The 288358-nt window shown below is 41.7% G+C and overlaps 1 protein-coding gene and 2 non-coding genes across 52 annotated transcripts, besides 11 other annotated features; all 3 read left to right on the top strand.

The window, feature by feature from the left end:
- Positions 60887–60956: an enhancer, noted in NCBI's record as "active region_29667". NCBI's record gives its function as "activates an Ori minimal core promoter by ATAC-STARR-seq in GM12878 lymphoblastoid cells {active_cell/tissue: GM12878}" and the evidence as "EXISTENCE:reporter gene assay evidence [ECO:0000049][PMID:35858748]".
- Positions 76996–78195: an enhancer, noted in NCBI's record as "MED14-independent group 3 enhancer chrX:53742749-53743948 (GRCh37/hg19 assembly coordinates)". NCBI's record gives its function as "activates an origin of replication core promoter dependent on BRD2, BRD4, P300/CBP and CDK7 cofactors, and independent of MED14, by STARR-seq in HCT116 cells {active_cell/tissue: HCT116}" and the evidence as "EXISTENCE:reporter gene assay evidence [ECO:0000049][PMID:35650434]".
- Positions 78973–79202: an enhancer, noted in NCBI's record as "active region_29666". NCBI's record gives its function as "activates an Ori minimal core promoter by ATAC-STARR-seq in GM12878 lymphoblastoid cells {active_cell/tissue: GM12878}" and the evidence as "EXISTENCE:reporter gene assay evidence [ECO:0000049][PMID:35858748]".
- Positions 79243–79292: an enhancer, noted in NCBI's record as "active region_29665". NCBI's record gives its function as "activates an Ori minimal core promoter by ATAC-STARR-seq in GM12878 lymphoblastoid cells {active_cell/tissue: GM12878}" and the evidence as "EXISTENCE:reporter gene assay evidence [ECO:0000049][PMID:35858748]".
- Positions 81218–81717: an enhancer, noted in NCBI's record as "H3K27ac hESC enhancer chrX:53739227-53739726 (GRCh37/hg19 assembly coordinates)". NCBI's record gives its function as "activates a minimal SCP1, AML or CMV promoter by ChIP-STARR-seq in primed H9 embryonic stem cells {active_cell/tissue: H9 hESC(primed)}" and the evidence as "EXISTENCE:reporter gene assay evidence [ECO:0000049][PMID:30033119]".
- Positions 89253–89302: an enhancer, noted in NCBI's record as "active region_29664". NCBI's record gives its function as "activates an Ori minimal core promoter by ATAC-STARR-seq in GM12878 lymphoblastoid cells {active_cell/tissue: GM12878}" and the evidence as "EXISTENCE:reporter gene assay evidence [ECO:0000049][PMID:35858748]".
- Positions 107101–107275: a silencer, noted in NCBI's record as "fragment chrX:53713671-53713845 (GRCh37/hg19 assembly coordinates)". NCBI's record gives its function as "represses an EF-1alpha promoter that drives an FKBP-Casp9 reporter gene in an ReSE screen in K562 erythroleukemia cells {active_cell/tissue: K562}" and the evidence as "EXISTENCE:reporter gene assay evidence [ECO:0000049][PMID:32094911]".
- Positions 107282–261905, top strand: HUWE1 (HECT, UBA and WWE domain containing E3 ubiquitin protein ligase 1). Of its 50 annotated transcripts, none has more exons than XM_011530747.2 (85): positions 107282–107413; positions 107633–107731; positions 113815–113952; positions 139870–139938; positions 145691–145789; positions 146427–146633; positions 148538–148690; positions 159703–159765; positions 161437–161514; positions 162387–162434; positions 162519–162587; positions 162967–163066; positions 164385–164485; positions 165099–165249; positions 165381–165508; positions 166122–166262; positions 166486–166591; positions 167967–168215; positions 168743–168844; positions 169326–169406; positions 176555–176661; positions 176854–177031; positions 178166–178257; positions 179256–179467; positions 185092–185149; positions 186302–186478; positions 189167–189412; positions 190500–190633; positions 191343–191437; positions 193692–193883; positions 198598–198814; positions 199380–199502; positions 200400–200637; positions 201373–201603; positions 202879–203001; positions 203502–203597; positions 204185–204454; positions 205467–205619; positions 207092–207219; positions 207430–207511; positions 208813–208989; positions 209656–209815; positions 210085–210443; positions 212975–213170; positions 216934–217101; positions 218213–218358; positions 218780–218846; positions 220037–220251; positions 224174–224385; positions 225127–225309; positions 228762–228934; positions 229279–229427; positions 230180–230255; positions 231072–231170; positions 231757–231890; positions 232077–232245; positions 233585–233813; positions 234469–234647; positions 234941–235030; positions 235192–235346; positions 236574–236619; positions 239081–239368; positions 241108–241363; positions 241560–241690; positions 242521–242735; positions 242812–243100; positions 243233–243335; positions 244496–245042; positions 245728–246328; positions 247176–247297; positions 247409–247565; positions 248840–248972; positions 249239–249441; positions 250033–250160; positions 251462–251558; positions 254189–254344; positions 254921–255166; positions 255547–255664; positions 256305–256445; positions 257334–257621; positions 257749–257854; positions 258500–258617; positions 259304–259485; positions 259804–259994; positions 260590–261905. In XM_011530747.2, the coding sequence occupies exons 4-85, from the start codon at positions 139894–139896 to the stop codon at positions 260690–260692; spliced, it is 13374 nt and encodes a 4457-aa protein (XP_011529049.1). In that variant the 5' UTR covers positions 107282–107413; positions 107633–107731; positions 113815–113952; positions 139870–139893; the 3' UTR covers positions 260693–261905. The 50 variants fall into 50 exon arrangements, with proteins under 50 accessions (XP_011529049.1, XP_016884688.1, XP_047297669.1 ...); XM_017029199.2 differs by having other exon boundaries at positions 164364–164485; XM_047441713.1 differs by having other exon boundaries at positions 107633–107835.
- Positions 107349–107648: a silencer, noted in NCBI's record as "silent region_20859". NCBI's record gives its function as "represses an Ori minimal core promoter by ATAC-STARR-seq in GM12878 lymphoblastoid cells {active_cell/tissue: GM12878}" and the evidence as "EXISTENCE:reporter gene assay evidence [ECO:0000049][PMID:35858748]".
- Positions 107859–107938: an enhancer, noted in NCBI's record as "active region_29663". NCBI's record gives its function as "activates an Ori minimal core promoter by ATAC-STARR-seq in GM12878 lymphoblastoid cells {active_cell/tissue: GM12878}" and the evidence as "EXISTENCE:reporter gene assay evidence [ECO:0000049][PMID:35858748]".
- Positions 200524–201723: an enhancer, noted in NCBI's record as "BRD4-independent group 4 enhancer chrX:53619238-53620437 (GRCh37/hg19 assembly coordinates)". NCBI's record gives its function as "activates an origin of replication core promoter dependent on BRD2, P300/CBP, MED14 and CDK7 cofactors, and independent of BRD4, by STARR-seq in HCT116 cells {active_cell/tissue: HCT116}" and the evidence as "EXISTENCE:reporter gene assay evidence [ECO:0000049][PMID:35650434]".
- Positions 231041–232240: an enhancer, noted in NCBI's record as "MED14-independent group 3 enhancer chrX:53588722-53589921 (GRCh37/hg19 assembly coordinates)". NCBI's record gives its function as "activates an origin of replication core promoter dependent on BRD2, BRD4, P300/CBP and CDK7 cofactors, and independent of MED14, by STARR-seq in HCT116 cells {active_cell/tissue: HCT116}" and the evidence as "EXISTENCE:reporter gene assay evidence [ECO:0000049][PMID:35650434]".
- MIRLET7F2 (microRNA let-7f-2) lies at positions 236727–236809 on the top strand. The gene has a single exon (NR_029484.1). It is a non-coding gene; the product is annotated as a microRNA let-7f-2 (primary transcript).
- On the top strand, positions 237660–237778 carry MIR98 (microRNA 98). The gene has a single exon (NR_029513.1). It is a non-coding gene; the product is annotated as a microRNA 98 (primary transcript).

Here is a 288358-nt window from a genome sequence, read left to right as displayed (position 1 = left end):
GAGGATAAAGGAAATAGAGCCTAGAAAAGCAATAGAAAAAAAATCAATACAACTAAGAGTTGGTTTTTTGAAAATACAAATAAAATCAAATACTTAGCTAGACGAAGAAAAACAAAGGAGGCTGGGCGTGGTGGATCACGCCTGTAATCCCAGCAATTTGGAAGGCAGAGGCGGGCAGATCACCTGAGGTCAGGAGTTCGAGACCAGCCTAACCAACATGGTGAAACCCCATCTCTACTAAAGATACAAAATTCGCTGGGCATGGTGGTGCATGTTTGTAATCCCAGCTACTCGGGAGGCTGAGGCAGAAGAATCACTTGAACCAGGGAGGCGGAGGTTGTGGTGAGCCGAGGTTGCGCCATTGCACTCCATTCTGAGAAATAAGAGTGAAACTCTGTTTCAAAAAAAAAAAAAAGAAAGAAAGAAAAAGAAAAAAGAAAGGCTATACATATAAAATCAAAAATGAAAGAGGAGACGTTACAACTGATACCAAAGAAATATAATGGATCATAAGAGACTTCTGTGCACAATTGTATGCCAACAATTTGGATAACCTAGAAGAAACTGATAAATTTCTACAAACATACAACCTATTGAAACTGGATTGTGAAAAAGTAGAAAATCTGAACAGACCAATAACAAGTAAGGCAATTGAATCAGTAATCAAAAATCTCCCAGTGAAGAAAAACCCAGGATCTGATCGCTTCACTGGTGAATTCTACCAAACATTTAAAGAATAATTAATACCAATTCTTCTCAAACTTTTCCAAAAAATGGAGGAGGAGGAAACACTTCCTAACCCTTTAACAAGACCAGCATTATCCTGGTACCAAAACCAGACAAAGACACCTTAAGAAAAGAAAACTGACTGGGCCCGGTGGCTCACACCTGTAATCTCAGCACTTTGGGAGGCTGAGGCGGGTGGATCACCAGAAGTCAGGAGTTCGAGACCAGCCTGGCCAACATGATGAAACCCCGTCTCTACTAAAAATACAAAAATTAGTCAGGGGTGGTGGCTACTAGGGAGACTGAGGCAGAAGAATCACTTGAACCCAGGAGGCGGAGGTTGTGGTGAGCCGAGATCGCGCCATTGCTCTCCAGCCTGGGCAACAAGAACAAGACTCCGTCTCAAAAAAAAAAAAAAAAAGAAAGAAAAGAAAACTGCAGGCCAATATCCCTGATGAACATAGAGACAAAATTCCTCAACAAAATCCTAGCAAACTAAATTTAACAGTATATTAAAAGGATCATTCACCACAATCCAGTGGTATTTATCCATGCAATCTTTATCATGCATCACACACAAAAATCAGTTCAAAATGGATTAAAAACTGAGATGTAAGATCTGAAACCATAAAACTCCTAGAAAAAAACAGGTGAAAAGCCCCATGACATTGTTTTTCTCAATGATTTTTTGATGTGACACCGAGAGCACAGGTAACAAAAGCAAAAATAAATGAGACTACATCAAGCTAAAAAGTTTCTGCACAGCAAAGGGAATAATCAACAGAATGAAAAGGTAACCTATAGAATAGGAGGAAGTATTTGTAAACCATATATCTGATAAAAGATTAATATGGATGAACCTTGAAAACTTCATGCTAAGTGAAATGAACCTGACACAGAAAGACAAATACTGGCCAGGTGCGGTGGCTCACGCCTGTAATCCCAACACTTTGGGAGGCTGAGGTGGGTGGATCACGAGGTCAAGAGATCGAGACCATCCTGGCCAACATGGTGAAATCCCGTCTCTACTAAAAATACAAAAATTAGCTGAGCATGGTGGCGGGCGCCTGTAGTCCCAGCTACTCTGGAGGCTGAGGCAGGAGAATCACTTGAACCCAGGAGGCAGAGGTTGCAGTGAGCCGAGATCGCACCACTGCACTCCAGCCCGGTGACAGAGCAAGACTCCTTCAAAAGAAAAAAAAAAAAAAGACAAATACTGCATGGTCTCATATATATGTGTAATCTAAAAAAGATGAACTTGTAGAAAAAGAGTGTAGAAGTATAGTACCAGGGACCAAGAGCTAAAGGAACCAGGGAGATGTTGGTGAAAGGATGTAAACTTTCAGTTAAAGATGAATAAGTTCTGGGGACCTAATGCACACAGCCTGATGACTACAGTTAATAATGATGCATCATATACTTGAAATTTTCTAGGAGAGTAAATATTAAGTATTTTTACCACAAAAAATAACTATGTGAGGTCATAGATATATTATTAGCTTGATCATGATAATCATTTCACTTTGTATATGTTAATCAAAACATCACATTGTGCATCTTTATATATATAATAAAAATTAATAAATGGATGAATGAATGAATTGACTTAAAATTTTAAGAAAAAGAAAATTTGGGGCCAGGTGCAGTGGCTCACTCCTGTAATCCCAGCAACTTGGGAGGCCAAGGCAGGCAGGTCACTTGAGGTCAGGAGTTCAAGACCAGCCTGACCAACATGGAGAAACCCCGTCTCTACTAAAAATACAAAATTAGCTGGGCATGGTGGTGCATGCCTGTAATCCCAGCTACTTGGGAGGCTGAGGCAGGAGAATTGCTTGAACCCAGGAGGTGGAGGATTCAGTGAGCTGCAATTGCGCCACTGCACTCCAGCCTGGGCAGTAGAATGAGACTCTGTCTCGAAAAAGAAAGAAAGAAAAAGAAAAAGAAAATTTGGGGAAAACCACATACTATCTACCACCCAAACACAACCAGTGTTAGCACCTTGGTGTATTTAGTCTATATTCTAGACCTTAACAAATAAACAGAACATAGTTGGGATCAGGCTGTACTGTCAATTTTATGCTGCAATTTGCATGTAAATATTTTCCCATTAGAATTCTTTATAAACATTATTTAAATGGCTCCAAAAATATGTCACTGAATAGATATACTTACGGAATTCCTTCCTGTGTGGGTTTCAGCATTTCTTTTTTTTTTTTTTTTTTTTTTAATTTGTTTGATCATGTTTTAGGTTTGATTTTCTGTGTCTTATTTTGGGAGGTAATGTAAAGAAGGATTGTTGTTTGAAAGAGGTTAAGAAAAATAAGTAGGCTTTTTGGAAACGGTAGTATTTGAGGGGAACTTTGGAGTGTGTAATACATGCACAGGATAAACCCTTCAAACAACACAGGAAAGTATACAGTGAAAATTAAGTTTCTTTTTCACTGCTCACCCTCAGGTCCCCAGTTCTCCACTGGGGATCACCACCGTTACCACTTTATATGGCCTTTGTGTGGCTACTCTAAGCCCATGCAAGTATGTGTGTGTGTTTTCTTTTATATATGTATTTTGAAAATTTCAGGCTTACTCAAAGTTTCTAAGAAAAGCACAAGGAACTCCTGTGTACTCTTCACTCAGATTCCCCAAATGTTAACATTTTCTCACATTTGCTTTATCCTACTCCATTTATCCCTGTCTCTCATATATGTGTCTGTGTTTGTATGTTTACTTCTTTTTTCCCCTCAACAAGTTGAGAATCAGTTGCAGACATAGTACTACATTACCCTTAAATAATTCTGGGTGTATTTTCTAAATCAAGGGATTATCTTATGTAAACAGAGTAATTATCAAAATCAGAAAACTAAAAAATACGTAATACTATTAAATACATAATCTACAGACCTTATTCAGAACTAGCCAATTTCCTCAACAACATTCTTTATAGCAAAAGAAAAAAACAAATCATGTGCATTTAGTTGTCATATCTCTTTAGTCTCCTACAATCTGGAAGAGATCCTTGGTCTGTTTTTTTTTAGATGGAGTTTTGCTCTTGTTGCCCAGTCTGGAGTGTTAATGGCAAGATCTCGGCTCACTGCAACCTCCGCTTCCCTGGTTCAAGCGATTCTCCTGCTTCAGCCTCCCAAGTAGCTGGGATTTCACAGGCATGCACCACCACGCCCAGCTAATTTTGTATTTTTAGTGAAGACAGGGTTTCACCACGTTGGTCAGGGTGGTCTTGAACTCCTGACCTCACGTAATCCACTCACCTTGGCCTCCCAAAGCACTGGGATTACAGGTGTGAGCCACTGTGCCCAGCCTCGGTCTTTCTTTATGGTTCATAACATTGTCATTTTTGGAGTTCAGGCTAGTTATTTGTAGGCTGTCCCTTAATGTAAGTTTGTCTGATGTTTCCTCATGATTACATTCAGGTTATGGATTTTTTTTTTTTTTGAGACAGAGTCTCGCTCTGTTGCCCAGGCTGGAGTGCAGTGGGGTGATATTGGCTCACTGCAACCTCCGCCTCCCAGGTTCAAGCGGTTCTCCGGCCTCAGCCTCCTGAGTAGCTGGGATAACAGGCACCCACGACCACGCCAGGCTAATTTTTGTATTTTTAGTAGAGGCGGGGTTTCACCATGTTTGTCAGGCTGATCTCCAACACCTGACCCTGTGATCTGCCTACCTCAGCCTCCCAAAGTGCTGGGATTACAGGAGTGAGCCACTGCGCCCAGCCAGAGATTTTCAAATGCATTCTTTTTTTTTTTTTTTTAATTTTACTTTAAGTTTTAGGGTACATGTGCACAATGTGCAGGTTTGTTACATATGTATACATGTGCCATGTTGGTGTGCTACACCCAGTAACTCATCATTTAGCATTAGGTATATCTCCAAATGCTATCCCTCCCCTCTCCCCCCACCCCACAACAGGCCCCAGTGTGTGATGTTCCCCTTCCTGTGTCCACGTGTTCTCATTGTTCAATTCCCACCTATGAGTGGGAACATGCGGTGTTTGGTTTTTTGTCCTTGTGATAGTTTGCTGAGAATGATGGTTTCCAGCTTCATCCATGTCCCTACAAAGGACATGGACTCATCCTTTTTTATGGCTGCATAGTACTCCATGGTGTATATGTGCCACATTTTCTTAATCCAGTCTATCATTGTTGGACATTTGGGTTGGTTCCAAGTCTTTGCTATTGTGAATAGTGCCGCAATAAACATACGTGTGCATGTGTCTTTATAGCAGCATGATTTATAATCCTTTGGATATATACCCAGGAATGGGATGGCTGGGTCAAATGGTATTTCTAGTTCTTGATCCCTGAGGAATCCCCACACTGACTTCCACAATGGTTGAACTAGCTTATAGTCCCACCAACAGTGTAAAAGTGTTCCTATTTCTCCACATCCTCTCCAGCACCTGTTGTTTCCTGACTTTTTAATGATCACCATTCTAACTGGTGTGAGATGGTATCTCATTGTGGTTTTGATTTGCATTTCTCTGATGGCCAGTGATGATGAGCATTTTTTCATGTGTCTTTTGGCTGCATAAATGTCTTCTTTTGAGAAGTGTCTGTTCATATCCTTTGCCCACTTTTTGATGGGGTTGTTTTTTTCTTGTAAATTTGTTGGAGTTCATTGTAGATTCTGGATATTAGCCCTTTGTCAGATGAGTAGATTGCAAAAATTTTCTCCCATTCTATAGGTTGCCTGTTCACTCTGATGGTAGTTTCTTTTGCTGTGCAGAAGCTCTTGAGTTTAATTAGATCCCACTTGTCAATTTTGGCTTTTGTTGCCATTGCTTTTGGTGTCTTAGACATGAAATCCTTGCCCATGCCTATGTCCTGAATGGTAATGCCTAGGTTTTCTTCTAGGGTTTTTATGGTTTTAGGTCTAACATTTAAGTCTTTCATCCACCTTGAATTAATTTTTGTATAAGGTGTAAGGAAGGGATCCAGTTTCAGCTTTCTACATATGGCTAGCCAGTTTTCCCAGCACCATTTATTCAATAGGGAATCCTTTCCCCATTTCTTGTTTTTGTCAGGTTTGTCAAAGATCAGATGGTTGTAGATATGTGGCATTATTTCTGAGGGCTCTGTTCTGTTCCATTGATCTATATCTCTGTTTTGGTACCAGTACCATGCTGTTTTGGTATCAGTACCATGCTGTTTTGGTTACTGTAGCCTTGTAGTATAGTTTGAAGTCAGGTAGCGTGATGCCTCCAGCTTTGTTCTTTTGGCTTAGGATTGACTTGGCCATGCGGGCTCTTTTTTGGTTCCATATGAACTTTAAAGTAGTTTATTCCAATTCTGTGAAGAAAGTCATTGGTAGCTTGATGGGGATGGCATTGAATCTATAAATTACCTTGGGCAGTATGGCCATTTTCACGGTATTGATTGTTCCTACCCATGAGCATGGAATGTTCTTCCATTTGTTTGTATCCTCTTTTATTTCATTGAGCAGTGGTTTGTAGTTCTCCTTGAAGAGGTCCTTCACCTCCCTTGTAAGTTGGATTCCTAGGTATTTTATTCTCTTTGAAGCAATTGTGAATGGGAGTTCACTCACGATTTGGCTCTCTGGTTGTCTGTTATTGGTGTATAAGAATGCTTGTGATTTTTGCACATTGATTTTGTATCCTGAGACTTTGCTGAAATTGCCTATCAGCTTAAGAAGATTTTGAGCTGAGACAATGGGGTTTTCTAGATATACAATCATGTCATCTGCAAACAGGGACAATTTGACTTCCTCTTTTCCTAATTGAATACCCTTTATTTCCTTCTCCTGCCTGATTATCCTGGCCAGAACTTCCAACACTACGTTGAATAGGAGTGGTGAGAGAGGGCATCCCTGTCTTGTGCCAGTTTTCAAAGGGAATGCTTTCAGTTTTTGCCCGTTCAGTATGATATTGGCTGTGGGTTTGTCATAAATAGCTCTTATTATTTTGAGATATGTCCCATCAATACCTAATTTATTGACAGTTTTTACCATAAAGGGCTGTTGAATTTTGTCAAAAGCCTTTTCTGCATCTATTGAGATAATCATGTGGGTTTTGTCATTTGATCTGTTTATATGCTGGATTACGTTTATTGATTTGTGTATGTTGAACCAGCCTTCTTGCATCCCAGGGATGAAGCCCACTTGATCATGGTGGATAAGCTTTTTGATGTGCTGCTGGATTCGGTTTGCCAGTATTTTATTGAGGATTTTTGCATCGATGTTCATCAGGGATATTGGTCTAAAATTCTCTTTTTTTGTTGTGTCTCTGCCAGGCTTTGCTATCAGGATGATGCTGGACTCATAAAATGAGTTAGGGAGGATTCCCTCTTTTCCTATTGATTGGAATAGTTTCAGAAGGAATGGTACCAGCTCCTCCTTGTACCTCTGGTAGAATTCGGCTGTGAATCCACCTGGTCCTGGACTTTTTTTGGTTGGTAAGCTATTAATTATTGCCTCAATTTCAGAGCCTGTTATTGGTCTATTCAGAGATTCAACTTCTTCCTGGTTTAGTCTTGGGAGGGTGTATGTGTCCAGGAATTTATCCATTTCTTCTAGATTTTCTAGTTTATTTGCATAGAGGTGTTTGTAGTATTCTCTGATGGTAGTTTGTATTTCTGTGGGCTCGGTGGTGATATCCCCTTTATCATTTTTTATTGCGTCTGTTTGATTCTTCTTTCTTTTCTTCTTTATTAGTCTTGCTAGCGGTCTATCAATTTTGTTGATCTTTTCAAAAAACCAGCTCCTGGATTCATTGATTTTTTGAAGGGTTTTTTGTATCTCTATTTCCTTCAGTTCTGCTCTGATTTTAGTTATTTCTTGCCTTCTGCTAGCTTTTGAATGTGTTTTCTCTTGCTTCTCTAGTTCTTTTAATTGTGATGTTAGGGTGTCAATTTTAGATCTTTCCTGCTTTCTCTTGTGGGCATTTAGTGCTATAAATTTCCCTCTACACACTGCTTTGAATGTGTCCCAGAGATTCTGGTATGTTGTGTCTTTGTTCTTGTTGGTTTCAAAGAACATCTTTATTTCTGCCTGCATTTCGTTATGTACCCAGTAGTCTTTCAGGAGCAGGTTGTTCAGTTTCCATGTAGTTGAGCAGTTTTGAGTGAGTTTCTTAATCCTGAGTTCTAGTTTGATTGCACTGTGGTCTGAGAGACAGTTTGTTATAATTTCTGTTCTTTTACATTTGCTGAGGAGTGCTTTACTTCCAACTATGTGGTCAATTTTGGAATAGGTGTGGTGTGGTGCTGAAAAGAATGTATATTCTGTTGATTTGGGGTGCAGAGTTCTGTAGATGTCTATTAAGTCCGCTTGGTGCAGAGGTGAGTTCAGTTCCTGGATATCCTTGTTAACTTTCTGTCTCGTTGATCTGTCTAATGTTGACAGTGGGGTGTTAAAGTCTCCCATTATTATTGTGTGGGAGTCCAAGTCTCTTTGTAGGTCTCTAAGGACTTGCTTTATGAATCTGGGTGCTCCTGTATTGGGTGCATATATATTTAGGATAGTTAGCTCTTCTTGTTGAATTGATCCCTTTACCATTATGTAACGGCCTTCTTTGTCTCTTTTGATCTTTGTTGGTTTAAAGTCTGTTTTATCCGAGACTAGGATTGCAACCTCTGCCTTTTTTTGTTTTCCATTTGCTTGGTAGATCTTCCTCCATCTCTTTATTTTGAGCCTATGTGTGTCTCTGCATGTGAGATGGGTTTCCTGAATACAGCACACTGATGGGTCTTGACTCTATTCAATTTGCCAGTCTGTGTCTTTTAATTGGAACATTTAGCCCATTTACATTTAAGGTTAATATTGTTATGTGTGAATTTGATCCTGTCATTATGATGTTAGCTGGCCATTTTGCTCATTAGTTGATGCAGCTTCTTCCTAGCCTCAATGGTCTTTACAATTTGGCATGTTTTTCAGTGGCTGGTACTGGTTGTTCCTTTCCATGTTTAGTGCTTCCTTCAGGAGCTCTTTTAGGGCAGGCCTGGTGGTAACAAAATTTCTCAGCATTTGCTTGTCTGCAGAGGATTTTATTTCTCCTTCACTTAGGAAGCTTAGTTTGGCTGGATATGAAATTCTGGGTTGAACATTCTTTTCTTTAAGAATGTTGAATATTGGCCCCCACTCTCTTCTGGCTTGTAGAGTTTCTGCCAAGAGATCAGCTGTTAGTCTGATGGGCTTCCCTTTGTGGGTAACCCGACCTTTCTCTCTGGCTGCCCTTAATATTTTTTCCTTCATTTCAACTTTGGTGAATCTGACAATTATGTGTCTTGGAGTTGCTCTTCTCGAGGAATATCTTTGTTGTGTTCTCTGTATTTCCTGAATTTGAATGTTGGCCTGCCTTGCTAGATTGGGGAAGTTCTCCTGGATAATATCCTGCAGAGTGTTTTCCAACTTGGTTCCATTCTCCCCGTGACTTTCAGGTACACCAATCAGACGTAGATTTGGTCTTTTCACATAGTCCCATATTTCATGGAGGCTTTGCTCGTTTCTTTCTATTCTTTTTTCTCTAAAATTCTCTTCTCACTTCATTTCATTCATTTGATCTTCCATCACTGATACCCTTTCTTCCAGTTGATCGAATCGGCTACTGAGGCTTGTGCATTCGTCACATAGTTCTCGTACCTTGGTTTTCAGCTCCATCAGGTCCTTTAAGGACTTCTCTGCATTGGTTATTCTAGTTAGCCGTTTGTCTAATTTTTTTTCAAGGTTTTTAACTTCTTTGCCATTGATTCGAAATTCCTCCTTTAGCTCACAGTAGTTTGATCATCTGAAGCCTTCTTCTCTCAACTCGTCAAAGTCATTCTCTGTCCAGCTTTGTTCTGTTGCTGGTGAGGAGCTGCGTTCCTTTGGAGGAGGAGTGGCACTCTGATTTTTAGAGTTTCCAGTTTTTCTGCTCTGTTTTTTCCCCATCTTTGTGGTTTTATCTACCTTTGGTCTTTGATGATGGTAACATACAGATGGGGTTTTGGTGTGGATGTCCTTTCTGTTTGTTAGTTTTCCTTCTAACAATCAGGACCCTCAGCTGCAGGTCTGTTGGAGTTTGCTGGAGGTCCACTCCAGACCCTGTTTGCCTGGGTATCAGCAGCGGAGGCTGCAGAACAGCAGATATTGGTGAACAGCAAATGTTGCTGCCTGATCGTTCCTCTGGAAGTTTTGTCTCAGAGGAGTACCCGGCTGTGTGAGGTGTCAGACTGCCCCTACTGGGGGGTGCCTCCCAGTTAGGCTACTCGGGGGTCAGGGACCCACTTGAGGAGGCAGTCTGTCCGTTCTCAGATCTCCAGCTGCATGCTGGGAGAACCACTACTCTCTTCAAAGCTGTCAGATAGGGACATTTAAGTCTGCAGAGGATTCTGCTGCCTTTTGTTTGGCTATGCCGTGCCCCCAGAGGTGGAGTCTACAGATGCAGGCAGGCCTCCTTGAGCTGCGGTGGGCTCCACCCAGTTCGAGCTTCCTGGCCACTTTGTTTACCTACTCAAGCCTCAGCAATGGTGGGCGCCCCTCCCCCAGCCTTGCTGCCGCCTTGCAGTTTGATCTCAGACTGCTGTGCTAGCAATGAGTGAGGCTCCGTGGGTGTAGGACCCTCCAAGCCAGGGGCAGGATATAATCTCCTGGTGTGCCGTTTGCTAAGACCATTGGAAAAGTGCAGTATTAGGGTGGGAGTGACCCGTTTTCCAGGTGCTGTCACCCCTTTCTTTGACTAGGAAAGGGAATTCCCTGACTCCCTGTGCTTCTCGGGTGAGGCGATGCCTCGCCCTGCTTTGGCTCATGCTTGTTCCACTGCACCCACTGTCCTGCACCCACTGTCCGACACTCCCCAGTGAGATGAACCCAGTACCTCAGTTGGAAATGCAGAAATCATCCGTCTTCTGCATCTCTCACGCTGGGAGCTGTAGACTGGAGCTATTCCTATTCGGCCATCTTGGCTCCCTCAAATGCATTCTTTTGACATGTATTAATTAGTTAACTTTCCAGTCTAAGGGAGCACTTTCCCTTCTACATTTATTTATTTATATCCTCATGAGCTCATGGTTGTTGACTTAGTTCATTTTGTGTTGCTATAACAGAATCCCTGAGGCTGGGTAATTTATAAAGAAAGGAGGTTTACTTAGCTCCTGATTCTGCAGGCTGGAAGTTCCATGGCGTAGCCCTGGCTTCTGATGAGGACTTTTGTGCTGTGTCATAATGTGGCAGAGAAGGTCGAAGAGGAGGTGAACATATGCAAAGAGACAAAATCGGAAGGGGTGCCCTGGCTTTATAACAACCCACTCTTGGGGTAATTAATTGATTCCTGTGAGAACTAACCCAGTCTTGCCAGAGTGAGAACTCACTCGCTACCTTCAAAACAGCATGAAGCGATTCATGAGGAATCTGCTCCCACTGACAAACACCTCCCACTAAGCCTCAACTCCCAACACTGCCACACTGGGGATCAAAATTCAACATGAGTTTTGGTGGGAACAAACAAACCATATCCAAACCACAGCAGTTGTCTATTTTACTCAATTGGTTATAACACATTAATAAATATTGTTCTTTATTCTGATGTTCAAATACTCTATATTTGACCAGTAGGAAGCCCTCCAAACTCCTGTGTCCTTTGGCATGTCTCCATCTTACTTTGAGCACCTCCTTGATTTCTGGTACCACAAGATGCTCTAGGTCCATCTTGTATTTTAACTACCACATCCCTGGAATCAGCCAGTTTTCCAAAGAGTCCTGATTCTTTTTGGTAGAGAATAGAATTTTTAAAAAAGAGCAGGAGTAGCTATACTTATTTTAGACAAAATAGATTTCAAGGCAAAAACTCTAAGAAGAGACAAAAAAGTCACTATATAATGATAAAGGGGTCAATTCAGCAAGAGAATATGACAATTTTAAGTATATATGCACCCAGAACTGGAGCACACAGATATATAAAACAAAGATTATTAGACCTAAGAGAGAGATAGGCCCTGATATAACAGCTGGAGACATCAACACCCCATTTTCAGCATTGGACAGATCTTCCAAACAGAAAATCAACAAAGAAACATCAGACTTAATATCCACTATAGGCTAAATGAATCTAATAGATATTTACAGAATATTTCATCCAATGGCTACAGAATACACATTCTTTTCCTCAGCACATGGATCATTCTCAAAGATAGATCATATGTTAGGTCACAAAACAAGTCTTAAAATGTTCAAAAAAATTGAAATAATATCAAGCATCTTCTCTGACCACAATGGAATAAAACTAGAAATAAATAGCGAGAGGAATTTTGGAACTATAAAAATATATAGAAATTAAACTATATGCTCCTGAATGACCAGTGGGTCAATGAAGAAATTAAGAAGGAAATGAAAAAAAATTATTGAAACAAATGATAATGGAAATACAAAAAACCACCAAAGCCTATGGGATACAGCAAAAGTAGTACTAAGGGCCGGGTGCGGTGGCTCAGGTCTGCAATCCCAGCACTTTGGGAGGCTGAGGCGGGTGGATCATGAGGTCAGGAGATCGAGACCATCCTGGCTAACAAGGTGAAACCCCGTCTCTACTAAAAATACAAAAAAAAAATTAGCCGGGCGCGGTGGCGGGCGCCTGTAGTCCCAGCTACTCGGGAGGCTGAGGCAGGAGAATGGCGTGAACCCGGGAAGCGGAGCTTGCAGTGAGCCGAGATTGCGCCACTGCAGTCCGCAGTCCCGCCTGGGCGACAGAGCGAGACTCCGTCTCAAAAAAAAAAAAAAAAAAAAAAAAAAGTAGTACTAAGAAGAAAGTTTATAGCTATAAATGCCTACATCAACAAAAGAGGAAAAACTTCAAATAATCTAATGATGCATCTTAAAGAACTAGAAAAGCAAGAGCAAATCAAACCCCAAATTAGTAGAAGAAAATAAACAATAAAGATCAGAGGAGAAATAAATGAAATTGAAATGAAAAAAACAATGCAAAAGATCAGTGAAAAAATGTTGATTTCTTGAAAAGTTAAACACAATTGCCAAACCTTTAGCCAGACTAAAAAAAAAGAGAGAAGATACAAATTAATAAAATCAGAAATGAAAAGGAGACATTTCAACTGATACTGCAGAAATTCAAAGGATTATCAGTGACTACTATGAGCAACTCTATGCCAATAAATTGGAAAATCTAGACGAAATGGACAAATTCCTAGATACACACAACGTGTCAAGATTGAACCAGGGAAATCCCAAAATCTGAACAGACCAAAAGCAAATAACAAGATTGAAACCATAACAAAAAGTCTCCCAGTAAAGACAAGCTAAGGACCTGATGGCTTCCCTGCTGAACTCTAGCAAACATTTAAGGAAGAAGTAATACGAGTCCCACTCAAACTATTCCAAAAATTAGAAGAGGAAAGGCTGGGTGCGGTGGCTCACACCTGTAATCCCAGCACTTTGGGAGGCCAAGGCGGGTGGATCACCTGAGGTCGGGAGTTCAAGACCAGCCTGACCAACATGGAGAAACCCCATCTTTACTAAAAATACAAAAATTAGCCGGGCGTGGTGGTGCATGCCTGTAATCCCAGCTACTAGGGAGGATGAGGCAGGAGAATCACTTGAACCTGGGAGGCGGAGGTTGCAGTGAGCCAAGAGCGCACCATTGCACTCCAGCCTGCACAACAAGAGTGAAACTCTGACTCAAAAAAAAAAAAAAAAAAGACGAGGAAAGAATACTTTAAAATTCATTCTACAAGGTCAGTATTACCCAGATACCAAAACCAGACAAAGACACATCAAAAAAAGAAAACTACAGGCCAATATCTCTGATGAATATTGATGCAAAAATCCTCAACAAAATACTAGCAAACTGAATTCAACAATACATTAGAAAGATCATTCATCATGACCAAGTGGGATTTATCCCTGGGATGCAAGGATGGTTCAACATATGCAAATCAATTAATGTGATACATAATGTCAACAGAATGAAGGATCAAAACCATATGATCATTTAAATTGATGCTGAAAAGTATTTGATAAAATTCAACATCCATTCATGATAAAAAAAAAACCCTCAAAGACTGGGTATAGAAGGAATATAACTCAACATAATAAAAGCCATATATGACAGACCCACAGCTAGTATCATACTGAATGGGGAAAAACTGAAAGCTCTTCCTCCAAGATCTGGAAAATGAAAAAGATGCCCACTTTCACCAGTGTTATTTAATAGTACTGGAAGTCCTAGCTAGAGCCATCAGATAAGAGAAAGATATAAAGAAAAAAGACCCAGACCACAAAAGACCCAGAACAGCCAAAGCTATCCTAAGCAAAAATAACAAAACTGGAGGAATCACATTACCTGACTTCAATTTATACTACAGAGTTATAGTAACCAAAACAGCACGACACTGGCATAGCAACAGACACATAAACCAGTGGAACAGAATAGAGAGCCCAGAAACAAATCCACACATCTACAGTGAACTCGCTTTTGACAAAGGTGCTGAGAACATATACTGGGGAAAAGACAGTCTCTTCGATAAATGGTTCTGGGAAAACTGGATATCCATATGCAAAATAATGAAAGTAGACCTCTATCTCTTGCCATATAAAAAATCAAATCAAAATGGATTAAAGATGTAAAACTAAGACCTCAAACTATGAAACTACTACAAGAAAACATTGGGGGAAGATCTCCAGGACACTGAGCTGGGCAAAAAATTCTTGAGCACAACAACCCACAAGCACAGGCAACTAAAGCAAAAATGGGCAAATAGGATCATATCAAGATAAAAAGCTTCTGCACAGCAAAGGATACAATCAGCAAAGTGAAGAGGCAATCCACAGAATGAGAGAAAATATTTGCAAACTACCTGTCTGACAAGGGGTTAATAGCCAGAATACAGCCAGGCATGATGGCTCACACCTGTAATCCCAGCACTTTGGGAGGCTGAGGCAGGTGGATCACATGAGGTCAGGAGTTCAGGACCAGCCTGGCCAACATGGTGAGACCCCCGTCTCTACTAAAAATACAAAATTAGCCGGGCGTTGTGGTGCATGCTTGTAATCCCAGCTACTCAGAAGAATCGCTCGAACCTGGGAGGTGGAGGTTGCAGTGAGCTGAGATTGCACCATTGTACTCCAGCCTAGGTGACAAGAGCGAAACTCTGTCTCAAAAAAAATAAAAACCAGAATATATAAGGAGCTCAAAAAATGGGCAAAAGATTTGCATAGACATTTCTCAAAAGAAGATATACCAATGGCAAACAGGTATATGAAAAGGTGATCATCAGAGAAATGCAAATCAAAACTACAATAAGATATCATTTCACCCCAGTTAAAAAGGCAGGCGAAAAACAGGCAGCAACAAATGCTAGTGAGGATGTGGAGAAAAGGGGACCTTCATACACAGTTATTAGGAATGTAAATTAGTACAATCACTATGAAGAACAATTTAGAGTTTCCTTAAAAAACTAAAAATTGAGCTATCATATGATCCAGCAATCCTACTGTGGGTATATATCCAAAAGAAAAGAAATCGTCATATCAAAGAGATATCTGCACTCCTGTGTTTGTTGCAGTACTGTTTAAAATAGCTAAGATTTGGAAGTGACCTAAATGTCCATCAACAGATGAGGGGATAAAGACAATGTGGTACATGTACACAATGGAATAATATTCAGCCATAAAAAAGAATGAGATTGGCCGGGCGTGGTGGCTCACACCTGTAATCCCAGCACTTTGGGAGGCCGAGGCAGGCAGATCACGAGGTCAGGAGTGCGAGACCATCCTGGCCAACATGGTGAAACCCTGTCTCTACTAAAAATACAAAAATTAGCCAGGTGTGGTGGCATGTGCCTGTAGTTCCAGCTACTTGGGAGGCTGAGGCAGGAGAATCGCTTGAACCTGGGCGGCAGAGGTTGCAGTGAGCCAAGATGGCACCACTGCACACACCAGCCTGGCGACAGAGCAAGATCCCATCTTAAAACAATTGAACTCATGGGCATAGAGAGTAGAAGGATGGTTACCAGAGGCTGGGAAGGGTAGTGACAAGGGAGGAAATGCAGGGAAGATTAATGGGTACAAAAAAAATAGTCAGAAAGAATGAATAAGACCTACTTATTTGATAGCACAACAGGGTGACTATAGTCAATAATAATTGTACATTTTAAAATAACTAAAAGAGTGTAATTGGATTGTTTGTGACTCAAAGGACGAATGCCTGAGGGGATGGATACCCCATTCTCCATAATGTGCTAATTTCTCATTGCATGCCTGTAACAAAACACCATATACATAAATATACACACCTACTATATCCCACAAAAATTAAAAATAGAAAGAGGAAAGAAAAAGAAAAGCACATAGAAGAAAATGAAGATAAAGTACCAAAAATATCACCAGAAGAAATCACCATGTGCATCTTTGTATGATTACATCATCTTTGTATATAGTTATAGATATATTTTACAAATATAAATTATGATTTTTGTAACTTGTGTTGTCACTATTAAAACTTTCACAAATGTTAAAAAATAGAGAATTCTGCAAATAAAGTAGATTGTATCCATATAATGGAGGAATACTATGCAATCATTCAAATGCATGCTAAAGGCAGACAAAAAAATTTGAATTGGGTTATGGTCAAAAAGAACCTTAGCCTAACCTTAAAGCTTTAAAAAATTTTAAGGAGCCCGGCGTGCTGGCTGACGCCTGTAATCCCAGCACTTTGGGAGGCCGAGGTGGGCGGATCACGAGGTCAGGAGATCAAGACCATCCTGGCTAACACAGTGAAACCCCATCTCTACTAAAAATACAAAAAATTAGCCAGGTGTGGTGGCGGGCACCTGTAGTCCCAGCTACTCGGGAGGCTGAGGCAGGAGAATGGTGGGAACCCAGGAGGCAGAGCTTGCAATGAGCCAAGATCGCGCCACTGCACTCCAGCCTGGGCAACAGAGCAAGACTCCGTCTCAAAAAAAAAAAAAAAATTAAGGCCAGGTGTGGTGACTCATGCCTGTAATCCCAGCACTTTGGGAGGCCAAGGCAGTAGGATCACAAGGTCAAGAGATCTAGACCATCCTGGCCAATGTAGCGAAATCTCATCTCTACTAAAAATACAAAAAATTAGCTGGGCGTGGCATGCGCCTGTAGTTCCAGCTACTTGGGAGGCTGAGGCAGGAGAATAGCTTGAACCTGGGAGGCAGAGGTTGCAGTGAGCTGAGATTGTGCCACTGCACTCCAGCCTGGGTGACAGAGCAAGACTCCATCTCAAAAAAAAAAAAAAAAAATTTAAGGAGAAGCTAGTTCTATATTACTTGCATAATTAAAAATTATTTAAAAATAAAAATAAGGATAAAGGAATAAGAAAATTACACATCTACAGGCTGAGCACGGTGGCTCACGCCTGTAATCTCAGCACTTTGGGAGGCTGAGGTGGGCAGATCATGAGATCAGGAGTTTGAGACCAGACTGGCCAACATGGTGAAACCCTGTCTCTACTAAAAATGCAAAAATTAGCTGGGCGTGGTGGCAGGAGCCTGTAATCCCAGCTACTCGGGAGGCTGAGGCAGGAGAACCGTTTGAACCCGGGAGGCAGAAGTTGCAGTGAGCCAATATCGTGCCATTGCACTCCAGCCTGGGCAACAAGGCGAGACTCCGTCTCAATAAAAAAAAAAAAGAAAGAAAGAAAGAAAAGAAAATTACACATCTACATATCTTTGAAAGATATCAAAGTATAGTATTAAGTTAAAAAGGAAATTGCAAAACAATAGCTGTAGTGTGATCCTATTTTTGATAAAAATCTATTTCCTATTAGTAGGATATAAAGAAAAATATATACCAAATATATAGTTATATATATAGTATATGTAATGCATATAACTATGTAAGTATATAGTTATATATAAAAATATATACCAGATATATATCAAATATATAGTTATCTTGGGAGTGTGGGATTATGAGGGATTTTTCACTTTCTACATTGAATATTTATGTAACGTTCAATTTTTTTATTTTTTTATTTTTTTGAGACAAGAGTCTCACACTGTTGCCCAGGCTGGAATGCAGTGGTGTGATCTTGGCTCACTGCAAATTTTGCCTTATGGGTTCAAGCGATTTTCCTGCCTCAGCCTCCCGAGTAGCTGGCATTACAGGTGCTCACCACCAAGCCTGGCTAATTTTTGTATTTTTAGTAGATACGGGGTTTTGCTATGTAGGCCAGGCTGGTCTCGAACTCCTGACCTCGTGTTTCACCCGCCCCGGCCTCCCAAAGTGCTGGGATTACAGGCATGAGCCACTGCACCCAGCCACGTTCAAATTTTTATAACATGTATGTATCACTTTTGTAAGCAGAAAAAAATTGAAGATATATATCTTTAAATATTCTCACCCCCATATCCTTTACTAGTCAGAGTTCTTGAATGAAAGCAATGGCAGTAACTCTGGTTAAATGTAGCAGAAAACACTATTCTTAAAAGATGTGGTAGAGTCAATTACTGTTTGCTGAATTTCCCAATCCTCTTAGAGGAAGAGGAGGCCATGTCACTAGCTCTGACCAATGAGCCAGAGAACTGGTGCTCAACCCTCCTGCACTCTCTTCCTCTGCTATGACATCCATAAAGGCCTCGGGTACTAGATGAGATAGCCACAAGATGATGGAGCTTCCATCAGCCTGGATACTTTAGTTACCTCTTGGAAGGGAGCTGTTCTGACCTGCAGTACATTTTGCTTAAGCAAGAAATAAACTTGTGTGTGTCAAGTCATTGAGATTTGGGCTTTTAAACTGTTATTGGCCAGACACAGTGGCTTATGTTTGTAATCCCAGCACTTTGGGAGGCCAAGATGGGCAGATGGCCCAGGAGCTCAAGACTGGCCGGGACAACATGGCAAAACCCTGTCTCTACAAAAAATACAAAAATTAGCTGGGTGTGTTGTTGTGCACCTGTGGTCCCAGCTACTTACTTGGGAGGCTGAAGTTGAAGCATCACCTGAACCTGGGGAGATCAAGGCTACTGTGAGTCATGATCACACCACTGCACTTCAGCCTGGGAGACAGCATGACACTCTGTCTCAAAAAAGTAAAATAAAATAAAATATTATTATTCAAAGCATAAGCCAACCTACCCTGACTAAGAGAAAGGGGTGTCAGGTAATCCAGGGGATCCATGAGAGGCCTGGAGAACCAGGCAGGGTCAGGAACCAAGGATGACGTGACATAACACAGCTAAGATTTCCATCACAGCCCCAACTGCAGATGAAAATACCTTCCATCTTCTCTAGGTCAATCCTGGGCCCATAAATTGCTCTGTCGGGAGCCACTAAAAACTCACATTCCCCAACTTCTACCCGGCCCTCTATGCTCTCTGGCAATCTTGTTTCCTGATCAGTTCTCCAAATCTTCATGGTCGCTCTGCCAAACTCCCATCCTCCTCAGCGTTTTCACAATTCTACTTTACCTTTACCCTCGGCAGATGACCTCATCTCCTACCGAATTGAAAAGAGAAGACTTCAGACAACGATGTCTTCTACTCCTTGACATGGAGTACATACAAACTCCTGAGCATCCCAATCTGACTACTCTTTGCTCTTTCCCTCCTATTCCAGGGGAAGAGGTGCCCCTTTTCTTGTTGACTAATCCTTCCACCTGAATTCTGTGCCCCATTCCCTTCTACTTTCTCAGGAAACTTGATCTCTGAGTTCCCTCTCTCCCTCCCTTCTGTATTTTCAGCCTTTTCCTTTCTCTGACGTGGCCTTCAAACATGTTCAAGTCTCTTGAATCTTTTTTTTTTTTTTAGATGGAGTCTCACTCTGTCACCCAGGCTGGAGTGCAGTGGAGGGATCTCAGCTCACTGCAACCTCCGCCTCCCAGGTTCAAGCAATTCTCTGCCTCAGCCTCCCTAGTAGCTGAGATTACAGGTGCCTGCCACCACGCCTGGCTAATTTTTTTGTATTTTTAGTAGAGATGGGGTTTCACCATCTTGGCCAGGTTGGTCTTGAATTCCTGACCTCGTGATCCACCCGCCTCAGCCTCCCAAAGTGCTGGGATTATAGGAGTGAGCCACCGCACCCAGCCTAAGTCTCTTGAAACTTAAAAAAAAAATCCTTCGCTATTGTTTCTTAAAAAGTCAAAATTAAATTTACCATGTGACCCGGCAAGAGAAATGGAAATACATGTCCACACAAAGACTTGTACTTGGGTGGTTATAACAACATTATTTATGATATCCAAAAGGTGGAAACAACCCAAATGTCATTCAACCAGTGAGTGCAGTTAAGCAAAATATGGTATATTTATTAAATAAAATACTATTCAGCAATTAAAAACAATAAAGTACTGATATATGATACACCATAAATAAACCTCAAACTCAAAAACATTATGCTTGGTGAAAGAAACAAATCATAAGAGAACACATATTGTATGATGTCATTTATATTAAATTCTCCTATCTAAAAGGCAAATCCATAGACAGAAAGTAGTTTAATGGCTGTCTGGTGTGATAGAGAGGGACTACAAGGGATGTTTTGGGGGTGGTAGAGATGTTCCAAAAGTGGATTGTAGTGATGATCGTACGACTTTGTAAGCCTGCTAAAATTAATTTAATTGTATACTTAAAGTAGGTGAATTTTATGCATTGCAATTATACCTCAATAAATATATTTAAAAATAAAAACACTGACTCAATTCCTCATCATTCTTTAGCTTCTGCCCTATTTATCTCCTCCCTGTCATGGGCAAATACAGATGTTCCTTGACTTTGATGGAGTCACGTCCAATAAACCCATTTGTAAGTTGAAAATATCATAAGTCAAAAATGCATTTAATGCATCAAACCTACCAAACATCATAGTTTAGCCTAGCATACCTTAAATGTGTTCAGAACACTTATATTAGCATACAGTCAGGCAAAATCATCCAACACAAAGCCTATTTTATAGTAAAGTGTTGAACATCTCACATAGGAGTATCGTACCACCTATCACTAGCCCAGGAAAAAATAAAATTCAAAGTGTAGCTTCTATTGAATGCATATCACTTTTGCACATCTTAGTCAAAAAATCATAAGTCAAACCATGGTAAACCAGGAACTGTCTGTAGCTTAAGAATATTGTTTGCAGCTGGGTGTGGTGGCTCACGCCTGTAATCCCAGCACTTTGGGATGCCAAGGTGGGTGGATCACCTGAGGTAAGGAGTTCGAGACCAGCCTGACCAACATGGTGAAACCCCCTCTCTACTAAATGCAAAAAAATTAGCCAGGCATGGTGGTGCATACCTGTAATCCCAGCAACTTGGGAGGCTGAGGCAAGAGAATCACTTGAACCTGGAGGCAGAGGTTGCAGTGAGCCAAGATCGCACCATTGCACTCCAGCCTGGGCAACAAAAGCAAAACTCTGTATAAAAAAAAAAAAGGGCGACTGGCCGGGCAGAGGGGCTCCTCACTTCCCAGGCCGCCCCGTCCGGGAGGTGAGGGGCGCCTCTGCCCGGCCGCCCCTACTGGGAAGTGAGGAGCCCCTCTGCCCGGCCAGCCGCCCCGCCCGGGAGGGAGGTGGGGGGGGGTCAGCCCCCCGACCGGCCAGCCGCCCCGTCCGGGAGGGAGGTGGGGGGATCAGCCCCCCACCTGGCCAGCCGCCCCGTCCGGGAGGTGAGGGGCACCTCTGCCCGGCCGCCCCTACTGGGAAGTGAGGACCCCTCTGCCCGGCCAGCCGCCCCGTCCGGGAGGGAGGTGGGGAGGTCAGCCCCCCGCCCGGCCAGCCGCCCTATCCAGGAGGTGAGGGGCGCCTCTGCCCGGCCGCCCCTACTGGGAAGTGAGGAGCCCCTCTGCCCGGCCACGACCCCATCTGGGAGGTGTGCCCAGCGGCTCATTGGGGATGGGCCATGATGACAATGGCGGTTTTGTGGAATAGAAAGGCGGGAAGGGTGGGGAAAAAATTGAGAAATCGGATGGTTGCCGGGTCTGTGTGGATAGAAGTAGACATGGGAGACTTTTCATTTTGTTCTGTACTAAGAAAAATTCTTCTGCCTTGGGATCCTGTTGATCTGTGACCTTATCCCCAACCCTGTGCTCTCTGAAACATGTGCTGTGTCCACTCAGGGTTAAATGGATTAAGGGCGGTGCAAGATGTGCTTTGTTAAACAGATGCTTGAAGGCAGCATGCTCGTTAAGTGTCATCACCACTCCCTAATCTTAAGTACCCAGGGACACAAACACTGCGGAAGGCCGCAGGGTCCTCTGCCTAGGAAAACCAGAGACCTTTGTTCACTTGTTTATCTGCTCACCTTCCCTCCACTATTGTCCTATGACCCTGCCAAATCCCCCTCTGCGAGAAACACCCAAGAATGATCAATAAAAAAAAAAAAAAAAAAAAAAAAAATTTCAAAAAAAAAAAAAAAAAAAAAGAAGAATGTTGTTTGCACTATTGTCCATAATTCCTCACCTCTGGTTCGCTTTTTAATCCTTTTTTCGTCTGTCACCTCTTAACCCATTGTATTTTGCCTTCCACTTTTTCCTTCTTAAGCCACTGTCATTTGCCATCCACTCCCACTACTCCATGGAAAGTGCTCATCACCAGTGGTCTTGTTGCTAAATCTGGTGGATTTAAATCAGACCTTGTCTGAGTAACATTTGGCACTGTTGAGCTCTCCCCTCCATTTGGAAGGAGATTTGCCCTTGGTTTCTGTGACACTGCACTCTCCTGGCTTTACTCTTTACTCTCTGGCCACTACTTCTCAGTTCCTTTTGTGGGCCCCTGTTTCTCGGCCCTTTTGGTAAATGTTTTTGTTTGATAAGGTTATGTCCAGCCCTTTTCTCTTCTCATTCTGTGCGGTCTTGGTAGACGACCTCACCCATTCCTATAGCTTTGATAACCATCTGCATGTTGATGGTTCCCAACTCTATCGCTCCAGCCTACATTTCTTTCCTGCATTTCATATCCATATGCCCAACTGTAGCAGGACAAGCCACAGACAAAACCCCTCAGACATCGAGTTAAAGAAGGAAGGACTTTATTTGGCTGGGAGCATCGGCAAGACTCACGTCTCAAAAACCGAACTCCCCGAGTGAGCAATTCCTGTCCCTCTTAAGGGCTTACAACTCTAAGAGGGTCCATGTGAGAGGGTAGTGAACGATTGAGCAAGCAGGGGGTACATGACTGGGGACTGCATGCAGCGGTAATTAGAATGGAACATAACAGGACAGGGATTTTCACAGTGCTTTTCCATACAATGTCTGGAATCTATAGATAACATAACTGGTTTAGGTCAAGGGTCAATCTTTAACCATGCCCAGGGTGTGGCACCGGGCTGTCTGCCTGTGGATTTCATTTCTGGCTTTTAGTTTTTACTTCTTCTTTATTTGGAGGCAGAAATTGGGCATAAGACAATATGGAGGGGTGGTCTCCTCCCTTACAACTGCCTCCTGGAAATCTCCCCTTGGACATTCCAGACACTTAAAATTTGGCAGGTCCAAAATTGAATTCAGTATTTTCCCCAGAAACCTGTTCCTCTTTGGGTGTTCTCTGTCTCAGTGGATGGTTCCATCATCCACTCAGCTACCTCAGCCATTAAACCCAGGCTTCCTCTCCGACCCACTCTGTCAACCATCACATACAATCCATCACTAATCATGTTGATTTTTATCTCCTAAATATTCTATATGTCAGAGATTTGACACACAGGCTTATGGACCCTTGAGGATTCCAAAGCATTCATGAATGTGCTGAATTGTAGACAAAATTTGGTCTACAATATCTAGTGGCATTTTTCTGGGGAGAGTGTGCAGGCCATGGCTTCCATTCACAGACAGGTCTATGACTGAACAAAAGGTTTAGAACCACTTCTCCAAATGCATCCATTCCTCCTCATCCATCCTCCCACCCTGACCAGATGTAGTCACTACAGAGGACTATGTCTCCCAATAACAGCCTCTTTGCTCTCTTAACAGCTGCAAATAAGGAGGGGATCTTGCTGTGGCCATGGGCAGAGGCCAGCAGTGCTGGATGCTCTGTGCCCCAGGTGTGCCATTGTGGCCTGCTCCCCTCCCCACATGTCCACAGGTCACTTACTCTTTTTTCCTTTTCCTCCCCTCCCCCATCTCTCTTTCTTCATCTTCTTTTCTCTTTCGCTCATTCTCTTTCCCTTCCCCAGCTTGTCTCATGCTTCCTTAACGCTCTGATTGTAGGGCATTGGGATCTTTGACACACATAGCTTGAAGCCTCTTAAAACCAAGACTAGAGGCAGCATTCACCCTGCTCATTGGCTCCCACTGGCAGAGCCCTCAACACCCCCTCCATGGAAGAGGAAAGGGAAGTGGGAGGGAGGCTGAGCTTGGAGATGTGGGGCCAGTAATTAGGGAGACCTCAGCCCCAAGAATAGCTGTAGTGTTAGGAGGAATATGGGGGGCAGCTCAAAGAATCATAGACCCGAAAATCCTTGATTAAAACTTAAAGTTGGGAAGACATTTTACGTTCTCTAACCTGATCTTTCCCCCATCTCTTACAGACGGTGCTTGATTCCTTTTTTTCCTCAACTCATATTTCCAACAACAAGTCCTATTGGCTTTACCTCAAAATATATTCCACTCTGTTCTATTGATCTCTGTATGCATTCTTTCTTTAACACCACGGTGATTATTATAAAATGTATATTTGGTCTTCCCCATTTCCTGACATACAACTCCTAAAATCCTTTAAAATCTCCAAAGTGATGTCTTTTTATATGTCAATGAGTTGGCTGATGGCCAACAGCCCCTAGGTAGCTTCAGGATTGGGGATTGGTCCCCAAAAAACCAAGGCAGGATTAGAGAGTTGGGACTTTCAGCCCCATTTCCCCACCTCAGGGGAGGGGAGAGGGGCCCGGAAGGTTCAGCTGATCACCAATGACCAATGATTTAATCAATCATGTCTGCATAATAAAGCCTCCATAACAACCCAAAAGGCCAGAGCTTGGGGAGATTCCAGATAGCAAAACACGTGGAGACTCCTGGAGGGTGGCACACTCGGAGAAGGCATGAAGCACTGTGCCCCTTCCCACAGGCCTTGCCCCATGCATCTTTTCATCTATATCCCTTGTAATATTCCTTATAATAATCCAATACCCTTTTGCTGCCTGACCGCTGCCATCATGGGTCACATGCATGCTCCTGGTGGCTGACGCTGACTTCCGATGACGTGAAGGAGCAGATTGACAAACTGGCCAAGGGCCTGACTCCCTCATGAATCAGATAAGGATGCTAAATGCTATCTGATTCTGATAGAGAGCCGGATTCATCATTTGGCCCGATATTATAACACCAAGTGAGTCCTCCCTCTTGATTGGAAATATGAGTCATCCACAGCCTCTGCCCTGGTCGCATAAATTGTCTATGTACTCAAGCAATAAAATCATTGTTTAACTGAAAAAAAAAACAAAAAATCTAATCAATATAAGTAAGTGTTTCCTTGAATTCTGTGAACTACTCTAACAAATTCATGGAACTCAGTGAGGGGGTTGTGGAAACCCAATATATAGCCAGTTTGTCAAAAACACTGATACAATAACCTGGAGCTTCCGAGTCACATCTGAAGGCGGAGGTGGGGATCAGGGAGGGGATGTGACAATCTTGGAGACAGCTCTCAACCTGTGAGATCTGACGCCATCTCCGGGTAGTTAGTATCAAAATTACATAAAATTAGAGGACATTCATCTGGTGTCCACTAGAAAACTGATTGCTCATTTAGTGTGTGTACTCCCACACATCTGGTCACAGAAACCTTTGTTGATTGTTCTGTGAGAGCAGAGCAAAATCAGTTTGTATTTTTCCACATTCAATCACACTGTCTTCTGTACTGTAGCTTTATAGTACTGTGGGGTCTTGACATTAGATAATGCGAATCCTCCAACTTTTTTTTTCAGTATTGTGTTGGTTTTGCTAGGTCTTTTGCTTTTCCATAAAAACTTGAGAATCATTTTGTCTATGTCTACAATATAGCTTGCTGAGATTTTGATTGAAATGATACTGAATGTATACGTTAAGTTGGAAAGAAATGACATCCTAAAAGCATTGAGTCCTCTTCGTCATGAACATGGAATGGCTCTCCCTTTATTTAGATTTCTTTGATTTCATTAATCTGTGTTTTGTAGTTTTCTAGATTTGGGTCCAGTATATATTTTATTATATTTATTCCTAAGTATTTCATTGTTTTGCTGCTGTTGAAAATAGTATTGCTTTCCTAAAATTTGAAATTCTAATTGTTCATTGCTGGTATATAGGAAATCAACTGATTTTTTGTGTATCGACCTTGTACCCTGTGACCTTGCTATATATATTCTTATTAGTTCCAGGAGTGGTGCCCACCCCCAGAGATTATTTGGGATTTTCTATCATCCCACAAATTTTAATAAATTGCAGTTTTATTTTCATTTAATTTGAAATATTTAAAAATTTATCTTGAGACTTCTTCTTTGACCTATATGTTATTTAGAAATTTGTTATTTAATTTCCAGATATTTGGGGATTTCCCAGCTGTCTTTCTGTTACTGGTTTCTGTTTTATTTCTATTGTGGTCTGAGAGCATACTTTGTATGATTTCTATTCTTTTAAATTTGTGGGTTTTTTTTTTTTTTTTTTTTTGGAGACAGGGTCTCAATCTGTCACTCATGATGCTGGAATGCAGTGACATAATCATAGCTCACTACAACCTCGAAATCTTGGCCTCAAGGGATCCTCCTCCCTCAGCCTCCTGAGTAGCTGGGACTACAAGTGTGCACCATCATGCCCACCTAATTTTTTATTTTTAATTTTTTTGTTGAGACAGGGTCTCGCTATATTTCCCAGGCTAGTCTTGAACTCCTGGCCTCAAGCGATCCTCCTACCTCAGCCTCCCCAAAGTGCTGAGATTACCAGTGTGATCACCACACTCGGCCTTTTGAATTTGTTAAGATGTGTTTTATGGCCCAGAATACAGTCTATCTTGGTTCATGTTCCATGTCAGCTTGAGAAGAATGTGTATTCTGCTGTTATTGGATGGAGTCTCTATAAATTTCAATGGGATCAATTTGATTGGTAGTGCTGCCCAGGTAAAAATCTATTCCAAAACTGTCCACATATCTTTCTCCACAATCACTATCCTAGCCCAAGCTCTCATGGTCTCTTGCCTGGACTGTCTAACTGGTCTCATAACTAGCTTCCTAGATGGCCTTCTTGTTTCCAGTTTTGCTCCCACTAAAACTCATTCTCCACACATCAGACAGAGTAAGCTTTAAAATACAAAATTCAGATCACGTCACTCCCAGCTCAAAACCCTCCAATGGCTTTTCATTGTACCTCGAATAAAAGCTAAATCCCTTCCATGGCTGACATGGCCCTACACTAGCTTACTCCAGAACTTCTTTCCTACCTCATCTAGTACCAGTCTTTCCTCTTGCTGCCTCCAGTTGGACTTCTTTCTGGATTCCCTTAAATACACCAAGCTCATCTGTCACCCTGGGATGCCATGCCTCTGGGTCCTCATGAAATGACTGATGTCTTCTTGTCATTCAAGCTCACCTCAACTCTCACCTCCATGGAGAATCCTTCCCTGACTAAACTATTTCATCTTGTTCTCCACCCTCACCCCATTACACTACCCTTTGTCCTTTTTTTAAAATTGTTTTCAAAGTATTTTTGACTTTGTGAAATGACTTTTGTTCATGTATTTATTTGATTGTTTGTGACTGTCATCCTCTCTCTAAAATGTGAGATCTAGGAGAGCAGGGACCTTCTTCACCACTCAGTAGCCAGCACCTAGAACAGTGCCTGACACCTCACTCTCCTGATTTAAGGACTGAACATAGGTGAGACAGGGAGAATGAGAGCGAGTCTAGTTCCAGGCAAGTAGAAAGTGGCCAGATCAGGGAAGAAGGAATAGCAGAGGAAATGGGAACACACTCTCATTCATGTTTTTGCCACCATTATCAACCTGTAGGTCATTACTATAATGAATGAACTCCCACAATTTTCAGTCTTTCCTTCAGTATATTATTAATTAAATTCCAAGCAATTCTAGATTGTATCTACCATTTTGCTAGGGCTGGACAGATCCACTAAAGTAGTTCTCCATCTATTTTTCATTATTGCCCCCTAAAATGTTAATATCACAGGTATATTATATATTTAATAACTATTTGCATATTTGCAATTTATACCTAGAAAGAGTAAGTATAAAAGTTACTCTTTTTATTCGATACAGGGTTAAGAATAACTAAATAAAAGTTTTAATTAATTTAGGAATATAAAAAACTATTAACATTTAATTTTATAACTGTATCTGCCAAGCAACTTTAAATATAATTTATTTACCTATATAGATTTTAATGTGTCAAATTATATATGTATATTAGCAACTTGTATAACTACATAATAACAATAACTTTGTAAGTTAAATTTTAAAAATTATCCCGTTTTATTTTTCCAGAAAATATGTAATAATTTTAAAATTTATTTCTTAAAAATTATTGTTAGTAAAAGTAACTTTTAACTTTTGCTTGTTAGAAAAAATAACTTTTAAATAAGGCCTACTATTTGATAGTATAGCAGGATGACTATAGTCGATAATAACCTAACTGTACATTTAAAAATAACTAAAAGAGTGTAATTGGATTGCTTGTAACTCAAAGGATAAATGCTTGAGGGGATGGTTTCCCCATTCTTCCTGATGTGCCTATTTCACATTGCGTGCCTGTATCAAAATATCTCCTGCATCCCATAAATATATACACCTACTATGTACCCACAAAAATTAAAAATTAAAAAATGTTTTTAAAAACAAAATAACTTTTAATATAGCTAGCTGCAGATAGTCGTTCACGTATTGTTGACATTCTTTCTGTTCAGTACTTAACACAATTAGTGATGAACTGAATGATTTTTGTACAATTAAATTTACTCTATTTATATTTAATTATCAAAACTTGAGTAGCAGATAAAAACACTGAAGATCAAGCATAAATTAGGTAATGGCAGACAATAGGCAGCAGGTCAACTCTTGCAATAGGACTTTAAGAATTAGTACTTGAAAGAAAGTCCTCCAATCAGAATCATTTATTCAACACGGCTCTATATCACTGATCTTCCATACATTTAGCATATCTTCAGTAAAATCAATGTCAGTGCTTTTCATGTGATACCCAAGAAAACCCAGCAAGACAAACTATATACTAAGGAATGAGATTTTGTCAAGTAAGGCTGAGCTTTAGAGGGCCACAGTCCATTCCAATAGCAGAGATTTTTTTCTGATGAAGGACAAACTTTCACTTGTTTTGGATGATATCACCTCCTTTGAAAATGAATGCCCTAGAGTAGTATTTTGCCTTGACTGAATAAAACAAGATAGAATATGAATAATGGGTAGCCAGAAAACAAAAAGGAAAGAAAACAAGAAGTACTTAGTAGAGACCAGCCCTTTATGAGGGCAAAATAGATAGCAAGCTTTTCCCTAAATTAACACTTCCAAAAGTGCCTTGTTCCAACATAATGCTACTAAAGTATATGTAATCACTATTCACTCCTTCTTTAAAAGGATATTATCTCAAATCTTATCCTCTATTATCTCTGGCTCTAAGTCCAAGAATTTAGGTGATATCCTTTCCTCTTCCAGTCACCTTGCGATTTCTTCTAGATATGCTGCAAGCTATAAACTAAATTGTACGTTGAACCACTACTCACACACTATATTCTACAATATATAGTGTGAAGATAAAGAAAGAGAATGGAAGTAAGTGTATGTATATGCATATATACAAACAAACACACACACACACACACACACAGAGAGAGAGGGAGAGAGAGAGAGAGAGAGCAAAGAAGGAAATAAGGAAACTGCTTGTAGTCCTTATTACATCTTGTCCAGAGACCAGAGCTGGTGTTTCTGACTTCCCTTTCTCTCTATTAAATCCATAGGTTCCCCTTGCTTTAACAAGTACCTTAGCTGGTCATGGTTATTTTCTTGGTAAGGCGAGGCTCTTTGTGGTCCTGTATGTGTATGGCTACTGTATTCTTTGGCTAACCTTTATCACTGGATGTGGTGGGAATGAAAGCACCCGGGTGATTTCCCGGGACTCATAAAAGGTACATTGAGTCCTTCTCCACAGGCCCAGTAATCTTGAACATGCCTTGTTCGAGTTGTGTATTATGCTCCTAAGGGACTCTAGAAGTTGTCTCCGCAATGATTATGTGGAATCTGAGCTTTCAGAAGTCCCACCTTTATTGAGTCATTAAAATCTGCATGAACTTTTGCCATTGGACATGGCAGAACTAGGGTCACACAGTGAATCCCCTAGGTCCCAGAAAATGCTCTCCCCAATCCCGTTGTGTAGCAGACTCCCCATTTCCCCTTGATAATTAAGATCACTCATCCCAGCCAACATAGGAACCTCACTCTCCCCATTTTTGCCCATTGATTCCATGGCATGAGGAACTCCAGATGGCCAGATGGAAGTCTTAACTTCCTATGAATCAAAAGTTTTGCAAGTTTTACTAATCGAATTGGTGTCAGGTGTTACTCCCATTTCTACTCTTTGGTTTCTAGACATACAATATTCTGTTTATGGGATAAAAAGCAGCATATATGGGTTGTTAATCCAGAGAACATACTGAATTCTATAGAATGGCATTTAGATCTCACAAACTATTTCCTAATTGTCACCATAACCATATAGTCCATAGGCCATTCCACCTTTCTGTAAGAGCAATTGTTTATAGGTGATTGTCTATGTCATATGAACAGAGAACCTCATAGTCATGAGACCATTATCTTATGTCTTTCACTGTGAAATGTGTTCCTTGATCAGAAAAAAATATTGCATGGGATATTGCAGTGGTATATAAGCTGTATAAAGTAATTAGAAAATTGAAGGATGATGGTGCTGATAGACGCACTGTAGGAATGGAAGGCAAATACATTCCAGAATACGTGATTATTTCAGTGAGGATAAATTAATGCCAGTTCCATGATGGAGGGGATCCGATGCAATACTCCTGTCATTCAAAGACTTGGTCTCTCTAGGCAATGGTGACATATTGGGGTTTCTGCTGTTGAGAGACTGGGCACTCAGCAGTGTTGATAGCCAAGGCAACATAAGTGAAGGTAAATCAATGTTGAACTGGTGCATAACATCCATCCCTTCTACTATGATAATTTTGTTCATTGGCTCATTGAACAAGCACTGCGTGTCTGGAGAAGAGGTTGACAGATTTCCAAGGGCTGGGTAATCATGCTCCTTTTGGTGAGTACTCACGTGGGACACAGATATCCCCACACAACCCATCCTGAGAGATCTGTCCACTTGCTCCACATATATATGCAGGCAAAGCAATTAGAACTGTGCCTTGCACATAATGAGTACTCTAGGTATTTTATTACATGGTCATTATTGCTATCAATTCTCCAATCTCGTTCCTTCCCAGTCTCTATCTGGCAGACGCAATCTGTATTGATCAGTGCCCCTGGCCAGGTCGCTTTCTGGACAGAGACCAACCACATGCACGGCTGTTGAGGTTATATATATAACTTTAAATTCTAAGGTACATGTGCACAACGTGCATGTTTTGTTACATATGTATACATGTGCCATGTTGGTGTGCTGTACCCATTAACTCGTCATTTACATTAGGTACATCTCCTAATGCTATCCCTCCCCCCTGCCCCCACCCCACAACAGGCCCCAGTGTGTGATGTTCCCCTTCCTGTGTCCAAGTGTTCTCATTGTTCAGTTCCCACCTATGAGTGAGAACATGCGGTGTTTGGCTTTTTGTACTTGCAATAGTTTGCTGAGAACAGGCAACCTACAGAACGAGAGAAAATTTTTGCAATCTACTCATCTGACAGAGGGCTAATATCCAGAATCTACAAAGAACTCAAACAAATTTACAAGAAAAAAACAAACAACCCCATCAAAAAGTGGGCAAAGGATATGAACAGACACTTCTCAAAAGAAGACATTTATGCAGCCAACAGACACATGAAAAAATGCTCATCATCACTGGCCATCAGAGAAATGCAAATCAAAACCACAATGAGATACCATCTCACACCAGTTAGAATGGCGATCATTAAAAAGTCAGGAAACAACAGGTGCTGGAGAGGATGTGGAGAAATGGGAACACTTTTACACTGTTAGTGGGACTGTAAACTAGTTCTACCATTGTGGAAGACAGTGTGGCGATTCCTCAGGGATCTAGAATTAGAAATACCATTTGACCCAGCCATCCCATTACTGGGTATATACCCAAAGGAATATAAATCATGCTGCTACAAAGACACATGCACACGTATGTTTATTGCGGCACTACTGACAATAGCAAAGACTTGGAACCAACCCAAATGTCCAACAATGATAGACTGGATTAAGAAAATGTGGCACATATACACCATGGAATACTATGCAGCCATAAAAAATGATGAGTTAATGTCCTTTGTAGGGACATGGATGAGGCTGTTGAGTTTTGACTCTGAAGAGGATTTCCTTTTTTTACTTCCCGTCAGGGTCACACCTGAGTGGGGCTGTTGCACCACAGCTCAGCCTCCAGCTAGTTCCTGCTTATCATGTGTGTCATTTGCAAACCATGCTCCTGGGCTTTTTTCCTTCTTTGGAAGCTGGTTGTTGGGAACTCCATACAAGGCCCTCAGTGTGAGCTGAGGGAGGGCAAGCAATGTGGCAGGAGAAGGTGTTATGGGGAGGGTGAGCCTCCCGTAACTCACTTGTGCCTGCAGGACCTGCTCCGGTCTGATCTCCTCTGACCACTGCCCTTTGGTGACGAAGCATTGTCATTGCCTGCCTGACTTTATGGTTTGGTGGATAAGATGGCACAGGCCTAGGGTGAGCAGCTCAGGTGCATGGTCACTTGGGGTCCCGTGGTTAAGTGCTCATACTCTACCAGGAGCCAGTAGTTCAACCTTGTTGAATTAATCGTCAGGTGCCAGGTGCCACTTCTCAAAAGGTGAGCGGTTATTTGATGAAGAGAGCATGGCTTTTGCTCCAAAATGCTAGAAGCTCGCACTTTGATTCTCCAGATGGGGCTTCTCACAGGCTCCACACAGCATCCCAATCTGTCAGACATTTATTTGTTCCTTCAACTGCCATGTATAGTGACTGCAGGGTTCCATGTAGTGAGCACCCTGTGCTGGGTGCTGGGGTGTTCCTGTTCTCAAGACGGCCAATCCGGTGAGGGAAACACTGGCAGCACCGAGGGGAACCATAAAGGGCTGTGGGAGCCCAGAGGAGCTAGTGATTTCCTCCTCTGTGTATAGGCGTGTTGTTAACCGCTGATGGCATGTGTTAGGAACATCTGCACAGGTGCATAGGTCCAGGCACACATTTCTATATGCGGCTATAGGCGTTTCATACATACATTTCATTATGGACATGAGTCAGCAGTCAGCGTGCTCTGGTGGAAGGAGCCCTTGACTGGGAGGAAGGAGCCGTAGGGTAAACTCCCCCAGCTCCCTTACATGGTCCCTTGTGCCCTCGGACACGTCCCTGCCCCTCTCTGGCCTCATATCCAAAGAGCATTGGCTCACCCGGCCTGCTCTCTGGGGGCCGCACTTTAGATAGTGGGTGGGGAGCACCCAGACCGTGGCCTGGTACACGGTGGGTGCTGCGCAAGTGAGAGTTACCTCGACGGGGAGGTGCTTTGTAAACTGGGCCTGGTGCTCTGTGATGAACATGAAGGTGGTGCCGGTTGTGTGCATGCACACACAGGGTTGTGTGCAGGGAGGCATGCCCTGTGGAGATGGCCACGTGTCTAGCTGGGCTCCAAGCTGTGTTGGCAAGGCCAGGCTGGCTCCAGCCAAGATGGCCCTGGCTGCAGGGGCTGCCATGGGCCAGGGTCACACTTCCTGCGGCCTCTGACTCTGCTCTGAGGAGTGGGCCATGGGGGAGTAACAGGTCAGAGTCTACCTAGCGGGGAGGCTGTCAGTCTGGAGGTAACAGAAAGGGAACCACTAGGACGGGGCCATCAGGGCAGTGCCTTGCCTGGGGCACCCCCACCTCTCCAATGGGGGAGCTGAGGGCAGGCGGGTAGGCCCAGCTTTCCGTCTGGGATTTGTCTTGTCCTGGCCACCTGCCCTGGGGCTGCTCTCTGCTCCTCTCTGGGCCTCAGCTTCCTCATACTTGAACCGGTGGCAGGAATGCCCACCCCACGGAGCTATGGTGAAAATGAAATGAGCCCCACGTGCAGAAGCAGATGGCACCATAACTGTGCATAGGTGTCCAATAAATGACAATCATGACAACAACTGTCCTTCCTGCACTTCATTTCCCACCTGTCCCACCCCCAAGCAGTCCTGCCAGCAGGAACAATACCTGTGCTAACAAGCTGAGGCACAAGGCCAAATGCTGTAGAAATGGATCCCTTTATTCAGCCAGCAATAAGAACGTGCAGGTCAAAAAAAAAAAGAACGTGCAGGTCACTGTGCTAGGCTGGGGAGAAGAGACTCAGGTCAAGAGAGCCACACATGGGCCAGAACTGGGAGAGCTGGAGCCCAGGGCATGGCAACCTGCCTGGGAGGGAGGAGAAGATGGGGAGGGCTTCCTGGACCACACCATGGAGTGGGTGCTGGGCCTTGGAAGGGAGTTGGGGGGTGGGCAGGAAGGACAGAGTCATGGATGGGGACAGGGGCTGCCACTGTGACACCTGTGTTGCGGTGAGGTGGGAAGGGCAGTATCCACCCTGAGTTGGGGAGAAGAGTGATTCAAGGGTGGGTGTCTCAGGGCAGCTGTCTGTGTGACCAGTGATGGTCACCCACCGACAGACGGAAGAGAGGAGGGCAGTCTAGGTGGGGAAACTGCACCAGCAAAGGCACAGAGTTGTGAGAAAGATGAGGGGACCAGTCAGGGAGGGCCAAGAGGGTCACTGTCATGGAGCAGCTGACTTTGGGCAGGCCTTGTGTGCTAGGGCCAAGCTCTTAGACCTACAGAGCAGGTGGCATTGGGAGCCATTCGGCAGCTGAGGCGAGACTGAGTGGCTGATGGGTGGAAAAGCAGGAGTGACGAAATCTGCTTCTGCCCCATCCCTGGGTCACCCACCTCAGGACCCAGAATGTGGCCACCCCTACACCTCCAGCCCACCTGGGACAGCCCAGCCAACCCATCTGGGTGTGTGTGGCCCTCCCTACCTGCTTGCCTCCAATGCGGCCTCTGAGGTTGAGTTTGCTCTCACCATGCCGGCATAGATATATGGAGTGGGGCGTGATGGGATGTTCATGAGGTAGTAGACTGTGTGGCTCTGGATGTGATCCTGCCCTTGGTTACCATGTAGCATGTGCCCACATTGAAGATCTTGAGGTGGGACAGGTGGCTGGGCCAGACCCAAGCAGGAGGAAGGGCTGCTCAGGGGCTAATGGTGGGGGACTGTCTTCATTACTCCCCACTTGCCCCTCTAAATCCACTCCCCATCTATGCCTATCCCGCTCTGTGCTTCAGGAGACTGACCGTTGCTGATTGTATCATCTGGGCTCCTTGTCCTGCAAGTGAGAGACAATGGCACCCGATGCTCAGAGGTCACAGCGAGAGCTTTCGGGTATTTATCCCTATGCCTCCCTATCTGCTGGGTTGTGCTTTAGCTGTCGCGAGGCTCCCCTAACTCGGGCCATCAGTTCCCATGGGCCGCTCTTCTTCCGTGGCTGTGACTCTTGTCACTTTCTTTTAACTGCCCTTGCACCTTGACCCTTCAGGGCTTGAGGTGGTAATGGCTTTTGGCAGATTCAGTTCCTCCGTCTCTGCCCATCCCTTGTGGGTCCTCTAATGCCACCTACCTCTGTAAATTATGTCCTCATGAGTTTACCATCAGTTTGCCCATGGAGTTTGCCATGTGTTTTGGGACAGCATTCTGCCTGACACAGAGAGTGAATGTGAGTGTAAAAAGGAATGAATAAATGTGAGCGAAGGAAAGAGTGGGTGAAAGTAATGCCAGTAAATGCAGAATGAATGAGAAAATAAGTGTGAATGAGGAATTTTTGTGTGAAACTTTCCCTGTTTATTCTGCTGAGGTTGTAGAAGCCACACTGGCCAAATCATGCTTTTCCCTGGATCCCCACTGAGAATGGCAGGTCAGTGAGCGCACAGCAAGTGCAGGCTCTTTGGAGGACACCGTCTCACACCCTGGAGGGAAGAGGAGCGTCCTGCCTCACAGACTTGCTTCAAATTTCACCCAGAGGTTTTGGAAGGCCAGACTGGCTACCTCAGAATCACAACATGGGCTCCTAGAAATGCAGATTCCTGGAGCCCAAACTTCAGGGTCTGGTTCAGTAGCATGGGGGTAGGGCCCAGGAAGCTATGTCATTAACCAGTCTCAGGCGGCCCTGATGTCCAGCCAGGTTGGAGAATCACGAAGCTGGCCTGCTCACCTCATCTAAGAGATGAGAGGATAGATGCAGAGAAATCCCCGGCGCATGTGGCTTCCCCTACAAAGCTGTTTAGCATAGGAGGTCCCAACTCATTCGACCCTGTTGACAGGCACACAGACAGACACACAGACTGGATCCAAATCCCAGCGATGACACTCCCCTGATGTGGGACCATCAAAGCCAGCCTCGACTTCACTTTTCCCATCTGTAAAATGGACGAGATGCCATCTACAGCTCAGGACCACTGTGAGACTTTGAGAGAATTCCTCCCTCCCAATTATATGCTGCAGAGAAGATTGCAGGATCATTGTACTCGTTAGCATTAGGTGGCACTCACTGAGATGCAGGTATGGCTCCAAACGCTTTACATGAATGGCCTCATTTATTTCCCACAAGCACTGCCTATGAAGTAGGAGCTGTGGTCATGCCTGTGCTGTAGATGAGGAGCCAGAGGTTTAGAGAGAATGAGTTGCTTGTCCAGGGACACACAGCAGCAGCTGGAACCTGGGCCCATAGGCCATCTGAGTCCCTGCAGCCTGCACTCTTCAGCCCTAAGCTATAAATGGCAGGTCCCTCCCCCATTCTCCTTAAAGGTTAAAACAGAGGGTAGAACCAATCCTGTGGGGGAGAAAACAGAACAAAGAGCTCTGAGAGGAAGGAAGCCAAGGGAATGTATGTGAGCAGGCGCCTCAGAGAGTATGGGGCTCAGTGTGCCCTGAGCTTCCTGACAGCTGTAGCAGGAAGGAGGGGGAGCAGAATTCCCAAGTTTCCATATTCTGGAAAAAAAAAAGGAGGCACAGAGACACTTCTTTGTTTTGTTGTTTTGTTTTGTTTTGTTTTTTTCTTTCTTTCTTTTTTTTTTTTTTTTGAGAGAGAGTCTCGCTTTGTCGCCAAAGCTGGAGTGCAGTGGCGTGATCTTGGGTCACTGCAACCTCTGCCTCCCAGGTTCAAGAGATTCTCCTGCCTCAGCCTTCCAAGTAGCTGGGACTACAAGCATGCGCCAGCATGCCCGGCTAATTTTTGTAGTTTTAGTAGAGATGGAGTTTCACTATGTTGGCCAGGCTGGTCTCCAACTCCTGACTTTACATGATCTGCCCACCTTGGCCTTCCAAAGTGCTAGGATTACAGGCGTGAGCCACCACACCCGGCCAGGAGACATTTCTAAGTGGACATTTGCCTTGGAATAAAATTCCAAGGCAGTTGATCTTGTGGCCAGCTCAACAAACATCCAGGACCAGAAATTCATTTGTGATTTCATGAGACATTAAAAGAAGTACTCACACACATAATTCTGAGCATCTCCCATTGAAGGCAGAGAAAATATGAAATTCTAGCCCGAGTCTCCACAGCAGTTTTGCCAAATCCCCATTCTCTTCAGCCTTCCCACTCCTCTACCTCACCCTCACACTCACTGTCATCTCACCTTCTCTGCATTGAAAATAGAAGACAACAGACAGGAATGTCCTCAACTCCTTACAACAAACTACTTACAAACTTGACCATTCCTACCTGTCCTGTACTCGCTCCTTCCCCCTGACACAGTGGAAGAGGTGCTCTTTTTCACGTCGACTACTTCTACCAGTGTTATATGTCCTATTCCCCACTATCTCATCTGGAATCTTGATAAATCAGTTCCTCTCTCACTTCTCTATCTTCAGCCTCTCCGTTTCTCCTGACTCAGCCTTTAAACATGTTCAATTATCTTGCATTATTAAAAAAAATATGGCCAAGATGTGAAGTCCACTTCTAGGACAGTATAGTGAGCTCCATGGACCCACACCCTAGCATACAAGCAAAACTGATGAAAATGATGGAAAGAACAGCCATTTTAAATGTCTAGAAATTGAGCAAATGAAGAAGCATTCATTCAAGAAAATTCACTCAAACTTGATAAGAACAGTAAGAGTCTGTGGCTTTTGAGCTACAACCCACTCACTCCCTCCTTCCTCATTTTCCCACTCGAGTTGATGGAAGCTCCACTCCAGGTGGGTGTGGCCAAGAAAGATGAGCTCCCTCTCTTCTCAGCACCCAACCAACAATTACCATACCTCACCTGGAGGGACAAGCCACTGGAATTTCTCATCCCTTCCAACTTGAAGAGGCTAAATTCCTGGCGAGTGCAGTCAAAAGGCATGGGAGCTCCCTTCCTCCACTTAGCTCCTGCTCGTAGGGCAGAGGCTCTACCCCAGGGATGAAAGTCCAGGAATACAGGTGGCCCAATCAACTTCACTCCGGTTCAATCATAGAACAGAGGTTCCACTCTGGAAGAGGCAAGCTGAGAAGACAAGGGTCTACTGCCTTGCTCAGTGCCCAAGTAGGGGCTCAGAGATTTTTTCCTAGGGAGAGAGGAAATATATAAGAAAAGGAGCTCCTGGCTCATGCCTGTAATCCCAGCACTTTGGGAGGCTGAGGCAGGCAGATCACCTGAGGTCAGGAGTTCAAGACCAGCCTGACCAACATGGCAAAACCCTGTCTCTACTAAAAAATACAAAAATTAGCCAAGTGTGGTGGTGTGCGCCTGTAATCCCAGCTACTCGGGAGGCTGAGACAGGAGAATTGCTTGAACCCAGGAGGCAGAGATTGCAGTGAGCTGAGATCGAGCCACTACGCTCCAGCCTGGGCAAAAGAGCGAGACTCCATCTGAAAAAAAAAAAGAAAGAAAGAAAGAAAAGGAGCTCCAAAGCTCTCCCAAAAGAACTGACTTTGTCTGTAATAGAGTGTGAGGAAGTCGAAAACTGAGAACACTTGAAAACAGTAGCTCCTCTTAATTAAGAGCAACAAGCAAAATCATAGGCCAGCTAGTTCACCTGACAGAAACAGGGAACTATACAGCTATGAAGAACCCTGCTGGGATTATAACAAACCTCATAGCCTGGCCTTAAAAACTACCCCTGCCTGAAACTCACTGAATCGGACTGTGGAGCAAATTATGCCCCACAACATTGTCAAATAGAATAGAGCAATCCACCAGGAAGTAGTGGAGACTGACAGCTGTGTGTGATACCAAGTGAAGTAGATACTTTGACAGAGAGATCAGGGAAAGAGACTGTCAAAATGAGCCCTGCTAAAAGCACTGTCATCTCATGGGGACTGTGCACATGCCCAAGTCAGAACCCTGAGGAGCAACACCAGAGGTTTCATACTGTAGGGAGATAGCCTTCAATAAAATAGTTTAGTTAAGCTACCAAAAAATATGCAGAAAACAATGACAACAACAACAACAACAACAACAACAAAAAACAAGCAACTACATAAACAAACATTGGACAGAGGGGAGGGAAATCAGTATCTAGAGTTGCTACAATATATTACCAAAGAAACAGGAAAGTGTGACCAATAATGGAAAAAAAAATCAGGCAACAGAAGCTGCCTAGAGAGGGGCCAGATATTGGATTTAACACAACAAGCAGGCCGATCGCTAGGCTCAGAACAAGCCTAACTAATTGGTAAGGATGGCATCAGCAGAGGGCCAGTCTGCAAAGATTAGGAGAGGTGGTTGATCTCTTTCTCTTTCTCTCTCCTTGGATTTTTTGTTTGTTTGTTTCTCTGTTTCTACCCCTGGAATTCAGAGGAATTTCTATCAAAATATTAGCTGAACACAAGCTAAAGGAACAGAGATTATAATGAGCACGTGTGACAAGAAATAGTCTTTGAAAAATAGTTTGGAAAGATCGAAAAGCAAACAGACTCCTACAGCCTTCAACTGAAAAAAAAAAAACAGAAAACCCTAGGGAAATGGGAGAATTTGATTTCCAGAGTTATTACATTATAATAATAAATGCTCAATTTTGAACAAAAAAAATCACAAGGAATACAAAGAAACAGGAAAACATGGTTCATTCAGATTAAGAAAATGAATTGACAGAAACCATCCCCTTGTCATTTTTTTCAGAAATAAGAAACCTTATCCAAAAAGTCGTATGGCTCTTAAGAGACCCCAAATACCTAAAACAACCTTGAAAAAGATCAGCATTGGAAGACTCACACTTCCGGATTTCAAAACTTACCACAAAGCTACAGTAATCAAAACAGTGTAGTACTGGCATAAAAACAGACATATAGACAAATGGAACAGACTTCAGAGCCCTGATATGAACCCTCATACATATGGTCAAATGATTTTTGAGAAGGACACTGAGACCAGTCAATGGGAAAATCTTTTCAACAGTTCACTCTAGGAAAACTGGATATTCGTATGCAAAAGAATGAAGATGGATCCTTATCCTACACCATGTACAAAAGTAAAATAAAAATGGATCAAAGACTTAAACATACGAGCTACACTTGATCTTGGCCAAAAGACTGAAAGGTTATAAACATAGGAGCTAAAACTGCAAATCTCTTAGAAGAAAATAGGAGGAAATCTTCATGACACTGGATTTGGCAATGATTTCTTGGATACGACACCAAAAGCACAGGCAACAAGAGAAAAAATAGATAAATTGGACTTAACTTTTGTGCATGAAAGGACACTATCAAGAAAATGAAAAATGCCTGTAATCCCAGCTACTCGGGAGGCTGAGGCAGGAGAATCACTTGAAACCGGGAGAAGGAGGTTGCAGTGAGCCGAGATCACACACCACTGCACTTCAGCCTGGGAGACAGAGTGAGACTCTGTATCAAACAAAAAAAAAAAAAAAGAGAGAGAGAGAGAGAGAATGAAAAGTAACCCACAGACTGGGAGAAAACATTGTATCTGCTAAGGAATTGTTATGGGCTGAATTGTGTCCCCTCGATGTAACTGTATTTGGAAATAGGGTCTTAAAAGTGGTAATTAAGGTTAAATGAGGTCATTAGGGTGGGCTGTAACCCAATTTGACTGGTGACCTTATAAGAAGAGGAAATTAAGAGACGGATAAACACGGAGGAAAGACCATGTGAAGACAAGAGAAAATGGCCATCTACAAGCCAAGGAAAGAAGCCTCAGAATGAAACCACCCTTGATCTTGGATTTCTAGACTCCAGAATAATGAGAAAATAAATTTATGTTATTTATGCCACCGAGTCTGTAGTTTGTTACGGCAGCCCTAGCAAACTAATACAGGGAATACTATCCATAATATGTAAGGAACTCCTACAACTCAACAACAACCAAAAATAACCCAATTAAAAACTGGGCAAAGGACTTTACATATTTCTCCAAATAAGATATACTCATGGCCAATAAGCACATGAAAAGATCTTCAACATCCCTAATCACTGGGCAAATGCAAACCAAAACAAACATACCAAAAAAAAGAAACAGAAAATGACAAGTGTTGGTGAAGATTTAGAGAAACTGGAACCCTTGTGCATTATGGTGGGAATGGAAAATGGTGCAGCCACTGTGGAAGATAGTACAGAAGTTTCTCATAAGATTGAACATAGAATTACCATATTATCAAGCAATTACACTTCTAAGTACATACCCAGAATATTTCAAAGCAGGAACTAGAACAGATATTTGTAACTAATATTCATAGCAGCATTGTTCACAATAGCCAAAAGGTGGAACCAATCCAAAAGTCCAGCAAAAAATGAATGGATAAACAAAATGTGGTATATACATACAATGGAATATTATTCAGCCTTAAAAAGGCAGAAATTCTGATAGATTTTGCAACATGGATGAACCTTGAAAATATTATGCTTCAGGGAAATAAGCCAGACAAAAAAGGACATACATTGTATAATTCCACTTATATGAGATACCTAGATTAGTCAAATTCATAGAAACAGAAGGTAGGTTAATGGAAACTAGGAGGGAGGGAAGAATAGGAATTTACTGTTTAATAGCTATAGAATTTCAGTTTGAGATGACAAAATAGTTCTGGAGTCAGATATGGTGATGTTTGCACAACAGTGTGAATGTACTTAATGCCACTGAATTGTACACTTTAAAATGATTGAAATTGTAAATTTTAGTTTATGTATATTTTACCAAAATAAAAATATTAGCAAAGTATCTGAATACATATTTATCCAGGCAAGATATACAAATGGTCAATAACCACATGAAAAGGTGCTACACATCATTAGTCATTAGGGGAATACAATGAAAACCACGATGAAATACCATTTCACACCCATTAAGGTGACTATAATTTTTTTTTTTTTTTGAGATGGAGTCTCACTCTATCGCCCAGGCTGGGGTGCAGTGGTGCAATCTCGGCTCACTGCAACCTCCGCCTCTTGGGTTCAAGTGATTCTCCTGCCTCAGCCTCCTAAGTAGCTGGGATTACAGGCGCCCACCACGCCTGGCTAATTTTTCCATTTATAGTAGAGATGTGGTTTTTACCAGATTGGCCAGGCTGGTCTCGAACTCCTGACCTCGTGATCCTCCCGCCTCGGCCTCTCAAAGTGCTGGGAGTACAGGCTATAATTTTTTTTAATGGAATATAAAATGTCGTTGAAGATGTGGAGAAATTGGAACCTTCGTACCTTGCTGGCAAGAAAGCAAACTGGTGCAGCCATTGTTGAAAAAGTTGGGTGGTTCTTCAAAAAGTTAAACATAGAATTACTGTATAATCCAGCAAATTCCACTCTTAGGTATATGTCCCCCAAAACTGAAAGCAGGGGCTCAACTATTTGTACACTCATGTTTATAGCAGCATTATTCACAATAGCCAAAAGGTGGAAACAATCTAAATATCCGCTAACAGATGAATGGATAAACAAAAGGTGGTATATACATACGATGGAATATCATTGAGCAGCAAAACAGAATGAAATTTTGACATATGCTACAACATGGATGAATGTCAAAGACATTGTGCTAACTGAAACAATCCAATCCCAAAAGGACAGATATTGTGAATGTAATTAACGCTATGGAATTATAAACTTGAAAATGGTTAAAATGGATTATTCTAATTTGCTCATTACATGTTACATGTATCAAAATATCACATGTACCCCATAAATATGTACAATTATTTTGTATCAATAAAAACGGTGAAAATGGCAAATTTTGTATGCATATTTTATCACAATAAAAAAGTAAATAAAACAAAATAAAATAAAAAGAATAAAGTAACAATCAGTGAAATCCAAATTTTGGGAAAATCTATAGTGCAAACAACCTGGTTTCTTCAAAGGATAAATTTCAAAGAAAAAAATAGGTGGAGGGGAAACCTATAGATCTAAAGGAATGTGAGAGATATATCAACTAATTACAATGTTCAGGCTTTATTTATATCCTCATTCAAGAAAGCAAACTATAAAACAAAATATGGCATCTATGAGACAGTTGGAAATTGGAATACTGATTGGGTATTTGATGATATTAAAAGCTTGACTATTTCATAATGTTTTAAACTTCTTCATTTTTTAGGCATGAAATGGATACTGTAGTTACTTTTATAACAAATGAGTCATCTTTAGAGATTAATACTGAAATATTTACAAATTATGGAAAAAATGAGGTTGAAATGAAGACATTTTCAGTCAAACATAAGTGAATTTGCCATGAATAAACCCTGATGAAAGGACATCTTTTAAAGAATGTATTTCAGGAAGAAGGAAAGTGATCCCAGATGGAAAGACTGAAGATGGAAAAGGAATGAAGAATGAGTGTTGGTAAACGTTAATGTCTTCAGGAGTTAAAAACAAACAAGACAAACTAAAATACAGGACAACATGGCACCCTTTAAAAGTATAAAATGTAGGTTTTTTATTTTTATGAAGTCCAATTTATATATATTTTTTCTTTTGTGACCCTTGCCTTGGGTCATATTTAAGAAACCATTGCCTAATTCAAGACCATGAAGATTTATTTCTATATTTTCTTCTAGAGTTTTAAAGGTTTAGTTTTTGCATGAGGTCTAAAATCCATTTTGAGTTAACGTTTGAATATGATGAGAAGATGTGAATATATAGCTGTTCCAGTAACATTTGTTGAAAAGTTTATTGTTTTCCTCTGAATTGCCTTGGCACCCTTCTCAAAAATCACTTGGCCATAAATGTAAGGGTTTATTCTGAATTATCAATTCTCTTCCATTGGTCTATATATCTATCTTTTTGCCAGTAGCACATAGTCTTGATTACTGTAATTTTGTAGTAAGTTTTGAAATAGGGAAGTGCAAACCCAAATTTGTTCTTAATTTGCCAAATTATTTTGGCTATAATTGTGTATATTTAAGGCATATGATACGATTTATATATATATATAAATATATATATTTATATATTAAAAAAACATATTTATATTATATAAATATATATTTATAATATATAAATATATATATATTTTTATATAATAAATATATATAAATATATATTTGTATAAATATATATATTTATACATATATATTTATAAATATATTTTTATATATATTTATACATATATATGTATAAATATATATAAATATATATAAATATATATATAAATATATAAATAAATATATATAAATATATATAAATATATATAAATATATATATAAATATATATATAAATATATATAAATATATATATATAAATATATATATATATATATATAAATATATATAAATATATATATATATAAATATATATGTAAATATATATAAATATATATATATAAATATATCTATAAATATATATAAATATATATATAAATATATATAAATATATATAAATATATATATAAATATATATATAAATATATATAAATATATATAAATATATATAAATATATATAAATATATATATAAATATATATAAATATATATAAATATATATAAAAATATATATATAAATATATATATAAAAATATATATAAATATATATATAAAATATATATAAATATATATATAAAAATATATATAAATATATATATATAAATTTTATACATATATAAATATATATATATAAATTTTATATATATATATATTTTATATATATATATAAATTTTATATATATATATATATATATATATATATATAAATGGGCCAGGCGCGGTGGCTCACGCCTGTAATCCCAGCCCTTTGGGAGGCCGAGACGGGCGGATCACGAGGTCAGGAAATCGAGACCATGCTGGCTAATACGGTGAAACCCCTTCTCTACTAAAAAATACAAAAAAATTAGCCGGGCGTGGTGGCGGGAGCCTGTAGTCCCAGCTACTCAGGAGGCTGAGGCAGGAGAATGGCGTGAACCCGGGAGGCGGAGCGTGCAGTGAGCCGAGATCGTGCCATTGCACTCCAGCCTGGGTGACAGAGCGAGACTCCGTCTCAAAAAAAAAAAAAAGATATATATATATGTGTATATATATGTATATGTGTGTATATATATATATATACATATATATACACATATATATATAGATGGCCACCATAGTGGAACAAATTAACATATCCATTATATCCCATTGTTACTCACATTTCTCCCCTGTGGCAAGAGCAGCTATAATCTACTCATTTAGCAAAAATTCTGAGTACAATGGACTATCAGTAACTGTAGTCTTCATATTGAACATTAGATTTTTTGACTTGTTCATCCTAAATATCTGCTACTTTGTATTTTTTGACCTACATCTCATTTCCTCCCTCTCCACTCCCCTGCTAGTAACCACTATTTTATTCTCTATGGCCTTTTTAAAAAAGATTCTACATATAAATGAGATCATGCACTATTTTTCTTCCCTTATCTGGCTTATTTCACTTAGCATAATGTTCTCCAGGTTCATTCATGTTCTGGTAAATAGCAAGATCTTCTCCTTTTTAAGACTGAATAATATTCTGTGGTATAGACATATATATATGTATACACCCCCCCCAACATGTATATATGTGTGTGTGTATATACACACACACATACACACACCAGTTTCTTTTTTCGTTCATCCAGTGATGGACACCTAGGTTGTTTCCCTATTTTAACTATTGTAAATAATACTGCAATGAACATGGGAGTGCAGATTTCTTTACAAGATGGGGATTTCCTTTCCTTCAGTTATGTACACTGAAAAGGAATTGCTGGTTTATATGGTATTTCTGTTTTTAATTTCTTTCTTTTTTTTGAGATGGAGTTTCGGTCTTGTCGCCCAGGCTGGAGTGCAATGGCATGATCTCGACTCACTGCAAACTTTACCTCCTGGGTTCAAGTGATTCTCCTGCCTCAGCCTCCCGAGTAGCTGGGATTACAGGTGCCCACCACCACACTTGGTTAATTTTGTATTTTTAGTAGAGATGGGGTTTCACCATGTTGGTCAGGCTGGTCTTGAACTCCTGACCTCAGGTGATCCACCCGCCTTAACCTCCCAAACTGCTGGGATTAAAGGTGTGAGCCACCACACCCGGCAAAAGCAATCCACATTCAGTAGAAACCATAGTTTTTTTTCTTGAGGAAAACTACAAAATAGTGGTGAAATAAATTGAAGAGGACACAAAGAAATGGAAAGACATCCCATGCCCATGCATCAGAATTAACATTGTTAAAATAACCATACAACCCAAAGCAATTTACAGATTCCATGCAATTCCTGTCAAAACACCAAGATTATTTTTTAAAGAAATAGAAAAAACAACTCTAAAATTTATATGGGAACATGAAAGAGCCTGAATAGTCAAAGCAATCTTGAGCAAAAGGAACAAAGCTGAATGCATCACACTACCTGACTTCAAAATGTATTACAAAGTTATTGTAACCAAAACAGCACGGTATTGGTGTAAAAACAGATACATAGACCAGTGGAACAGAATAGTAGAGAGCCCAGAAATATACCCACCTATTTACAGCTAACTGATTTTTGATAAATGTGCTAAGAACATACATTGTGGAAAGAACACTGTCCTCTTCAATAAGGGTGCTGGGAAAATTCGATATCCATATGCAGAAAAATGAAACTGCACTCCTATCTTTCACCATATACAAAAATCAACTTCAGATGGATTAAAGACTTCAATGTAAGACTTGAAACTATAAAACTACTAAAGAAAACATAGGTGAACATTTCAGAACATTATCTAGGCAAAGATTTTTATGGCTAAGACCTCAAAAGCACAAGCAACAAAAATAAAAATAGACAAATTAGACTATATTAAACTAAAAAGCTTCTGCATAGCAAAGGAAACAATCAACAGAGTGAAAAGCCAACCTGTTGAATGGGAGAAAATATTTGCAAACTATTCATCCAACAAGGGACTAATATCCAGACAATACAAGGAACTCAAGCAACTCAACAGTAAAACAAGCAAACAATCCCATTAAAACGTGGCCAAAGGATATAAATAGATATTTCTCCATAGGGAACATACAAATGGCCAACAGGTATATGAAATAATGCTCAATGTCACTAATCAGGGAAATGCAAATCAAAACCACAATGAGATATCATCTTATCCTGGTTAGAATGGCTATTATCAAAAAGACAAAAAATAACAGATGCTGGTGAGGATGCAGAAGAAAGGGAACTTTTATACATTGTTGGTGGGAATGTAAATTAGTAGAGCCACCATGCAAAACAGCATGGAGATTTCTCAAAGAACTAAAAATAGAACTACCATATGATCCAGCAATCCCACCACTGGGTATTTAGTCTAAGTAAATATATCAATATATCAAAAAGATACCTGCACCTCCATGTTTATTGCAGCACTATTCACAATAGCAAAGATACAGAATCAACCTAAGTGTCCATTAATGGACAAATGAATAAATAAAAATGTGATATATATACATAATGGAATACTATTCAGGCTTAAAAAAGAGTGAAATCATGCCATTTGCAGCAACATGGATGGAACTACAGGTCATTATGTTAAGTGAAATCAGCCAGGCACAGAAAAACAAATATTGCATGTTCACACTCATATGTGGGAGTTAGAAAAGTTGATCTCATGGAGATAGAGTAGAATGATAGCTCTACAGCATACCACCCTGAATGCACCTGATTTCATCTGATCTCAAGAGTAGAATGACAGATATCACAGCCTGGGAAGGGTGTGTGGGTAGGGTGGGGGAAGATGAAAAGTTGATTAATGAGGCCGGCTGCGGTGGCTCATGCCTGTAATCCCAGCACTTTGGGAGGCCAAGGTGGGCAGATCACGAGGTCAGGAGTTCAAGACCAGCCTGGCCAACATAGTGAAACCCCATCTCTATTAAAAATACAAAAATTAGCCAGGGATGGTGACACGTGCCTGTAGTCCCAGCCACTCGGGAGGCTGAGGAAGGAGAATCGCTTGAACCTGGGAGGCAGAGGTTGTGGTGAGCTGAGATCGTGCCACTGCACTCCAGCCAGGACAACAGAGTGAGACTCTGTCTAAAGAAAAAAAAAAAAAGAAAGAAAAGAAAAGTTGGTTAATGGGTACAAACATACACCTAGATAGAAGAAATAAGTTTTAATGTTCGATAGCAGTGTAGAGTGACTATAGGTACCAATAATGTATTGTATATTTCAAATAGCTGGAAGAGAGCACTTGAAATGTTCCCAACACATAGAAATGATAAACACCGCAGGTGATGGATGCCCTAAATACCCTGACTTGATCATTACATATTCTACGCATGTCACAAAATATCACATGTACTTTATAACATGTACGAATATTATATATCAAGTAAAAATTAAAAAAAAAAACTAGAGTGAAGTAGGAAGGTGATTTTTTTACCATATAGCCAAGATTTATTTTAAAGCTATAGTGATTAAAACAGTGTGAGTCTGATGTGGGAATAGTCAAATGGATTACTGGAAGAGAATAGAAAACCCAGAAACAGGTTCATGGAACTTAGAATATTATAGAAGTGGCATTTCAAACACTAGGGAAAGGAAAGAATATTCAATAAGTGGTGTTGCAAAAACATATTTTTACATGGAAAAAATAAAATTAGATCACTACCTTATATCTTACACAGAAATAAATTCTAAATATACTAAACCTCCAAATGTGAAAAGCAACATTTTAAACCTGTTAAAGGAAAATATATGAGAATTTATGACCTTGGAGCAGGAACAATTTTCTTATCCAAATTATAAAAAGCCCAAACCATAAAGGAAGAGAATCGGTTTGACTTTATTAAAATTAATATTACTGTAAAATAAAAGCACCATAAGCAGATTAATAAGACAAGTGACAGTCTGGGAAAAGATACTCGCAACACATATCTTAGACAAAAAAAAACCCCTCCAGAATGTATTAAGAATTCCCGTAACTCAATAAGAAAAAGACAAATGAAACTCAACAGAGAAAGAAGCCAAGTAAATGAAAAGACTATTACAGAAAAGGAAAACGAAATGAAAAGGTACTAATACTCACTGAATATCAAGAAATGTACATTCAAATAATGAAATATCATTTCACCTTTATTGCACTGGCAAAAATTTAAGTCTTTTGACACAGAATATGTAACAACAGAAACCCTCACACACTGCTAGTGGAAGTGTAAATTGAGACGATCACTTTAGAGGACAATTTGACACTATTTAATAATATAAAAAGTATATTTACCATATTACCCAGTAATTTTACTCCCAGTTATTTTCCCTACAGAAACTCTCCAACATGTGCACCAGGAGAATGTGCTAAGATATTCATTCGAGAATTGTAATAGTATAATATTGGATAATGTGGCTGGGCGCAGTGGCTCATGTCTATAATCCCAGCACCTTGGGAGGCCGAGGTGGGCGGATCACGAGGTCAGGAGATCAAGACTATCCTGGCCAACATGGTGAAACCCCGTCTCTACTAAAACACAAAAAATTAGCCGGGCATGGTGGCACGCACCTGTAGTCCCAGCTACTTGGGAGGCTGAGGCAGGGGAATCACTTGAACCCAGGAGGCCTAGATGGCAGTGAGCCCAGATGGCGCCACTGCAAGACTCCATCTCAAAAAAAAAAAAAAAAAAGGATAATGTGTAAATGTTCTGAATAAGTAAATAGATAAATAAAATGTGGTACACTCCTACAATCAAATACTACATAGCAGTTAAAAGAGATGAACTGGATCTATATATTATCAACATTTGAGTGGAAAAGCAAGTTGCACAACAATATATATTATGTATATGTATAGTCCGAAAGTATTTCTGTAAAATTAAGAAGTACATAATGCAATACTTTATTGCTTACAGAGACATAAATGTGTATAAATAGTATTAAAATATGAAAACCAAATTCACAATAGTATTTGCCTTCAGATGTGAAGAGGGAAGTAGGATTGAAAATGAGGGGGATAAAGGATGCTTCAACTTAATTGCTTAATTGTTTTTATCACTTTTAATAATGCAGATTTGAATGTGTTATGAATGTGTGTAAATGTGATAAAAGGTTAACAATTGAGAACCCTGGGTAGTTTTTATTGGTGTTTCTTATATTATTTTTTGCATTTTTCTGTATTTTTAAATTATAAAATAAAATATGCCATACAAGGCAATATTAGAGGCTCTTCTCAGATGATGCTGACAGAGGGTCACATTTTAGAGCCAATTCCAAGATGTTTGTGCTTAGTAGCAACCAAAAGTGTAAAAGGAACAAAAAGAAAAGAAGATGATATGCATAATCACCACACTGTTCCCATGGACACGCTACTCAAGTATTCTTGTCTATTTGCAAATCATATTAGTCCTCCCAAAGCTTAAAATGATATGATGAGATGACTCATACACCATTAATATTCTTATGTGTTCTATGAGGAGAAGCTTCTAAGGCTTTGGGCAGCAACTCTATAAAATGTCAAATTTTATAGGAACATAAAATATAGATGTACAAAATTGTTGAAAACCTTGCATATTAAAACAGGATTTCTAAAGGGGGGACTTGGTAGAGTAGAAGCCCTCTTATCTGATGCAGCTAATGGAAAAAGTCAGTAAAGCAGGGAATAACACATATGATACATTAATACATTAAAAATGTTAAGTTAAAATATATAAATATATAAATGTGCATTATTCGCCTTTTTTTTTTTTTTTTTTTTTTGAGACAGAGTGTCTCTCTGTCGCCCAGGCTGGAGTGCAGTGGCATGATCTCGGCTCACTGCAACCTCTACCTCCTAGGTTCAAGTGATTCTCCTGACTCAGCCTCCCGAGTAGCTGGGATTACAGGTGCGCACCACCATGCCTGGCTAATTTTTTGTATTTTTAGTAGAGACGGGGTTTCACCATGCTGGCCTGGCAGGTCTTGAATCCCTGACCTCATGATCCGCCTGTCTTGGCCTCCCAAAGTACTGGGATTATAGGCGTGAGCCACCATGCCAGGCCTTATTCACCAGTCTTTAAGATCAAGGCATTTTCTTTGTGTGTTCTTCCACTGATTGGCCTTTGGCCTCATTTTTCCAACATAAACCATACCCACAGTGCATTATCTATGAGATATAGTTTTGGTTTCTTTAAAGTGGAGCAAGAATTTAAAGAGGATTCTGAAGCAATCCAAGAGCAGGATCCTTTCAGAATTTTAAGTTCTCTAAGTGTAATGATACTGAATGTCTTTTCATATGCTTATGTGTCATTCATATATCCCCTTCCATAGAATGTCTCTTCATATCTTTTGCCTGTTTTCCAATTGGATTGTCTATTTTTCACTATTTAATTTTGAAATTTCTTTATAAATTCTGCATTTGTGTCAATCGTATTTAATGACTCCGTTTTAAAAAATGGATTTGCTTTTATCAAGTCTTCCCAAAGCACTCAACTTAGTTTTTAAAGTAACTACAACTCTCATTTTTTCCACATTTTTATTTTAACAGTTTATGTACTATTTAACCAAATTATGTTATTACCATTCCAAGTGCAATGGCATCAATAGGTTTGAGAATAATAGAACTGATTCTTAGTAATCATACAATCCATCTTGTGAAAGCAGAAGTGTGGGCATACTCGAGAGGAGCCTACTAGCTGTTAGAATTCTTTGTATTAGGTGCATCAATTAGTACGCTTTTATGGAAGGGCTGTAGAGATCTAATGGTAATTAAGACAGCTTCTGTTGTAAATGACAAATGAAGTATGACAAGCCAGTTGGGGAGGGAATGGGGTTTTCAACAAATGGTACTGAAAATGTTGCATAAGTATTTGCAGGAAAATAATAAAGTTCACTTGTTTCCTCTCTACCTGGAAAATATGATCAAGAAACAAATAGGTCTGAAAAGAGCCCAAGCAGACTTTCTAGAAATTAAAAATCTAATAACTGAAATTAAAATGTATTGGCTAAAAAAATGTATAACCTGAATCTAGTTATGAAAACACATTAGACAACCCCAGAATGAGAGACGTTCTACAAAATATCTGGCTTGTACTCTTTAAAAATGTCAATGTCATTTTTTTCCTATAAATGACATTACTGGGTGGTAAAATTTGAGTGAGGTCTGTTGATTACATGATAGTACCGTATCAATATTAACTCTTGATTTTGATAATTGCACTATGGTTATGGACACTGTGGATGTTCTTGTTTAAAGGAAATACACTGAAATATTTATGGATAAAAGGGCACTAGGTCACAGTTTACTCTCAAACATCTCAGAAAATATATATATATATACTGCGCCCGGCTGACTGATGGTATTTTTAGCACATACTGAGTCCTTGAAAATCAATAAATTCGGCTGGGCGTGGTGGATCACTCCTGTAATCCCAGCACTTTGGGAGGCGAAGGCGAGTGGATCACCTGAGGTCAGGAGTTCGAGACAAGCCCGGCCAACATGGTGAAACCCCGTCTCTACTAAAAATACAGAAAATTAGCCAGGCGTGGTGGTGGATGCCTGTAACCCCCAGCTACTCTGGAGGCTGAGACTGGAGAATCACTTGAACCTAGGAGGTGGAGGTTGCAGTGAGCTGAGATCGTGCCACTGCACTCCAGCCTGGGTTACAAGAGCAAGACTCCTTCTCAAAAAAGAAAGAAAGAAAGAAAGAAATTTAACAAAATAAGTGCAAGACTTGTACACTGAAAGCTACAGAACATCATTGAAATACATTTTAGGAAGACCTAAGTAAATGGAGAAAATACTGTGAAGGATTCAGCTTAATAAAGATAGAAATTTTCCTAAAATTTATATACAGGTTTAGTGAAATTCTTTTCAAAATCCCAGCAGGATGTTTTGTAGATATAGACAAGATTATTCTAAAATTTACATGGAAAAGCAAAGGAACTATAATAGCTAAAACAATTTTGGAAAAGAATAATAAAGTAGGAGGACTCACTTCACCTAATTTGAAAACATATCATTTGGCTACCATAATCAAGATTGTGAGTTATTGGTAGAAGAATAGACACATTGATGAATGGAACAGATAGAGAACCCAGAAGTGGACCCACACAAGTCTCAGCAATTGATTTTTGACAAAGACGCAAACATAATTCAATGGAGGAAACAGCCTTTTCAACAAATGGTGCTGGAGCAATTGGATATACATAAGCAAATAAATAAACCTCAACCTAAACCTCAAACCTTATACAAAAATTAACTTAAAATTAACTATAGATTGAAACATAAAATGTAAAATTTTAGTCATCTTAGAAGAACACATAGAAGAAAATCTTCAGAACCTAGGGCTTGTTGAAGTGGTCTTAGACTTGACACCAAAAGCATGATCTGTAAAAGGAAAATATCAACAAATTGCACTTCATCAAAATTTTAAAATTTTTCTCTGCAAAACACCTTGGCAAGAGGATGAAAAGGTAAGCTATGGACTGGGAGAAAACATTTGCAAATCACATATCTGCTAAAGACATATCTAAAATTTATAAAGAAACCTCAAAACTCAATTGTGCAAAATAAACGATTCAATTAGAAGGTAGACAAAATATATCAAAGGAGAGTTTCACTAAAGAGGATGTATGGATGGCACATAAGCATATGAAAAGACATTCAACGCCATTAAGGAAATGGAAATGAAGATGACTACACACCTATTACAACAGCTGAAATAAAAAAAATAGTGACAAACCCAATGCTGGCAAGGATATGGAGAAACCGGATCTCTGATGATGGGAATGCTGGTGGGAATGTAAAACGGTACAGCCACTCTCAAAAAGTATGACAGTTTCTTATAAAACTAATCATGCAATTTTGATATGATCCAGGAACTGTACTCTTAAACATTTATCCCAAAGAAATTAAAAATTATGTTCACACAAAAACCTGTACACAAATGTTTACAACAGCTACAACCAGAACATCTTTCAATGACTGAATGGCTGAACAAACTCTAGTACATCCATACAATAGAATCCTACTCAAGAATAAAAAGGAGTGAACTATTGATGCATGCTACAATTTGGATGGCTCTCAAGGGCATTATGCTGAATGAAAAAAACTAATCACAAAAGGCCACACATGTATGATCCATTTACATAATACTCTTGGAAAGACAAAACAATAGTGATGTAGAATAGATTAGTGGCTGAAGGCTTTTAGGATAGTAGGGGATGGGGAAGGGCTAGGTATGACTAAAAAGGCATAGCACCAGGGGATCTTTGTGGTTATGGAATAGTATTGTATGTTGACTGCAGTGGTGGCAACACATATCTACATACTTTATACTAATGTCAATGGGGGAAACAGGGTAAGGATATACTTGATCTCTTTGTACTATCTTTTTAACTTTCTGTGAATCTATAATTCTTTCAAAATAAAAAGTTTCTTTAGAAGACAAAACAGGTTGCTTACAAATCAAGCTGACCTTCCCTGTAATACTAAATTCCAAAAGACAAGAGATCTATGTCTATAGTTTTTGACGGAAATGGTTGTGACCCAAGAATTTTATACTTAGAAAGATTCTTTCATATGTAAAGTAAAAAAAAAAGATGTGTTCAGTTTCATTCATTTATTCTGTAAGATATTTGAGCTCCTACTCCATGCTAGACAATGTGCTAGCTATTGGAGATAAAACAGTTCACAATGCAGATATGTTTCCTGACCTTGTGAAGCCCAAAAAAGTCTTGTGGGGTAGACTTATAATTTAAAAGTAGGCCAGGTGCGGTGGCTCACACCTGTAATCCCAGCACTTTGGGAGGCCGAGGCGGGCGGATCACCTGAGGTCAGGAGTTCGAGATCAGCCTGACCAACATGCAGAAACCCCGTCTCTACTAAAAAAAAATACAAAATTAGCCAGGCGTGGTTGTGCATGCCTGTAATCCCAGCTACTCGGGAGCTGAGGCAGGAGAATCGTTTGAACCCGGGAGGTGGAGGTTGCAGTGAGCCGAGATCGCGCCATTGCACTCCAGCATGGGCAACAAGAGTGAAAGTCCGTCTCAAAAAAAAAAAAAAAGCAAAGACATAAATGAATAAATAACTTAAAACTGAGATAGTGTCCAAGAAGAAAACAAATAGTCATGATTCAGAACAACATGGGACAACCTAATTTAGAAGATATGACAATCACTCACTATTGGTTTCCTGCCCCAGTCATTTCATTTCTTTTCTTTGTTAACAGTCTAGACCACTTTTTTTTCTTTTTTTTTTTTTTGTTCCTAGGATGAAAACACATGCATATTTAATGAACATGCAAGGGGGTAAATCACAGGAGAGCAATGACTCAACAATCCAAGGATGGCCAGATGCCCCCATACCCTTCTTCACAGGAGCCAGGGAGATGGGGGAAGGAAGGTAATATTGAGGGGTAGTCAATATTTTTAGGGTTGGGGGATGGAACTTCCAGGAGGCAGACATTAGCTTATCAATGACTCTCTTTGGAACTTGAATGAACTGGATCTCTTGTGAAAGTCCTCCAGGTGGGATTGTATTCATATCTTCCCCCTGCCATCCAGAATGAGATATCTGGGAGGGAATGAAAGGCCATTGTGTTTTCCTTGGCAGGTTGGTCTTGAGGCAGATAAGTAAATATCAGAAGAAAGCCTCTTGGGGAACCTGCTGATCTTCAAGGGACTTGAATTGGAAACAATTAATAATCCTGGACTGTCCTACGTAGGCTGACACTCTCTGGAATCCTTCAAAGCCAATATATCAGGATACACCAGAAGGTGGTTATTCTGGCTTTTTAAATTCATCCTGAGTATTAAACCACAATAACACCGGATGCTTTCAGACACGTCTTCTTCTTAGGAAGACATAACATAATGTTTAGTAAAGATGAACTGAAAACCAGGTTGAGAACCACTGGAGCCATCTGGTTGAGTGTAAGGATCTTCTTCCCTAGAAAGGGACTCATCTGTTATAGGAAAAACATGAGTACATTCTCTGCATGTGTAATTCTTCTGGAAGATACATTCTCCGCTTATCCATGACCCATGTGGCCACAGCCTCCAGGAACAATTCCCTGGCTGTGTGTTTGATGTGGGAAATCATAGATTCCTTGGAGAACAGCATGAGTGCGCCTTTTTGCCTCCCTCCTCATGGTGATTTCAGTTCTGAAGTATCTTCTTTTTATGGAAGTCACCAAAATTCATCAAATGATTCCTAGTTGGCCACAGAGAGGATGCAGGAGGCAGATGGGTCCCTCCAACAGTTCTGAAGAGCAGGAAGAGGCATTCGAAGAGCACAGCACTGGACCATAATTAAGTGCACAGGAGAGTGGAAAGGATGTTTTTGTCAAAAGCTTTTGTGTCTGAAGATAGGATCATTGCAGCTCTTTGAACACTGGGGAGCTCATGAGTGGTCCCTACGGACAGTCAGCTTTTCTGATTTTACACAAAGAATTCATGAGAAAGACCCAAAAATTCTTAGACCACTTTTCATCATAGAGGCTGAGAAAGCTAAACATTCACTTTGCAACTAGGCGGTGGACCCAATACTGGCCAATGGGACCCAAGGAGTCCGCTGTGAGATTTCTTGGAAAGATTTCTCTCTCTGATACAAAGGAAAATTTTTTTCTTTCCTGTCTTTGAATGTGATTGCATGGGAGATCGATGTCCAGAACTGGGGCCACCACATGCAGATAATAGGTTAAGGACAAAAGCCAAAAAGTTTTCTGCAATTAGGCCACCATTTTCCTGGCCTTTTGACTAGATGGGAGAGGTTTTTCTTGGAGCTTTTTTGTGTGTGCTGTTGGCAATTTGGGGTTGGAAGCATCACCAGCACCCTCACCAATCAAGAAATATGAGGAGCACTAAGGAAACCCAGGGAACTCACTGCTGTGTCATTCCTCAAGTCATAAGATCCCAGGGCAGTGTGCCTTCTTCTTTCTACTTTTCAGAGCCTTCCCATGCTTGTTTGTTGAGTTCTGTCCAAGGTTTGCCAGTTTTAAGAAGGAAGACCAGGAAGGAATGGGATTATTCCACATTGGCAAGAACTGGAAGTCCAGAAATAAGATTAAAATGTTAATTCTGGTTGCTCTGTAGAGCTTGGCCTATATGGAGGCAAGGATGAAGCACAAACACTTGCTGGAAGACTGTTGCATTATTCCAGGACACAGAGGGTAGCTTGGACTACAGTGATGGCAGTGGAGTGGGATAGACACAGACAGATCTGAGGTATACGTTAGAAATAGAATTAGATAAATTTACTATTGGATTATGAGGAGTGAGAAAAAGAAAGAAATCAAGTAAAACCATTAAATATCTCTGGCATTTTCTGAGCTGGAGAAGACTGGGGCAAAGCTGGGCTTCAAGGAGAGGGGAGAGAAAAATCAGCATTTTCACATGTTAGATTTGAAATGTCTATGAGACATCCTAGCAGAGATGTCACTAGGCAGTTGGATGTATTAATCTAGATCTTGGAGGAGTGGTATGGGCTAGAGAGTTTAAATTAGGAATCTATGAGACTGAATGAAATCACTTAGGGGCATACATTTAGAGAGAGAAGAGGGTTCAGGAGCAAGTCTTGAGGAGCTCCAAAGTGTAGAGGAAGGGAAATCATAAAGAAGTACAAGAGGCAAACCTACAAACCTTCTGTGTCTGTAGCGTCACAGTAGCTGAGGGAGAAAACATTTCAAGAAGGAAGGAGTGGTAAACTGTGTCAAATCCTGTTGAAAGTAGGAATTAGAAGGCAGTAAGATGGCCATTGGATTTGGCAATATGGAGTCCATCAGTCATATTGACAAGAGCCATTTCAGTTGAGTTATGGGGGTAGAAACCAAATTTAAAGGGGGTGATAAGGGAAGTCAAGAGGTGGTAGCAATAAAGAAGAGTACAGACAACCATTTTTAGAAGTGTGGCTCATTAAGAACAACAGAGATATTCATTTATTCACTCCACAAATAGTTACTAAATGACTAATAAGGCCTAGGCATTATTCTAGGCTCGGGGATGTATCTGTGAACAAGAAAGGCTGGCACATCCCCTAATGTGGAAGTATCTGCAGAAGGACTCAAAGGATGATTGTTAAGTTTAGAGAAGCTAGGGTATGGCAAAAATCTAGTTGAGAGGGAAATACTGATTGTATGACAGAGGGCATAATTCAAGTAGAGACGTTTTAAGAAGGCAAAAGATAATCATAGGCTCAGAAAATATACATCACCAGTACCTTCTTGTGAAAATTACTTGAAGATGTTCTCCAAACAAATGTGAAGCGAAGTTAAGTTTAAGAATTTATTTCCAGGCCAGGCATGGTGGCTCACGCCTGTAATCCCAGCACTTTGGGAGGCTGAGGCGGGCGGATCACCTGAGGTCAGGAGTTCGAGACCAACCTGGCCAACATGGTGAAACCCCCTCTCTACTAAAAATACAAAAAAATTAGCCAGGCATGGTGGCAGGCGCCTGTAGTCCCAGCTACGTAGGAGGCTGAGGCAGGAGAATCACTTGAACCCAGGATGTGGAGGTTGCGGTGAGCCGAGATCATGCCACTGCACTACAGCCTGGGCAACAGAGTGAGACTCTGTATCAAAAAAAAAAAAGAATTGATTTCCAGTTTAAAGATAATGATGTTTCAACATTGTATTATGATATTGTTCAAATATATAACAAATTATAGATATTATATAGTGAACACTCATACTCATCACCTGGATTCTAGAATTAATATTTAGCTATATTTGTTTTATCACATATATCTATCCATCAACTTATCTTATTTTGATGCATTTCAAAGTCAGTTGGAGACATCAGTATACATCATCCCTAAGCACTTTGGTATGCAGAGAAGATAATGATTTCAACACACATGTTTAAGTCTCTTTCTTTCATAATCTCTGATTGAAATAACCATAGAAGTGTAAAATGGGAAAAAGTCTTTCTCAGTTAACAACGAATATATCAGAAACTTTATAAAACATCTAAAAGACAGTTTGATAAAAGCAGCAACTAACATACAATTCAACACAGGCAAAGTAGGGCTCAGTTTTTTAAAATTTTATGTATTTACTTTTTTGAGACGGAGTTTTGCTCTGTCGCCCAGGCTGGAGTGCAGTGGCGTGATCTCGGCTCACTGCAACCTCTGCCTCCCAGGTTCAAGCAATTCTTCTGCCTCAGCCTCCGGAGTAGCTGGGATTACAGGCATGCACCACCACGCCTAGCTAATTTTTTTATATTTTTAGTAGAGACAGGGTTTCACCATGTTGGCCAGGCTGGTCTCGAACTCCTGACTTCAGGTGATCCGCCTGCCTTGGCCTCCCAAAGTGCTCAGATTACAGGCATGAGCCACCGCGCCCAGCCAGTAGGGCTCATTTAAAAGGTAAGAGGGCTATTCCCCAGAAAAGATTTGGAAATGTTCAAAGTTAGCAGCAGGAACTGGGAGCAGAGAGATGCCACAGAGGGACCCAACGGATTGTAATAACTGTCCCAGCATTTCACATCGGGACCAACTAGCTGAAGCCTGACCCCAGCCTTCATTTGCTGCAGATGGCATGAAAAGTGGGAGGCATCACCACAGCAAGATCCTAAAGAAGGTCGTTGAACCAGTTAGAGGAGGGGTATTATGCCCCAATTTACTGCAGGCTATCATAATAAACATTGGCACATCAGGAAGGTTCTTGTACCATGAGCTCCCTATTTTCCATGGGCAATTACACTTATGATCTGACACAGGAACTCCAAACCTCAGACAGCAGGAGCCTGAGGCAAAAATGGAAGGAAATCTCACTCTAAGGAGAAAATTCAAGTCATGAGAAACATTGGGAACTACACAACATTGCACTGGCCCACAGACTACTTGAGGGGAGAAAGCTCATCATTTCAAAAAACAGTTAAAATCCCTGGCATATAACTACATTTTGGTAGCTCATGTCATATTCCTCATGTCACAGTTGAATCCCCCAACATAGAAAAATAAAACTACAGAAAATATGAACTTTCTCTTTTCTCCTTTGTCTGAAATACCATCTCAGAGAGAACCTGTCTCTAATGCCAGTAATAGACAAACATTAAGTCCCCTCTTCAGAATGAGCAGTCAGAGACAAATCGTGAGCTCATGAAAAGACTCAAAAATTTAAGAGAGGGGACAATTCTGAGAAAACATTTCCTTTTTTTCTTTTTTTGAGACAGAGTTTCACTCTTGTCACCCAGGCTGGAGTGCAACAACGCGATCTCGGCTCACTGCAACCTCCACTTCCTGGGTACATTGCAATTCTGCCTCAGCCTCCCGAGTACCTGGGATTACAGGTGCCAGCCACCAGGTCTGGCTAATTTTTGTATTTTTAGTAGAGACGGGGTTTCACCATGTTGGCCAGGCTGGTCTCGAACTCCCGACCTCAGGTGATCGGGCTGCCTCGGCCTCCCAAAATGCTGGGATTACAGGCATGAGCCACCACATCCAGCCACATTGAAATGGACTTGTTGCAATAAATAGGAGGTAACTTTAGAAAATTGCAAATTACAGTTCACCCTCGGACAATGTAGGGGTTAGAGTACTGACCTCCACACACTCAAAAATCCACATATAACTTTTGACTCCCCAAAAACTTAACTACTGTTGATTAGAAACCTTACTGATAACATAAACAGTTGATTAACACATAGTTTGTATGTTATATGTATTATATACTGTATTCTTACAATAAAATAAGCTACAGGATAGAAAATGTCATTAAGAAAATCTTAAGGAAGAGAAAACATATTTACTATTCATTCAGAGGAAGTGGATCATCATAAAGGTCTTCATCCTTGTTATCTTCACAATGAGTAGACTGAGGAGGAGGAAGAAGAGGGGGGTTGGTCTTGTTGTCTCATGCGTGACAAAGGCTGAAGAGTTGGAGGAGGTGGAAGGGGAGGCAGGAGAGGCAAGTACATTCTGTAACTTTACAGAAATGCATCATAATTTCTGTCTGACTGTTTTGCTTTTTCATTTCTCTAAAAATGTTTCTATTCAATACCAGTCTTTCTTCCACCATTTGCTTTAGTTTCAGTGCCCATGTCATAGAAGGGTCCATGTCATAAAAGAAGTCAAAAGTATTCTTGAATAATCGGAAACCTTCTGCCAGATTGTCTAATGTCAGTTTTCTGGCACTGCTTCTACGTCTTCTTCCTCATCGTCTGGTACTGGTTCAGAAGCACTCATCCCCATCAAGATGTCTTCTGTTATTTCCTTTGGTGTGGTGTCTATTAGCTCTTGAATTTTTCCAAGATCCATATCTTGAAACTATTCACCCCCCACCTTTTTGCTGTATTGACAATCTTTTTCATGATTTCCTTGATTGGCTCTGTCATAAACCCTGTTAACTCTTGCACAACATCTAGACAGTTTTTTTCCAGCAGGAATTTATTATTTCAGGTTTGATGGCTTTCATAGCTTTTTCTATAACAACGATGGCATCTTCAATGGTGTAATCCTTCCAGACTTTCATGATGTTCTATCTGGGTTCTCTTCCATAGAGCAATCCTTTCCATAGGGTACTGCATGTAATAGTCTTAAAGGTCCTTATGATCCCCTGATCTAGAGGCTGAATTAGAGATGCTGTGTTTGAGGGCAAGTAGACCACTCCAGTGCCTTTGTTGATGAACTCATGGAGTGCTGGGACACCAGGGGCATTGTCCAATATCAAAAGAACTTTAAAAGGCAATCCCTGATTGGCATGGTACTTCCTGACCTCAGGGACAAAGTTTCGATGGAACCAATTCAGAAAAAGGGTTCTCATTGCTCAGACCTTCTTGTTGTGCAAACAAAAGATTGGTAGCTGGTGTTTATCTTTTCCTTTCAAGGCTCAGGGATTAGTAGCTTTATATTAATAGATAAGGGCAGGCCCGGCGTAGTGGCTCACGCCTGTAATCCCAACACTTTGGGAGGCCGAGGCGGATGGATCACCTGAGGTCGGGAGCTCAAGACCAGCCTGACCAACACGGAGAAACTCCGTCTCTACTAAAAATACAAAAAATTAGCCAGGCATAGTGGTGCATGCCTGTAATCCCAGCTACTCGGGAGGCTGAGGCAGGAGAATCACTTGAACCCGGGAGGCGGAGGTTGCAGTGAGCCGAGATCACACCATTGCACTCCAGCCTGGGCAACAAGAGCTAAACTCCGTCTCAAAAAAAAAAAAAAAAAAAAAAGATAAGGGCAGTTCTGATCATAAACTCAACTACATTTACACAAAACAGGAGAGTTAGCCTATCCCTTCCTGCCTTAAAAATCCTGGTACTCACTTCTCTTCCTTACTAGTAGATGTGATATGCGATTTGTGGCTTTTTTTTTTTCTTTAGAATAGGGCACTTTCACCTTCATTAAAAGCCTGTTCAGGCAGATATGCTTTCTCCTCAATGATTTTCTTTCTTTCTTCGTTTCTTTTTTTTTTTTTTTTTTTTTTTTTTTTTTGAGATGGAGCCTCACTCTGTCACCCAGGCCAGAGTGCAGTGGTGCAATCTCGGCTCACTGCAACCTCTGCCTCCCAGGTTCAAGCGATTCTCTTGCTTCAGCCTCCCGAGTAGCTGGGTTACAGGTGCATGCCACCACACCCTGCTAACTTTTGTATTTTTAGCAGAGGCGGGGTTTCACCATGTTGGTCAGGCTGGTCTCGAACTCCCGACCTCAGGTGATTTGTCTGCCTTGGCCTCCCAAAGTGCTGGGATTACAGGCGTGAGCCACCACGCCTGGCCTCCTCAATGATTTTCTAAATGGCATCTGGGAACTCGTCTGCTGCCTCTTGGTCAGCAGAATCTGCTTCTCCTGTTATCTTAATATTTTTAAAACCAAAACTCTTGCCAGCTGCGGTGGCTCATGCCTGTAATCCCAACACTTTGGGAGGCCGAGGCGGGCAGATCACGAGGTCAAGAGTTTGAGACGACCCTGGCCAACATGGCGAAACCCCGTCTCTACTAAAAATACAGAAATTAGCCAGGTGTGGTTGCGGGTACCTGTAATCCCATCTACTCGGGAGGCTGAGGCAGGAGAATCGCTTGAACCTGGGAGGCAGAGGTTGCAGTGAGCCGAGATCGCGCCACTGCACTCCACCCTGGGCGACAAGAGCAAGACTCCGTCTCAAACAACAACAACAACAACAAAACTCTTTCCAAAATTATGGTTTCATCCTTTGCTGGCAATGAATTGTTCAGCTTAGATCTTCCACCTTCCTTTTGCTTATGTTGCCATATAATGACTTCACTTTTTCTCACATCATATTAGAATCTATACATATCACTTTCTTACAGGAATCCTGCACCCACATAAAAGCTGCATTTTCGGGGCCGGGCACAGTGGCTCACGCCTGTAATCACAGCACTTGGGCAGGCCGAGGCAGGAGGATCATGAGGTCAGGAGATCGAGATCATCCTGGCTAACACAGTGAAACCCCGTCTCTACTAAAAATACAAAAAATTAGCCAGGCATGGTGGCGGGCGCCTGTAGTCCCAGCTACTGGGGAGGCTGAGGCAGGAGAATGGTGTGAACCCGGGAGGCGGAGCTTGCAGTGAGCCGAGATGGCGCCACTGCACTCTAGCCTGGGCGACAAAGTGAGAGTCCATCTCAAAAAAAAAAAAAAAAGCTGCATTTTCAATAGAAGATAAAAGGGTATTTCACAGAAGGTACAAGGTTTTCACAGCTGTTGGTTTTTACTTTTCTCTCTCTCTCTTTTTTTACAATTATCCTTACACTGGATTTATTTGAAATGACAGGCAATAGCAGCTGAAGTCCTCAATCTACAGAACACATCAAGCAGTTCAACTTCTTCTTGTAATGTCATGACTTTTCTCTGCTTCCTGGGGACAGTTCCAGCATCATTAGTGGCACCCCATATGGGTTCCATACTGTTACTCAAGGTTTACAGTATTGCAGTAAATATTACGAAAAATATGCAAGAACTATGAGGGATCACTTTTTACTGGAGATATGAATTACTCACATGGAGATGATTAGTGTCACATGGCATTTTAAGCAGATACTTGCAATACTTGAGCTCACCTCAATAGTGGTGATTACAAAATTATTACAGCATACACAAATACATTGTATAGCTATACAAAAATATTTTCTCTATATTCTTATTCTATAAGTTTTTTTATATTTTTAATTTTTTTACTTTCTAAACTGTTTTGTTAAAAACAAAGACACAAACACACACATTAGCCTAGACCAACACAGGGTCAGGATCATCAAGACGTCACTAGGTGATAGGAATTTTTTAGCTCCATTATAATTTTAGGGGACCACCATAGTATATGTGGCCTATTCTTCACCAAAACAACATTACGCTGGCACATGACTGTCTGATTTTCTGTCTTTGGCTGTCTACAGAAGTTGCCTCCGCCTCCCAGGTTAAAGAGATTCTGCTGCCTCAGTCTCCTGAGTAGCTGGGATTACAGGCCCAAGCCACAAGGCCCAGCTAATTTTCGTATTTTTAGTAGAGACAGGGTTTCACCATGTTGGTCAGGCTGGTATCAAACTCCTGACCTCAGGTGAGCCACCTGCCTCGGCCTCCCAAAACGCTGGGATTACAGGCGTGGGCCACTGCGTCTGGTCTATGATCCCCATTGTTGAAGGTGGGACCTGGTATGAGTTGTTTAGATCCTCGGGGTGGACCCTTCATGAATGGCTTGGTGCCATTCTTGCAGGAGTGACGGAGTTGTCACTCTTAGTTTCCATAAGAACTGCTTGTTGAAAAGAGCCTGACACTGGCTGGGCACAGTGACTCATGCCTGTAATCCCAGCACTTTGGGAGGTGAGGTTGGGGGGCTCACCCTGAGGTCAAGACCAGCCTGGCCAACATGGAGAAACCCCATCTCTACTAAAAGTTACAAAAATTAGCCAGGCATGGTGGTGCACGCCTGTAATCCTAGCTCCTCGGGAGGCTGAGGCAGGAGAATTGCTTGAATCTAGGAGGCAGAGGTTGCAGTGAGCTGAGATCATGCCACTGCACTCCAGCTTGGGCAATTGAGCAAGACTCCATCTGAAAAGAAAGAAAGAAAGAAAGAAAGAGAGAGAGAGAGAGAGAAAGAAAGGAAGGAAGGAAAGGAAGGAAGGAAGGAAGGAAGGAAGGAAGGAAGGAAGGAAGGAAGGAAGGAAGGGAGGGAAAGAAAGACAAAGAAAGAAAAAGAAAGAAAGAAAGAGAAAAGCCTGACGCCTACTCCTGTCTTTCTTTCTTTCTTTATTTCTATCTTGCCATGTGATCTGCACATGCAGGTTCCCCTTCCTTTCTCTGGACACTGAAACTTGAGTTTCACATAATTTTCACACGTCACAAAATATTATCCTTCATTTAATTCTTTTAACCACCTAAAAATATAAAAACCACTGTTATACCATAGGCTGTACAAAAACAGGCAGCAGGCTGGATTTGGCCCACTAGCAGTAGTTTGGCAACCCCTGATATAAGGGGTTTATGCTAGTCTAGTTTGTAGATGGTTATGTGACCCAGTGCTGGTCAATGAGATGTGAGTAAAGGTCTTCTGGGCTTCCTCTAAGAAAGGTTTCCTCACTCTTAATGAAAGACAGATAGAAAAGATGGTCTAGATTCTTCCTTTCTCTACTGCATGTCTGGATGTGATGCAAGGAACTTCAGCAGCCACCTTGCAACTATGAGGTGACTAGCCTGAAGAGTACCAGGAGCCTGAGGATGGCAGAGCAGAAAGATTGAAAAAAAGAATCTGGGTCCTTGATAATATTGCTGAGAAGCTAAATTAACCAACAGTGGAGTCATCCTACTTCAGAATTTATTACAGGTAGAGTATTCCTAATCCAAAAATTCAAAACCTGAAATGCTCCAAAATCTGAAACTTTTTGAGCACTGATTTGGCACTCAAAGGAAATGCTCACTGGAGCATTTCAAATTTTTGGATGTTTAAATTAGGGATGCTCAGCTGGAAAGTATAATGCAAATATTATAAAATCTGAAATCCAAAACACTTCTGGCCCCAAGGACTTCAGATAAAGGATACTCAACCTGTATTATAATAAGTTGGAGATAATAAAATTTTCTTTTTCTTTCCTTTTTTTTTTTTTTTTGAGGCAGAGTTTCACTCTTGTTGCCCAGGCTGGAGTATAATGGCACAATCCCGCCTCACTGCAACCTCTGCCTCCCAGGCTCAAGCAATTCTCCTGTCTCAGCCCCTTGAGTAGCTGGGATTACAGGCATGTGCCACCACCATGCCTAGCTAATTTTGTATTTTTAGTAGAGACAGGGTTTCTCCATGTTGGTCAGGCTGGTCTCGAACTCCCACTCAGGTGATCCACCCACCTCAGCCTCCCAAAGTGTTGGGATTATAGGCGTGAGCCACCGCGCCTGGCTAATAAAATTTTCTTATAGTTAATTATTGTTTTCTTATTGAGTTATGTTTTCTGTTAGGCATTCTAACTAAAACAATGAGTCAAAAATTCTCACTTCATCAAATAAAGAATTCTACTGTTTGAAAGACACTGTTAAAAGAATGAAAGGACATACAGAGTGGGAATGAATATTTGCAAATTATATATTTGATAAAGAACTTGAATCCGGAATACAGTAGTCCCACCTTATTCACAGGTAATATGTTCTAAGACCCCCAGTGGACACCTTAAACTAGGAATAGTACTGAACCATATGTATACTATGTTTTTTCCATCTGATAACCAAGCTAGCTACTAAATGACTAATGGGGTGGGGAGGTAGCATAGACAGCATGGATATGCTGGACAAGGGGATGATTCACAGCCAAAGGCAGGACAAAACAGAACAGCGTAAGATTTCATCATGCTACTCAGAATGGCACAAAATTTAAAACATATGAGTTGTTTATTTCTGGAATTTTCCATTTAATATTTTTGGACTTCAGTTGATCTCAGATAACTGAAACTGCAGAAAGTGAAACTGCAGATAAGTGGGATGTTCTAGTCTGTGTTGCTATAAAGGAATGCCTGAGGCTGGGTAATTTATAAAGAAAAGAGGATTATTTGACTCATGGTTCTACAGGCTGTACAACAAGCATGGCGCACTCAGCTGGGCGTGGTGGCTCATGCCTGTAATCCCAGCACTTTGGGAGGCAGGAGGATTGCTTGAGCCCAGGAGTTCAAGACCAGCCCTGGCAACATAGCAAAAGGCTGTCACTACAAACAAACAAACAAAAAATTTAACCAGGTGTGGTGGCACGTGCCTTGTAGTCCTAACTACTTGGGAGGCTGAGGTAGGAAGATCCTTTGAGCCCAAGGGTTTGAGGCTGTTGTGATCTATGACCATGCCACTGCACTCCAGCATGGGTGACAGAGCGAGACCCTGTCAAACAAAAAAACAAAAAAACAAAACAAAACAAAAACTATGGCGCCAGCACCTGCTTCCAGTGAGGGCTTCAGGAAGCTTCCAGGAAGCTCCCAATCATGGAGGAAGGCAAAGAGGGGGCAGCATCACATGATAAGAGAGGAGGGAAGAGAGAAAGAAGGAAGTGCCAGGCTCTTTGTTAACAATCAGTACTCATAGGAACTAATACAGCGAGAACTGACTCCTGACCATGAGGATGGCTCATAAAGAGCCATCCCAGGATCCAAACACCTCCCACCAGGCCTCAACCTCAATATTAGGTATCAAATTTTAACATATCCGAATATATCATTCCGCCCCTGGCTACCCAAATCTCATGTCGTTCTCACATTGCAAAATACAATAATTCCTTCCTAATAGTCACCAAAGGTTGTTTTTTGTTGTTGTTGTTTTTTGACACAGGGTCTCACTCTGGTTGCCCAAGCTGGAGTGCAGGGGTGTAATCTTGGCTCACTGCAGCCTCAATCTCCCGGGCCCAGGTGATTCTCTCACCTCAGCCCAAGTAGCTGGGACTACAGGTGTGCACCACCACACCCAGCTAAATGTTTTTTGTATTTTTAGTAGAGATGGGGTTTCTCCATGTTGCCCAGGCTGGTTTTGAACTCCTGGACTTGAGCAATCCATTTTCCTCGGCCTCCCAAACTGCTGGGATTACAGGCCTGAGCACCAACCCAAAAGTCCAAAGTGCAAAGTCTCACCTGAGACTCAAGGCAAGTTCCTACCAGGTAAGATCAAAAACAAGTTATTTACTCCTAAAATACAATGGTGGTACAGGCATTGGGTAAATATTCCCATTCCAAAAGGGAGAAATCAGCCACAGGAAAGGAGCAACAGGCCCCACACAAGTCTGAGACCCAGCAGAACAGACATTACATCTTAAAGCTCCAAAATAATCCTTGATTCCATGTCCCACATTCAGGGCACACAGATGCAAAGGGTGGGCCCTCAAAGCCTTGGGCAGTGCGACCTCTATGGCTTTGCTGAGCACAGCCCATGTGACTGCTCTCAGGGGTTGAAGTTGAATGGCTGTGAGTTTTCCAGGCTGAGATTGCACGCTGCCAGTGGCTCTGCTATTCTGGGGTCTGGAGGGCAGCAGCCCCATTCCCACAGCCCTACTAGGCAGTGCCCTGGTGGGGACACTTTGTGGTGGCTCCAACCCCACATTTCCCCTCAGCACTGGCTTAGTAGAGTCTCTCTGTGGGGGCTCTGCCCCTGTGGCAGGCTTCTGCCTGGACACCCAGGCTTTTCCATACAACCTCTGAAATCCAGGGGGAAGCTGCCAAGCCTCCGTGGCTCTTGCATTCTGCGCACCTGTGGACTTAACGCCACATAGAAGCCACCAAGGTTCATGGCTTGCATTCTCTGGAGTGGTGGGAGTCGCTCCTGGGGCTGTTTGAGCTGCAGCTGGAGTCTCAGCAGCACAGATGCAGGGAGCAACGTTTGAAAGTGGCACAGGGCAGTGGTGCCCCAGCTTAGCCTCCAAAACCATTCTGTCTCCCTAGCCCTCTGGGCCTGTGATGGGAGGGGTGGACTGGAAGTCTTCTGAAATGGCTTGGAGACCTTTATCCCATTGTCTTGACTATTAGCACCTGGCTCCCTTTTATCCTCTATCTAGCAAGTGGTTGTTCTCCAGCACCCTTGGATTTCCCTTATGAAGATGCTTTTTCCTTCTCTACCACATGGCCAGGCTGCAATTTTCCAAACTTTTATGCTCTGTTTCCCTTTTAATTATAAGTTCCAACTTTAGGTCATTCTTTCTTTTTTTTTTTGAGATGGAGTTTAGCTCTTGTCACCCAACCTGGAGTGCAATGGTGCTGTCTCAGCTCACTGCAACCTCTGCCTCCTGGGTTCAAGTGATTCTTCTGCCTGAGCTTCCCAAGTAGCTGAGATTACAGGTGCCCACCACCATGCCCAGCTAATTTTTGTATTTTTAGTAGAGACAAGGTTTCACCATGTTAGCAGGCTGGTCTCAAACTCCTGACCTCAGGTGATCCACCTGCCTCAGCTTCCCAAAGTGCTGGGATTACAAGCACGAGCCAAGGAGCCCGGCCAGTCATTCTTTTACTTCCATATATGATCATCTGCTTTTAGAAACAGCTGCATTGCTTTTTGAATGCTTTGCTGCTTAGAAATTTCTTCTGCCATAAGCCCAAGGTCATTGCTCTTTTTTTTTTTCCAAGACGGAGTCTCACTCTGTCGCCCAGGCTGGAGTGCAGTGGCATGATCTCGGCTCGCTGCAACCTCTGCCTCCCAGGATCTAGTGATTCTCCTGCCTCAGCCTCCCGAGTAGCTGGGACTACAGGCGCATGCCACCACGCCCGGCTAACTTTTTGTATTTTTAGTAGAGACGGGGTTTCACCGTGTTAGCCAGGATGGTCTTGATCTCCTGACCTTGTGATCCGCCCGCCTTGGCCTCCCAAAGTGCTGGGATTACAGGTGCGAGCCACCGTGCCCGGCTGGTCATTGCTCTTAAGTTTGGTCTTCCACAAAGCCCCTGGGCATGGACATAATGCACTCAAGTTCTTTGCTCAGGCATAACAAGTGTGACCTTTGCTCCAGTTCCCAATAACTTCCTCATTTCCATCTGAGACTTCGTCAGCTTGACCTCTCCTGTCCATATTTCTACTAGTATTTTGGTTACAACCACTTGACCAGTCCCTAATAATTCCAAACATTCCGTGGACTTCCTGTCTTCTGAAGCCTTCAAATTTTTCCAACTTCTGCTTATTTCCTGACTCCAAAGCTGCTTCTACATCTTCAGGTATCTTTACAGCAACATTCCACTCTTGGTACCAGTTTTCTGTCTTAGTCCATTTGTGTTGCTATAAAGTAATACCTGAAGTTGGGTAATTTATTTTTAAAAAGGTTTACCTGGTTCATGGTTCTGCTGGCTACACAAGAAGCACGGTATCAGCATCTGCTTCTGGTGAAGGCCTTGGGAAGCTTCCACTTATGGCAGATGGCAAAGAGGAGCAGGCATCACATAGTGAAAGATGAGGGAAGAGAGAGAAGAAGACGTGCCAAGTTCTTTCTAACAATCCGTTTTTGCCAGGCACAGTGGCTCACTCCTGTCATCCCAGCACTTTAGGAGGCCTAGGTGGGAGGATAGCTTAAGCCTGGGAGTACAAGACCAGCCTGGGTAACAGAGCGAGACCCCATCTCTACAGAAAACAAAAAAATCAATAAATAATAAAAAAAAATCAGTTCGCATAGGAACTAATACAGTGAGAACTCGCTCATTACTGCAAGGATAGTTTATAAGGGATCTGCCCGCATGATCCAACCACTTCCCACCAGGACCCACTGCTAACATTTGGGATCAAATTTCTTTCTTTCTTTTTTTTTTTTTTTTTTTTTGAGACAGAGTCTCACTCTGTCTCCCAGGCTGGAGTGCAATGGCTTGATCTTGGCTCACTGCAAGCTCCGGCTCCTGGGTTCACGCCATTCTCCTGCCTCAGCCTCCCGAGTAGCTGGGGCTACAGGCGCCTGCCACTACACCTGGCTAATTTTTTGTATTTTTTAGTAGAGACAGGGTTTCACCATGTTAGCCAGGATGGTCTCGATCACCTGACCTCGTGATCCTCCCGCCTCGGCCTCCCAAAGTGCTGGGATTACAGGCGTGAGCCACCGCGCCCGGCCGGGATCAAATTTCAACATGAAATTTGGAGGGGACAAACATCCAAGCAACATCAGGTATCTACGGTATGTAAAGAACTTGCAAAACTCAGTAATAGAAAGCAAACAACCCAATTACAGTTTTAAAAAACAGGCAAAAGATTTGACCAGACACTTCACCAAGGAAGATATATAGATGGAACTTAAGCACATGAAAAGATACTTCACATCGTTAGAATTAGGGAAATGAAAATTAAAACCACAACGAAATACCAATACCCTCTTATTAGAATGACTAAAATTAAAAAGGCTAACCAAATCAGTGGAACTGGAACTCTCACACACTGCTAATGGAGTATAAAATAATACAGGAACTTTGGAAAACAGTTTGTTTTTTAAAAACTTACATATATACCTGCCACATGGTTTGACCATTCTATTTTTTTTTATTTTTATTTTTTTAGTATTTATTGATCATTCTTGGGTGCTTCTCGGAGAGGGGGATTTGGCAGGGTCATAGGACAATAGTGGAGGGAAGGTCAGCAGATAAACAAGTGAACAAGGGTCTCTGGTTTTCCTAGGCAGAGGACCCTGCGGCCTTCCGCAGTGTTTGTGTCCCTGGGTACTTGAGATTAGGGAGTGGTGATGACTCTTAACGAGCATGCTGCCTTCAAGCATCTGTTTAACAAAGCACATCTTGCACCGCCCTTAATCCATTTAACCCTGAGTGGACACAGCACATGTTTCAGAGAGCACGGGGTTGGGGGTAAGGTTATAGATTAACAGCATCCCAAGGCAGAAGAATTTTTCTTAGTACAGAACAAAATGGAGTCTCCTACGTCTACTTCCCTCTACACAGACACAGCAACAATCTGATTTCTCTATCTTTTCCCCACATTTCCCCCTTTTCTATTCAACAAAACCGCCATCGTCATCATGGCCCGTTCTCAATGAGCTGTTGGGTACACCTCCCAGACGGGGTGGCTGCCGGGCAGAGGGGCTCCTCACTTCCCAGACGGGGCGGCTGGCCAGGCGGGGACTGCCCCCCACCTCCCTCCCGGACAGGGCGGCTGGCCGGGCGGGGGCTGCCCCCCACCTCCCGGACGGGGCGGCTGCCAGGCGGAGACGCTCCTCACTTCCCAGACGGGGCGGCTGCCGGGCGGAGGGGCTCTTCACTTCTCAGACGGGGCAGCCGGGCAGAGACGCTCCTCACCTCCCAGACGGGGTCGCGGCCGGGCAGAGGCGCTCCTCACATCCCAGATGGGGCGGTGGGGCAGAGGCGCTCCCCACATCTCAGATGGGGTGGCGGGGCAGAAGCGCTCCCCACATCTCAGATGATGGGCGGCGGGGCAGAGACACTCCTCACTTCCCAGACGGGGTTGCGGCCGGGCAGAGGCTGCAATCTCGGCACTTTGGGAGGCCAAGGCAGGCGGCTGGGAGGTGGAGGTTGTAGCGAGCGGAGATCACGCCACTGCACTCCAGCCTGGGCAACATTGAGCACTGAGTGAGTGAGACTCCGCCTGCAATCCCGGCACCTTGGGAGGCCGAGGCTGGCAGATCACTCGCGGTCAGGAGCTGGAGACCAGCCCGGCCAACACAGCAAAACCCCGTCTCCACCAAAAAAATACGGAAACCAGTCAGGCGTGGTGGCGCGCGCCTGCAATCCCAGGCACTCGGCAGGCTGAGGCAGGAGAATCAGGCAGGGAGGTTGCAGTGAGCCGAGATGGTGGCAGTACAGTCCAGCTTTGGCTCGGCATCAGAGGGAGACCGTGGAGAGAGAGGGAGAGGGAGAGGGAGAACGTGGGGAGAGGGGGATGGGGAGGGGGAGGGGGAGGGAGAGGGCTAAAGACCTGACCGTTCTATTTTTAAGAATTTACCCAAGAGAAATGAAAGTACTATGTTTCCATATGAAGACTTGTACAAGAATGTTGATGGCCACTTTATTTTTAATAACCCTGAACTGAAAACAATACAAAGGTCCTTCAGCAGGCGAATTAATAAGCAAATTGTGATACATTCATACAGTGGAATTCTACTCAGTAATAAAATGAATTACTGGCCAGGTACAGTGGCTGGTACCTGCAATCCCAGCACTTTGAGAGGCTGAAGCAGGAGGATCACTTGAGGCCAGGAATTAGGGATCAGTCTGGGCAACATAGCGAGATGTCCATCTCTACAAAAAAAAAATTTTTTTTAATTAGCCAGGCGTGGTGGTGTGCGCCTGCAGTCCCACTGCTTGGGAGGCTGAGGTGGGACCCTTGAACCCAGGAGGTCAAGGCTACAGTAAGCCTTGATTGCACCACTGCATTCCCGGCTGGGCAACAGAGCAGCCAGAGCTGGGCAACCTCGTTTCTGAAAAAAAAAAAAAAAAGAAAGAAAGAAAAAAAAAGAAAGAAAGGAATAAATAAACCTAATCTCAGAATAATAAAGTATGCTGAATGAAAAAAGCCAGACAAAAAATACTGCTTATTATACTACATGATTCAATTTATCAAAAAGTCTAGAACATGCAAATTAATCTATAGAGACAGAAAGCAAATCAGTGATTCTCTGTGGATGGGGACAGAGGGACAAAGGTGAGAGGGAGAGATTACAAAAGGACACAAGGGACTGGATGTGGTGGCTCACGCCTGTAATCCCAGCACTTTGGGAGGCTGACGCAGGCAGATCACCTGAAGTCGGAACTTCGAGACCAGCCTGGCCAATATGGTGAAACCCCGTCTCTACTAAATACACAAAAATTAGCCAGGCATCGTGGCACACACCTGTAATCCCAGCTACTTGGGAGGCTGAGGCAAGAGAATCACTTGAACCCAGGAGGCGGAGATTGCAGTGAGCTGAGATCATGTCATTGCACTCCAGCCTGGGCAACAAAGTGAGACTCCATCTCAAAAAAAAAGGTCACAAGGAAATTTTGGATGGTATGATGGTTAATACTGAGTGTCAACTTGATTGGATTGAAAGATGCAAAGTATTGTTCCTGGGTGTGTCTTTGAGGGTGGCCAAAGGAAATTAACATTTGAGTCAGCGGCCTGGGATCGGCAGACCCACCCTCAATCTGGGTAGGCACCATCTAATCAGCCGCCAGGGCGGCTAGACTAAAGCAGGCAGAACATGGAAGGACTTGACTTGCTGAGTCTTCCGGCCTTCATCTTTCTCCCATGCTGGGTGCTTCCTGCCCTCGAACATCAGACTCCAAGTTCTTCAGCTTTGGACTCTTCGACTTACACCAGTGGTTTGCCAGGGGCTCTCAGGCCTTTGACCACAGACTGAAGGCTGCACAAAAGAAGGCTTCCCTACTTTTAAGGTTTTGGGACTCTGACTGGCATCCTTGCTTCTCAGGTTGCAGACAACCTATTTTAAGACTTCACCTTGTGATCCTGTGAGTCAATACTCCTTAATAAACTCCCTTCAGATATACATCTATCCATAAAATTCTGTCCCTGTAGAGAACCCTGACTAATACAGATGGTGATGGATATATAAATTGATTGTGATTATATATATATACCAAATTGGACACCTAAATATGTCCAATTTAATACATATCAATTCAATCTCAAGAAAACTGTTAAATTAAAAAATATTTGTTTGCTTGCCAGTATTGGTGGGTTTTCTATTACTTTTTTTTTTTTTTCTTTTTGAGACGGGTCTCACTCTGTCACCCAGGCTGGAGTGCAGTGGCACGATCTCAGCTCACTGCAACCTCTGTCTCCTGGGTTCAAGTGATTCTCCTGCCTCAGCCTCCCAAGTAGCTGGGATTACAGGCACTCACCATCACGTCCGGCTAATTTTTGTATTTTTAGTAGTGACAGGGTTTCACCATGTTGGCCAGGCTGGTCTCAAACCGCTGACCTCAGGTGATCCTCTAGCCTCAGCCTCCCAAAGTGCTAGGATTACAGGCATGAGCCACCGCACCCAGCCTTCTATCACTTTTAACTGAAAAAAATCTGAAATGATACAGTCCTCATGGTTGGGCAAACCATATTTAAATTATACTTTTAAGCAAACTCCAATATAGACAGTGCACAACAGTAGAAGGAAAACCAGATAACTGAAATTAAAACTACCATTTGGAGTTGGCAGACGGATGAGATGGTATATGGAAACTCTCTGTACTTCCTGCTCAATTTTTCTATGAACCTAAAACTGCTCTAGAAATAAAGTTCATTAATTTGAAAACAAACCAACAACAACAACAACAAGAAGACACCTACCATTTGGAAAAGGGAAGAGGAAACAGCACATAGCAGTCACTACCAGTCCAAAGTCCTGACTACACTGGGGTAGCAAAGATCCTCTTCCCTGATAGTAGAGTGAGTGCCTTGATCAACCAATCTCTCTGCTCCCAACTCTGGCTCTGTCTTGGGAGAATTCCTCTGGCCTGTTGTCCCTCTTGGTCCCATGGAAGATGATTATTGGGGAGAATTCTCCTTCTTGGGACTGTATCCACTTTAGTGGCCCATTTCTTGTTGGCAGGTTCAGTGTTTCTTAAAGTATGATCTGTGATACACCTGAATCAGAATCACCTGTGTAAAATGTACACTTCTGGACCTCATGCCTGAACTACTGAATCAGAATTGCTGGGAGTAGGGCCTAGGAATGTACATCTTACCAAGCATTGTAGGTGATTCTTATGCATACTATATTAAGAAACATTAGATTAAGCCTTTAGTCATCACTCCTCATGTCACACAAAGAAAAGTCCAATTTAGGTTTCAGTATTACTTCTTCTCATATTGAGAATCTCTTCTGAGACTGTCCTAACCTAATGTTTCTCAAACTAGGGTCCATGGTCTTCTGGGGATCCAAAAATGTATTCTCAGCTGTTCATAAATTCTTCAAATACATTTTAATTTTGTATTTTTCTTTTGATAATAATCTAAATACAACAATTATAAGCATGTTCTAGATTTGGATGACTGCCTTATAATTAAGTCCAGCCATATAGTTTTAGTACCCACATTGTCATTGGTTTTTTATTTTTGGAGATGGAGTCTCACTCTGTCTCCCAGGCTGGAATGCAGTGTGGGATCTTGGCTCACTGCAATCTCTGCCTCCCATGTTCAAGCAATTCTCATGCCTCTGCCTCCCGAGTAGCTGGGATTACAGGTGCCTGCCACCACATCGGGCTAATTTTTGTGTTTTTGGTAGAGACAGGGTTTCACCACGTTGGCCAGGCTGGTCTCAAACTCTTGACCTCAGGTGATCTGCCTGCCTCAGCCTCCCAAAGTGCTGGGATTACAGGTGTGAGCCACCGCACTCAGCCTGCCATTGCTTTTTATAATAAGGTTGGTATCACAGCCTAGTATTTCAGTTTGCAAGGGTGTAACAATGTCTATGCCCCCTATCCCTAGCTGGTGATGTACTAAATGTCCCAGTCCATGTCACAAAGTGTAGACATAGGAGCTCCTCTCTGACACCAGTAGATGTCCAGGGTGATCTAAAAGCACTCCTTCAAGTGCTGTGGCTAAAAGTTCTCACACGTTGGCTAGATGACTGTGGTACAAGGTCTCAAAGCACAGACAGCATATTGTTTCCATTTATGTGACAAGAGGGTAGTGATAAGGTGAGGTCCTAGAGTGCAGCAAGGACAACAGTTCTCTCATGTATTCACAGAGGCGTGGGTAGCAAGATCTTGAAGCACAAGTAACATAATGTTTCTATTCATGGGATGGATGCCCTTGAGACTCAGCTCCTGGCCATGGGTGTAAGTTTGGTTCTGTGGTCCAAATCAGTGTTTCTCATGGTACTACTCCTTCTGGTCCATTAGCCTGGCCCTTCTCAAGCCACTGACCAGCTACATTACTACACCCAGTGGCTGGTCTTCATTACCTTGAAGGACCAGTAAATGTTTCATTTTGTTCAGGATCTCGGCCTACTCCCAGGGACTCCTTGCCACAAGGTATTTGCCAAAATTTGAGCTTTCATAACCTGCTGCTACACTATGTTCTCAGTAAAAATCTTTGTGCCTACACACACACACACACACACACACACACACAATTCACTCTCCATCCCACGACCCTTTCCCAGATAAAATGGGATGGGTCATTTTCTAGAATTAGTACAAAAATTCCTACATGGTGGTTTCAGAGCTGACTGAATCATCAATCAAATGGCATCATCAAAGGCACAGGGGCTTTCATTCTTTTTTCTCTGCCTTCCTCTGCTGACAGCAGATGTTGCTTCCTGGTTGCAAGGTGGCTGTAGCAGTGCCAGCATTGCATGCAGACCACATCCTGTCAAGAAGAGGGGAGTTTCCTCCCATAAATCTCTTTTTATTACAAGGAAACCCTTTCCCAAAAGTCCCCAGAGACTTCCCCTCAGGTCCCAGGACTATGTCACATACCCATACCTAACCCAATCACTGTCAAGGAGCATGAGTCCATCAATTACTGGCATTGACCATTCAAGATTCCACCATCACCGCAACACAAGGCAAGGGTAGAGTCCTTTCCCTAAGCACATGACCACAACAGGACCAAGCCAACAAGGAAGAAGGGGGAGAAATGGATTTGGGCAGCCAGACAGCACTGTCTGCTTTACCCGCCTACCTCCATGTATGAATTGTTTGGTTCAAAGGGTGCTGCACAGGATTCCTCAGGGCTACACGTGAGTAGGCAGCTTGATAGGTGGCTGTCGCCCTCTTCTTACTTGAATTCACTACCCAACTCCCTCACTTTCTCATGGTTTAGATGAAGTTTTCCTCAATTTCATACAAAGCTGTATCCCTCAAGGGATTTGTTCTTGCCTTCTGTTCTGAGTGGGTAGAGGTGGGGAGGGGTTGTTCTCTGTCTACCCTGGAGTATGTGGGGATAATTTTTCTAACCAATTATTTTATAAGCAAGAAGTTATTTTGGTAGATCACTTTATCTGGATTAGCCCCACTTTGTGTCTACACCTTGTACACAGCAGAAAGGCCCAAGTTTCCTTACCACATGCTAGGAAATAGGTAGCTAGTGATGGCTCTCCAGGCAGCCCCAAGTTTTACGGCAGCACTCAGTCTCCTTAGCCTGCTGTTACCCTTGCTTTTGTTTTTTCTTATTCATAGTGAGCAGCAGTAATGGCTAAGTGGTAGGACCAAGGGTGGCTGAACACTGAGTGAAGTTTCCTGTAGTCTTGCCACCCTCACCCATTTCAAATCAGAGATCAGTGGGCAGCCAAGTGTAATATCCAAACACCTAGATGCAGCAGCAAAACCTATGGCACTAATTCATCCTTGTGGCATTTCAGGTATGTACCAAGAATGCCTCATATTTGTTCCACTGCTGTTTCTGACCAGATCTGAGCATCCCAAATATGTTTAATAAAAGTCAGTTAAATCCCTCTGGTTGTGGGTCTCTTCAGGGATGGTGAGACTCAATTTTGTGCTTCTGTACTCTCGCTGATCCAAGTACTGTTGTCAGCAAATGTGAATCTAGGTAAGAGTTGATAGACTAAGAATGTTAGAGCAGAAGTTCCCTAGAATTGTTATATCTACACTTCTTATCTTTGGAACTAAATGACTGCAACTAGAAACGATATTGTGGTGCCTGACTTTGTCCCCAGTTATGTTTAGGTGCAGCCCATCGAGTGATCAAAGGCAATGGCTTGCTGAGAAAAGTACAAGTCACTCTAAAAATCTCTCTCCCCACCCACCACTACCACCCACTCACCCCCAGACCACCCAAGTCAGGATGCCAGGCTCTCTAGACAAGGAAGTTGTATTCTCAGGACAACACCGATTGCTTTCTCTGAGTTGTACCAGGCACTGAAGCTCCTGGTACAGCTCCCCTCTCCTTTAGTCAGTTCTAATTTCCTCCAATCTTGCAGCAAAATATTAAGGCTCTGGAGGGAAACAGAGCTCTTGTTTCTTTCTTTGATCAGTTTCCTCAGCTCAGGGTCAGCCTACTCTGCCCCCAAATGAGGTAGCAATGACTAACTTAGTGCCACGTGACACCAAGCAGCCTCCAACTGTCAGCCTGTGCTGGGTCATTTGCTATTCTTTTTGGGTGTACATTTGAACCCACTTCCTCTGGTTGGGGACTTCCCCATCTTATGATTCTTGGAAGGAGGCAGATCCTACCTCCCTCTACATTCACTCTCCCTCACAGCTAGGGGGCTGGCACATACCCCAGCCCAGTCACTCTCAACTTTGCCTTAGGAGTTAAAGACAAAGATTCAAGGACCCTGGAAGAGTCTCTCTGTCAAGGCAGTGCTGGCATCTGCAGCAAGATAGAGCTCCCTGCAGGGTGTCCCTGGTGAAAACTGCAGACAAGTGCTCTGAGGTGCTGCTGCAGTGGGCTCCTCACCAGACCAGTTCTGCAGCGTGGTTTGAGTGTTGTTCCTGGCTGCAAACCTGCTTCTCCAGCCCGCCTACTGATTCTGGAAGCTGCCCAAATATCCTTTTAATGAATTCCTTTTCTGCCTAAATCATCTAGAGTCCAATTCTGTTGCTTGCAATCAAGGTTCTAGACTGATACGCACCTGTAACTCCTTCAGGAATTTGTCCTACTTCTGAGAAGTCCCAAAGGGCTTTGTCCCCAAGGACAGTTTCTATGACAAATCTACAAAGGGGATTCTCTGTAAATGCCCATTCTGTTATGAATACTAAAATTAGAGACCGTAAGGCTAGCCACCATTGTTCCATAGTATCTAGTTTAGTACCAGCGAGCACATATGTTCTAAGCAATGCTGGAAAGCCCCTTTCAAATAACTTTTGCCTTGGCAAAAGACGTTGTAATGCTTCTTGAAATAGTTTCATGATGTCATTTACGTAGTAGACCTGATTTCTGCGAACACATTATTTTGAAATGAGGATTTAAATTGTGCTTTGGCAGGAACTGAATATTCAAATGTAATGAGTTTAATTGATTATGAGAATGTTTCTTTTAAGATGATGCAATAACTGCCTGGTATTGAGCCTGCTGCTCCAGTGTGCACTAGTAGAAAGGCTTTCAAAATTGATCTTGGTACATTTGAAATCTGGTAAGCAATTGATTCTCTCTCTAAGCCTCAGTATAGAATCTAGTTCTAAGTGATAAGGCACTAACAATGCCCTGAAACCAGACCAAAATGGGTCTGCCTCTTGCTAGAGCTTTGAATTCCAGCCATGGGAGTATGACTGGGGAGAGATTCAACCTGTGGGGCCATCTCCTCCTCTCATGACTGCGTGGACCCACTTTCCCCATTTGTCTCTACCTGCTGTGCCCACTTCGGGAGGGCCAAAAGTGTGCTGTATTCGAGGCTGTACCAAAGATGTTACCAGAGCTGCTGAGCATCTGAGACTTAGCGGGTATAGAGGGTGTCTGCAGGCCAAAAATATATGTGCTGGCAAAGGAATCTTGGAGGGGCAAGAAACTGATCTATATCTTGATTGTGGTGGTGGTTATGACTCTAGGCATCTGTTTAAACTCATAGACCTGTACACTAATATGAGCAAATTTTACTGTATGCAAATTAAATATAAACCAGGCATGTCGATTTGCACGTGTAATCTCAGGTACTCGGGAGGCTGAAGTGGAAGGATTGCTTGGGGCCAGGAGTGCAAGAGCAGCCTGGGCCGCATAGCAAGACTGCCTCTAAAAAAAATTAATTAGGCCGGGCGCGGTGGCTCAAGCCTGTAATCCCAGCACTTTGGGAGGTCGAGGCCGGTGGATCATGAGGTCAGGAGACGGAGACCATCCTAGTTAACACGGTGAAACCCCGTCTCTACTAAAAATACAAAAAATTAGCTGGGCATGGTGGCAGGCTCCTGTAATCCCAGCTACTCGGGAGGCTGAGGCAGGAGAATGGCGTGAACCCAGGAGGCGGACCATGCAGTGAGCCGAGATCGCGCCACTGCACCCCAGCCTGGGCGACAGAGCGAGACTCCGCCTCAAAAAAAAATTAATTAATTAAACATAAATTTTAAAACAAGAATATGTGTGCTGGAATATCCACTTTCCACATGTGAATTGCCGTACAGTGGCACAGTGTGCAGGCACATGACCACAGTGTCTCCAATCTAATCTGGAAGCATTATGTGGCTCAGTTCACACTTCAATACCCAGCTCAATTATATAATTCTTTTTTTTTTTTTTAAGACAGCGTCTCACTCTGTCACCCAGTCTGGAGTAGAGTGGTGCCATTAAAGCTCACTGCAGCCTCAAACTCCTGGGCTCAAATGATCCTCCTGACTCAATCTCCTGAGTAGTTGGGACTTTGGGTGCATGCCACTGAGCCCAGCTAATTTTTAAAACCTTTTGTAGAGACAAGGTCTCACTTTTTTGCCCAGGCTGGTCTCAAACTCTTGGGCTCAAGTGATCCTCCCGCCTCAACATCCTAAAGTGCTGGATTTGCAGGCATCAGCCACCATGCCCAGCCTCAATTATGTAATTTTTTTTTAATAGAGACAAGGTCTCCCTATGTTGCCTAGGCTGGTCTTGAACTTCTGGGCTTAAGGGATCCTCCCTCCTCAGCCTCCCAAAGTGTTGGGATTACAGTCATGAGCTACCGTGCCTGGCCCCAATTATGTAATTCAAAAATTTGTGAGTGACTGCCCACTTTAGGGCAGAGAATTAACATGTGTGAGGAAGGTACGGGGCTTGGTTTTCTTGTGGGCTCCTACTGAAGGCCAAGAGAATCTGCTCCTGGCTGGGCTCGGTGGCTCATGCTTGTAATCCCGGCACTTTGGGAGACCAAAGCAGGAAGATCACTTGAGCTCTGGAGTTCAAGACTAGCCTGGGGAACATGGTGAGACCCCCCCATCTCCACAAAAAGTAAAACAATTAGCCAGGTGTGGTGGCATGCACCTGTGGCCCCGGTGACTCGAGAGGCTAAGCTGGGAGGATCACTTGAGCCAGGGAGGTCAAGGCTGCAGTAAGCTGTGATTGTGCCACTGCACTCCAGCCTAGGCAACAGACTGAGACCCTGTCTCAAAAAAAAAAAAAAAAAAAAAAAAAAAAAAAGCATCTGTTCTATAGTACTATTCCTAGAACCTAAAAACTGACATCTTATGTGTATTGATGAAAAACTTGGTGGGATCACCAAATGCTAAGAAAATGTTGTTTGTAATCAACAGTCCACAAAGACCCAAATTCCCGGTCATAGAACCAACTTTCCCCAAAAGTTTTGTGGGGTGGCTGCATTCCTACCATTCTCCTGCTTTGTTGGCAAAGCCCTGGTCTCTGTTCATCTCCAGCTGCTGTGCCATGCAACTCTTGGTTGACCTCTGAGCCCAGTAGTTTTCAACCTTGGCTATAGTTTAGAATTGCCTGGGGAGCTTTTAAAAACCTCATAATCTGGCCACCACCCAGACCAATTAGATAAGAATCTCTGGAATGTGGGGCATAAGCATGAGTATTTTTTAAAACCCCTCAGGTGATTTCTATACTTTTGAAAGAGGGCAAGTTTCTATTTCGCGTGCCGGTAGGAACATAGGAAGAGGTATGTATTCGTCTGCTCAGGCTGCTGTATCAAAATACCACAGACTTGGTGGCTTAAACAGCAGAAACTGGGCTGGGCGCGGTGGCTCACACCTGTAATCCCAGCACTTTGGGAGGCCGAAGCGGGCAGATCACGAGGTCAAGAGATCGAGACCATCTTGGCCAACATGGTGAAACCTCGTCTCTACTAAAAATACAAAAAATTAGATGGGCGTGGTGGCGCCCTGTAGTCCCATCTACTCGGGAGGCTGAGGCAGGAGGATCGCTTGAACCTGGGAGGCAGAGGTTGCCGTGAGCCGAGATCATGCCACTGTACCCCAGCCTGACGACAGAGCGAGACTCCATCTCAAAAAAAAAAAAAAAAAAAAAACAAAACAGAAATTGATATTCTCACAGTTCTGGAGGCTGGATGTCCAAGATCAAGCTGCTGCCAGCCTGGTTGCTTTCCTCTGAAGCCTCTCTCTCTCCTTGGCTTACAGATGGCCTCTCTCTTGCTGCCTCTTCACATGGTTGTCTCTCTGTTGTCTCTCTTTGTAACCTCATCTCCTCTTCTTATAAGGACACCAGTCAGATTGGATGAGAGCCCACTTCAACAGCCTCGTTTTAACTTAATTCCCTCTTTAAAGGCCATGTGTTTCCAAATACAGTCACATTCTGAGGTACTAGGGGTTAAAGCTTCCACATATGAATTTTGAGGGGGCACCATTTAGCTCATAACAAGGGAGATCATGGTTCCTCTAATAATCTTCACACTTTTTTTTTTTTTTTGAGACGGAGTTTCGCTCTTGTTGCCCAGTCTGGAGTGCAGTGGCGCGATCTCAGCTCACTGCATCCTCTGCCTCCTGGATTCAAGCGATTCTCCTGCCTCAGTCTCCCGAGTAGCTGGGGCTACAGGCGCCCACCACCACACCTGGCTACTTTTTGTATTTTTAGTAGAGACGGGATTCTCCATGTTGGTCAGGCTGGTCTCGAACTCCTGACCTCAAGTGATCCACCTGCCTCGGCTTCCCAAAGTGTTGGGATTACAGGCATGAGCCACCACGCCCAGCCAATCTTCACACTTGTGTTATCTTAACCTGTTGTTTTTGATAGCCAAAGCCATGGGCCATTAGAAATGTGGCTGCCTGCATCAGGGATAGAAGACTAGAGTTCAGCAGGCCAGTCCAGGTTCTACTTTCGTGAAACCATTCTCCCAATATCAACTACTGCTTCTCTTAGCACTAACACTGGGACAGTTCTGCTTTGCCTCCAAAAAACTCTGAAGTGGATCAGAGTAGGACATTAATTAAATTAACTCCAAGTTCCCTGCTGCATCCCAGGCTGTAAAAGCTATCCCTGTTGTATTTCCCATCCTGAATTATGCCCAGCCACATTTTCCAATGGAGTTCACCAGAAGTTGCATGTTCAGCCCAAATGATAGCATTAAAATGTTCCAAATAATATATAAATGTCCAAATTTGAACAATACAAAGTCTCTCCACTTATGAAAATCTTGGGAGAAAGATTAATTCCAAAATGCCAGAGAAATTTAAATCCAAAACTATTTCCTCCCCGATTTCTGTTTCTGCTCAGTCTCAGCTAGAAGGATCTTGCTCTGAGGTGTGGAGAGATTGGAGGTTCCTTCGGCTACTGCAACCTGGGCTCTCATCCACTGAAATCGGTGAAGTTCCTGTAGGACCTTCAAGACAAAATTAATCCAGTGTCAAGATTCTCATATGTCCCACTTTCTAAGAGTTCAAAGAGTTAATTGGGCACATAAGATTTTCCCAGCATCAATGACACATGCACAAAATTTAGAAGAAAACAACGCAAAAAAGCAATCAGACAAATCTCGTAAGTGGAACAGTCTGCAGAACTATTGGCTTGGTATCTTCAGCAAAGTGGTATCATTAAAAACTGGTGTCTGTTCTAGATTAAAAGAGACTTAAGGGACATAAACCAGATGCAATGCATGGTCTGGATTGGGTACTGATTTGGATGAAACAACTGTATAGGACATTTTTAGGTCATTTGGGAAAATATGAATAGAAGCAGGGTGTTAGAAGGGTTGGAAATGTACTGAAATAGCAAAAGGGAGGTTAATGATTGAAAAAAACAGACTGAAGAACATTATGTGTAGTATGATCTCAGTTTGGTAATAAAATAAAAGCATGCATAGACACACATGAACAGATCCTGTAGGTTATACACTAAGGTCTTACAGTGGTGATCTCTGGGAGGTGGAAATTTTACTTATTTATTTATTATATTTCTGCTTCTCTATATTTTCTAATTTTCTACAATGCATATATACTGCTTCTGTATTAATAAAAGGTTAATCAAAGAAAAAAATTCTTGGAGGCCGGACATGGCGGCTGACACCTGTAATCCCAGCACTTTGGAAGTCCAAGGCAAGAGGATCCCTTGAGGCCAGGACTAGGCAACATAATGAGACCCCATCTCTACAAAAAATTGAAAAAATTAGCCAGACATGGTGGCTTGCACCTGTAGTCCCAGCTACTCAGGAGGCTGAGGCAAGAGGATCGCTTTAACCCAGGAGTTTGAGGCTGCAGTATGATCGTGCCACTGCATTCCAGCCTGGGTGACAGAGTGAGACTCCACTTCAAAAAAGAAATTTTTAAATTCTTAGAAGTCACAAGCAGGGCCAGGCGCACTGGATCACACCTGTAATCCCAGCACTTTGGGAGGCCGAGGCAGGGGGATCACTTGAACTCTGGAGTTTGAGACCAGCCTGGGCAACATGGCAAAACCCTGTCTCTACAAAAAAATACAAAATTAGTCCGGCGTGGTGGCACACGTCTGTAGTCCCAGCTACTCAGGAGAGGCTGAGGTGGGAGGATTGCTTGAACCCAGGAGGTACAGGCTGCAGTGAGTTGTGATCGCCACTGCACTCCAGCCTGGGCAACAGAGGGAGACCCTGTCTCAAAAAAAAAAAAAAAGTAACAAGCAAACCTCAACCCCAAAGCAGTTATTATAAGTAAAATTATGGTACTAGAAACCAGTACATAAAATACTGTACTGGTATATCAGACCCACATTGCTGACAGAAAGCAAAGCTTATAGCAGAGACAATGATCTCTGGGGGAAAGAAGAATAAACATAGCAAACGTGAGAGCAAAAAACAACCTGCCTTGCTTTCAGCTTCAACAGGAGACAAGTTAAATTGTGCTAGTTGTCTAGGGTCCACAATCTCTTAAGCTTAAACTCTGCTGAGATTTATCTAGAGACTAATTATGGCACTTGGTTTACCAAACGGGAGTAGGGTGGAGTTCCATGCATGTTTACTGTTTCCTCCCTCAGAAGGTGACATTTGCGACATTCCTGTGTTCTTGAAAAGTTAGATTTTCCTGGGGTGACACCCATAGTCCTCAGGCCATCCTCAAGGCTTCCTTCTTCAAAATCCAGGCTATTTGGCCAGGCGCGGTGGCTCACACCTGTAATCCCAGCACTTTGGGAAGCCGAGGCGGGCGGATCATGAGGTCGGGAGTTCGAGACCAGCCTGGCCAATATGGTGAAACCCCATCTCTACTAAAAATACAAAAATTAGCCGGGTGTGGTGGCGTGTGCCTGTAGTCTCAGCTACTAGGGAGGCTAAGGCAGAAGAATCGCTTGAACCCAGCGGCTGGAAGTTGCAGTGAGCCGAGATCGCACCACTGCACTCCAGCCTGGGTGACACAGCAAGACTCCGTATTAAAAAAAAAAAAAAAAAAAAAAAAAAAATCCAGGCTATTTAAAACCTCTTAAATCCCCATTTTGAACCTGTGCTTCTGGCATCTCAGCATAGCCCTGAGGCTGCACTCAGTTTGGTGACACAGCTTTTCCACACTCTCCTGTGAGCAGCCACCTCCTTTTCGAATAGTCATGGCTCCGAGTGTGATTCAGACCCTTGCTGTATTAGTTTACTGTTGCTGCCATAACAGATTACCACAAACTTAGTGGCTTAAAACATGCATCTATTATGTTACAGGTCTGTAGGTCAGAAGTCCCACGCAGGTCTCACTGGGCTATAATTAAGGTGGGCTTCTTCTGTGAACAAAAGTTCTCTGAAAAGGAATTTAGAGGAAAGAGACTTTAGTCCAGTGAACAGTTTGCAAACCTGGGTCACAGCCTCCAGTGTAAAATGAAGGTGCATTCCAGAGAACAAAAGGAAAGCTTATTTTGTTGTTGTTGTTTGCTTGCATGTTCGTTTTTCAGAGACACAGTTGCCCAGGCTGGAGTGCAGTGGTGTGATCATAGCTCACCGTAACCTGGAATCCCTGGGCTCAAGTGATCCTCCCACTTCAGCCTCCCATGTAGCTGGGACTACAAAGGAATGCCACCATGCTCCAGTTTCATAGTAAAAATTCCTGCCCAAGTTCCCAATAAGGCCTGTTTATGCCAACGAAAGATTGAAAGTCAGTTCTCATTGGTTGAGGCAGCTGAGTTCTGATTGGTCAATACAGCCAAGCCCTGATTGGTTGATACAGCTGAGCCCTGATTGGCTAAGGCAAGTGAGCTCTGATTGGCTGGTTCTGATGAGTTCTGAACGTCCCGAAGTTAAAAGATGTGAGCTTCCGGTCGTGGTGGCTCACACCTATAATCCCAGCACTTTGGGAGGCCGAGGTGGGTGGATCACCTGAGGTCAGTTTGAGATCAGCCTGGCCAACATGGTGAAACCCCATCTCTACTGAAAATACAAAAATTAGCTGGGCATGGTAGTGCATGCCTTTAATCCCAGCTACTCAGGAGGCTGAGACAGGAGAATTGCTTGAACCCGGGAGGTGGAGGTTGCAGTGAGCCAAGATCACACCACTGCACTCCAGCCTGGGCAACAGAGTGAGACTCCGTCTCTAAATAAATAAATAAATAAATGTATGACATATTTTACAATGATGCTCTTGGTCTTTCCTTCATAAATCTGTTCAAATTTTATGTACCACTTTATATGATGGTATGTAGTAGTTTCCTATTGTGAAAGCCCACCTCTACTAAAAATACAAAAATTAGCCAGTTAGCCAAGCATGGTGGCAGGCGCCTGTAATCCCAGCTACTTGGGAGGCTGAGGCAGAAGACTTGCTTGAACCCAGGAGGCAGAGGTTGCAGTGAGAGGAGATGGTGACACTGCACTCCAGCCTGGGCAACAGAGCAAGACTTTGTCTTAAAAAGAAAAAAAAAAGATGTGAGCTTTCTGGAAACTCTGAGTATATGTGGGACCTCTAGTCAGCAATGACTGCAATGGCTCTATTTTAAATTTAGGCCCAGTTAGCCACTTGGGTTCCATCTTGAAAAATTGGCTCTTCCAGGTTCACAGTTCATAGCTTCTTTCTGGAGTCACTAGGGGAGAATACCCTTTGTGTTCATTTGGGCTTTTTGGGAGAATTCAGTTCTTTGCGGATGTTGAACCAAGGTCACCATTTTCTTCCTGCCTATAAACTGAGGTCACCTACATTCCTCGGCTTGTGGCCCCTCCTCCATCTTCAAAGTCAGCAACCATAGAGTCAGTCCTTCTCATGTGATTTCTCAAGTGATCCACTCTTCTTCCATCATCTTCTACTTTTAAAGACTTGTATGATTACGCTGGGTTCACCCAGGATAATCTCCCCATCTCAAGGTCCTTAACCTTAATCACATCTGCAGATTCTCTTTGGCTATGTAAAGTAATATATTCACAAATTCCAGGGATTAGTACATAACCATCTTTGGGGGATTGTCATTGCATTCTGGGCACATCATCTTTTCTTGGTCTGGGATTGGCATTTCTTCACATCTAGTTTTGTGCCTCAGTGGTTACTGCCACTGTCTCTTGCTCTGGAATTCCTTGATTACATAAAGCCTGCCTCTTAGTGGTGGTTTCCCCTCTACTTCCAATATATTTTATGTGACAAATTGCCTTCAGTGGACTCCTAAAATGACATTCAGAAGCTTGTGCCCTTTGGTCCTGGGGAGGAAAAATTTATCTGCCTTGGGCTTGCCGCCCTTGCAAAAAGCCTTCGAATTTTCTAGGCCTTAAGTGGAACTTCAACAACAGCAGTAACAGTTCTTTCTGTCCACTCTTGTAGCTCCCTTTCTCCTTTGGAGCAGGCTCAGCTGAAGTTTCCTCTTTCTTTTTAATTGTGAGAAATGTGAAAACTACAGAAAAAGTACAAGAATATTATAATAAAAACCCATATTCCCATCTCCCAGAATTGTAGACATCTTGTCATATTTGCTTTCTGCAATTAAAAAAATCTTAGAAATCTAGCTAAAATTTTGTTTAGCTACCACCTGCATTGCCATGCTCGTCTGAGGCAACTGCTATGGTCTGGAGTGTAGTCTCATCCATTTTTATACTTTACAAACATCCATCCATCCATAAACTATGTATAGTATTTTTGTGCATATCCATTTACATAATTGTATCTTTTTTTTATTCAACGGCATGCTTTTGAGACCTGTCCATATTGCTATATGTAGATCTAGCACCACTTCAGTGCAGTGTTCCATTGTATGACATCATCAGATTTTATTTTTTCACAACATTTTGACAAATTGCTCTCTAAAGTGGTTGAACCAGTTGATATTTCTACCAGCAGTGTAGGAGTATGCTTATTTCCCCACATTCTTCCCAATGCTTTGGGGAGATCTTTTTTTTCTTTTCTTTTTTTTTTTGAGATGGAGTTTTGCTCTTATTGCCCAGGCTGAAGTGCAATGGCGCGATCTCGGCTCACTGCAACCTCTGCCTCCCGGATTCCAGCGATTCTCCCGCCTCAGCCTCCCGAGTAGCTGGGATTGCATGCATGCGCCACCACGTCCGGCTAAGTTTGTATTTTTAGTAGAGACGGGGTTTCTCCATGTTGGTCAGGCTGGTCTCGAACTCCCAGCCTCAGGTGATCTGCCCACCCCAGCCTCCCAAAGTGCTGGGATGACAGGCATGAGCCACTGCCCCCGGCCGCTTGGGGGAGATTTTAAATATTTGTCTGTCTAATGGGTAAGAAATTACACCTCGTTTTTGTTTTAATGTTCATGTGTGAAGTGTTGCTCACTCTAGGTTGATTTCCTGACACATGTAGGGCCTCAGCTCCTCTGTCTAAGCAGGAACTGAAACTCCAGCCCCTATAGCCGGTGTCAGTTCTGGCTTCTTCATCTGCACACATATCTATCTCTCCTTTATAGGTTCTCATTCTGTTTCTGACCCCTGGAGATCTCCTTTTTTTTGTTTTCAAGCACAGCTGTTTATTTTTTAACCTTAAAAATATTTTATAAAAAGATGGGACAAATTCCAACTGTTCCAAAAAACTGTTCCAAATTCAAACAAAAACACATAACGAAATGCACTGCATGAACCTTAACTGGATCCTGGTTTTTTAAAAAAGCTATGAAGACATTGGGGAACAATTAGGGAAAGCAAAATATGATCTAGATGATGTTATTAGACTACATTAAAATATTGTTAGAATATTGTTCATATACTTAGTTGTGATAAAGGTTTTATAGTTATACAGGAGAACAACCTTTGAAGATACACACTGAAGTACTTAGGAGTGATGTAGTCAACTCACTTTCAGATGGTTCAAAAAATTAGATAGATAGACAGATAGGTAGAGCTAATAGAGCACAATGTTAACAGTTGTTGAAATTGAGTGATGGGACCGGGTGCTGTGGCTCACGACTGTAATCCCAGCACTTTGGGAGGATCACCTGAGGTGACCCCAGCACTCAGGCGGATCACCTGAGGTTAGGAGTGGAAGACCAGACTGGCCAACATGGCGAAACCCTGTCTCTACTAAAAATACAGAAACTGGCCGGGCATGGTGGTGTGCACTTGTAATCTCGGCTACTTGGACTGAGGCAGGGGAATCGCTTGAACCCAGGAGGCGGAGATTGCAGTGAGCCAAGATCGCACCACTGCACTCCAGCCTGGGCAACAGAGCGAGACTCCGTCTCAAAGAAAAAAAAAAAAAGAAGCAATTGAGTGATGGGCATGATGATATTCATTGTACTAGTTTGAACTTTTCCATATATTCCAGATTTTTCACAATAAAAAGTTGGGAACATTTACACAAGATTTCTAGGTATTTGAAACAGGGCTGATAGCAGGTTTTAGCAAATGCTCAAATCACTATATATTTTTTTTGAGACAAGGACTGGCTTTGTCAACCAGGCTGGAGTGTAGTGGCACAATCACAGCTCACTGCAGCCTCAACCTCCCGTGCTTAAGTGATCCTCCCACCTCAGCCTCTCCAATAGCTGGGATTACAGGCATGCTTAGAGACAAGATTTCACCATGTTGCCCAAGCTGGTCTCAAACTCCTGGGCTCAAGCAATCCTCTCGCCTCCGCCTCTCAAAGTGCTGGGATTACAGGCATGAGGCACCGTGCCGGCCTCAAATCACCATCTTGAGCCAGATGCTCAGCTAAGGTGTTTGTTTTAGACAGGATCTTACTCTGTCACCCAGGCTGGAGTGCAGTAGCACAATCACAGCTCATGCAGCCTCGAACTACTCTGGGACTCAAGCCATCCTCCCACCTCAGCCTCTCCCCAAGTAGCTGGGACTACAGGTGTGCACCACCATGCCCGGCTAATTTTTTAATTTTTTGTAGAGACAAGGCCTCACTATCTTGCTCTGGCTGGTCTTAAACCCCTGGGCTCAAGTGATCCTCCTGCCTCAGCCTCCCAAAGTGCTAGGATTATAGGCATGAGCCACCATGCCTGGCCTCAGCTAAATTTTCAACATTTTAATCTGCTCCTTGGGTTGGTCACCTTTCCTTGCCTAACATGTACATGGCTATGTTAGTTAGGATATAGGTCCAGCTTCTTGTAACAGTAACACAAATGAACAGAAGCTTAAATACAACAGAACTTTATTTCCCTCAGATGTAACAGACCAGAAGACAGTACAAGGCTAGTGTAGTTCCATGAGGCTATCCATTCATTTACTCTTTTCGTCATCGCTAGAATGATGCTCCCATCGTATGCTACAAAATAGCTCACAATTTTAGTTAACAGGATGAAGAAGGGAAGGAAAGAGGATCCACCTTTCACTGTAAGGGCTCAACCCAAAATATATGAGTACACATCTTTTCCAGTCTCATCTCATTGACTAATATTTAATCATAATTAGCTGCAATGGAGAATGGGAAATGCAATGTTTAGCTGAGGATGCATACACATTTCTAAAATGATAATAACTTTAAAGGAAAGTGAGAACAGATATTAGAAGACAATTAGCAGTGTCTGACATTATGGCCACTCCTTTCTCAATCACTGTGTTTTCTTTCCTTTCTTCTTTAATTTTTCTTTCACATGCAACCATTTGTTTTCCTAACAAACTCTTTGTGACTTGGAGGTTCATCATTAGTAAAAGATATGCAGTCAAGAAATTTTGGATCTGGCAAAAGCATCCACTGTTCAACAATTCTTATCTACTTTCACCTTATTGGAATTGTATAATTCCACCAGGAGGTATTCTCTGACCAAAATCAATATATATTCCAGGTTTAACTCAGTCTATCATTAGCTTGCCTGATTCCCCTGTAGTATGTCTCATCTTCTGTGTTTCCTTCTCGTGGAGTTCTAACTCTACACATGTCCTGAGCATGTACCCACAAGGACATGCCATACCTGCTTCTCGGCCCATAAATGTGTTGCCTTGAAACTCATCTAAAATGCATGACAGGCCAGGAGCGGTGGTTCACGAGTGTGTAATCACACCGCTTTGGGAGGCCGAGGCAGGTGGATCACCTGAGGTCAGGAGTTTGAGACCAGCCTGGACAACATGGTGAAACCCCATCTCTACTAAAAATACAAAAATTAGCCAGGCGTGGTGGTGGGCGCCTCTAGTCCCAGCTACTCGGGAGGTTGAGGCAGGAGAATTGCTTGAACCTGGGAGGCGGAGTTTGCAGTGAGCCGAGATAGCGCCACTGCACTCCAGCCTGGGCAACAGAGTGAGACTCTGCCTGAAAAGAATAAAATCAAGTAATAAATAAAATGCATGATATATTTTACAATGATCCTCTTGGTCTTTCCTTCATAAATCTGTTCAAATTTTATGTACCCACTTTATATGATGGTATGCAGTAGTTTCCTATTGTTGTTAGAACAGACAACCAGAACTTACAGGCTTGAAAATACAAACTTGTTCTCCTACTGTTCTGTAGGTCAGAAGTCTGGATTGGCTCAACTGGTTTCTCTGCTCTGGGTTTCACAAGGCCATAATCAAGGTATCAGCCAGCTAGACTCTCTTATCAGGAGGCTATGGGAAGAATCTGCTTCCAAGATCATTCAGGTTATCAAAATCTAGCTCTTTATGTTGATAGAACTGAGGACCCTGTTTACTTGTTGGCTGTCAGCTGGGAGCCATTCTTGGCTCTCAGAGGCCTCTATCCCATCCTTGCACATGGCCCCTACATCTTATGCTTGGAATTTCTCTGACTTTTCCTTCTGCAATATCACTTTTGCTGCCAGCCAGAGCAGGTTCTCAGCTTTTAAGAGCTCATGCCAAAATGAGATTGGGCCTACCTGGGCAATCCAAGATAATCTCCCTATATTAAAGTTTGTACCTTAATTACATCTGCAAAGTCCCTTTTGTCATATTAATATATCATATTCACAGGTTGTAGGGATTAAAGTGTGAGCAGCTTGGGGTCGGGGAGGGGTGTGCATGGGGGCGGGGATGCATTTTTCTACCATGTGGTTTTTTTCTAATTGCTCTAAATTTATATGGACTCTTTAAGTGCACCTTTAGGAGGACACCACTCAATAGTATTGTAGATCTGGATTCCAACCAGTAGAGTAATTCCAGTGCTTTTTTTTCTTCTCTCCCTGTCTTTCCCCGGTCTCTTTGAGACCTAGATAACCTCTATGACCTAGTAACAAAATAGCTCCCTGTTTTCTAGTTACATCTTTAAGAACCTTTAGATCTTGGGTGTATCTTCTTTTTCCTTTCATCTCTGTCTAGCTTGTTCTCCAAGATCACATTTTCATAAGAATTGATTCCTAAGGATAAGAATTCCTAAGGATGAGAATTTTCCTTCTCCATCTTAAACAGTATATCTTCTTGTACTTTTTTTCTTTTATTGTCTCACTGCTCTTGTTCTGACAGTAAGACCAAAGCTTATTCTTACTTTTTCTGGTGATTTACTATGGGAAATTTCAAACATATACAAAATTAGAAAGAATACTATAACAAACCCATATGAATAGCATAATGAATCACTCAGCTTCAATAATTATCAACACTTTACACATTTTAATTCATCTATTCATGCATTTTTTGGAATATTTTAAAGTAAATCCCAGGACATCATGTTATTTCACTCACAAATAAATTGATATGAAGCATTATTTTGAAAGAAATTCAGTACCTTCTCGATTTTAGGAACAAACCATATTCCTAGAGAAGTTAGTCTTTAAAGGTTTTTGCTTGGCCTCTGGAATTTTAATAATTTCATGACTTGTTTCTCCACCTCAATACAAGATGATATATCCTTTGTATTATAAACACTCCCATTCCTCTAGCTGTAACTTGATAAAAATCACCTGCCTTCCTAGGTTAAACGCATTGTCTGGGTCTTTAAAATCCAAAGTCATGGTCATGGCTCCCGTAATTAATAAATCCAGAGCCACCCTGAGGCCATGCAGAGGTGGTGGTAGGGGGGTGAATCTAGGAATCTGTGAATGTGCCACAAAAATTCAAGAAGGCAGCCCCTTCATAGTTGTGTTTTTGTTGTTGTTGTTGTTTTGTTTGTTTGTTTTTGCTTGCCTCTTGAATGGGATGCAATTCAAAACAAGATAGAGGCCCGCATCGCCAAGTCAATCCTAAGCCAAAAGAACAAAGCTGGAGGCATCACACTACCTGACTTCAAATTATACTACAAGGCTACAGTAACCAAAACAGCATGGTACTGGTACCAAAACAGAGATATAGATCAATGGAACAGAACAGAGCCCTCAGAAATAATGCCACATATCTACAACTATCTGATCTTTGACAAACCTGAGAAAAACAAGAAATGGGGAAAGGATTCCCTATTTAATAAATGGTGCTGGGAAAACTGGCTAGCCATATGTAGAAAGCTGAAACTGGATCCCTTCCTTACACCTTATACAAAAATCAATTCAAGATGGATTAAAGACTTAAACATTAGACCTAAAACCATAAAAACCCTAGAAGAAAACCTAGGCATTACCATTCAGGACATAGGCATGGGCAAGGACTTCATGTCTAAAACACCAAAAGCAATGGCAACAAAAGCCAAAATTTACAAATGGGATCTAATTAAACTAAAGAGCTTCTGCACAGCAAAAGAAACCACCATCAGAGTGAACAGGCAACCTACAAAATGGGAGAAAATTTTCACAACCTACTCATCTGACAAAGGGCTAATATCCAGAATCTACAATGAACTCAAACAAATTTACAAGAAAAAAACAAACAACCCCATCAAAAAGTGGGCGAAGGACATGAACAGACACTTCTCAAAAGAAGACATTTATGCAGCCAAAAGACACATGAAAAAATGCTCATCATCACTGGCCATCAGAGAAATGCAAATCAAAACCACAATGAGATACCATCTCACACCAGTTAGAATGGCAATCATTAAAAAGTCAGGAAACAACAGGTGCTGGAGAGGATGTGGAGAAATGGGAACACTTTTACACTGTTGGTGGGACTGTAAACTCGTTCAACCATTGTGGAAGTCAGTGTGGCGATTCCTCAGGGATCTAGAACTGGAAATACCATTTGACCCAGCCATCCCATTCCTGGGTATATACCCAAAGGACTATAAATCATGCTGCTATAAAGACACATGCACCCGTATGTTTATTGCGGCATTATTCACGATAGCAAAGACTTGGAACCAACCCAAATGTCCAACAATGATAGACTGGATTAAGAAAATGTGGCACATATACACCATGGAATACTATGCAGCCATAAAAAATGATGAGTTCATGTCCTTTGTAGGGACATGGATGAAATTGGAAATCATCATTCTCAGTAAACTATCTCAAGAACAAAAAACCAAACACCGCATATTCTCACTCATAGGTGGGAACTGAACAATGAGATCACATGGACACAGGAAGGGGAATATCACACTCTGGGGACTGTTGTGGGGTGGGGGGAGGGGGGAGGGATAGCATCGGGAGATATACCTAATGCTAGATGACGAGTTAGTGGGTGCAGTGCACCAGCATGGCACATGTATACATATGTAACTAACCTGCACAATGTGCACATGTACCCTAAAACTTAAAGTATAACAAAAAAAATAATAAAAAACATTCCTCATAGAAGGTGGAATAATAAAAAAAAAAAAACAAGATAGAGGAACAGCACTGATAGAATGCCACCTACTAAAATGTAGAAGATACAATCTCACTCTAGTACTTTGTGGTTCACATGGAATTTGGCTACTTTTGCAGTTTAAAGTCCTGGCCTGTAATCCTGGCTGAGAAATAGAGGAAAGGGAGCAAATATTTTTCAGCCTTCTGATAGTGAAAAGTCTGATTATTGAAACTTTGTTTTGAGGCAAACCTTAGCCAAGGCTAAAATATTATTTTCCTGATACTCTTATCCATGCCTCAGCCACAAAAGCATGCACAGCCTGTTCTTACTTAGGGTTTGCATGGGCCTATCTGCTTTTAGATACCAGCTACGATTGCAAGGTCAAAAACCTTTGAGACTTATGTTTTCTAAGGCCACTGTCTATGAAAAGCAGTTATGTGCCTGCAGACACCAGTTATCATATAAACTTCTGTAAACTCCCAAAGTCAATGATGCACATGGCCAGTACTTTCTAGGGCCTGCCCTTATGAAAAAGAAAAAAAAACAGCCAGAACACCTTTGCATACCAGCCACTATACTGCTACAAAGAGAACTGCCTCCCTCAAATGCCAGTCATTGCATCCATTTCTCAAGGTTTCCCCATTCATACACCGTGGGATCCCTCCAAAGATCATATAATCACACCAGTCTCTCCCTCCACTGAATTCCTAATTGAGAAATAGACACAGGAATTAAAGAGGAATCAGAATATTGAGATGTATTGTTGTTAAGACTGGTTTGGAGAACAGGTCTGTGGCCTGTAGCCTGAATTAGGTTTCCAACTCGTTCATCCCAAACCTAGACTTTTGCACCCTCCTGAGGTGACAGATAGATCTGTACAGCAGACCCTCACCCCACCAGTCACAGAAAGGGTGCTCATCCACCTGCAGGCCTCCCTACCCTCGTAGGCTGACCACATGGAGGGGCAGAGAGAACATAGGTGTGCTGTGGGCAAGGGAACTCTGAAAAAGAGAGAGCAGGGAGCTCAGCAGGGGCTGAGCAACAAGCACTCAGTCCTATCTTGGAACCTCACCAATGAAGCCACTGTGGGGAGGAGGTGCGGAGGGGCTGCGGGAAGCTCTCTTCACAATACTTCTGAAAGAGCAGAAGTTCCTATTTCGTGGACAGGTGGGAATACAAGAATGGGGGATGTCAGCTAATTTATGGCTGCGGTCAAAGGGAAGAGCCCAGGGATGGGCCCCCTCCCCCAGAGGTCAGGGCTTTCTCTAGTGGCCAGCCTTACAGCCTTACATTCTTACTGTATGACTGAAACAAACTGGAACAGAAGAATAGGTAGAATTGGGTGTTCTGGTGCTCAGTAGAGAGAGTAGAACCGACTGGTTTTGCTCCATGAACACCTCTTAAGAGCCTTTGCCTAATTGCTGTGCCTATCTGGGAGGGAGAGAACTTTAGAGTTAATTTAAGCCCAGTTATTGTTTTTGTTTTTGTTGGCCTCAGATGGCAGAGGACATCAAGTCCAAATGCAAGGCAGAGCATGAAAGAGAGTTTAAAACACAACTTGCAAACTGGTAGCCTGCTGAATAGATCCAACCCACAGATGTGTTGGATTTAGCCCATAAGAATTTTCAAAAATATTTTGTAAATTACTTGTCAGTATATAAAAATTGGTAGAGTTCATATAAAGACCCAGATTTTATGGCTTCTCTGGAACAGTTCAAAGATTCTGGCTATGTGGATGTGCATTTCTATAGGGCAAAATAAGCTGGATGGAATAGCCACTGCTTCATTTAGGAGGGGGTACAGTTTCCATCCAGGCTCTTGTATGACCTGCTTAGCCCCTGCCTACGTTCGAGTTTGTGTTCTCTCAGTTAAATTGGCCAGCACTAGAGGTTGTTTGTGATCTGAAAGAAATGCAAATCATCCATCTCTGTGAGTGTCTAATCATGTCAGAGCGAGTATTTGGCAATGTGGAGAGTGCCAGGGAGGTGTATGCCAAGAATCTGACCATCCATCGGGAGGGGGAGGAATGAGGAGACATCTGTCTATATAATGAGGATGCAGAAATTGTTAAGAAAGGCAGGAGAAAAGGGGGCCACGGTCCATAGTGCAGAGAAGCAGGCTAGGCTGGAGCAGGTGACTGCGGGAGTCAATTACAGCCAAGTGTTGCTAGGGCAACTCAGGCTCCGCGCACAGCCTGGAGGGCCTCCGGCCTTCTCACTGCTAAGGCAGCTGATTTAGGAGGCCGGAACTCTGAAGTCTGAGAAGCTGATGAGGAAAAAGACAAGGTTGCAGAAGCATTGTTTTAGGTTGGGGCTAAAATCTTGAAGCAGACACAAAGGGAGCTACAACATCCCACACGGGGCTACTGGTGGTCATTCTAAAGGCCGCTGGAATTGGGAACCATTACATCTCACCCCTTTAGGGCAGTTCTTTCCAAACTGCAGGTCTTAAAGCATTGGTGGGCTGTGAAATCAATTTAGTGGAGTGAAATCAACATTTAACATAATGAATAGAAATATGAAAAAAAAAAGAAATAGTTTTTTTTTTCTTTAAACAGAGTGCATTACATAATAAAGGTAAATATTGTTTTGTGAAACACTGGCTTCAGATGTGTGTGTGTGTGTGTGTGTGTGTGTGTGTGTGTGTGTGTGTTTGCATGCACAGGTATATGTACTGAGTTGTGATGTCAAATATGGTATGTTTCTTATTCTGTAAATTTATCTCAAAAACCTTTGAAAGCCACTACCACAGGCCACAGAGTCAGTCACCATGGCTAGCTGACTGGATGGGCATGTCCAGTCGACTTATTTTCTCTTTATTTTTTGTTTTTGCTGTTGTTGTGAGCAAGATGGGCAGATGTAAACCAATCATAGCTTTCTAAGGAGCCACTGTCTGGTATCAGAAAAAAAAAAAAAAACCGCAGATAATGTTGAGCTTGCTGGGAAACAGGTTTTGGGGTGTGGCTTCTCAGACAGACACAATTGCTTGGGATTCTACACCCTGGGAGTGGTAGCACTACAGAAGAGCGTGCAAGTAAAGCCAAAAGGAGAGCCTGCTCCATGGTGCTGGTCCCAAATTCTGTTCTTGTGTGGAATTTTCCAGGATTTCTAGGAGCAATATCATCCCTACCATTTTCTGTATGGCCCACACTACTGATGTCCTACCCAATGGCCATCCTTCACTTTCTTCCTCCCTCATAGAGACCCCATTTTTGTTCTCACATAGGGCAACACTGTACATCAAGGGAGCAGGGATTCTCAAATGAAGACCTACAAAATACAAGCCCCAAATTTGTATTAGCTTCAAAAGACATAACAATTACTCAATTTGTTATACAAGTTTCTAAATGTGTATTCTCAACTTCTGTATTCAGCTTGTCACAGTCTGTTAACCAACAGTTTACAGACTAGCACCAGTCCAGGGACCACACAATGAGTGGCACTAGTCTGAGCTAACTAATCATGATAATTCTATTTCCCTTGCCAAATGATTGGTTTAGGCATGGGCGTGAGACACAATTTCTGGCCAATAAGAGGGGATATCTACTGGGGGCATAGGGAAAGTTTCTCTTGGTCTTAATAAAGGACACATAACAGTTATGTTCTTTCTTCCAGACTCTTAATGCTTTTGTATGGCCTTGGGATACCTGAGTACCTATGGATGTCTTGTAATCATAAGGTGAAGGACTAATAGGCTGAAGATAGTGGAACCAGATGGAAGGAAACTAGGTCCTTAGTGACATTGCTGGGCTGCTGAATTACTTGCCCTGGAATCCCTCTATAGCTGGACTTATGGGAAATAATAAAATACTGTGTGTTTGGCTTTGCTATTATTTGTAACTGAAAGAATTCTAATGATGCACCTTGTAGAACAAGACAGGGTTAACTGGATTGAGCACAGAGGCTTACCTGTACTAAGGATATTTTACAGTGAGCTTAGCATTCCCAGAAGAAATTGTAAGGGTAAAAACATGGTTAGATAAACCTAAAGTTGTGTACTGACCTACAAGACATAGCAGGTGTCATTCTAATTATAGCATCATTTCCTGTACTTTTATCAATACAGTAAATTTGACGTTTTGTGTATAGTTCCAAGAATTTTAACACATGCATAGATTAATGTAACCACCACCACAATCAGGATACAGAAAAGTTCTATCACCTCCAAAAACTTAATCTTATTATTGCTTTGAATTCGTATGCCTCCATGCCTAATCTCTGACCTGTTCTCTATCACTATAGTTTGTCTTCTGAAAAAATGTCATATAAATAAAAACATACAGGCCGGGTGTGGTGGTTCATGCCTGTTATCCCAGCAATTTGGGAGGCCGAAGGGGGCAGATTGTTTGAGGTCAGTAGTTTAAGACCAACCTGGCCAACATGGTGAAACCCTGTCTCTACTAAAAATACAAAAATTAGCCAGGCATGGTGGCACACGCCCGAGTCCCATCTACTCGGGAGGCTGAGGCACAAGAATCTCTTGAACCGGTAGGCAGAGGTTCCAGTGAGCCAATATCATGCCACTGCACTCCAGCCTGGGCAACAGAGCGAGACTCCATCTCAAAAAAAAAAAAAAAAATTAGCCTAGCGTGGTGGCGCGTGCCTGTAAGTCCCAGCTACTGGGGAGGCTGAGGCAGGAGAATCGCTTGAATCTGGGAGGCGGAGGTTGTAGTGAGCCGAGATTGTGCCATTGCACTCCAGCCTGGGCAACAAGAGTGAAAGTCCCTCTCAAAAAAAAAAAAAAAAAAAAAAAAAGAAAGTTCCAGATTTTCCCCTATGTTTTCTTATAGTTTTGTGATTTATATTCAGATCTATGCTCCATTTTGAGTTAATTTCTGTATAAGGTGTGAGGTTTTGATCAAGATTTGTATGAGTCCATTTATGCATTCTCTATTCTGTTATGTTAGTCTATATGTCTGTCTCTTCTCCAAAACCGTACTGTCTTGATTACTGCAGTTATGTGGTAAGTCTTAAAATCAGGTATAGCAGTGTGATTCCTCCAACTTTATTAATCTTTTCAAAATTGCTTTGGCTATTCTTGTTCTTTTGCCTTTCCATGTAAAGTTTAGAGTCGATATATATCCACAAAAGATCTTGCTGGGATTTTAATAGGAATTGCATGAAGCCTATAGATCAACTTAGAGAGAACTGACATCTCTAATATGTTAAGTGTTCTAGTCCCTGAATACGGTCTATCTCTCCATTTATTGAGGACTTCGGAGATTTCTTTCATCAGCATTTTGTAGTTTTCGGCATAAAGGTCCTGTACACGTTCTGTTAGATTTTTACCTAAGCATTTTATTTTTGGGGAGCTATTACAAATAGTATTGTTCATTGCTAGGATAAAGAAATGTGATTGATTTCTGTGTGTTGACTTTGTATCCTGCAACCTTGCTAAATTCATGTATTAGTTCTAGGGAAGTGTGTGTGTGTGTGTGTGTGTGTGTGCGTGCGCACGCTATTTGGGATTTTCTGTGTAGACAGTCATGCCATCTGTGAATACGGATGGCTTCATTTTCCTTTCCTCTTTTCTCCTCTCCCTTCCTAACTACCTAGAGTTAAGATACCTAGGTTGGACAACATATGAGGATGAGGGATAAGTAGAGTTGTAATACGTCATCTCCAAATTGTTCAAGTTGATTAACAGTCACTCTACAAGGAGATAAAAATATTATGTGCAGATCATGTGATTGTATACTATGAAAAATAAAAAGCAATACTAAAAATTTAAGAATAATAAATACTACAAAAATACCAAATACTTACTGAAGGCCAGGAACAGTTCTAATCATTGTACATAAATGAACTTATCCGGTAATCACAACCCTATGAGGTGGGTACTATTATCCCCATTTTACAGAAGAGGAAACTATGAATGGCAGAGCTGGGCTCAAATCCAGCTCCAGTGCTGGCACTCTTAACTATTACACAATGGAACAGAAGATTCTACAAATGCATCCCAAAATGTCAGGGAATTTAGTATTTGATAAAGGGGGCATTTTAAGTTAATGAGTGAAATGTCAACTATTCAATAATTATGAAGAACAATTGGATAGATTTTGAGAAAAAAATAAAGTTGGAATCCTACGTTTGTACTACACGCCAAAATAATACCCACATGAGACAAATATTGAAATGTAATATTCAAAACCATAAAGGCGTTAGAAGAAAACATAGATGAAGAGTTTTCTAGTCTTGAAGTGGGCAAAGCCTTTCAGAACACAGCACTTAAACCAGCTACTATAAATAAATGAAATGATAACAAATTTGATTATATAAAGGATGTTAAACTTGTATGTTCTAAGAAACAGCTTTATAAGGTTAAAACACAAACAAAAAAATGAAGAAAATATTTATGACAGGAAGACAAGAGTATTATCCGTGATATAAAAAGAGCTATTCCAACTCAACAACAAGACTATTCAACAAAAAACATGGGCAAAATGTACAAACAAGCTATACATTTAGAAGAAGAAGAATACAAATGGCCAAGAAACTAATTAAAAGATATTCAACCTCGCCAAAAATCAAAGATATGAAAATGAAAAGAATGACATATCACTTTGTAAGTATCAGATTACCAAAGAAAAAAATTAGTGAAAATGCACAGCTCTGGCAAGGGTATGGGGGCGGAAGGCACTCTCATACTTGGGTACTACAAATATAAATTCGCGTAATCTCTTTTGGAGGGCAATTTGGCAATATCTATCCAATTGTAAAATGTGCATTCCCTTTGCAGGAATTCAATTTCTATTTATTTATTTATCTTATAGGAGTACAAACATGTGTAAAGCTATTACTACAAGAATGTTTATTTCAGCACTCTCCATAATAATGAAAACTCAGTAACAATCCAAAGGAATATCTACCCTATGTGAATAATTTAAAACTAAGGAAAATATGTTATGTATTGGCGTGTTAAGGCACTCATAATCTGTTGTTACCTCTATTTATTTCTGAGTAGCCTCAGGGGATTTCTTATAGGACAACTGTTACTTAATTTGCACAGCTTTCTAACCTGTAAAATGGGCATAATCGCATCAAAAATATTTATCGAACAGATATAATTGCCAGGCACTATAATAGGTGCTGGTGTATGAGTAGGAAAAAAAACAGGCTTGGTCCCTGCCTCTGAGGAGCTCACTGTTCAGTGTAGAGGTGTGAGGTGTGTGTGTGTAGGGTGGTGAGGAACAGATATTAATCACACAACTGTACAATTGTTTTGGGTGGTTTGGGAGGAAAATAGCAGAGTACTATGAACGCGTATTACAGTGGACCTTGATCCAGTTTTGGCGGGGCGGCGGGGGTCAAGGAAGGCTTCCCTGAAGCAATATTTAATTTTTTTAAAAAAAGCAAGTGATGGGCCAGGCACTGTGTAAGTGCCAGCTCCAGAGATCAATTAAAAAGAATAAGGTAAACGTATAGACACTGACAGAAAGAATTTCAAGAATGCATTGTCAATAAGGCAAGTTGTAAAACTTAAATATATCTTTATTTCTCCTTTTTTGGTTTAAAAAATCTGCATTGTAATATAGGTGTAAATGTATATATAGAAAAAGTTCTGAAAGAATATACATCATGCCATTAACTCTATTCGAATAATTTGTGGATTTGTCTGATCTTCTGTAATCAGTTAAAAAAAAAGATATTTACATATACAAAAATGACAGCATGAATATTAGAAAAATTGGTATTCAGGCTGGGCACAGTGGCTCACACCTGTAATCCCAGCACTTTGGGAGGCTGAGGTGGGTGGATCACTTGAGGTTAGGAGTTCGAGATCATTCTGGCCAACATGGTGAAACCCCATCTCTACTAATAATACAAAAATTAGCCGGGTGTGGTGGCACATGGGCCTGTAATCCCAGCTACTAAGGAGGCCGAGGCAGGAGAATCGCTTGAACCAGGGAGGCAGAGGTTGCAGGGACCCGAGATTGCACCACTGTACTCCAGCCTGGGTGGCAGAGTGAAACTGTGTCCTGTGTCTCAAAAAAAAAAAGAAAGAAAGAAAGAAAAATAGTATTCAAGGAAAAAAAAAACTTTAAACAGGGTAAAGAGAGATACTGAAGAGTTTGAGGTGACAGTGAGCTATGATTGTGCCACTGCACTCTAGCTCTAGGCACCAGAGTGAGATCCTGTCTCTAAAAAAAGAAAAAAAGAGACTATCTACCAAGACTATCTTCTGTCATAAACATACATAGCAACCAATATTCCATTAAATGTATGAAGAAAACAGTTATAAAAGCACATAAATTGTACGCTATAAAGTTTTTAAAAATGCCTATGCAACTCTTGCCAAGATTGATCAGGTACTGAATCATAAAAGAAAGCACAATGCATTTCCAATAGTAGAAATAATAAAAGTCACATTAATGGAACACAGTGCAGTACAGCTAACCTCTAACCACAAAAACATCCAGATAAGAAAAAATTTGAGTCACCTCACAAAGAAAATACTTCTAAATATCTCATGGTCAAAGAAGAAATCAAACCTAAAATTATAAACTAGAAATTAATAAGAATGAGAGCACTTCATATGAAGTAAAACACTGAAAAAAATAAACTTAGAGAAAACTGGAGGAAGATATTAATAAACATTAAAGCTGAAAATAATAACTTAAGTAGAGAATGGGAAAAATGGTAGAACAGAAAAATAAATCTAAGAAATAGTTCTTTGAAAATATCAACAGAATAAACTCTGGAGAGTTTAGTTACATGAGAAAGAGAAATGCATACAAATAAGATGGCTTGATTGGTGGATAGATAAATGACATATATGTAGTAAAGTTATAACAAAACATGGTAAAATCAATGTGGTGGGTATACAGATGTAAAATTCTTTCAACGTCGTATGTTTGAAAACTTTCATAATAAAATAGATAAAAATCTCTTGGGGCACAGTGCGGTGGCTCACGCCTGAAACAACACTTTGGGAGGCTGAGGCAGATTGGAGAGGATTGCTTGAGCCCAGGAGTTTGGGACAAGGCTGGGCAACATAGTGAGACCTCATCTTGTTCCCCACTCCCCCCTCCCCCCCCAAAAAAAATTAGCCAGGCATGGTGGCTTGCACTTGTAATCCCAGCTATTCAGGATGCTGAGGCAAGAAGATCCCTTGAGCCCAGGAGATCGAGGCTGCAGTGAGCCATGATCATGCCACTGCACTCCAGCCTGGGAGACAGAGTGAGACTGTCTCAAAAAAAAAAAGAAAGAAAGAGAAAGAAAGAAAAGAAAGAGAGAGAGAGAGGAAAGAAAGAAAGAAAGAAAGAAAGAAAGAAAGAAAGAAAGAAAGAAAGAAAGAAAGAAAGAAAGAAAATACTCCTTAGCTAATAATCAGGGAAATGTAAATAATGAGACATTTTTCACCCATTATATTGGCAAAATATTAAAATGATTGGTTAATATCGAGTCCGGGTAAGAATTTAGGGAAATGCTAATTCTTACTCACTGCTAGTGGAGGTATAAACTGAAATAGTCGTTCTACGTGGCAATTTGTCATTTGACATTATGTATTAGAATTTCAAAATGTGCTATCTTTGGGCAGAGAATAGTGGCTCACGCCTGTAATCCAAGCACTTTGGTAAGCCGAGGCAGGAGGATCACTTGAGCCAAGGAGTTTGAGACCAGCCTGAGCAACGTAGTGATACCTCATCTCTACAAAAAATACAAAAATTAGCCAGGCGTGATAGCACACGCCTATAGTCCCAGTTACTCGAGGGAAGACTGAAGTGGGATGATTGCTTGAGGTGGGAGGATCGCTTGAGCCTTGGAGGTCAAGGCTGCAGTAAGCCCTAATCGCACCAGTGCACTCCAGCCTGGGTGACAGTGAGACACTATCTTAAAAAAAAAAAATGTGTGCTACCTTTATCCAACTATTTCATTTCTCCATGTTTATCTCACAGAAATATTTTAGCATCTGCAGAAAAAAGCATGTACAAGGAATTTTATTGCAGCATTGTTAACAGTAAAAAAAAAACCCCACTGTAATAGTCAAAGATTGAAAATAACATGTGTTTATCCATAGATGAATGATTACAGTATATTCATTCAATGGAATACTATGCAGTAGGTAAGATAAATGAGGTAGATTTATATATATTGACATGGAAAGATCTTCAAGCTACATTAAGTGAATAAAGCAATTAACATAACAATACATAAAAAGGATGCTATTTATTTTTTAAATGAAAAACAAAAACAAAGCCATGCTTTTCTATTTGTGTATATGAATGTAAGGGGAACTTTAAATTTATCCGTGTTTTACAATAATCATGTGTAATTAGGAAACCAATTTTAAAATGAAAAAAGAACAACCGAAGTTAATTACATGCTAAAGAAAGTATAGCTTCATGTTGCCACTAAATGTTACAGATGGGCCGGGTCTTTCGCCTGTAATCCCAGCGCTTTGGGAGGCCGAGGCGGGTGAACTGCTTGAGCCTAAGAGTTTGAGACCAGCCTGGCAACATAGTGAGACCCCGCCTCTACAAAAAATAAAAAGTTATCCAGGCGTGGTGGCGCATACCTGGAGGCCCAGCTACTTGGGAGACTGTAGGCAGGCAGGAGGATCCTTGAGCCCAGGAGGTCGAGGCTGCAGTGAGTCGTGACCGTGCCACTGCACTTCACCCTGGGTGACAGAGTGATGCTTTGTCTCAAAAAAAAAAAATTGTAAAAATATTCAATGAAACAGTGTATCTCGAAGGGGCCCTGTACATCTCCTGAGATCATATACAAAATTTTATGTGTAAGTATATATTGGGGTGGGGGACCCATTCATTAGATTCTCAATTCGAGGGATGAACCACTGCTCTGGAGGGCTGGAATTAGAGAAGTGGAGGGTATAATCACAGTTTTTATTTCCTCGATGTCTCAGGAGTTCTTTTAATAGTGCTTTTGTCTTTAAATACTAAATTAATACATACTTTTTATTAAAAATTGAAACCTTATCGAAGTAGCTAGAGTTCCAAGTCAAAGTTCTTCGCCCCTCCAATGTCGTCCGCAGCCCACAATAATTAAGTAGGGTTAACAGGTGATCTCCCACCAGGTCCTTTTTATTCCCATGTATTTACAGATGCAGATCCTCTACAGGATCCTTGTCAATCGCACTGCCGTTCCAAATAATTAAAGGAGGAAAAAAGAATGTTTATTGAGGGCTTACTATGTGCCTGAAGTGTTTTAAGGGTTTGCTCGCGTGAACTCTGGGTGGTCGGCTTCCCACGTCGTCTCCCACCCTCCGCTCTGGGTCCAGCCTTGCCCTCTTGCCCCACACTCCCCATTCTTCACAAGGCATCTGGCGAGGTCGTTAATTTTTAAAGGTAAATCAGATCAAATCATGTTCCCTTCCGCGGCTTCCACCGTGCCTCGAATCAAATCCCAATTCTTAGCGACCCTATCATCCTCTATGGTTGCATTTACTGGGCCTTGGGTAGCTCAGGCGCGGTCCCCTGCAAGGGACCCGACTTCACCGCGGAGGGAGCTCCCTCCCGAGGGGCAGGGGCGGGGCTTCGCTTGCGGTGGGTGGAGCCCCAAATCGAGTTTGAGCTGAGCCGAAGCGAGGAGGCTTTCGACTGAGGGCTAGCGAGGGGAGCAGGGCTGGAGCAGGGCTGGAGCAGGGCTGGAGCAGGGCTGAAGCAGGGCTGAAGCAGGGCCGCGGACCCCGCACGCTCCTGCGGGCCCCGCGGAGCCATTGCGGCCGAGGTGAGCGTCTATCCCTGGGCTGGAGGGCGAGCTCTGTACGCGCGGCCGTTCTCGGTTTCTCGCGGGTGGCAGTGGCGAGGTTGGGGGGGGAGTTCCCACGGGACCCTGCGCGGAGGCGCGGAGGTGGCGGCCTTGGGGAGCCTGCGGGAAAGGCTGCTGGAGGGGCAGGGCGGCCTGCCCCAACCCTCCCTGAACCCCGCCTCCTCTCCCCTCCCCCAGGCCTCGGCAGGCGCCAGCGGAGAGCTAGCCGCATCTTCGGGGGCAGCCCGGCAGCTGCCGGCGGCGCGGCGAGAGAGCGGCTGACAGAGGGGATGCGAGGTACCGGCATTAGCCATGGCCAAGTGGCCCTAAAGAGAGAGTAGAGGCCGGGCCTTCAGCGTTTCTCACTGGTTCGAGGAAGGCGGCCTCAGAGGAGAGGGAAGGTGAGGGGCGGGCAGGCAGGCTTCGCGGGTAACTACTAGGCGTTGCATATATATGTTTTGATATCTAAATGGTACTACACACACACACACATTCATTTCGACTAACTGCTTGTTTAAAAATCTGAGAATATGTCTTGTAGATCTTCTTATATCCGGGAATCCAAATTTATGTTGGGTTTTAAACAGCTGCATTGTATGATTGTACTACAGTTTATTTAACCATTTCCCGATTGATATACATTAGCTTGTTTCTCTGTTGGGGGAGGGAGGGGACTATTACAAGCAATGCCATAATGAATGGGTTTGTGTATATGTATCATGCCATGTATGAGTATTTCTGTAGGAGAAATTCTTAGAAGAGTAACCGCTGGGTCAGGGTGTATATGCATTTTGAATTTTGATAGATTTGTCCAAATTGCCTTCCCAAAAGCCTGTACTAATTTACACTCTTTAATGTTGTGCGAGAGTGCCTATTTTTCCACAGTTATGCCAACACGTATTATCAATCTTTGTAATTTTAGCCAATTTAAAGGGCAAAAAAATCGTATGTCATTGTTTTCATTTGCATTTCCCTGATTACTGGCGAAATTGATCATATTTTTGTTTGTAAATAGGCAAATATCAATAGTTTATATAGGCAGTTTTCCTATCTATAAGCAATAAGCATTTTGAAATTTTAATAATAAAAAACCTGTTCGCAATAGCAAGAGAAACGAATAAAAATACCTAGAAGTAAACTATAAAACTTTATTGACGAATACCATAAAAGAACATCTGCATGAAAAGAGAAGGAATACTATGCTTCTGAATAAGAAGGCTCAATATTTTAGTGATGTCCATTTTTCCTATATTGGTTTATACAGTTGATGCAATTTCAATAAATATACCAAGTTTTTTTGGAACTTACTATGATTCTAAAGTTCATCCGGGGGAAAAAAATGGCTAAGAATAACTGAAAAAAAATATTTTAAAACGTAAGTAAAGATAGGGATATTTGTACTACTGGCTATTAAAATGTACTCTAAAGGAACTATTTAAATTAGAACGGACAGAACAATGCATTAGAATGGAAAAGCCCACAAATCAAGCCAGATTGGATCCCAAGATTTATTGGAGAAACACTGTTGGCTAGACGTGGAAAAACTGCCATATTAAAAGCTTCAGGCATTTCCCCCCATCCCCGAAGCTTGAATATTCCTTTGAGGGCAGACTCCTTTGTTTGGAGAAAACCACTTTATTGGATCTTTTTGGTTATGCCAAGGTAAAGCTTCAGTAGTTAAAATTGGTGGCTTTGGAACTAGAACTAATGATATGGCCTTTAGTTAGATTAAGATGGATTCAGGTTAGCCTGCAGTGCGGCGAGGGAAGGAGTCTGGATAATGTAGGTTTAAAAATTTTTTTCCCTATCTAATGGGCAAAAAATGTTATGTCATTGTTTTCATTTGCATTTGTGTGCTTACTGTGAGATTGAACGTCTTTTAAATGTTAGTCCAGGATAATATGTTATTCCTGGAGACAGGTAACAATGGGGGACTCTTTGCTCCGCTTCCAGAATGGAGTTTGGCTAATTGGTACAGCCTTGCCCGGAAGCGTGAGAATAAACAGGTTGACTTTTTAAATTTTCCTCAAGCACTAGGCTCTAGACACCTAGATCGGGGGCGGAGGCAGTTTTCAGGACATGGCCGAGATTTGGCGCTGAGCTGTGTCATCGCGAGGTTTGGCAGCCAGCTCCGCAGTGGGTCGGAAACCTCGTGGTAGGCGAGATCCCTGCAGGACGGGAGGGTTCCTCCCTTCCCCCGAAAAACTCCCAGTCATTTTCATGAAGCTCCGCCTTTCTCCTTTTTAGGAGTGTGCACCAGGTCTCGCGATATCTCATGTTTCCTAAAGGCGAGGCGCGGGCGGCATCCTGCGGTGAATTAAGAAGGTCTCGCCGAGGCTAAAGCGTAATATCGCGATAGTTCTCAACGCATGCGGGAGCCGGCCGTGGTAGGTTGGCTCCGCCCCTCACTGCTTCGTTAGGTTGTGCGTCATTTGCTTTTCGCTTCGCGTAGGGTGAAGCTGTAGCTACTTCGGCTTTGGTGGGAGGGAGGAGGGGTCTGGAAAGGGCTGGGCTCAGGCTTTTCCCGTCCGGTAGAGGTTCTCGCGGGATCGCGCGGAGGCGGCGGTGGCTCGGTTACTGACTGCAGTAGCCGCGGAGGCGGCGGCAAGGTCTTCGGCTCGTGCCGTTCTAAGCCGGAGAATTCTCGCGGGAGCAGGGTTACGTCCTCGTGGGATTCGTTGGCGGTGGCTGAGGTAGCTCGCGGGTGGGGGGTGGGGGGGCAGTGACTAGGGTCGGTCCGCCTGCTGTTAAGATGGCGGCGGAGGCTGATGTCTGTCCGGCCAGGACCCAGCACAGAGGTGTTGGCTATCTGCCTTTATGACGCCTCTGAGGTGCCCAGCGTTAAGGAGGTGACGATTGGCGAAACGCCGGGGTGCCGGTAAACTAGACCTGAGGCGAAGACCACCTCGTTTCTTGTCCGTTGAGGCGACACCATTTCCTGGGCCTCGGCCGCGTGTGGGCCCGCCTTTGCCCCACCGATCGGTCAACGCCTCCGTTGTCGCCGCCGCAGTGGGCGGATTGGGAAGGGTGGGAGGGGAGTCTGGAGTTCGCTGGGGAGTGGGGTTGGGGGTTAAATTGAACGGTGGGAAAGAGGAGCAACCAATGAAGAGTGGCCCCTTTCCCCTACCTTTTCTGCCGGCCAACCTCCGTTCTCAGCACCTCCGACGACCCGGATGAATACCCTGGTTTTTCTCGAGGTGGGGTCATCTTCGCCAACTCTCGCGGTTTTAGAGCTAAGGCTTAGGGTTCAAGCAGTAGTGTCACTGGTGTACTCCTCCTCCTCTCCCCACACCCCTCCTAATTCTGTCGTCCCATCTAATCTTCATCTACGTGGATAGTTGAGGCTGGTATTTAAGGGAGGGGGGAGTCAAAGCTTTTCCCTGTGACTCCTTCCCCAGTTCTAAATTCGAGTTTAGCCTAAGTCCTCTAGCCCGCTCTGTCTCCCCCTTCCATTGGTCCCCTTGGCGCAGGCGTTGAATAGAGCTTATCCTGTTGCCTGCATTTACTCCATCTTTGTGGATGGTGCCATAGTAGCCTTCCATTTCCTCAAGTCTTCATGTTTGTATGACTCTGATCCGGATTTCTTAGCTCTGCATGCTGCTAAACCACTATTAAGCGAAACTATGAACGGGTCGGTGTTTGGATATTGCAGTTTAAGTGGCCTTTTCGTTTACGGCCATTAGCCTTGCCTTCCTCATTCCTCCCCCTCAGAAGGCTGTAGAGGATAACTCTCCAGTAAACCCGCTTTCTGTCTTCCCTGCCTCTTCCATTTCCCCTGCAAGCCTGGGAACCGCCCCTTTTCCCTGCCTTGCTCTGAGTTTCTGGAGCCTCTTGGTCTGTGGACATCTATTTTTGCTGCTGAGCACCTCTTACCTGCTTCTCACTTCTTAATCTTTCTATCCCCCACTCCCCATACTCCTTTTCCAGGAGCTGAATCCCTTAGAAGGAAGATAACCCTCCTCTCAGGCTCCACTACATTTTACCCCTTCCATTTACTAGAAAACAGCATTGATTGTCCTGCCCCCCAGTCTGCCCTGTTCTTTATTTCCTCTTCCCCCCATGCCACCGTTACTATAGGCAGTTAATTCCCTATCATTTGTTTCTCCTTTGTAGATTACATGTTCAGCATTGTTTTCTTTTAGCCCCAGTGTTGCATAGATTGAGGAGATACCAACATTCCCCAGTCATAGGCGGCGGTCTGGTATGGTGAAATTAATAGTGTGTGTTTTGGGTGTGTTTTGGGTTCACATTGAACCTTGTGACCTTGGGCAAATTTTCAGATTCTCAGTTCATCTATATAATGGGAATAGTTGTGCTTACATTAGAGGATTGTTGCTAGAATTAGTTAAAATAAAATAAAATAAAATGTTTAGCTCATGGTAGGCACATAATAAATTAGGATTACTTTTTGGTGTAAGAATGCATTGGTAGATGTACCTGTGTCATATGCTAATTTTATGACCTGGGAAAGAGTAAGAGATTTTTGTTTCTTTAACTGTACATTCTTGGTGTATTTCTAGGCCAGATCTATAACGTTTATATTTTTTTTCCTCATAGGCCAAACTTTTTATCTCCAGTGGTTCATGATGTTTGAACGTGATTCCCACTCTTTGTTTCCTTCTAATGGTCTAGGAATTTCAGTGCGTAATCACTATCCTGGAATGACCACCAGCCATAATGTTCCTGTCAAGAACCACACCCAAGTGTTCTACCTTTTGGAAGGGGTGCCTCATGCCCTGCCTACTCATTTCTTCCACTCCTTCAAAGGCAGTCTGTCCTGTCATTCACTCTACAAAAGTAATTTGGTGTCATGCATTTCACAGTGGTAAAAGGAACTTCTGTTAGCTAGTTTTGAAGTATTCATGCTACTTTTCACCTCCCTCATTTGTTTGGTTCCTCAGATCAGTGTGGGGATCTGCTATTTGGCATCTTCTTACCTGAGCAAGATAATTCCTGTCCGAGAGAGAAAGATCATTTGGAATACCCAGCTTCTTTTCCATAGCAAATTACTGCTGGCTCTTTAATACACTACTTCCTGTTGTGTTATTGCCATTTTATATTTTCTAACGTACTTATTAAACAGATGTGACTATTTGACTTGGAGAAAGTTTTCCTTACTTTTTTTTTTTTTTTTTTAAGATGGAGTCTTGCTCTCGCCAGGCTGGAGTGCAGTGGCGCGATCTCGGCTCACTGCAACCTCCGCCTCCTGGGTTCAAGCGATTTACCTGCCTCAGCCTCCCGAGTAGCTGGGACTACAGGCGCGCGCCACCATGCCCAGCTAATTTTTGTATTTTTAGTAAAGACGGAGTTTCACCACGTTGGCCAGGATGGTCTCGATCTCCTGACCTCGTGATCCGCCCGCCTCGGCCTCCCAAAGTGCTGAGATTACAGGCTTCCTTACTGTTAATATATTGATTAGACCAATATTAAAGTGTAGCATTTTACAATTTTTTTTTTAACTAATTCTAGCAACAACCCTTTAATACAAGCACAACTATCCCCATTATTTTACTTCGGCTGGGTGATGGGAATTGAAGTAGAAACGTGGTGAAAAGTTTACTAGGATTTAAAATTTACAGGAGGTAACCATCCCACAATTAGCTGTATGTGGACTCTAGTTTCGAACTTCAGTTCGAAATAAACTGCTTTATTTAATTTGAAGTGCTTTGTAGGTAATAAAATTTTCTTCCATTTTCATTGGAGGGCAGGAAATCACTTTCTGTTTTGAGATTTTGCATTGGTGCATTTTACCGTGGGTTAAGCAGTGATCACAAATTTATTAAACCTCAATTTCAATTTGACCCTTATTGAGCAATAGAATAAATCTGGGAATGATAATCTAGGTGTGACCTAAAAGTTTAACTTATTCTAGGTAGATCTCTGAGAAGAGAGGAAGGAGTGACAATACCAAATAAAAACTTTGTCTAAGGTTCAATGGCAAAGTTCAACCTGAGTTGCCAGGATGTTTATCGTTTGTCTCCCAATATGGCCAAAAAGCATGTATGAAGGTGAAGAATAATTTTTATATGTACAGTTGTTGTTTTTTTTCACAGAAACAATGAAACAAATACGTCCTTAGTGTTTATATTGAGGGTATAAACTTGTCTAAAAAATAAACTGTCTTCTATAATTTCATTTGGGTTGAGAACTCAGTTTTCAGGAATGTTGTCTAAGCGTTAGAAGTATTAGAGTTGTTGGTTCTGAATTCCTCAGTTACTTCTCAAAGCAGGTCCTAAAAAATGCAAATAGATATGTAAGGACTATTGCTTTAGAAATAATAACTAGTTATGTTTGAACATAATAGAATGGTTAACCCTCCTCACACACCCTAATAAATGTGTTGTGTATCTCACTCCTCTCCCCCAACTTTTTTTTTGTAGGTCCTCCAGCAGCCTGACCTGAGTGGGTTAGTGATCCAGAGAAACCAGCAGGCCAACTTGGTCAGGAAGGTTCGGGAAGCTGTTGGAGCAGTGTGGGGAATTTCCCACCAGGATGAGTATGATTGGCTGTGATTTTAGGTTAGTTTTTGTAAATCTTGTGGGAAGTATTTGTATTTTACTTCCTGGAATGGAGATAGTAGGGGTGGATGTATTCCCATTCTGTAATGGAGCTACTTTGGTTTCTTCCATTCTCTGGATCTGATGTGGTACTGGTTGCTTCTTTTTTTAAAGTGGAGCTCATTACTGAATTAAAGGGAATTGTTTAAATGAATGATGTCTGTACATGATTTTTTAAATCACCCTAGGCATCGTTCAAAAAATAAAATTGCAAGTCATTATGTCTAACCAGTTCTTATTAAAGTTACGAAAAATTTCAAACATGCAAACATTGAATAGTATAATAATCCCCCCACTTACCCATCACCAGCTTTAATAGTATCAACTTGCACATTCTATTTCATCTATACTTCTGTTTGTTTGGTTTTTTTTAATTTTTTTAAATTGAGATGGGGTTTCATCGTGTTGCCTAGACTGGTCACAAACTCCTGGGCTCAAGCCATCCTCCCTTCTTGGCCTCCCAAAGTGTTGGGATTACAGGCGTGAGCCACCAGGCCCAGCCTGTTTCATCTATACTTCTAACCACTGCCCCCCTCAATGGATTATATTGGAATAAATCCCTGTCATATTTATTTGTAAAATACTTGTTTGTATTTCTAAAAGGCAAGGGCTCTTTAAATATAAGATCAAAACTATTATCACAACTGAAAAAATTAACAGATATTTAAAAATATCAAATATAAAATGTTCAGATTTCTGATTTTTTTTTAAGCTTTGTTTTTTTTCTTTTACAGTTTGTTTGAATCAGGATCCTGAGAAAGCACATTTATTGCAAAGCATTGATACAGCTGTTAAATCTATTTTAATCTGCAGGTTCTGTCTTTTGTTTTTTTTTTCTTCCAATTTATTTGTTGAAGAAATTGTCCTATATATAGTTTCCCGCCCCCCATATTTGGGGATTACAGCCCAGTAGTGGTGTCTAACCCATTCTTGCTCAATTAAAGACCCTGGAGGACCCATTATAATGGAACAATGGCTATAATCTCCTGTATCCTAGTTGGAGTTGATAGTGCTGTCATAGGCACTATCCTAAAATAACTAGTCATGGATTCCTTTTTCTGTGGCAAAGTCTGATTTGATACCTGACTTCAGTTCCATGTCTTGGCCTTGCTCATTGCTCCACATGAAAAGTAGGCCTCCTGGTGGAAGAAGCTAGTGTTTCCTAATGACCTGATTGTGCCTTTGGGGTTTTTCATGCATGGTTTCAATTTCCTTAGGTGATTTAGTTATTTTTATACTACTTTATAATGTTGCTTTTTATTCTTTTGATGTTAGTGTCTCAGCTGTTCTGACCCATAACTTCTAAGCTATTAAGACCTAATAATGAGTTCCTGGCTGTCATACAGTTCTTGAAATGGCAATACTAAAACAGTTTTTGAGAGCTTCTACTTACATGTTGATTTTCAGCTATTATACACAACCTTAGTTTTCCTACTGTGATTTTTCATTTCATTTCATCTGAAATTTATGTTTCCTTAGCATAAAGTCCTTTAAGGACTTTTAGGCTGCTTTATGATGATCTCACTATCTATAAGGTTGATATTCATAAGTACTTGGGCTTTTGGTGTTTTGCTGTATTATTCGTTGTTTCCTCAACGACTGGTTACTAGATGTTTATATATGTTAATGTCAGGAATAACTCAACTTTTAAGTCGTTTGATGTTTCATAGGTGGTGTTGTTAAAACTTGATGTACTTGTTGACCAGCTTGGTCTTCTGGATATAGAAATCCTTTCAGGTAGTGAAGAAGTGGCTCTATGAGTAAAACAACTGTAGGTTTTGTTTGGGCTGTTAACCTGAGCATTTTCAACTTTTAAGTTCTCTTTAAAAGTTTTTAGTCATTTGGCTTTAAAAATTACAGTTGGTGGCATAGAATGATCCCATAATGTGATTTTACAGAAAGTTGGAATGTTTTAATTTATTATGAATGTACCATTACGTGGAGATTGGGATTGTAGATCTGATTCAGTCTGGATTGCTGATTGAACTAGATGAATGTTAAAATTCTTCAACTCTGAGATTCTGATGGTATAATCTTAGGTATTGAAAGACAGCAGTTTTTCCTTTCAGTAGTCATTAAGTAAATGGTGACTAAAAGTAGGGAGATGAATTATTCTGGAATGACCTTTCACTATAACCATTTAGATTTAAAAGATTGATGAGTCTGAGGATACTGTCATGAATTTATGTACCACCTTTAGCACAATCCAGGTTTTAGGTCCTTGTGATTAGATATCAGAGATAATTGCCCCAGAAGTGCGTGGGTATATTACATTTGGTGGCTGTTAATGTTTTGGAATGATTTTGGAAGATTACTTTGGGTACATTATTTGCTATGATTATTTTCTTATATTCCTGTCTATTTTATAGTGAGGCATGTTTCTCCTGGTCTTTGCTTTTTTTTTTTTTTTTTTTAAACTTCCAATATTCTTTATTACGGCATTCTGACAATTGAGTTCTTACAGGTGGAAAGACCTTTCAGCACAGCGATTAAGAACATGGACTCTGGAGCTAGATTCACAGAGTTCAAGTTCTGACTCCCATTTCTTACCAGGTGTGTCATGTTGTGCAAATTACTTAACTGCTTTGTGCCACACGGTCCTTCATCTGTAAAATGATGATAATACTGCCTGCCTTATAGAGTTCTGAAGAAATTTAGCTGAGTTAATGCATATAAAGTGCTTAGAACAATGGTTCTGAAACTTTAGGGAACATCAGAATCACCTAGAGGACTTCCTAAAAGATTGGCTGGTCCCCACTCCCAGAGTTTCTGATTCTGTAGATCTAGGAGGGGCCCCAGATTTTGCATTTCTGATAAGTTCCCAGGTGATACTTCTCTATTTCCTGCAAATTGGCAGCTGGATCCAGAGACTTGATAAATTTCAGGTTCGTTCCCTTTGGCAAATATATTGCGGGGGGGTGGGGTGGGGGGGTGTTCATTCACAACATTGATTATGTTACGATGACTTGAATTTTTTGGATCCATTAATTTGTTGGGGGGCTACAAAATGGTGACGTTCTGATGCTATCATTTTGTTTTCATCTGTTAGCTGGAATAATTTTGTTTCCCCTCATCTTTTATTTGGTTACTCAGCAATATAGTTTATATAGGAAGAGCAGGATAAATACTCAATTTTTTAAAACATTGCTTTCAAGATGATGAATTGGTCCCCTGTCATCTTCAAAAGGTTACACATATAAGTGTATATATAACTATGCATCCATAGATGTAAACATTTGATGGGTTTCAATACATTGCAGTTCTGATCCTTAGCGAAGTTCAAATTGCCCTTCTTGTGGCTAGTGGAACTCTCTTAAAGTTGGCTCCTGATTCTTACTGACATGCTCTCTAGTAGTCTTTGATAGCTTCCTTGCTATCTGGTATGTCAAGATGTTTCCAGGCGCATTCTTGTGCATTTCTGCCCCAGACCTGGAATTAGCTAATGGGATTAAGATAAAAGGTGAAGTCAAAAGAAATTCTGTTTTTGCCAAGGGTAGCTTGGAACTTTCTATCAAGTTCCACTTTTCTCTTTCCACTTAACCTCCCTAGCCTGCCTCTTCATTCTTCTCTACCTTTTTATTAGAGTTAAGGTGGAAAGGTTTGAGAAGCCTTGATAATCATAGGAAGATCATGGAGCCCAGGCAGTTCCGGATTTGGGGCCTGGCCACTTACTAGGTCTGTCAGTTTGGGCAAGTTAACCTATATCAGTTATGATGTGGGGGGAAATACCTTATTCATATGGTTATTGGAATTAAAGAGAAAATGTAAGGTGTTAGTACATGGTAGGTGATCAGTAGATGGTAATTTATTTAATGTACTATTTTACTTAACTCCTTCAACAGCTCAGAGGTGGGCAGTCAGGGTGGTGAAAATAATGGCCATTTAACAAAATGTGTCTGGACCCTTTAGGTCTGTGTGGGATCATCAGTGGTGAGGCAGGATAGGGTTTGTTCTTGAGTTATTTTGGGTCTGAGACTTTGGCCAGTGATAACTGAATGTTCCATAGAGTAGTTTTTCACTTTGGAACTCCTTAGGAGTCACATTTATACCCTCTGAAGGGTCTTAGCTAGTTCTGTAATGTGTATTACATTGGTTACCTTGATCTCTCTCCGTCTATACTGGCCCCTCCTATTCAAGGTGTTCAAGGTTCTGTTGTAACCTTAGTAACCTATAATAAGTATTCCTAATAGTCATCAGTATCACCACTGTTAACACATTTGGGCAGCACCATGCATGGCAGGTCAGCAAACAGGTAAATCTTATTTTTTTAAACATTACACATAATATCTAAAGTATAGTTTGTGGCATGTAATAAGTGCTGCTGAATAAATGGAAGTCATTGTTCAGTTTTTAGCTTAATATATCTTTTTTTTTCTTTTAACATAACATTTACTGAATGTTGCTAAGTATAAGGAGTAAGGGACATAAAATGAATGAGACTTGGTCTCTGCCCTTGAGAAACTCACAGTCGAGTTAAGGACTGTGAAATCATGTTTAAAGTTCCTTAGCCTTTTCCTTTGTGTCATCATTTCTTCCCCTGCACTGTCTATGCATGATATAGCCTGTCCATTGTTTCTCACAGCTTTCCTAATTCTGTGTGCCTCCCCAGCCTTTGAGACTGCTGATATGTGAGAAAGCCAACAATTGTCTTCTATTAATACAGGGTAATATCAAGAAAAACCTTTGGGCCAATATTGGATTTCAGAGTGGCATGTGCAGTTGACATTACAATACCAGTTTATGGTCTTTAGATGGGCCTGTACACCTGGGCTCCAGCCTCTTTCCTGTGCCTTTAAACTGCCTTACTTCCATCTTTCCTCCCCTATACCCTACCCTTAATGTACTTGGTACATAAAAATAGAGGCTCCCATACCCAGGTAGTGATCAAGTACAATGTAAAGAAACAGCTGTACTTCATATAAACTAGGATTCGAGTGGGCCTAGGGTATATCACTAAATTTCCATTCTTATCTATAAAACAGTAATCGGAAAGCCTATTTCATAGGTTGCTGTGAGCATTAAAGCGAGATGATGTATTTTTAAATGCTTGTAAAGTACGAAGATAAGGTCATTATAATTTATATAAAATACTTAGTAGCTATGTTACTTGGGGCAAATTACCTCATCACTGAGCCAGTTTCCTCATCCTTTAAATGAAGATGGTGATATTCATTTAACAAATATTTATTGAGGACGTAGTCATTGCAGCTACATCCTGGGAATACAAAGATAAGTGACTGGAGAATGTAGGACAGTGTGGTCTAGGGGAAGGAGACTTGCAAATCACACAAAAGGGTCAGTATGGTAATATGAGGAATGAACAAAATGTGCTATAGCAGTTTACAAGAAGGCATCAGAGAATGTCACAGAGTTTTGTTAGGGTTAAGCAAGATAAATGAAAAGTACTTCATGAATTCAAAAATGCTATACAAATAAGTTAGTTAAACGTACCCCAAATGAATCAATAGTCTCAAACCATTATTGTTTCATTTCTTCACAAGACTTACTCTTTAGATGCATTTATTTCTTTGAGCTAGATTTTATGACCTCCTTAAGGGTAACCTGTAGTAGAGTATCCTGAAAGTTAATGCTTTTGTCTAAAAGGATTTTTTTCATCCATTTTATCATTTTCTAGTTTTTAATCACTGAATTCAGGAAAAACTAGAAAATGTGTGCATATTTGGGGAGAGGATATACATAATTCCACCACAATGTTTAGTCACTGTTAACATTTTGGTGTATTCACATCTTAATGATAAGGGTAGTGTTTAAGGAATAAGAAAAGAAATCTAGTAGGAAATTTTAAGGATAGGCATTTCCCAGAATAGGAAACTAAAAACGTCCACTAACAAGAAATGGTACTCAAACTAATAATCAGAAATGCAAATTTAAATAAGGTCATTTTTAGTCATTAGATTGATAAAAAATAATTTGATAATATCAAGTCATCGTAAAAGGTATAAGGAAGAGTCTGGCCTTATAATACTGCCTACAAGTGGCGTAAATTGATACAGCTATTTTGGAGGCAATTTTGGCAAGTTGCAAGAGAGTACATACTATGTGATGCTATTTATGTTTTAAAAAAAACCATGGCAAACTGACAACTTTATTTGGGAGGAGGGATCGTGGGGAACTTTACCTTTTTCTGTAATATGTGCATTTCTACTTCTGAAAAATATACTGAGAAGTACAGAGAATAATACAACAATCCCTGTCCCTACCCCCACTCCAGAATTGATCATTTTTAACATTTATTTTTGCCTTACATTTTTTTGTGGAGTTGGAAGTAACACAAGTTGAGTGTCCCTAATCCAAAATTCAAAATGCCCCAAAATGAGTTTCAACACGATGCCACAAGTGGAAAATTCTACGCCTAAGTACTTAACACTTTGTTTCATGAGCAGAATTATTAAAAATATTGTATAGGGTACAACGAACATTATTTGGGTGATGGTTACACTAAATGTCTAGACTTCACTACTGCACAATATACCCATGTAACAGAACTGTACTTGTGCCACCTAAATTTATACGAGAAATTGTGTAAAATTACCTTCAGGCTGTATGTATAAGGTGTGTATGGAACATGAATGGATTTCATGTTTAAACTTGAGCCGCATCCTCAAGATGTCTCATGATGTATAGGCAGATATTCAAGAATCTGAAATCTGAAATCCTGCTGGTCCCAAGCACTGGATAGGAGATACTTAACCTGTATAGGTAAACAGGAGATACTTTTTTAATACCCAGCATTCCCTTCCCCCCTTACAATCAGTACAATGAATTGCTTGAATTTTTCTACTGTGAGAATGGTATAAATTATGAATGTAAGTAAAAGTTCAAAACCGATGTGGTGGCCACACAAAAACCTATTATTAAATAATATTAAATTTGTACAGTATTTTAGAGTTTGTAAGAAGCATTCTGATTTTAGTAAGAATGCTTTGGGAATAGAACTTTTTTTCGTTTGCTCATTTTCTTGTTAACTCTTGTTTGAAAACGTTTTCCTGAATTTGTTTTTAAGTAATCTTCATGACTGTAGAATTATACATGGCTTATTGTTGAAAAATACAGATAAACAGACAAATTTCCGCAAACCCCAAACTCACAGATAAAATACTCTTAACATTTTGGTATGCAGTATCTTCTTCGAAGGCTTTTCTTAACTGCTCTGTAGCCATATTATATATTTTTTCAGAAATGCTCTTTTTAAAATGTAATTCATTACCTCCCTTCCAGCTTTCAATTTTGTATGAAAAATTTCAAACAAAAATGCTGAAAACATAGCACAATGAACATCTGTATACCATCAGCTGGATCCAACAATTAAGTATTTGCCATATTAGATTTATATGTACAGATGTGTGTTTAATTTTTCTCAACATTAGAAGTAAGGATGACACTTTATCCTTAAATCTTTCAGCTGCATGTCTTAAGAATGAGGACATCTCAGCCGGGCGCAGTGGCTCACACCTGTAATCTGAGCACTTTGGGAGGCCAAGGTGGGTGGATCATTTGAGGTCAGGAGTTCGAGACCAGCCTGGCCAACATGGTGAAACCCTGCCTCTACTAAAAATAAAAAAATTAGCTGGGTGTGGTGGCACCTGTAGTCCCAGCTACTCGGGAGGCTGAGGCAGGAGAATCACTTGAACCCAGGAGGCGGAGGTTGCAGTGAGCTGAGATCACGCCACTGCATTCCAGCCTGGGCGACAGAGTGAGACTCTGTCTCAAAAAAAAAAAAAAAAGTAAGGACATCTACAAAACCACAATACCATTATCACGCCTAGGGAGTTTATTTTTTCTTAATATTATCTAATATCCGGTTCATATTCACATTTTCTCAGTTGTCCCCAAACTGTCTTTTTTTCCAAGCTGTTTTCTCCAAACTAGTGTAGAAATGGTATTTTTAACTTTGCTCTTCCCACATATTGACCCCTGTTTCATGTCTTTGTCATTATGTATACTTCTGTAGCATTTTTAATGGCTACATTGTATTCTATTGTATGCAGAATTTATTTAACCAGTTTGCTTTGTTCACACCTTTTGCTGTGTTCATACTTTTCCCTCAGGTGTCCCCAAACTGTCTTTTTTCAAGCTGTTTTCTCCAAACTAGTATAGAAATGGTATTGTTAAATTTGCTCTTCCCACGTATTGACCCGTTCCATGTCTCTGTCATTATGTATACTTCTGTAGCTTTTTTTTTTTTTTTTTTTTTTTTGAGACGGAGTCTCGCTGTCGCCCAGGTCGGAGTGCAGTGGCGCGATCTCGGCTCACTGCAGGCTCCGCCCCCCGGGGTTCACGCCATTCTCCTGCCTCAGCCTTTTGAGTAGCTGGGACTACAGGTGCCTGCCACCTCGCCCGGCTAATTTTTTTTTGTATTTTTAGTAGAGACGGGGTTTCACCGTGTTAGCCAGGATGGTCTCGATCTCCTGACCTCGTGATCCGCCCGCCTCGGCCTCCCAAAGTACTGGGATTACAGGCGTGAGCCACTGTGCCCAGCTTCTGTAGCATTTTTAATGGCTACATTGTATTTTATTGTATGCAGAATTTATTTAACCAGTTTGCTGTGTTCACACTTTTCCAGTCCCAGTTTCTCATGATTTTAAGTAATGCCTCCTAACATACAGGTAATTCAGCATTCAGTAAATAAGTGTCGAATGAAAGAAGCATAGGTACATCCTAATAGATAAATATTTATGAGATCCATATTTAATATTTTTAATTTTTTATTTCCATAGGTTTTTGGGGAACAGGTGATATTTGGTTACATGAGTAAGTTCCTTAGTGGTGATTTGTGAGATTTTGGTGCACCCATCACTGGAGCAGTATACACTGAACCCAATTTATAGTCTTTTATCCCTCACCCCTTTCCCATCCTTTCCCCCTGAGTCCCCAAAGTCCATTGCGTGACATCCATATTTATATCCTTAAGAAATTTCTACAACCGGAATGTAAAAATGTAAGGCTTTTAATACTCATTGCTAAATTGGCCTTTAGAAAGGCTAACCTTGCATTTTTCACTGTGATATGTTTAGTATATGATCCATCATGATTTACAATATTGTAGCACATCAGGATAAGCCTTGATAAATCAGAAGAGTATAAATCTGGATATAGCCAGTATCGTTGTAGATGGCTCACTGCATATATACACGTATATACATATACGTACGTACACGTATATACATAGACATATACATATCTGCTGCCATATTTTTCCAGGGGCTAGTTTGACTCTTCTACTTTGGAGGGCTTTGCAGTTTGTTAACCCAATCTGGAGTCCAGGCCCCGGCTTCTTACATTTCTTTAAATATCTTGGTGAGACCAGCCTTAAAAGGAAGTATAGTCTGGAGAGATGCAGACATCACTAGAAGATATCCTTTTACGTAGAGAATTTTAGATTTTTGCTTTTAAAAAGTAAAGACAGGCTGCTTTTATGGGTGAATTCAGATCTCTCCCTCTAGCAAATTACCAACAGCTTTAAAAGGGTAGTCTTCATGTCCAACAGAAAAGCTGGATGATACCCTATATTTCCTATTATCCATATCAAACTCCTTATTTTATAGGCCCAGTTGTAGGAGTAATAACATATCCATGGTAACATGGCTGGATAGTGGTGAAATTGAGCATCAAACCCAGGTTACCTAGTCCAGTATTGTTTTCACTATGTTTTATCTCTCCTTAAAACTGAACTTTATTTCTAAATGTGCCATCTGGTGTCATCTGTAGAAATACAAAGTAAGTGGTCCTCTTCCTATGAGAAAGTTACTCCCCAAATAGGGGAATTTTAAAGTAGAAAGTCAACGTGAGAAAGGCAAAAATCCAAAGAAAGCTCAGTTTCTTTGCCCTTTTAACCGTAGTTACTACTTTCTGACATGAGATCAACTTGGAGCTCTTTCATGGAACAGTTCGATTTGGCCATGTGTTTTCATGCATTTATGGATGCTATAAATCAGTAGATGAGACTGAATTTCCTGCTTGTAAAACTTTTTCAAATTAAAGGGCTGCTTTCTAAGTCCATCTTATTTTCCCTTCCTTTTTTCAACTGTTTTAAACTATAACATGTTTGCTATTTTTAAAAAGATTGAAACAAAATAATAGTTTACACCTTTTAGCATTATAGTTAAGTATTACTGTGTTAAGTATATACTTATGTTAAGTATTTTTATACTATGTTAAGCTTTTTATGCTGAAGTAATGGTGTGAAGTAGGTGTGTACTTTTATTTTCATCCAAATGGTTAGCCAGTAGCTCCTGTTTTTCTTCCTGGCAAAGTCTATTTGATCTTTAAAAATATTCTTAGCTTAAAAGTGAATTATTTGCAGAAGTGTAGTTTTATTTTTTAAAAACCTAGGAATTTGTGGCAAGTAGAAAACTAGCATGGTTACTTTTAGCTGTTTAGTTTTTGAAAATAATTCAGATTGTTCATGTTTAATATTTAACATTTGTCTTAGACTGAAGGCAAAGTACTACAGATAGTGCTTTAAGGGATCTTAGTTATTGTACTTCCATTTTACATCATGTTGGAAGCCCAGAATGTCATAAGGTCTTAAAGCCAGTTGGTGGCTGAGAACTAGAGTACCTTTGCATACTTCACTTTCATTTCTAGCAAGCATCTTTCATGTAATAGATATGTTTTAAAGCAGTAGATTGTTCAGAATTGTCTGGTTTATTTAAGAACATTTGAAATAACTATGTGTCAGGCTGTGTGGAGCACCATAAAATTTACTCAGACAGCCATTTTTTTCTATATGTTGGGACACCTTTGTTTTTAAAGGCTTTGTTTTACAACTTTCTTATCAGTGAACTAATTTGAGCCTCATAACAAACCTGTGAAGTTGGAATTCTTTTCAACATCCTGGAAAGAGTTTGCTGCCAGGTTGATAATTGCTATAAATAACTTGCTCTTTTAAACCATGCAAAAGAATCTTTGTCTCCATTCCTTCCAAATTCATTTGAACCAGCTCAAAACAGTTGAGACCCAGTTAAAATTTTTGATTAAGTGGCATGGCCTGCACATTATTTAGTAGACTGTTTACCTTTTGCAGAACTGTATAATTTGAGAATGAAACTGGAGCCTCCCAATCTCATTGTCATCAAAGTAGAGTTTAAGTTGTTGGTTGTCTGCAGTTATGGCTAACAGTATGGAGATTAGTATATACTGTATGTTCTCCTTCATATGCAGGTAATGTGTAGAAAGATTGAGAAGGCCAGCTCTTTTGCATATGATCAGATTTATATATCTGTATTTCTGTCTTATCAATCTGTAGAATACCTAGCATAAGGTTTCTGCCTTTAGATTAATCTGGAGCCAAAAGAAATAGAACAAATAGCAATACGGCTTACTCTTTGCTGGGCACAATCCTATGAGATAGACTTGTTTATTTTACAGAGGTGACTGGACTCAGAGATGTATGGCAACTTGTCTAAGATCACACACCTAGTAAATGGAATTTAGGCCCAGATCTGTCTGTTTCCCAGGCTTTTCCATTATGCTGTTGTCCTTTACTTCATTTTTACTTTTCTTCCAGTGGTAGTCTTCAGCCTCTACTTTTTTTTTTTTTTTTTTGAGATGGAGTCTTACTTTGTCACTCAGGCTGGAGGGCAGTGGCATGATCTCGACTCACTGCAACCTCCACCTCCCGAGTTCAAGCGATTCTTCTGCCTCGGCCTCCCGAGTAGCTGGGACTACAGGTGTGTGCCACCACGCCCAGCTAATTTTTGTATTTTTAGTAGAGACGGGGTTTCACCATGTTGGCCAGGCTGGTCTTGAACTCCTGATGTCATGATCCACCCACCTCAGCCTCCCAAAGTGCTAGGATTATAGGGGTGAGCCACCGCGCCCGGCCGGGGAGGTTTGATCTTTAGAGATGCTGCTTGTTTCTCTGCAAACCCAAGGACATGAGAGAATTGGAGCTGAATAATGCAAAAGGGGTGGAATTCTGTTTCTTTGGTATCTGGTACCATCTTTATTGTATTTGACAGTAGTCTATCATGTGGCTTTGGGAAAAAAATACCATATACCTGTGTTTCATAAATGAAAGGGAAATACAAGGGAAAACATTGTCATGGCTAGATAGACAGTGTCTTAACTTTCTTTAGGGCATTGGTTCCTAATGTTCTTCAGGTCATAGATCCTTTTAAGAAGCCAATGAAAGCTGTTGACCGTCTTCTGGGAAAAAGACCAACATATGTAAAATTTCCCACAGAATTTCAGGGTTTTTGTAGTGGTCATCCTTCAGTATAGGATGAGGAATTCTAAAGATTCCTCTACACTTGTTTTTCTCTATATGTCATTAAGATGTCTAAATTGCTATGTTGTTTGTTCTTGTATTTCTTAGTACAGGCGTCCCCGACTTAATGATGGTTCAACTTAGGATTTTTTGACTTTACGATGGTGTGAAAGCGAAACACATTTAGTAGAAAGCATACTTGAGTACCCACATAACCATTTTGTTTTCCACTTTCAGTCGATATTAAGTTACATGAGACATTGAACATTTATTATAAAACGGGCTTTGTGTTAGATGATTTTGCCCAACTATAGGCTCTAATGTAAATATTGCAAGCATGTTTAAGGTAGGCTAGGCTATGATGTTTGGTCGGTTGGGTACAGTAAGTGCATTTTTGACTTAGATATTTCCAGTTTACAATGGGTTTACTGGGATATAATCCCATCATATGTTGAAGAGCAACTGTATATATTTTTCTAGACTTATTTTTCTACACAGTGGTCAAGGGTAAGCTTGGCTAACTGTGTCACTTTTGCTTAAAGATATACTCTGTATTATGCAAATTTAATTTATCTTCTGTATTGATCTTATAATTGGTTGTGTTTTCAGCCTTTGGGCATGAGGAAGTTGTAATTCTCTTTTTTTGTGTATTGACTTCGTTGCCTTTATATTACGATTGCTTCTAATCTATTTTATTTCTGATTTTTTTCCTTATTTTCTACATTTCTGTACACCTGGCTATCTGAGTATTCATCTCAATGCCCTGCATATAGTATGTTTATAATTGTTGAATGGAAAGATGAAGGTTAAATGAATCTAAATTGTTTTTTTCAGTTCACCAAGAGTTTAATGTGACTTGGATTTTTTTTAGTTTTGTTAAGCATTTACTGGATAGTTATTCATTTATTAATCTGCTATTAATAAATGACAGTTCATATGCTGGTACAGGAATGCAAAGATAAATATGATACAGTCCCACTCTTGCAGAACTCAGCAAGCATAGTGGGGAGACTGTCAGGTAAGTAAAGAGGTGTGCTGATTGAGGATCAATATGCAGGATATAGTTGGGGCTAAATAAAGCATGTGGGGAGCTGAGGGAAATATTATGTAATATCATAGCACTGGTAAGAGAGGTAAGCAGGGACCAGGTCCTAGAGGTCTTGGATGCTGGTTTAAATAAGGAGTTTGTACTTGATGTAGGTAGGTTTTGAGTTTTAGGGAGATTGCTCTGGCAACAATGTGGAGGATAGAATGGATGGATCCAGCAGGAAAAAGTCTCACTTTAAAATAACTTCAATTTATGAGACTTTTCAAAACATATACAAAAATAGAAAAAAGCATAATGAACACCCATGTAACTGTCACCCAGCTTGAACAGTGATCAACACAGGGCTATTGTTCTATTTATACCCCGCTCCTCCCCTCTATTTTTATTAAAGCAAGTTCCTAAGTCACAGAATGGCAAAGCATATATTGAATAATAATCTAATGCCATGGCTCTCAAGGCTGGCCTGTGCTGCCAAATCACCTGTACAGCTTGAAAAAAATAATCCCCACTTCAGACCTACTGAATTAGATAGCTTTGAAATGCCTGTGTGGTCAGGCATTTTTAGTTTTCAAAATAAGTCTCGGGTGAAGTAAGTTATTTTTAAGATAATTTTAAAATAACTTCTGACAAATGAAAATACTTTCCTGAACTCATTGAATGCTGCCTGTGGCCCTTCTGGGTGAAATTCACCTATTCGATACAGGCAGGCTTTTCTTATAAATTTTTATTTATTTTTTGTAGAGACGGAGGTCTCACTCTGTGGCCCAGGCTGGTCTCGGGAAAACTCCTGGCCTCAAGTGATCCTCCCACCTCAGGCTTATCCTCCCACCTCAGGCTTCCAAAGTGCTGGGATTACAGGCATGCAGCCAGAAACTGACAATTCTTAAGGTGTAGACTAGGAATATTCCAGAGTACCAATTTAAAATGTGTAGACAAGGAGTCTGTTCCTCTCCTGCTTAATTTGCTTAACTTACACTTAGGCATTGCTGTTTTTATTTTTTGTTGAGAATACCAAGAAGGGCTCCTTAGCATGCTGTCATTTCCTCTGTATTGGTAAAATTGATAATCTGCAACTTTGGTGAGCCATGTTTGGTTGCCTAGTTCTTCTGATGCCAGTTTCTCTAAGTAATTGGGAGTATCCGGGAAGGATAACTCCCAGATCTGCAGCTTCCCCAGACTGTTTGAATAGAGGATGTGGCAGGAGATGTGTTCTCAGATACTATTCTCACGTTCAAAGTCAACATTGGAGGTTTCAGATTCCTCTTTCTTAGTATCCCTCCCTGCCCATATTTTCCTTGCTTAAGCATAACTGCAGTGCAGAGAAACACCCAGAGCCAGCATAAACTCTTAATCTGAGGTATAGTGTGTTTTCAGATTTTAAATGAGAGACTCCTTCAAGGTATTTCTGCAAATAATTTCCAGATTTGTCTTGGGTGAGTAAAGGCTATTTTTCAGTTGCTTTATTATGACACTTTACTGTCAGTGCCCAGTAAAACCTAGGTCAGCAGTTCTCAGGGCACTTGAGAGTCATGTTTTATGTGGCTAAGGATAGGGAGACTGGTGTCTGTAGGAGAGGGGCGTAGCAAGGTGGGCTGTGCATATAGACATTATGTGCAATGTAGAGTTGTGGAACAGATTTGGGTTTGAATCCACGTTTTACCACTTAATAGGTATGTGGCCACTCTCAGTAAACTGGGCACAGTCTTCATCTCCAAGGATTAAAGATAATGCACAATAGGTATAGAGTAAGTGTTAGCTATTTTTTTATGATCATAAATGTTTTTCACAATATTTGTTGAGTGGATATTAATGTATTAATAGATAATCAGAAACTAGATAGGATGGAAAGGCCTGACAATTATGTGGTGTCCCCTTTAACAAATCATAATCAGTGACACCTATTCCTCTATAATCAAATAGTGAATAGCAGGCTGGATTTCAAGATGCATCTTACTGCTTGTTGACATGAAGAATGCTCAGGGCAGCTCTCACCTGAATTTACTTTCAGAGACTATAAGGCAAAAGGAAATCGTTGCAAGGCAAAAAATAAAGTATTTTGCTTTGTGGTACTTTGGAGTTTAGTTTTCTCTAAGCATTTTTTGTTTAAGAACTGCCGTAATGCTTCCATGATTTCTATGGGGATTTTAGGCTCATTTTGATTCATCCCCACTCCCGTACTTACGTGCAACATCTCTTACCTGCTAATAATCAACCAAAGTGCCTCCTGTGTGCCAAGCTCCAAACACCAGAAGATGTAGGGAAGAAGCTCCTAGAGTAGGCAGCAGCTAATCTAAGGCATTTGTTTAGATGGTGTTCTTAATCTGGTGCATGTCCTTTGGCTCAGGGGCCAGTGTTTTCTTCCTTAAGGAAAATTTTAGGCCTGGCACAGTGGCTAACGCCTGTAATCTCAGCACTTTGGGAGGCTGAGGCCAGGAGGATTGTTTTAACTCAGGACTTCGAGACCACCCTGGACAACATGGCGAAAACCCTGTCTGTACAAGAAATATAAAAATTAGCCAGGCGTGGTAGAGTGTGCCTGTGGTCCCAGCTACTCTGGAGGCTGAGGTGAGAGGATTGCTTGAGCCTGGGAGGTTGAGGCTGCAGTGAGCCAAGATCATGCCGCTGCACTCCAGCCTAGGTGACAGAATGAGACCCTGTTTCTTTAAAAAAACAAATTACAAAAGGAAATCTGATTATAAATGGATCCATGATTTATAGGAAATTTGGAAGGATTAGAAAAGCATGAAGCATAAATAAAACTATGTGTTACCCTGCCAGCTAGAGGCAACCATTAAAGGCCAACTACTAATAATGTGTATTTCTTCCCTTCCCAGGTTTTTTTTTTTTTTTAACTTTCCCACCCTGTGGCAGACATTTTCTCATAAATAGGGAAGTGATAGGTACAGAGTACAATGTAATCACATATGGTGGGATATCCAGTCAAGATTTGAGGGGTTCGGGAGAAGATTGTCCAAATTCTGGATATCATTCTGTTCAAACCTGCATAAGTGCTTATTATATTACAGTGAAATAGAGGCTAAATGGTCCCCTACCCCCAATTTTCAAAGGGATTCTTACAGTTACTCCGTCTTTTCAAGACAGTTTGCAGCCACTTGAGAACATAAGCTAGTGTCTTTATTTACCTTTTCCTCTACATTTCAGTGACCCCATAATTCTCTGCTTCCATTTACAGCCTATATATATATTTTTTCCCCCGAGATGGAGTTTCACTCTTGTTGCCCAGACTGGAGTGCAATGGTGCAATCTCGGCTCACTGCAACCTCCGCCTCCCGGGTTTAAGCGATTCTCCTGCCTCAGCCTCCGAAGTAGCTGGGATTACAGACATGCGCCACCACACCCGGCTAATTTTTTTGTATTTAGTAGAGACGGGGTTTCACCATGTTGGTCAGGCTGGTCTCAAACTCCTGACCTTGGGTGATCCACCCGCCTCGGCCTCCCAGAGTGCTGGGATTACAGGCGTGAGCTACTGCCCCTGGCCCAACATTTTCAGAAGAGGTTTTTACACATACCATTTATGCTTTCTCACTTTCCATTGATTCCCTGACTCTAGTCTGGCTTCCATTCCCTCCATCCCACTGAAACAATTGCTTGTCAAATTGTCTCTATTACCAATTTCAGTGGACATACCTCATTTTGACATTTGATGCAGTTGATCACTCTTGCCATCTTTCGTCTCTCGTGATAGCATAATTAGCTAGTTTTGCTCTTTCCTCACTAGCCTCTCCATTGCTGGGTTTTCCTTCTTTCCTTACCTTTACACTTTTATTGTATTGTATTTTTTTTGGTAGAGATGGGGTTTCACCATGTTGCCCAGGCTGGTCTCGTTTAAGGAATCTGCCCTCAGCCTCCCAAAGTGCTAAGATTATAGGCTTGAGCCATTGTACCCGGCCCCTTCTTTGCCTTACCTTTAAATGCTAGAGCAAATAACTCAGTTGCGGGCCTCCTCCTTTCCTTCTTTGTAAGCAGTCATCTCCAGACCCATGGCTTCAAGTAATATATGTGTGCTGACAATCACAGATTTTATTCTTAATGCATACGTCTTTCCTGAACTCCATTCTACAAATATTTGCATACCTATCATGTGGAAGATACCGTGCTAGGTACTGAGAGCTTAACATCTTAGAAAATCAAACCAGTAATTACAGTTGATACTTGTTATGAAGGAAATTGGAAATAAACTGGGTGCTATAATAGAAAAATTACAGTGGGACCAACTTGAGGTGGGTTGTCATGGAAAGCCTCTCTGGGTCTTAGTTTAAATGTCAGTTCCTCAAATGGAACTAGTTGTGGGAAAGGAGGGGTGGCAAAAACATTCCAGCGGCGAACTTAGAAATTAGAGTGTTCCAAGAACTAAATGGAAAGAATAATTACACAGTTGAGGAAACAAGCATAGAGAGGTGGATTTGTCTGCGGTTATGCAGTGAGTAAGTGATATAGCAGGGATTCTAGCCCAGGTTTTCTGAGTCTGTATTCTGATCTAGTGCTTCTCAAACTTTGTTATATGGATCACCTAAGGATCTTGTTAAAATGCGGGTTCTGACTCCTCATATCTAGGTGGGGCCTGAAATTCTGCAACTTTTAATAACTCCCAGGTGATGTCAGTGCTGCTGATCCTTGGACCACACTTGATTAGTAAGGCTAGTCTTTCACTACATCCAACTGCTCTTGAGCCAGATTTGGGAACTACAGGTGTCCTGTGCCCTTAAACTGATTCAGTATTGAAAGTCATTATTTTTAAATATTATCAACTGGAGGTGATTACTATAGAATATGAGTCACGCTTTGAGTGGCTTCCCTCAGGATATTTTAGTTGTGTACACTTGTTCTGCAGGTAAACTGTACAAAACCAAGATTCAAACCTCAGGGGTGTAAGGAAAGGTTGGGGGAATAAGGAAGTGAAAAAAAATATTAGATAAAAGTATTGAAGTAATGGTAATAGATATGGATGGTGATTCATAGTAATTCACTTGTTTTCTTTTAAGTTGGCTATCTTTCTAACCTAAGTTTAGGAAGCAATGTTTATTATATATAGAGATTGCTTGGTGCCCTGAGTTCTGGTTCTGACCCAACAAAGGCAGTAGGCCATTTCTAGGAATTTGTTTCAAACTAACTTATTTTTATGGAAGGATTTTTTTTTAAATGTAATAGGGTTTTCACCTGATTAACTTCTAAGAGGTAGAACTCATTCCCCAGTTACTGTTCCTTTCATTAGTGAAATTACAGCATCTCAGCTTCTCATCTTGGGCCCTAGTTTCCTCTCTTGGAGTAATTTTTTCAAACAAATAGGATTCAGCAGTCTAGAAGAATCTGTCACAAATTTTTATTCTTATCTGCCAATATTTTGTAGTAATAAAACTGGTTTTAAAAAAAGGTGAGGCTGGGTGCCGTGGCTCACGCCTGTAATCCCAGCACTTTGGGAAGCCGAGGCGGGCGGATCACAACGTCAGGAGATCGAGACCATCCTGGCTAACACAGTGAAACTCTGTCTCTACTAAAAATACAAAAAATTAGCTGGGTGTGGTGGCGGGCGCCTGTAGTCCCAGCTACTCGGGAGGCTGAGGCAGGAGAATGGCGTGAACCCGGGAGGCGGAGCTTGCAGTGAGCCGAGATTGCGCCACTGCACTCCAGCCTGGGCGACAGAGCAAGACTCCATCTCAAAAAAAAAAAAAAAAAAGTGAATCGCATGTTATTAAAGCATGGACTTGGTAGTCAGACCTGGATTTAGATCTTGGTGCTAACATTTACTGACCAAGAAAGGTACTTTTTTTCTCTCTTACTTCAGTTTTCTATCTGTAAATAGAGGCAAAACTTGACTTGAGTGGTGAGGACTGTATGAAAAAATATCATATGAATTCCCTAGGTAGCATGTCTCAAACTGTATTCTTTGGAATACTTCAATTGGACTTTGAGTAGATGCCACTTGAGAAAATGGTTCTGTGTGCTAATAAGCCTCCTTTACCTAAGATGTCTTAGAGCCATTAATAATGTCAATTAGCTATGTGACTGCCCTAGTGGAAGAGAAATTCTGTCTATAACATTTCCCAAATTACAGGATTCTTGTCTCCCTTTATAGAGCAAGACATTCTAACACACTTTGGGGAACTCCAGTCTCAGTATTGTCTGGCTTGTAATGGACACTCAGTATACTAACGTTCCCCCCTCCCACTGTTGAAACCAGTTTTAGAAATATGAGAACACAACAACTTCTAAATTTTTAAAGTTGATGTCTCATGGACAGTGATGTCTTGGTTTTTTAAACTACAAATGTTTCTTGCAGTAGAATTATAGACACCAAGGTAGGACTGCACTTGTTATGGGAACATTTGTGTGTGTGCATTCATATTGGCTCTGTTATTTTATTGGGTGCATCAAATGCTTACACTTGGGACTTAGAGTCTAGCGCCACTCATGCAAATAACCTGAGATGATTTAGAATTATGCCACCAGCATAGTTTCTAGGCATCCAGAGTCTTGTGTTGGCAGCAGAAGTACCCCAAGCTAAGCTGTTTCCGTGGGGGGTCTGGCTGTAGTTCCAGGCTCCCTAGCTTCCTTGGTTCCTCTTAGTTTTCTGCACGTGGAGCTCTAGCCTTCTGTCAGTTCTGTGAGCTATCAGATACTCTCCAGTAAATTACTTGGCTGCATTAATTATCCAGTCTTTCTGTAGTTACAGACACTTGACTAGTATAGTACACTAGGTCAAAACAGCATTAGAGCAAGTTGCTTATTTGTTTGAAGATTCATCAGTGACTCATCTGCATTAAAAAAGTAAAATGGTTGTGATTTGCTTATTTCAGTGCATAAGTTACTCTGTGCTCTTGTTTTGGAGGATTGTTTTTTTAAAATAGACTTTATTTTTAGAGTAGTTTTACATTCCCAGCAAAATCGAGCAGAAGGTACAGAAATTTCCCATATACTGCCTGCCTCCACACAGGCATAGCCTCCCTTGTTATCAACATCTCCCACTAGAGTGGTACACTTGTTACAATTGATTAATCTACATTGATACATCATTATCACTCAAAGGCCATAGTTAACATTAGGGTTTACTCATGGTGTATACTTTTGGGGTTTAGACACATAATAACATGTGTCCACCATTGTAGTATCATACAGAGTAGTTTCACTGGCCAAAAAATCCTCTGCGCTCCACCTCTTCATTCTTCCCTCCCCACTAACCCTCCTCAACCACTGATCTTTTTACTGTCTCTATAGTTTTTTCTTTTCTAGAATGTCATGTGGTTGGAATCATACAGTATGTAGCCTTTTTGTACTGATTTCTTTCACTTACTAATATGCATTTAGGTTTCCTCCATGTTTGTTCATGGCTTGATAGCTCGTTTCTTTTTAGTACTGAATAATACTCCATTGTCTGGATGTACCACAGTTTATCCATTCACCTACCAAAGGACATTGTGGTTTCTTCCAAGTTTTGACAATAGTGAATGAAGGTACTATAAACATCCATGTGCAGGTTTTTGTGTGGACATAAGTTTTCAACTCCTTTGGGTAAATACCAGGGAGTATTGATTGCTGGGTCATGTGGTAAGAGTAGTTTTGTAAGAAATTGCTGAACTGACTTCCAAAGTGGCTGTACTATTTTGCATTCCCACCAGCAATGAATGAATGTTCCACTTGCTCCACATCCTCACAAGCATTTGGTGTTGTCAGTGTTCTGGGTTTTGGCCGTAGTGATATATCATCATGGTTTTAATTTGCATTTCCATGATGCCGTATGATGTGGAGTATCTTTTCATATGTTTATTTGCCATCTGTCTGTCTGTGGTGAGGTGTATGTTAAGGTCTTTGGCCCATTGGCCCATTTTTAAATCAGCTTGTTTTCTTACTGTTGAGTTTTAAGAGTTCTTTGTGTATCTTGGGTAACAGTCCTTTGTATGTCTTTTGCAAATATTTTCTGTCAGTCTGGCTTGTCCACTTATTCTTTTGACAGTGTCTTTTACAGAGCAGAATATTTTACATTTAGGTCTGTGATCCATTTTGACTTAATTTTTGTGAAACATGTAATTTCGGTTTAGATTTTTTTTTTCGCATGTATGTATCGAGTTGTTCCAGCACCATTTGTTGAAAAAACTATCTTTTGTCCATTATATTGACTTTGCTTCTTTGTCAAAGATCATCGGTTGACAATATTTATGTGGGTCTACTTCTGGGCTCCCTAATTCTGTTCCATTGATTTGTTCATTCTTTTACCGGTACAGTACTCTTACTTACTGTTGTCTTATGATAAGACTTGATTTTGGGTAATGTAGGTCTTCTGACTTTGTTCTTCTCCTTTGATATTGTGTTGGCTATCGTGGATCTTTTGCCTCTTCATATAAATTTTAGAATCAGTTTGTCAGTATTCATATAACTTGTTGAAATTTTAATTGGAGTTGCATTGAATCTGTGGAGTTGGAAATGACTTAACATTTTGGCAGTATTGAATCTTCCTATCCATGGACTTGGAATATCTCTCCATTTAATTGTTCTTTGATTTCTTTCATCAGAATTTTATAGTCTTCCTTGTATAGACCTTATACATATTTTGTTAGATTTATATCTAAGTTTTTCAGTTTTGGGGTGCTAATATAAATGTTTTTTATTTCAAATTCTGCTTGTTCGTTGCTGGTATATAGGAAAGCAATTGACTTTTTTTTTTTTTGAGACGGAGTCTTGCTTTGTCGCCCCAGGCTGGAGTGCAGTGGCGCCATCTCAGCTCACTGCAAGCTCAGCCTCCCAGGCTCATGCCATTCTCCTGCCTCAGCCTCCCGAGTAGTTGGGACTACAGGCGCCCGCCACCACGCCTGGCTAATTTTTTGTGTTTTTAGTAGAGACGGGGTTTCACCGTGTTAGCCAGGATGGTCTCGATCTCCTGACCTTGTGATCCGCCCGCCTCAGCCTCCCAAAGTGCTGGGATTGCAGACCTGAGCCACCGTGCCTGGCCAGCAATTGACTTTTGTATATTAACCTTATATCCTGCAAACTTGGTGCAATTGCTTGTTAGCTCCAGGGTGTTTTTCCTTATTTCAGATTTTCTGCATGTATGATCATGTCATCTCTGACAAAAAGACAGTTCTGTATCTTCCTTCCCAATCTTTATAATTTTTATTTCCTTTACTGCTTTAGCTAGGACTTTCAATACAGTGTTGGAAAGCAGTGGTAAGAGAGGACATCTTTTTCTTTTTTGAGACGGAGTCTCACTCTGTCGCCCAGGCTGGAATGCAGTGGCGCGATCTCAGCTCACTGCGATCTCTGCCTCCTGGATTCAAGCAATTCTCCTGCCTCAGCCTCCTGAGTAGCTGGGATTAAGGGGTTTTGCCATGTTGGCCAGGCTGGTCTTGAACTCCTTACCTCAAATGATCTGCCCACCTAGGCCTCCCAAAGTGTTGGGATTACAGGCATGAGCCACTGCGCCTGGCCTTTTTTGTTTGTGATTATTTAAGGGGGAATGCTCCTAGTTCCTGACCATTAAGATATTAGTTGTAGCTTTTTTTGTAGATATTTTAATCAATTTGAAGAAGTTCTCTATTCCTAGTTTACTGAGATTGTTTGACTTTTCACTGTTGAATTTTGAGAGTTCTTTATGTATTTTAGATACTATATATGGTTTGCAAATATTTTCTCCTAGTAAATTTTATTGTCCTATATTTAAGTGATTCATTTTGAGTTAATTTTTTATATAAAGTGTGAGGCTTAGGTCGAAGTTCATCTTTTTTGCCTGTGCATGTCTGCTTTCTCTGGCACCATTTGTTGATAAAACTATCTTTCCTTGACTGAATTGTTTTTTTTTTTAACCTTTGTCAAAAATCAGTTGGGCATATTTGTATGAGTCTATTTCTGGGTTCTCTATTCTGCTCTATTGATACTTGTATATATATCAGTACTACTTGATGTCTGTAGCTATATAGTAAGTCTTAAAAGTGGGTAGGGTAATTCAATTCCTCCCTCTTTTATTTTTTTCCAAAATTGTTTCAGCCATTGTTGTTCTTATACAACATATACACTTTAGAATAATCTCAGCTTATTTACAAAAAAACATCTTGCTGGGATTTGAATAGGAATTATATTAAACCTATATAACAATTTTAGGAGATTTGACATCTTTACTAGAGTCTTAGATCTCTCCATGTATTTAGAGCTTTGATTTTTCTTTTTTTTTTTTTTTTTTTGAGACTGGAGTCTCGCTCTGTCACCCAGGCTGGAGTGCAGTGGCACTATCTCGGCTCACTGCAAGCTCTGCCTCCCGGGTTCATGCCATTCTCCTGCCTCAGCCTCCTGAGTAGCTGGGACTACAGGTGCTCGCCACCACGCCTGGCTAATTTATTTTTTTTTATTTTGAGATGGAGTCTCGCTCTGTCGCCAGGCTGGAGTGCAACGGTACAATCTAGGCTCACTGCAACCTCCGCCTCCTAGTTTCAAGCAATTCTTCTGCCTCAGCCTCCCAAGTAGCTGGGATTACAGGCTTGTCCTTCCACGCCCGGCTACTTTTTTTGTATTTTTAGTAGAGACGGGGTTTTACCGTGTTAGCCAGGATGGTCTCCATCTCCTGACCTCATGATCCGCCCGCCTCAGCCTCCCAAAGTGCTGGGATTACAGGTGTGAGCCACTGCGCCTGCCTGGCCTTTGTTTTTTTAAGATGGAGTCTCGCTCTGTTGCCCAGGCTGGAGTGCAGTGAGCCACTGCGCCCATCCTCTGGGAGGCTTTTAAAATAGATTTCTTGGGTTTTCTATGTGGATGATCCTTTGACATCTGCAAATAGGGACCATTTTTATTTTTTCTTTTCTTATCTGTGTGCCTGTTATTTCTTTTTCTTACTGTATTATATTGGCTAGAACTTTCAGCAGTATGTTGAATAAAAGTCATGATAACAGACATCTTTGCCTTGTTCCTAATCTTAGAGGGAAAGCATCAGTTATTTGAGTTGTATTGAGGCTGGCTGCTACGTCTTGCAGCAGGGGCAGTTTAATAGCCTCCCTGCAAATGACTGAAGCGACAATAGTGTGACAGCCACTTGCGTAAGACGTTTATGAGAAAAGGGGAGGAAAAAAGCCTTGAGAGTAAGCGTACAAATAGCTCAGCTTATAGTTTCCACCACATGGACAGGATTGTTGCCAGAATCCTGTTGGCTTCATTTGAGATATTTTGAGGTTGTTGGCATCAGGCATTTTGTTCATTTTGTATTGATACTGAGATAACTTTTTAAAAAGTAATCTGGAATTACACACCCTAAATATCAACCATAGAAAACATTTTTTCTTCTTAAGGAATGGTCTCTGCAGAAATGTTTTAGAACGTATTCTGAATTTTTCACAAACTCTTCCTTGAATGCCTGCTGATTGAATGGATACAGGTCGTACAGGCAAATACACGCTATTTCCATAGTACTGAGTATATTGGACTAAATCTAGGCAAAAAGCTGCCTAAAATTTATACTGTAATTGGTCAGCTTTATATTATGGCAGCCTTCTCGGGGGAGGAACATTGATTTCTAGTGACTGCCACTGAGTTAAATACATTGTTAATAGCAGAATCTTTTGTGTGTAAAGAGCCTGCAACCCACTTCTACCTCTGTGCATGTGTCTTAGTTGCTAACAGGAGAAACTTATTTCTTCTTGTGCTTTGGAGGACTTGTCTGCCATCAAAGATCTAGGGATTATACAGTGGATCTGATCAGGCTGTTGTCTGCTTTTGAGCCTTCCAAATTACATGGCTTAATAAAATGATTGTTTTCTGTGCTCAGAATATTTCTGTTGTGATCCTTATACTTCATTTTCTAGTTGAAAAAAGTGTTGTTTTGCCTTTGCTCTTATGATACAACTAATACATTTTTATTGGTAGGAACAGTAAAAGGTGCATAGGTAAAACAGTCATACTTAATCCTTTTGGTTAACAATGAATTAATATTCTGATGCCTAGCACCTCTAAGCTGTTTTCTTTAGACATAAGTTTTATACCGTATGTTCTGTGTTGTAATCTTTTTATTTCATCATGAACATCTTTGTGTATTACATAGTTTGCAATATTTTTAACAGTTGTGTGACATTCCATTTTAAACCAGTCGTATTTTGGACATTTGATCTTTTTTTTAGCCTTGTGATGGAACAGTAGGTCTTTTTCAGTCTTTTACTATTATACATGGTCATGCAGTATGGATTCTTGTGGTTAAATATTTGTGTACATCTTTACGACTTTCTTTGGATTAATTCCTAGAAATGGAAGTTATCAGGGAACTGCAGGGCTATGGTGAATTTTTCCATCCTGAGATGTGTTGCAAACATTGTACACTCTTATTTTCAATTAAGAGTTTGAGATGCTTGTAAAAGAGAAAAAATTTTCATTTTGACCTGATTTGGTTTCAGTCTTGTGCAACATAGGGATGTGGGCCAGTTTGATCTGGAGAGATTCTTTACCTCTCTCTACCTGATAGCTGTGCCTCTGAGTTGGCATAGCATCATAACTCCAGTGTTTTTACTTTAAGCATTTTGCATTGCTCTTCATTCTGTATTGTCTGTGTCCAAGCTTGTAGAGCTCAAGATTGTAGCTTTAAGTTCTCACTTCTTTTGGGATTTTCTTTTTTCAGATCGTAAAGCTGAAAATTGAAATCATGAAAGTAGACAGGACTAAACTGAAGAAGACACCTACTGAGGCTGTAAGTATCCAAAAGTTTACTTTGCTTATTTTTTCTTCATTAAAAAATAAAAAAATATTTGTGAACAGTTCATCCATGCTCTTCAAATCTCATCACCCATATATACAAAAGGCAGTAAAACAACAACTTGTCTAGAAACAGTAAGATTTTCTTTTGAACTTCCCTGGATCAAAAAAATGGATAGCCAAGAGACCAGTGGAAAGTGAACACCGATCAGTTAGTTCTTCGTAGCTGTGTGTGCCTGAAGTCAGCTCTCAGGCTGCTGTGCAATTCCTTCCTATGCAGAAAGGATGTGTGGTATAATGGAAAGAGCAGATATGGGTTCAGATTTTTAATGTACTTCTGGGATCTTGCAATTTTGTTTTTTAGAAAATGAAAGTGGTAACATCTTTCTTACTAGTTTTTTTGTTAAGGCCAGTGTTTTAGCTTGTCTTTATTACTGATTCTTAATCACACAATTCAGCTTAACTTGTGTATTGGGTGGTCATATCAATTAACCCTTTGTCGACAGTAGAAATCCCAGCTTTAATCTAGTAATATTCCACCAGCTAGCTTGAACTGCTTTCTAAGGTTGAGGAAGTGGTATTGCATTGTGATAGTCCTGTTGACCCCTTGTGCTTAGTTCAGAGAGCACAAGCTTTGAAATTAGACCTAGGTTTGAATCTTACCAGACTTTTGTGGCTGAGAGGTTATTAACTTGCCTGGTTTCCACAGCTGCAAAATGGGGCTGAAAATTTTTTCCTTCTTGATGTGAGGCAATTGCTTAGCATAGTATCTGGCACATAAGTTAGTTCATATCGTAAATACAAGCCACTTGGTTTTCAAAAAATGTAAAAGTACCTGGCAAGTATCACCAAAAGATAACAATAACATTTTGCTGCATTTCTTCCAGTTTTTTTTGTTTGTTTGTTTGTTTTGAGACAGGGTTTTGCTCTGTCACACAGGCTGGAGTGCAGTGGCACGATCACAGCTCACTGCAGCCTTGACCTCCCAGCTCAAGCGATGCTCCCACCTCAGCTTCCTGAGTAGCTGGGACCATAGGTGCATGCCACCATGCCTGGCTAATTTTTTATTTTGTGTAGAGACAGGATCTTGCCTTGTTGCCCAGGCTTCTTCCAGTCTTTTAAAAAATTATTACATGTGCACACACAATTATCCTGCCCTTTTCATTTAGCATTGTACTAATGAGTATGAGCAGCACTTTCTTCATATACCCTTGTCAGTATTACAGATTGTCTTTTAAATTTTTGTTAATTTCATAAGTGGGGAAGAAAGTATTTCACTGTTCTATATCAGTTATCTTCTTGTGCCATTCATTTTGTATCTGACATTGGAATATCAGTGTTTCTCTTACTGAATGCCATATATATTGAACGTACTCATTTTCATATCTGTTGGAAATATCTTCATTTGCTTTTGATTTTGTTTTTGATGTGTTTTGGCATCTAGAAGTTTTGACAACTGTGTACTTGAATGTCTTTTACTAAAGGACAAAAAGAAAACTTGCTTAAGAAACTATAATTTAAAAATTTAAAGTGGAACCAATGTAAGAATCTACTGCTACGAGAATAGAAGACCTAGAAAAGTGATCCTAGTGTATATAAGAACTAGATATATGGTAATAGAGGGATTATAAATTGGAAAGAAGGGACAGTATTAGGAAACCATGCTAGAATGATTATCTTGTAGAGCATGTGGGACTATTATATTGCGATAAATTTTAGATAAACCAAAAGTCAAATGTTTTTAAAAGAAATAAGCTATAGGAGAAGTAGAACATGTAGGTGAATGTTTACTTTGTCTTAAGTGGGCATGGTCTTTCCAAGCATTAAAACAAAGGAAAAAAACCATAATGGAAATGTTAAATACTGTATCCAAAATTAAAAAGACATGACAATAGCCATCCTAATAGGTGTGAAGTAATATCTCATTGTGGTTTTGATTTGCATTCCCTTGATTTCCTTGATAGGGAGCACCTTTTTATATATTTTAAAACTATTTGTATGTAAATAGACATCTGGATAAATGTCTATTCAAGACCCTTGCCCGTTTTTAAATTGTGTTATTTGGGATTTTTTTGCTATTGAGTTGCAGGAGTTCCTTATATATTTTGGAAATTAATCCCTGGAAGACATTAGGCAAAGTGAAATAAGTCAGCCGCAGAGGGACAAATAGTGCATGAATCCTCTTATATGAGGCATCTAAAATAGTCAAAGGTGTAAAGGTAGGCAGTAGAATGATAGTTACCAGGAAATGGTGGGAGAGAGAAGGGGGAGTTGCTGCTCAGTGGGTATAAAATTATACCAGGCAAGTTCGTTCCAGAGATCTGCTGTAGAACAACATAGTGCCTATAGTTAACAGTCAGGTATTGAGTATAGTCTGCCCTCCGTGTGTGGGTTCCACATTTGCAGATGGAACCAACTGGATAGTAAATATTTGGGGGAAAAAACAATAAAAAAGAACAATACAAAAGTAAAAATAGAAATTTTGAAGCAATGCAGTGTAACAGCTATTTACATCGAATTCAGTATTGTAATACTAGAGATGGTTTAAAGTATATAGGAGGATGTGTATAGGTTATATACAAATACCATTGCCATTTTATACAAAGGATGAGCAGCATAGATTTTGGTATTCATGGGGGTCCTAGAATCAATCCCCAGTGGATACAGAGGGACTACTCTACTTAAAAATTTGTTACGAGGGTAGATCTCACGTTAAGTATTCTTACCACACACAATCATGCACACACACGTAGGGACACAAGGAAACTTGGAGGTGATGGATATGTTTATTACCTGGATTGTGGTGATGGCAACGTGAGTGTATACATACATCCAAACTCACCCAGTTGTATGCATGAATTACGTGCAGTTTTTTTGTATACCATTTACCCCTTAATAAGCTCAGGTGGGGTGGGGGAGGGGGAAGACACATGACAAGCTGGGGAAAATATTTGTAACCCAGTGTAGTTAATATTTTCAGTAGCTAAATCAGGAGAAATTAATATCCCAATGACAAAATGGGCATAGGGCATTTAAGAAAAGAACAAACCCAGTAAACGTCCAGCAAGATTCAACTTAGCGGGTAATTGGAGAAATGCAAATTAAAAAACAATTTTTAACCTAGTGGATTGTAAGGGGTTGCTCTTGGAGTCATATACTGATTTCTGGCTCTTATTTCCTAGTTACTAGCAAGTTACTTAGCATAAACTCCTAGAAGTGGAATTTTTATGTCACTGGTTATGGACATTTTTAAGACTTGAGTTGTCTATTTTCCTTGAGCAGCATACATGATTGCCCCCATTTCCCATACTGTGGTCAATGCTAGGTACTATTATGAAAGGCTTTTATTGATCACTTTGTGTATCAGTAGCTGTGCAAAGGATTTTTTCCCCAGATTTGGTATCTATTGAAATAAATCACTGTAAACCCTGGCAATTGTTATTGAGCTATCGAACTGGCAAATGCTTTCTTATATCTTAACGTTGTGCTTGCTGCTTTCTCCTGCAAAATGCAAGGGACCTTGATAGTCTGATAAAACAGAGACCATAGTACTGGTACATTAAATTGATGCCATTATGCTAACTGGATCTTGTGAGCAGAAAACACAAGCACACCTTAGATGCCTCAGACATATTTGTGCCAGAGAGTCAGAAACAAACCTTGTGGAAGCTTGAGGGCCTTTTCACATTAGGAAAGTTTCTAGTGGCCCCAGGGTTTGGGAAATATTGGGATATCCCTTCTAAAGTGAGAGGGAAGTTGCTGTACCTTGTACCACACACTGTGAAGAAAGAGGAACAATGTGTGATGCGTTTGGATTTTGGAGCCAACATATTGGTTGGTCACATTTAGGCATGCTATTTTGACCTATTTACTGGATAACCTCTAACACATTTAGTGGGGAACCACTAAAGTGTTAGTAAGGTTTGGATCTAGAAAAGACTCTGCAAAAGGTCCAGGCTATGATACAAGTTGCCCTATCACTTGGACATTATGACCTAGTAGACCCAGGTGACTGACTTAGGTGTCAGCTAAAGATGCCATGTTGTGCTTTTGGCAAGCCCCAATAGAATTACAAGTAAGACCCCTAGATTCTTGGCTGTGCTGTCCTCTGCCACCAGCTATTCTACATTCACAAAAGCAGCTTCTGGCTTGCTACTGGGCCTTGGTAAAGACTGAATGCCTGGTTATGGGACATACCAAATTATTACAGGATCCAAATGTTCATCATGAACTGCATCTTACCTACACATCGTAAAATTGGATTTGTACAGCTGCATTCCATTAGAAATAGAAGTAACACGTTTGATGCTGGACCCAAGTAGGTCCAGCAGGCACAAGTGAACTGCATAAGCAGGTGGTTCAAATTTCCATGTTATCTATTTCTGCTGCTTCACTGCCTCTCCCTCAACTTACATCTTAGAGGAGAAGAGGAAAAAGTGCAGGCCTGGTTTATGGAAGGATTTTGTGCCAAGGATTTTACATATATTTAATTACCATGAACATTTGAGGTAGATCTTAATAATGCTTAGAGGGAGAAAAGGTTTGGACTTAGCTTAAAGAAACCCCTGTTAGGTTCCATGTTGTTTCAGATGCCGAAAATACGTTTCTCCCAGTTTGAATCTCACGACAGCATTGCTGGATATATAGGTACATGTTAGTTTATTTTGCAGAAGAGGATGCTGAGATTCAAAGAGGTAGCTTACCAACTACCTGATTCCAAGGGTCATACTCTTTTTAATAGTATGCTGTCTCTGAATATTTAAGCTCCTGTAATGGGAGATAAGTATTTTATGTATGTGGCAGACGTTTGAGTTTCATATTTGTGAGGTAGCTATTAGGTCTGTTTTTCTGATAAGAGAGCTGTGGCTTAGAGGTTAGACTTGCTCATGATCAAACAGCTTAGTAAACATGAAGTTAAAAAGTGAATCCAGACTTGTTTGGTTCCAGACCTCTGGTCCATTCCCAGGATGCTGTACTGCCTTTATGGAGTTAAAGAACAAGTGTAATAATCACTTCTCCCAGCTGCCATTCATTAACGGAAGGCTTCTCTCTCCCAGCCCCTATCCCTTTCCCTCCTTCCACTTTCAGAAACTTGACTATAAATGCTCAATCCACTCCTTGTTACCTGACAAATGGACCCATTCATCAGTAGAAGAGAGCAGAAATGTATGGAAATAGGAACCCCAAGAAAGAATGGAGTCCTAGTTTTACGAAGTTCGGAAGCTGTTTACCATCTTACAAGTGAAGGATTTTATGTAACAGAAAAATATAGCTAGTGCTAATCTTCACCTTTAATTGTGAATTCACTAGGACTTTTCAGTCTCTGATTCAATATAACCTACCAGGCATTCTGGTTAACTTTCAGACCATGGTATAGATTCCTTAATTGTTTTTTTTTTTTTTTTAGATGTTTAACTTATTATTGTTTTTGTTGTCAGCACCTTTCCAAATAGTTTGTCTGCATCTACCTTTATCCAAATCCAAGGTGGGTTTTTGTTTTGTTTTTTGTTTTTTTTTGTTTTTTTTTGTTTTTTAAGCCCAGGTGGATTGTTGGGGGAATAAAAGCATTTTCTCATGAGGTTTCCATTTTAATCCCAAGAGATTGTCTGGCACATCTCGTTTTCTTAAGTAGTAAATCCTAGCAAAAGGAAAATTGCTGTGTGAGCTTAAGGGTTCCTTTTCTGATTCTCCTTATTTGCAACTCCCTCATTCCAAAACATCTTTTGTGAATACTTTTCTTTTCTCAGCCTGCAGACTGCAGAGCCTTAATAGACAAACTCAAAGTTTGTAATGATGAGCAACTTCTCTTGGAACTGCAGCAGATCAAAACATGGAACATTGGAAAGGTATGTGAAGTCAAGCTCCCAAAAGACAGGACTCACCATACTAATACATCATTTTGTATGCTCTGATATGGAATAAGAAACCACAATGGGATAGCCTCATTCAGCAATTAATAAGCATCTAGCATGTGCCATGTGCCTAACACAGCTTTAAACCAGTGGCAAGGAAAATTTTGCTGGCTGAGGATGGAGAATTGATTTCACAGGTGATGCTTAAGAATCTCAATCACAGAATTCCTGTGGTTTGACAATATAAGTTTGAGATAATTTCTGGATTTTTAGTTTAGAAGAATTTTTATTAGATAACTCTAAAAATGAATTTTTCTGATAAAATGGATTCTGGCAAGGATAGTTCTCTTGTCTTCGTAGATCTTAGAATGTAACCGGAGTTCTCCATCTAAAGACCTAGCTCTAGGGGTTTTATGGTGTCTATTGGTGTTAGCACATATATCTAGATGGGTATGACAATGAACTACAGCACTTTTAGCTCAGAGTATGATCTTTCTCATATGGGCAAGGGTGGGACGTGAACTTGTCTAGGTGTCATGCTCAGCAATCTCTTGTAACAAAGCTCAGTTAGAAAGCACCCATGCGGCGCTTCTACCTTATTCTTACATCCTCTTTTTCCTCCCCTCTCCAGTGCGAGTTATATCACTGGGTGGACCTGTTGGACCGCTTCGATGGAATACTGGCAGATGCTGGACAGACAGTGGAGAATATGTCATGGATGCTCGTATGTGATAGGCCAGAAAGAGAGCAACTGAAAATGCTTCTCTTGGCTGTGTTGAACTTCACAGCCTTGCTCATTGAGTACAGCTTTTCCCGGCATCTGTACAGTTCCATAGAGGTAGGGGAGGTTAAAGCCTGTGTACCCTGTTCTTGACTAGAATTGTGTACATCCAGAAATAAGGAAATTGCTATTTCTATTGCTTCTTTCCTTTTCATTGTGGAGCTCTGGGTTTTTCATTGTCAAAGATAATAGTAGAATGTTTCTTGGATATAGATACTATCCTTCATAGGGTTGATGGGAAGATTCTGTACTATCACCTTTGCTTTGCCTTTTCAAGATTCAAGAAATGAATGAGAAATGTTATATATGTATTAAAGTATTTAAGGAAATTTGCATGAATTGATTTTTGCCCTAGGTTGTTAGAGCAGCCCCACATTACTTTTAAATTCCTAGAAATAGTTTGATTTTCTCATCACATTAATGTACTTACTACTCCTCTAAGTGTTAGTGTGCTGCTTTAAAGTCTCTCTGTACTCTGCCACACCCATCCCAAAATATATATTCATAGCATCCTTTGTGTCCTTGAAGAGTAAGGTAGGTGCAGCAATCAGTGAGCTTTTTAATTGGTTAAAAATCACTGTAAGAAGAAATTATTTTCTTTTTATAGAAGCCCAACTTTAGACTTTTTATCATCATTAGTTAGGTGCCCTGTTAATTTTAGGTGTGTTTTCCTACGTCTTCAGTAGAGAAACAGAATCAGAACAAACAACTTAAAAGAAAATGGCTTAGGAAAAGAAGTGGGATAACTGAACTAAAGGCCTAACATACAGAGCTTTAAGTGGGAGGTAAATAGGCAGTCTGTTGAAGATGAAATAGATATGCTGCCCATGGAAGTCCATGACCTTCGGTATAATTGGCAACTGGAAATGCCTTGGTTCATTTCTAGCTATATTACATACTGATTTTAATTCTGACCAACTGCTTCAATGTATTGGTGAATTTTAATTGTATTTAAAAGCCAAAGTAAGGCCAGGTGCAGTGGCTCATGTCTGTAATCCTGACACTTTGGGAGGTTGAGGCGGGAAGATCACTTGAGCCCAGGGGTTCAAGACCAGTCTGGGCAACATAGTGAGACCCCATCGCTACAAAAAATACAAAAATTAGCGGGGCGTGGTGGTGCGTGCCTGTAGTCCTAGCTACTCGGGAGACTTCGGTGAGAGGATTGCTTGAACCCAGGAGGTCAAGGCTGCAGGGAGCTATGATCATGCCTTTGCACTCCAGCCTGGGCAACAGAGAGACCCCGTCTCCAAACAGCAACAACAACAAAATCCAGAGTAGTCACTCAGGTTCCTTATGAGCATATACTGTACTGTAACACTTATATGTTATATAATTGCCACGAGCTGTTATCGATATCTTTAGCTTCTATATGAAGGACCCTGTTTTAATTAATTTCAATTTTATGTTTGTCATAAAGGATACAGAAGAGAACATAAAATATCTTTCTTTCACAATACTTTTAGTCCAGTTAGAGACTTAATGTTCTTCTTGAGTCCCACATGTGTATTTGTCTCTTTTCCTTCCTGTGGGAAAACCTGCGCAATTTTGAACCACTATTTACGTTTTTTACTTTTATTGCACTTTATAGCTAACTGCCAGATTTTAAGCTCCTTGGGGATAAGGTTGCATGTTGTAGATTATCAAATACATATATATATATATATATATATATATATATATATATATATTTTTTTTTTTTTTTTTCTTTTTTTGAGACAGAGTCTCCCTCTGTTGCCCAGGCTGGAGTGCAGTGGCGTGATCTCGGCTCACTGCAAGCTCCGCCTCCCGGGTTCACACCATTCTCCTGCCTCAGCCTCCCGAGTACAAATACTTATATATTTTTTGTATTGTTGTGACTAAACTTCTTGATAGCTTTGTAAATGTTGACAAGTACATTTTGTTTTGTTTTCAAGGCCAGTTGTGCCTGATACCTTGAGCTTTGCCCTTTTTTGTCCCTTTAGCATTTGACAACTTTATTGGCTTCCTCTGATATGCAAGTGGTGCTGGCAGTCCTCAATCTCCTATATGTATTTAGCAAAAGATCAAACTACATCACTCGTCTGGGATCTGACAAGAGGACCCCGCTGCTAACTCGGCTACAACATTTGGCAGAGGTGAGTCTTGGGTGAAGAGTTGGAGGGGTGCAAAAATTGGAGCATATGGTTCCTTTCAACAGGTGTTTCTTGGAGTGTTAAAATATATTAGAATCCCTAAGTTAACTTCACTGGCCTAATTGAGTTAGAACTATTGGTGCCCTGTTTTAAAACCTAAGTATTCTCAGTTATTAAGTAATTTTGAAGGAATTCTTTAATCTCTGCTCACCAAACAAAATCTCTCTGTTCAAAAGTGGCAATTTCACTTCTGAAAGGAAAGTTCAAAATTAGATTCAATTCTGTGTGAGAAGGAAGTATAATGCAATAATAAGATCTAGATTTGAGTCCTGGCCCTGCTTACTAGCGCCGACACTGGTTTCCTCTTCTGGGAATTTAACATATCTACTTCAGGGTTGATTTAGAATGAAATGAATTGTGGGGTACTCAGTGCTGTGATCAGTAAGTCGTAGTGATTGTAATTGAAGCCAGAAGCTCTCATATAAAAGTTCAGCTCTACCAAACTATTGTCCAGTGTTCCCAGAGGCAACTTCTTAATACATACTTAGCTTTGAGAGGTAACCCACTGTTGGAAAGCTTTCTTAGAAGAAAAGTGTTATGGCTGGCTTTTTAAAAGCATATTTAATGCTTACCTCAAAGTAACTCAAGTTTTCAGGCTAATTCAGGTGCCATGATTACTTATAAATTAGTTTTGTATAATTATAAATATAACATGTATTCTGAAAATTCTAGGAAAATGTAGACAAAATGTCAATCACCTATAATTCATCCCTATGAGACCTCCCTTAAAGTTGGAGCATTTTTTTCTTGCATTTGGAAACACATGTATACATGCATGTGACCTGTTTTCTTAAGATACTGTAAATATTTCCTCTTACTATTAAAAACCACAAGGAGGTTTAACATTGGATTCCCAAGTCCACAGTTAAAAGGAAAAAGGAACTATTACTCAATAGATGCTTCCAAAGCACTCGATAAAATTTATCTCATTAACAAAAGCTTCATATAAACTTTAAGAAAACTAGAGTTACCTACCAGAAGTCATAATGGGGGAGCTGAGGCATTTCCATTGGATTCAAAAGTCACACAAAAATGTCAGACATTAACTTCTGTCATTTACATTTGTAGTACAGATGCTAACCAACAGAAAAGAAAGAAGCGAAGAATACATATTAAAAGAAAAAATTTGGGCTGGGCATGATGGCTTATGCCTGTTATTACTGGCACTTGGGGAGGCTGAGGCAGGCAAATCGCTTGAGCCCAGGAGTTTGAGACCAGCCTGGGCAACATGGCGAAATCCCGTCTCTGCAAAAAGTACAAAAATCCGCCAGGTGTGGTGGCACACCCCTGTGGTCCCAGTTACTTGGGAGGCTGAGGTAAGAGGATCACTTGAGCCTGGGAGGTGAAGGCTGCAATGAGCCAGGATCGTGCTACTGCATTCTAGCCTGGGCAACAGAGTGAGACCGAGACTCTGTCTCTAAAAAAGAAAAGAGAATATTTGTTACTATTTGTATGTAGGTGATGAGTCTCTTTGTTTCTTGGGGAGATAATGTAAAATTATTATAACTAGTAAAAGCACAGTGAGGTAGCCAAGAGATCAATATACAGAAACAGATAGCTCTTCCATGTATTAATAGCAACCAATTAGAAAATGATTGGTGAGGCCAGGCGTGGTGGCTCACGCCTGTAATCCCAACACTTTGGGGGGCCGAGGCAGGCAGATCACCTGAGGTCAGGAGTTTGAGACCAGCCCGGCCAACATGGTGAAACCCCATCTCTACTAAAACAATACAAAAATTAGCTGGACGTGGTGGTGGGCACTTGTAATCCTAGCTACTCAGGACGGTAAGGCAGGAGAATCGCTTGAACCCGGGAGGCGGAAGCTGCAGTGAGCCTAGATTGTGCCACTGCATTCCAGGCTGTGTGACAAGAGCAAGACTCTATCTCAAAAAAAAAAAGAAAATGATTGGTGAAAAGACCCCATTCACAGTATAAGCAAATATTCTGTCTGTAAAATAAGTCATATTGGCTAAAACTGTAAATTTAAGAGCAGTTAATGTAGGAGGTTGTGTTGTAATAACAATGGTGGGGAAAGAATTCTTAAAATCCCCATGGCATAAACCTGAAAGTAAAATTTTGAATATTGTATTTAAAAATATACTTCCCAACAAAAAACACATAGCTCCAGGCTACTCCTTAGGCCCTTACACTAGAATATAAATCAACACACTGCTTCCTTCATCAAGAAAAATGTCAGTTGTACTAAATAGTATAGTTACCAATGTAGTTAAATAACATTCTGGTACAACCTCATTTTGTCATGGACCAATAAAACTTGCAAACAATTGGTGTAATAGCAAGCAGCTGGTCTGCATACAAAATTAGGCAGCACTTTGTACAACAGAAGTTAACAGACCCATGGTAGATTAAAAATGTTTAACAGTGTTTTAAAACTGAAAAGGGACTGCTAATGTAGAATATCCAAGGAACTCTTCCAGATCAACAAGGATGAGCAAAGGATATGGATAGGCAATTTATAGAACAGGAAATTCATGTGAGTAGATGCCCATACTCAGTAATTAGAGAAATAAAAATAAAACAAGGTACAGCTTTGTAAGCATCAGATTTGCAGAAATTAGAAAACTATATAATGGTAAGTCCTGGCAGGTATGTGAAGCAATGGGAACCCTCATACATTGTTCATAGGAGTGTAGACTGGTTCTCATGGGTATATATTTCAAAGGTGAGATCGCATCATTTCCATAAACGTGATCTCTGTCAGAGTATTGCATCATCATTTGTGGTAGTGAGGAGTTGGAAGCAACCTTGGTATCCATCATTAGTAGATACTCAAATAAGTAAAATGTGGCACATGCACACTATGGAGTATGTAGCAGTTAGAAACAGTGGACCAAATAATACAGCAACATTGATGGCTTCTAAACATAGTGGTTAGTGCATAAAAAAGTAAAAGCAACAGTTTTCATTGCTCAGTACCATTTCTGAAACTTAAAAAGATGTACACAATGCAACATATAGTTTCAAGAAAGAAAAATTAACAGACATCAAAAGTTATACCTTTGATAGAAGGGAATCTGAATGGGCAATAATGGGACAGATACATGAACAAGTACAGTAGTCTCCCCTTATCCGAGGTTTCGATTGCCATGGTTTCAGTTACTTGCAGTATAATACAATAAGATATATTAAGAGAGAAGCCACATTCACATAACTTGTATTATAGTATATATTAAACTTTATCATCAGTATGTATGTATAGGGAAAAAATGTGTGTGTGTGTGGGTGTATTATATAGGGTTTGCCACTACCTGTATTTTCGGGTATCCACTAGGGGTCTTGGAATGTATCCCTATGGATAAGGGAAAATAAATCTTACCAGCAGTATTTAAGATCTGTTAGACCAACACTAAACCTTTACTTACAGATTTAAAAGATGGTCTAAATAGAGACAAGTAACATTTTTTAAATGGGAAGACTTAATGTAGTAGAAGCCCTTTAATGAAATTAGGACCAATGATTGGTAGTTTAATTATTTTAAAAATCTTGTTAAAGCAGGAAATGTTTAAAAAGTGATTGATACATATGATTTTTTAAAAACTAAAATAATTCCCTTTCCCATCTTATGTGGGCCATAAGACTTAGTAAGAAGCAGTCTGTTTTCTGACATAAACTACAACTATAATCTGTGATTACTTTATGGTGTTGCACCGATTGAAGAAAAGGAGCCTGCATACAGGATTCTAAATTTTTTAGAGTTTACCCCTGAATCTCTTCATAATTTGACACTTTTTATTTTAGCATCTTGCCTTTTAGATGAATATTTTGCAAAATATTCGACTTAGTTTTTGTGAAATAATTCCCTTTCTCATTTAAATCAGTCAAATTGATTAAGTGGAAGTCTGTTAATAGCATCAACTGAGACACAGAAATAAATGAGAAAACACTGATAATGAATCAGGGTGAGTTGCTGTATCAGATAATATCATAAAGCTATAGTGGTTTTATTATAAAGCCAAGTTTTTATCATAAGGCTTTTTATGATTAAGCCAAGTCTTGCAGTTGGCACAGGAATAGACAATACATCTGCAAAATGAAAGAGTATACCTTATGTTGCTTAGAACAGTGGGACAGTAGGCTGTTTTGAGGGGAAAATGTGTTTAGAACTTTTCTTCACACTTGACATAAATCCTAGGAACGTATTTAGAGGTAAATACAGGTGACTTTTAAGATCTTTGATAAGAGTTTGCTAAGAAAGTTAACAGACCTAGAAGTCATTAAAAATACAGCTTTGATCATGTTAATTTGGTTATTTGTATAGGACCACAATAGCATCTGACAGAATTCACATCACCCTACTTTTAGGCTGATATAAACACACTAATATTTCATACTTTAATTAAATGTTCTGACAATTTAAGTAGAAGTTAAAATGCAAACTGTTTTTGGTATAAGTGGCTCACATATATAAAGTATCGGGTATGTTTCTTTGTTTTGTTTTTTAGGTAATTCAGATCCAGTTGTTGTTCTTCCTTTGGATGATTTTACCACAGAAAGGACTGCTTAAATGATTGCTTTTTTGTCCCTTTGCATTTTTGACACTTTTTACCTTTGAGAGGCTTGCTACTTTTTGCTCTGAATTGATCTAAAGAGATTGTAGATTGGAGGTTAATTTCTAGTCCTGGAGAATTTGGAATCTTGACAGGTGCAGTACATTGCAGCCTTTGGTAATAGATTGATGTGTTTGGTGCTTTGCAATAAAAGATTTTTACAGGTTTTTGAGGTTTAGAGATAATTAGGTATTTAGTAATGGTACCTCCAATACTAATATCCCTCATTAAAATTTAAAAATTTCATGTTTCTCTAAAATGTAAAATTTCTCTAAAAACTTGACTTGTTCATGTGGGCTTCTTTTATTTATGTATTTATTTTTTTTGAGACAGAGTCTCACTCCATTACCCAGGCTGGAGTGCAGTTGCACGATATCAGCTCACTGCATCCTCCGCTTCCCAGGCTCAATTGATCCTCCCACCTCAGCCTCCCTAGTAGCTGAGACTACAGGCATGCACCACCACACCCGGCTAATTTTTTATATTTTTTGTAGAGATGGGGTTTCACCATGTTGCCCATGCTGGTCTCCAACTCCTGAGCTCAGGCGATCCACTCGCCTTGGCCTCCCAAAGTGCTGGGATTACAGGCGTGAGCCACTGCCTGTCCTTGTGGGCTTCTTTAACAATGCTCATAGAAATCTTGGTTCATGTCTTTTCAGTCTTTTCAGGCAACTTCCTTTGCAACAAACACATTCACTTGCATGTGTATAAGAACCTGGATTTGGATGTGAAACCTACTTTTGCCAACAAATATTAACCTGTTTCTGTGTCTGTAAATTGGGGGTTACAATATCTACCTCATAGTTTTTTTAGGATCAGAGTAAAGGAAGTCATAAATAAAACCTGTAGGGTTAATGCCATCATGTTGGAAGTACTTAATAAACAGCTGTCATTTGTAGATGGATGTCAACCAGAGAAACTACATGCCATTCTTTTGTATTTGCTTTCTTTTAAAATGTTACACATGCATTATTTTATAAGTGCATGCATATTGTCACATGATTATTTTCAGTACAGCCTTTTCCCTCTTGGTTCACCTCCCCATAACCTCAAATGTATTCTTCTCTATATATTATCTTCATATTATATTGACTGTTGAGGGTGTTTTTGTCCTTCAGTTACAAATGCAGGATACCTTACATCCTTGTTTTCTTATTTCAGACCTTGTTCAAAAATCACTTTAAAGTCACCTGTATAACTATAGGGTTCTTTTGATGGCTGCATAGTATTCCATGCTTTGGATGTACCATATTTTACTCAAGTTCCCTATTGATGCATGCTTATATTTGTTATGAATGATGCTACATTAAGCAATCTTATATATGAATTTAGTTACTGATACATTTAATATGATATTATAAGAGATGATATGGAGATCATAAGATAGAGTCCCAGAAATCTCAGTGTGACTTTATTGGCACTTCACTGATCAGTAATGATTTTGAGCATCTTTATGCTTGGCCATTAGGATTTGTTCTTGTGAAAGGTTTTATCTTTTGTCCATTTTTCCATTTGGTTACTTTTTCCTACTCTGTAAAACCATATTGGAGATATTAGTCCTTTGTCATCTTAAAAGTATTTTTTCCCCTAATCTTCATGTATATTGTCTTTGTTTATTGTGTTTTGTATGTGATGTTTTCAAAAATGGTTCAGTCAATGCTTTTATATAAAAGATTGAATATCGTGTTTTGGTCTTTATGAAAAGTGACTTTGGATATGGTGTCTTTCCTCATAGTAGTTTTTAATGACTAGGTCAACCCAGTGATGTGGGCTAATTGTGAATGTGAACAGTGATTAGTTAACTACAGATGTAGGGAAAATTCTCCAGAAAGACTTGTTGAATCAGTTGAAAGCCAGTTGGCTGGCTTTTGTGAAGGTCTGGTATACTCTAGGTCTAGTAAACTTGAGGATGCATCAGAATCACTTTATTAAAAAATATATTAGTCTTCCTCACCTCCATCCCACCTAACTCCTGAGTTGCTGATTCATTAGGCTTGGAGTGGGCCTCAGAATTTGCATTGCTATAAAGTTCCCAGGTAATATTAATACTAACCTGCTGGTCCAGGGAGAACCACTGGCCTAGTCTATTTTATTAAGTTACAAACTTTTATCAAATTCTTATAATTCCATCTTAGAGAGCATCAAGCCTTTTTCCTGATGTCTGAATATTTAGCAAATCCTGTCTAGTGTGAGGTAGTGTTGTATATGCCTCTGTGGCATAATGAATATAGTTATTTATGGGTTATCTACTTAAGGGCTAGGATGTTACAGTAACACTACCAGATAGGTGAATACTGTGAGGCTCAGAAGTTACTTATGTATTTTTTTTTTGTTTTTTGTTTTTTTGAGACGGAGTCTCGCTCTGTCCCCCAGGCTGGAGTGCAGTGGCGCGATCTTGGCTCACTGCCAGCTCCACCTCCTGGGTTCATGCCATTCTCCTGTCTCAGCCTCCCAAGTAGCTGGGACTACAGGCGCCCGTCACCATGCCCGGCTAATTTTTTTGTATTTTTAGTGGAGATGGGGTTTCACCATTATTTTTGGACAAAGGCCCTGGGCTCTTTGCTTCTGCTAAAATGTGAAGAATAATATCTGTTCTTCCTGTCTTAGGCATTTGGGGATTCTTTGAGCATGGTCATGTTCGTTTTTTTAAATAAAAACAAGCTTACTTAGTACTTGAGAAAGCAAGATAAATAGATAATAAATTAATAATAATAAGGGCAAAGAACTAGTGTTATTCTGAATAGTACTGACTAAAAAGTACCCTAGAATCTTAACATTTAATATGTTGATTTTGTTGGCAGCGAAACAAACTTGTCTTCCTGATAAAAATAGGTGCTTGGTGTTTTATGTATGCAACAAAATTTATCATAATTGTGTATCTACTCATTTTGGTATATTTTCTTAGTCTTTATCTGATGAATATTTCTTCACAAGAAACATTTCTTTATATTTCATATAATGTTACTAGTTCATAAATATAACAACAGCACAGACTTTCGTGAGTCACGTTTGAGTTGGCAGGGTTTTTTAAGGATCTCAGCTTACCAAAACTTTCTAATTAAAGGTGCTTGTTTTTTATCAAGTTGCAAAAGTTGGCAAGAAGGATTTTGTGGTGACACTAATAAAAGTATTCTGAAACAATTAGTTGGAATAACAGAAGAAACAAAAGGAAAATAATTGTGTAGATACACAGCCTTTCAAGCTTATTCTGCCTTGCAGATTCAGACTTTTGGTTTGACTTACCTGTCTGTTCTCTGTAGCATCAAGCCTTTATACCCTCATCCTTACTTTATGGTTTTCAGCAAATTGCATGTGTCTTCGTCTTCACTAGATGTCCTGGGAAGAGCCAAGAAAATATTGAAAATGTAATGAAGTACTTATTAGGTATTAAACCATTTTATAAAGCTATAGTAATTTAAATAGTGTGGTAATTAAGAGTGGAATTGACCAATCAGTAGGTTCCAGAAGCAGATCCAATGTGTAAGAATCGAATTTATGGTTAAGATGGCATTTCAGATTAGCAGAAAAAGAATGGATTATTCAAATAAGATGGTGTTGTAAAAACTGGCTTACTCTTTGGGAGGCAATTAAGGTAGATTCTACCTCATCAAAGTAAAATTAAGATGTAATAAAAAGCTGAAATGTTAAAAACATGAAGTTATACAAGCATTGAAAGAAAGTATAACTGCATGGTTGTATGCTGCTTGAAGTGGCAAGATATTTTCAAGAATGAGACTAATGCCATGAAAGAAGAAATTGATTCCATTACAGTATGATTTTATACCTTCTGTCTGTGAATATTTTAGGTACTGTCAATTGTGCCATCTATGGTTATCTCAATTTACTTCACAGTTTTCTTCTTACTTAGGTAATTTCCAGTATTTTTCTGTGGTAAATAATGCTACAGTGAATATCTTTAATACGTGACTATTTGGCCATATTTAGCACCAGGTGTTTGTTACCTTTTTTGGGGTCTCACTCTGTTGCCCAGGCTGGAGTGCAGTGGTGCAATTTCAGCTCACTGCAACCTCTGCCTCCCGGGTTCAGGCCATCCTCCCACCTCAGCCTCCCTAGTAGCTGGGACCACAGGCATGCACCACATGCCTGGCTAATTTTGTATTTTTAGTAGAGACGGGGTTTCACCATGTTGGGCAAGCTGGTGTCGAACTCCTGACCTCAGGTGATCTGCCCGCCTCGGGCTCCCACTGGCTGAGTGCTGGGATTACAGGCATGAGCCACCGCACCTGGCCGTCTGTTAAACATCTTAATGAATGTCGAACCTTGTATTTTACAGATTCTTGTCTCATTGCCTTAAACTTCCCTAGTTGTTTTAAACTTCTGATTATTTTTTAGAGTTCTGATAGACTTGAATTCCGACAGTCAGTTTATTCACTGTTTTTGTGAAGGTGTGGGCTTATGGGGTTCCCCATTCTGCCATTTTCACTGACAGCATTCCTAGTAGAACAGTCTGTTTTTAACCAGCTGGGAGTGGGGGATATACATATCTGTGTCCAGGCAGACTTTCTCACTTAGGTTTTCACTAGAGAAGTAAGCCCTAATGCCCTAAGGTATCCATTATTAATGTAGCAAAGAGACTTCTCTCTTGTGCATCTAAGGTGGTGCTAGTTATGTACCATTATTTGGAGAATAAAATGATCATTCACCATGTTCTGTGTTTCATATATGATACCTGGATTGAGAAATGCTGCCAGTAGATCAAGTGTAGTTTGAGAAAGCTTATTTCTCACAGGATAGTCAGATGATGTTTTATTTATTCATTTATTTATTTACAGGTTTAGAAATAGCATTCTATAGTAGGTACCTTTGTGACTGGCATCTTCAGTGGTTTACACTGTTTGTTTTTGAGACTTCTTTGGCAAGTAGTGATATAATAGCATTTAACAAAGAGGAAACACTTAGATGTAGAGAGAGAGCCATGTTAGTTCATGGTGGCAGCCCAGATCCGAGGTGATTGGGACCCACACTAGACAGGAATAAAATGAAGACATAGAATATAAGTAGCATTTTGTGCTTCAATCATGCCAGACTTAAAAATATGATAATGCTTGGCTGGGCAAGGTGGCTCACAGCTGTAATCCCAGCACTTTGGGAGGCCAAGGCAGAAGGATCACTTGAGGCCAGGAATTTGAGACCAGCCTGGGCAACATGGCAAGGCTCCTACAAACATTTTTAAAATGTAGCCTGGCGTGGTGGCAGCATATGCCTGTAGTCCTAGCTGTGTGGCAGGCTGAGGCAGGAGGATCCTTTGACCCCAGGAATTTGAGGCTGTGGTGAGTTGTGATTGTGCCACTGCACTCCACTCCAGCCTAGGCAACAGAGGGAGACCTTGTCTATCTCTCACACTCTCTTCATATATAGCTACATATATATAATTTTTATTTTTATAAATTTTATATAAAATTTATATAATTTACATATTTATAATTTTTTAAAAATATACAAAATATCTTTTTATATGAAATGTTTTATATTTGTAATATAAAAATCTCTTCAGTTTGACATAACAAATTAATAAATTTGTTTCAAATAATATCTCATTTCTTTCACTTCGTCAATTGTTTGCCTGAACTATATGCCTTGCCCCATGAGGCAGGGAGATATATATTTTTTACATATATAAATACATATTTTATGTAATATATGTAAAATAATTATGAATGATTTAAAAATAAAAATACGTTAATGCTCTTAATGTTAAAGTGATATTTTAAAGGCTGTTAAGATGCAGGCTAGTTAGTAAGTGAGACTATGTGGCTGAAGTTTTGTATTTAGAAGCCAGTTGAGCCACTCCCCCCATTATCTCAGGAGCTTGTTGATGAGGTTTTAGATTTGAGTGGCAAAGTACAGTAGTAATAAATAAGGTAGAATCTGCTTTGTAACTCAGCTCATGTCAAAAAGAGAGGAACTGGAAAGCATGATTTCCTCCCTAGTGCTTTCCTCCCTAGTGCGGAAGGTGAGTAGGCAGAGCCTCAGGCAAGGCCTGATAGGACAGGAGGGACCTGTCAGCACACGTGACTACAGGGGTATGGAATATAATGGCTGGCAGTTGCTGCTTGAGTTCTTCCTAGGAGCATCCTCACTGAACAGTGAAATTGATCTCATTGAAGAAATCACCTTTAGGCAGACCATCTTGCCTTGATTCTTAAGTTCTTATTTCTGTTCGTTTTTTCCTCTTGTTTGACTTTCACATTGGATGTCTTCTCAACATTATGTTCCAAGCAGCCACACACTCTTAAATATATATATGTATGTGTATATACATAGAGAGAAAGAGAGATAAGGTCTCACTCTGTTGCCTAGGCTGGAGTGCAGTGGCGCAAAGTCACCATAAGCACTGTCTTAACACTATCTTTTTCCTTTTTCAAGAGCTGGGGTGGAAAGGAGAATGGCTTTGGACTTGCAGAATGTTGCAGAGACTTGCATATGATGGTAAGTAACTCTTTGGGATATGGGTGTCTTTTGACAGAGCTGTGGCCTCTCTGTGAACCTTACTTTACAATGAATTGTGGTATATGAAGTGACGCCTTCACATCGAGACCTTTGAGGAACCTAAGATCAGTTCAGACATAGCTGAACCACGTCTATAGGAAGCAGTCTAGCAGTGCTTGGGCTCTTGATGTGCTGGTGGTAGATAAAAAAATCTGAGAAATAGAGTGTGTGTTCATACCCAGTTCTTGAGTAGGTAGCTGTATTTGTTGAATTAATTTTAATGTGATTTTTTTTAAATCCCAGAAAGTATGTTCGCTTGCATTCTCACACTGGAACTATTGTATCAGAACTCTGGACAGTGTGGTGTGATTTAGGAATGGCTGCTTGGAGAGCAGTTCTACCATTAGGTTTATTGAGAACTTATAATGTTTTATGTGCTTTCCTTGTTTATCTCTCTGCCTTTCACCCATGTTTAAGTTATGAGCTCAGGCCATCCTCCTTTCTGCTTTGATATGTTGCTGTGGAGCTACAAAACACAATTTGATTTTCAATAATTATTTTGCATCTGGAAGCAACTATATTTTCCACGTGGGATTTGTCTTGTCAGTTTGTCGTGTTTAGCACAAATGGCTGCAGTGAAATTTAGTGTATTTATCTTAGCAAGCCTTTTTTTCCTAAAGAGAATGGCTCTTTTCTGGTCTCAGAAAACCACAGATTAGATCAAGTTACTTTCCCACGTTAGCTGGCATACTTTTCTTTAGTGATTATTTTATGAAGAGATATTGGGTGATACAGTAGGTGAGTGTTGTCTGTTTAATAATCAAAACTACATAAATCTTGAAGTATATTCAGAGTTTGGAATTCTAATTATGACAACATAAAGGTTAACGTGTACTTTAAAAGGAAGTAATACATATACATGTTAAAAAATTCAGAGTATAAAGAGGTATGCAGTGGTAACTTCTTAATTTTCCAGAGGCAACCACTGCAAGTGGTGTCTTTCAGTGAGACATTTTAGTGGGCATTCTGCTGTCATCTTAATTTTGTTCATCATGTTGCTTTTCTAGAGTTAAAGAGAATGTTTTGTCAGGGTCTGGTTTATGTTGTCTTGGTATCTACCTGTGCAGAAAACATACCATGAGAAGTGGTGTAGAATGGTATAGAAGGAAAGTGTTTGAAGAATTATGAAGATATGCCTATGAGGCATACTTTGAATTAAATATTTCAGAAGGCTGATGATAGGTACAAGGTTTTTCGTAGGAATGTTCTTTTCCATTCTTTAGCTGGTTTCTGGGCCCTGGTATTTGTTCTCCATCCTTTCTTGGATTCTTATTCATTACTGCTTGGCAGTCTTGCCCCTCTTTTCCCCCTTGGGAATAGCCACAGTCAAAATTGATCTCTTAAAGGGAAACTGGAAATTTATAAGTATGAAATGCAGAAGGTTTGGGAGCTCTGGGCTCTGTCCTTTTGATTCTGTTTGAAAAGTCTCATCCTATCTGAGCTCTGCTCTAAGACAAACAGTTAAAGGCACTGTAGGTACTGAATGTACTGCTTATTCTTCTGCCACAATAAGTTGAACAAGTGGCTAGGACTTTGAGGGAAGATGTGGGGGATAATGTTTATAATCAGTTGAAACTCAATGTCTGATTCTTTGATGTGCTTTATACACAGAAATATCCACCCAGTGCAACTACACTACACTTTGAATTCTATGCAGATCCTGGGGCCGAGGTCAAAATTGAGAAAAGGGTGAGTCTGATTCAGATTTGTTCTGACAAAGTCTACAATTTACTGTAACTGGGATTGCCTCTTCTAGAACTCCTCAGTTAAATGAATAAATGGTTTTGAGCTACACTGCTGCCCTCGCAAACTATAAATATACCTAGCAGCTCCTCAGGAGTGTTAATTGCATCCCCAACTCTGATAGGGTTGGGTCTTATGTTGGGAGCTGCCAAAAGATGCAAGTCCCATCCATTATGAGGCACTGCTATGACCTATGTGCTTTTCCCACAGTCTCTGAGAATTCCAACATGTAGTATAGTAGTTTGGATGGTGATGGCTCAGGTTTCTCTAATTAGGAAGCCTGCAAAAGTCTTTATGTATTGTGGATAGTGTCCTGCTTAAATTATCTGGTCATTTTGTATTGTTTGAGGAGGTACTAAAGAGTTTGGTTTAGAAGTAGCTTAGTGAAAATACAATTTCTCTTCTACCTATACTATTCAATAAATAAATAATCTTTCTAGCTTAATTGCCTTGAAAGCAACTCTAATACATATTCAGAGAGAAAATATTTTCATGAATTTGGTCTTTGCTATTAATACTGCTATGGATATTAAGTCAGTGGAGGGTTAAAAAAGGACAAAGAAGAATATGAAATGTGCCTGGCTATGTGCATTATAGTTTGATACTACTGGTTTTAAAGGAGCTTTCCTAAGAATATTCTACATATAAGATGGATGTTTTGGAAGATTCTCAATTTACCTTGATTTTAAGAGCATTCACTTAGGCTTCAGCCTATTAGGTGACATCTTGGTTTTCAGACAGCCCTTTGGAGCTCTATGGAAGGGGAAGCTAGAGTGTTCAGTGACTCCTTACAGCTCTCTTGTCTTTTTTAATTTTAGACAACTAGTAACACACTACATTATATTCACATAGAGCAACTTGACAAGGTAAGAGGAATCTTTGACTCTTGGCTCGTTTCTTAATGTTTGGTTCACTTTTTGTTCCTAACTATATCTTTTTTTTTAATGTAGATTTCAGAAAGCCCTTCTGAAATCATGGAATCTCTTACCAAAATGTACAGCATTCCTAAGGATAAGCAGGTATGATGTGGCTTTAAAACATCCACAGGATGTGGTTGTTATCTAAATAGATTAATGATATGTACTGGGGTGGGAGATTGCATAGCAGAAAGAATGTCAGCTTTGGAGTCAGACCATGGGCAAATTGTTAGCTTCTCTGAGCCTTAGTTTCCTTGTCTTTTATGAGGTTAACACTTAATAACTTCCTAGGCCTTATGAGAGTTTGAGGAAAACATAAACTACCTCACCGTGAGCAGGTAATAAGTGGTGGTAGCTTTCTGAACACTTCGGATATCAAAGGAGAAAACGTTTAGTTGTGTTGTTTTTTGAGTTAGCCCTCATAAAGAATATTCACCTTTTTCATTGATGTTTTTAAAATGTATGTCTTATCTCTCTACAGATGCTGTTATTTACACACATACGACTGGCCCATGGCTTTTCTAATCACAGGAAGCGATTGCAGGCAGTTCAGGCCAGACTGCATGCAATATCTATATTAGGTAAGAGAAGAATACTTTAATTACCAGGCCGTATTAGACAGTTTGGGCCTGATTTCCTTTGAACTTCATTCATCTTTGTTGCTATGAGTCCTATTATAGTTACCTAGGTAGCAACTTAAATACTTCCACCCCTCCCAGTGTTCACTGTATTTATTCATTATCCTTGAGCTCCTTAATGTTGGACGAGAAAGAGGGTATGATGATGTTGATTGACATGTCACCTGGGTTTATTCTTGGTATTCGTCTCTTTTTTTTTTTTTTAATAGATATGCTTGTAGCTATCGTTCACTGTCCCCCTACTCTTTCTCTTGCCATTGTGTCTTCCTCCTCTCTCATCCTTTCAGGGATATCATCTTGAATTAAGTCACAAAATATTCAGTAGTCAATACTGTGCATTTAACTTCTTTTACTGTGGCACAGTAAAATGGAAAACACGTGGTTTTGTAATCAGTCCTGTACTCTGTCCCTGATTCTGTAGATTATTAGCCACACTTATCCTCTCAGCCTCAGCTTATTCGTTTAATATTGAGGTACTCACCGTAGAGGCTGGTCTAAAGATTAAATGAAAACCTAGAAAGCAATCTAGCACAGAACAAGCACATAGAAGATATAAAATGGTAACCATTGCTGTTATTATTGATGTTCATTATGTTATGACTTGCCTTCTCTTAAACTATGAGTTTCTTGGCGTGAAATTCTTGCTCTTTTATGTGTACTCATATCTAGCATGATTTCTGGCATGTTAGTGGGTGCTCAGGAAATCTTTGTTGAAAACTAAATGAATATGCCTAAATCCCATTAGTTTATGCTTCAGGGTACTGTGTCCGGTATTAACCTCATCGTGGAATTCATTGAATGTGAATTACACACATTCTGAAGTTTTACTACAGTGTCACACAAATTTCTGACTTACTCTGCAATGGTCCATAAATTCTGTTCTTTACAAGTGTTTACAGTAAAAGCAGAAGCATAGGAAGAGGCTAAAATGGAAATCTTATATTGAAGGCATAGTGGAGTTACATCAAGTAGTAATGTTATGAAAAATTAACTCAGAGCTTTTCCTATTTCCATCCCCAAAATTCTTTCTCAAGACTAATAATACCTTTAGTAGTGGAATCTGTCAATTCAGTGTCTGTTTAGAGATTATCAGTTGTATTTGATCCAGTCCTTCAGAATTTAATTTGGTGATGATTCTGCCCTCCATTGCTGGTTGGGAATGGAATTCTTCCCCAGAACCTATAGATACCAAAAAGTTTGTTATTGGGCAGTGGCTTGACCACTGCCTTCTTGCCTAAAGTGTTTGTTTCTCCTTTTGCAGTGTATTCCAATGCCTTGCAGGAATCAGCAAACAGTATCTTGTATAATGGCTTGATAGAGGAGTTGGTAGATGTCCTTCAGATAACGGATAAGCAGCTTATGGTAAGTATTTTACAGGTTGAGTAACCCTTAGCTGTAACACTTGGGACCAGAAGTATTTTGGATTTGAGACTTTTTTGGGGGGGGAGGGGATATTTGCATATACATAATGAGACATCTTGGGCATGGGACCCAAGTTTAAACACGAAATTCATTGATGTTTCGTATACACATTATATACGTAGTCTTAAGGCAATTGTATACAATATTTCAAATAATTTTGTGCATTTTAACTGTGACCTGTCACATGAGATCAGGTGTGGAATTTTCCACTTCTGGCATGCAGGTATTCCCAAAGTTTTGGATTTGGGAATATTTCAGATTTTTGAATCAGGGATCCTGCATTAATGTTCTCTGTATATCAGGCTTATACTTGTTTGCCTTTTGGTTTTTCCCAGAGGGTTAGAAAGAACTCCCAGTACTTCCCTCTTTGGGTATTAAACTGCAAAACTAACAAATACTAGATTTTCGTTGTTGCTCTCAACAGACCTCCATCCCCTCAAGCAGTTACCAGTAGAATGACTTATATTTTAAAGTTTGGATATTAGCAACTGGAACTTGGTTCAGTCATCTTATTATATTTGACACATTATGTGTTTACCTTCTAATTTAATAGGAGATTAAAGCAGCTTCTTTACGAACATTAACATCAATTGTCCACTTGGAGAGAACTCCCAAACTCAGCAGTATTATTGACTGTACTGGAACTGCCTCCTACCATGGATTTTTGCCAGTGCTTGTAAGGAACTGTATCCAGGCCATGATTGGTAAGTTTTGATGGTGATTATCTTAGGCAAGAAGAAACATTTGCCCTCTGCCTTTGTCTTTTTAATATCCTGCCTGCTTAACAGCAATTTTGAGCTTGTTTTTGTTCTCCCTCTCCCCACCTCCCTTGTAGATCCTTCCATGGATCCATACCCTCACCAGTTTGCCACTGCTCTCTTCTCTTTTTTATACCATCTGGCCAGCTACGATGCTGGTGGTGAAGCCTTGGTCTCCTGTGGAATGATGGAAGCCTTATTGAAGGTGCTGTACTTTTTTTTTTTTTTTTTTTAAACTACATGGGGAAATCAACTAAGGGTGTAGAGATGCAAGTTTGGGGTGTTTCACAGTGAGGGCAAATAATATAAGAAAGCTTATCCAGAAAAAGTTATACTTAAGTAGAAGGCCAGTTTGGCTTTCTAGTTATCTAATTAACAATGTTTAAGAGCAGCTACTTCCATTATTGAGACTTTTATCATAGTGTAGAATGGTCAGGAGGTCATGGGTTCTGGTTAAAACATTGCCACATGTTATCATGCCTTTACACAACCATAGGGAAAATATATGTCAGGGTACTTTGTAAGTTGTGTTGTAGTAGTAATAGCCTTTACTATGTGCAGGGCAATGAGCACCAGCTTTTTTCTCCCTAAATATCTTACTTAATCCTGCAAAGTAATTGATGTCCCCATTACCTCAGAGGTTGAGTCGCAGAAGTCATAGAACTGTCATTTGGCAGGCACCAAAAATAAAACACATGTTTTCCCCCATACTGTGCTGCCTTACTGAGGCCCCAGACTACATGTATACAAAAGCATGCAATTTTTACAACTTTGTGTCTTTATAGTTCATTGTTTTTGCCTCTTTTTCTCCGTGATAGGTCATAAAGTTTCTTGGCGATGAACAGGACCAGATAACATTTGTCACCAGAGCCGTCAGAGTGGTTGACCTTATCACCAACCTGGATATGGCAGCTTTTCAATCCCATAGTGGACTTTCTATCTTCATTTATAGACTTGAGGTATTATTATACAAGGAATGCTTTGCACAGAATTTAATACTCAGAGCTGAACCTAAGGATTGTCCTGATAACCCTAAAGAGCGATCTTACAGTCTCTTCTGTTTCTAGAAATCAACTGTGTATCTGCTTGCAGTGTTTTTCCATTATAATAGTTTTTAATCCCTGAAAAAAAAAATATATATATATATACTTGATTTTCTTATAACCTTTCTCTTGATTGTAGCATGAAGTAGATTTGTGCCGAAAAGAATGTCCGTTTGTGATCAAGCCAAAGATCCAGAGACCCAATACTACACAAGAAGGAGAGGAAATGGAAACTGATATGGATGGTAATTAACAGTTATTAAGTCAGTATTTTTGTGCTTGAGATTTTTTGTCATCCCACCCCAGTTTTCATTCTTCCTCATAAATTCCAAAGTACACAATTAACTTGAGTATATACTTTCAGCAACAAAAATTTTTTTTCTATGTAAGTGATTTGCAAATTTGTTTTTCACAAAGATAATAAGAAAAGAAAGGTACTAGTTCTTTGGAGTAGAGATGGCAGGTAAAGCAGATGCTATAGCTGTGGTGTTAATCTGTTTTATTTCATCACGTAATTTTCTTATGTATTTCTTATTGTCTTATTTCTACTAAAATTCAAGCTCCATGGGATCAGGATATTGTCTTTTTCACTGCCGCAGTGCCTGATAACATCCTAGGTGTTAGAAATATGCTTGGTAGAGAGAGAGAGACTAAAATGGGACCTTTTAAAACTTTACCTATTTTGAGAAGAGAAAGGAGAGGTAAAAAGGTTGTTGGGTAGGCAACAACATCCGTTAGGCTGGCACATCACTTGAGCCCAGGGGTTCGAGGCCAGCCTGGGCAACATGGCAAAAATCTTGTCTTTACGAAAAATACAAAACTTAGCCGGGTGGGGTGGCATGCACCTGTGGTCCCGGCTACTTGGGAGGCTGAGTTGAGAGGATCATCTGAGCCTGGGAGTTTGAGGCTGCAGTGATTTCAAAATGTAAATAGTATTTTATCACTGATGGAGCCTTAATACATTTTATAAACTGTAGTCAATGATTGTGTATCTTATACTCAGTTATTCAAGTGTATAAAGTAAAAATGAATGCTCACTTACCTACCATAGCTACTAGTTTCGGTGCGGATCTTTCCAGGCTTTTTTATGCATATTCAAATACATGTTGATGTTAAGTATGTATGTAGTATTTTAGAATGGGAAGATGAGATCATAAACATACTGTTCATCTTGCATTGCTCATTCAGTGTTTCATAGACATTCTTCCAGATCGGAATATTGAGTATTAATCTTTTCATGCTTTTTATATTTATTAATTACTCTTTTGAAAAGCTGTACCTATTTGTATACTACCAACTAGTAGTATATGAAATTGCACATTTTACTTACCACTCTCCCCCTCTTCCCCAATTTGGTAGGTGAGAAATATTGAAGGACTTCTGTAGGATTGTTAATTTACACACACACACACACACACACACACACACACACACACACGTGTATGTATGTACGTATTAATACATGCAACTAGTGATATATTTTCATTTTGGGGTTCAGTATTCCTGATCTTCATTTTTATATTCATTTCACATTAATGGAAGAAATTTTCTCAAACAAAATTTTTCTTTTTGTGGTACCTTTTATTCTAGTAAGTTTCTTTATCATAACTTGTACTTTAGTTGCAGATGTGGCTATGGAAAGCAGTCCAGGCTCATCCATCTCTATGGAGCACAGGCTGGATGTTGAATTAAGGGCATCAGGTTCCAGCAGCAGCACTAACATCTCTTCTGGCCCCAGCCCTGGTCCCAGTCCCGGCCCCGGCACCGGCCCTGGCCCCGGCCCCGGCCCCGGCCCCGGCCCTGGCCCCGGCCCCGGCCCCGGTCCTGGTCCCGGCCCTGGCCCCGGCCCTGGCCCTGGCCCCCGTCCTGGTGCGTACACACATAGATGTGCAGTCTTTCAGAGTGGTAGAGTTATTAAACTATTGAAGAAGGCGGCTTTAGGCAGAACTTAAATGGTACATTTGGAGGTTAGCATCCCATGACTATTCATGCTCCTTCACCATTCTGGTGTTCCATTTTCTTATATTAACATGTCTTTCATAGCATTTTATACTTTTCCAACAATTTGCACATTGATTATCAAAACAGCCATGTTGGAGGGCAGATAATATCCAAAATGGGAACTGAGTGAGGTAAAAAAAAAGTTGAACCTTTTTACTTTGTAATTTTTCTTTTTTACTTTAGACTTTTAGTATTGGTAAAATTAAAAGTATTAGTAATTTTTCCAATTTCAAAGCTTAATTAAGTATTCTTCCTAACATTCAGAGACCTCACTTCGAATGTCTTCTAATTTTATTATAGTGTATTTGGATCTCTTAAAATTTTGTTTTATGTGCTTGATCATTGTGGTTTAATGGCGAACTCAGCATAATTCTTTTGTCTTTCTTCATTGCCAGGAGTCCAGTGTATTCCACAACGAGCAGCACTTCTGAAATCCATGTTGAATTTCCTCAAGAAGGCCATCCAAGACCCTGCTTTCTCAGATGGCATACGACATGGTATTTGATTCCAGATAACTTTTTTTGGAGGATATTTTACTCTCTCAAAGATTGGTTCTTTTCATACTATTCTGGCACCTGTTGTTTTACAAGGCAGTCTTTGGTAAAGGCCATGCCATTTTCAATAGCTTTTAGTTGTTTTGTGTCACTTTTCCTAGATGTAAGTGTTGCTTAGCTATTTTCATAATGATTTACCCTTTTTTTCCCCTTTTCCAGCTTTCGACTCTGTGCTTAATTCCGTCTTATTACCCCTTTCTGACTCTTAAGTGTTTGTGTTCTTTCTTTTTTTAACCCGTGTTAGAAAGCCTATTGCATGGACAAATAATAAAATAGGAGGAGACAACTGGGGGCCATTAGATTAGAATTAACACAGGCTTTGAGGACCACAGTGTGATAATACATAACATATCACTCAATTATCCCCACTCCTCACACCTTTCCAGACTATTCGTATTCTCCATAATGTTCACTTTTCTTTTAGTGATGGATGGTTCTCTGCCTACCTCCCTGAAACACATCATCAGCAATGCAGAATACTATGGCCCATCACTCTTCCTCCTAGGTAAGTGGAGTTGATAGTTGGTTATAACAATTTGGGATAACCTGGCAGAGCTCTCTCTCTCTGTATTTACTTACTTACTTATTTACTTATTTATTTTTGAGACAGAGTCTCACTCTATTGCCCAGGCTGGAGTGTAGTGGCGCAATCTTGGCTCACTACAACCTCTGCCTCCCGGGTTAAAGCGAGTCTCCTGCCTCAGCCTCCCGAGTAGCTGGGATTAGAGGTGCCTGCCACCATGCCTGGCTAATTTTTGTATTTTTAGTAGACAAATATGAATAGTAAAATCCTGCAAGGATATAAAACACAGAGAGGCCGGGCATGGAAGCTCCTGCCTGTAATCCCAGCACTTTGGGAGGCCGAGGCGGGTAGATCACCTGAGGTAATGAGTTTGAGACCAGCCTGGCCAACATGGCAAAACCCCATCTCTACTGTCTACCTGGACAGTAGACAAATGTCAATAGTAAAATCCTGCAAGGATATAAAACAGAGAGGCCGGGTAGATATCTGTCTTATTGGTGATGAAATAAAGGTCAGAATTCAGTTTTAAGTAAATACCTATTTTCTGGGTGCTGAATATACCTTCGATAAGTAGTACATTTGTAGTAAGTAACATTATCATACATTTTGTTTATCTGTGCTAGAATTCTTAAAACGCTAAAGGAATTTAGTAGGAGACGTGGAAATAGGGAAAGTCTCCTTGTAGTAGCAAGCATTGTGTTTTACAGTTTGGGGTGTTGGGGAGACTAGTTTTGGCTACTACAACTTAGATACTTCCTTGCCCCCTTGCTGAAGAAATTTAGGATTTTTGTATATTAACCTTGTATCTTTTAATCTTGCACAGTTCACTTATTAGTACATACTTGTTTTGTTTTCTTAGAATATTCTACATAATCTTGTCATCTGCAAATGCATTTTTACTTTGTTTATGGTCTTTGTGCCTTTTTTTTTGTCTTATGACATTAGCAAAGATTTCTGATACAGTGCTGGATAGAAATAAGAATGGGCCTCTTTGCTTTGTTCCTGAATTTAGAGGGAAAAGCATTTAATATTTCACCATTAAGAATGAAGTTAGCAGAGGTTTTGTGTTGAAGGTTTTGTCAATTTTGTCAGGTTGAGGAAGTCTTCTTGTGGTGTAGCAACTCTACCATGCTATGGAAAAGCTCTCTGCTAAGGTTATGTTCAGATGGCAAAATTCAGACAATAGTTCTTTGGGGTTTTTTTGTTTTTTTTTAAGATTTGTTTTACGGTGGGGACGTCTCAAGGCCAGGGGCAGGGAGAATGCCCGTCTTCTGGGAGAAAGTCCAGAACAGAGAGAAAGAGAAAAGGATACACAGGCATTTTTCTATAAATGGGAAGCTTAGAAGAAGGAGCAATTGCCATTGACAGGGATATTGTTTAAAAGAGGGAGGCAGCAAGAGGATATAGTGCTTAGGTGCTGGGATAGTGGTGAGGAGCAGGTGAGCCCTATGAGGATGATGCCAGAAGTGAGGGACACGGGCAGGAAATGAGACTTAGAGCACTAAATCAAAGGTCAGTGAAGGTCCAACTTCCTTCCCTATGGTTTTCTTAATTCATCCCTCACATTTAAATTAGCATAGCAACCTCCCAGTTTTCCCATAAAATACACTTGTACTTGAGAGAGAACAAATTTGCAAAGCGAAACCTAAATAATTAGACTAGCCATTGTTATTTTAGCTCCCCAAATGATAGTACAGAGCCTTTCACTCCAGGTGGAAGGAGATGGCCCAGGAAAGACATCAGGGAGTTCTGAGAACCTCTTGGAGTATTTTAATAATATAATTGGCAGTTTGGGTTTATTTTTGTTGAACTATTCTGGATACCTTTTCTTTATTAATGATCATGCAACAGGAAGTCCCTTTAAGGCACAAGCACTATCTTGAAATGCCAGTAGGTAGTTTCATGCCAGTCTGTTATCAACTATCATAGTAACTAAACTGCTTTGTCCCTCATTGAGGGCTTCTTAGGCCTGAACTGTTTGGTTAATGTGGTCTGTCAGGAGTTACAACATGTCTCGGTAACCTCTATGAGTTGAGTCTGTGTTACAGAATTGGAAATACCTAAACTTGTGCCCGTTACACCAAAGATTCTGATGAGGCCCAGAATAGGTAAAAAGTGCTCCTTTTTGTGGCAAGACTTGATAAAACAGCTAGACTTTCTAGTTGAATTTGAGGTGCCCTGGGCACTAAATGTCCATAGTACATAGGTCAGCTTGTATGGGTAGAAGGGAACAGGATCGCTGAATAAAATGTATAACCCTGCTGAGCAGGAGTTGTAACACAGAAGAATCAGTAGCCCAAGAGGTTGGAAGTTGGAGTTTCTAGGGGGCAAACTTATATCAGGGTGGACATTCTCAACAGGGGGGCATCATTGTATGTACTATCAGTTGGTGGCAGAGGCTGGGAAAGACATGAAATCCTTAAGGGGGAAGTTTAATATGGAAGCACCCAGTGAGGTCACGATGTCCTGCTTATAATTTCACACTCAAACCCACTAAATATTCTGACTCCTTCTCCCTCACGTGTCCGACCTCTGGCTCTTCTATGCCACTTTTAGCCACCTGTATTTCATTTGTAGTATCCCATTTAACTTCCCCAACTCCCCTCTCTTCTTTCTCACCTCCTGCCTTACCCCTCATGTTATCTGTTCGGGTCTGTTTGTAGCCTATGCTAACGTCATCATGCTTATGATTGACCACTTAACCAGAGAGTGTAGCAAGTTGTCAATATGAGTATTGAAATCCTCCAAGGGAGCAAGATATAGTTGTATGAGTAGTTGCCTGGGCTAGGGTATCTGTTAGTATTGCTGGAGGTTTAGTATGTAGGTGGCATTCTCTGTTACTAATACATAGATACAATCTATCAGGTTGAGTGAGGGGAAGCAGGAAATATAGGTAGTGACTGGAATAGTGAAATTAGAGTGTAAATAGTGAAAGTGGAGTGTGGGCTGTCAAAGAGTTGATGGGGCAGTGGAGTTATGATGAGTTATGTGGGGGCAGTTACAAGGGCAGTTACCATCTTGAGGGTGTTAGCGTCAAGGCTGGGACTGTCAGTTGTACTGAAATCATCATCTAGGATGCTTTGGTATGCTGGATGGATAGAAGCCCTAGGCTCGCACTTGAGAAATTATTATAAAAGTAACTCAGTATCCCTTTGCCTACAAGAGTTTTAGAATAATTTCAGATAGGGAAGCTATGCACTGATTACCCCTAAACAAGTGGGATCACAGCATGGGCAAAAAGGAGCCCAAGAAGTTTGGCATTGAGCTGGGGTAGTAGTATCCCAGACCCAGACCATGAGCCAAATGAGGTATAGACAGGCCAACTAGAGCCAGAATATTCCACAAAGATATTTTCAGGCCTGTGGTGCGTAGACTTTTGGCATGCCGAAGTGCCAGTTTATTATGGGAATCACAGGCATTGCCATCCCATATCCTGCAATAGTCTCCCATTCAATACCTCTGTAATAAGGTGGTTCCAGAACTGGCTTCCTGTCTAAGAATGTTGGTACTAGGAACTAACTTAAGATTTTTCTTTCCTCTTTGGAAGAACCATACAGTTGTGTATGTCAACCCAGGCAGAGAGACTAAGACCTTCATTTCCTATGAAGAGGGATCTCCAGTTAGCAGTCCTTTAAAACCATCATATTAGGAAAGGACTTTGGCAGAGACCTTCTGCATAGTCTTAGAGGGTGAGGGCCCTCAATTTTCTGTGGGTCCCATCCTGTTACCTACTTTCAACCTAGGCTCCTGTCCACCGTGGATCGCACCAATATCAAATGAGGAGGTGTCGTTAAGTGAGGGGGATTCTGTTTGGGTATTATAGACTCATAGATGGAAAGTATCTCATTTTGAGGCTAGAAAGGGGACAAAGGAAGCACTAATTGTGTTTTTTCAGATGTCATACAACTAAGGCAATCGGCAAAAGAGAGATCAATTTAAGAGACCATTGTCCATTTAGTAAGTTTAAGAGAGCATTGAACAAGCCATTATGCCTCTATTAGGCCTGCTTTCTGTGAACAGTACAACAGATGGGCCAGGCACTGGCTCACACCTGTAATCCCAGCATTTTGGGATGCTGAGACAGGCAGATTGCTTGAGCCTTGAGCCCAGGAGTTTGAGACCAGCCTGGGCAACATGGTGAAATCCTGTCTCTACAACAAATAAAAATGTTTGCAGGGCATGCTGGTGCGCTACTCAGGAAGCTGAGGTGGGAGGATCACTTAAGTACTGGAGGTTGAGGCTGTAGTGAGCTATAATTGCACCCCTGCACTCTAGCCTGGGGAACAGAGTGAGACCTTGTCTCAAAAAAAAAAAAAAAAGACAAATGGAAGCTCCAAGGTGATGCCTTGTTTGAAAAGGCCCATGCCCAGACTGAATGAGCGGTAACGTACGTACCCTGGTCAGAGTCGGTGTTACCAGAAGCCCAAAGGGAACTAACTGAGGGCTATAATAGTGGTGGTGTTGGCAGTAGTTGGGCAGGAAGGATAAGCCAAGAATGGGTCTGTATAACAATCAGTTGTGAGGGCATAGCGATTTGTGCCAGCAGATTGGGGCAGTGGCCCAATAAAATTGATTTGCCAGTGAGAAAAGGAGTGTTTACCTCTGGTATGGTGAGCCCCCACTGGTGATGATGCCGATGGCACGACAGGGCACAAAGAACATATTGGGAGGCTAGGGTTTGAGTAGGGCTAGTGGCATGGGGATGCAATGGCATTTGGGCCCAGGGACTGTGATGACCTTCTGCCTTCCTTTACTCTCTTCTCTGTAACCTTGACTTTCCAAACTCTGTTGGATTCATTTTCAGTTCTATTGAAGTACATCTGTGGGTAATTTTTAAGGTGTCAGACTTCTCTTTCAGAAGTTGGTGGCTGTTTTCTTCATTGTATTCTAATGCTACATTATTGTAGATAACCATGGTGTCACACTGGTTCTTGTTCTTATCTGTATATAGTTCCTGCTTCTGCCTTTTTTTTTTTTTTTTTTTTTCTTCTATTTCTCTGATTCCTTTTAACTTTCTCCTGGAAACCCTAATTACCTTTTTTCCATTTCTTAGTTGCTTGGTTCCACACACAGCTGGTTGCTCTGTGCGTGTATATACCCTTTAATTCTAATTCTTGGTTATCAGTGTTTTTGTATAGGGGTCCCAGTGCATAGTGTCGTTGCGACTTCTTGATAAAATAACAGGTTTGATGTCTTAGTAATTGCTTGTAGAACACTAATTTTAGTTTTTAAATACTCAATTTTAGTAACTCTATAGAATTCATACATTTCTACAAATGTAAGTCAATCGAGGGGAGTGTCATACCAATAGGAACCCCAAAAAGGACTTAAATTTTTCAGAAGTTTATAGCCCATGAGGAATCCCAAAGGCCATTGAAAACTGTTGGTCCCCGGTAACTGCTATATATCTGCCATTCCCCTAGCATTTGGGATAAAGGAGAGATGCTGTATTCACCATCTTGAATAGAAAATCCTCTGGTTTCTTTTAGATCTTAGGCATCACCATAAACAAGTTTGTTCTGTATACATGGTTTATGGGTGTTGTATGTATATTCCTCTTCATCAGGTTTTTTAATTAAAGTTATTGTAGTTATTGTAGTCTTATGAGTTGGGAAGCTTTGTCTTAATTATTCCTAGAAGGTTTAATAAAACTATTGGCTTGGTGCCTCTCTATTACCTGGATTTTTTTTTTTTTTCCCCTTTTAAAAATTCTGGAACGGGCACGGTGGCTCACGCCTATAATCCCAGTACTTTGGGAGACTGAGGCGGGCAGATCACCTGAGGTTAGGAGTTCGAGACCAGCCTGGCCAATCTGGTAAAAACCCCATCTCTACTAAAAATGGAAAAATCAGCCAGGCGTGTTGGGTGCCTGTAATCCCAACTACTTGGGAGGCTGAGGCAGAAGAATTGCTTGAACCCAGGAGGTGGAGGCTGCAGTGAGCCGAGATTGCACCACTGTACTCCAGCCTGGGCGACAGAGTGAGACTCCGTCTAAAAAAAAAAAAAAAAAAGAAAATTCTTACTGGTCTAGTCTGCTTTGCTGTCACTTCCTGAGATTTGATTTTTATGACATTTTCTTATTAAACTATACATTTCACTTGTTGGCATATAGTTTGTAGAATATATTTTTCTGTATCTAGTTAAATCTCCTTTCTCATTCATAACGTATATTACTGCTCTTTTTTCTAATTTATATTATTTCACTTGTTGGCATACACTTTGTAGAATAAATTTTTTTTTTCTGTATCTAGTTAAATCTCCTTTCTCATTCCTAATGTATATTACTGCTCTTGTTTCTAATTTATATTATTGCTCTATTTTCTATAGGTTTATAAGCTTTTCCAGTGTCTTCACAAAGCTAGATATTGGCTTCGTTTATCCTTTTTGCTTTCGTTTTCACTGAATTCTTTTTTCTGTTAATTCTTCATAGCTTGTTTGGTTACTTTTTAATAAATACTTTAATGCTGTACTATTTCCTCTTGAGTAGAGTTTTTCCCATGTTCCAGAAGCTTTGGTAGTTATTACTGCACATTTTAAAATATTATAATGTCAAAAACTGATCAGATTAATATTCAAGGACTCTTGCATTGCTGGTGATAGTTTAAAATTGTTGAATAACCTTTGTATGAGGCAGTTTATCTATTTTCATCAGTAAAGCTTGCATTTGCTTTAACCCAGCAAGCCCACATCATAGATTTTTTTTCCTGTTAAAAGCAGACAAAAACGGATATATGTTTAGGTTTATCATTTTCACAATTGAGGACTGGTTTTTATACATGTGGTACATGCATTTAGTGGAATAGTAGGCAGCCATTCAAAATGAATGGGTCGTTGTGTCGGGAGAGGACATTATACGGTATGACAGTTGTGGGGGAAAAGCAAAATATATAAAACAGTGTAACCTCATTTATGTAAAAATATGCCCATAAAAATCCTGTAAGTGTAGTCACTAGATTCTTTATAGTATTGAATCTCTGATGGAGCAGTATTAGGATCTTTAATTTCATAGTAAGCACAAGGGTTTAAATTGCTAGACATTGAGTATGTATTTTTTTTTAAGCTTTTGGTGTTTTGTTTTCAGTTTCTGTGAGGAATCTCTCAGTTTTCCATATTTTCTCATCTTTTTTTAGCTACTGAAGTGGTGACTGTGTTTGTATTTCAAGAACCATCACTGCTCTCCTCACTCCAGGACAATGGATTGACAGATGTCATGCTGCATGCACTGCTTATCAAAGATGTAAGTCTTTTCTGCTACTCTGTAAAGAATGTCTTAGGGCGTGAAAATCCTATCTCTTCTGTGTGTAGTGTTGAATCTAATTGGGACCTGGTTGTCAAAATTCCTTCTATCTCAGCTTGATACCCATGGCCGGATTTTCCTAGCATCTACACTCTTTTAGATGCATTCAAGCTCACTTTGTTTTCTCTTTAGGTTCCTGCTACCCGTGAAGTCCTTGGCTCCCTCCCAAATGTATTCAGTGCACTCTGTTTGAATGCCCGAGGTCTTCAGTCTTTTGTTCAGTGTCAGCCTTTTGAACGCCTCTTCAAAGTTCTTCTGTCTCCAGATTACCTCCCAGCCATGCGGAGGAGGAGAAGTTCTGATCCCCTTGGTAAGTTGTTAAGATTTATTTTATAGTAGAAAATTGATTTAGTTTGCAAGGAAACTCTTCCTTGATCATCTCTCTCATCGTTTTACTGGTTAGGTGTGCTAAGTTTAATGGGAATTATCATCATACATTCTATTATACTTCAGAAGGAATACTTCAGCTTCTCTGCTCATAATATTTCCATGCTTCTCAACAGTTCACCATTGTACTTTCATGGTACTGGTAGAAAATAGGTATTAAGAAGCAGTGGTAGATTTCCAGGTTCACCATCTGGTCTGCAGCAATGAGAAATATGGAGTCCTGAGGTGTTCATCTGGTAATCTAGTGTTCTGATGTCCAACTCTCTAAGATAACGACACATGGATATTTTTTTTTTACTCAGTATACTTGAGACCAGATAATTGAGAGATTATTAGCAAAAAGGTAGGGCTCCAGAAAGATTACAGTTTTCAAAAATGTGCTTTGTACTTTTCAACCACCACTGTAGCATTTAGACACTATCATTCTTAACTGGAGCAGCCAGAGGGTTAATGGTTTGTACATCTTTCTTCTCTCTCACTCTGTAATACTAGTTTAGATCTTGACAGCAAAGATTGCCAGAGTAGAGTGCAGCACACATAGTTACTTTAAAATAGTTTACTAAACTGATTCCTTCCTTTTCCCTAGTGATTTGGGGGGATAGGGGCTGGGTGTAAATTCATTAAAGAAGTTGTGGCATTAGAAAATCACAACCAAAAAAAAAAAATAGGAAAAAAATATCACAACAGCCTGGCCTGGCACAGTGGCACACACCTACCATTTTGGGAGGCCAAGGTGGGCAGATCACTTGAGCTCAGGAGTTTGAGACCAGCCTGGGCAACATGGCCAAACCCCATCTCTACCAAAAAAAAAATTTCTCCAGTCACGGAGGCGCACACCTGTAGTCCCAGCTACTTGGAGGGCTGAGGTGGGAGGATCGCTTGAGTCCAGGAGATCGTGACACTGCACTCCAGTCTGGGTGACATAAAGTCTTTAAAGGAAAGAAAATCATAACCAGGCTCAGTTTCTTCTTTCCACTTTATATGTTGGTACAGAAAAGAGCCCAAGCTCTATTTTCTTCAGTCTTTCTAATTCTAACAGTTCATTTTTTGCCTTAAGGGGATACTGCATCCAACCTGGGGAGTGCTGTCGATGAGCTCATGAGACATCAGCCCACCCTTAAAACAGATGCAACGACTGCCATCATCAAGGTAGAAAGTGATAAGGATGTGACCATGAGCATGAGAGAGCAGAGAAGGGGAAGGTTTTAGAAGATTGGCCTACTAGAGGTCATTAGGATTCTTGGGCTATAGCTGTAAGAGCATTATGTCTGCCTCATTGTTTCCATGTCCTTAGGTTGGTCCTTTATAAAAAGATGTTGTCATTTTAGTTCATCTTAGAAAGAAGTCTCTGTTAAAATTTTTTTAGCCTGGGTGCAGTGGCTCACGCCTGTAATCCTGGCACTTTGGGAGGCTGAGGCTGGTGGATCGCTTGAGGCCAGGAGTTTGAGACCAGCCTGGACAACATGGTGAAGCCCCGTTTCTATGAAAAATACAAAAGTTAGCCGGGTTTGGTGGCGTGTGCCTGTAGTCCCAGCTACTCTGGAGGCTGAGGCAGGAGAATCACTTGAACTCGGGAGGCGGAGGTTGTAGTGAGCCAAGATCATGCCACTGCAAGACTCTGTCTCCAAAAAAAAAAAAAGTATTTTAGATTGAGAATTGTTTTCCTTAAAAATTTTTTTCCATTTAATGTAACCTGTATATAATGATTTCTTTTATATATTATATGGACAAGCAGACATGGCTTAGATTAAGTTTGTAAAGCATATTACCCTTTCTAGTCTCCGTTTGTTGATCCCTGTGGCTGCCCCCCACCCCCGCCTTATTAGCTCTGCCAGTTTCCTTTTAGAATTGTTGTTGAAATTGGTATATAAGTTCCTGGTGCTTGGTGAATTGGGACAGGGAGTCAGGTTCGTCAGTCACTTATACAGCCGTGTGACGCTCAACAAATTATTTAAGTTTGCAGCACTTCTATTCCCTTGTTTATAAAATGTAATTAATGACCATATTCTGGGAATTATGTATATAACATGTATACAAAGTGTTTGGGCAAATACACAACACATAGAAAACGCTCTAAATATGTTAGCTGTCTCCTCCTCCCCATTCCATGATTACTAATAAGTAATCTTATTTCCTGTGCCTTTCAGTTACTTGAAGAAATCTGTAATCTTGGAAGGGACCCCAAATACATCTGTCAGAAGCCATCAATCCAGAAGGCAGATGGCACTGCCACTGCTCCTCCCCCAAGGTCTAATCATGCCGCAGAAGAAGCCTCTAGTGAGGATGAGGAGGAAGAGGAAGTACAGGCCATGCAGAGCTTTAATTCTACCCAGCAAAATGAAACTGAGCCTAATCAGCAGTAAGTGTTTACAGAACAGATCATCTAGCCATATAATCGTGGGCATGTTATCACCTCTCTAAGTCTTAATGAACACTTTCATCTATAAAAAGCAAGAGAGTTGTATTAGATCATTTTAAAGTTCTAACCGGTTCTAAGAATGTATTAGTTTTTCCTTTTTTGACCCTTGTGTGTCATTTGTGCTTTGGTATTTAATTGTATTGGTTGCCTTAGGAAGTGATCTTTTTTTAAAAAAATTAATTAATTTTTAATTTTTATTGATTTTTTTGAGAGAGAGTTTTGCTCTCGTTGCCCATGCTGGAGTGCAATGATGTGGTCTCGGCTCATTGCAACCTCCACCTCCTGGGCTCAAGCAGTTCTCCTGCCTCAGCCTCCCAAGTAGCTGGGATTACAGACACCTACCACCACACTTGGCTAATTTTTGTATTTTTAGTAGAGATGGGGTTTCACCATGTTGACCAGGCTAATCTCAAACTCCCGACGTCAGGTGATCTACCCACCTCGGCTTCCCAAAGTGTTAGGATTACAGGCGTGAGCTACCGCATCCGGCCAGGAAGTGCTCATTCTTAAAAGCTGTTGATGAAATTGAATCAGAATTTGGTCCATCAAGTTAATGGACTTTGCACAGAGACCTTATTTTCCCTTTGTTGATTTGATATTCCACATCGACTGCTTGATTTTTTTCAGGCACGTGTGAAAAACAATGTACTTTTGAAGCCTGTCTCCTAAGAAGTCCTTAAGGGGTGTGTGAAGATTTGTTGTTGCTTGTTGTTTTTTTATTTTTGTTCATTTTGTTACTATCTGTTCGTTCCAGATTAATTAGTAGAAGGCTTTGGAATTTACTATATGACTGTAAATAGTCAAGAATTGACTGCTTAGATGGAAGCAGGGAGTTTGCTTAAAGGCTTAGTGATTGGTAGGGGGTAGTCCACCAGGCTCTTTGAGCAGTATTCACATACCAGGGATGAACTGTAACTGTATACCTGTAACTTTTAGTCACCTGCATGCTGAAAATGGGATTGATCTTTCTGGACAGTCCTGCACTCCCTCATATAATAAGTGGTCTTTTAGTGTGTAGGTAAGTCATTCTGAGAAAAGCTTGAGCATTTTAGGCACAGCTATGAATGCATTTGAGCTGGTCCTGAATGGCACCTTGGGACTTAAAATTTAAGGTGGAGTTGACAACAGGAGCAAAGGCCTAGAATCCGAAACTGGTATGTCCTCTTGGAACTCTAAATAGTGATGAGCCTGTGGGTGTCAAGTGTTTTAAGGAGAGGCATTAACTACTAAGTATATTGCTTTGTTGAACAGATACCTTACCCTGTCTGAGAAGGCAAACCTATCTTCATTCTAGCAGTATCTTTTGTTCTCTTTTAAATGTTCTTTTTCTAGAAGAGGAGGACACCCTGGAAAAAAGCACGACTTTTTTTTGTAGACGAGTCTTAGTGCTTCCTTTGTCACACCCTTGAATGTCAGTGACCCTACTGGAGTGTGGGGTTCCTTTTCCTGGCTACAAATAAGGAAAAATTTTAAGGTGTAGGTGGTGGTGGTTTTAATTCAAGCTCATATATATTCATCTGCATGTGACGTCCCTACCTGGATATTTTCCAGATGCCTTACATCTGATGTGCCCAGATTTCAAGCTGACACAGTTAATCAGCACACTACCCTCATTTGCTTACCCTCCTTTCCTTTCTTGGGCTATCATGTATCACTGTGTTCTATCCACAGCCATCCCCATTCCCACATCACCTCCTTTTACATCCACCAGATTTCTGTAAGGCTAGTTCAAATGTCTTATTCTTGAAGGAGGTAGGTTGGTTGGTTGGTTGGTTGGTTTTTTACCTCCAAATGAGAACTCAATCTTGTGTTCTCCCAACAGTTTTGTTAAAATTATTCATACATGTTAATGGTTTTCCTCACTCACCTATAAGCTCCTCAAGAGCAAGACATTGCCTCATTCACCAGTGTATCCCTATCACTTTGTATATAGTAGGTAGTCAGTAGGTTTGTTTATTGAAATGAATAAAGAGCCTTAAATGAAGGATTCCTGAAGTCTTAAATGCTTAGAGAGCTAGGCCTAATGAGACATGAATGAAAATGAAGAGAAATTAGAAATATAAACCCAGTAGCATTAATATTCTACCACAGTGATAGTTATATGTAACTTCTAAGATGCAGAGGACTCTAGTAGTTACTGTACCCCAGTATCAGTAGTTTTCTACATTCTGGATGCTCATCACTGCCTCATTTGGATAATCCAGGAGTCTCACAGATGTTGACACATACATTTTTTCACTTTTGCCATCTTCAGAGGCCTAGATTGGGTCACTAAGTAAATTATTAGGGAAGGAAGAAAAAGCAAGAGACTGTCTAAACTTAGCTTCATTTTGAAAACCACAATATATTAACAGCAAAAGTTCTTTTTATCTTCTATCCCAGGCAATTGTTATAGGGGAATTGTGTACTTTCTCACAATATGGTGAAAGGGCTTAGAAAGATTTGGAATATGTGTCACCCTTCTCCCCAGAAGTCTTGCCCATCCCTTCCTCCATATCCATAGTTCTTCCGAATTTCTGTTTCCCATGCTCTCATTTGTTTTCCAATGCCTTATACACACATAAAATGATTAACTTTTATCTTTATTTTATTTTATTTATTTATTTTTTTTTTTTTGAGACAGAGTCTCACTACATCACCCAGGCTGGAGTGCAGAGGCACGAGCTCAGCTCACTGCAACCTCCGCCTCCCGAGTTCAAGCAGTTCTCGGTCCTTAGCCTCCTGAGTAGCTGGGATTACAGACACGTGCCACCATGCCTTGCTAATTTTTGTATTTTTAGTAGAGATGGGGTTTTGCCATGTTGGCCTCAAACTCCTGGCCTCATGTGATCCACCCACTTCGGCCTCCCAAAGTGTTGGGATTACAGGTGTGCACCGCCGCACCTGGCCAATTTATCAGCAGTTTAAATTCAGGTATGATTTCCATACAGATTTTACATTTCCAGTTTCCCTGCCCAAAATTGAGACTGTTACTCATCTTACTTCTGTCATCATATTATTATGTCTATTCCAGAATATGTTTAAATAAAATGACCATATAAAGTCTTATGTGTATATTATATCTGACGTATATACCTTCTTGTATCTAGCTTCTTTGTTTGATGTGTTTTGGAGGTTCATCCATGTTATTGCATCTGTCAGCAACTTGTTACTTTTCATTGCTGAGTAGTATTCTGTTATGTGATAATTGTATAGTGATTATCCATTTTCCTGTTGATGGACTTGGGTTTCTGAGTTTTTTCCAGGCTTAGACACTACCCTTTCTTTTTTTTTTTTTTTTTTTTTACAAAATCAGCAGCTAGTATTTGCAAATGGTGTTTGTATTTACTCTTGAAATACATGGTTTTGTGCTGGAGATTTGGAGTAAGGAAACTTAGGCACTATAGTCTACGCCAGGTACGTGGGGTGCCTTTCTACACTCAGACTCACTCACCACAAGTAGTTCTAAATACCTGTCTTTTGCCCCCTTTCTTCTGCCTTCTGAATTGTTTGATCTCAGAAAATCTGATATTGCTGGGGATGAATATACTTAGCAGTTAAGTAACCAGGGTTTGTAGTTGGTGCATCACGGTTCACTTTGTGGTTGATTGCATTAGTGTGCCTAGCTTACCACCCACCACTCATGAGCAGCTTGAAAGAAATGGACTATATAAAGTCTTTGTCATCTTTAGAACTTGAATAGCAATTGTCTGGAATTTAAAGGCAATGAGTGCAGAGACGCAGTTGTTCCCTGAAATGTGGCCCACTGGGAGGGCTCCTTTGTCAGAGTCAGCTGTCTCCTCAAAAGCTGGAGGAAGCACCTGACCATCCCCCCATCCCAAAAAACCCCATATACATCATACTATGACACTAAATTGATATCCTCCTTTACTTTTGATGGGGGCATGAGCTGGGGCTCCACCACCATAAATACTGAAAATTGACCAGAGTTTGGGAATGTGTGTATGTTTGGGGAAAGGGAGAGAGACAGGAAGTTTAGAAGGACTTTTCTTGAAATCAGTTGGTAAGTTGAGTCCTGTTGGAAAGAGTTGATCATTTTGATTATTCCTGTATGGCTTCTTGGGCCTGAGAGCCAAAAGATGAGGGGAAGGAGAAAAGTGGTTACTGAACAAATTTATTCCTGAAATTATATTAAGAACCACTATTGGTTTGCTTTCTCTCTGTTCTTCTCCCCAGTTTCCATGTAGCAAATGAAGGGGGCATATAGGTCTCATTTGATTTTACTACTTAGGCTCTTTGCCATTATATCTGGCTTCTTCAAAGGGTTGGGTGTCTCTGGGCGGGATCCACACCTGCACTCCTTATCGATAGAGGTGGATCTATATAGGTAATTGATATAAGTAACATGGAATGCTGCAGTGGTTCTGAGGAGGAACTTAAAGAAAGGTTTGTGGTCTTCTCATGGAATCATTTCAGTCTTGCCTTATAGGTATACTCCCTTTCTACAAAGTTCTTCCCCACATTTTTCATTGAGGAGGTTCACAACATCCTACCCAAACCTGGTTCTGGGTATTTTTGTCACTGAAGTCATTCATAATGCCTCTCCACTCTCTTTTCCTGTTCTATATTCTGCTGCCAAATGTTCTTGTGCCTGGCAAATCTTTGTTTACATTTTGTCTTGCTCAAAGATGAGAACTACTAGCTTCTTGCCAACTTTCTTGTCTTCTTCCTCTACCTCTCCCTCTGTCTCTGCCCCATCCCGCTCTCCTGCACCCTGTGCCCAAATCTGTTTCAAGGGCCTGTGTCCAAAATACTCCATTTTCTAAAGTATTTGTTCCTTCCTGGGGTTTATCTTAGAGGTATATTTTGATTCATCACAATATACTATATGTGTAGTTTTTTGCATTGAGCTGCATTTTCTGCAGCTGTGGCATGTTGTAGCCTTCTCATCTGCTGTGCAATATTGAAGCAACTGAAAAGACAAAAGACCTGATCAGTTTTTTGATAGTTCAGGAACTGTCATGCTGCAAATACCAATTGTTAGGGAAGGGAGACCTCAGGTGTATGAATCTTTGAACTAAATTAAATTGTATTTCCTACTCTCCATAACTTTAAACGTGATGCAAAAACATCGTATGATGTTTAAGTGTTTCTTTGTCTAGCCTCTTTCTTCAAGCAAATGTTGAGTCTTTTAATTGAACTTATTTTTAGTGTTCTCATGTGGATAAATTTCCCTAACAGTAGTTTGCCAAAGATAGGATAGCTTCTCTTGTGATGTATACTAATGTTGAGTTTTTAAAGGCTTGGTTGTCCCCTTTATGCTTTCAACCTTGGTCAGGCTTGGAAAGGTAGATTCAGGATTGATTTCAGCTGTTTTTTTCCTGCGGTATATGAGTCTAAAGGCTCATCTCTACCCCATAAGCCTGGGAAGCAAAGGCTGCAGTGAGCCATGATTGTGCCACTGCACTCCAGCCTGGGTGACAGCAAGACCCTGTCTCAAAAAAATAAGCAAATAAATAAATAAATAGAAAAAGGCCTAGAATTTTATACAGTGCCTCCTCCTCTGTTCTCTTAATATTGGTATTGTGAATTTCTGTGTAACTCACTCTTTTCTCCCCTAACAGGGTTGTTGGTACAGAGGAACGTATTCCTATTCCCCTCATGGATTACATCCTTAATGTGGTAAGATTCAACACAGGGCAAACTGAGTAAAGATGTATATGTGCTTTTCTGGAAAATGTGTTTCGTTATCAGAGTCCAGTAATTACCGTATTCATTTTAATTGGAATCCAATTAAGAGGGGAAAGATGTGCCACCCTTTTGTTTTTGTTCTAGACTGGTTTGCCAGAAATTAGCCAACACAAGCCCCATTATTTTGTATTCCAGATTTTTTTGTTCACTGTTACCATTCTCCATTAGAATCCAGACAGGAATCTGTAACAGGTTTTGTTTTGCCAGTCTAGTACAGGCTGATCATCCCAAATCCAAAATGCTCCAAAATTTGAACCTTTTTGAGTACCAACATAACACTGAAGGGAAATGCTCACTGGAGCATTTTCAGCCTGTACTGTATAATGCAAATATTCAAAAATAAAAATCTGAAACACTCATGGTGCCCAAGCATTTCGAATATGAAATATACAACCTGTAATATGTTTTCCAAATGTGTCCAACATATATTTTCCCCCTTTTTTCCCATTACTTCCTGGGTATCTCACCAAAAAAGTGAAGAGTTTGAATTTTCCCAGAATTGTTTACCAATAAGGGAGAGACCTCTTAGCATTTGTTTCAGCCTACTAATCACTTCCAAGACTTCCAGAGATAGTTTGTCTTGTGCCTGTGTGTTTATTGCCCACATTTTACTTTTTTACTCTTAAAAAAATTCTTTGTTTGAAACAAACTCTTCCAGAGTTCAGTGTTTCATTTGCATTATGCGTTTCATTTGCATTATAAGCACATTTGGGGGAAATTTTCCATGATGTTTGCCTGCAGGAGAGAGGTAGGCAAGGAGCACTAAATAGCAAATTAAGAGATTAAACATGATTGTACCACTAATTCATAATGTGGCCCTGAGCAAGTCACTTAACTTCTCTGTTATCTCGAAATATCTGATTCTTGGTGTGCTTGAAAATGGAGATTGGGCAGAAATTGTAGATATTCTTTACTTCCTGGATGTTTTAGAATCCGTATCATACATCTGGTTTATCTGAGGTTTTGATACTCTATAGAAAACACTAATATCATGACTAGAAGGCTACCCCATCCTTATTCCAGGCTGGCCATTTAGTTCCACCTGTCAGGCTCTAACTTCTTTAAAAAATTTTTATTACCTAGATGAAATTTGTGGAATCTATTCTGAGCAACAATACAACAGATGACCACTGCCAGGAATTTGTGAATCAGAAAGGACTGTTGCCTTTGGTTACCATTTTGGGTCTTCCCAATCTGCCCATTGACTTTCCCACATCTGCTGCCTGTCAGGCTGTTGCAGGTGTCTGCAAATCCATATTGGTAAGAAGCATCTGGCCAAATGTTTTCATTTCTTTCTGGAAATCAATTTTGCGATACTTCTGTATATATGTTTTTACTATGGTCTCCCTTCAACTAAAAAATAATGAATAAATTTGTGTTATGTTGTATAAGTGAATTTTGTGACTAATATATAGTGTGCCATGTTATTTCTCATTGAAAAGTCAAAGTATTTTTTCTTTGTTCATCGGTTGGGTATGTAGTTCTACATCATTAGAGTTTATTGGAGGGAAAAGTGTATCTCCAAGAAAGCTTTTCTAGTTGGGTTTTATTAGTACCTCTCCCTTCTTTGTTATAGGTGCATTTTAAACACATTTTATGTTTATGGTTATGTTTAACCATGTATTTTCCTCCCCTTTCAAGCTTGGTAGTCATGTATTTTAAGCATAATTGACATGTAGTTCATTGCCGATACTTAATTCCCCCCTTTTCAAGCCCGATAGTCATGTATTTTAAGCATAATTGACATGGTAGTTCATTGCTCATATTTTGCCAAAAATGAAGCTTCTTTATTTTTTCATAGTGGTAAACTACACATAACATGAAATGTATCATCTTAACCATTTTGAAGTGTAGAGTTCAGTAGTGTTATGTGTATTCATATTGATGTGCAGCCAATCTCCAGAACTCTTTTCATCTTGCAAAAATGAAATTCTGCCATTGAACTTCTCATCCTCCCCTCTCCCCAGACCTTGGCAACTACCATTCTATTTTTTGTCTCTAAATTTGACTACTCTAGGTACCTTATATAAGTGGGATCATAAAATATTTTGTATGTGCGACCGGCTTTTTTCACTTAGCATAATGCCCTCAAGGTTCAACCATTATGTAGCATGTGTCATAATTTCCTTCCCTTGTAAGGCCTAATAATATTCCATTGTGTGTATATACCACATTTTGTTTATCCATTCATCTGTTGATTGACACTTGGGTTGCTTTCTCCTTTTGGCTGTTGTGAATAATAATGATGCTGTGAACATGGATGTACATGTAACTCTTTGAGACTCTACTTTTAATTCTAATTTTCCCACATCCTAGCCAATACTTATTTTCTGTTTTTTGATAATAGCCATTCTGGTGGGTAGGAAGTGTATCTCATTTTGTTTTTCACTGGCATTTCCCTAATGCATAGTGATAATGAACATCTTTTCATGTGCTTGTTATCCATGTATATATCTTCTTTGTAGAAATGTCTATTCAAATTCATTGTTCTTTTTTAATCGTGTTATTTGTTTTGTTGAGTTGTAAGAGTTGTGTATTCTTGTACACGTATTAATACCTGATACTAATTTCTTCTCAGGTATATGATTTGCATATATTTTTCCTGTTCTGTGAGTTGCCTTTTCTTGGTTGTCTTTGGATTCACAAACATTTTTAATCTTGATAAAGTTCAGCTTCTCTTTTTTTGTTTTTGTTGCCTGTGTAAACACCTGTGTTTTTGGTGTCGTGTCCACAAAACCATTGCCAAATCCGATGTTTTGCAGCTTTCCCACTGTGGCTTCTTCTAGGAGTTTTATAACTTAGCTCTTATATTCAGGTCTTTAATCCATTTTGATTAGATTTTTTATATGGTAAAAGTCTGTCCTTTCCTATTGCATGGTCTTGGTACCTTTGTCAAAAATCATTTGACCATATATATGTGAAGATTTAATTCTGGGCTCTCTATTCTATTCCATTGGTCTTTACGTCTGTCTTTATGCCAGTATCACAGTTTTGATCACTGTAACTTTGTAATAGAAATCAAAAAGAGTGAGACCTCCAAAAATTTTTCCCCAACTTGTTTTGGCTATTTGGGGTCCCTTAAGATTTCATATAAATTTTAGAAGGGATTTTTCTATTTCTGCAAAACCAAAACAAAAAACAGCATTGGAATTTTGATAGTGATTGCATTAAATCTGTGAAACTCCTTTGTTAGCTGGGCTGCAGAGTGATAAGTAATTCCTGCTGAATGAGAAATCCATTTGCTTACAGACTTGGAAAGATCCATAATTGTGACGTGACTTCATTTAGTTTATTTTGTTTTACTCTTTGAAATATTGAATTAAATGCTCTTCATCACAGAGAGGGGAAAATATCCTATAAGATGCTGTGGAAGGATAGATAGATTTATTTAAAGCCATAGGAAGGCACATGATTTCTCCTATCTTTGCATGGCAAGTGATGGTGTTTTATTGTCAGATTTTTCTCCAGACTTGAGAGGAAATCACAAGGGTCGTATAATCCTTGGGTTGTCTGATAAAAACAAATTGCCTACCTGATTCCTATCTCAGAATAATCGCTTTTGTTTTAAGAAGAAAAGAACAGTGTAATAGTGACTCACTTCCATGCTTTGGAACTTTGCCTAACATTGTTTCCTATCGAGCAAAATTTGGAATTAATCCTATAGTGTAGAATCCTTGCCGTAACAGTATTCAGTTTGACCATCATAAGCTTTTAAGTGTTATTGGCTCACCAAGTTTGAAAGTAGTGTGTTGCTCTAGAAAGAGATGTTAAGGTATGTTGTACCTGACTTCATATTTGGGTTCCACCATTTACCAGGTGAGAGACCATGGCCATATCCAAAATCTGAGAGGCTTCCATTTAATTGTCACTTCCATTGTGACTATTAAAAGACATGATGAATTTGAAGTTCATTGTATATTAACACTTTAATTATTCTTCCTGTTTCAGACACTGTCACATGAACCCAAAGTCCTTCAAGAGGGTCTCCTTCAGTTGGACTCCATCCTCTCCTCCCTGGAGCCCTTACACCGCCCCATTGAATCCCCTGGGGGCTCAGTGTTGTTGCGAGAACTGGCTTGCGCAGGCAATGTTGCTGATGCTACCCTCTCAGCCCAGGCCACACCTCTGCTGCATGCACTCACTGCTGCCCATGCCTACATCATGATGTTTGTTCATACTTGCAGAGTTGGACAGGTAAAAATAACCTTAGGGGTGAACATATTAATTTAAAGGCAGTGAAATATCTAGGGCATACACCTAGCAGGGTTACTATGCTTGAAAGGAGGTCTGCCTGAGGTAGCAGCTAAAAGAACAGTCCAATTTAGGATGAGATTTTTTTGACTGTCAAAAAGTTGAGTGACTATATAACTTATTATGTGATGAAGTGGACTTTCTTGAGAGCGAAACATGTTATTACAGACAAACATCAATTGGGTATTCATCTGGCCTTAGTACTTTCTAATCTTTCCACCAGTCCTTATAGGTCTGATAATGGGATGGCATAGGTAGGACATTTTACCAAAGAACATTTAAATCAATAGTAATTAACAAATTACTAAAAATTTTCTACATATCAAACGTTTGACCTGTAATCCATAATCCATAGTTCCAGAAAGAAGGCATTTTGTGTATGTCCTCACAGTTTTACTACATTTATTCCTCAGATAATTGATTCTAAAGATTTATGGTATCAACATTAAACAAAACAGGGTTCAACAGCCCTGTTTTATGCTATTGAGCAGGAGTGTGTTCTCTGTTAATTGTGAATCAATCAAATCTGAAGTTTAAAAAAGCACAAGTATAAAGGATTTAGAAAATTAAATTACTTAACAAAGCTTAGGGATTGATTTTTATGACTTCTTTATTAAATGAAATAAAATGAAAATGAAACATTCAAGGAATTAAATAAATCTAGGTACTTACTGAAGTAAAGAAATTGAATGGAAATAATAATACCCCTACCAAATAATTTAGAAAGTAGTTAATGAACCTGTAAAACCATTTCTTTGATTCAGAAAAAAAGAGTAGCCTCTGATGCCTTTCTTTCACTTTATAAAAAACAATGAGAACGGATGTTGTGGAAATAGTTTGTAAATATTGTAAGAGGATACCTTGTGGAACTGTCGTCTTGAGTGTGGACATTTTGATGAGGTGGATAACTCTGAGAATAGCAATGAAGAAAAATCCCTTACCCTTATAAAACTGTTGAAGGTCAATTTTTTTTTTTAAGTATAATTGTTCAGAGAACATCCCAAAGGTGAAATTCTTGTTATGATTGCAGAGTGAAATTCGTTCCATCTCCGTAAACCAGTGGGGCTCTCAATTGGGTCTGAGTGTTTTGAGCAAGCTGAGCCAGTTATACTGTTCCCTGGTGTGGGAAAGCACTGTCCTCCTCTCTCTGTGTACCCCAAACAGGTAAGAGAATGGCTCTCTCTCTTATTACTTTGTTATCTAAGTTCGGTGAGCCTGGAGGATTGCTTTGGTTGGGGATAGGAGGGTATGGAAGAGAGTTCAGAGGCCTCCTTGTCCTTCCCTCTTCCCAGCCTAGGAACTTGATGACAAATGCTTTGTCGTCATGGTAGATGTTTAAAATGTGTTCCTGTTATTAGCCAGATACAAAAAATTGAGTTGTGGCTGGACACGGTGGCTCACGCCTGTAATCTCAGCACTTTGGGAGGCCAAGGTAGGCAAATCAAGAGGTCAGGTGTTCGAGACCAGCCTGGCCAACATGGTGAAACCCCATCTCTACTAAAAATACAAAAAATTAGCTGGGCGTAATGGCGGGCGCCTGTAATCCCAGCTATTTGGGAGGCTGAGGCAGGAGAATTGCTTGAACCCCGGAGGTGGAGGTTGCAGTGAGCCCAAGATCATGCCACTGCACTCCAGCCCAGGCGAAAGAGTGAGACTGGGTCTCCAAAAAAAAAAAAAGAAAAAAAAAAGAATTGGAAAGCTTGTGGGGTGCTACCTCAGGAATTATAGATGCTTTATTACATTCAGTTTAACCTGCCTGCTATAGGAGGGATAGTGTCAGCCAAGCAAATTAGAGACCATTTACAATATAAGAGGTGAATTATCAGTATATATATATATATATTTCTTTTGCTCAGCATTTCTCTTTTTGCAGCCTACCATCTGGGTGTGAATTTGGCCAGGCAGATATGCAGAAACTGGTTCCAAAGGATGAGAAGGCAGGTACGACCCAGGGCGGAAAAAGATCAGGTAACTCTAAGAAACTAAAATGTTAGTCATTACTTCTAAGTTTTGTTCCTACGTCTTTATAGGTTTATTATGAAAATTTTTAGTTAGTTCTATCATCCATAGTCTAGTTTTCATCCTCTCACTAATTTTTAGTCATTTCTTCCATAAAAACATATATACATAATGGTAAAATTTAGAAAATGTAGTTGAAAGAATTACCCGTATTTCTGCCACCAAAAAAAAAAAAAAACATTTTGGAAGTGTCTGCCCGTCTTTTTTCTCTGAATACATTTGCCAGTGTCTTAGATAAAAACATTTCGTAGATCTCTTTCTTCACTTAATGTTAGGTACCATATAAAGGTACACGAATTAACTATTCCCTGTTAAGTTTCTAATATGCTATTTTTAAAAAATGAACATTTTTGTATCTACTTTTCTACAAATGTAAAATTGATTCCTAGAAATTACTGTATCAGAGGGTATTAACAAATACTTTTTAATGTGGCTACTAGAAAATTTAAATTATATATGTGTTTCATGTTATATTTCTATCGACAGTGCTGTTTTATAAAGAAGATTGCTTTTATATTATCTCATGATAAAAATTCCAAATTTTGGCCGGGCTCGGTGGCTCACGCCTGTAATCCTAGCACTTTGGGAGGCTGAGGCGGGTGGATCACCTGAGGTCAGGAGTTCAGACCAGCCTGACGAACATGGAGAAACCCTGTCTCTACTGAAAACACAAAAAATTAGCCGGGCGTGGTGGCACATACCTATAATCCCAGCTACTCGGGAGGCTGAGGCAGGAGAATCGCTTGAACCTGGGAGGTGGAGGTTGCAGTGAGCCGAAATCGCGCCATTGCACTCCAGCCTGGGCAACAAGAGCGAAACACCGCCTCAGGAAAAAAAAAAAAAAAAATTCCAAATTTCAGTAAGTAGAAATCATACACAATTTTCTGACTCTAATGCTACAAACCTAAAATGAATACAAGCAACTTTTCCAGAATGTTTTTTCTCTGGTGTTCAGTATCAATGAGGAAATAAAAAAGGATAAACTATTAAGAAAGCAATGAAGATAATTCTGTGTATAAAAATGCATCAGGCCAGGCACAGTGGCTCACGTCTCTAATCCCAACACTTTGGGAGGCTGAGGCAGGTGAATCGTTTGAGCCCAGGAGTTCGAGACCCGCTTGGGCAACATGACGAAACTCTATCTCTACAAAAAAAATACAAAAATTAGCCGGCCATGGTGGTACATGCCTGTAGTCCCAGCTACTAGGGAGGCTGAGGTGGGAGGATCGCTTGAGCCCAGGAAGTTGAGGCTATGGTGAGCCATGAGTATACCCCTGCACTCAAGCCTAGATGACAGAGCGAGACCCTGTCTCCAAAAAAAAAAAAAGGTATCAGGCTTAAAACTTGTACAGAAATTACTAGAAAGGGAAATTTCTAAGGAACTAATAAAGCTGACATAGGCTTAGAACCAACAAACAAGGACTTACATATGACAGCTGGTTATTGTGAGGGATGGGATAACATTAATAAACTATAAAGAAACCTGACAAAATGAGAATTTCAAATTTAGTCAAAACATACTAAATTTAACTCAGGGAAAGAATAAATTGACTAAGAACTGAGAATGAAATTAGATTCACTGTCAAAGAATTGCCTCTCTAACAGATATATTTTTTCTAGCAATTTAACACATTTAACAAAAACGACTCAGCTTCTCCACAGTTTTTCTGGAATGTTAAGAGAACAACTTGGTGACTTGTTTTATAAGTTTGCATAAAGCTCATTCTTAGATCTAAGAGCAAGCATATACCAAAGAAAAAGACACATGTCACATTCATATACATAATTCTTAAATGCTAGGAAATAAAATTGTCCAGTGGTAATCTGTGATGTCTAGTTTGAACTTAACAAGCTATAACATTCTAGTAGGGCATCCACATTGACAGCATTGGGTACTGTGCACACTGTAGTCCATGTGAATGGTACCCCCTGGGTTGGGCTGTGCCTACAACAGTCTTCCAAGGTAGCCCTGGGTTAATACTATTCATATGCTGTCATTTGAAGATGTCAGCATTAGGTACTTAGAACTCCAGAGGAGCATATCAGTAAAATATTTGGGTCGTGTTTTTGTTTTTCAAATTTAGGAAGCCATGGGAATTGAAAGAGTAACAAAAACCATAGGTAATCTTGTCAGTACTTCTCAAGGAACCAGGTAAATGTTGGCTCTACATTGTCCTATTGCTCCCCTCTTATACATCTGTAGATGGGGAACAGGATGGAGCAGCTGGAAGTATGGATGCTTCTACCCAGGGCTTATTAGAAGGCATTGGGCTAGATGGTGACACATTGGCTCCCATGGAGACAGATGAACCTACTGCTTCAGACTCTAAGGGCAAATCTAAAATCACACCAGCAATGGCTGCCAGAATTAAGCAAATCAAGCCTTTGTTATCAGGTGAGTCATTCTCCTTTCTCCTACCTTTTCTGGCTTTCAGTCCCTTAGTCTTGAAACAGATTGAGTTGGAAAGGCTATGTTGTTTCACCTAAGGAAGTTTAAAACTTCTGTGACTCATTTTTAAGTGTCCTTTGTTGAGTGGCTGCTATGTGACAGGCTTTGTACTAGCTGCTACGGATACAGACATGACAGAATCCCTTCCTGAGAGCCATATCTACTACCCTCCCTTCTTTAATTTCTTCCTCCTACTTACTCTTCAACTATTGCATATTGTTGCTGCTCCTTCCATTTCACTGAGATGTCTCAGCAAGGCATCTACAACGTCCTTGTCCTAAGTCCCTTCTCACTTGTCTGCAGCATGGTAGTTGACCCACCATCTCCATCTAGAAATATTCTTCCTTTGGTGCTTGTGTTATTAAGCTATCTTGATTCTCGGATAACTATCTGGCTCTTCCACCTAGTCTTCTCTTTTTGTGTTCCTTGAACATAACTGGCAAGAGACATAGTCTGATAGGTGTTTTATATTAAAGTCACTTTGGCAGCTTTATTGAGACTGTATTGGCAGCATACAAAACTGCATTAATGATTTGCACTGGTCTGTTTGCCCTTTTTTTTCCCCTTTAATGTAATACCAATGTTTGGGAACCTATTTGTGTGTTCGTAAATTGTCGTCACTTTCTGGCACCTTAATATAGAGGAAAATGGAGACCTAACTTAGAGGAATCTGGGGCCCTTCGTAAAAGCAAACAGAAAATGGCCTTTGGTGTTTCCATTTGTTACCTCAAATTCCCATTGCATTTTACATTTTACTTTTAATTAGTTTAATTCTCCATTTATTTTAATTTGAAAGTCTACCAACATTACCTTCAAAGGAAAATTGACCAAGCAAGAAGATGTTCATATTTCTCTCTCCTTGCTTTGTCATATTTCTTTGATCTTGGAGCATTCAGAGGTTTCTGTGTGAACCCAGTCCATATACTGTTTCTCTTTGGTTACTGGCCTTTTGCCATCCTCTTGTCTTTGGACTACCTTTAAGCACTTTGCTATCTGTTCACCTGAAAGCAGTGGTGAGAAAGTGTAAACCCAATGATTGGATTCATTAGGTTTTCAAAGTCTGGGTATACCCATATCTGTAGACTATTCCCTAATTAGGATAAAGAAATCTTAATTTGGATGTAATAGGAAGAAGAAAGGACTGTTTTCCTTGTTCCTATACTGTATACATTTGAGCTTATTACTAAATTTTAGCAGGATATGTAACCTAGGCTCAAGTAGAGCCTATTTTTACACACTGAGTTTATATGTGCATGTATATCCTGAAAAGACATAGATTTAACCCTTGAGCAACATGGGGGTTGAGGCAACTCCTCCACACAGTCAGAAATCCATGTATAACGTTTGACTCCCCAAAAACTTAACTACTAATAGCTATCTATTGACCAGAAGCCTTACCAGTAACATAAACAGTCGATGGACACACGTTTTGTATATGTATTATATCCTGTATTCTTAAAGTAAGCTAGATAAAGGAAAATGTTAAAATCTTCAGAGAAAAATATATTTACTATTCATTAAGAGGATCATCATAGAGGTCTTCATCTGGGTGGTCTTCACATTGAGTAGCTGAGGAGGAGGAAGGAAGTGGGGGGATGTTGGTCTTGCTGTCTCTGAGATAGCAGAGGCAGAACAGGTCAAGGAGGTAGAAGGAAAGGCAGGTATGCATGGTGTAACTTTGTGGAAATACACAGTACTTTCTTTCTGACTTGGTTGCTTTTTCATTTCTCTAAAAATGTGTCTGTACAATACCAATTTTTCTTCCACCGTTTGCTTTAGTTTCGGTGCCCATATCATAGTAAGGTCCACATCATAAAAAGTCAAAAGTATTCTTTAGTAATCAGAACCCTCTGCCAGATTGTCTTATGTCACTTTGGTTCCTGGCACTGCTTCTACATCTTCTTCCTCATCATCTGGTATCGGTTCAGAAGCACTCATCTCTATCAAGACGTCTTCTGTTACTTGCTCTGGTGTGGTGTTTATTAGCTCTTGAATTTCACTGAGATTCATATCCTGAAATTCTTCACCCATGACCTTTTTTTTGCTATATCCACAAACTCGTGATTTCCTTGATTGGCGCTGTCATAAATCCTGTTAAGTTCTGCACAATATCAGGACAGTTTTCTCCAACAGGAATTTATTTCAGGCTTGATGGCTTTTTCTGTGACAATGATGGCATCTTCAGTGGTGTAATCCTTCCAGACTTTCGTGATGTTCCCTCTGTCAGGGTTCTCTTCCACAGCATTAACAATCCTTTCCTTAGAGTACTGTGTGTAATAGCCTTAAAGCCCCTTATGACTCTCTGATCTAGAGGCTGAATTAGAGATGTGGTTTTGGGGGGCAAGTAGACCACTTCAGTGCCTTTTGTGTTGAATTCATGGGGCTCTGGGTCACCAGAGGCATTGTCTAATGTCAAAAGAACTTTAAAAGGCACTCCCTTACTAGCAAGGTACTTCTGACTTCAGAGACAAAACATCAATGGAACCAATCCAGAAAAGGGGTCTTGTTGCCCAGGCCTTCTTGTACAACCAAAAGACCAGCAGCTGGTAGTTTATCTTTCTCCTTCAAGGCTCGGAAGTTAGGAGCTATATAGGTAAGGGCAGTCCTGATTATAAACCCAGTAGCATTTGCACAAAATAGAGGAGTGAGTCTGTCCCTTCCTGCCTTAAATCCTTCTGCTCACTTCTATTCCTTACTAATAAACGTCCTTTGTGGCCTTTTTTTTTTTTTCCTTCAAAGTAGGGCACTTTTGTCTGTATGAAAAACCCTTTCAGGCAGATACCCTTTCTCAATGATGTTCTTAGTGGTGTCTGGGAACTTATCTGTTGCCTGTTGGTTGGTTGTCAGAAGCTGCTTCTCCTATTATCTTGACATTCTTTAAGCCAAATCTCTTTCTAAAATTATCAAATTATCCTTTACTGGCTTTACATTCTCCAGCTTTAGATCCTTCACTTTCCTTTTGCTTTAAGTTTTCATATAGTGAGTTCATTATTTTCTTGAATTGCATTAGAATCTATAGATTTGTCTTTATTATGGCAATCCTGTACCCACATAAACGTGCATTTTCAATATGAAATAAAAAGATTTCACAAAAGTGCAAGGTTTTCAAGCCTGCTGGTGTAGCTGCAGCAACAGCTTCACTAATTTCCTTTTGTTTGTTTTACAATGGTCTTTACACTGAATTCATTTTTCCTGAAGTGGTGGGCAATCTGCAATCCATATCAAATAATTCAACTTTTTCTTGAAGTGTCATGACTTTTCCCTGCTTCTTGGGAGCACTTCCAACGTCACTAGTGACACTTCATATGGGGTCATAGAGTGACCCAGGTTTATTCCAGGTTTTCAGTATTGCGGTAAACATGAAAAACAATGCGAGAACCATGAGAGATCACTACACAATTTACTGGAGAGATGAACTGTTCATGTAGAAGTGCTTAGCCTCACACAGTGTTTTAAGCAGATTGTGGCAACACTTGAGCTCACCACAGTATCAGCAGGTCGTGGCTACAAAATTATTACAGAGTATAATATGTACTAAATTTTATCCAGTTACTCAATACTGCTTATTTACTGCAAATGGCACCGTGTATAAGTGTATGTGCATAAGTGTGATAAATATTAAATTTTTATAATTTGTGTATATTTTATGGTAGTAAATGATAAAATAGACTAGTATCTACATATATTTTATGCGTTTATGACATACCTAACTTTTTGTTAATTTTTCAATATTTTGAGGCTACATGTTTCATCTGAGAGTTTTTTCAAATTGTCACCAATCTCCAAAATTTTCAGTATATCTATTGAAAAAAAATTCACACATAAGTAGGCATCTATAGTTGAAAACCTGTGTTGATCAAGCGTCAGCTGTACTTTGATTCAGACCTAGCCCTTCTTGTCTCTGGATCATGAAATAACGTTTCATGAAAAAACGTGAAATAACGTTTATTTTTAAAATGCTATGGCAACATTTTCATTTATGATTTTAAAAGTATATTTCATTGTAGAAATATAAAAACACATGAAATATTTAAAGAGAAGCTGGAAAGCACTCAGTTTTTTGTGTTTTCTTTTACATATGTTTATATTTGTATGCTGCCTTTTCCTTGTTGAATTATATATTGAAAAGCATCCTATGAAATGGAAAATTTGAGATGTCCATAATCTGCCCAATTCCTTAAGAAGCTACTTGTAAAAATTTTCCTGCTTTTCCTAGTTTATTTTTTCCTCTGGGACTACATATTTTTTGTTGTGATCAGACTATGTATATTGTCAGTGATCTTTTCTTATCTAAGTGGCTAATCATTTTTGGCATTTTAAAAGTTTTCTGTAGGCATTTTAAGTGACTTTATCATCCACTAGATATCATTTAACTTAAATATGGTTTCAATTTATGTTCCTCTAGCAGTATGAGTGCTTATTTGTCTTTTACATTTGGTATCTGTTGAGTGCCACATATCTGTCTCCTACCGTCAAAAGTGGCATTTGTTCCTTGTGGGACTTCCTTTTTGGATTATTGAATGTAGAACAAATCCAAGTGTTAACTAGGGGTTGTAGGAGGAAGTGGTGAGTCATAAAAATATGTTAATGGTAATATGTCTGTTGTAATTAAACCATTCTGAGAATACTGTACAGTCTTATTCTGATTTCTGGGTTTCAGCTTCCTCCAGATTAGGCCGAGCACTTGCTGAGCTATTTGGACTTCTTGTTAAACTTTGTGTGGGATCTCCTGTCCGCCAGAGAAGGAGCCATCATGCTGCCAGCACCACTACAGCACCGACACCTGCCGCGCGATCAACAGCCTCAGCTCTCACTAAGCTCTTGACTAAGGGGTTATCTTGGCAGCCCCCACCATATACACCTACTCCCCGATTCAGGTGAAGTTCAGCTTGAGATTCAGGGACTAGAAAGTTACAATAAAAAATATGTAAGTTGTTCCTATACTACTTAAAATGGAGTGTGAGCCACTGAATTTGAGAATTTGGAGGTCCCTTGTTTACTCTAGAAAATGAAGTGTAAGTTACTTGTTTTGGTTGTACCTAGTACAGAACATGGGTAATATTTTAAGTATTTACAGTCAAACTGCATTTCAGTGGTCTTATATAGGTAGTATCCCTTATCCAAAATGCTTGGGGCCAGAAAGTGTTTTGAATTTTGGAATTTTTTGGGTTTTGGAATATTTGCGGAATACTTATCAGTTGAGCATCTCTAATCTGAAATGCTCCCATGAACATGTACTTTGAGCGTCACGTCAGCAATCAGAAGTTTCAGATTTTGGAACATTTTGAATTTTCTGATAGGGATACTCATCCTGTATTCTTTAGTAGGTGGGAGGTGTCACTTCAGTGTGTAAATTTTACTCTTGCCTTTTACATGAATTTCCTATTGCTTCTGTCTCTGCTTTACAGAAGGTTAAAGTTTTGCCTTTTTTTCCACTTTCAGGCTGACATTCTTCATCTGTTCAGTTGGTTTCACATCCCCAATGCTGTTTGATGAGAGGAAGTATCCCTACCACCTCATGCTGCAAAAATTTCTCTGCTCCGGAGGCCACAATGCTCTTTTTGAGTAAGGATCAAGTTGCTTCACAGAGGAGCATTTCTTGGAGTTTGATCTTTGCTGTGTGCCTTCCCAGCCCACTGCTTTTAAGTACCCTATCTTGTAACAGTGGGATATATAGAAATAGCTATTGGTTGTATCCTTCAGTGTTCTGGGAAGTAACCATGTTTGTCTCCATTTACCTTGGAGGGTAGGATTTAGCCTCCCCTAGAGTTGTGTTTGTAAGGGTCTCTGCTTTTTCTCATGTGGCTTCCAGTTCCAAGTATGGGTTTTTAAAATAGGTTTGTCTTTTTCTGTTGTTTCTCTGAATATAATTTTTCTGCTATTCTTGGTCAGATGATTTCAAGATGAGTTTCACTGGTTTAGGTTTTTTTGTGTTTTTTTTGTTTTGTTTTGTTTTTTGTTTTTTTTGAGATGGAGTCTGGCTCTGTCGCCCAGGCTGGAGTGCAGTGGCGCAAACTCAACTCACTGCAAGGTCCGCCTCCCGGGTTCATGCCATTCTCCTGTCTCAGCCTCCCGAGTAGCTGGGACTACAGGCGCCCGCCACCACGTCCAGCTAATTTTTGTATATTTAGTAGAGACGAGGTTTCACTGTGTTAGCCAGGATGGTCTCGATCTCCTGACTTCGTGATCCACCCGCCTCAGCCTCCCAAAGTGCTGGGATTACAGGCGTGAGCCACCGCGCCCAGCTGGTTTAGGTTTTTAAGACTCTAAAAAGTAACGGAGGAGAGGCGGAACAAAAGAAAAAAATAGTATAGCTGAAAACTGTTGGACAGATTAGACGTAATAGCTCTAAGAAGAGGGACGTGTAGGGCCAATATAGAGATTGGGGACCTTTTAGATGTAAACCCCCCTTGCCAGGGTAAAATACTAATATTCTGTCTACTTTTCCTTATTTGAATTTAGAACTTTCAACTGGGCTCTGTCCATGGGAGGTAAAGTTCCTGTTTCTGAGGGATTGGAACACTCAGACTTGCCTGATGGCACAGGAGAATTCCTAGATGCCTGGCTTATGCTGGTGGAGAAGATGGTGAATCCCACCACGGTGCTTGAATCTCCACATTCGCTGCCTGCCAAATTGCCTGGAGGTGTCCAGAACTTTCCCCAGTTCAGTGCACTGCGCTTCCTTGTGGTAACTCAGAAAGTGAGTATTCAGTATTCTAAAATCAAAAGGAATTTCTCATGCTAAGTCGTTCCCACTCTATTTTGTCCTGCTTAATGAAATAACATGCTTATTTAAGAACCACTGGATCCAACTCCCAGATAGGGCTGCCTTACGTAAGGGAATATAGACCATTTGAGAATTTTCCGTGATAAACATTTGAGCTGTAAATTTCAGATTGGTACTTGCATTAGGCCGTTCTTGCATTGCTATAAAGAAATACCTGAGACTGGGTAATTTATAAAGAAAAGATATTTAAGTGGCCCACAGTTCTGCAAGCTTTGGAAGCATGGTGCTAGCATCTGCTGGGCTTCTAGGGAGGCCTCAGGAAGTTCACAGTCATGGCGGAAGGTTAAGTGGGAGCTTGCATGTCACATGGCAGGAGCCAGGAGGTGGAGGGGGTGGTACACACTAACTCACTATCATGAAGACAACACTAAACAATGAGGGATCCACCCCCATGACCCAAACACCTCCAGCATTGGGGATTACAATTCAGCATGAGATTTGGGCAGAGCAAATATTCCAAACTGTATCACTGCTTAAGGTTGAGTAAAATGCCTCTTCTCTGTGCCTCCTTAGACCTCCTCATGTTGGCCAATTATTTTGTTGCTGGTACTAGTTGTGGAAGGACTGTTCCATAGGTCTTTAACTTAATCCTTCTGAGCTTTGAATTGAAGCAAAATGATTTTCACACACTTTTCAAATTACTTACAGGCAGCCTTTACTTGCATCAAAAACTTATGGAACCGGAAACCCCTGAAGGTATATGGTGGACGAATGGCTGAATCGATGCTGGCCATTCTATGCCACATCCTCCGAGGAGAACCTGTGATTCGAGAGAGACTAAGCAAGGAGAAGGAGGGGTCTCGAGGAGAAGAGGATACAGGGCAAGAGGAAGGTGGCTCCCGCCGGGAACCTCAAGTCAACCAGCAACAACTGCAACAGGTAGGGTACTGGCCTCACACTCCAGGGTCCAGACTTTGCACCCAATGGAGTGTGATGCTTACGGATTTTCTAAGCTCACATACCACTGAGTCCCTGGTCACATTAACCAGGAGACAGTTTAGATTTCCTCCTTCTCTTAGTATTTATTTTTTTTCTCCTGAGGAAAACTGGAGTATAGTCCTGATGCTCTGCACAGGTAATACTCCTTTCAAGCATGTTGATGAGTATTCTCAGTAGCCTCCTGCTGCCTCAGTGGAGGCAAACTGTCCTCAGTTACTTTCTGGTTAACCTGTAAAGAGAATGGATATTGTGAACCAGATTTATTCTCCAACAAGAGCTTTCTGAAACCTTAGTCACCTACAAAACTTTTGTTTTCACTTGCAAATAAAATGTATAAGGGGCATTTTAAAAATTGGGAGGCCAGAAAGAGGAGAGGGGAAAGGCATGTAAAGTCCTGCCACTTCCATCTCAAAGAGCATTTTAAGATTTTCTTCCTGGAGTTTGTATGTATGTGTGTCAGCTTTTATGTCTGGAGTCCTGTTCAAATCTGTCTACTATATACACTTGTCCCGTTTTTTATCATTAAAGTAATAAATACTCTCATTACCAAATTTGGAAAATACAAGACTTTTAAAAGGCATTCGTAATTTTATCACACAAGATAGTCATTGTCTCCTTTTTCAGTCAGTCTTGTGCCTAATTTTTACGTCGTTAACATCAAATAATACATATACTTGTATTGCTGTTATCAAGAACTTTTTTTTACTAATTGGTCATTCTTTTATTGTTGGATGCTAATTTTCTTACAGTTTGATGTTTTAACACTGTGTTGTATAGTTTCCTTACGTACCAATCCTTACATACATCTCATGATTATTGCCTGGTAGTAGATTAACTAGGTCAGTTTTTCAGGCACTTGCTCTGTTACCAGTTTGTTTTCCAGAAAGTTGGGACCAATTTATACTTCTTTGTATGAGTCTCAATCTTTTAATTATAATAACCCTGTTAATCATAATAACCATGCATCCCCCCCTAACTTTCTTAGAGGATGAAATCGAGAATCTTCTTGGCTCCTTACCCAATGTGTAGCTTAGAATGCTATAGAAGCACCAAACAGAAAGGATTGTTCATTTTACCTAATTGCCCTAGCTCATAAATGCTCTCAGCCCAGATGAAGTTAGAAAAAGTTATTTCCATCTTGAAAAGGTTCCTTCCTTTTAAAAATGTATTTGGATTTCCGTTATGTGATTCTGAGCCCTTGCATTCTTTATGTAGCTCATGGACATGGGCTTCACAAGGGAACATGCAATGGAGGCACTGTTGAACACCAGCACCATGGAGCAGGCCACAGAGTACCTTTTAACCCACCCTCCTCCAATCATGGGAGGAGTTGTTCGGGTAAGTTGGCTCAGAAGCAGTGATTTTCCAGGATATTGGTTTGACTGCTGAAGTCCTTTTTCCCCTTATTATTCTGTCATTGGTCTTCCTTTCTATAAACTGCTTCTCATTTTCAGACATGTCCATGCCAGTATTTTCTTTTCATAATAACAGAAGTTTTCTGTCCCCCAGCAATACAAATTACTATACTTTGTTTGCACAAGAACCCCCAGTCACAAAACAATAGAAGAGGCACACTTTTCTAAGATGTAGAATAGATGATCACACTGTAAGCCTCCTTCCTATACTTAGTTTTACGTGTGATTTTCCTCATCTGTTCTTGTTTGTAGTAACCACATAAGCCTGATAGGGTTTGACTTATACAAGAGCAGCATTTTGAGGCCCTTCCTCTCTCTTTAGCTTGAGCACAAGATGTCTGATTGCCTGTGAGTTGCAGTGGTCTTGTTGGGTTTCTTTGTTTTGAGTGTGTATCCTTACTGGATATTCTCTTAACACTCTAGGATCTCAGCATGTCTGAAGAGGACCAGATGATGAGAGCAATTGCTATGTCTCTGGGACAGGATATTCCAATGGATCAAAGGGCAGAGTCACCTGAGGTAACTATGGAACACTGCATCCTAAAGGGCTTGGCACATGAATCTTAGTATTCTGTGAACATTCTGCTAGTATTGCAAACTAATTGATAGAATTCAAATCTAAAGGAAGACATGAGAAGAGTACTAATTCATCCCAGCTTTGCCATCCATTATTGAGCTACCTTGTATTGACCTGAAGCTTTAAGGGAGGCATATGAAGCGTTAATCTTTATTGTCAAATAAGAGACCCAATGTGTACTCAGTAGTGCCATTAGGCCGAACTTGGCTGTATATTTCTAGGTGACAGTTACTTTAATTTTCCCTGCTGGCACAGAATATAGAACAGTGTCTAGAAATGATTTTGCGGGAGGTAGTATAGAATGCTACAAGTGACTTGACAGTGAAAGTTGTTTGAAGCATCCCTCCCTTCTACCTTCCCTGTCTTGCCTTAAACTTTGTGGCTGCCACATCCTGGATGAAAGTATCAACCGCTTGAGGAGAAGGTTGAGGGTAATCATATGGTAGAGCAAAAACATTCTCAGAGTCTCTCTTATCTTTCCTCCTTCACCTCTCCTGTGTATTATTCACACTTCCTTCCCTGCTTCCAGGAAGTTGCTTGCCGGAAGGAGGAAGAGGAACGGAAAGCTCGGGAAAAGCAGGAGGAGGAAGAGGCTAAATGTCTAGAGAAGTTCCAGGATGCTGACCCGTTGGAACAAGATGAGCTCCACACTTTCACAGATACTATGTTGCCAGGCTGCTTCCACCTTCTTGATGAGCTGCCAGACACAGTATACCGTGTGTGTGACCTGATCATGACAGCAATCAAACGTAATGGAGCAGATTATCGTGACATGATTCTGAAGCAAGTAGTCAATCAGGTGAGCTCTCAAGGGGTCAGAAGAGGGGAGTATGTGAAGTGGTTTGCCTGCCTGTGTCAAAACCTGATTTCTGAAAAATCAGCATATTTTCATTCTACCTGATATGGGTATATTCTCTATTTGGATTCTTTCGATCTGGTAATCCTGAAACAGTGTGTTAACTACATCGCACACACAAAAATGTCTTTAGAAGGGAAAAACAAAGCTCTCCTTTTCTACTTTTCTCTTAAAATGTCTAAAATGTGCCTCACCCTTGAGTCAGGTTCGTCCCCTGGACTAATACTGAATAAATGTTTTTTCCTATGTAACAGCCGCTTGAACAACTGAGTCCCCATCCTGATGAATACTTGTGACCTGATATTTGTCCTCTTTTTCTTTTCTCTCATTATGAAATTATGCTAATTATAGAAGTGGGATAAGAAAGGAATTACCTTAAATCCCCACACCCAGATAGCCAGTTAACATTTCGATTGTATTTAAGTTACTGGAATCTTGTTTTATGTAATGTTTCATTCTAGAAGCAGGGAAAGAAATTAAAAAAGGGAAAACTTTTTTCTGGGCTTTGTAAAATAGAACTTTAATGCACAAGAACACAAGTAAAGGAAAACTGGATAAAACATTTTTTCACAGAAAGTTTTAGTGTCTATTTTTTAACAATAATTCTGAGAGAGAGAGATAAAATGAAAGATTGCTGATGGAAGTATAAGTTGATAGAACCTTTTTGGGGTTGACTGTATGCACCAGGAAGTTTTAAAATACTCATTTCCTTTAACTTAGATTTTAGGCTGCTTATAGTCTAGCCTAATAAAGTAATTGTTTAGTGGTGATCCTTTAGTAGCATACATCTTTTGATATAGATTCTAAATCCCTATGGTAAATATGTTAGATTTACCTACCTTTCTTTAGTGAATGTGTTGGAGGCAGAGGGAGTATTTTAAAAGGTTGAGAATATTTTCAGAAACCTCATCTTGCTCTGCGGTTCCGTGACTTAACCCTTTTTTTGCTTTTCTAGGTGTGGGAAGCTGCTGATGTATTGATCAAAGCTGCTCTTCCCCTGACAACAAGTGACACAAAAACCGTGTCAGAGTGGATAAGTCAGATGGCCACACTGCCCCAGGCCTCCAATTTGGCTACTAGAATCTTGCTTTTAACGCTACTTTTTGAGGTAAGATTTAGATCTTTGGGGCCTTGTAATTCATTCATGAAAGAATTATCAAACACTTAACATATATGAGGCATTGAAGACGATAAAGCGAAGAATAAGGCATGAGTCCTGCATTTCATGAGCCCAGTTTCTGATAGGCTGAAATGCATATAATTACGTATAAAATACAGCATTCTGTGTTAGAATGATAACAGTTTTATCTGGGTTTAGGAAAGTCATATGCATCACTTTGGATTCATGTGAGAAGGGCTTCTGAGAACAAGCATTAATTGAATTGAGTCAGAATTGTGAGGTGGTAGTTTAAAAAAAAAGTATTTAAATTACTAACAGAGCTTGGTCATAGAATATTTTTTGCTCTTCTGAGGAAACCTAACTGGCAGCCACATAGTAGAGTAGGGTATGCAAATTGGATGTGGTCAATATTGAGGTAATAGACATTAGATGAAATCAGATTCCTCTCTCTTTTCCTTGCCTATTTAGTCAGCAGATTATTTGAGGCAAGAGAGTGGTTTGGGCAAGACCTGATCCAACCAACGTAGGAACTAGGAGGCAATTGACCTTGGACAAATGACTTCATTTGTGGCTCATTATCTTTAAAACCTGAACTTAATGAACTGAACCCTTTACATACAGCAAACTCAGGGGATAAATCCAATATAAGAGTCAAACTGTGTAACAGCTGTCTTGGGGGTTTCCTTTATCATGGAAGTGATAACTCTTACTGTAGCACTTTGTAAATAGATACTTGTGGGAAAGGTTTCAGAGTACTAAAGAGAGAATCATTCATGGACCCCCATCTAAAACAAATCACAAGTAACAGTCTTGTATTTTCTTTTAGTGTTTTTTCCTGTTCATTTAAGCAATTGGGATAAGACTGTATAGAAAGTTTTATATTCTTTTTGTTAAGTATTATGACTATTTTCCCATTTGCTATATACATTAGTCCATCTTTTGAATGTTCTCTAATTTATTTAAATAATTACCTATCCTTGGACATTTACTTCCAGTGATTTCCTGTTAAAAGTAACACTTTGGTGTAGCCCCAGTAAGACGAACCATTAACTGTGTTTAATTATTCCATTTTCCTTGAAAGATTATAAAATTTCTCTGTAAATCTAAAGCTTTACAACTTCAACATAGACTGCACAACCTTGGTGATAAACCATTTCCATATTAAGCATATACATTAGTGCCAGGCACTGGGTACTTTATATTAATATATATAAAACCTCAATCATCACAATTATTCTGCAGGTAAAAATTATTTCCTCTGACCCATGAGGAAACCAAAGCCTAGAAAATTTAACACATCTTAGATTACACAACTGGTAAATGGTAAGAGGTAAAATTTGAACTCAACCAATTCTATTATTATTTACCCTTATGTTCCCCTCCCCTATCCCATGCTAATCTTTGTTACTGAGTAGAAATTGGTATCTGGTTGTTGTTGTTTTTTCCCTTTGATCTATCAGGAGTTGAAGCTACCTTGTGCTTGGGTGGTTGAATCAAGTGGCATCCTTAATGTCCTAATCAAACTCTTGGAAGTGGTTCAGCCCTGCCTCCAGGCAGCCAAGGAGCAGAAGGAAGTCCAGACCCCAAAGTGAGTAACCCTATATCTACCCTAGTTTCGTTTCTATTTCCCTGGGACATGGGCCTGAATCAGGCACTCTTCTGGGGCATGTATGGGGCAAATTTGTGGTACTTCTGTAGTTTTAAAATTATAAAGGAAGCATCTGATGAAATTAAGATATATTTTCCCAATTTGTGCAGGTTTCTTGCTTTCCCAAAACAGATCATTTTTCTTTTTTAGGTGGATCACACCAGTGTTGCTCCTGATTGATTTCTATGAAAAGACAGCCATCTCCTCAAAAAGGAGAGCCCAGATGACTAAGGTGTGTAATGTAGTATGTATGACTGCAGGACGGTTTAGCTTCCTGAGGCAAGAGTAGACCAGAAGAGAATATGAGAGAGTAGTGAAGAATATAGAAGTCTCTGACCAATGTATAAATCTCTTAAGGGATTTTCATAGCTAGGTTTCTCTTCTGAATAATTTACTCTGGAAGTAAATTTTGAAGGAGTGTGCTATCTCCAGAGGAGGAGCGGCTTTTCTGTTATGTAAGGGACTGAGTATACAGCAATCCTACCAAAAAGCAAACACTCCTTAGATGAAGATTATTGTGCCACATCATCTCACTACCTTCTTGGAAACAGAATTTTTGTTTCAGTACATCTCAGGTGAACATTCCCCTTTTAGGGAAAATCAGTAGAAACAAAAGGAAAGTAGAAAATGGCAAGATAAGGGGCTGTAGATAGTTTTTTTGTCTAGGAAAAGTATCTTAGTCCGTTTTGCTGTTGCTATAACGTAATACCACGGACTAATTTATAAACCATAGGCTGGGCACTGTAGGCTCACGTCTGTAATCCCAGCACTTTGGGAGGCTGAGACAGGTAGATTACTTGAGTTCAGGAGTTCAAGACCAGCTTGGGCAACACATGGTGAAACCCCATCTCTCCAAAAAATACAAAAATTAACCAGGCATAGTGGTGTGTGCCTATGGTCCCAGCTACTCAGGTGGCTGAGGTGGGGAGATCACTTGAGCCTGGGAGGCAGAGGTTGCAGTGAACCGAGCCGGCATCGCGTCACTGCACTCCAGCCTAGGTGACAGAGTCAGACCCTGTCTCCAAAAAAAATATTTAATATAAACTGTACAAGTTTATTTGGCTCATAGTTCTAGAGGCTGATCTAAGGGACCACATCTGGTGACAGCCTTAGTGCTGCATCCTTCTATTGCAGAAGGTGGAAGAGCAAGAGGTGTCCAAACTCGCTTTTATAACCAACCCAGTCACAATAACTAACCCAGTCCGTGGATAATGACATTAATCCATTCATGAGGGGCGGAGTCCCCATGACCTAATATTATCTTTTATTAGGCCCCACCTCCCAGCACTGTTAAATTAGGGATTAAGTTTTCAACACCTGAACTTTAGAAGACATGTTTTTAAGCGTGTAGCAGAGAGACTAAGGAATGTGAGAGTAAATGCATATGAAAAATGTTCTTTTGGTTTTTAAAATTTATTGTCCAGTATATTTCTTTTTCCTGGGTGAGTTTTAGCAGTGAACACTGATGAAGTTACTATTTCTTCTAATCAACCTTGAAAGAAATACAAAGAAACTTTGTACTTTTATGTTTAGTACCTGCAATCCAACAGCAACAACTGGCGCTGGTTTGATGATCGCTCTGGGCGTTGGTGTAGTTACAGTGCAAGCAACAATAGCACTATTGATTCTGCCTGGAAATCTGGAGAGACAAGCGTGCGATTCACTGCAGGCCGAAGAAGATACACGGTCCAATTCACTACAATGGTGCAGGTACATGCTCACTCACCAAGCTTGTCTAACCCGTGGACCACAGGCCACATATGGCTCAGGATGTCTTTGAATGCAGCCCAACACCACACATTGAGGTTTTTTTGTCGTTGTTCTTTTTAGCTTATCAAATATCGTTAGTGTAGTTTATGTGTGGCCCAAGACAATTCTTCTTCCAGTGTGGTCCAGGGAAGCCAAAAGATTGGACACCCCTACTGTAAACTTTATCAAAAAGAGGGGTATGTGTTTTGGTTTTCTTCTTTCTGAACCAGCATTCCTAACGTGTTAGGAGGAGGAGAGTTACCATTACCTAATTAAGTATAGATTTCAGAAAATCGAGTCTTCCTAAGGTCATTGATTAGACCTTGGGTCTGTAGCAATTTGATACTATCCCTCTTAGAAATGATTTTAAGTGTTTAGTCAAGGGCTAGGGAGTGGTTAGGGATGGTATTTGCTCTGTTGGAAGGTCTACAGTTCATTATAAGGCCTTGTGTATGCCACTTGCCTTCTGGGGACTTTCAGGTTTTTTCTCTGTAAATGATAAAGGTGGGATAAATTGCCAGAGTTCCTTCCTGTTGTAGCATTTTACCTGGGAGATGTCCCTCCCCTCCCCCACCTTTATAATTCATTTTTGGTAGAGGTTTTTTTAATGTCTGTTTGAATTCCTAGGTTAATGAGGAAACAGGGAACCGACGCCCTGTGATGCTGACTCTCCTCAGGGTACCTCGGCTGAATAAAAATTCAAAAAACAGCAATGGACAGGAACTAGAGAAGACGCTGGAAGAAAGCAAAGAAATGGATATCAAACGTAAAGAAAATAAAGGCAATGGTATGTACCAAGAGTGTTTTACCTAAAGCTAATGTGCCTTTGTGGCTTAAGGTCTGGCCAATTTCATTGTGAGTTATTTTCATCAGCTTGATTAACAGATTAAAGATACGTAGGCCTCCCTTATGCTTTTTCATCTGATCTTAAAATTGGTATTTGGCATGCTTCTCTTAATAGGACCCAAGTGCTTGGCCAATTACTTAGGAGGGAGGCGTGGGAGGAAATAAACATCAAGTTAAACTGTCTAAAACTGTTATTTTCCCATTTTATAGATACCCCTTTGGCCCTAGAGAGTACAAACACTGAAAAGGAGACAAGCCTGGAGGAAACAAAAATCGGGGAGATCCTGATCCAGGGCTTGACAGAAGATATGGTGACTGTTTTAATCCGGGCCTGCGTGAGCATGCTGGGAGTCCCTGTGGACCCAGATACTTTGCATGCCACCCTTCGTCTCTGTCTGAGGCTCACCCGGGACCACAAATATGCCATGATGTTTGCAGAACTGAAGAGTACCCGCATGATCTTGAATTTGACCCAGAGCTCAGGCTTCAATGGGTTTACTCCCCTGGTCACCCTTCTCTTAAGACACATCATTGAGGACCCCTGTACCCTTCGTCATACCATGGAAAAGGTGAGTGTGTTTTGTATCAGATTCTGGTTTAGCTTTACATCATACCTATGTTCTCCTTGGTCTGAGAACAAATAGACTTCTGGTTCTTCTTAGGGTATATAGCTAGATATGTATACTGTATACTCCACCCAACAGAATTTTCCAACTCTATGCTTGGGAGCTTGCTTAGGTATGGTAGGATGATCCTATTGCTAGAAAGTCCTCTCCAGCAATCTGGTTTTCTTTTTTTTCTTTTTTTCTTTTTTTTTTTTTAATCTAGGTTTCATTAACCAAGCCAAAAACCGTTAGTAAAGAACTGGGATACCTTCCCCCAAGTTCATACCTTCAGAATCATTCCTTTGTAGGAGTACCTCTCGGGTGTTCAGCCAAGAGACTATTCTCAAAACACTGTATTTTGGAATATAAAAGTATAGTTAAAGCTTTTTGAATGTTTGTAATCTGCCAGGCACTGTGATAGACACTTAACAAATATCCATTGTGCAGATCAGAAAACAGGTTATTATATTTTAGGAAACTTACAAACCAGTGGAAGAAATAGCAACGTACTTATAAAAAATAAAAACATTTGTAAAGTTAAGACAATAGTCTGGGTGTGGTGGCTCATGCCTCTAATCCCAGCACTTTGGGAGGCAGGTAAATCACCTGAGGTTAGAAGTTCAAGACTAGGTGGGTGTGGTGGCATGCACCTGTAATCCCAGCTACTTGGGAGGCAGAGGTTGCAGTGAGCCGAGATGGTGCCATTGCTCCCCAGCCTGGGTGACAGAGCGAGACTCTGTCTCAAAAGAAAAAAAAAAAGAAGACAACAGTGGAGGGTTGAGGGGCAAATGTCCTAGTAGTGAGGCTTTTCCTCCTCAGTACTTAATACAAAATCCTTTCTTCTGCTGATTCTTTGTCATCAATAATGACTGTTAATAGACTTTGCTTCCGTTTTCCTCTCTTGGGACATTGTTTCCCACATTTATAAGCAGTGTTGCAATATGCGTTTTTGTGCCTAACTTTGTTCATGTTTAAGATCGTTACTTAGAGATTTTTAGTAATTGGATCAAAAGGCATTACAAGTATTTTTTAACTTGCTTGCCAGAAAAGTGGTATCAGTTTTTGTATATCTGAGTATACATTTTAGATTCTTCAGACAGTTCTTTACACAGCCTGCTTGATTTCACCTCACATGTGCCAAATCAAGAGAAAGAGAGCTGTTAAAGGTAGCTTGTATGGTGATCCACAGTCCAGGAGATAACCCAGCAGGGAAGGAACAACTATATACAACTAAATTCTGATTTTAGAAACTTGAAATGCTTGAAACGCTTTCTATAAAGAAATGTTTAAAAGTTACAAGTTCAAAGTGCTAGGAGAAAGTGTAGGTCCTCATTGGATGAGGGAAAACTTTTAAAGTTTTAACTTTAGGTAAATTATAGTTGGGGTGTGGGAAACAAAGGAACATCAGTGACAGTCTTAACGTATCAAGATGGCAAAATGTAAAGTCTTGGTACTATTCATTGCTAGTACAGGTGTGGAAAACCAGGCATACTCTTAACTTTCGGTAGGAGTGGAAATTGGTGTAGCCACATGGGAGGGCAATTTGGTACTCTTGGTCTAAGATATCCTTTGACCTAGAAATTCTATGGCTAAGAATTTATCTGATAACTAACATCAAGTATACCAAGATGCATATATAAGAGTGTTCACTGTGGAATTGCTTGTAATATCAAGAAACTAGAGGTCTAATGTCCAGCAGTTGGGGGCTGGATAAATTATGGCTTATCCTTAATATTGAAATTAAACTTTTCTGTGTTTATTAAATGGAAATTATTTTATAATTACAGCCAGACAGGCAAGATACAGAGGGTATAATGTGCTAAAGGGCATGATTGATTTGGTTTAAAAAAAAAAAATTAAGATACCAAAAGATGTTTTTCATTGTGAGCATGTAGTTTGTGAAATAACAGATAATGGAAAATAATACAATTGAGTTATTTTCTTCGTGCTTTCATGGATTTTTCCATTATTAACAAGCAATTTTATGAGAAGAGCAGAAGCATAGCTATATGTAAGCCCTGTGTTATCAAGGCAAACAATATATAAATAGTTCAGTATCTCCAGTGGCTATCATTATCTCAGACTGATGGTTGACTTTGAGGCATAAAGAAAATATTTAATTGTGTTCCTGTACACTAAGTGGATTACAGTGTTACATGTTTTTGAACCATTCTGGTTTAAAATTGTGACAGCATTTGGAGAGGCTCAGGAGCTGACATTTTAATGTGGAAGTTATGTGGGGTTTATAGTCTTGACACATCTCCCAGTTTCTATAAAGATCACATGCAGTCTGGTCTAATAATTGATAGTTTTGAGACATGCTGCAACTTTTTTATAAGCCAGGTTTTTTGAATCAAGAAGGGATGGGACGGGACTTAAAAATAAAATGTCATTCTCCCCAAAATCAAAAGCTTTTAGTCTTGGTAACTCTTGACTGCAGTTGTATTTTTAGAAAGTAGTGTTTAATCGACAGTGTTTCTTTCTCTCTTTACTAGGTTGTTCGCTCAGCAGCTACAAGTGGAGCTGGTAGCACTACCTCTGGTGTTGTGTCTGGCAGCCTCGGCTCTCGGGAGATCAACTACATCCTTCGTGTCCTTGGGCCAGCCGCATGCCGCAATCCAGACATATTCACAGAAGTGGCCAACTGCTGTATCCGCATCGCCCTTCCTGCCCCTCGAGGCTCAGGAACTGGTAAGTTTCGCTTGCTCCTGGCCTTTGATATTAAGTTTGTGGCCTGGTATAAATCCAGAAATTTATTTATGAGGAGGTCTGTAACTTGAAGAGCCTCCTTAGGCAAGTATTAGGACATTTGCTGGCTAATTGATTGTTTGGGTCAATTTATTAGGTACTTCAGTAGCTTCTCTGGGCCTTGCCCTGTTGTAATCCCTGCCAGAGACACTGAGGACTCATTCATTCTAGTCCTTCACTTCAAAGAGCTCATTTTGGTGGGGCAGTAGGCTTTACATATAGTTAATGGTTTACAAATCAAGTGATAATTAAGGGTTAAATGGATGTATGTCTCGTGTAACACAGTGCGAAATAGACGTCATCTGTGTATTCCTGCCAAGAAATGTTTGACCTGTATTTAATTATGAGGAAACAATTAGATAAATACAAATTGTGAGATGTTCTATATAAGACAACTGGCCTAGACTCTTCAAAAATATTAATGTTATGAAAGAAAAAATACAGGATCATTTCTTATAGAGAAAAGTAGACTAGAGAGATAATCACCACCAGCCTTGGTTGGGCTGTGGATCCAGATAAAAGATTTGGAGAAATTTGAGTGCTATGTATTAGGTAATGTAATTGTATCTGTTAAATTTGGGGGGTATTATAATGGTATTGCAGTTCTGTATAAAAATACCCTTGATCTCCCCTCTGCTGACTTTTTTGGTAATAAAAAAGAAAATATATGTCCTTGATCTTAGGAGCTACAAGTAGATGTATTTAGGAGTAGTCACTTGGTAATTCTGGATGAAAAGTATATAGATGTTTATTATACTATTCGAACTTTTCTGTAGGTTTGTTGGATTTGTTTTTTTATTTTATTTTTTTTTTTTAATTTTTTTTTTTTATTGATCATTCTTGGGTGTTTCTCGCAGAGGGGGATTTGGCAGGGTCATAGGACAATAGTGGAGGGAAGGTCAGCAGATAAACAAGTGAACAAAGGTCTCTGGTTTTCCTAGGCAGAGGACCCTGCGGCCTTCCGCAGTGTTTGTGTCCCTGGGTACTTGAGATTAGGGAGTGGTGATGACTCTTAACGAGCATGCTGCCTTCAAGCATCTGTTTAACAAAGCACATCTTGCACCGCCCTTAATCCATTTAACCCTGAGTGGACACAGCACATGTTTCAGAGAGCACAGGGTTGGGGATAAGGTCACAGATCAACAGGATCCCAAGGCAGAAGAATTTTTCTTAGTACAGAACAAAATGAAAAGTCTCCCATGTCTACTTCCATCCACACAGACCCGGCAACCATCCGATTTCTCAATTTCTTCCCCACCCTTCCCGCCTTTCTATTCCACAAAACCGCCATTGTCATCATGGCCCATCCCCAATGAGCCACTGGGCACACCTCCCAGACGGGGTCGTGGCCGGGCAGAGGGGCTCCCCACTTCCCAGTAGGGGCGGCCGGGCAGAAGTGCCCCTCACCTCCCGGATGGGGCGGCTGGCCGGGCGGGGGGCTGACCCCCCCACCACCCTCCCGGACGGGGCGGCTGGCCAGGCAGAGGGGCTCCTCACTTCCCAGTAGGGGCGGCCGGGCAGAGGCGCCCCTCACCTCCTGGATAGGGCGGCTGGCCGGGCGGGGGCTGACCCCCCCCACCTCCCTCCCGGACGGGGCGGCTGGCCGGGCAGAGGGGTCCTCACTTCCCAGTAGGGGCGGCCGGGCAGAGGCGCCCCTCACCTCCCAGACGGGGCGGCTGGCCGGGCGGAGGGCTGACCCCCCCACCTCCCTCCCGGACGGGGCGGCTGGCCGACCCCCCCCCCCGCCTCCCTCCCGGACGGGGCGGCTGGCCGGGCAGAGGGGCTCCTCACTTCCCAGTAGGGGCGGCCGGGCAGAGGCGCCCCTCACCTCCCGGACGGGGCGGCTGGCCAGGCGGGGGGCTGATCCCCCCACCTCCCTCCCGGACGGGGCGGCTGGCCGGGCGGGGGGCTGACCCCCCACCTCCCTCCCGGACTGGGCGGCTGGCCGGGCGGGGGGCTGACCCCCCCCCACCTCCCTCCCAGACGGGGCGGCTGGCCGGGCAGAGGGGTCCTCACTTCCCAGTAGGGGCGGCCGGGCAGAGGCGCCCCTCACCTCCCGGACGGGGCGGCTGGCCAGGCGGGGGGCTGATCCCCCCACCTCCCTCCCGGATGGGGCGGCTGGCCGGGCGGGGGGCTGACTCCCCCACCTCCCTCCCGGACGGGGCGGCTGGCCGGGCAGGGGGCTGACCCCCCCTCCCCCCTCCCGGACGGGGCGGCTGGCCGGGCGGGGGGCTGACCCCCCACCTCCCTCCCGGACTGGGCGGCTGGCCGGGCCGGGGGCTGACCCCCCCACCTCCCTCCTGGACGGGGCGACTGGCCGGGCAGAGGGGCTCCTCACTTCCCAGTAGGGGCGGCCGGGCAGAGGAGCCCCTCACCTCCCGGACGGGGCGGCTGGCCGGGCGGGGGGCTGACCCCCCCCCACCTCCCTCCCAGACGGGGTGGCTGCCGGGCGGAGACGCTCCTCACTTCCCAGACGGGGTGGCTGCCGGACGGAGGGGCTCCTCACTTCTCAGACGGGGCGGCGGCCGGGCAGAGACGCTCCTCACCTCCCAGACAGGGTTGCGGCCCAGCAGAGGCGCTCCTCACATCCCAGACAGGGCGGCGGGGCAGAGGTGCTCCCCACATCTCAGACGATGGGCGGCCGGGCAGAGATGCTCCTCACTTCCTAGATGGGATGGCGGCGGGGAAGAGGCGCTCCTCCCTTCCTAGATGGGATGGCGGCCGGGCAGAGACGCTCCTCACTTTCCAGACTGGGCAGCCAGGCAGAGGGGCTCCTCACATCCCAGACGATGGGCGGCCAGGCAGAGACGCTCCTCACTTCCCAGACGGGGTGGCGGCCGGGCAGAGGCTGCAATCTCGGCACTTTGGGAGGCCAAGGCAGGCGGCTGGGAGGTGGAGGTTGTAGCGAGCCGAGATCACGCCACTGCACTCCAGCCTGGGCACCATTGAGCACTGAGTGAACGAGACTCCGTCTGCAATCCCGGCGCCTCGGGAGGCCGAGGCTGGCGGATCACTCGCGGTTAGGAGCTGGAGACCAGCCCGGCCAACACAGCAAAACCCCGTCTCCACCAAAAAAAAAAAACGAAAACCAGTCAGGCGTGGCGGCGCGCGCCTGCAATCGCAGGCACTCGGCAGGCTGAGGCAGGAGAATCAGGCAGGGAGGTTGCAGTGAGCCGAGATGGCAGCAGTACCGTCCAGCTTTGGCTCGGCATCAGAGGGAGACCATGGAAGGAGACCGTGGGGAGAGGGAGGGAGAGGGAGAGGGAGAGGGAGAGGAGGGAGAGGAGGGAGAGGGAGTTTTTTTTTTTTTTTTTTTAATAAAACGTTGGGAAGGGGATGAAATTATTTTGGAAGTTCCAGCTATGTGCCTGCCCCTGTGCTGGGCATTTCTCAGTTATATCCTCATTTAATCCTCAACATAAATTTGGAGAGTGAGAAAATTGAGGTTTGTTGAATTAACAACTGGATTTCAAAACCAGTTTTCTCTAACTCAAGCCTTTACTATTTGGTACTGCTATATTAAATCCTGTGGAATTTAAGGAAAGTATAAACCAGGTTTTATAGTAGAGTACTTGAACATTAATTGAAAATGGTCTCCTATCTCAAGCCTTCTATATCATACATGCCCCCTTCTGAGTCTTTATTAGTAACCTAGTTTAGGTACTGCTTCATGATTGACTGGTTTTTCTCTCTCATTTTGGCTTAGCTTCAGATGATGAATTTGAGAATCTTAGAATTAAAGGCCCTAATGCTGTACAGCTGGTGAAGACCACCCCTTTGAAGCCCTCACCTCTGCCTGTCATCCCTGATACTATCAAGGAAGTGATCTATGATATGCTGAATGCTCTGGCTGCATACCATGCTCCAGAGGAAGGTATGTGGCTAGCCTACCTCAGGAGGCTGGGCACTAGAGGATATGTTACTTTGCCTGGGTCATTTCAGCCAACTCATGGCTTAGTGAGCACTCACTATGTGCCCATACTCTGGGGCTCAAGATGAATAAGATACCCATTGCATGTCTGTGAAGAAGCTAATAGTCATATAGTATGACATACCAGGATGGTGGTAAGTCCTTAGGGTGAGGCACCTTACCTAGTGAGGGTGCACAGGTAAGAAAATTTCTTTGTGTACATGATTTCTAAAATGAACCTTGAATGGATGAGATTGCCAGAGTTCTGTTATATGAGAATACACACCATACGGGGGAAGAATGAACAAAGATTTAGAAGGAGATAATAGCATTCTGTGAGAGGTTGAAAATAAGACACCAGGAAGTCTCTAATGTTTTCATACTCAAGCAAAACCTTTTTATTGTCTGAAGAGCTGGAGGCAATATTAGGAGGTGTGTCTGAGTTTCCTAACTGTTGAGACCACCACACCCATCCACCTTTATTCCTAGTTAAGGTGCATCTTATAAGCATTAGGAAAGTCATGATTGATTTGCTTGGAACATAGGTTTCCATTATAGTAAGGTCCTTCTGGATTTTATTCAGGACATACTTATTTGATAGGTCCACAGAATTGCCAAAAATTGATGAATGCTGCCTTTAATAAGCAAAAGAAATCTGAGTCTTGACCTTGGTGCTTTTCATCTGTACAGAACCCTGATCCATATAGAATTCCTTGGTTCTCCTATCACCCCAGAATCTTTACCCTATCTCTTATCACCTCCCCGAAATAGTTTAGCTATATAGCTGTGGCAACCATTTATTGACCCACCACTGCATGAGCAATAGTGCCAGGTATGTTCACTTAAGGTTTGTAGTTACAGCTTAGGAAAGTGAGACTAAGTTAATTGCCTGTGGTCACAAGACTAGTTTTTGTAATTTTAGGGTGAGGCACTCTAACATTATCTGTAATAGCACCATGTAAACAGTCATAGCCACTTGATGTGAAATTGACCAAGACTGACTAGATAGGCCTTAACATTGTCCAATTGTAGAAGAGGTTTATTTTGTTTTTGATGGTTGTTACTGTTTTCCTAGCAGATAAATCTGATCCTAAACCTGGGGTTATGACCCAAGAGGTTGGCCAGCTCCTGCAAGACATGGGTGATGATGTATACCAGCAGTACCGGTCACTTACGCGTCAGAGCAGTGACTTTGATACGCAGTCAGGTTTTTCCATTAATGTAAGTCAATTCCAACAGCGTTTTATCTTTCTTCTCATTTTTCAATGCCTGTGTGGTCTCAGTATTTAGGGCTATCCCCGGGGAATTTCAAAGATATTAATTGTGATGTATCTGTAAATTATCTGTTGCCTGTAAAGACAAAATTGGGGTGTCCCTGGAGACTTTTTTTTCTCTCCTAGGATTAGAACTGTTCTTTAATTTTTTTTCTTTTCCCTTTCCTTCCCCGCCTCCCCCACAGTCTCCCAGTCACTGTATTTATAATAGCCTCCCACAGATTATAGTATAAAGGTGTAAGGTGGTTAAAAGGTTGGCCAAAGAGAATCTGTGGCATTCCCAGCCAGTGCCCTGGGAAGGAGTTCTGCCATTTGCAGACGGGTGCTTTTGAAATTCATAATAGCTCAGGAGTTTTCTTCTTCTTCAGAGTCAGGTCTTTGCTGCAGATGGTGCCTCCACTGAGACTTCCGCATCTGGGACCTCCCAAGGAGAGGGTAATGATTTGCTTTTCTCACTACCATGTTCTTATTCCTTAGGAAAACAACTTGAAAAAACTGTAGGTGTCCTGTGCAGGGGGTAGGAGAATACAGACTTAATTATTACGTTTACTGGTCTAAGTGAACTTTCTCAGGTGAGCTCAGTGTTCTGTAATAAAGGGTCTCTATATGCTAAAGTTAATGGAACTGTAAGTTAACCAACCTAGTAATGGTTGCTGTGGTAACATATTTTAGTTTTACTTTTTAAATCACACCATAATTATTTGGGGGGTTTCTAAAAACTGGCTTATAGAGATTTTATGCCAGTGATATTGTTCTAGCTACATGCTTTACGTGGTGGATGCCTGTCTTCCAGCAATGTTAACAGAGCCCATTGACTACTCACCATGAACTAGAAAAATGTCCCTGGGAGTAAGTCTAATGAGACCTTTAAAGAGCTGCTTCTCCTTAGATAGGAAAGGTCTTTGTGATCCAATTTAGGAGACATTTTGTTTAAAATCATACTAGTTCCTGGAGATAAATTTAAAAGGCTAACATTAGTGAAATAATTGGTTAACTCATTTTACTGGGTTTACTGGCCATATGTAGTGTATAGCGTGGATGATGGTGCTGATTCAAGGGAAGCATTACCCACTATGTGGCAGACTATATTGGACACCAAAATGGATCAGATTTGTTCCCTGTACTTAAAGTACTTTGTCCAGTGACTGAGACCTGCAAGAGTTATAATGCAGGATAACTGCCAGAATGAAGGCATACTTGGATAAGATATAATGGACATGTAAAGTATCTCACAGTATGTCTAGATGAGACAGGAAAGCATTTATGGAGGAGGTCAGCATTTGAGCTGAACTAGATAAAAGTGTGCCAGGCAGACGGAAGAAAGAAGTAAGGGAGCAAGACAAGTTTGAAGAACTGTTAGTAGAGTGTTTCTGGAGTATGTAAAAGGAGGGAAATGGAGGGAGATGCACAAATAGTTGGACAAAGCATCCCTGTTGTACTGTAACCACATAAATCTGAGACCTGAGTTATCCTGGTTCTCTGCTCTTGCACTGCAGTGTCACGAGAGCATTCAGTTTGTACAGGTGGCTTAAAGTGGAGGAGAAATAGCATTCTTTTCCACCTAAGACTTGATTTTGCCAGTGTTCCAGTGTGGAATTGAACCAGTGTTTGACTTTTCTCAACAGCTTCAACTCCAGAGGAGTCTCGAGATGGGAAGAAAGATAAAGAAGGGGACCGGGCCTCTGAGGAAGGCAAACAGAAAGGCAAGGGCAGCAAACCTTTAATGCCTACCTCCACTATCCTTCGTCTTCTGGCAGAGTTGGTGAGGTCCTATGTTGGTATTGCTACCCTGATTGCCAACTACAGCTACACTGTGGGCCAGTCTGAACTGATCAAAGAGGTAATATTTCCAACTTCTATTTAAGATGTTACACTGTACTTCCATCATTTGGGTACCGCCTGTGTCAGACACTGCTGGGAAGCTGTGCATGCTAAGTGCTAACCCAAGTAATGAGTGAGAAGAGGCATCTTCAGACATGCAAGGCCGGGTGCGGTGGCTCACGCCTGTAATCCCAGCACTTTGGGAGGCTGAAGCAGGCGGATCACCTGAGGTTAGGAGTTCGAGATCAGCCTGGCCAACATGGCAAAACCCCATCTCTACTCAAAATACAAAAAGAAATTAGCCAGGCGTGGTGGCGGGCACCTGTAATTCCAGCTATTCGGGAGGCTGAGGCAAGGGAATCACTTGAACCCAGGAGGCAGAGATTGCGGGAATCACTTGAACCCAGGAGGCAGAGATTGCGGGAATCACTTGAACCCAGGAGGCAAAGATTGCAGTGAGCCAAGATCGCACCATCGTACACCTGCCTGGGTGATAAGAGCAAAACTCTGTCTCAAAAAAAACCTGAAAGAGCTAGGCCTTTTTTCATTAGGTTCACTGAGAGAGAGAGTTAATGAGATTTGTTCTATTGAAAGTCCCTTTTTATGCATTGTGGAGATTGAAGAGGGAAGACTGGAGTCAGAGAGAACAGTTAGGAATCTGATAGAGTAATCTAGTAACGTACGATCTTGGTGAAGTTGGAGGAAAATGGGTGAGTTGAAGAAATATTTTTAAGGTACAAATGGACAAGAATTGGGTTTGGAAGATGAAAAAGGAAATTAAGACTCAAGGATGTTTCTTGATTTGTGGGGGTTTTTTTAATTGCTTTTATGGGTTGGCATCTAACAAGAAAATAGAATGGGGTGGGGAAGGTTTGAAGAGAAAATGAGGAGTTTTGAGAAGTATCTGTGGGACATCTAAGTAAAAGTGTCTAAAGGACAGTTGAATAAACCATATAAATAAGAATATAGGTGTTCATCTTCCAGATGTACTCACACATGTGCAAAGACACCAGATGTGGTAGCAGTATTGGTAATAAAAATAAAGGAAAAGCCTTAAATGTTCATTAGTAGAGCTGTGGAAAAGAATGAAGTGTCCTGATGCAGAATTATCCTCAGGTTAGATTTTTTAAGTGAGTGGGGCATTTTGAGAAACTGTATCACATGTTCCCGCATATGTAAAATGGGTGCCCAAATATTTTTTCCCGTAAGGGTGCCTTGTTTTGTGGATCACATTGTAATTTTATGGTTAGTAAGTGGCAAAAGGGTCTGAGAGTGAGTAGGGGCACTAGTGTTGCCATCTTTGAAAGCAACCGCCATTTTTAAAGCTATTCTTACTTTAATCCAAGTTTAATATACATAGAAAAATACACAAATCTTAAATAGTCTGTTTTTCCTAGGTAACCACTAGCCAAGTTAAATAAAGCATTACAAGCTCCCTAGAAGCTGCCCTCCTTGTTCTTTAGTGCATCTCCTCCCACCCATTTCACCTTCACTCAAGATAACCATTATCTTGAGTTCTCGTGCCGTAATTTGGTTTTGTAGTTCATGTAAATGGAATCTCATAGAATGTACTCTCTTTTTTGCCTGGCTTCTTTTGCTTAACATACTTGATTCATTTTGTGTGCAGGTGAAGTTTATTTTCATCTGTATAAAATTCCACTGTGGAATGTACCATGTACCAAAACAAATACATCTTTTACCCATTCTACTGCTAATAAACATTTGGGTAATTTTGCCTTTGGAGCTATCACAGATAGTGCTGCTATGAGCATTCTTATGAATATATATAAGTTCGTGAACTACCCAATTTCTGTTGGGTAGTATATGCCTAAGAGTAAGAATTGCTGAGCTCTAGAGTATGATAGTTGTTCTGCTAATGCTAAAAGTTTTCCAGAGTGGCCAGGTCAGTTTATATTATTACCAGCAGCATATGGGAGATCAACAGTTGGTGTTTTTTCATTTTACTGATTTTAATGGGTTTGTAGTGGTATTGCATTATAGTTAAAATTTACATTTCCCTGTTGACCATTTTTTTCATGTCTTTATTGGCCATTTGTTCATTCTCTTTTGGGAAATGTCTATTCAGCTCTTTTACTCTATTTTCCTATTGAGTTTTTAAAATATATTCTGGACATAAGTCCTATAAATACATAAATAGGCTTCCTTTTTTTAAGAGTCTCACTTTGTCTCCCAGGCTAGAATGCAGTGGTACAATCATAGCTCACTGCAGCTTTGAACTCCCAGGCTCAAGTGATCCTCCCACCTTAGCCTCTCAAGTAGCTGGGACCTATAGGCACATGCTACCACGCCCAGCTAATTTTATTTTTTGAGGTCTTGCTATATTGCCCAGGCTGGTCTCAAACTTCTGGCCTCAAGTGATCCTCCCGCCTCAGCCTCCCAAAATGCTAGGATTACAGGCATGAGCCATCACACCTAGCCAGGCTTTATTCCAAAGCTTTAACTCATTTATGCCAGTTGTATTCATAATTTATAATAGTATTACCTGTGGGTTAACATATTTAATTACAAATTTATTAAGTATCTGCCTAATATGTGTCCAGTGTCCTACCAGTACTGGGTACTGGTAAGTGCTTTATAAATACTATTGTTAATCCTCACCTCCACACTGCAAGGTTGTTGATAGTGATCTCTTTAATAGAGGAGAGAAGGCTCAAAGAGGTAAGTAACTTGCCTGGGACCATACTACAGAGTAGCAGAGCTAAAATTGGAAGCTAGGGCTATGATTCCAAAGCTAAGTCCTTTCTACGTGGTTATTGAGAAAATAGTTTTAACTTTGTATGTATTCACTACTGGGAAATTAATTGTTATTTCTAATTGTTTTGTTTTGACAAGGTCACTTTATTCAGTTTCTCAGACTCTCAAATTATTCAATGCATTTTCTTTATTGAGGTAAAATTTATATAAAGTCAACCATTTTAAAGTGTACTGTTGAGTGGCATTTAGTACATTCGCAGTGTTGTGCAACTGTCACCTATGTAGTTCCAAAAATGTTCAGTGTATTTTCATCCAAAATTTGCTTGAATGACAATAGAATTTGTTTCTAAGATAAGGAATTGTCTAGGCAGGAATTGTAGTTAGAGAAAAAAGAAGAGTCTGACTTAATTTCCTTCCTCTATTGAGCCTTTTTCGTTACTTTAAATAACCTTGCATTAAATATTTTTGCATATTAGTTTCTGTGACTCTGCTGTCTCTTGCTCAGCTCTTACCAGCTTCTATTGTAGCACAGGGTCCTGGGCACATTGTAGGTGTCAGTAAATAATTTCAATTTAATTGAACACTGAAGGGTTTATAGCACTTAATTAAGAATCAAGGTTTGAATCCTCAGCCCTTGATTAAATTCTTCTGTGCAAGCCACTTCTTTAGGGGGCTTCAGATTACCGCTTATCAAATGAGAAAATACTTATCTATTTATAGATTTGCTGTAAGTAGTTCTATTAAATATCACATGTGAAAATATTTTAAGATAGGTGCAATAGCACATGCCTGTAGTCTCAGCTACTTGGAAGGCTGAGGTGTGAGAACACACACACAGGAGTTTGAGACTGTGGTGTGCGATGATCATGCCTGTGAATAGCCACTGTACTCTGGCCTGGGCAATATAGCAAGACCTCATCTTCTTAAAAACATTTTAATAAAAATAAAGTTTTTAAAAAATGTTTTTAAAAATACATGACATCTACATAACAGTGTATAAGCTGTGCAGTGGGAAATGGGTGGCATTTGGAAGTTTTCTAAAATCTGGGTTTGCTCCTTACTTGCTTGTATCTTTGAGCCTTGGCTTCTTCATCTATAAAGTGGACCTAATAATCACTCATTGGGTGACTTAAGGAAATACTATGTGTGTGTGTATCTTTGGTCCTGTGCAAATGATATGGCATAATTGTGCTTGTAAGTAAATGTCGTGATTCATGACTTTTCAGGACTGCAGTGTGCTAGCTTTTGTTCTGGACCACCTGCTCCCACATACCCAGAATGCAGAAGACAAGGACACCCCTGCCTTGGCCCGCCTGTTCCTCGCAAGCCTGGCTGCTGCAGGGAGTGGCACAGATGCCCAGGTGGCCCTAGTGAATGAAGTAAAAGCAGCCCTTGGACGGGCACTGGCTATGGCTGAGAGTACAGAGAAACATGCCAGGTAAGATTCATACCTGTCCCAGGGCTAATAGCCAAGAACATCCCCTTATTCTTCTTCTTAGTCCATGGGTGGTTTTGCACTTGAACAAAACTTCTTGTCATACTGGCATCATATACTCTCTGGTCCGCTCAAATAGTTCTGGCGGTTGGAAATAGCCAGAGCACTGATTACCATTAGAGTAAGTGGGTAAACCTAGAGAAAACAAAGGGAAATGTTAAGTGTACTTTTAAGGTCTTCAAGGAAGTTGAGCAGGTTATTTGATCTTATATTTTAAATTTTATTTAAAGTAGGGGCTGGGCACGGTGGCTCACGTCTGTAATCCCAGCGCTTTGGGAGGCCAAGGCCGGTGGATTGCCTGAGCCCAGGAGTAGGAGTTGAAGACCAGCCTTGGCAACATGGCGAAACCCTGTCTCTACAGAAAATTAGCTGGGCGTAGTGGCACGCTCCCGTAGTCCCAGCTACTCGGGAGGCTGAGGTGGGAGTGTCACTTCAGCCCAGGAAGGTTGCAGTGAGCCAAGATTGCGCCACTGTACTCCACCCTGCTACAGAGTGAGACCCTGTCTAAAAAAGAGAAAACGAATGCTATCACCTTAGGGAGTGTGTTCTCACCTGTTTGTTTAGATGTTATTTCCAGAAGGAAATACAAAAGTTACAGGAGGGTTATCTGAGGCTATTTTGTGAAGACTTGGCCTGAGAAATGGCTATATTCATATGATAGAGATGTCAAAACTTCTCTCCCAGGCTTCAGGCAGTGATGTGTATCATCAGTACTATCATGGAGTCCTGCCCCTCCACCTCCAGCTTCTACAGCAGTGCCACAGCGAAGACCCAGCACAATGGCATGAACAACATCATTCGGCTTTTCCTGAAGAAGGGACTGGTTAATGACCTGGCCAGAGTACCTCACAGCTTAGACCTGTCCAGGTAAAATCATGCCCCAGCCCCAGGCTTTTCCTTCTCTTCAGCCTCACTACACGAATGATGTGGAGGTAGCTGGTGTAGTGGGAAAACTTTGGGTACAAGTGGGAGACCCAAGTCTTTCTTATTGTGGCTTTTAGCACTTGTCTTTCTTAAAGCCTTGGTTCTTACTTGCTATAAACTCAAGAGTTGAACTATAATAGTGATTTTTTTTTCAAGCTTCCCCCCACTTTAAAAATTACCACTTATTAGAAGATTATATGTATATTATAAGAAATACAGATGAGTAAAAATAAGAAGTAGACACTGTATTCCTACCACCCAGATACCATGATTACCTTATTGGTTTATTATTCAGTGTTTTTCTTTGCATGCATAAATAATGTATTCTTTACTAACATGATATGATACATGCTATTGTGTTGGGGGAAATTTGGGGCATTTTCGTTTTTATTTTCAGTTACTGGTCACTTCCTTGCTATGAAAATAAGTTTCATCCTACCTAATGCCCAAATCCATAATTAAGCATTTTTCTCCAAACCAGAATCCAATTAAGGACTTGTATTACATCTGGCTATGTTTTCTGAATCTCTCTTATTCTAAAACAATTTTTTTTCATTATTTCGATCTTTATTTTGTTTTTGTTGTTCATGATTCCAGCTTGTTGAAGCGACCGTGTTTTTGCCTTCTAAACTTGGTGCAGTTGCTTCCTTGCAGTGTAGTTTAACTTAATCCTTTACTTCCTGATATTTTCTGTAAACTTCTAGTTAGATCTAGAGGCTTTAGAGGCTTATTGAAGCAGTTTAAACATTTTGGGCTGAAATGTGTAGCCTAGGTGATGTATAGCTCATATTGTATCGTGGGAGACACATCTCCCATGATAATTGTCACTTTTTGTTCTTACTAGAAAGTCATCTCTGTTGTTATTTTGGCACTTTACAAATGTCTACACTATCAATCATATACCTAAATAATAGCCTTAACATCAGTTGATAATTCTTGCCTGGATCAATTAATTTCTTTGAGGCTTATGAATAAAAGCTTTCTAATTTCTCATTTCGAATACATTATTAACTGGCATTTTTCTGTGTTAGCCTCACAGGGAATGTCTGGTTGTGCTAAAATATAATTTCTATTATAAAGGCAGTATAAAAACTTAATTTCTTTCTATTTACATTTGAGATTCAAATGTAGGTTTTTTTCTGGCTTTCTATTTTTAAGTCGTATTATGGACTCGACTTTTCATGTTTGTTTTGTTTTGAAACTAGTGATTGAATTTATTTGGATCACTGCAGTCACTTTTTCATGCTCAAAATTATTACACCTTTGACCTATGTGGCCCCTTCAAGATGACTAAATTGTCCTTTTGCTACAAACCTATCAATTTTTTGAAACATTTATAAATGTCAAACTCACAGTACTGTAATGAACACCATGTGTCTACCTAGATTAACCACTGCTGAACATTTTGCTTTATTTCTTCCCTTCCTGTCCTTTCAGGAGCTGAATCATTTGAAATTAGTTGAAAACACTGTAAAACTTTACCTCTAAGTACTTGATCATCTGTCTCCTAAGAACAAATATTCCTTTATATGGGTACAGTTCCATTGTCATATCCAAAAAATTTACCAATAATATAATAATACTAAATTTATACAATTTTATATACACATACTCCCAGTTATTTCAATTATGTCTTTATACTCTGAGGGAGAGTGTTTTGATCCGGGATTCAGTGAGTATCACATGTTGCATTTGGTTGTCACATTTTTTTTTTTTATGACATTTTCCTGTTTTGATGAATCCAGGCTTGATGTCTTATAGAACATCTCACAGTCTACATTGATGTAATTGCTCCCTTAATGGTTAGGGTCAGGTTAAACATTTTTGGCAAAAATACTACATGGGTGATATTTGCCCTTCTCACATCACGTCAGGAGACAGGTGAATACCACTTGGTCCCAATACTTGTGATGCTAAATTTGATCACAGCCGAGGCTGGTGGATCACTTGAGCCTAGGAGTTCGAGGCCAACCTGGGCAACATAGTGGGACCCTGTCTCTGCAAAAAAATACAATAATTAGCTGGACATGTACGCCTGTAGTCCCAGCTTTTTGGGAGGCTGAGGTGGGAGGGTGGTTTCTGTTAGATTTCCACTTTGTAATGAATAATTCCATTACTATCATTATTCTTTCTGATACTCAGCTGGGCCTGTGGTAATGATCCCATTAATTTTTTTTCCCCATTTTTGTTGTTATTTTTCCTCTTTATAGAAACAGGATCTCACTATGTTGCTCAGGCTAGGCTCAAGCAATCCTCCCATCTCAGCCTCCCACAGTGCTGGGATTACAGGTGTGAGCCATCACGCCCAGCTGTCCCATTAATTTTTGAAAGCTTTTTGGCACAATGAGATATCCCAGGCTTACCTTATCCCTTCCTTGCCCTATTCCTGGGATCACTTGTTCTGACGAGTCTTGGTTACTTTTAGTGTGATGTGATATCAGAGACTGCCATCTTGGTACTACTAGTGAGCATATATATATATATATATATATATATATATACACACACACACACACATACATACATACATACATACATACATAGACTCACACATAAATACACACATAAAGCAGATAAAAGCAGAGCTGCTCTGGTGTTAGTGGGCACCTGGTTGGTCTCACACACCTTATTACACTTAGAAATCATACCACACCTCCAACTGCAGCCCCTATTGTACTTTTATTGAACTCTAGGAAGCCCTACAGAGTATAATTTGAAATTCACAGGACTTCAAACTGTTATCAGCCGGGCGAGGAGGGCAGGTTGCCTGAGCTCACGAGTTCGAGATCAGCATGAGCAACATGGCGAAACCCCATCTCTACAAAAAATAGAAAAATTAGCTGGGCATGGTGGCTCACGCCTGTAGTCCCAGCGACTTGGAAACCTGAGGTGGGAGGATCACTTGAGCCTGGGAGGTGGAGGTTACAGTGAGCTGAGATTGTGCCAATGTACTCCAGCCTGGGTGACACAGCGAGACCCTGTCTCCAAAAAAAAAAAAGGAAAACTTTTATCATGTTCCTTCCTTTGAGCTTTTAGGGTTTGGGGACTAAATGCTGGTGGTTTAAAAAAAAAAATCCTGAGTACATCCGAGAAGTGGCTTGCTTGCATGTGGTCATCCAGAATACATTCTGATTTCCAGTCAAGAATTTGTTACTCATGTGCTTTCCATGGCCCCATGAAATATGGCATTGATTTAACTCTTGCTTTTAGGGTGGGTTCCTTGAAGACATTTAAGTCAAAATTTTTTTTTTCTAAACAAAAGTAGAGTGTTAGTTGTACGACCTTATGCCCCTTTTCTCTTAGTAGATTCCATTGTAAGAAGCTTAGTGTCATTTAGAAGATAGACACCTAGTATTTCTGTGCTCAGTCCATCTCTTTATCTTCCCTTATCTCAGTCCCAACATGGCCAACACAGTCAATGCTGCTCTGAAGCCTTTGGAAACACTTTCCCGGATTGTGAACCAGCCCAGTAGCCTTTTTGGCAGCAAGAGTGCTTCTAGCAAGAACAAGTCTGAGCAGGATGCCCAAGGAGCCTCTCAAGATTCCAGTAGCAACCAGCAGGACCCAGGTAGGGAATCAGAGCCAATGGACTGGAGAGGTGGGAGTAGTTGCTTTATGGGCCTGGGATCACAACTGTTCTGGCTTGGTGGTGTTTCCCTGGGAACTTGCTGGCCTTCCAGAGATCTGTCATAGTGGCGTGGGAATCTGCCCCACAAAGAATTCCTTCAAAATGCAGCCTTGTTTGGCTATCCTCACACGTAGCCTTGTCTTTTCCTTTGTCACCCATTCGTTTATTCTCTGAGAACTTACAAACTTGCCCAAGGAAGGGACCTTATTGTCTTTGCGCTTGCCTCATGGTGCCCAGCACATAGGCACTCTTTGATTATTTTGCTGGTTGGTTGATTGTTTCAGGCGAGCCTGGGGAAGCAGAAGTGCAGGAGGAGGATCATGATGTCACTCAGACAGAGGTGGCAGATGGGGATATCATGGATGGGGAGGCTGAAACCGACTCAGTGGTGATTGCTGGGCAGCCTGAGGTGCTCAGTTCACAAGAGATGCAGGTAGGGAGGCAGATCACCCAGCATTTCCCTGTTGCGGCGCTGAACCAAACCCTTGCCAGGTGGTGTGGGTGGGTGAGTACTTTAGATCCTTGCCTCAATGCTGGCTGCTTTGCAGAGGAGCATGGGTGATATGCTTAGTAGATGCTCAGTAAATGTGTTTGTACTGTATTAAAAGAGGGGTGGGGGCAGGGCCAGGATGCCATGTACTATGAAATGATATAGATCCCAACCAGAAAACTTAGGCACAGGTGAAATGTTGAAGTAGAAAGCTGACCTGAGACCGTTGGGCCCCGGGTCTTTGATTTACTTTGGCTCTGGTCATTATTGGAAGCTCCTTAACACCACCTTATGCCTATAGCACCAGCTCTTGCTGGGGCATTAAAACAGCAGTCTTCTAAAGACCCTAAAGGAAAGCATTGTAATTTCTGGAGCTGGTAGCATTGGGTAAGAAATTGGGCCTGTGGTCCTAAGCTGCTGGCTTTAAAGAGATCTATTATGTCTTCCTGGACAGTATAAAGACAACCCAGTATCAGATAACTGGGATGGACCCATTTGAAGGATAGTCTGGTTGTGGATTGGTAGCACGTGGTAGTTTCTGTGCTAATTAGCACCGAATGTGTGGTTTCACGTAACATCCTCTGTCACATGTTATCCTAGAAATGTATGCTGCTTTGCTGGCCTTTTTTAGGGTTTCGGTGCTAGCACAATGATAGACTTGTGTGCATCCATATATATGTTCTATTTCTCTCCAGGTTGAGAATGAGCTGGAGGACCTGATAGATGAGTTGCTTGAGAGGGATGGCGGATCTGGGAACAGTACAATTATAGGTGAGAGCCCCAGAACTGAGTATAGCCTCTTCCTTTGCCTCAGTCTCTCTTGGGAGGACCCTTTTTCTCATCATCTGCTTGCTCAGCTCTGCCTAAGGGCTCATAGCCAGCCTAGATCGCTGCTTGTCTTGATGTTGACGGTCTTACAGATGAGAAATTCACAAGACGTCTACAGGCCTGTGGCAGTCTAAAGTGTTGCCTGTGTGGGGGAGGTGGTGGGAGTGGCCATTGATACAGATGATACATCAAGCACATCAAAAGAGTGTTTATTCATGGAGGCCTAGAGGAGGCTGTAGGGTGAGAAAGCGCTGCCTTTCAGTTCTTCAATGAAGTCCAGGGGCTTTCTGCCCCTGAGTCTCAGTAGTGTAAAAAGAATGATCATTCCCTGAGGGTGGCCCTTTATAAATCTCAGAGGGAAAATGGCAAAGGTACCCTACTGTCACCTGGCTCTGAGGGTGTATGTGTTACTTGTTTTTACTTTGTTGATCAAGGAAATCAAAGGATAAATGGAAGTAGACACGTATTCTTAAGTTTTACAAAGCTTTTTTATACCCAGTATCCTCTGTGGTTTCACAATTAGTGGGATTGGCAGGGCAGATGTGATCATCCTGTTTTACAGATGAGGAAACTGAGACTCAGACAGGTAAAGTGACTGGCCAAGCTCACCTAGCTAGCTGACAGCAGACAATCCAGGTCTTCTCCCTCATCCAAAAAAAAGTGGATATCTGCTAGGTGTACATAGCTACTTTAGACGCACCCAGTCTGGAAAGGGAAGTCCTCTGTTGTTCAGTGAAGGCTCTGCTCTGTAACCTTCAGTGAGCAGAAGTGGAGAGGATGAATCACAAGAGGACGTGCTGATGGATGAAGCTCCTTCCAACCTCAGCCAAGCTTCCACCTTGCAGGCCAACCGAGAAGGTGAGAGTGCCGAGGCCAGAAAGGCCTCCCTTCTTGCCCTGCACGTCTGACAGACACTACACTAGGGTTTTCCTGGAGGCAGCTGCCCACATGTGCAGAATAAGGAAGCATCTGTCTGCATGCGCTGACATACACCATCCACTTTATCCTCAGCCAGTTTTTCAAATAACATGTTACTACTGCTTGCCCAAAGTTTGTCACTTCTTACTTGGTTCGCTTTCTTCTCACCCACCTGCTATCATCGCTCCAGGTTCCCTCTTGCCAACAGGATATAGTCAATAGCAAAGTAGGGCTGAAAAGGCAAGGGGGCACCAGCAGACTTGGCCAAGTCCTAGACCATGGCTCCTCAAGCACCACCCTCTAGCCAGCCTCCACATTCAGCCACCCTGCTCAGTGTGTTGATGCATTGATTGGCACTCTCAGGAAATCGGGTCTGGCTCACTAAGTCTGTACATCACCCCAGATCTGGTTCTTCCTCTCATAGAGTCAGATATCCCATCACCTTCCCACTCAGCCTGCTGGCCTGCACAGTAGCCTGTTTTCTAGCTACTCAGTTTAGTCCTCCAATGTGCTCCCTTTGTTTTAGATTCCATGAATATCCTGGACCCTGAGGATGAGGAGGAGCACACTCAGGAAGAGGACAGCAGTGGCAGTAACGAGGATGAGGATGATAGTCAGGATGAAGAGGAGGAGGAGGAGGAAGATGAGGAAGATGATCAGGTGAGGGGGGACTGCGTTTGGGTTGGTTCAGATGACCTCTTCCATGGGAACATAGAGCTGCAGAAAACCAACAGTCTGGGTTGCTAGCCTCAGCGTCTCCCTCCCTCATGTGCACATGTGGCCATGGCACCAGGCTTCAGAAAACCCTTACCTCCAGCAATTCTCCATCTCCTATTTTCCCTTAAGGAGGATGATGAAGGTGAAGAGGGAGATGAAGACGATGACGACGATGGCTCTGAGATGGAATTGGATGAGGATTATCCTGATATGAACGCTTCTCCCTTGGTCCGATTTGAGCGCTTTGACCGGGAGGATGATCTCATCATTGAGTTTGACAACATGTTCTCCAGTGCTAGTAAGATACAGGGGCTCAGCTGGGTTTTTCTCTCTTGATTCTTATACCCTTCTCTAGGGTAAGCCAAGCAGTGGACCAAACCGATCCGATACAGACAGCACTTCTTTTCCTATGCTGACTTCCTGGGGCAAGGGATATCTGAATCCATCTGTCTCATTAGTGTATACTTAGGAGAAGGAATAGTGAGAGGCTGCTTTTGTTCCCTTCACCTCAGTAAATAGGCAGCCATTTTAGAGCCTGGACAACTTGATGATTTGCTTGATTAAAAAAAAGAAAGAGACCAAGGCTGACTGCATCAGGCACCCATGTGCACACCACAGTGGCAGGGCAATCAATAATCCTTATGTCCATAACACAAGATCTTGAGGGTTTGAATGGTCACCTTTGAGCTTGGCTTTGGGGAGCAGATTTGAACATACTCACTCTATTCATCCAGGATGCGTCTTTTCGGGAGAACGAGTGAATCTCTTCCTCCCCCATCACCGTGAAACTTCCCTTTTAGCGTCAAGTTAGAATCGAGTTCTTAGAATCAAGCTGTCTTGATAGGGCAGGTCTTGACAACTTAAATCACAAGCATGATGTAGCAGAAAACACTGAACTGTTCTGGTCTGTTTTCTTGGCCAATTAATCTCTTACCTCTTTGAGCCTCAGTTTGTCACCTGTAAATGAAAAGTTCGAGAAAAAAATGGGTTGGATTAGATAACTTTGAAGATAACATCTATGATTATTTTGCATTTTTGTGATTTTCATCAGTTTCCCTTAGAGTTGAGCCTCTGTCCATTCAGCAAATTGAACAATATTTGAGGAGTGCCTACTGTATCCTAGGTACTAGGGATACAGCAGTAAAGAAGAAAACAGTCCTCGTTCCTCATAGGAGTGGTTTATTAGGAATCATAACTAAGCAGGCATTACATTGCACTATAGTAAGAGAGCACAGAGGTAAAGAGTTACCTAACCCAATCTGTGGAAGTCAGGCTTCACAGAGAAAGTGACATCTTAGGCCAAGAAGAGAAGAGCAGGTAAAGAAGCGGGAGAGGAGTCTTCAAGGTGAAGGGAGCAGCATGTATCTGAGGGGCCTAGAAGCATCACTGTGACTGTAGTGTGGAAAATGGATTGGGAGAAGGTACTATTTAGGAGGCCGTTGCAGTATCTAAGTGAGAGATGATGGCATAAGCTATGGTAGTGTCAGTGATTGTAGATGAGTTGTGGGAATGAGGGAGAAAGGACAAAGCTCAGGTTTCCGTGTGAGGAAGTAAGGCCCAGGAGACATGATTCTGCTTGAACAAACATGGAAGAAATTTCTTTTTGACACTGACCCTTTTACATATTGTCCTTGCAGCAGACATCCCCCCATCCCCAGGAAATATCCCTACCACCCATCCACTGATGGTGCGCCATGCAGACCACAGTTCTCTGACACTGGGCAGTGGCTCTTCAACAACTCGTCTCACCCAGGGCATCGGGCGCAGTCAGAGGACCCTAAGGCAGCTGACGGCCAATACTGGCCACACCATTCATGTTCACTACCCTGGGAATCGCCAGCCCAACCCTCCTCTTATACTGCAGAGGTGAGTTACAGAGATCTGTTGGATTCATCGGAGCTCTTGTAAGAATTTTCACTGTGCTTTAGCATTGTCTTAACCTTGGGGGAAATAGTCCATCACTTAATGTTCTTGTCATACACACAAATAAGGTATTTGTTCCATTTCTTTGTGGATTACATGTGTAGCCTTTTGGGGAGTGCAGCCTTTTGGGGAATACCAAATTATGTCAATAGTTCTGCGCATGTATTTAGCAATTATTAAGTGTCTCATGCCAAGCACTTAACACTTTAGATATAGACGGGACAAGATCCCTGCCCTCAGGCTTAGAGTTTAGTGAGACAAACAATCTTAAGAAGTAAAAGAAAGGCATATAAGTGTTGTAATGGTTGGTGTACAGACGACAGAGAGGGTGTAGTGGAGGCAATGTGACCTGACGCAGTGCCTGGCACGTGGGAGCTTATTGACACCCACTTGGTGCCAGGAACTATGGAATAATATACAACTTAAGTACAAAACCAGGGTGGTATTCAGAAAAATAACTTAGACTTGTGTGCACATCATCAGGTTTATAATCATGTTCTGCATTTAATAGAGGATGCATGAAGAGGATCTCATGGTAACAGGTTGCAGGGCACCTCTGGACTTAACAGTGATCATGGTACCCACCATTACCCTACAGGTTGCTTGGTCCCTCAGCTGCTGCTGACATCCTTCAGCTGAGCAGCAGCCTTCCCCTACAAAGCCGGGGTCGGGCCCGCCTCCTGGTAGGCAACGATGACGTCCACATCATCGCCCGTTCTGATGATGAGCTGCTGGATGACTTTTTCCATGATCAGAGCACAGCTACCAGCCAAGCAGGCAAGTTTGTGTGGTGAAAGGGAGGGTAGAATTTGTCAGATTCTACTTTTTCCCTGCTGAGGAAAAGCAAGACAGTGTCTGCCCTATAGAAAACCCCCATTTTATAGGAGCCAGAACCACTCAGTGACTTAGCCATGGGCAACAAAAACTTTATTGTCTCTAGGTACTTGTTATGTTCTAAACATTGTGATAGACCTTGGGTCCTTTTAGGGAAATACTGCAATTTTTGGATCGGTGGATCAGTTAATGCTTGACAAGGCCAAGAATCTCATTCCCCTTTGCTGTCCCTACAGGAACCCTGTCCAGCATCCCCACAGCCCTGACCCGCTGGACAGAAGAATGCAAAGTTCTCGATGCTGAGAGCATGCATGACTGTGTTTCAGGTGCGTGGCAGCTTGGTTATCAGGGCAATAGTGAGCCTTCCAGAGCTAGGGCAAACGTGTGGAGAGTTGTTTCCCTGGTTCTCTGTGGCTACAAGCTCTGCCTCTTGGCTTCCTCCCTGACCCCACCAGAGCAGCCTTTGATTTTTGCCTCTTTGAAACAGTGGTTAAAGTGTCCATTGTCAATCACCTGGAATTCCTGAGGGATGAGGAGCTGGAAGAAAGGCGAGAGAAGCGCAGGAAACAACTGGCTGAGGAAGAAACAAAGATAACTGATAAAGGCAAAGAAGATAAGGAGAACAGGGATCAGAGTGCACAGGTGATTCCCAAGGGCTGGGAGGATTCATCTTTGACTGTGTCTGCCGTAATGTGGTTTTGGCATACACATGGCACCAGGAATCACTGAAGAATCCTAGAACGTTCACGTTGAACCTGGGAAATTTTTTATTTCAAATTCACCATACATTGACCTGGTTTTTAGGGGAAAGAATTCAAACCTAGAGGGGAGATTTCTCAAGTGTCAAGGGAAAAACTGGAGCCAGAAGCAGAATGGCTTCTCACTCAACAGTCACACTGCATAGTCTCTACCGCCAAGGACAGCATCAAGACAAGGAGAAAAACCTTATCTAAGTCCATGCTCTTAGTCGCCCACTTCCATTTCTGTCGGTGAACTGCCAGTGTGGGGAATCTTACCGAGATGACCCCATTCCGTCATTTGAGTAAGATCAGCCTAGGTGTCAGATCAGAGAAAATGTTTGTACTCTGAACCCCATCACCACATGTCATTTTTTCTAGGGCTCACATGTATAAAATCACTAATACAATTTTGGTTTAGAAGGAAGTTACCTACTTTTTTCTGAAACTTCTGGGACCTCAGACAGAGATCTTTTAAATGTCTGAGTAAATGTTGATAGAATTATACATTACAGTGTATCACTTGATATAAAAGGGGGAAAAACTGATAGAAATACAAAGAAATAAGACTTGAGAGTGAAAGACTTTAGTATACCCTACTCAGCAGTTAAGGAATCAGGTAGATTAAAAATAAGGGTAGTGAAGTGTTCAGTTAAAATAACAAGGTTGATCTAACAAATATCTTTATATAGAACTTTTTACCTAATACACACATTGTTTCAAACTTGATATAGGATGAAAAATAAGTGAACCTAGCCTGTGACTGAAAAGACTAGAGTGGACAAAATAAAAAATAAGCCCCATGAAGGGAAAAAATACATAGATGAAACCAAGAAATTCTTGCTAGAATGATCATGATCGTGCCCATCCCTAAGGGGTTTTTATTATCCTTTCCTTCCATATTTATTTCCCCCTCAGCCCCAAACAATTCTTGAACCTGAGTATGTATAGAGAAATTGGTCATATATTTGCACAGTGAAATGATCACCTTCCTTTGGTCACATGGCCAAAGCATTCTCCATTAGATCACTGAACTCCTAGATGGTCTGGGTGGAGGATGGTGACTATTACAGTTGACCTCTATCTTAGGTGCTTGCAAAGTCCCACATTGGTCTATCCCTTCTTTTTGCAGTGTACTGCATCTAAGTCAAATGACTCCACTGAACAGAATCTCTCAGGTAACTCTCCTTCCCTTTCTCCCTTCTTACTAATCAATTGGTTGCTTCTTTATCCTGATAGTTCCGAGTAGCTGGCCCACATAGGCTGAAGATGGACACTGGTGCTCTGTGGGATGAGGTAGTAGATTGTATAGTTTTAGGGTCATACCCCATCTTGGAGATAACTATACAGTCTACTGTCTTTCCCACGGTGGTACACTTCTTCTCCGACTGGCTCTGTTCAGGTTCTTGTTCTGGTTATTATCTACTTTGTTCTGGCATGGGTAATGAGGTCATGTGTCTTGTTCATTTCCTGACTGCAACTCTGTCCTCTGAAACAGCATGTTCATGTACATCTTTGAAGTGGCTGGTCCTTTGATGACCACCATGGTGTGGCACTTCATGAGAATAACTGATGACAGTGGTTCTCAAATGCCAGTCCTCTGTGGAAACGAACAAAATCAAGGAGCTTTAATGCCTTTTTCATAAAGCTGAATTTATTCCATTTAAAAGGCTGTTTTTGTATTTAGAGATCATATTCCTAATTCTGTGGTACCAAAATATTTTTATTAAATGATGTTGATTGGATGTTTTTTCTTACATGGCTAAACTAAAAGTTGGCAACCCCTACATTAGTCTCTACTTTTTGTTCTTTTTTTAATTAAATTTTATTGGTCCATGGAATCTAAAAGTCTAGGAACATTGTCTTGGATAGTGTGCTGTTCATGAAGGTAGCTCTCTGGGCTTAGTGGTATGACTGCCGTATGTTTCCTATTCCCTCTGATCTTCTTAACAATGGTCAGTAGCCATTTTGTGATTCTATCAGTTGGTTCATGTGATATCATATGTCTCCCCCACCCATATTTCCTCAGAACATTCTTCTGCCTCCCTACACCTGTCTCCTTTCGCACTTGAGTTGGAAAATGATTGTACCAAAGCCTGCACAATATTTTTTAAAGCAGTGAAGTAGGGTAGATGCCTTGGTACCCTTAATCTAGCAAAAGATCTTTAAAAGAGTCTGTCACCATGTAAAATGGCCTTTTGCCTGCTGCCCTTATTAGAGGATTCTGCTCATGCCAGGGTGAGGTAGTAAGTTGTATTGTTGTGGGGTAGGGATATTAGGCCCCAATTAGAAGATAACTATACAACTTACTACTTTCCCTGGTGTGTGGCATATTCACACTTAGTCTTAGCAGTGTTGCCTCCATCAGACAAAGTTGTAGATGTTCCTTGGATAATTTGGACTGGAAGAAAAGAGACATGGAAGGGGACAGATGGTGTTTAGGGTGAGGCAGATGTCATTATAAAGTGACTTGTCTTTCATTAATTGGAGCATATAATTATTTTACCTTTGGGCATGAACTCATTTTGCTATTCTTCAACTGTGTAATGATTGCATTTTATTAGTAATAGAACAGGAATGTGTGCAAGGGAATGGAAAGCATACTTTAAGAATTTTGGGCCAGGCGCAGTGGTTCATGCCTGTAATCCCAGCATTTTTGGGAGGCCGAGGCGGGTGGATCACCTGAGGTCAGGAGTTCGAGACCAACCTGGCCAACACGGCGAAACCCCGCCTCTACTCAAAATACAAAAATTAGCCAGGCTTGGTGACACTCGCCTGTGGTCCCAGCTACTCAGGAGGCTGAGGCAGGAGAATTGCTTGAACCCAGGAAGTGGAGGCTTCAGTGAGCTGAGAACACGCCACTGCACTCCAGCCTGGGCAACAGAGCAAGACTCTGTCTCAGGAAAAAAAAAAAAAAAAAAAAGATTTTGAAGGGCTGGACGCAGTGGCTCACGCCTGTAATCCCAGCACTTTGGGAGGCCGAGGTGGGTGGATTGCTAGAGCTTAGGAGTTTGAGACCAGCCTGGGCAACATGGCAAGACCCTGTCTCTACTAAATATACAAAAAATTAGTCAGGTATGGTGGCACATGCCTATAGTCTCAGCTACTTGGGAGGCTGAGGTGGGAAGATCACCTGAGCCCGGGAGGTGAAGGCTGCAGTGAGCCATGATTGTGCCACTACACTCCAGCCTGGGCAACAGTGAGACCCTGTCTCCAAAAAAAACAAATAGAGTTTTGAACGAAATTCTGACCATTTCTTGCTCCAAATAGATGAAGTGGGAGGATCAATAGGATTTTGGTAGTTAGATTTTCTGTGTACCTATAGGTCAGAGACATTTAGCCTCACCCTATATGGCCTGAAATCTTCCCCCTTCCACCTGCAGGGCACAGAAAGGATTTTATTCTTAGAATCCACAGAGTCAGAGCTCCAGTTCTTGCATTCTTGGGACAGAGATAGCACTGTGCCTTAACCTTCATCCTTAGTATACCAGACCAGAGATGTTCCTTGGAGTATTTTTGTTGTGGGGATGATCACTGGCTGGGTGGGATACTTATCAGGCCACATTTGCTGATTGGGGTGGCTCCCCTCATCATTGGCTGGTTGCCCCTTAACCACTATTATTGTTCTTTCCGAGAAAGATGGGACGCCTATGCCTGACAGCTACCCAACAACCCCATCTTCAACTGATGCAGCTACATCTGAGTCCAAGGAGACCCTTGGCACTCTGCAATCCTCACAACAGCAACCAACACTCCCAACCCCACCAGCTTTGGGAGAGGTTCCTCAGGAGCTGCAGTCTCCAGCTGGAGAAGGGGGCAGCTCTACACAGCTATTGATGCCTGTAGAGCCAGAGGAATTGGGTCCCACAAGGCCAAGTGGGGAAGCAGAAACAACTCAGATGGAGTTATCCCCAGCTCCCACTATAAGTGAGTAGAATTTCAACATTTGGGGAGGATGAAACAAGAGGGAAGAAAGGATGTCTTTGTAGCTTCTCTTTGCTCTTTTGCTTGAGAGAAATAGTAGGAGTTCAACTTCTCAAATAATAAGATCTCGTCTTGCGCATTCACTTTCTTAAGTGAAGTTGAGGTCCTGAACTGGTGATAGTTGAATGTCTAATGATATTGGTGATGATACCAACAGTTCATTGAGGCAATTACTCTGTTTCTGGGCTATCACCCCAGGCTTATTATTTAAAAACAACTCTCCAGCTGGGTATGATGACTCATAATCCCAGCACTTTGGGAGGCTGAGGCAGGGGGATCATTTGAGCTCAGGAGTTTGAGACCAGCCTGGGCAACATAGACCCCATCTCTATTGGGGGGAAAAAAAAACTCTCCAAAATCGATGGTGTTATTTACATGAGTAAACTGAAACTCAGAAATGAAATAATTAGCCCAAGTCACTCTGTAAGTGGTTGAACTAGAATTAAAACCCAGATCTGTCTGACTTTAAAGATTACTCTCTCCTTCCACAGTTCCCAGGATGGCAAGCATGTCATCCCACACTTAGAGCTCTCCCATTCTCCTGGCAGACACTGTTTATCTCATGACACTATTTCTCACTGGTTTGAAATGGGGCCTGAAAAGTCTTCTCAGCAGTATTTCAACAGGATAAATTGATACCTGCTTGCCATCCCTGCTCTATACCATCTTGCTTGTGAAGTTCTCTGGAGAGACCCTAAGGTGTCAGTTTTTTCTTTCAAGGAACCTTGTTTATTTTATTTTATTTTATTTTATTTATTTATTTTTTGAGAAAAAGTCTCGCTCTGTCACCCAGGCTGCAGTGCAGTGGTGTGGTCTTGGCTCACTGCAACCTCCGCCACCCAGGTTGGAGTGATTGTCCTGCCTCAGCCTCCCAAGTAACTGGGACTACAGGTGCACGCCACCATGCCCAGCTGATTTTTGTATTTTTAGTAAAGATGAGGTTTTGCCATGTTGGCCAGGCTTATCTGGAACTCCTGACCTCAGGTGATCCACCCGCCTCGGCCTCCCAAAGTGCTTGGATTACAGGCATGAGCCACTGCGCCCTACCGAAACCTTGTTTATTTAGAGAACTACAGGGATATGCACGTGCAAGTGGTGCCTGCAGTGAATCAAAGTGAAAAAATCCCTTACCCGGGCTGGGCGCGGTGGCTCACACCTGTAATCCAAGCACTTTGGGAGGCCGAGGCAGGTGGATCATGAGGTCAGGAATTCAAGATCAGCCTGGCCAAGATGGTGAAACCCCATCTCTACTAAAAATACAAAAAACTGGCCGGGCGTGGTAGCAGGTGCCTGTAATCCCAGCTCCTCAGGAGGCTGAGGCAGAGAATTGCTTGAACCCAGGAGGCGGAGATTGCAGTGAGCCGAGATTGTGCCACTGTACTCCAGCCTGGGCAACAGAGTGAGACTCCATCCCCCTGCCAAAAAAAAATCCCTTACCTGGTTTGCCTAGGGAAGATGTTTCACAGGCATGCCTGGAACACAGTAAATGTTCAAGAATTGATAGAAAGGGCTTCAGCTGAACCTTAGAAATCTCAAAGTGAGATTGAGAGGGGGACAGCAAGGGAGAAGTGAGAAGTCTGAGCTGAGATGCCCCTAAGGAAGCAGCCCTATCAAAGACCTTATCTGTCATTTTGCCCCGGTTCCAGATAGAAACCTAACCTCTCCCTGCAACTTCTTCCTAGCCTCACTTTCCCCAGAGAGAGCTGAGGATTCTGATGCACTGACGGCTGTCAGCAGTCAGCTAGAAGGCTCTCCTATGGATACAAGCAGCCTGGCTTCCTGTACCTTAGAGGAGGCTGTGGGTGACACTTCAGCAGCTGGCAGTTCTGAGCAGCCCAGAGCAGGCAGCTCCACTCCTGGGGATGCCCCACCAGCTGTGGCGGAAGTGCAAGGCAGGAGTGATGGGTCAGGGGAATCTGCCCAGCCACCTGAGGACAGGTAAGCATGTGTGGGCAAAAGAAGGGTAGGATATATTGGAGGGTCTTTCAAAGCACATTTCATACTCGTCAACTAATGGACATGCTTGTTATGCTGGGGAGATAAAGCTGGTTTCTGTGAGAAAGGGGTATTGTAGCAGTGTTTTATAAACGAGAAGACATAATACAGACAGCAACCTGAGCATGATTTCCCTCAGCTCCCCACCTGCATCCTCTGAGAGCTCTTCCACCAGAGATTCTGCCGTGGCCATTTCTGGAGCAGATTCCCGAGGAATCCTAGAAGAGCCGTTGCCTTCAACAAGCAGTGAAGAAGAAGATCCCCTTGCGGGTGAGTTCCGTGTATGCCCAGGTCATCCTGGGATTGTTTTGGCTTCTAGTAGCCCTTGGCATGGAAATGCCCACCAGCCAAACAGTTCCATTTAGATGGAGGGCATGTATGTGGGAGGACTGACAATAAGCGGGGGTGCTGGTATGGCATAATGAAACGGGTCCAGCCTTAGGAGTCAAACTGATCTTGGCTCACTCAAATTCCCCCACTCTGCCACTTCTACCTTTTACAACCTAGGGTCATTATTTAATTTCTGTGATCATGAATGATACCGAGGGGGTGATGATATCTGCGTGGTAGGTTATTTATGAAGGGTAAGTAACAGTGCATGCAGTCTAGCAAATAACAAAAGCTGTTCTGAGCCCAGGGAAGGTGGGGTGGGCCTTCTCTGTGTCCCATGTCTTGCAAGCAGTGAAGACATATACACTGGTTTCCCTCAAGGAGTGACATGGGTTTATTTTCTCCAAGTACATATTAGGCACCAATAGAGGTGTGAGAGGCTGGGCGCGGTGGCTCGTGCCTGTAATCCTGAAAATTTGGGAAGCAGAGGTCAGAGGATCACCTGAAGCCAAGAGTTTAAGACCAGCCTGGGCAACATAGGGAGACCCCATCTCTACAAAAATATATATGTAAATTAGCCAGGCATTTTGGTGCATGCCTGTAATCCCAGCTACTCAAGATGCTGAGGCAGGAAGACTCGAGCCCAGGAGCTCAACACTGCAGTGAGGCAAGGGTTGCACCACTACACTCCAGCCTGGGCAACAGACCAAGACCCCGTCTCAAGCAATTAATAAGGCGTGAATCCCTTTACATGTTATATCTCCCTTCAGGTATCAGTCTCCCTGAAGGTGTGGACCCCTCTTTTCTGGCTGCCCTGCCTGATGACATCCGTCGGGAAGTTCTACAGAACCAGCTAGGCATTCGTCCACCAACCCGGACTGCCCCCTCCACAAATAGCTCAGCGCCTGCAGTGGTGGGGAATCCTGGTGTGACTGAAGTGAGCCCTGAGTTTCTGGCTGCCCTGCCTCCAGCCATTCAGGAGGAAGTATGTGAGCGGGAAGGTGGTGGGGCCAGGCTGCCTGGCAGGAGAAATGCCCTCATTGACTTTTTCTGCTCCATAGGTACTGGCACAGCAGAGAGCTGAGCAGCAGCGACGAGAACTAGCACAGAATGCCAGCTCAGACACCCCTATGGACCCTGTGACCTTCATCCAGACTCTGCCCTCAGACCTGCGCCGTAGTGTCCTAGAGGATATGGAGGACAGTGTGTTAGCTGTGATGCCACCTGACATTGCAGCTGAGGCTCAAGCCCTGAGACGAGAGCAAGAAGCCCGGCAGCGACAGCTCATGCATGAGCGTCTGTTTGGGCACAGTAGCACCTCCGCACTCTCTGCTATTCTCCGAAGCCCGGGTACAGAGGGAGGCAAGTGGGAGGGCTCTGGAAAGCTTTAGCCAGATGAGGCTATGTTTTCTTACCTTTGTATTACCTATATCCAGTTTACACCCTCTCCACAATCTCAGTTTTCTTTTTCTTTCCTTCCAGCTTTCACCAGTCGCTTAAGTGGCAACCGTGGGGTCCAGTATACTCGCCTTGCTGTGCAGAGAGGTGGCACCTTCCAGATGGGGGGTAGCAGCAGCCATAACAGGTACCTTTGTCTATTTTTACCTTACCATATCACCACTCAAGTCTATTAGCCCAGCTCCCTTAGTTTTATAGGTGGAGAAGCTGAAATCCTGACAGGCAGGATGGATGGTCTCTCTAAGCCATTTCCTTGAATAAGTGAGAGAGCCAGATCTTTGGACTCCCCATTCAGAAAACTACACCTTTTGGTTAGTCTTGCTACCAAAGACCACAATCGCAAAAGCAGGCCGGCAGCAGGTGCTAACTATGGTTTTAACAAGAAGGAACACCACTTGTCTCCCATGCAAGTAGTAAAACAACTAACCACCTGCCTTGAGTTTGTAACACCTAGGCTAAGGAAGTATAGAGGAGTGAGTTAGCCAGGCTAAAACAGAGTGGGCCTGACATGCCAAAATGTGAAAGGAGTGATTGGTTCCTACAAGGCCACAAACTCCTGGTAGTCTAGAGAAGGCAGAAACTAGCATTGTCTCCTAGACTTAGGTATGGTCAGATTTTACCAGTCGATGGATGATACCTGGGCTGGAATCTCTGCTGTCTTCTCAGTCGCCGTGTGATGTAGGGCAAGTCACTTAACCTGTTTGAGCCTCTTGTTTATCATCTCAAAAATGGGTGGTTCTCGGCCAGTTGTCGTGGCTCACACCTATAATCCCAGCACTTTGGGAGGCTGAGGCAGGTGGATCACTTGAGTCCAGGAGTTCAAGACCAGCCTAGGCAACATGGCAAACCCAATCTCTACTAAAAATACAAAAAGTAGTCGGGTGTGGTGGCGCGCACTAGTAATCCCAGCTACTCGGGAGGCTGAGGCACGAGAATCACTTGAATCCTAGGGGGTGGAGGTTGCAGTGAGCCGGTATCACGCCACTGCACTCCAGCCTGGGTGACAGAGCGAGACTCCATCTCAACAAAAAGCTGGTGGGGGTGGGGGGCTTCATTCTCTAAGCTGTACAGCAGCCCTGAAAGGATGATGTACAGTCATTGTAAAGTGCCTGGTACATAGTAGACACCTAAGAGGGCAGCTGTTACTATGAAGAGCCCTTGGACTGGACACCCACCTTTCTCAAGCCTCCTTGGAGATACCTAGCTCATTCCCCTCCCCCATTCTTATGCCTAATCCCAGAGCTCTAGCCACTGAAGTGTTACCCAAAAACCATGTTCTGTTTCCAGGCCTTCTGGCAGTAATGTAGATACTCTCCTCCGCCTCCGAGGACGGCTCCTTCTGGACCACGAAGCCCTTTCTTGTCTCTTGGTCCTACTTTTTGTGGATGAGCCAAAGCTCAATACTAGCCGTCTACACCGAGTACTGAGAAATCTCTGCTACCATGCCCAGACCCGCCACTGGGTCATCCGCAGTCTGCTCTCCATCTTGCAGCGCAGCAGTGAGAGTGAGCTATGCATTGAAACACCCAAACTCACTACAAGTGAGGAAAAGGGCAAAAAGTCGAGCAAGAGCTGTGGGTCAAGTAGCCATGAGAACCGTCCCCTGGACCTGCTACACAAGATGGAGTCAAAGAGCTCCAACCAGCTTTCCTGGCTCTCAGTATCCATGGATGCAGCCCTAGGCTGCAGGACTAATATATTTCAGATCCAGCGTTCAGGGGGGCGTAAACATACCGAGAAGCATGCAAGCGGTGGCTCCACCGTCCACATCCATCCCCAAGCTGCTCCTGTTGTCTGCAGACACGTTTTGGATACACTCATTCAATTGGCCAAGGTGAGGGTTTCAAACCCAACTCCTGGGGATGGAAGAAGGGTGGCAGCAAGAGCCTGGGTGAAAGTTGAACACTAAGCAGGCTAGCGTGTCTTTTTGCTCTTATTTTAAGTGTTGAGCCCTGTATTGTTTCTAGGGGATTGTCCTATATATTTCTGGGGTTTTTTCTTCATTCTTTTCCATTTTTATGTATGTCTTATTTAGTCATCAAAACAACTGGGCTGTATGATTCCTGTTTTACAGATGAAGAACCTGAGATTCAGAACATTTTATTCATTTTGTCTTATGATTAGAAAGTGATGGAGCTGGACCTAGAATTTAGTGTTCTTTCAATAATAAGCATTGCTGCCATCTATCAAAGGCCTGCCTTGTGCCAGGCACTGTGCAAAATACATCATGTCGTTTAATCTCCAACAACTTTGCAAGGAAGTGTAGTTATCTCCATTTTATAAGTGCGAGACTAAAGCTCAGGAAAAGTTTGCTCGTGAGTCTGTATTGCTACAAAGCCCTCATTCATTTCTCTAGGCTGCTTTACTGTCTGTTGGATAAAACTCTTATATGACATATCCCCCAATATTTACCAAAATTGTCTGAAGGAGTCTGGGAACCAGTTGTCTTTTCCCTATCAGGAAGGCTCATCCTCTGTGAAGACGTCCTAGACCAAGCCTTGTCCTCCTTTTCCCGGCAGGTATTTCCCAGCCACTTCACACAGCAGCGGACCAAAGAAACAAACTGTGAGAGTGATCGGGAAAGGGGCAATAAGGCCTGTAGCCCATGCTCCTCACAGTCCTCCAGCAGTGGCATTTGCACAGACTTCTGGGACTTATTGGTAAAACTGGACAACATGAATGTCAGCCGGAAAGGCAAGAACTCCGTGAAGTCAGTGCCAGTGAGCGCTGGCGGTGAGGGGGAAACCTCTCCATACAGCCTCGAGGCCTCTCCACTGGGGCAGCTCATGAACATGTTGTCACACCCAGTCATCCGCCGGAGCTCTCTCTTAACTGAGAAACTCCTCAGACTCCTTTCTCTCATCTCAATTGCTCTCCCAGAAAACAAGGTGTCAGAAGCACAGGCTAATTCTGGCAGCGGTGCTTCCTCCACCACCACTGCCACCTCAACCACATCTACCACCACCACCACTGCCGCCTCCACCACGCCCACACCCCCTACTGCACCCACCCCTGTCACTTCTGCTCCAGCCCTGGTTGCTGCCACGGCTATTTCCACCATTGTCGTAGCTGCTTCGACCACAGTGACTACCCCCACGACTGCTACCACTACTGTTTCAAGTAAGTGTGGATGTAGACTGGGAGCTGTGGGGTATATACTGTGGCACCCACTTCACCCCCTTTTCCATCCAGATAGTTCTCCCTCAGTGATAGCAATCAGCTTGGTTTGTGTTTGTGAGAACAGAATGTGTTCATTCTCACCCTCATCTGTCCCAGTTCTCTCACTCTGTCTCCCTTCCTCCATCCCCGTCTCTCTGTGTCTCTCTCTTTCTCTCTCTCCCCTGCCTCTCACACACACACTCTTTTGAAGGTCAGCAGGCATTCACTGAATGTAGCTTCCCTAGGCTAGGCACCAGAAGGAGGAAAGAAAGTTAAGTTCCATCCTCAGGGAATTCCCAGCCTTTCCAGTTGTGTTGAGGGAGCCAGTTCTCATGGGAAATAGTTCAAGGGCGGGCAGGATACAGTGTGATTCAGAGTAACCAGATCATCCCAGGAAATAAAGGTAATGAGCCCTGCCACAGATTAGTAAGAAAGAATTATCTGAAGAAGTAGGTTTTAAAGAATAGAGTGGGCCATGATGGTGGGGGAATAGTTGGAAGAAATGCCTGGGGTTTCTTTTTCAGCTTAGAAGTTACAGTCATAAGAGTCCTCTTTGAGTTTATGGTGAGACGTGATTGTGCCACTGCATTCTAGCTTGGGCAACAGAGCGAGACCGTGTCTGTAATAAAAAATAAAAAGCCTTTATCATCCCAAGTCATTTAGATTTGCCTTTGGTGGGTGGGTTTTCTTTTTCAGTACTTTCCCATTTTGAAGCCCTGGGCAATTCAGCGATTCCTTGATTTTGTCACTTAGTCCCTGGCTTGTGAGTTTCAGAGAGGCTTACAGTGTTCTGTCTGTTTCCTCAAAGTTTCTCCCACTACTAAGGGCAGCAAATCTCCAGCGAAGGTGAGTGATGGGGGCAGCAGCAGTACAGACTTTAAGATGGTGTCCTCTGGCCTCACTGAAAACCAGCTACAGCTCTCTGTAGAGGTGAGTCCAAGCTCTTCTGATCTGCTAAGACTTGGGGAGAAAGGATAAACAGGGTAGATAATGATTTTGTTCTCAGGCTGGGGCTTACTCCTTCTGTCTTCTTTTTCTCAGGTGTTGACATCCCACTCTTGTTCTGAGGAAGGCTTAGAGGATGCAGCCAACGTACTACTGCAGCTCTCCCGGGGGGACTCTGGGACCCGGGACACTGTTCTCAAGCTGCTACTGAATGGAGCCCGCCATCTGGGTTATACCCTTTGTAAACAAATAGGTAATAGCAGAAGTAAAGCATTTTCTCTTTCTGAAGGTTTCCACTTAGGTGCTTCCTCTTTCTGGAATCCTTTCCTGAATCCCCAAGCTGAATCAGATACCTCCATATCCCTATAACACAGCCTCCATGCTCCCTCTGTCGTAACACAGATTACCCTGGGTTATCATCTGTTTTCCTCTGCTCAGTTGTTTGAAAGCAAGGCTGGGTTTGTCTCCTCATCCCCGCTGCCCGGCACACAGTGGTGCTTAATGAAGAGAAAAGAGAACACATGGGAACAGCAGCGCCTCCTTTCTTCTCCATGCTGGGCACTCGTAAGAGCCCCATAAGACAGCTGAGGCAGCTTCACCCCTTCAAAGTATGTCCCTACACTGCATTCAGCCTCAGGAATTACAGAGTCAGAATAGTACTCTCTGCTTTTGTGTAATTTTGAGGGTATAAAAATTCTAAGAACAGTTACAAATTACCTCGTTTCTATCATCTTCCTCCCTGTTTTACTGAGAAGAAAGCCAAAACCCAGGGTGATAAAGTGATTGGACCAAGGAGTACAGCCAGGTTTTCTTTCAACATAGAGTCTGTCTACCCTGTCCCACCCTCATCCCAATCATGAGTCTCCCTAGATCTTGGCTACATACTTAGTTCTCTCTCTCCTTCACCCCCATGTCCCTAAGTCTGGGGTGATAGGAGAGTTGGTTGGCCTGTATAACTCAGGGTGTTCTTTGCTGCATGAAAATTACAACGTTCTTCCAGAAAGAATTTGGCCTCTGACCTTTCTCTCTTGGCTGCCACCATCTATTCCACACCTATGGGCCAGGCACTGTCTAGGCACTCTACCATATAATTATCTCTTAATTGTCACAGCAACGTTATGAGGTTAGGCAGTAATATTCCCATCCCAGTATTAATATTGGTTAGCAAATTGGGTAAGGGGTCAAGAAATTTGCCTGAAACCACCACAGAACCTCAGTAATTTTGAGAGATATATGGGATTTCAACCATGGTCTGTTTAGCTCCAGAGGAGATACTGTTTCTCTTCTACATGAAACTCATTTCATGCAGATTCAGCAGATCCCTGTGGCCATAGGTAAATTGGTAGTCCCAGGTGACGGTTCGTGGACACGCATAATAAGCTGAACAGAGCACGATTCCAGCTCACTCTAGGTTCTCTGCAGCTGAGCAATGAAGAGTGGCCTAAGCAGGTGTCTTAGAGAGATTTGGCTTTTAGCCACTTTACCAGGGGAGTCTCTGAACACTTGCTGACTCCTCTGCCTGCTCAGGTACCCTGCTGGCCGAGCTGCGGGAATACAACCTCGAGCAGCAGCGGCGAGCCCAATGTGAAACCCTCTCTCCTGATGGCCTGCCTGAGGAGCAGCCACAGACCACCAAGCTGAAGGGCAAAATGCAGAGCAGGTGGGTGGTAGCCACCCTTTGGCTGGGGGCTTGAATCTGGGATATTCTGGAAGATGGCTCTTGCTGGTTTCCTGGTCTTTTTTATTTCTCTGGGTGATTTTCGTATCTTTCCTATACACACTTGACCCATTTTTTTCTACTTCCTACTTGGAAGATTTCCTTCTGAGTTTCCTTACCCCTCTGGTTGACACCAGGAAGCCTTGCTTGCTTTGGGTGTTTATACTTTGATGCTGTCAATATACGCAAGCCACCTCTACACTATCCAGGTTTGACATGGCTGAGAATGTGGTAATTGTGGCATCTCAGAAGCGACCTTTGGGTGGCCGGGAGCTCCAGCTGCCTTCTATGTCCATGTTGACATCCAAGACATCTACCCAGAAGTTCTTCTTGAGGGTACTACAGGTCATCATCCAGCTCCGGGACGACACGCGCCGGGCTAACAAGAAAGCCAAGCAGACAGGCAGGCTAGGTATGGAACTAGAGTGTCCAGTTGAGGGGAAGGGTTGGTGGCGGTAAAGCCAGATTCCTTGGAGGTGCAGGACTTAACGGCCTGTCTCCTTCCTGTTTGACCTTTCCAAAAGGAAAATGATTATCCTTTTTTCAGAATGTTGATGGCTGCATTCTACATCTCATTCAAGCTATCTGCGTAGGAAATTCATTAGGGGGAGTGGGAATTAAGGGGGAGTGGAAATCTGGCAGGGAAGTTGGGGGCCAGCCTTTTGCTGAACAAGACTTAACTCACTAGGTGCATCTCCTTTCTGCTTCCTTGGTCATTTCTAACTAAGCCGTGGCTTGACAAATCATTTTCCCTACCTCTTTCCTCCTGTCCCACAGAACCCTCTCGCACAAAACCATCCGTCTGTCTAGCATCATGCCCCCTGCCCTTATCTGTAATGGTAAATCTTAGCGCCTGATGATGAGCACTCTGAAGCTTCCTGAGCTAAAGCTCAAAAGACCTCAGCAAGATGCCCTGTGGCAGCCCAGGAGATAGGAGAGAGAATATTGGGCTTTCCCTCTTCCTATATTTTATATCTTGCCTTCCTCTTTCTCTTTCTCCCAGGTTCCTCCGGTTTAGGCTCAGCTAGCAGCATCCAGGCAGCTGTTCGGCAGCTGGAGGCTGAGGCTGATGCCATTATACAAATGGTACGTGAGGGTCAAAGGGCGCGGAGACAGCAACAAGCAGCAACGGTTAGCATGATGCCTGTGGCCCCTCATTCATTTGTCTCTCCACTCATCCCCCCACCATGTCATCAGTGGGGTTTCATTGCCTTTACCTTGTATGCTTTTGCATTAAGTTTGCTATATGAATGCTTCTGGACAAAAGGGTTACTTTCTGTTGGTGTTTTCCTATTTGTTGATTGGTTTGTTGGTTTGATTTGATTTAAAGCTTGGCCATCATACCCCACTCCCAGCTATCCAGTCAACAGTGGCGCTTTTGCAAACTGCCTGATGCTAAGTGTTGTCTGGGTTCTGAGGGGTTATGGGGTGAAGTTTTTTTTCAGTCCCATGGAACAATGCAGGTACATCAGAAACATCTCAGGAATCCTACCATTGAAAGTCCCCCAAGCTTGGTACATATCCCACACAGCCACTTCTGTCTGTGGCTGCTCCCTCCACCCTGCCCTCTGCCTTTATTCTCCATAATCCCTTGGCACCTAGGCACTCAGGCACTTTTAGGAGGAAACCTTCAGGTACTTAAGTAGCCAGCTCAGTGTTGGGGTCCCGGCATTGAGTGGCTGCAGTAAAAGCCTGGCATCACATGTGTATGCTGTGGCACTCCCTCATTGTTTTCCTGTCCTTGCAACATGTAAGTTACCTTTCCAAGATCCAAGAAAGGTATCCTAAGACCCGATATTTCTTTGCGTATAATTACTATTATACAGTATGGTTTTATTGAGTAGGCAGGGAAAAGCCTTGAACTTAGGGGCAGTGACTCCAGGAAGGTAGAAAGGGAAAATAAAGCTGTTATTCTGGAGTATTTTTTCTGCCGAGTCTCTTTCCCATTACACGAAAAGATGTCGGCTTTTTAAATAATCCCGCTCATGAGAGGTTGCTCTAATTCTCCTATTATTTCCCCTTTTGTGAGCAAACAGAAACAAAGAGCAGACCTACCTTCCACCCATCTGAATTTTTTATACACACACACACACACACACACACACACACACACACACACACACACAACAGAAGAAGACTTGAAGTCTATATACAGGAGGCTAGTTCTGACTGGTCACAGGTCTGGATTGTAGACTGTAGGAAATGTAAGCATCCAAGGAGCTGTTGGGAAAAGCTTACAAAACACAGTGGAGAAAAGCAGAAGAGTTGGGAAAGGCATCCTTTTGTCCTGGATAGCTACAGTTTTCCCCACCCAAATATGGGAAGCTTCTTTGCAAGCTCAATGTATGAGAAGTGGAAGGGCCAACCTCTAGCCTGTCTCTAAGGAAAGCAGAGTTGCACCCTTATGTGATTTTTGTCTCCCTTTTATCCAGTCGGAGTCTAGCCAGTCAGAGGCGTCTGTCCGGAGGGAGGAATCACCCATGGATGTGGACCAGCCATCTCCCAGTGCTCAAGATACTCAATCCATTGGTCAGTACTACTTCCTGTTTCCAGCCGAGCAAAAGGGATAGCCAGTCTTCTGGAATGTCTGCTGAATCCCCTGCTCCCAGCATATATAAGCCCAGTGTTTTCCCATTTGTTCCAGTAAACCCTGGTTTCTGTAAATGATGACAGGTGTTTGACAACCAAGGCACACTTTTCTTTCCTGTAGTAAAGGAAAGAAAATGGTGGGATATCATGCATTCAGACAGCATGTTTTTATGGGGTTTTCTCTTGTTGTGGTGGTTGTTTTTGAGACAGTCTCCCTCTGTCGCCAGGCTGGAATGCAGTGGCACGATGTCTGCTCACTGCAACCTCTGCCTCCTGGGTTCAAGCAATTCTCCTGTCTCAGCCTCCCAAGTAGCTGGGATTACAGGCGCCCACCACCACACCTGGCTAGTTTTTGTATTTTTTTTAGTAGAGACGAGTTTCGCCATGTTGGCCAGGCTGGTCTCAAACTCCTGACCTCAGGTGATCCACCTGTCTTGGCCTCCCAGAGTGTTAGAATTACAGGCATGAGCCACTGCGCCCAGCCCAGCATGTGTTTTAAATCTTTTGTTTTATTATTGAGGCAGGGTCTTTCTCCATCACCTAAGCTAAGATACAGTAACATAGTCATAGCTCACTGCAACCTCAAACTTCTGAGCTCAATCGATCCTCCTGCCTTGGCTATCTGAGTAGCTGGAACTGTAAGGGACAGGCCACCATGCCCAGCTAATTTTTTTTATCTTTGTAGAAATGGAGTCTCACTATGTTGCCCAGGCTGGTCTTGAACTCCTGGCCTCAAGCCATCCTCTCACTTCAGTCTCCCATGTCTTCTTTCTTTCTTTTTTGTTTTTTGACACAGAGTCTAGCTCTGTCTCCCAGGGTGGAGTGCAGTGGTGCAATCTCGGCTCACTGCAACCTCCGCCTCCTGGATTCAAGTGATTCTCCTGCCTCAGCCTCCCAAGTAGCTGGGATTACAGGCGCCTGCCACCATGCCTGGCTAATTTTTTTTTTTGTATTTTTAGTAGAGACAGGGTTTCGCCACATTGGCCAGGCTGATTTCAAACTCCTGACCTCAAGTGATCCACCTGCCTCGGCCTCCCAAAGTGCTGGGATTACAGGCATGAGCCACGGCCGACCAGCCTTAGTCTCCCGTGTTTTAAATCTTGGCTCCCCCATTTACTGCTTCTGGGACCTGAGGCAAACCTCTTTGTTAGGTTTCCTTGTTTAAAATAGGAATGTTCAGTTGTTAGGATTAAATGAGTTAAAACATGTATAGTGGTTAGAGAAGCACACGATGAATGCTATTGTTAGCAGCATTTCTCAAAGTCAGTCATACATAGAATACATTTTGGCACCCTCATAACACATTCCCATGGAATAGTATTCTTGTAGGACAACCATTGTTATCCTACCTTTCATCAGGATTTGGGGAGATAGATATTATTTTCGTGTTCTGTATTCACCTTCTTTTACCTAAGGTCATATGATTTGCAAGTACCGGAGCCAGGATTCAAACCTAAGGCTGTCAGAACCTTGAAGAATAGTCAGGATTTGGGTAAAGGATGAACAGCAAAGGTCAGGAAGAAACCTAAGCAGGGCCAGGTGTATGGGGATCAGGGGTTGATGAGAAAACAGTCACTTACTCCCCACCCAGAAGATGGGGTTGTGTCTTGCTGCTTAGCTACTGAGCAGAGGTTAGAATAAGCCCCCAGTGAGTATCAGGAAAAGTACCAGCCATGGGATTCCATCTGTCATACCATGGCTTCTCAGGGTTTTAAACTGCCCCAGGACAAGATGACTAATTTAGAAGGCATTAGAAGGCCGGGCGTGGTGGCTCACGCCTCTAATCCCAGCACTTTGGGAGGCCAAGGCAGGTGGATCACGAGGTCAGGAGTTCAAGACCAGCCTGACCAACATGGTGAAACCAAGTCTCTACTAAAAATACAAAAATCAGCCGGGCATGGTGGCTTGTGCCTGTAATTCCAGCTACTCAGGAGGCTGAGGCTGGAGAATCGCTTGAACCCAGGAGGCGGAGGTTGCAGTGAGCCAAGGTCGCACCACTGCACTGCAGCCTGGGCGACAGAACGAGACTGTCTCAGGGAAAAAAAAAAAAAGGCATTAGACTTAAGGTTAGAAAGATTTAGTTTGATGTCCTGGTGCTGTCTTCCTCAGAAACCAAAATGAGGAAAAGACAGCCTACTTTCCAAGGCCAGCTGTCAGAATTCAATGACAAAAGTGTCCTAAAACATCCTGTGTAAACTGGAAGGCAACCATCCAAAGCTCCACTGTTGTTACATTACCCTGAAATAATCCACAGATTCTCTTGAAACTAGTGAGGCAGTGACTAGACTAGCACTATCTGGATCTGCAGTAGCACCTGTGGCTTTTGAGCACCTTAAATGTGGCTAGCGCAACTGAGGAACCAGATTCATTATTTTATTTATTCTGTTTAATGTAAATGCCATCCAATGCAGGTCCTAGACCTTGTTTCAGATGTTGCTCGGTGAGTACCACTCAGTGGCCAGTGGTCCCCTCTACTTGTTCTGTATATTAGTTGGTGCGTGTGGTCTAGAAAGATCTAAGCAGAAGGGAAATTTTGAAGACTTTCTGACTCTCTTCTGTGTGCCCTCCAGCCTCCGATGGAACCCCACAGGGGGAGAAGGAAAAGGAAGAAAGACCACCTGAGTTACCCCTGCTCAGCGAGCAGCTGAGTTTGGACGAGCTGTGGGACATGCTTGGGGAGTGTCTAAAGGAACTAGAGGAATCCCATGACCAGCATGCGGTGCTAGGTGAGTTGTGTCCTAAAGGCCCAGGTCCCAACCCAGTGGTCTGCTCTGGGGCCCTTCCTGCCAGCTTGTTTTTCTTCCTTCCAGGTTACTCCTCTCCCTCAGTGTCTCTGTAATGAGAATTCAAAAGAGAAGTGTTTTTTCTCTGACTTCAGTATAAAAAAGATTGACCTTCTCTTTTAATAGTTGGTGTCTTTCACTTTATAGACAAGGGGAATCTTTATAACTGGTTAGCTATCCCATTTTTCTTTGGCTTCAAGGAAGTTCCTCTGTGACTTGATTCTACCATATTTCCCTGCAAGTTCTCATTGTTTCTTTTTTTTTTTTTTTTTTTTTTTTAAATCAGAAATGAGGTCTCACTATGTTGCCCAGACTGATCTCAAACTGCTGGGCTCAAGCAATTTTCCCACCTCGGCCTCCCAAAGTGCTGGGATCATAGGTGTGAGCCACCACACCTAGCCTAGTTTTCACTATTTCTTCTTCCTTATTTATTTTTATAATTTGTTTATGATGGCAAAGAGGTTTGCATGTTGAAGTTTGCAGAGTAAAATGTTACTTCTCCATCATTCCTAACCCTAGTGCTACAGCCTGCTGTCGAGGCCTTCTTTCTGGTCCATGCCACAGAGCGGGAGAGCAAGCCTCCTGTCCGAGACACCCGTGAGAGCCAGCTGGCACACATCAAGGACGAGCCTCCTCCACTCTCCCCTGCCCCCTTAACCCCAGCCACGCCTTCCTCCCTTGACCCATTCTTCTCCCGGGAGCCCTCATCTATGCACATCTCCTCAAGCCTGCCCCCTGACACACAGAAGTTCCTTCGCTTTGCAGGTACAGGGAACTTTTAGGCTGCCAGGTGTAGAAGGCTTCATTTTAAACAGGATTGTTTCATACAGTTAATCCTTAGTTGATGAGAGAGAGAGAGAGAGAGAGAGAGAGAGTGTGTGTGTGTGTGTGTGTGTGTGTGTACATACACACACCCGTGCACGTAAACCCTGCATGGTTTCCCTTGGCCTCAGGATACTCAGGTTTAGAATAGAAATGCTCAGATTCACGTTCACACCTCAAGGGCTGGCCCTTGGTTTTGACTAGTCCTTTTAGAGCCCTGAAATAAGGAAGAGGAAGGAAGAGAGAGTTGCTAGCTGGTTGGCTGTCTTACAGCTTCTGGGGCAGATGATGTGCTTAATTCCTGCTGTCACTTCTCCCCTCAGAGACTCACCGCACTGTGTTAAACCAGATCCTACGGCAGTCCACGACCCACCTTGCTGATGGGCCTTTTGCTGTCCTGGTAGACTACATTCGTGTCCTCGACTTTGATGTCAAGCGCAAGTATGTGTCCTGGATATTGGGGGGTAGAGGGGTGGTGAGAACTCCCCAAATGGTAACTCGCCTCTGAAGTTACTCTTGAGGCCACAAATTTCCTTTGGTGACAGCACTTGGAATGGTGGTGGTGAGGAGGGAAGAGACAGCTGTAGCATTGATGGCCATCATACCTAAATACTCCTGGGCTTCTCCACCCCATCTGCATTTTTCATCAGCAAAACAGAGTCACATGATTTTTGAACCACACAGTTTCTAAAGTTCTGTTCCATCCGTTGGGGGTAGTACAGGAGGCACAGGTGGCCATAGAACACACACAGCAGGGTTCCAGGGGCTTCCACAACACTCCTGGAGTCATCCCTATGCCTCTCCTTCTCCTCGTGCATGTATACATGCTTACCTGCTTGTGGCAGAAATCACATGTCACAATCTTTGTGGGCCCTTACTCAGTGGAGGTAAGAAAAATTTAGAGTTGGTAATGAGTGATCTACCTCTCCCAACTACTGGGCATTTCCCAAACAGGTGTGGAGCAGAGATCAAAGTGTTTGGAGGATAGAAGGAGCATCATTGTGGGTCTTCTTCCTAATCACACAAACAAATTTGTTCTGCCACCCTTAATCCTATCTTCCTTCCTTTTCTACCTCCCAAGATATTTCCGCCAAGAGCTGGAGCGTTTAGATGAGGGGCTCCGGAAAGAAGACATGGCTGTGCATGTCCGTCGTGACCATGTGTTTGAAGACTCCTATCGTGAGCTGCATCGCAAATCCCCCGAAGAAATGAAGAATCGATTGTAAGGGCCCAGGAACGGAGAAAAGATGGCGGGTGGGAGGTGGGGCCTCCTGCACAGTAGCGATGGCTTGCTCTAGCCTCAAATTTAGGGAGGTGCTGCCCTCCCTAATAGGAATTCCCCATAGGAATCTGGTTTTAGATAATCTTACTGAGTTGTCTCCTATCTTCTGGGCCTGCCCTGCTGGCTGGCCCTTTAGCTAAGCTACCCAACAATTCCCAGACAGACAGGAAAGTCTTTGGTGTTTATAAGGATATACCTGCTGGCTTTGCAATGAGAGCTTTAATATTGCTATACTAGGAATGACCATGTATGAGTGGCCTCCACCAAACTGGTAACTGCTCACTGGTGATTCTGAAGCCACCTAGAGGAGATCAGCAGTTTGTAATACTGAGCGTAGGAGCTGATGAGATGAAAGACCTATTGGAGTTGTTTAATGATTCCTCCCCATCTCTTGTGGTGTGGGCTCTCCAACTGTGTAATCACAAGAAGTCAGGGAGTCTCCCTAGACAGACTGTATGCCATGTTCTTCCACCACCAAATACCTTTAGAGAATTTGGACTCTGGGCTTATCCCTCTCTAATACCACTTTTCTCCCCTCCCCACTTCACCTAAGCAAGGCCTCATTTATTTCTCTGATACCTTTCCTATTGGTGTTTTCTGGAATATCTGTTAACCTTGACTATTTTGGGACATCTCCTCTGTCAGTGGTGCTTTTGTTTGCTCCCAGATCTCCACCCCATTTCTGGGCTGTCCTGGCACTCTCTGTTTACCTCTTCATCTGACACTGCACTCCCCAGACACTGCTTCACAGTCTCTCACTCACACAAATGACTGGATGTATCCTGGGTTTTCTGCACAGCTCTTTTCTGCTTCTGCTTTCTTATGCAGGTATATAGTATTTGAAGGAGAAGAAGGGCAGGATGCTGGTGGGCTCCTGCGGGAGTGGTATATGATCATCTCTCGAGAGATGTTTAACCCTATGTATGCCTTGTTCCGTACCTCACCTGGTGATCGAGTCACCTACACCATCAATCCATCTTCCCACTGCAACCCCAACCACCTCAGCTACTTCAAGTTTGTCGGACGCATTGTGGCCAAAGCTGTATATGACAACCGTCTTCTGGAGTGCTACTTTACTCGATCCTTTTACAAACACATCTTGGGCAAGTCAGTCAGGTGAGGATGAGGCATAGTCCTGGGACTGTCTTCAGTCCTGGGGGTCTGGTCTTTTTGTGTCCCATCCTTGTGCTCCTTCTTCCCCCCCACTCGCAAACCATGACCCTGTATAATTGTGTTTTTCTAGATATACAGATATGGAGAGTGAAGATTACCACTTCTACCAAGGTCTGGTTTATCTGCTGGAAAATGATGTCTCCACACTAGGCTATGACCTCACCTTCAGCACTGAGGTAGGTCAGGAAATCCTAATCACAGCACATCCCAGCCAATCTGGAAGATCCATTCCAGGTTCACCTTAGAACTAGCACTGCGTGACCTTCTCATAGTTCTAAGGAAGCATCTTGACTTCTTAAAGCTGTAGCAGGTGTTTGTGAGTGACATCACAAACAGGAAAACCAGAATTTGCAGGCCATTTCCTAGTTTCACCTTTATTAAAAAAAAAAAAAAAAAAAAACTCCAGTACATAATTCCTCATTCCCAAGGGTAGGTCTTTGTAGAAAAATCGTACAAATGTAAGTGGGGGGAAAATGAAGGCAGTTAAGGTTACTCTTCTCCTAAATTCTTTTCCTAAGAGATTACATTCCGTTACATATGTTAGCCATTCCCTTTTCCCTTTTACCACTGATAGTTGCCTTACTCTCTTCTGCCTTTTTTGTAGGTCTTAGAGCCAAAGAGTATTTTCCTCTTTCCTACCCAAAGCCTTTCCCTATAAGGGGAGTTGCGAGCTATGAGTAGTAGAAAAAGTCACTGTTTTGTATGGACTTGCCTCATCTCTCTGCCTAGGACATGGCAAGGGGTTTAGGGTGTGTTCCTAGGTATCTAATCCCATCCTAGATGAAGTCTGATATGTATGATTGGTGTTTTGGTTGTTCTAGGTCCAAGAGTTTGGAGTTTGTGAAGTTCGTGACCTCAAACCCAATGGGGCCAACATCTTGGTAACAGAGGAGAATAAGAAGGAGTATGTACACCTGGTATGCCAGATGAGAATGACAGGTAGGGGAAATGTTCCTAGACCTCTAGTTGCTCAATATGAGAAGAGGTCGGACTTGATTCATTTGATAGGCATGTTTTGTTTTCCTCTGCTATGACAGAGCCACAAATGCCTTGCACAAAAGACAAAACACTTGATCAAAAATACTTAACTTTGGGCACGGTGGCTCACACCTATAATCCCAGCACTTTGGGAGGCCAAGGTGGGCGGATCAGTTGAGGTGAGGAGTTTGAGACCAGCCTGGCCAACATGGTGAAACCCCGTCTCTACTAAAATAAAAAATTAGCCAAGTGTGGCAGCGTGCGCCTGTAGTCCCAGCTACTCGGGAGACTGAGACAGAAGAATTGCTTGAACCCGGGAGGTGGAGTTTGCAGTGAGCTGAGATCGCACCACTCTTCTCCAGCCTGGGCAACAGAGTGAGACTCCATCTCAAAAAAAAAAAACAAACCCAGCTTAACTTCACTGGACACAGTGGCTCACATTTGTAATCCTAGCACTTTGGGAGGCTGAGGCAGGAGGATAGCTTGAGCCCAGGGGGTTGAGACTAGCCTGGGCAGAATTAACCAGTTGTGGTGGTGCATGCCTGTAGTCCCAGCTAACAGTGGTAGATGGGAGCCAGATGGGGGATCTCTGACCTCTACGGTTGTGTGAGTTTAGAAGTCATTTGGCTTTTTGGTTATCTCACCAGGAGCCATCCGCAAGCAGTTGGCGGCTTTCTTAGAAGGCTTCTATGAGATCATTCCAAAGCGCCTCATTTCCATCTTCACTGAGCAGGAGTTAGAGCTGCTTATATCAGGACTGCCCACCATTGACATCGATGATCTGAAATCCAACACTGAATACCACAAGTACCAGTCCAACTCTATTCAGGTGAGCTGCTGCTGGCATCCCTCCTCATATGGTCCTCTTACCCTAGGCAACGCTAGTTTGTGTGATACCAAATAAACCAGTAGTACTCTTAGAGGAAGTTGCATGTAGAAGACAGTCTACCTATATCTAACTCTTTGTTCTCCTGAAGCATAGCAGACTTCTCTTGGCCGTCTTATGAATGAAAGGAGCTAAAGCTCATCCCACAGAAGGGACTTGCCTCAGATACCAAGTCCAGTCCTGTTTCCTAGATTCCATCCCCCCCACCCTGCTTCTAGGAGCTTTCTACCTAACACTGGCTTCATGGGTCCCTTCCTACAGATCCAGTGGTTCTGGAGAGCATTGCGTTCTTTCGATCAAGCTGACCGTGCCAAGTTCCTCCAGTTTGTCACAGGTACTTCCAAGGTACCCCTGCAAGGCTTTGCTGCCCTCGAAGGCATGAATGGCATTCAGAAGTTTCAGATCCATCGAGATGACAGGTCCACAGATCGCCTGCCTTCAGCTCACACATGGTAAAAGGAAGGGTTTGTTTCTCCTTTTCAGTGCTTAGGTTGAGCTTGCATACTTGATGTTTTCAGGACCCTACCCAAGATTGGGAACACAAATGTGGCTGAGTCCTGGACCTTGGGTAACTCACAATTTGGTGTTTCTATGGAGGTGATGTTTGAGATGAGATGTGCTAGACACAGTGGGGGCTGGGGAGACACTGTCAGGTAAACAGCACCACAAGAGAGCATGGTGTATTCCAGGGCCAGCGTGACTGGAGCAAGGAGGAGTTGCAGGGAGCAAAAGTCTAAAGAGCTCAGCAGAGGTCCGATTACCAGTGACTCTGAAAACCACCTTCAAGTTTGCACTTTAGCCTATGGGCGAGTGAGGCCAGGGTGTTTAAGGAGGAGTGACAGGGTCAGATTTTTGGTTTTGGTGCCTGATGGCCAGTTTGGGAGCCAGATAAAGGGGGACATACTGGGCTGAGACAAGATTGGGAGTCATCAAGAAGCAGGGAGTTGGTTTCTTCAGGGAGGGGAGGGGCTGGTGGGCACCATGGGAACACACAGATTTGGTTATCTGTCATCCCTCACCACAAACTGATCTTTCTTCTTTCCTTAGTTTTAATCAGCTGGATCTGCCTGCCTATGAGAGCTTTGAGAAGCTCCGCCACATGCTACTGTTGGCTATCCAGGAGTGCTCTGAAGGCTTTGGGCTGGCCTAATAAGGCCCTGCCCAACTCCGTGGGGTTTTTTTTACCATTGTTGGACCTGGGGAGGGGGGAGTTAAAAAAAGAACCAGAAAGAAATTGTCAAAAACCAATAAATGAAATCCACCAACTCACCGTGTGTGTCCCAGCTGCCCCATCTTCCCCAGCGCATACCTGTTCCTCTTCTCATTCTCTCCCCGCCGCCTGTTTCCTCACCTTCTCTCCCCTTTCCATGCCGTCCATGATCCCCACCCCATGTGTTTTAAAAAGGCAGTAGCCTTTGCAGGGACCTGTCTGTCCCAACTGTTTGAACAGTGTGCTCCTCAGATTCTGTGTTCAGAAGGATTTGCTGCATTGAGACTTGAAACCTTTGGATAGGGGAAAAAATTATATATATATATATTTTTTTGTTCTGTTTGCATTTCTTAATTTGTGCTTGGAATGTGTTGATGTGCACAGCTAATGATTCAATGCGAGACAAGATTGGCGTCTGTGTTGTGGAGGTTTCAAATAAAGAGCACTCTTCATAACTCACTTTTCACAATGGAGTTTTTTTCAAACTTAAAAAAAAAAACAAAAAACTCTTAAGCACATGCTAGGCATCTGGAGAAAAGATGGATTCTCCAGGAAACCATCCCTGCCCTACCCGCTTGCCCACCTGCCTCCACCACTGGTGCAACTTCCTCCTTCAGAGTCAGTTTCTGCAGTCAGGAGAGATGAGCAGTTCACCAGGAATTGGGGGTGGGGGCATCTGTTTTTTTTTTTTAGAATGGGAGCTGCACTTGGGGATGGTGATGGTGTTAGAGATTGCAGCCCAGGACAAAGCATCACCTTGCTCAAGGGGAACAAACTGCAGCAGGTTGTACAAAACATTCAGAGAGCTCACTTGACCCAACCGAGGGTTTTACTTGGTGAGCCTTTCTAGTAGTCTTGAGTCTGGGGCTCAGTTTTAGATTTTTATTTCATTAATGTTTGTTTATTTCTAATAAATTTTAATAAGCGAGTAATTTAACTAGGTCGCCAGAAGACCATTATTTTTGTTTGTCTATTTTTGTTGTCGTCACTCCCTCTCTCGTCATCTGTCTGCCAGTCTGTTCACAGATCACCTTGTAGTCCCTTGTGGTTTTTACTCCATCCAGTGCTTAAAGCTGATCTAAGGACTTCGATGGTTCCAGCCTTCAAAGAAAAAATAATTTAATAAAAATTTAGTTAGAAAAAATAACCCCAAGTGGTGCTTGCCTTGTGTGGTTTTTCTCATTTTCCTGGGGTGCTACCTCTGAACAGATTGTCCCCTTGACCTTGTCCCAAAGTGTGGGTCTAGGAAAGAAAGGGTGTGTCTTTAACCTGATCCCCTGGTCCTGGAGCCAAGGCTGCTAGCCATTTTCCCCTTTTTTAGTGTTCCCACTCTTTTGTGCCTGGCCCTGCTTTGATGACTGAGAAGGCAGAGGAATTGCCCCATCCGTGTTACTGAGCTTCTAGTAGGGAGGCGAAGACAGTGATTAGTTTTGTGACAGATGAAGAAAGGGGTCTCAGTGCACATAGAAGTGCCTGACCTAGCCTGGAGAGTCAGGGAAAGCTTTCCATCGTCGGTGCACTTGGATTGCAGCCTAAAGCTGAGCAGGAGTTGAGGTTAAGCAGAGAGGGGTCATATAATTCAAGGCAGGAGGAGTTTAGTTGCTTAGAGTCCAGCAGGACTTTAAAATGGAAGAGATACACCAGGTGCGGTGGCTCACGCCTGTAATCCCAGCACCTTGGGAGGCTGAGGCGGGTGGGTCACCTGAGATAAGGAGTTCAAGACCAGCCTGGCCAAAATGGCAAAACCCCGTCTCTACTGAAAATACAAAAATTAGCCAGGCGTGCTGGCGTGCGCCTGCAGTCCCAGCTACTGGCAGTCCTAGCCACCGCGCCAGTCCCAGCCAGGTTCCGTGACTCACGCCTGTAATCCCAGCACTTTGGGAGGCTGAAGCAGGAGAATCGCTTGAACCCGGGAGGCGAAGGTTGCAGTGAGCTGAGATCACGCCATTGCACTCCAGCCTGGGTGACCGAATGAGACTCGGTCTCAAAAAAAAAAAAAGAATAAGCAGAGAGTAGAATTTGTCAATAAGCAGTAAGATTAACTGGTTCTTTGAAATAAAGGTCTGGCAGGTAATTTAAATTTGAAAGTAAAGGGGGGGTTCCTGGGTTGGAGGTTGGGGGTTGGATGTGGAAGCTGGGAGTACAGATGGAATAATCCTATGGGAAATGGAAGCAAATCTCATTCAGTGGGATACTACAAAAATAGAGCATGATCAAGTGTGATTTGCCCCTGGGATATGTGTAGTGTAATATTAATCGCCTCATTGTCAGTTGAGAAATCTTTGTCCGTAGATGGCAAGGCATTTGTTCACATTCAAGAACCATTCCTGGCAACCTTTAAAGGTAAAGCTAGCTTGATAAGGTAGTTTCAGACCAACAGCCAACATCACACTTGAAAGATAAGGTGGCTAATTATCACTATTAGTGCTGTTCTGCTATTCTGCAGTTTTCTATTTCAGTAAAACAGGAAACAAAAGGTATAACTTAAACCATTTGCTAACGGAGTCAAAAGTTATTGGAGCAGGGCATGGTGGCTCATGCTTGGAATCCCAAGGCTTTCAGAGGCCAAGGTGGGAGGATTGCTTGAGCTCAGGAATTCAAGACCAGCCTGGGCAACATAGCAAGACCTCTCTACTGAAATTTTTTTTTAATCTAGGCATGGTGGCACACACCTGTAGTCCCAGCTACTCGGGAAGCTGAGGTGGGATGATCGCTTGAGCCCCAAAAATCGAGGCTGCAATGAGCTATGATCACGCCATTGCACTCCGGCCTGGGAGACAGCGAGACCCCGTCTAAAAAAAAAAAAGTATTGGAACTTAAAACAGTCTAGCAAGAAACTTGGCTATAATGAACAAACTATTCACATAAACTTATTACCTAACATAAATGAATTGTGACAAATTCCTACAATGGAATCCTACACAGTAGTAAAAATATCAATTGCATACATCACATGCACAATCTCAATGATAAAGTTTCAGGCTGGGCGTGGTGGTGCGTGCCTGTAGTCCCAGCTACTTGGGAAGCTGAGGCGGGAGTATCACTTGATCCTAGGAGAGAGGTCAAGGCTGCAGTGAGCTGAGATCATACCGCTGCACTCTAGCCTGGGTAGCAAGTGAGACCCTATCTCAAAAAAAGAAAAAGTTTCAGGAGGGTACATACATATAAGACCTGCTCAAAAGTTGCAAAATCATGCAACATGTATGAAGAGTATGAAAAACCATGAGGATGATAAAATCTTGCACAATGTTGAGGATAAGTTATGGGACAATGCAGGGGTAGACAGAGGGGATGTGGCTGGGAAGAGGCACGTTACACAGGGCTTCAACTACATTGGTGATGTTTTCTCTCTTTTTTTTTTCGAGTCAGAGTCTTGCTTTGTCACCCAGGCAGGAGTGTGGTGGCGCATGATCGGCTCACTGCAACCTCCACCTCCCAGGTTCAAAAGATTCTCCTGCCTCAGCCTCCCAAGTAGCTGGGACTTCAGGTGTGCACCACCACGCCTGGTTAATTTTTTAAATTTTTAGTAGAGTCAGAGTTTCTTCATGTTGGCCAGGCTGGTCTTCAACTCCTGGCCTCCTGTGATCTGCCCACCTCAGCCTCCAAAAGTGCTGGGATTACAGATGTGAGCCACTGCACCTGGCCTTTTTCTTTTCTTTTAAAGTAATATTTTGTCTTTGTTGAGTCTGAGTCTCAACTCTGTTGCCCAGGCTGGAGTGCAGTGGTGCGATCCCGGCTCACTGCAACCTCTACCGTCAGGGCTCAAGCCATCTTCCCACCTCAGTCTCCCAAGTAGCTGGGGCTACAGGCACATGCCACCACGCCTGGCTGATTTTTGTATTTTTTGTAGAGACAGGGTTTCACCACATTGGCCAGGCTGGTCTCGAACTCCTGGGCTCAAGTGATCCACCCACCTTGGTCTCCCAGAGTGCTGGGATTAGAAGCGTGAGCCACCGTGCTCAGTGATGTTTTGTTTCTTAAGCTGGGTTGTGCTGGGTACGTGAGTGAATTTTCCTTGTAATACTATGTACTGTGAAACTTCATAACTTTTATACATCTGAAATGTTTCATAACACCCTTTTTGAGATATATAATTTATTAAATTTTACAATGCATTTGAGATAGGTAGCAGGGAGATATCAGTCCTGTTAAATAAAAATTATAGGAGGCCATTGGTTTGAACTAAGCTCCTGCACTAGGCTCCAACAGACCAAACAAAATAAAAATGGAGTCACCCATACTAAAGTTCCACTTCACCAAACCTAAACTAAGTTATTACCTGACCTTCCAACAAATCAGGAGAGAGAGATAACATCCAATTTCCCCAACAAGTCAGTTTAAATCTTCAATCAGCATGATAATAAAGCTCCCTCTGCTTTAATCCTTACACAAAAAAGCCTGAAGTTACCTGATGTTAACTACAATTGACCCTTGAACAACGTGGGGGATGGGGGACTGACCATCCGTGCCAATGAAAGTCCACGTATGACTAGACTCCCCAAAAACTCAAATACTAGCCAGGCACAGTTGGCTCACACCTGTCATCCCAACATTTTGGGAGGCCAAGGCAGGAGGATCACTTGAGTCCAGGAGTTCAAGACCAGCCTGGGCAATACAGTGAGACCATGTCTCTACAAAAAATATAATAATAAAAAAAAAGATGGCCAGGCTTGGTGGCTTACCCCTGTAATTCCAGTACTTTGGGAGGCTGAGGTGGGCAAATCATTTGAGTCCAGGAGTTCGAGACCAGCCTGGGCAACATGGTGAAACCCCGTTTCTACAAAAAATACAAAAAAATTAGCTGGGTGTGGTGGTGCACACCTGTAGTCCCAGCTACTCAAGAGGCTGAGGTGGGAGGATTGCTTGTGCGGGGAGGTGGAGGTTGCAGTGAGCCAAGATCATGCCACTGCCCTCCAGCCTGGGTGACAGAGTGAAACACCATTTAAAAAAAAAAAAAATCCTTAAATAACTAATAGCCTACTCTTGACCAGAAGCCTTACTAATAACATAAACAGTCTGTATTAGTCTGTTTTCACACTGCTATAAAGAATTGAGACTGGGTAATTTCTAAAGGAAAGAGGTTTGATTGACTCACAGTTCTGCATGGCTGGGGAGGCCACAGGATACTTACAATCATGGCAGAAAGCAAAGGAGAAGCAAGGCACCTTCTTTGCAAGATGGCAGGAGAGAGCACAGGGGAACTGCCACTTTTAAGCCATCGGATATCATGAGAACTTCCTCACTTCCTCACTATCATGATAACAGCATGGAGGAACCACTCCCATCATCCAATCACTTCCTACCAGGTCTCTCCCTCGACACATGGGATTACAATTCAAGATGAGATTTGGGTGGGGACATGGGGCCAAACCATATCATTCCACCCCTGACCTCTCCAATTCTCATGTCCTTTTCACATTTCAAAACAAATTATGCCTTCCCAACAGTCCCCCAAAGTCTTAACTAATTCCAGGATTAACTCAAAAGTCTGAGTTTAAAGTCTCATCTGAGACAAGGAAAGTCCCTTCCACTTATGAGCCTGTAAAATCAAAAGCAAGTTAGTTACTTCCAAGATACAATGGGGGTATAGGCATTGGGTAAATGTTCCCATTTCAAATGGGAGAAATTAGCCAAAACAAAGGGCCCCAGGTCCCATGCAAGTCTGAAACCCAGTGGGGCAGTCTTTAAATCTTAAAGCTCTGAAATAATCTCCTTTGACTCCATGTCTCACATCCAGGCAACACTGATGCAAGGGGTGGGCTCCCAAGGCCTTGGGCAGCTCTTCCCTTGTGGCTTTGCAGGGTACAGCCCCCACGGCTGCTTTCACAGGCTGGCATTGTGTGTCTGCGGCTTTTCCAGGTGCATGGTGCAAGCTATCAGAGGATCTACCATTCTGGGACCTGGAGGACAGTGACCCTCTTCTCACAGCTCCACCAGGCAGTGTCCCAGTGGGGGGACTCTGCATGGGGGCTCCAACCCCTCATTTCCCCTCTGCATTGCCCTAGTAGAGGTTCTCCATGAGGGCTTCACCCCTGGATCAAACTTATGCCTGGACATCCAGGTGTCTCTATACACTCTCTGAAATCTAGGTGGAGGTTCTGAAACCTCATCTCTCTTTTTTCTTTTTTTTTTGAGACTGAGTGTTGCTCTGTCACCCAGGTTGGAGTGCAATGGTATGATCTCAGCTCACTGCAACTTTTGCCCCCCAGGTTCAAGCAATTCTTGTGCCTCAGCCTCCAGAGTAGCTGGGATTATAGGCATATGCCACCATGTCTGGCTAATTTTTTGTATTTTTAGTAGAGACAAAGTTTCACCATGTTGGTCAGACTGGTCTTGAACTCCTGACCTCAAATGATCCACCCGCCTCAGCCTCCCAAAGTGCTGGGATTACAGGCATGAGCCACCACGCCTGGCCCCAAACCTCAACTCTTGTCTTCTGCACACCCGCAGGCCCAACCCCACATGGAGGCTGCCAAGTCTTGGGGCTTGCACCCTCTGAAGCAAAGGCTGGAGCAATACCGTGGCCCTTTTAGCCACAGCTGGAGCTGGAGAGGCTGGGATGCAGGACAGCAAGCCCCGAGGCTGCACAGAGCAAGGGGCGGGGTGGGGGGGGGGGGTGCCTGGGTCTGGCCCACAAAACCATTTTTCCCTAAAAGGCCTCTGGGCCTGTGATGGGAGGGGTTGCTTTGAAGACATGCCCTGGAGATATTTTCCCCATTGGCTTGGTGATTAACATTAGGCTCCTCTTCACTTTTGTAAATTTCTGGAGCCAGTTTGAATTTCTCCCCAGAAAATGGATTTTTCTTTTCTACTTCATGGTCAGGCTGCAAATTTTCCAAACTTGTATGCTCTGTTTACCTTTTAAATAAAAGTTCCAGTTTCAGATAATCTCTTTGTGAACATTGACTGAATGCATTCAGAATCAGCCAGGTCACCTCTTGAATGCTTTGCTGCTTAGAAATTTCTTCCACCAGATACCCTAAATCATCTCTCTCAAGTGTAAAGTTCCACAGATCTTTAGGGCAGAGGCAAAATGCCACCAATCTCTTTGCTAAAGCATAGCAAGAGTGACCTTTACTCCAGTTCCCAATAAGTTCATCATCTCCATCTGAGACCACCTCAGCCTGGACTTCATTGTCCATATCACTATTAGCATTTTGGTCAAAACCATTCAACAAGTCTCTAGGACGTTCCAAATGTTCTCACATCTTCGTGTCTTCTTCTGAGCCCTCCAAACTGTTCCAACCTCTGCCTGTTACCAATTTCCAAAATCACTTCCACATTTTCAGATTATCTTTATAGCAGTACCTGAGTCTTCCAGTACCAGTTTTCCATATTAGTCCATTTTCTCGCTGTTATAAAGAGCTGCCTGAGACTGGGTAATTTATACAGGGAAGAGGTTTAATTGACTCTCAGTTCCACATGGCTGGGGAGGCCTCAGGAAACTTACAATCATGGCAGAAGACGAAGGGGAAGCAGGCACCTTCTTCACAAGGTGGTAGGAGAGATATTGAGAGAGAGGGATAGCTCAGGGGAAACTACCACTTTTAAACCATCAGATATCGTGAGAACTCCCTCATTATCACGAGAACAGCATGGGGGAAACCACCCCATGATCCAATCACCTCCCATCAGGTCCCTCCCTCGACATAGTCAATTCACACATTTAGTATGTTATATGTAACATATACTGTATTCATGCAGTAAAGTAAGCTAAAGAAAATAAAACATTAAGAAAATCATAAGGAAAAGAGATTTACTGTTCATTAAGTGGAAGTGGACCATCATAAGGGTCTTCATCCTCAATCTTTGTTGTTGAGTAGGCTGAAGAGGAAGAGGAGGGGTTGGTCTTGCTGTCTCAGGGATGGCAGAGGCAGAAGAGGTGGAGAAGGTGAAAGAGGAAGCAGAAGAGGCAGGCACACTGGTGTAATTACAGAAATACATTGTAATTTCTGTCTGACTTTTGCTTTTTCATGCCTCTAAAAATGTTTCTATATGGTACCAATCTTTCTATATGGTTCCACCGTTTGCTTTAGTTTCAGTGCCCATATCATAGTAAGGTCCACATCATAAAAGAAGTCAAAAGTATTCTTTGGTAATCAGAACCCTCTGCCAGATTGTCTTATGTCACTTTGGTTCCTGGCACTGCTTCTACATCTTCTTCCTCATCATCTGGTATCGGTTCAGAAGCACTCATCTCTATCAAGACATCTTCTGTTACTTGCTCTGGTGTGGTGTTTATTAGCTCTTGAATTTCACTAAGATCCATATCCTGAAGTTCTTCACCCATCACCTTTTTTTGCCATATCCACAAACTCGTGATTTCCTTGATTGGCGCTGTCATAAATCCTGTTAAGTTCTGCACAATATCAGGACAGTTTTCTCCAACAGGAATTTATTTCAGGCTTGACGGCTTTTTCTGTGACAATGATGGCATCTTCAGTGGTGTAATCCTTCCAGACTTTCGTGATGTTCCCTCTGTCAGGGTTCTCTTCCACAGCATTAACAATCCTTTCCTTAGAGTACTGTGTGTAATAGCCTTAAAGCCCCTTATGACTCTCTGATCTAGAGGCTGAATTAGAGATGTGGTTTTGGGGGGCAAGTAGACCACTTCAGTGCCTTTTGTGTTGAATTCATGGGGCTCTGGGTCACCAGAGGCATTGTCTAATGTCAAAAGAACTTTAAAAGGCACTCCCTTACTAGCAAGGTACTTCTGACTTCAGAGACAAAACATCAATGGAACCAATCCAGAAAAGGGGTCTTGTTGCCCAGGCCTTCTTGTACAACCAAAAGACCAGCAGCTGGTAGTTTATCTTTCTCCTTCAAGGCTCGGAAGTTAGGAGCTATATAGGTAAGGGCAGTCCTGATTATAAACCCAGTAGCATTTGCACAAAATAGAGGAGTGAGTCTGTCCCTTCCTGCCTTAAATCCTTCTGCTCACTTCTATTCCTTACTAATAAACGTCCTTTGTGGCATCTTTTTTTCCAAAATAGGGCACTTTCATCTGCATTTGAAACCTGTTCAGGCAGATATCCTTTCTCCTCAGTGATTTTCTTTATTATTATTACTTTTTTTTGAGACAGGGTCTCACTCTGTTGGCCCAGGCTGGAGTGCAGTGGCACAATCATGGCTCACTGCAGCCTTGACCCCCTGGGCTCAAGTCATCCTTCCACCTCAGCCTCCTGAGTAGCTGGGACTACAGGCATGTACCACCATACCCAGCTAATTTTTTATTTTTTGTAGGGAAGGGGTCTTGCTATGTTGCCCAGGGTGGTCTCAAACTCCTGGGCTCAAGTAGTCCTCCCACCTCAGCCTCCCAAAGTGTTGTGATTACAGGCTTGTTACCACACCTGGCCTCAATGATTTTCTTAATGGCATCTGGGGACTTGTCTCTTAGTTGGCAGAAGCTGCTTCTCCTGTTAGCTTGACTTTTTTTATTTATTTGTTTGTCTGTTTGTTTATTATTTGTTTATTTATAGAGATAGTGTCTCACTATGTTACCCAGGCTGGCCTCAAACTCCTGGTCTCCTGGGCTCAGTTGATCCTCATGCCTCAGCCTCTCAAGTAGATGGGACTACAGGCTTGCACATGCCTGGATTATCTTGACATTCTTTAAACCAAACCTCTTTCTTATTTTTATTTTTATTTTTATTTTTCGAGACCAGGTCTTACTCTGTCACTCAGGCTAGAGTGCAGTGGCATTATCAGGGCTCACTGCAGCCTTGACCTGCTGGGTTCAAGCACATTTTTTTGAACTTTTAGTAGAGACAAGGTCTCACTATGTTGCCCAGGCTGGTCTCAAACTCCTGGGCTCAAGCGATCCTCCCACTTCAGCCTCCCAAAGTGCTGGGAAAGTACAAGAGTGAGCCACCGTGCCCGGCCGCCAACGCTCTTTCTAAAATTATCAAACCATCCTTGCTAGCATTAAATTATCCAGCTTTAGATCCTTCACCTTTCTTTGTCATATAATGACTTCACTTTTTCTAGAATTAGAATCTATAGGTATGCCTTTCTTATGGCAATCCTACACCCACATAAAAGCTGCACTTTAAATACAAGATAAAAAGGTATTTCACAGAAAGCACAAGGTTTTCATACCTGCTGCCAAAGCTGCAGCAATGGCTTCAAAATTTTCCTTTTCCTTTTTACAATGGTCCTTATCTTGAAATGGTGGGTAACTCCAGCTGCGGACCTCAATCTGTGGCACATATCAAGCAATTCAACTTTTTGGAATGTCTTGACTTTTCTTTGCTTCTTGGGAGCACTTCCAGCATCACTATTGGCACTTTTTATGGGTCCTGTGGTAATATTTAAGGCTTACAGTATTGCACTAAACACAGTAAAAATACTTGAGAACTGTGAGAGATCACTTTTTCTGAGATACACTATTTACTGGAGAGATTAACTGCTCAGGGAGAAGACTGGCATCACACAGCCTTTTAAGCAGATACTTGTAAAACTTGAGCTCATCACAATAGCAACAGGCTATGAAATAATTACAGTAGTACAGCATGTACTACAGTTTTATGCAGTTATAATCTAATACCGCATCTTTACATTTGTTTATATTTCTTTCAACTGGGAAGGGTACCATGTACAATCTTTAAGTGTGTGCCTCAGTTTTTTTGTTTTTTTTTTTCCAGCTTCCCAAGTAGCTGGGAATACTGGTGTGCACCACCACACCCAGCTTCTGTGCATGTTTTGTTTTGGGTTTTTTTTTTTTTTTTGAGACAGGGTCTTGCTCTGTCACCCAGGCTGGAGTGCAGTGGTTTGATCACCACTCTCTGCAGCCTTGACCTCCCAGGCTCAAGTGATCCTCTCACCTCAGCCTCCTGAATAGCTGGGACTACAGGCATGCACAACTACGCCCAGCTAATTTTTTATTTTTTGTAGAGACAGAGTCTCGCTACATTGTCCAGGCTGGTCTCAAACTCCTGGGCTCAAGCAATCCTCTACCTCAACCTCCCAAAGTACTGGGATTACAGGCATGAACCACTGCACCTGGCCCATAAGTTGTGATAAATTTTAACATTTTATGGTAGATTTGTGTATATTTGATGGTAGTATATGATAAAACAGACTAGCATCTACATGTATTTTATGCATTCATGACACACCTTTTTCTTAATGTCTTCAATATTTCTAGGCTATGTGGTTTTGTTACAGTAGGGTAGGGTAGCTAGTCAGACATGAGCAGGGCAGGAGAGGGCCCTGCCCCCTCCCCCCTAACCAGGAATGTCGGGTGACCATCAGGTGATGGTCAAGTGGTTGTTAACTATCTCTCTAAAATAATAATTGGTTGCAGCCAGTGCCAGGGAAAGGCAGTCTCCTGATAGATAGAAAAACCTGAAACTGGTGATCAACAGCTTCCCAATATCTCAGGAGTTTGACAAGTGGACTCACGCATGCACAGTAAGATGTATATGACTTTCTAGGGACATTTGGTAAGGGAAGAATGCCTCAAGTGAGCACGCGTACAACTCCAGTAAACACACTGTGCATGCTCCTCTCCCAAGCGCCGGCAGGCTGCTATGCATGCTCACGCCCACTCCCAGGGAAGAATCAGGGGAGAGGGAATGCAAGATCCCAGAAGCGTGCCAATGTATAAAACCCCAAGTCAAAGGTCAAACTATGCACACTTGATCTCTCAAGTTGCCCGCTACATCCTCTTCCAAATGTACTTTACTTCTTTTGATTCCTGCTCTAAAGCTTTTTAATAAACTTTCAGTCCTGCTCTAAAACTTTCCTCAGTCTCTCACTCTGCCTTGTACCCCTCAGTCAAATTCTTTCTTCAAGGAGGCAAGAATTGAGGTTGCTGTTATAAATAAAGTTTCAGTGCTGCAAAAGAAACAGCACTTGAATATAAAATATTCTTTTTAATTCTCAGCAAGGCAATGTACTTCTATAGAAGGGTGCACCCTTACAGATGGAGCAATGGTGAGCACACACTTGGACAAGGGAGGGGAAGGGGTTCTTATCCCTGACGCATGTGGCCCCTGCTGCTGTGTCTTTTCCCTATTGGCTAGGGTTAGACCACACAGGCTAAACTAATACAATTGGCTAATTTAAAGAGAGTAATGGGGTGAGTGGTTTGGCAGGAAAAATGGTTATGGCAGAGCAGGAAATCGGAATGAGTCAGGGTGGAGAATGAGCAGGTAATCGGAATGAGTCAGGGTGGAGCAGGTAATCAAAAAAGGTTGCTTTACAAGGAAGTTAAGTTTAAAAGTACAAGGCAAAGAATTGAACATACTGACATATTGATTCTTTGAAGAGAAATTTAGAATTCATATCTAACATTGCCACAGACACATATGGATTTGCTGCCACTAACAGTTTTTTGTTTGTTTGGTTTTTTGAGACAGAGTCTTGCTCTGTTGCCCAGGCTGCAGTGCAGTGACACGATCTTGGCTCACTGCAAGCTCCTCCTCCCGGGTTCATGCCATTCTCCTGCCTCAACCTCCCAAGTAGCTGGTGTAGCAGGACAAGCCACAGACAAAACCCCTCAGACACCGAGTTAAAGAAGGAAGGGCTTTATTCGGCCGGGAGCTTTGGCAAGACTCAAGTCTCCAACAACCGAGCTCCTCAGGTGAGCAATTCCTGTCCCTCTTAAGGGCTTACAACTCTAAGGGGGTCCGCGTGAGAGGGTGGTGATCAATTGAGCAAGCAGGGGGTATGTGACTGGAGGCTGCATGCCATCAGTAATTAGAACGGAACAGAACAGGACAGAGATTTTCACAGTGCTTTTCCATACAATGTCTGGAATCTATAGATAACATAACTGGTTAGGTCAGGAGTCGATCTTTAAGCAGGCCCAGGGTGCAGCGCTGGGCTGTCTGCCTGTGGATTTCATTTCTGGCTTTTAGTTTTTACTTCTTCTGTCTTTGGAGGCAGAAATTGGTCATAAAACAATATAAGGGGTGGTCTCCTCCCTTATTCCCCCACTTTGAGAACTTCACTCATTAGTGGGAGTTCTCACTTTCATTGTCACTACCCATGTCTTCTTGCAAGACAGATCAATAGTGATTCATATAGTACACTTGTGCTGAAGCATTTTGGTGAACTAAGGCAGCAATGAAGCTTTTTATTGTTTGAAGAAGTACAGGTAGCAAACAAGGGAGCAGTAAGCAGGTTTCTATTACTATTATAACTCCTATTATAAGAGTTTTAAATCTTTCTAGTGCTGGGAACCATTTTCCAAACATGGCCCCAGGATCAAATCCATGCCACACTTGCACAGGCACATGTGCCAGTTTTGTCATATTTCTAACTATGTCTTTAACTACTTGCCCTTGATCATCTAGGTGTAGACAGCAATTAGTAAGATTAAATTTTCTACAGACCTCTCCTTCAGCTGCTAGCAAGTAGTCCAAGAGCCAATCTATTTTGATAGATAGCATTTCTCATCTGAGTTTCTTGCCAGGCTAGAATAGTCAAGGCTCTGCCGGTCTTATTAGTGATTATTTCTTTTTTTTTTTTTTTTTTTTTTGAGATGGAGTCTTGCTCTGTCGCCCAGGCTAGAGTGCAGTGGCACAATCTCGGCTCACTGCAACCTCCACCTCCCAGGTTCATGCCATTCTCCTGCCTCAGCCTCCTGAGTAGCTGGGACCACAGGCGCCCGCCACCACGCCCGGCTAATTTTTTGTATTTTTAGTAGAGACGGGGTTTCACCATGTTAGCCAGGATGATCTCGATCTCCTGACCTCGTGATCCACCCGCCTCGGCCCCAAAGTGCTGGGATTACAGGTGTGAGCCACTGCACCCAGCCTAGTGATTATTTCTAAGACAGCTTGTAACCATATGATTTGGTTGAGCATGTAAATGGGGGTCCGGTATCCCCACGAGCCGTCTTGTGCCCAAGTAGCAGGCCCATAATATTGTATGATTTTCTCAGGGAGCCATGTATTATCTTTCTTATTTTTTATAGCTATGCTTCTCTTTTCACGGGAAGCATATACAGGGAAGCCCAGGAATTCACCTGTCTTTATGGGCATTAGGAAGAAAGATGGTTTAATAGTGCCAATAACACAACTACTTGCCCACTGGTAGGGTAATTTGGCATAAGGTCTATGCCCACATATCCAGTATAATCTAGTGGGGGCTGTCCAGTCCCAGTGGGACTCCGGGTGGGTCCACACAGTTTGCAACTTTGGTAATTTACTAAATGGATTTTTCTTAGTATTGTTTGAAATCCACTAGGTGGCTGTTTTGTAGTACTATTATACAGTTTTTGCCCAAGGCAGCTGAGTCTTCCCACAGGAAGGGTGAAGTCCTTCCCCACTCTTGCTGTACAGTATTGTCTAATGATTGAGGCTTTTAGGACCCAGAAGTTACCAGCATGATGCTTTTGAGCCGGGAATTCATCAGGAACTGGGTCTATAGGTACTAATTCTCCGGCTTGCCATGGCCATTGGTCTCCCATTACAGTTCCTCGACATACATAACATGAAGTGACATTGAGAGACTGGGCTACATGCTCGGCTAATTGAAAAAACAAATTTCTTGTTTTTCCTGGAATTTCTGGTACTGGCACATTCAGTTCATCATAGAAGGTTTGAAATACTGGCTCAGGAGAGCGTTTATAAACTTCTCCTCAAACTATGATATTTACTTGAGCATCCAGTCTAGCCCCATCGATTTCCAGGGTTACACGTTCCCTTTTTTTCCAGTGAGGATTAAGGGAGTTAGTTATTACTAGTTCTAAGGGGTTACACTGACCACTGGTACGGGAAGGGCCACTTTTCCCTTGCTGAAGGTGACAGGATTTTTTCCATTTTTTATCTAAGTAGCCTAAATGACAAGACCAGTATCCACATTATTTCCGCACAGTCCTAATTCATGACAAATGTACTTATTTTCTGCCATATAGCCTCTTTCTTAATTAAGAGAACCACATCCTATTCCTAACTTATTACTATTAATGACAGCACAGGCATCAAGTTTCAAGGTGACTTGTTTGGGCACCCCTTTTTCTTCTGTTTTGGCTAACACTTTACTCGTATCGTTTATGAGCCCCCATCAGTCCTCAGTTCTTAATCTTATTTTAAAAACCGTGGTCATGGGGGCTCAGATGGGTCATAACACACATTAGGTTGGTCATTTCCTGGGCTATGTACCTTGTATAGAATAACATTATACAAGCAAGTTCTTTTTAGAGTTCCAGCACACTTATAATAACCATAAAATAATAGGACCGTAGCAACCTTTTGTCCTACTTCAGTGACTTGATGTATACACTGGGAACAGTCCTCAGTCCAAGGAAGGTCAGTTGAAGTCCTTACTGTACAAGTCCAAATTTTAAGGAAAATGAGTCCCGCGATGAGTTGTCTCATGCTTCAGCCGTGCGTGGACCAGTCAGCTTCCGGGTGTGACTGGAGCAGGGCTTGTCATCTTCTTCAGAGTTACTTTGCAGGGGTTGGCGAAGCTGCTCCCGTCCACATACCGCTCACAGTCTACTGATGTTCAAGGATGGTCTCGGAGGTTGGGCCCACTAGAATAAACTGAGTCCAACACCTCTACACAGTTATGTTCAACCAGGCTCTCTGATACTGGGAGCAAGGTGGTGGGGTTTAGGGTGTTGCAAACTTCAATGGTTATGTGGGGATTTTCACAGATCAAGCTTTGGTACTTGGTTAATCTAGCATTTGCTAACCAGTGATGTCCTTTGGTATTCATCAAAGTTACCACAGCATGGGGGGCCTTTATATTCAGGTTTTGCCCAAGGGTTAGTTTATCTGCTTCTTGTGCTAACAGGGCCATTGCTGCCAGGGCCCTTAGACATGGGGGCCAGTCTTTGGAAACCCCATCTAGTTGTTTTGAGAGATAGGCCACTGGCCTTGGCCAGGGCCTCACAGTCTGGGTTAGAACTCCAACTGCCATTTTTTCTCTTTCTGACACATAGGGTGTAAAGGGTTTTGTCAGGTCAGGTAGCCCCAGGGCTGGGGCTGACATGAGTTTTTCTTTTAACTCATGAAAAGCTTGTTGCTGTTGGTTGTAATAGATGTAGTTTATCTAACCTACATTTTTATTAACTGTCACCCACCAAAACATTGATTCAAATCCTGCAGCTATTTCATTTCAAGCTTTAAATTGATCTGGTATTCCCCGTGGGACTCCAATTGCGTCTAAATAGACAAGAGAGTTGAAAGACCCATAAGGGGCTTCTCTTGCTTTACGATGTCTTATTTTTCCTCCCTCTGGTTGATGAAATGCCAGGGTGAAAGGGATAGCCAATTGGACTAAAGTACAAGTGCCACTCCAGTTATTTGGCAGAGTGCCCAGTAAAGGTCCACCCCAATACCACCACACATCCACTCAGGGATGAACAAGCGCTGACTGATTGATAAGCTCTTGAAAATTATTAAGCTCACTGCATCCCTTCGGGTCTCCAAGGAGCACTAAGTTTCCTCCCTGTCGTGAGAGACACGAAGTGAACTTAGTGTTGGGAGATGGAGGCTGGATGGCCCTTGGGGGCTGACCCGCAGGGTACTGGACTTTGGAATATAGCAGAGAGAGCTTGGCATGACTTATTACTCCAGGCTGTAGAATCCTGGAAGAGAGCTACCATGCAGCCTACACCTGGTCGACTGGAGGACCACCTTAGTGGAAAGGGGACAATCTGGGCCTCTGACCTGCCATGTGCACAAGCATAACAATTGCTTTTGTTTAAGGTGCGGATGGAATATTTGATCCATTCCAACCAGGCATTTGCATCTTGGTATCCTGTCTTAATTGCCAAAGTTTGTTTTAAGTCTATAACTTCTATGATTATCTAGTAAAATGAATGTATGATTTTAGGAAATTACAAAAACCAGTTGGGGCAGTCCATCCTTGCTCTTTAGTGGTCCACAGAACTTTGGACCAACTATGGCATAAAAGCTCTACACTGGGGAGCAAGACTCCTGGTTGACACTAGAGTCTTTATTGAACTTTCCTCGGATTAAATGGTCCTAATTTACTAATGCCCAGTCTGAGGAGAGTCAGGAGGGACAGAGGTACTTTTCTGAAGTAGAGAGCTGTCTTTGACTTGGCAAGTCCCCACAGGGTATAACAAGACAAGCATTAAATGCAATAGTTTGAGGCAAAATTGACTTGGTTATGTTAATAACTAGATGGTCAGCAATAGAGCAAGGAAAGAAGAGTAATAGAATAGATGAAAGAGTTAAATTTTTCTTAGCTTTAGTTTGGTAGGGTTTTTCCCCTGGGACTATGGCCCATGACTCTGGAGGGGGTGGCACTTTCTTCACACAGGTGTGATGAGTCCATCCTTTTTAAGCTGTACGAACAGCAGTCTCGGTGGTTAGCACAAGGTAGGGGCCTTCCTAGGCTGGCTCGAGTTTCCTTTCTTTTCACCCTTTGATGAGAACGTGATCTTCAGGCTGGTGCTGGTTTACTGGAAATTCTAGGGGTGGTACATGTGCTAAAAGACTTTTAGTTTTGAGGGAAAGGAAAGTGGAAGATAAACCAAGTATATAATTTCTAAGAAACTGACCTTTTGTTTTTAATGTGGGGACATCAGCAGTGGACTTTATAGTTCTTGGTGCCTTTCTACTGAGAAATTTCCTTTAGCACCTATTTTTATTAGTTTTTGGACTAAAGAAGCCAAACAACATTTTATATTTGACAATGCTTCCTGTATGATTTTTATACCAGATAAGCTAAACTTCACCTTTATATTAGTGTGTTATTAATGTTAAACTTAGTTTTAATAAAACTTTGTATACATATTTATTCAATTTTTAATGTTGGACCATAAGGTAAGATTTTTATAGACTCTTTTTAACCTTTTATAATTTTTGTTAAAGAGTAGGTTGGTGCTTTAAGAAAAACTCATTGTGTTTTTACTTTAACGTCCAGTTCACAGAAAAACTGGATGATACCCCTTTAACTTTAACTAATATGTTTACACACAGAATTTCCTTTACAATTAACATTTTAAAATTTGCTTAAACCTTCAAAACAATCATTTTTTTAACCTTTTAATGTAGGTAAAGTTTACATTCTTATGCCTCCTTATAATCCTTTTACCAAAGGTATATTTTACTTTCCTTATATACCTTGCACATAAACTGTTTTTTTTCAATAGTTTTACATTCAAGAGGCCTAGTTACTTTTAAATTATACAACATTTCTTTCATAAATTCTTTTTTTATAACATTTTTATCTTTCACGACTTTTGCAGACAATTCTTTGACATGCCTCAACTTTCTGACTTATTACAAACATTTCTTTCTTTAAACAACCAGTTAATTTATTTCAGGACAAGAATTTACCATATAACACTCTTTTTACATAAATTCTGCCCCCCCTTTTTTTCCCTTTTTTTTGAAGATGATTACTATTCTTTTCCAAAGCGAACTTCCTTTATGTCTGTGGACTAGACTGTCTAAGGCCACAAGATTAGAAGTTACTATAATACATGTTACACTGTTAACTTTTAGCAAACTTTACTTTTGTTGAAAACCTTGTAAATTTGGGATTTAAATTATCTTTTGCTATTAATAAGACCTTGTTTAGTCCAAATTAACTTAGAATTGGTATAGATGGCTTTTTTTTTTCTTTAATTACCTGGGAGGAACCATCTATCGTCCTGTCCTGAAGGGAGTTCCTCCTAGGTCTGGTCGGACCTTTGTATGGTAATTAAGATTTAGATCCCCTGTTAGGAAACCTGCTGGGTTAAGGGAATTATCAGTGGTTATTGTTAAATCATCCTTTTTTTTTTTTCCTTAAGATACTTCTGAACTGGTGAGGTGTGCTCACAATGAGGTTTCCTCTAAAAGTTATTTTTTTTACTTTTTTCTGTTAGCAAAGCAGTTGCCACTACAGATTGAATGCATTTGGGCCATCCACGGGTTACTGGGTTAAGGATTTTTGATAGGAAGGCCTCAGTGCTTTTGGGATACGCCCTTGTTCACACTGACAATGAAGTGGTATTGGAGTGTTACAGGGTTACATGGAATACCTTCAATTATCAATTATAAGTTTTAGATTTACCTTGGCTTTTAAAGGAATAGGGTACACTGTTTTTTTTTTTTTCCTTAACTACTTGTATATCTCTTTCTTTCTCTGATTTTGTCTCTTTTTCTCTTTGACTTTCCTTTTGCTTCTGTCTCTTTCTCTCTGCCTCCCTCTTTCTCTTTCCTTGACTCCCTCTTTGTCTGTCTCTTCCTATCTGTCTCTTCCTCTCTCTCTTTGCCTCTTTTCCTCTCTGTCTCTTTCCTTTCTCTCTCTCTGCTGGTCTTTCCTTGCCTCTGCCAGCCACTTATGCTGCTGTTTTCTCAACCACTGTGGTGGGAGGGGTGGGGGGTGGCGTCTAAAACCAGCTGTAACCAAGTGTCTATGTACGGGAACTGGTCTGGGTGCCCTGGCTTACAGGTTACGTTGTGCCATACCTTTGAAACAAGGGACCTGTCCAGGCTTCCTTCTGATGGCCAACCCACCTCTAATGCTGGCCAGTCTATCTTACACAAAGTTTTAAGCTTTCCTGGTGTCATAGTACTCCATAGTCTCCCTTAAATCCTTTCTTGAAATTTTTCAACATAGTTCCTAGTGGGGTGGGCTTACTTTGTGCCTGACTCATGCTCCTTTGAGACAAAACACCATGCTCACACCACATGCACACCACAGAACAAGGAACAGGTAAAAAGGGCACACACACACTTTTACAGTTTACACCAAACCAAAATCAAAACCAAAATCAGAGTATCCAGAAATCCAAGCCAGGTCAAAACCAAAACCAAAGTATCAAGCAATCCAAGTCAAGTCAAAAACAAAAACCAAAGTGCCAGTACAGGCATACCATGGGTGCTCAGGCCACGCTTCCACTCAAATGGAGTGGGCAAGTTCCAAAGACTAGTCTTACCAAGTTTCAGATGTCCGGACTCCAAGTGCCTGTTCCTTCCCAGTGTTCAGCCACTGCGTTGATCCTCCACAGGGGCCTGCCACGTGCTGCTCTGGCAAAGCGTTCCACTAGGGCAATTGCCTACCTGGGAGCGCTCTCAGGATCCGCGTTGCTCAAGCTGGCCAGAGTCCCCCACAGGGCAGGCCTAAGCCACCTAAGGGACTGCCTCAACCGTACATTAATCACCTCGCTTCCTAGTCAGGGAACCAAGAAATGTAGCAGGACAAGCCACAGACAAAACCCCTCAGACACCGAGTTAAAGAAGGAAGGGCTTTATTTGGCCAGGAGCTTTGGCAAGACACACATCTCCAACAACTGAGTTCCCCGAGTGAGCAATTCCTGTCCCTCTTAAGGGCTTACAACTCTAAGGGAGTCCATGTGAGAGGGTCGTGATCAATTGAGCAAGCAGGGGGTATGTGACTGGGGGCTGCATGCACCAGTAATTAGAACGGAACAGAACAGGACAGGGATTTTCACAGTGCTTTTCCATACAATGTCTGGAATCTATAGATAACATAACTGATTAGGTCAGGGGTTGATCTTTAACTACCAGGCCCAGAGTGTGGCACTGGGCTGTCTGCCTGTGGATTTCATTTCTGCCTTTTAGTTTTTACTTCTTCTTTCTTTGGAAGCAGAAATTGGGCATAAGACAATATGAGAGGTTGTCTCCTCCCTTACTGGGACTGCAGGTGCCCGCCACCATGCCCAGCTAATTTTTTTTTTGTATTTTTAGTAGAGATGGGGTTTCACCATGTTAGCCAGGATGGTCTCGATCTCCTGACCTCGTGATCTGCCCACCTCAGCCTCCCAAAGTGCTGGGATTACAGGCGTGAGCCACTGTGCCTGGTCTGTGTTTTGTTTTGTTTTGTTTTAAGACAGAGTCTCCCTCTGTCACCCAGGCTGGAGTGCAATAGCACAATCTCGGCTCATTGCAACCTCCACCTCCTGGGTTCAAGCGATTCTCCTGCTTCAGCCTCCCAAGTAGCTGGGATTACAGGCATGTGCCACCATGCTCAGCTAATTTTTGTATATTTTTAGTAGAGACACGGTTTCACCAGTTGGTCTTGAACTCTCAACCTCAAATGATCTGCCCACCTTGGCCTCTCAAAGTGCTGGTGGTATTACAGGCATGAGCCACCACACCCAGCCTGCTTTTTTTTTTAATTGTCACAAGTATCCAAAAATGTTTATTATATATTTTTTGAAAAAGATCTGCATATGAGTGGACCCACACAGTTCAAATCTATGTTGTTTAAGAGTCAGCTTTAATCAGCCTTACTTTGCTTTGTCTCCCTGTCTCCCCTTTACAAAAAAGCAGCTTTGGAAAGACTAATATGCTCTTCATTCTTTGCTTCCACTTTCTTCAGTCTCTCTCTATGAAGCCAACCTCTTCTGCTTAGCTCATTGGAACACTTATTCAGTTTTATGGAATGATATGTGGCCTGGTTCTAGAATCGTGAATAAAGACAACTGAGATCTTTAAACTACATTTGTTGTAATTTGTCTTCTGACAGTCCTATACTACAGATGAGGAAAGCATTTTTCTTTTTCACAAAAGCATTTTAACCACTGACAAAAAAAAGTATGATTAACTCCTTGTAGGGACTGAGGGAAAACTTCCCCTTCACTCTCTGAAGATTCACTGAAAATCAACTGGCAAGAGGCAGATTAATAAGAGAAAAGGCATACAAAATGTATTAATGTGTACACATGTGCATGGGTGATATGGTTTGGTTCTGTGTCCCCACCCAAACCTCATGTTGAATTGTAATCCCCATGAGTCAGGGGAGGGGCCTGGTGGGAGGTGATTGGATCATGGGGGCAGACTTCCCCCTTGCTAGTGAGTGAGCTCTCACAAGATCTGAGTATGGCACTTCCCCCTTTGCTCTTTCTCTCTCTGTCCTGCTTCACCATGGTAAGAAGTGCTTGCCTACCCTTCACCTTCCGCCATCTTTGTAAGTTTCCTGAGGCTTCCCCAGCCATGCAGAACTGTGAGTCCATTAAACCTCTTTTTGGCCAAGTGCGGTGGCCCACGCCTGTAATCCCAGCACTTTGGGAGGCCGAGGTGGGTGGATCACTGGAGGTCAGGAGTTTGAGATCAGCCTGGCCAACATGATGAAACCCCATCTCTACTAAAAGTACAAAAATTGGCCAGGTGTGGTGCAGGTGCCTGTAATCCCAGCCACCCGGGAGGCTGAGGTGGGAGAGTCGCTTCAACCTGGGAGGCGGAGGTTGCAGTAAGCCGAGATCGTGCCATTGCACTCCAGCCTGATGACAAGAGCAAGACTTCGTCTCAAAATAAATAAATAAACAAAACAAACAAAAAACCCTCTTTTCTTTATAAATTACCCAATCTCCAGTAGTTCTTTATAGCAGTGTGAGAACAAACTAATACAATGGAAGTCATATGAAATAAGAAAACTCAAAGAAAGAACCAGAAGATTGAAGTTTTATACCATCCTGAGGTTACAGAAATAATAGGGGAACAAAGCAAGACTGGTTATGGGAGGGAGAGGAGAGGAAAGACCTGAGTAGCAAAGGTGGTCTTGTTATGCAGAAGAAACCTCACTGGGCTGGGAGCGGTGGTTCATGCCTGTAATCCTAACACTTCGAGAGGCCAAAGTGGGTAGATCATCTGAGGTCAGGATTTCGAGACCAGCCTGGCCAATATGGTGAAACCTCATCTCTACTAAAAATACAAAAAAATTAGCCGTGTGTGGTGGTGGGTGCCTGTAACCCCAGCTACTGAGGAGGCTGAGGCAGGAGAATTGCTTGAACCCAAGAGGCAGAGGCTGCAGTGAGCCGAGATCACGCCATTGCACTTCAGCCTGGGCAACAAGAGCGAAACCCCATCTCAAAAAAAAAAAAAAAGAAAGAAAAAGAAAAAAGAAAGAAACATCACTGGTAGCAGCTTTCAGAATACGTTTCTGTCAGACCCCCATAGGTGTCAGACTCTCAGTCTCTCTCTCCCACAAGCCAATCCTTGCTAGATCCGGACAAGAGGGTGGGGGTGGAGAAAGCCCGGCTCTTTATTTCATCAATGCAGATTTTGTCTACAGATGCAAATGTCCTCCACAAAAGGCAGTTTGCAGGGCTATTCCTGTCTGCAGGCCCTCTGAATAGCCATCTCAAAATATGTCAAAGAAGTATATTTTGGGGTGCAATATTTTTGGTTTTTTTTAGTCCCCCATTTGAAACTTTATTTTTGGAAAGTTTCACATATTAAAGTAGAATTGGTAGCTATGGAGAGATTTGGGTTAGACATTCTGAGATAAGAAATAAGCACAGGGGGAGAAAACATAGATTTGAACAAGTAGGAAAAAAAATTGAGTGTGCTGTTCTGTATCTTCTTTTTTATTATTATTTTTTATGTTAAAAAAATTTTTTTGTAGAGACAAGGTCTCACTATGCTGCCAAGGCTGGTCTCGAACTCCTGGTCTCAAGTGATCCTACCACCTCAGGCCTCCCAAAACGCTGGGATTACAGGCGTGAACCACCACAGCCAGCCCCATATCTTCTTGAATCATGCTTTTAGTCCTGAGAATAGCTTGATTCAGGGTTGGTTGGTTGGTTGGTTGGTTGTTGTAGGGATAGAGTCTTGCTCTGTCACCTAGGCTGGAGTACAGTGGCATGATCATAGCTCACTGCAGCCTCAAACTCCTGAATTCAAGGGATCCTCCTGCCTCAGCCTCCCATGTAGCTAGGACTACAGGCATGTGCCACCATGCCATGCTAATTTATTTTTTATTTTTTGTAGAGATGGAGTCTCACTGTGTTGCCTATGCTGGTTTCAAACTCCTGGCCTCAAGCAATCCTCCTGCCTCGGCCTCCCAAAGTGCTGGGATTACAGATGTGAGCCACTGTGCCCAGCCTGTTCAGTTAAATAGTTGTGTCTCATTTCAGGAGATGGTGTTGCAGATGCGCTCTCAAAGCTAGGTCTTTATATATGAGGCAGGCAAATAGATCTTAAGAGGAATTTCTTTTTTTTTTTTTTTTTGAGATGGAGTTTCACTCTTGTTGCCCAGGCTGGAGTGCAATGGTGCGATCTCAGCTCGCTGCAACCTCTGCCTCCTGGGTTCAAGCGATTCTTCTGCCTCAGCCTCCCAAGTAGCTCGGATTACAGGCATGTGCCACCACACCCGGCTAATTTTGTATTTTTTTAGTAGAGACGGGGTTTCACCATGTTGGTCAGGCTGGTCTCGAACTCCTGACCTCAGATAATCCACCCCATGTCGGCCTCCCAAAGTGCTGGGATTACAGGCATGAGCCACAGCGCCCGGCCTTTAAGAGGAATTTCTATGAAAACAGAAGAAAAACAAGGGTTAATGTCTGGAGTACTCTATAAACTAGTATTTCTAGAGTCTGGAGGAAGTCAATTGTGAAAATTAGTGGCAATCTGACAGGTTTTCTGGTTTGTGCATACAACATTTGTCCAAATATAAGCTGTTGGAGTGATGTTTCTTCAAAGCCAAGTTGACTAGCTCCTGCTTGTAGGGCCTTAGGGAAAAGGTAGTTTTAATTTGTAGTGATAACGTTGGGGCTCAGAAACTGATACCCCAAAATATGGCATTTTAACATGCTGAACTGGAGAAACCTCAAGGTTTCTCTGACCTCCCCACAAATCCCCCACTGTTTCTCCCATATAAGTTGAAGTCCTTTATCTGCCTAAGATCCAGACCCACCAAGGAGAACCATTGTTTTTTCTTCTCCTCCCTGTTCTCTCATCACCTTTTGCAGAAAAGAAGACCAAGATGAACCACACCTGAACAGACCCTTTTTTAAGATAATGACTGTTGGCCAGCGTGGTGACTCAACGCCTGTAATCCCCAACACTTTGGGAGGCTGAGGCGGGTGGATTTTTTTTTTTTTTTTTTTTTGAGACGGAGTCTCGCTCTGTCGCCCAGGCTGGAGTGCAGTGGCGCGATCTCCACTCACTGCAAGCTCCGCCTCCTGGGTTCATGCCATTCTCCTGCCTCAGCCTCCTGAGTAGCTGGGACTACAGGCACCCGCCATTATGCCCGGCTAATTTTTTGTATTTTTAGTAGAGACGGGGTTTCACCGTGTCAGCCAGGATGGTCTCGATCTCCTGACCTCGTGATCCACCCGCCTTGGCCTCCCAAAGTGCTGGGATTACAGGCATGAGCCACCGCGCCCTGCGGTGGGTGGATTTTTTGAGCCCAGGAGCTCGAGGCCAGCCTGGCCAACATGGCTAAACTCCATCTTTACAGAAGATTTTTAAAAATTAGTCAGGTATGGTGGTGCGTGCCTGTAGTCCTAGCTATTCTGCTGAGGTGGGAGAATTACTTGACCCCGGGAGGTTGAGGTTGCCATGAGCCGTAATTGTGCCACTGTACTCCAGCCTGGGCAACAGAGCCAGACCCTGTCTCAAAAAAGAAAAGAAAAGAAAGAAATGAAATGAAATGAAACGAAAAGAGAAAGAGAGAGAGAGGAAGAAGGAAGGAAGGAAGGAAGGAAGGAAGGAAGGAAGGAAGGAAGGAAGGAAGGAAAGAAGGAAGGAAGGACTGAAGAAAGAAAATAATTGTCTCCGAGGATCATTTAAATTCCGAAAAGAACTATTTACAAGTTAATTTCTGTCCCCTGATCCAAGATCCAATCATTCTCCCTAGTAATCATTTTCTGCTCCTCAATAGAATTCCTCTTCTCCCTCCTCCCATAACCTGTTTTACTAGGATCCAAGCCACCATTGTCTATAACCTCATGATGGTATATGAGCTTCTGAACCTCATGGGGAGGTTGGGTCTTCATTCGGAAGGCTCCTGTGTATGCACATTAAATAAATGTATATGCCTTTTTTCCTGTTAATCAACTGCCTTATGTCAGTGGTTTTCAGCAAACCTTTAGGGGGCCAAGAGCCTTAGCCCCCACAATTCCAAGTCAGAAGGGTGGGAGAAAAATTAAAAACATTCATCTAGAGAGTCACAGCCAGACATTGGAAGAAACTAAAATTTTTAGATTCAGTCCAAATAATTTTTAAAAACCAAAAAAAAAAAAAAAAACCAATGAGCAAGGCTAGAATCTTGTTCACTAGAAACAGTAACTAAAAACAGTTCTAACTAGAAACAGTTACACTATAGTTTTCTTCTGAAATATAATTTTTCTCTCTCCAGTCCCCTTCATCCATTTTTTACCAAAGATAATCGTGGTAAGATTAATTTGGGTTTTTTTTTCGTTGCTGTTGTTTTTAATTTTTTTTTTTTTTTGAGTCGAGGTCTTGCTCTGTCTCCCAGGCTGTAGCACAGTGGCACAATCTCAGCACACTGCAGCATCTGACTCCTGGGTTCAAGCAATTCTCCCACCTCAGCCTCCCGAGTAGCTGGGATTACAGGTGTGTGCCACCATGCCAGGCTAACTTTTATATTTTTAGTAGAGACAGAATTTAGCCATGTTGACCAGGCTGGTCTCGAACTCCTAGCCTCTGGTGATCTGCCCACCTCGGCCTCTCAAAGTGCTGGAATTACAGGCATGAGCCACTGCACTCAGCCTGTTTTTTGTTTTTTGTTTTTTGTTTTGAGACAGAGTTTTTCTCTGTCGTCCAGGCTGGAGTGCAGTGGCACAATCTCAGCTCACTGCAGCCTATGCCTACTGGGTTCAAGCGATTCTTGTGCCTCAGGCTCCTGAGGACCTGGGATTACAGGTGCCCACCACCATGCTCAGCTAATTTTTGTATTTTTTGTAGAGACGGGGTTTCACCATGTTGGCCAGGCTGATCTGGAACTCCTGAACTCAGGTGATCCACCCACCTCAGCCTCCCAAAGTGCTGGGATTACAAGTATGAGCCACCATGCCCATAAAATTAATTTGTAAAATAACTTTAGTTTCATTAACTTGGCCTGATTATACATAAAGTGAATTAAGAATAGGGATTTTTTTTTTTTTTTTTGCTTTTTTTGTGTGTTTTGGGATGGAGTCTTACTCTGCTGTCCAGGCTGGAGTGCAGTGGCACGATCTCGGCTCGCTGCAACCTCTGCCTCCTGGTTTCAAGCGATTCTCCTGCCTCAGCCTCCCAAGTAGCTGGGACTACAGGCACACACCACCACACCCAGCCAATTTTTGTATTTTTAGTAGAGATGGGATTTCGCCATGTTGGCCAGGCTGGTCTCGAACTCCAGACCGCAGGTGATCCACCTGCCTCGGCCCCCCAAAATGCTGGGATTACAGGTGAGAGCTACCTTGCCTGGCAAGAATAGGGATTTATTAAATGGGCTCTTTTAAAGTTGGCTTTGCTGGAACTTTTTCACAAGGAATCAGATTCCTTTTTTTAAAAAAACCTCTTGAGGCTAAGGAGCCAAGCCAAGGATTTGACTTGCCCTCAGACTGTTTGTAATATGTGCATGAATTGGGTGAATTACTCTCTTCTTCAGGTCCCCAAAATACCTTGAGCTTTTGGGCCTGTCACAAAGTGACATTCTTTACTTTCCACAAGGTTGGGAACCCTGGGAACCCTGTAAGGGAACCATGTAGACAAGGTACCAGGCCAGTTTTTCCAAGGGGCTTTTCATTAGCTCTATTAAAAAACAAACAAACAAACAAACAAACGGCCAGGCACGGTGGCTCACGCCTGTAATCCCAGCACTTTGGGAGGCCAAGGCAGGCGGATCATGAGGTCAGGAGATCAAGACCATCCTGGTTAACATGGTGAAACCCTGTCTCTACTAAAAATACAAAAAAAATTAGCCTGGCATGGTGGC

The sequence above is a fragment of the Homo sapiens genome, chromosome X (assembly GCF_000001405.40).
Source record: "Homo sapiens chromosome X, GRCh38.p14 Primary Assembly".
Lineage (NCBI taxonomy): Eukaryota > Metazoa > Chordata > Mammalia > Primates > Hominidae > Homo > Homo sapiens.
The sequence above is the reverse complement of the archived record's forward strand: the minus strand, read 5'-3'. Positions and strand labels throughout refer to the sequence as shown.

Bases quoted from the DNA above. Each gene is read 5' to 3' on its own strand.
- HUWE1 (XM_017029199.2), top strand. From the start codon at position 139,894: ATGAAAGTAGACAGGACTAAACTGAAGAAGACACCTACTGAGGCT. The intron at 146,634-148,537 runs GTAGGGGAGGTT...TTGTCCCTTTAG, and splicing joins ATCTGTACAGTTCCATAGAG to CATTTGACAACTTTATTGGC. The intron at 208,990-209,655 runs GTACATGCTCAC...TTGAATTCCTAG, and splicing joins AATTCACTACAATGGTGCAG to GTTAATGAGGAAACAGGGAA.